Below are 244,069 nucleotides of genomic sequence, written 5' to 3' on the forward strand. Positions count from 1 at the left end.
AATTTTTTTCTACTATATTTTTTACTTTAAAAATTTTTTTTAAATTCTATTTTACTTCCTTCATTTTATTGTATTGTATTCATTTTTTTTAATTTTCAAAGGTTTTCCTTTTTTTTCCTTTTTATTCTTTTTTTCTTTTCCTCTTTTCTGTATTCTATCAAGCTTTTGTCAACAACCAGAACAAAATACACCTAGGATCTGGCATCCTTTATTTGATTTTTTTGTGTGTTGTTTTAAATTTTTATTTATTTATTTATTTATTTATTTATCATTTAATTCTTTGTCTTCCTTCAAAATGATGAAACAAAGCAATTCACCCTAAAAGAAACAACAGGAAGAAAGGACAGCCAGGGACTTAATCAACACAGATACAAGCAAGATGTCTGAACCAGAATTTAGAACCACAATAATATACTAGTTGGGGGTTGAAAAAAGCATAGACTCCCTTTCTGAAGAGATAAGAGATGTAAAATCTAGTCAGGATGAAATTTAAAATGCTAAAACTGAGATGCAATCTTGAATGGCTGACACAGTGCAAGGATGGAAGAAGCAGAGCAGTGAATGAGTGATATAGAGGACAAACTTATGGAGAATAATGAAGGAGAAAAAAAAGACGGAAACTAAGGCGAAAGAGCACAATATAATAATTAGAGAACTCAGTGACTCATTAAAAAGGAATAATATCCGAATCATAAGGGTCCCAGAAGATGAAGAGAGGGAAAAAGGGGTAGAAGGTTTATGTGAGCAAATCATAGCAGAAAATTTTCCTAACCTGTGGAAAGACACAGACCTCAAAATCCAGGAAGCATAGAGAACTCCCATTAGATTAAACAAAAACCAACCATCAACAAGGCATATCATAGTCAAATTCACAAAATCCTCAGACAAGGAAAGAATCATGAAAGCAGCAAGGGAGAAAAGGTCCTTAATCTACAAGGGCAGACAGATCAAGTTCACAGCAGACCTATCCACAGAAACTTGGCAGGCCAGAAAGGAGTGGCACAATATATTCAATGTGCTGGATTGGAAAAATATGCAGCCAAGAATTCTTTATCCAGCAAGGCTGTCATTCAAAATAGAAGGAGAGATCAAAAGTTTCCCAGACAAAAACTGAAGGAGTTCGTGAACACTAAGCCAGTCTTGCAAGATATTTTAAGGGGGGCTCTCTAAGGAGAGAAAATACAAAAACCCCAAAACAAAACAAACAAACAAAGAAACAAAACCAAAAATGGCTAGAAAGAACCAGAGAACACCACCAGAAACTTCAACTCTACAAGCAACACAATAGCAGTAAATTCATATCTTTCAGTACTAACTCTAAATGTCAGTGGAGTAAATGCTCCATTCAAAAGACATAGGGTAACAGAATGGATAAGAAAACAAGATCCATCTATATGCTGTTTACAAGAGACCTATTTTAGACCTAAAAATACCTTCAGATTGAAAGTAAGGGGATGGAGAACCATCTATCATGGTAATGGCCACCAAAAGAAAGCTGGAGTAGCCATACTTATATCAGACAATCAGATTTTAAAATAAAGACTGCAACAGAGATGAAAAAGGGCATTATATCATACTTAAGGGGTCTGTCCACCAAGAAGATCTAACAATTGTAAATATTTATGCTCCGAACATGAAAGCACCCAAATGTATAAATCAATTAATCACAAACGTAAAGAAACTAACTGAAAATAATACCATAATAGTAGGGGACTTCAATACCCCACTTACAACAATGGACAGATCATCTAAGCAGAAAATCAACAAGGAAACAATGGCTTTGAATGACACACTGGATAGGATGGACCTAACAGATATATTTAAAACACTTAATCCTAAAGCAGCAGAATACACATTCTTCTCAAGTGCACATGGAACATTCTCCAGAATAGATCACATACTGGGATACAAATCAGCCCCTCAACAAGTACAAAATGATTGAGATCATACCGTACATATTTACAGGCTACAATGCTATGAAACTCAAAATCAACCACAAGAAAAACTTTGGAAAAACAACAAATACTTGGACACTAAGCAGCATCCTACTGAAGAATGAATGGGCTAACCAAGAAGTTAAAAAGGAAATGAAAAAGTACATGGAAGCCAATAAAAATGTCAACACCACAGTCCAAAACCTCTTGGACGCAGCAAAGACAGTCATAAGACGGAAGTATATAGCAATCCAGGCCTTCCTCAAGAAGGGAGAAAGGTCTCAGATACACCACCTAACCTTATGCCTCAAGGAGCTGGAAAAAGAAAGCAAATAAAACCCCAAAGCAGCAGAAGATAGGAAATAATAAAGATTAGAGCAGAAATTAATACTATTGAAACAAAAACACAACCCACAAAAAAGCAAAAACAAAACAAAACAAACAGTAGAACATATCAGTGAAACCAGGAGCTGGTTCTTTGAAAGAATTAACAAATTGATAAACCGCTAGCCAGTTTGATCAAAAATGAAAAGGAAAAGACCCAAATAAATAAAATCAAGAATGAAGAGGAAAGATCACAACCAACACCGCTGAAATATAAACAATAATAAGAGAATATTATGAGCAATTACATGCCAATAAATTGGGCAATCTGGAAGAAATGGACAAATTTCTAGAAACATACAAACGATCAAAACTGAAACAAGGAGAAATAGAAAATTTGAACAGACCAATAACCAGTAAAGAAATTTTATTAGGAATAAAAAATCTCCCAAAAAACAAAAGTCCAGGGCCGGATGGCTTTCCAGGAGAATTGTACCAAACACTTAAAGAAGACTTAACACCCATTCTTTTGAAGCTGTTCCAAAAAAGAGAAATGGAAGGAAAACTTCCAAACTCATTCCATGAGGCCAGCATTACCTTGATTCCAAAACCAGACAAAGACCCTACTAAAAAGGAGAACTATAGACCAATTTCTCTGATGAACATCGGTGCAAAAATCCTCAACAAGATACTAGCCAACTGGACCCAACAATACATTAAAAGAATTACTCACCACGACCAAGTGGGATTTATATCTGGGATGCAGGGTTGGTTCAATATCTGCAAAACAATCAATGTGATACATCACATTAATAAAAGAAAGGACTGGAACCACAAGATCCTCTCAATAGATGCAGAGAAAATGTTTGACAAAATACAGTATCCCTTCTTGATAAAAACCCTCAAGAAAGTGGGGATAGAAGGATCATACCTCAAGGTCATAAAAGCCATATATGAAAGACCCACCACTAATATCATCCTCAACGGGAAAAAACTGAGAGCTTTCCCCCTAAGGTCAGGAACACGACAGGGATGTCCGCTCTCACCATTATTATTCAACATAGTATTGGAAGTCTTAGCCTCAGCAATCAGACAACACAAAGGAATAAAAGGCATCCAAATCAGCAAGGAGGAAGTCAAACTTTCACTCTTCACAGACAACATGATACTCTTTATGGAAAACCCAAAAGATTGCACCAAAAAAACTGCTAGAACTGATGCATGAATTCAGCAAAGTCTGAGGATATAAAATCGATGCACAGAAATCGGTTGCATTTCTATACACCAATAATGAAGCAACAGAAAGAGAAATCAAGAATCAATCCCATTTACAATTGCACCAAAGCCCATAAAATACCATGAAGAAAACTAACCAAAGAGGTGAAAAATCTATGCACTGAAAATTATAGAAAGCTTATGAAAGAAATGGAAGAGGACACAAAAAAATGAAAAAAGTATTCCATGCTCATGGATTTTATGAACAAATGCTGTTAAAATGTCAATACTACCCAAGGAAATCTACATATTCAATGCAATCCCTATCAAAATAACATCAGCATTCTTCACAGAGCTAGAACAAAGAATCCTAAAATTGGTACAATACCAGAAAAGACCCCAAATAGCCAAAGCAATCCTGAAAAAGAAAATCAAAGCTGGAGGCATCACAATCCCGGACTTCAAGATGCAAATAGAAATACCATACAACCCAACAATCGCTCTACTAGGCATTTATCCAAAGGATACAGGTGTGCTGTTTCAAAGGGGCGCATGCACCCCAAAGCTTATAGCAGCAGTATAGACAATAGTCAAAGTATGGAAAGAGCCAAATGTCCATCGATGGATGAATGGATAAAGAAGATGTGGTATATATACACAACGGAGTATTACTCGGCAATCAAAAAGAATGAAATCTTGCCATTTGCAACTACATGGATGGAACTACAGGGTATTATGCTAAGTGAAATTAGTCAGAGAAAGACAAATATATGATTTCATTCATATGAGGACTTTAAGAAACAAAACAGATGAACATAAGGGAAGAGAAGCAAAAATAACATAAAAACAAGGAGGGGAACAAAATATAAGAGACTCTTAAATACGGAGAACAAACTGAGAGTTGCTGGAGGGGTTGTGGGTGGGGGATGGGCTAAATGAGTAAAGGGCACTAAGGAAGACACTTGTTGGGATGAGCACTGGGTGTTTTATATATATCGGATGAATCACTGGAATCTTCTCCTGACACCATTATTGCACTATCAGCTAACTAACTTGGATGCAAATACATACATACATACATACATACAAACAATAAAAAGTGAAAGAGTATGATTCTAGAAAATATCTGACTTGAGAGGCAGTGCGATGGAGCTCTTAAGACTACACATTCTTTAAGGCAGGATGGTAAACAAGACTGACTTTTGAAGCTTCCCATCCCAAGCAAAGGCTTAGAAAAACTGGATACAGGGGTGCCTGGGTAGCTCAGTTGGTTAAGTGTCCAACTTTGGCTTAGGTCACGATCTCACGGTTTGGAAGTTCGAGCCCCCATTGGCTCACTGCCATCAGCACAGAGCCCACTTCAGATCCCCCGTCCCCCTCTCCTTCTCTGCCCCACCCCTGCTCTCTCTCTGTCAAAAATAAATAAAACATAGGGGCATCTGGGTGGCTCAGTGGATTAAGCCTCCAACTTTGGCCCAGGTCATGATCTCAGGGTTTGTGAATTCAAGCCCCGCGTCAGGCTGTGCGCTGACAGCACAGAGCCTGGAGCCCACTTTGAGTTCTGTGTCTCCCCCTCTCTCTCTGCCGCTCCCCTGGCCCTGCTCATATTCTGCCTCTCAAAAATAAGTAAACGTTAAAAAATTTAAAAGAAAAAGAAATAAACATTGAAAAAACTGGATACAATAAACTCACATTTCATTTTTTAAACAGACAGCTGAGCTTGAAATTGAGACTAGGAAATCCCCAGATAGAAGAAACAAATAGAATATTCAAAATCAAAGCGGTGAGCAAGAGCTAAACCCAGTGACCTGTGGAGGAGCCAGAATGGAGTAAATCCCTATGGGAACCATGGTTTTAACACATACGAAGCTGTAGACTTGAGTCTGGAGTCCCAGGCAACATTGCCATGTAGAAATGGGCCCTTTCGTAAATCTGAGAGCCAGTCCATGAAATGGAAACTAGAATAGCCTGCTAACTAAGCCAGTGAAGCAGTAAGAGGGTGGAGACAAAAGAAGTCAGAAGCCTGCATCTGAGCCTTGCTTGGTGTGGTATATGAATTTGCATTATCCTGTCTATGTGGAAAACCCCAATTTATAAATTCTTATAAAAACGAAAACCTTTGGGGCCTTGGCGGAGAGATTCAAGTGTGCTTCTGCCCCACAGAGGATCCTTTGCAAATCAGGACACTTGATTCCTGTAGAAATAGCTCCCGCTGAAGAAGAGTTCCCAGTGAAAATGTGTGTCCCATGAGAGGAGACCAAGGACTGGGGAAGAGAGAGTACAGTGAATTAGGTAAATCACGTCCAGAGCAATACAGATAATAGAAAAATATAAACATGCCTTAAATAAAGGATCTTTACAATGTTCAAAGAGAAGTAAAGAGTGGAAACCACCATGGAAGAACAAAACATAATGAAAAGGAACAGAAAATTTTAAAAAAGGACAAAACAGAAATTCTAAAACTTAAAAAAATACAGCCATTCACACTTCCGTACCCAGTACCAGACTTGCCCCGATACCGTAAACAAGTAAACTGGATAAAATACAGACTGCGATTTTCAGGCATTAAAGAACGGCCCGGGAGAAAGAGAAACAATTGCTCTGGCTTCTACATGGGCACATATTTTAGGTCACAACAGGAAAAGGGAAAACCCAAGCGGTACACAGTGGGCTCAGAGACTTGAAGAGACGGAGATCGGTGTTCAGGGAGTCTGGAATGGCAGGAGTCGCCGGGCAGAGTGCCAGACAGAAGACAGCCACGTGCAGAAGGAGCTCCAGGAATCTGCCAAGGGGTCACCTGCGTGAGACCCTGTACCAGACAGAGCACTGGCCTGTGATCCTTGTAAGGAGGGACACAGAAAAGGTGAGCTGCACCGCAGGAACAGCTGGGTACCTGGAGACGGTCACCAAGCCGTAGCACCAGGAGCCAACAGTCTCACCGAACTGACAGGCAGATGCTGGAGTTTGGTGGGTGCAAGGTGACTCGAATTGCAGGGCTGAGTATCACAGAGAAGACAAGCCGCACAGAAAGCAACAGAGGGATACGCTCAAGTATTTGGTGAAGTACTAGCTACACACATATGAGAATTCTCCTGAAGCCAGAGAAACAAGCACCAGGTGGACAAAGGCAGAAAATTCTTGAAGCCCAGCAAGCCTAGGAACAATTTGTTTCCCACTGGCAAAGGTAGAAAGACCTCAACACATGAGGCATCAGGTAGAAACCTAAAAGGCTATTCATTGCTTCACCGCAGAAGCTAAATTAACTCTAAAGGCTCTTCTGAACCCACTTAATAAAACTTAAGAACAGAAAACCACAAATTAAATGCTTTTTTTAAGTATTCTTTGTATTGTGGTAAAATACGCATAGCATAAAATTTACCATTTTAGTCACATCTAAGTATACAATCCAGCAGCATTAAGTATCTTCACCATTTGGGGCAACCTTCACCACTACCCGTCTCCAGAACTTTTTCATCATCCCAAACTGAAATGCTGTCCTCATTAAACAATAACTTCCTATCCACCCCCCCCCCCCACCCTCCAGCCCTTGGTGACCTCTGTTCTACTTTGTCTCTATAAAGTTGCCTATTTTAGGTACCTCATATAAGTGGGATCACACAGCATTTGTCCTTTTGTGTCTGGCTTATTACACTTAGCATAATGTCTTCTAGGGTCATCCACGTTGTGGCATGAATCAGAATTCCATTCCATTTTAAGGCTGAATTCTAGGCTATTGTATGTATATATCACTTCCTAAAAATTCGTTTTCTGTTGATGGACCTTTTCGGTTGTTTCCTCATTTGGGCTTTTGTGAATAATGCTGAAACGAACATGGGTGTACAAGTACCTGTTGGAGTCCTTGCGTTCAATTCCTTTGGGTACATACCAAAAAATGGAATTGCTGGATCATATGCTAATTCCATGTCTAACTTTTTGAGGAACTGTCAAACTGTTTTCCATGGCGGCTGCACCATTTTACATTCTATCAGTAATGCATTAGGGTTCCATTTTCTCCGCATTCTTTTTTTAAACCTCTTAAGACAATTTAATAATTAACTTCATTAATTTCATGAAATTCTTTTTTCCCATCTGGCGGAAAATTCCTCTTCACTCCTTCCTGTGCCTTCCGTACCCACCCCAGCACTGTATCAAACTCCAGGGGACAGGGTATTAGGGGCTGAGCCCTTTGGCCCACACAGGTGATCATGAAATGATCTTTCCCATCGTCTAACAGATTCAGGGATGGCAGTTTTCTGTTGTTTTCACACTATCTTTGAGACATGAGACATTCTTATTATGCAGAGAACCCCAGGGTCAGTAATGCAGTCATTTCCCTGACAAATCATGCAAGACCCTAGCACTACCAGAAAGCTCATTCTGATCCCCCGTCCTCTCAAATTCACAGACCCCTCTCTCAATCCCCAGAAGTCACTCTGCTTTCTGGGGGGCAAGTTTCAGCTCAGTCCTCCTTCTGTTTCTTCCCAACCCCTAATTTCTCTTAAAAATTTTGCAAACCTTTACACACTCAAACAGAACACCGGAAATCTTGTAGATAACTTCTGCCTTCCTGCTGACCACATAGTTTCCCAGAAGCAAAGTGGCTTGGTTAGTCAGTTACCTGATCAATTGAATGGGAAGGAAATGGGGAAATTTGGGAGGGGTGGGTGTCATTAACACTACAAAGTATTACCCGGATAAATAACCAATTGGATTTAAAACAAAAGCAAAAATAAAAACTTTTCCATGCTCATAGAGAAAATCTGAGAAGGGCATTTTAAGCATAAAGAAAAAAAATGGATAGTATTTATAACCACACCATCTAAAGGTAACGCTGTGAAATATGTCCTTCCAATCTTTTCTCAGAGCACAGAAATCTACTTTGCAACTTTACGTTCATACAATGTATGTGTTGCCTTTCAACATTTTATGGCCACTCTTTCCTAAATAACTGAATAAAATATTTTAAGCTTCTATTTCATCAGAAGTCTCGTGCCCTCTCCACTAGTTCTGAGACTTCTGAAAGACAGAGAACCTACCTACTTTCTTGTGATTATTTTTTACCAACTGTTTCTAGTTTACCCAGCCTGCAGCCTGCTCTTCACTGTCCAGTATGGTAGCTGTTAACCACATGTGCCAATGCTTTTTGATTTTTTTTTCTTCTTTTAAGAAAACACTTAAAATTTTACTGGTTGAAATTGAACTGTGATTTTATGGAAAAGCACCTATGGAATTGTGGTGTTGGTTGTACATTTTTTAAAAATATAATTTATTGTCAACTTAGCTAACATACATTGTATATGGCGTGCTCTTGTTTCGGGGGGGGTAGATTCCCGTGGTTCATCGCTTACATACAACACCCAGTGCTCATCCCAACAAGGGCTCTCTCCTCGATGCCCATGACCCATTTTCCCCTCTCCCCCATCCCCCCCATCAACCCTCAGTTTGTTCTCTGTATTCAAGAATCTCTTATGGGTTTGCCTCCCTCTCTGTTTGAAACTATTTTTTCCCCTTTCCCTATGGTCTTCTGTTAAGTTTCTCAAATTCCACGCATGAGTGAAAACATATCTTTCTCTGACTGACTTATTTCACTCAGCCTAATACCCTCCAGTTCCATCCATGTTGCTGCAAATGGCAGGATTTCATTCTTTCTCATTGCCAAGTAGTATTCCATTGTATATATAAGCCACATCTTCTTTATCCATTCATCTGTTGATGGACATTTGGGCTCTTTCCACGATTTGGCTATTGTTGAAAGCACTGCTATAAACATTGGGGTACGAATGCCCCTAGGAATCAGCACTCCTGTATCCTTTGGATAAATTCCTTGTAGTGGTATTGCTGGGTCGTACAGTAGTTCTATTTTTAATTTTTTGAGGAACCTCCACACTGTTTCCCAGAGCAGCTGCACCAGTTTGAATTCCCACCAACAGTGCAAGAAGATTCCCATTTATCCTTGCCAACATCTGTTATTTCCTGAGTTGTTCATTTTAGCCACTCTGAACAGTGTGAGGTGGTATCTCAATGTGGTTTTGGTTTGTATTTCCCTGATGATGAATGATGTTGAACATCTTTTGATGTGTCAGTTGGCCATCTGGATGTTTTCTTTGGAAAAATGTCTATTCCTGTCTTCTGCCCACTTCTTCACTGGATTATTTGTTTTTTGGGTGTTGAGTTTGGTATGTTCTAAATAGATTTTGAATACTCACCCTTTATCTGATAGGTCATTTGCAAATATCTTCTCCCATTCTGAAGATTGCCTTTTAGTTTTGTTGATTGTTTCCTTTGAAGTGCAGAAGCTTTTTATCTTCATAAGGTCTCAATAGTTCATTTATGCTTTTATTTCCCTTGCCTTCAGACACATGTTGAGTAAGAAGTTGCTGCAGTCAAGGTCAAAGAGGTTGTTACCTGTTTTCTCCTCTAGGGTTTTGATGGTTTCCTGTCTCACATTCAGGTCCTTCATCCCTTTTGAGTTTATTTTTGTGAATGGTGTAAGAAAGTGGTCTAGTTTCATTCTTCTGCATGTTGTTGTCCAGTTCTCCCAGCACCATTTGCTTAACAGACTGTCTTTTTTCCACTGGGTACTCATTCCTGCCTTGTCAAAGGTTAGTTGGCCATATATTTGTGGGTCCAACTCTGGGTTCTCTATTCTATTCCATTGGCTTATGTGTCTGTTTTTGTGCCAATACCATACTGTCTTGACGATTACAGCTTTGTAGTAGAGGCTAAAGTCCTGGATTGTGATGCCTCCTGCTTTGGTTTTCTTCTTCAATATTACGTTGGCTCTTTGGGGTCTTTTGTGGTTCCATACAAATTTTAGGATTGTTTTTTCTAGAATTTTATAACCGATGAACATAACTTTGAAAAATAAAGGCAAAACAATTTTTTTCTGACATATTGAAAGAATTCATCACAAGCAGACTTACACTATACGAAATGTTAAAGGAAAAATGGAAATACTGACCTAAACAAAGGAATGTAGAGCACCAGAAATGGTAACTACATGAGTAAATGTAAGTTTTTTTTTATTATTCAAACACTAAGGGATATTGGAATTCTGAAATGGATTATATAAGCTATTAAGCTGCCACATATGAGTATACGCTGTGGGTATCTAGAGGATACTACGTCCCCAAGAATTTGAGACATACATTGGTAAGAGGAGTTCCAGTGTTAAGTCCTTTGTACTAGATTCTCTTTGCAGGCCAGAAATGATAGTGGAAAATTCTGCTATTGAAAGGGCTTCTTTGAATCCAGTGGGGATGATTGGATCCTGAACTGATGAGGGCCAAGTGGTAACACTTATTTAATGGAGACTTAGATGGTCATTATAATTAATATCAATACCAAAGCAGTAACATGAATGGTTAGCCCACAGATGTCTTTGGCATTGGCTAATTAATTAAAGTTGACCTTTGATATAAACTAATGGTGAGTGGAATTTTGACTCAGGTCCATATCAAAGTGAGCCCATGTGGTTCCTGGACAAATTCATAAATGTAACAGTGAAGAATTCATTTTAGCTGAGAAGAAGAAAATGAGAACTGCATTTTAAAGAGATCACCCACGGGGCGCCTGGGTGGCGCAGTCGGTTAAGCGTCCGACTTCAGCCAGGTCACGATCTCGCGGTCCGTGAGTTCGAGCCCCGCGTCGGGCTCTGGGCTGATGGCTCGGAGCCTGGAGCCTGTTTCCGATTCTGTGTCTCCCTCTCTCTCTGCCCCTCCCCCGTTCATGCTCTGTCTCGCTCTGTCCCAAAAATAAATTAAAAAACGTTGAAAAAAAAAAATTAAAGAGATCACCCAGGGGCGCCTGGGTGGCTCAGTAGGTTAAGCGTCTGACTTTGGCTCAGGTCACGATCTCGCGGTCCGTGAGTTCGAGCCCCGCGTCGGGCTCTGTGCTGACCGCTCAGAGCTTGGAGCCTGTTTCAGGTTCTATGTCTCCCTCTCTCTCTGACCCTCCCCGGTTCATGCTCTGTCTCTCTCTGTCTCAAAAATAAATAAACGTTAAAAAAAAATTTAAAGAGATCACCCAGCATGTTGTCAAAAATGGATGAGAATGGGTGACGCACAAGAACTGAAAGGAAATTAATTAAAAGACTAGTTCACTAGAATGGATAGAAGAGATATTTAGAATAAAGAATAAATGATTTCACTCAAATGGGTAATTTGAGAAACATAACAAAGAAAAACAAACAAAAAACAGACTCTTTTTAAAAATTTTTTTAATGTTTATTTTTGAGAGATAGAAAGAAAGAGAGAGAGAGAGAGAGAGAGACACAGCATGAGCCAGGGAGGGCCAGAGAGAGAAGGAAACACAGAATCCAAGGCAGGCTCCAGGCTCCAAGCTGTTGGCACAGACCCCAACATGGGGCTTGAACCCACAAAATGCGAGATCATGACCTGAGCCAAAGTCTGACGCTCAACCAACTGAGCCACCCAGGTCCCCCTGGACTCTTAAATATAGAGAACAAACTGGTGGTTGCCCAAGGTGGGTGGAGAATGGAGAAACAGATAAGAGGAATTAAGAGTATACTTATCTTGATGAGCACTGAGGAATGTACAGACTATTGCATCATGATATTGCATGCCTGAAACTAACACTGCATGTTAATTATACCTCAATAAAAAAAGAAAAAGAAATCTCTATCTAGATTTTAAAAAATAGATGGATCTCAAAGATGGACTAAATGTTGGGGTTTGAAGAGAATGCAGTTATCATGGATTTTTAACTTATGCAACCGGATGCATGGTGTCCCTATTCAGTGAGATTAGAAACATTGGAGGGAACAAACAAACTTTGCAGGGAGTTTGGCATTTGACATATGGAGGCTAAAGCACCTGCATGGAGATGTAAAATAAGACACATAGGGACGTAGGCTCAGAAGACAGATGTGAACTAGGTTTAGAATTTTTTAAGCCATGTAAATACACTTGGTAACAGCTGCATTTACCTGTGGAAGTATAATAGACTGTGAAGAGATCAGGCTTGAATCTTGAAAAACCCCAACATTTGGGGCGCCTGGGTGGCTCAGTTGGTTAAGCGTCTGACTTCAGCTCAGGTCACGATCTTGCGGTTTGTGGGTGGGAACCCTGCACTGGGCTCTGTGCTGACAGCTCAGAACCTGGAGCTTGCTTCGGATTCTGCATCTCCCTCTCCCTCTGCCCCTTCCCAACTCACACTCTGTCTCTCTCTCTCTGTCTCGAAAATGAATAAACATCAAAAAATTTCAATAATAAGAAAATAAAAGAAAAACATCAAATTCTACCAAGAACTGAAAAATGTCCATTTGCTTTGGCAATATGGAGGCGATTGCTCACCTGAGTGAGACAGGCAGAGGCCAAATTAAAATAGATTGAACATTAGTAAAAGATGTCAAAAAGAATAGGGAATCTCTAACTCTTTTAATAGGTTAAAACATTTGGCTTTGAAAGTGAGGGGAAAGGTAGGAAGTGAGAGTGAAAAGGGGTCTGAGTATAAGAAGTTGAAAAAAGGCCTTTAAAACATTTTTTTTGTGTCTCATATATAGTCTTTAATCCATTTTGAGTTTATTTTTGTACATGGTATAGGAGAGTGGTCTGGTTTCATTCTTTGCATGTTGCTGTCCAGTTTTCCCAACACCATTCCTAGAGCAGAACACAAGCAGTAATCTCTTTCACATCATCCATACCAACTTTTTACTAGACATGTCTCCTGAGGCAAGGGAAACAAAAGCAAAATAAACTATTGGAACTTCATCAAATAAAAAGCTTCTGCATAGCAGGAAGGAAACAATCACCTAAACTAAAAGGCAATCTTCAGAATGGGAGAAGATATTTGCAAATGACTTATCTGATAAAGAGTTGGTATCCAAAATGTGTAAAGAACTTACAAAACCCAATACTCAAAAAACGAATAATCCAATTTAAAAAATGGGCAGAAGACATGAATAGACATTTTCCCAAAGAAAACGTACATACATATGGCCACATGAAAAGATGTTCAACATCACTCATTATCAGAAAAATGCAAATCAAAATTCCAAAAAGATATCACCTCATACCTGTCAGAATGGCTAAAATCAACAATACAAGAAACAGCAGGTATTGGTGAGGATGTGGAGAAAGGGGAACCCTCCTGCACTGTTGGTGGGAATGCAAACTGGTGCAGCCACTCTGGAAAACAGTATGGAGATTCCTCAAAAAGTTAAAAAATTGAACTACCCTACAATTTACTAATTGCACTACTGGGTACTTACCCAAAGAATATAAAAATACCAGTTCAAAGGGATACATGTACCCCAATGTTTATAGGAGCATTGTCTAAAATAGCCAAACTATGAAAACAGACCAAATGTCTATTGACTGATGAGTAGATAAAGAAGATGTGGTACATACATACAATGGAATATTGCTCAGCAATCAAAAAGAACGGAATTTTGCCATTTGCAACAATGTTGATGGAACTAGAGTGTATTATACCAAGTAAAATAAACCAGTCAGAGAAAAACAAATGCTATATGATTTCACTCATATGTGGAATTTAAGAAACAAAACAAAACAAAACAAACAAGCGAAAGGAAAAAAAGAGAGAGAGAGAGAGAGAGAGACAAGCCAAGAAACAGACTCTCGACTATAGAGAACAAGATTATGGTTGCAGGAAGGGAAGGGGTTGGGAGATGGGTGAAATGGGTGATGGGGATTAAGGAGTGCCTTTGTCATGATGAGCACTGGGTGTGGTATGGAATTGCTGAATTACTATATTGTACACATGAAACTAATATTACACTGTATGTTACCTAACGGGAATTTAAATGCAAACTTTTAAAAACCTATTTTTTTAGCATGTTTAAATGTCACTGGGAATGATCCAATGTTAGGAAACTGTTGAATATGCAAGAAAGAGAGAGAAATTGCTTGGTAATGTAACGTTTACGAAAAATCAGGCAAATGTAGAATCCAAGACCCAGGTGAGAGATTGACTTTAAGCAGGAGTAGAGACGAGAGAAGGAAAAGATAAATGCAGACAGAGGTTCATAGAATCGGTAGCAGGAAAATGGGACAATAGATCTCCGATGGCTTCTCAGTGAAGAAAGGGAGAACTTCGTCTGCTAAAAGTGGGGAAGGAAACAATTTTAAGCTTGCCACGCAAGGTGGGAATCCCATTTGAAATTGGTTACCCTGAATTTATCCATGAGGGCTACCTGCAGCTGATGAAGAAGAAGGTGCAGAGAAAGTGGAAAATAGGCCTTTCTAAACACGTGTAGTAAGAAAACAGAAAAGCAATGTGTTTTTGTTATTGGCAATACTGCTGAATTTGTGGTTATAGTCTCTACACTGATTGAGGAACTGAAGAAAGAGTGGGCAGGTAGACTTGGAAGTTGGGGAGGACAGAGTCCCCAACGTGGTCAAACAGCGGTCAAGGGTGAGTCGTTAAGTAAGTTGAACGTAGAGGTTATAGACAGGGAGCAGGATGTTTGAATTCGTGATTTTGGAAGTGGTGCAACATTATGACATAAGGTCAGGGTGTGACCAAGGAAGTAGATTGTTGAAATTCTCTACTTGAAACCATGCTAAATTTTAACCTCACGCTTCAAGTCAGTATAATGACAATTATTATTTTTAACCCTAACACTGGGGGTTATACCATTTTTAAAAAAACCAAATCCATTAGGGATAGGTTTGCATGTTCAGTCTTTGAATCAATTCTCATAGAGTTCATTTACATGTCATTGACTGGTAGCAGCTGTGAAGTTTTATATTTAGGGTGCATACTTCCTCTCAATAGCATTCAGATTTCTCTTACCCATTTACCAATTTCCTAGTTCTGTGATTTCACAACCTTGGCTGATCATCAGAATCATTTGGAGAGCTTTTTTAAATTCGCAAGTTCCCAGTCTGCCCATGGTTAACTAGATTCAGCCGTTCTCATCGGGGGCGTGGGAATCTGCGTATTAACAAATAGCTTCCCAAGTAAGTTTTACCAGTTCGCCATAGATGACTACCCTTTCCCCGAGAGACAGGGAAGGATTCTGGCTCTGACCTCTCAAGTCCTCGATACAAACGTCTGGAGCTAGATATCTCAAAGGACCCAGTTGGAATGATGGAAGAAGGAGACACAAACTAGAAACAAATGGAGCCCAAATTTACATTTCATTGACATCATTTATGGATTTTGAAGAAATTAAAGATATAAAATGGTGTCGTTATTTATGATACTGATTTCAAGGTTTTCTTATCATTTGATATTCTCCTCTATATCTGGCTTGGGGAGGCTGGAAAAAGATAAGTTGGGAAGCTATTGTAGAAGACTGTGTTAACGAGAATGGTGGTGGAAAGCATAAAAATTGCAAAATAAATCCAAAGAAGAGCAAAAACTGAAAATGATTTTAAGATAGGATGGAGACAACCTGGGGCTGGAAACCTGGGGCTTCAGATTTCGACAGGAACTCTGAATCAAGCTTTGTAAGAGCTGTACCTAAAGTGCCACAAAGTAGAAAGCTTTTTTATTTGGCTGTAAGGACTGTATATATAATCTTATTTCAAATAATAGGATTACTCCTAACATTAGCTTATTCTTTAACAAAAACACAGAGGCTTAAAACCAACTTTCAAAGTGAATGTTGTCACACTCTTTAACTCCAGGACCAGAAAAAGAAGAATCGAAACACAGGTGCAATGTACCTTGGTTCCTATTTCCTACGGGAACTCTTTATGAGAGCTTAAGAGAAAACCCATAGGGGAAGGGAGGAAGTGAACTTAGTTATGTAAGTCGGATCAACCAGAGAATACCTAGAGTAAAATAGTTTTAAGACTCACCAATACCAGGTAGAGGAGACTAACCCCGTTTTAAAGTCCACATGCTCAGAAACCTAGTCAATGTCCATAAAACATTACTGAATGTGCATGATCATGAAGCACATCCATGATCTGAGTTTGTGCATAAATTAAACTCATTCTCCCTTGACTTTAATACTTACAAAATAATGATTCCTTGCAAGTGATATCGCACCCTAAAAAAAAAAAAATCTGACTTTGGCCCTTTCAGTGACTTGAAAGAATTATTGAAGGCTTGTGTGTAAAATTTGTGATTGATATGATGTAGGAATGAATAGCCAGAGATAGTTGGAAGAATAAGGATGCAAAATAACATTGATCTAGGAAAACTTTAGGTCAAATCCAATGTGAAGAAATGTTACAAACGTCTCAATAAACACTGGTACTTAATTTAAAAAAGTCTTCAGATGTTCAAATATGTAAGTTTAGCATGGGAACTGACATGGCTTAAGAGCAGAACATGTAAAAATAACTTCTGGCTTTAATTAACTCAGTATTAGCCAATAATGTGATAGAATGATGTAAGTTGCTTCTGTTACTGGAACACACCCATGCAAGTATAGCATTCAGGAAAAGGGAATTAATCTCAGTTTTGCTGATTACGCTGCATGGTGCTGAGGTCCACCATACTTTAGGAGCACAAGCAAACTGGGTTGGACCCGATAGCGGGTGAAGACAATGGTATAAGAACTTGAATCCGTAACATAATGAATTAAAGAAGTAAAATACTTGGCCTACAGAAGAAAAGACACAGCTGGTGTTAAAAATGTGAAATAACATTAGATTCATTCTGTGTAGTTCCAGATGACAGGACTCAGCAAGGCCAATGAGTAAAAAGAACAGGTTAGACAAATTTTGTCTATATACCATAACAAAGAAGGAGATAATGCCTCAACAAACTTCACCCACAAGAGGAAACTAGTAAAATTCTTCAGGGATAATGCTAACACAAAGAGTCTTGCATAAGGCAGAGGAATGAAATGTGCAGCAGCCTTCAAAAGTTATTCAAATATTGGTGCCAAGCTGCAAACTAATCGCCTGGGAGATCATTTTTAAAAGTTTAAAAAATCATCTAAAGAGTCCTTCACCTGGGGCTTCTAAGTTATTTGAACTACTTTGGGTTGTAGCACAGGAATCTACATTTTTTACATGCTTCTGAGTGATTGTGATGACCGGCCCTGTTCAAAAGCCACTGAATCATATTAAGTCTTTTTTTTTTTAAGTTTATTTATTTATTTTGAGAGCGGAGAGAGGCAGAGAGAGAGGGAGAGAGAATGCCGACACATGGGGCTCCAACTCACAAACTGTGAAATCGTGACCTGAATCAACTGACTGAGTCACCCAGGCATCCCGAATCATATTATCTCTAAAAAATATTCAAATGGATAAAGAAGATGTGGTATACATACAATGGGATTTTACTCAGTTCTCAAAAAGAATGAATCTTGACATTTGCAACAATGTGGATGGAACTAGAGTGTATCATGCTAAGTGAAATAAGGCCGTCAGATGAACATAGTGGAAGGGAAGGAAAAGATAAAAACAGAGAAGGAGGCACACCATAAGAGACTCAAAATACAGAGAACAAACTGAGGGTTGCTGGAGGGGAGCTGGGTTGGGGGGGGATGGGCTGAGCAGGTGATGGGCATTAAGGAGGGCACTTGTTGGGGTGAGCACTGGGTGTTGTACGTAACGTGCTAATCACTAAATTCTACTCCTGAAACCATTACTATGCTTTACTATGCTATATGTTGACTAATTTGCATTTAAATAAACAAATAAATATGAGTGCCTAAGTGGCTCAGTCGGTTGAGCATCTGACTTCAGCTCAGGTCAATATCTCATGGTTTGTGAGTTCAAGCCTTGTGTTGGGCTCTGTACTGACAGCTCAGAGCCTGGAGACTGCTTAGGATCTCTCTGTGCCCCTACCCTGCTCACGCTCTGTCTCTAAAAAACAAATATTAAAAAAATAATAAATAAATATAAAAATATATTCCTACTGTAAATGCTATAATTACAAATACTTTTAAAAGATGATGCTATTGGCTAAATTGTCTAATGGAATATTCAATAGGGCTAAGATTTAATTTATGTTTATTAATTTGTCACTAGCTAACTTACATGAATATTCTAGAAATGTGATCTGAAAGAGAATTTGGAAGAAATAAGAAACAAAAACAAACCCTAGCTTGTTTATTGTCTAGTTATTCCACTAGATTCACTAGAAACATTGGTGTTTGCTAGATGTCATGGAAGTCCTCAGGTCAAAGACAATACTCCTTTGCCATCCTGCAGAAAGCACCGGTCTTTCTTAGTCTGATACAGGGATTTTCCAAAAGGGAGCAAAGGATCTTTTGTCCCAATAGCCAACTGTATTGCCTGATTGCCATTGCCACTCATTAAAAAAAAAAAAAGATATTATAAAAAATCTGCTATGTTAAAAGTTTCACAAAGCACAGATGTCCTTAGTCAGCATGACGACAAGCCAGGAAAACTCAGGAACTGTTTCTGCAATATCTGATGTCTCCCTCTGGATTCTGGCTGCACTGGGCATACGTGCTCACGTGGTACATAGCAACAGGACCTCAGACAACACTTTGTTTCTGTGGAGCAAGGAGAACTGAACTGAAAAGGCTGGGACAAAGTCAGAGCTTCCACAGATTAGGTCATTGCTGTCCTACCCATTTGTCATTAGTGGTTGAGAACTGCTTTTAAGAACATGACTTGCCCTCTATGGGCCCAGCATTCTTTCGTAGAGGGGAAAAAAGCAGAAGATCCCAGGGTTTTCAGTAAACAGCCTTGTTGTGTAGAGATGAACTGACAAGGGGCATCCATAGCTGTAGCACCTGTTCTAGACCTTTTCACATGGATGAAAGATATTCCTCAAGACCAATCTCTGTGCTTCAGTTATTCTCTCCTTGTGTGCAACTCGAATACTTTGTTACTTACCCCTCCCACCTTCTCTGTACTGCAGATTTTTAGTCTATACTTCAAGTCCTGCTTTTCCCCCAAACCCTGGTGCCATATTCCTGGCTGTCAATAGCCTAAGCCCATTTGGAGATCTCATTGTCATCTTCAAAATTCCAAGTCTTTTCTCGTTGTTACAGAAAAGCTTTGTGCTTTTTACAAATATTTGTTGATCCCTAACTACGGTGCCAGGCATTGCCACGGTAGTAGGGATATGTCAATAAATAAACTAGATTTGCCTTTACAGAGTTCAAAGTCTGAGGTGAATATAGGAATATAGGAAGACAAACGGGTGATCCTAGAGTGTGAAAAAACCCTGGGTTATGGGGCAGTCCAGAGTCTAGGAGGTGACAAAGGGACATAAACCTGGATGAAGAGTCAAGAATGTTCCTTGGAAGAAATAAGGCCTAAATTGAGACCCCAGGAATAAGTAGGTGTTAATGATCCTTGTCAAGACTGTTCGTTTTCCCAAGACCCAGCACAGGGCCTAGAACACCAGAAATTCCCAATAAGTTCTTGCCAAATGCATGAATGAGAAAACACATTTCAGACTGAGATAAAAATATATGGGAGACTCTTTCCTATATATTTAAGAGAAACCACTTTGCATTTGGGCAAACGGTAATAACATTGTATGGATAGGAAAGGAGTAAAAATATCCATCTGGGATCGATGATACTGACGCTGAAAGAGGACTATGTATGCCAATAGACAGAAATGTGACCGTAAACCTTTAAAAGTATCAGAAGGATCATCGGGGGATACGATCTCTAAGTTTGAAACCTGAGAGATGAGTGGGAGTCGTCCAAAAGAGAGGTGGTGGTGGCAGTCATGGCAACAGAGCTGGAAAAAGGTCAAGGGAAGACTTTGTTCAAGGTTGACATCTCAGAGACTTGACAAGTTCAGGTGGCAATGCAGGCAATTCAGTAGTGTGGAGGGGAAGACCAGACCAAGAAGCCAGAGGATCGTCAATCTCACAGATCATGTTAAGATAGTTGGGCTTTGCCTGAGGATAATGATCAATCGAGGGATTATAGATGATCAGGTAGAAGGGAAGAGTGAGATCGTGATAAAATCAGCCTGGCTGACCACCTAGACAAGGTTTCTCAAGGTTAATATTTGTGTCCCCACATTCCAAGGCCTAATGTTTGATTTCACAGTTTCAGAAGTGTGGCTCAGTAGGTTAAGCGTCCGACTTCAGCTCAGGTCACGATCTCATGGTTCATGAGCCCCGCGTCGGACTCTGTGCTCACAGCTCAGAGACTAGAGCCTGCTTCCGATTCCGTGTCTCCCTCTCTCTCCGCCTCTCCCCTGCTCACGCTCTGTCTCTGTCAAAATATGAATAAATGAAAAATTAGGTCACGATCTTGCGGTTTGTGAGTTAGAGCCCTGCTTCGGGATGTCTAGCAGGGCCTGCTTTGGATTCTCTGTCTCCCTTGCTCTCTGCCCCTGCCCCACTCACGCACACACTCTCTCTTTTTGAAAAATAAAAAAATAAAATAAAACATTTAAAAAATATTTCAAACACACAGAAAAAAATAGAATAATAAGCAACTATGAATCCAATACCAAACTTTGCCAAATCTTACCATTTTGTAAATCTTCAGATTTTCTGTAAAATTAAAGACATGAATTTAAGAGCTCTATACGCCATGGTCACACCCAATTTCTGTCCTCTGCTTGGAGGTGACTACTATCCCCAAAGTGGTAGTCATTATTTCTCTGCACGTTTTATCCTTTTAGCAAAAGTGCATGCATTTTTAAGTGAATATAAAAACAGTAGTTTTATATATTTATGCTTTTTACATAAATGGCTTCATCCTCCATGTAGTAGCTGTTTTTCATCTTTGCTGAAGAGTATGCTTTTGAGAATTATTCATGAAGATACTTGTAGTTTTAGTTCAACAATTTTCACTGATGTATAAATTACATACATTTGTATAAATGTAGCTCTCATGCTACAGTTTCTTTGGGGTATATACCTAGAAGTGGAATTGTTGGGTCCACATGTATATGCACCCTTAACTTTACTAAATGTGACAAGTGTTCTCCATAGAAGCTCTAACTTAATTTCCAGCAGCAGGGCATGAAATTTCCCTTGTGTCACATCTTTATCAACACTTGGCATTGTTGCCAATATCAACTTTCAAATTTTTGCCGATTTAATAGGTATGAAATAATATTGGCATTAATTTGTAATTTTTCAATTACTGGTGAGCGTCTTGTCGTGAATTTATTGGCCATGCAGTTTTCAAGGAAATAAGTAAGAGTCATGACATATTTGAGCCAGCAGCAGAGAAAAGTGTATTACGTGCTTCAGGGAAAATATCTCAACTATGATTATCAGTGGAAATGCAAAACTGAATACTCATTTGATAATGAATTATTACAAATTACATGGAAGTATAGGAGAGATACATGAAAAGTATACTGACATGTAAAAGCCAAAAGTGGAGAAATGTATGCAATTAAATGGTTTAGACAAGAAAAGGACTAGGCTGGAACAATGGAAATTATTTTAAAAAAGGAATTCCTCAAGGTACCTGGGTGGCTCCGTCCGTTGAGTGTCCAACCCTTGATTTTGGCTCAGGTCATAATCCCAGGGTCATGGAGCCTGCTTGGGATTCTCTCTCTCTTCCTCTGCTCCTTTCCCTTGCTCATGTGCACTTGAGCACACACACTCTCTCTCTCTCTCTCACACACACACAAACAAACAAATAAATAAAATAAAGAAAGGGATTCTTCTATATCATTGGCAAAAGAGATTGACTTTTCATAGTTTTTACAAACTTCCACATTTTACCTACCAGATAAATTCTGTCTCATTAGACTTAAGTGAAGAGTCTGGGAGAATCATGACAAGATTCACTGACAGGTGGAATTGTAACAGTTGAAGAAACCAATGTTAAAGGTACAAGGAAAGAGTGATACAATTTGGGAGGGATTCAGAATTAATACAGTGAGAGGGAGACATCAACAAATAACAACCACACGCTTTACTGAGGCCTAAAGCAGAGCCTCTGAGTGAGTAGGTAGTTTGCTCCATCCAACGCTAAAGGAAAGACTGATGTCCAAGCTAGGTTCCCAGCATCGGATTCTTTCTGCCTGGAGGGTAACTTGTTCTAGAGGCTATCACAAGGTGGTACAAAGAGTATCTAGGCTTGCAAAATCACCAGCCAAAAAAGCAGCAGAGGCTAGTAAAACTAAGGATTCCTAGAGGAAAAATTGCAGGTCTAATCACCTTGAGCAAGTTCAGATTTTATTACTCAGCCTACTTCTTATGTAAAGTGTTTTGGAGAAGCCAAGTTTTAGATGTATGATTTACAACATACTGCAGAGCTAGTATCTGTAACTTGGGATGGCTGAAAACATCCAAGATGTTAAAGGATAAATGGTTTCTACTAGGACTGAAGAATATGTTTAGATGTAGTGGCTCATTAACATTTTCGTGCATTATTTAACCTCGATGAATACGCTGTTTTCTTTCCTTCCGAAGTAAGAAAGATTTTCTTTTCTTTCATTTGCCATATATCCCAGAACTAAAATGGTCACTAATTACCACTTAAAATTATATGTTAGCTGGCAAGAATTTGTAGATTTTCTGGGAGATTTACAGTTTGGGGGATGATAGTCTAAACTGCTTATCTGCTGTCACTATGGGTTCTATGTATCTTTGCTCCATATTAAGTGGAATCAAAAGTGAAATTGTATATATGTATGTGGTTCAGTTTATTGACTGTCAATTGTCTTGTGAATTCCAAGTTGTAAACCCTTTATGAGCTTTGACCTTTTCATCTACTTACTGTATTTGCAAAAATTAGCTATCATTGATCGAACTTTTACCAAGTAGGTACAAAAATAGCATAATCCTAAATTATTTTCATGATTTAGGAGGTTTAAAAAGGGGTCTTTGGAAATGTTTATAAAATGAAGGTTTTGTTACGTCGATTGTTGCTGTTGTTTGTTATCGCTTTGAGTTTAATTGCTTTCATTTTAATTTTCAAACCCTATGGACACAAGTGAGCATACTGATTTGGAGCTTTTACAAATGTGTTAAAATTGCTTTAGGAAGTTTACCAACATTTTGTGTATTTCGTTATTTTTGTCACGAACAAATTAATTTTTTCACTGAGCCAATTATTTGTTATATTAATTACTAATTGTATAGCTTATCGATTGTGACAAAATTCAAAACCACTTTACTTGCTTACTCTTTGTCTTATTTCTGGTGTTGAGAATAATTCTTTCTAATTTTTCTTAATACGCAAACTGAATTCCAACTTAGGAAAATTTGCTTCCTCTTCAAATGCCAAATGCCCAGGTTTTTAAACAAAGCCCATGTTGTTCTTTTGTAAGCCTGTATCTATATTTTAATCAACTGCTAATCATCTGTATCACTTGGCATTGTCTTCACTTCATCTTCAAACCCTCAGTAAAAATTGTTAAAAAAAATCCTTGATTGCTGAGAAAATTAGGGACCGTGATTTCTTTTTAATGACATTATGTCTTAAGTGTTTGGAACTTAATTTAGTGCCATCAGTAAGTTAGTTTGTGCAAGTTCTTTTCAAAGTGAACTCTAGGCAAGAACGATCAATGACAGGACTTCTTCCCATGTCGGGGACAAATAGAAATAAAGACAATGAGCCATGACTCATTCTGTGTCTTCTCGAAACCAAAGATCTTTGTTGACATGAAAATTTGGATCATCCCCAAGTAAGAGACACAGAGGAATTATGAACAAAAAGTGGAGAAGGTCTGAAAGGAGTGTGACTGGACACCCTCTTCCACTACTTAGTAGTCCCTCATTGTCCTTCTTAATCGGGCCACCCTAGGAGGCAAAGATAGGCCATAGATGACTGCAATCGGTCTCCATTCCCAGAGGCGTGGGCGGGGTGCACCTTTTGAGTATTCTGCACTTCGGAGGGCTGTGTCAGGTCTTTGCTTCAGTACCCACAAACACAAGATCCGCAATAGGTGAAATGCAGTAAATTCTGAGATGCAAATCCGTGATTTTTGCAGGAAGGTAGGGCCAAACGGTAGCAAAAGCCCTTCTGGCTCGTCTTTGAAAATGAGAGCAGAAATGGTGATGAAATGTCTGTCGGGATTTAGGTAGCCTGGAAAGCCCCTGTAATGTCTCTGTCCTCCAGCCTCATGACCCACACCACATCATGAATTATCATCACTACTACCACCACTGAGCTGGTCTTAAGGTTCTAAAATGCAAGTTGACTTCTGACTCGTTTCCTGAAAAGGTCATTTGTTGACTGGTATTGTGTAACAGAACTTTCTTGAGGTAACTCACTGTTGAGTGCATTGGTTTTAAACTAACAGAAATGATCAAGTGGTTTGGGGGGGAGGAGAAATTGTCCTGGCCAGGATCTAGACACTGATTCTATGGAAACTGATATTACATTAATCCTGCTTTCCAAAAGGAAAAGAATATTTCTCTTCATGTGACTCCTGAATGAACTTCTTTCATCATTGAGGGTCCAGCATTACATGCTCTGAAGCCAGTGTGGAAACCCCCCAAAAGGGAGGTTCCTCTTCTGCTTTTTAAATGAACTGACCAAAGTTTTTTTTTCCAGGAAATCTCAAGGAATTGTTCTTTCTTTCTTTCTTTCTTTCTTTCTTTCTTTCTTTCTTTCTTTCTTTCCTGTGTGTGTGTGTGTGCGTGTGCATGTGTGTGTGTGTGTGTGTTTAACATATGACTTTTTATTGTATTCAAGAGACCCACATTCCAAGTTGTGGAGTTATTTCCAGAGGGCATACTGTAAGCCCCTGGGAAAGTGGACGGGGTAGTTGCTGAAACATCAGTGATGTTCTGATCTCAAGGCTGTCTGAGCCCATAGCACTATGAGAACAGAGCCCCATGATCTCCCAGGAGCCAGTTAGGAGACAAACCCACCGTAATTGCCCAGGAGTCCTCGAAACTGCACATCTTCCCTCCATGCTTTCACATAAACACCAGATGTCTGTTCGGTCTATGTCTAGAGGCCTCTGTGTTTTCCTCCCAAGCTGTAACATTCTTTGATGTTTATACCTGGAGGACGTGAAATAAAGACATGTGCAATTTGCTGCTGCTGCTGTTCTGCCGGCAGAGGCAGCCCTGAGAACTTTTTCCTCAGTGCGTGGCTACACCCAGTAATGTTACTTTAATAGATGGTAGGAACATTGCAGCTATTTTTAAATTCCATATTAATGCCATGACAGGATTAGTGTCATGACAGCTTTTTAAAAAAATACTACTTGACTTGGGAAAAATTAAGTCTCATGGAGAATAACTTTCTTCTCTTGTGCCCTTCTTTGGGTGCCCCCCGACTATGCCCATAGACCCACTGTTCTTATGTGTTCCTGGCAATACCCCAAGACGTTCAGGTCCCAGGCACCGTCACCACTGAAAACCACAATGTGTAGATGTGTTAGACCCATTTGTATGATGGCAGTTGCTCAGTGCTGGTGTAAGGAGCTCATCTACAACCTAAAGTCCAAGGTTAACCTTAGCACGAATATATATATATTTTATATATTTATATATATATTTATATATTTATATGTATATATATATATATTTTTTGTAATAAAGGGGGATTAGACAGAAATCGTTTAGGATGATTTGATATCAATCTCCTTCCTAATTCACCAGAAGCTAGGAAGTTCCAAAATTGATCGTGGTCATAGACAGTATCTTTTGATAAGTCACAGGCTGGGAAGCGTTTTGCTAGGGACTTCTGGGTTGGTTCATTCAACAAACTTAGCTGTCTTCTTGATCTACCTGCAGTAATGACCCCAACATTTCCACTATTCACCATTATTTTTATTTTTATCCTTTATTTTTGATCACTGTCATTATTTGTCCAGTTAATTGGACTTTTTCAAGAACACGACTTGTCTTTTACTTGTTTTCTATTTGATTGATTTTAATTCTTACTTTTAGAATCACCTTCATTCTCCTTTCTTTGGATTTCTTTTCCTAACTTCTTGAAACAGATGTTTTTCAGACTTCCTTTCCCCCCCCGCCCCGAGAACTGTTTGTCAATTTTTATTTTTTTGATATAATTTGTTTCCAAATTGTCTTACATACCACACTCCATGCTTATCCCAACAAATGCCCTCCTCAATGCCTATCACCCATTTTTCCCTCTGCCCCACCCCACCATCTACCCTCAGTTTGTTCTCTGTATATAAGAGTTTCTTGTGGTTTCCCTCCCTCCCTCTCTGTAACTACTTTTTTTCCTCTCCTTCCCTTCCCCCATGGCCTTCTGTTAAGTTTCTTAAGATCCACATATGAGTGAAAACATATGATATCTGTCCTTTTCTGACTGACTTATTTCACTCAGCATTTTTTCAGTATCCGTGTAAAACTTTGAACTTCCTTCTAGGAACCTGCATTAGCTGAATCCCACAAATTTTAATGTGATATACCCCTATGGTTCACTTTGAAATACATATAAATATATGTTAATTTCTACTGTGACTTTTCTCTACTGCATGTATTATTTAAACATGTCTACCTTAATTTTCAAACATACGGATTTTTAAAATTACTTGTCTTTTAGTTATTGATTTTAGGCTTAAGATATGGAGGTCAGAAAACATACACTTTGTGATTTCAATCTTTGAAGTTGTTTTCCTAAATTTTTAAAATTGTTATTTTTAATAAAGAATAGTTGACATACAATAGTATATTAGTTTCAGATGTACAACATAGACCACAATAGCCCCCTCTGTGTTACCCAGCTTAATTAAAAAATTTTAGGTCAAGTTGCCTACTCAGTGCACTTCCCTACAAAGCTTAGTCTCCTGACTGTAGTAAAACTTGATGCTTGCCCTCAATACAACCTGCCATAGATGTATACCTATAACTCACTGCCCCAGTTTCAATTTTTTTGAGATTTTATAGTGGTCGCGTTGGCAAAAATTTCTACGTATTCTGGGTTTTATTTATTATAAACAATCAGAAAATGTTTCCACTGCATACTAATATCTTAAGTGCAGTACAGGGGGATTACCATATGTAGAATCCCCAGCCCCCCATGGGACTCATGTATTTATTTATTCAACAGATTTCTATTGAGTGTCCATTAACCATGTGCCAGGTAATGTTCTTGGAACTAGGGGTTTTGTCATAAAGAAATAAATACACATAGACGAAATTCTGCCTTTGTGGGTCTTAGGTTATAGACACAGATAAACAAAATCAATGTAAAATATATAAAGTGTTCAATAGAGTTAAGTACTAAGGAGAAAAAAAATAGATCAAATGGAATATAAATAGAAAGGTAGGTAAAAATGTGAGATGGACCATCCAGGGAAGACCAAACTAAGAAGGTATCTTTGAATAAAGGTTAAAAAGAAAAGGGCACCTGGCCATCGGCATATTGTGAGATAATAGAAAATATAAGCATTGGTCTCTGTCCCCAGTTCCTGGCACAGAGCCCCTAAACTCTTGTAATTTCCTAAGTGATAAGAACCTTAGGAACATATTTCATTCTAATGAGGCTACTGTGAATGGCTCCTGGGCAGGAGCTGGTCACCACAAAGACCAACCTATGCTTAGAAGCTTGGGATTTTCAGCTCTCTGCCCTTCTCTAGAGACGGGAGTGGGACTGGAAATGAAATTAATAATTGATCATGCCTGTGTGAAGAAGCCTCCATAGAATCTCAACAAGTTCATGGTTTGGAGAGTTTCCAGGTGGGAGAACACATCCACACTGGAGGGAGGGTGGTGCACCCCAACTCCACTGGGACAGAAGCTTGTGTGCTCAGAACCCTCCCAGACTCTATCCTATGCATTTTTTCATCTGGCTGTTCATGGGTATCCTGTATCTTTCCCTATAACAAACTGGTAAACATAAGTGTTTCCTGGAGTTCTCTGAGCCACTCTAGCAAATTACTGGAACCTGAGGAAGGGTTCATTGGAACCTCTGACCTATAGCTGGTCAGTCAGAAGCACAGATGATAAAGTGAGCTTGCGTGCAACTGGCATCTGAAGTGGGGGGTGGGGGATGGTAGTCTTATGGAACTCAGCCCTTAACCTGTGAGTTCTGATGCTATGTGTAGATAGACAGTGTCAGAATTGAGTTAAGTTACAGGATACCTTGCTGGTTAAAGGTAGGATATCTTGCTGGTGTTGGGACTTGCTTGTTGTTATAGGGAAAACCCTACAAACATTCAGTGACCAAAAGTAAAGTGTCCCACGTAAAAATAAAGGAGACACACAGGGAAGAAACACACGTGGGGAAGAGCTGGGATTTTCCCTACATAGGGAGTTTCTTCTTTATAGGTATTTGGGAGAAGAACCTCTGGGTAGAGGAAACAAGACACTGAGGTCTAAGGACCTCAGTCAGAACATGATGCCTACATTTTAGAATAGCAGAAGCCTTTGCCATCAGGGCAGAGGAAAGAAAGGGAAAGCAGCAGATGACTCAGAGAGGTTAAAGACAGCCATATCACATGGGACCCTGTAGGTCAAAGTTACAACATTAGTTTTTACTTTGAACGAGATAGAAAATTAGTGGACAGTTTGGGGCAAAAAGAAGTGATTTTTTTTTTCTGACAAAGATTTACATAGGATCACTGCAAGATACGAGACACTGAGCACATTTAACCTGCTGAGAACTTGGGTTTTGGTCTTGGTGAAAGGTGTTTATCTCCAAAAGAATATAGTTTGAAGAGTCAAGAACAAGTACAAGAATATACCAAATGTTTTGTGGATTTACCTGTAAAATAAGGAAAATGATACAAGTGCAAGAAAATATGGATGAATTATTTTATTTGTTTATTTTTTGGATGAAATACCTTATAACCTGGGTAAAGGCTTTCTCACTATGGATCATAATCCAGATACAATTTAAAAACAATAGATCAATTTGACTACATTAGATAATGTTTACAAGGCAGAAAAGCCACTAACACATGATATTTGCACACCTGTGCGAAGGGACAAAACAGAAAGCTGGATAATGTCTAGGGTTGGCAAGAATACAGAGGCAAAATATCCCTGATTCACTGTTGCTAGAAGTATAGAATGATGCAGAGGATACGATCTGGTATTATTCTATTGAATAACACACATACTCTATAACCCAGTAATTCTGCTCCTAGGTAAATTTCTCAAAGAAATTATTTTATAATTCCATATAGTAAATATACAAGGACATTCATGATAACATTGTAATGGCAAAGAGTTTAAAACAATCTAGGTTATGTCTCTTGAGGCAAGGGAAACAAAAGCAAAAATAAATGATTGTAACTTCATCAAAATGAAAAGCTTCTGCACAGCAAAGGAACCAATCAACAAAACTAAAAGGCAACTGACAGAATAGGAGAAGATATTTGCAAATGATATATCTGATAAAGGATTAGTATCCAACATGTATAAAGAACTTACAAAACTCAGCACCCCAAAAAATGAATAATCTAGTTAAACAATGGACAGAAGACACGAATAGACAATTTTCCAAAGAAGACATATAGATGGCCAACAGATACATGGTAAGATGCTCAACATCACTCATCATCAGGGAAATCCAAATCAAGACTACAATGAGATATCACCTCACACCACTCAGAATGGCTAAAATTAACAACACAGGACACAATAGGTGCTGGCAAGAATGCAGAGAAAGGGAAACACTCTTACACTGTTGGTGGGAATGCAAACTGGTGTAGTCACTCTGGATGGAAGACAGTATGGAGGTTCCTCAAAAAGTTAAAAATAGAACTACCTTACAACCTAGCAATTGCATTACTAGGTATTTACCCAAACGATACAAAAACACTGATCCGGAGGGATACATGCACCCCAGTGTTTACAGCAACACTATCAACAATAGCCAAATTAGGGAAAGAGCCCAAGTGTCCATTGATTGAAGAATGGATAAGAAGATGTGGTATATATAGAGAATGGAGTACTACCCAACCATAAAAAGAATGAAATCTTGTCATTTGCAATGACATGGATGGAGCTACAGAGCATTATGCTAAGTGAAATAGTTTATTTTTGCTTTTGTTTCCCTTGCCTCAAGAGACATAACCTAGATTGTTTTAAACTCTTTGCTATTACAATGCTATCATTCATGTCCTTGTATATTTACTATATGGAATTATAAAATAATTACATATATAATATATAATATTATAATATATATAATTATATATAACATATGATATAATTATATATACAATTTTTATATAATATAAATTATTATTATAAATTATTATTTATAATTTAGGCTTAGGTTATGATCTCACAGTTTGTGGGATTGAGCCCTGATAATTTTAATTTTTAAAAATTTAAAAAAATAAAATTATTCAAACATTAAAAGAAAGAGGAAAAGCTAAAATGAAATCCAAAGGGAACAAATAAATTTACCTGTATAACATAACCATACTGAAGTCAGTGGAGATGATGTGTGATAATTAATCTAAGTAACTTTTGAACAGAGCAATGTTATTTTTATGCTCCCAGGCTAAAAAAAAAAAAAAACACAAAAGTCTTAAAAACTAGTAGGTTTGCTTTCCACCATGGTATTGGATTACAATTCCAAAACTTTCTGTGTATTCTAGGATTGAGCAAATAAGTTAATACATGGTGGATATGAGTACTTAGGTATCTTGCTGTTGAAGAAAGGAAGTACAAATATGGAAAAAGTAAACATTAAAATGACATCTATGGTACTGGGTTTGAATTTGAAGAACTGATATGAATTCATGACTTAGATATAAAAATAGATTGGAATAGATTTAAATACATACAGGAATATATGGATGGAATATATGTATGTATATACATACATATATTTCCTACACTGCCTTCTGAAAGGGTATAGATGCAATGATATTCCAATAGCAGTGAACATACTTAGCAACCAGATCTTGGTTTTCAAATACTGTACTCTGCTCAAAAGAACCAACATTCTTACAAGAAATGGTAGATTTCAATGTTGTGTCTGGAAAAATACAAGTTGAGACTGGAACAACTTGTTTGGACAACCTAGAAGAAATGCATAAATTCTGAGAAACATATAACCCACCAGGACTGAATCTGAACAGACCAATTACTAGTGAAAAAATGGAATCAGTAATCACAAACCTCCCCACAAACAAAAGTCCATACTAGATGGCTTCACTGGTGAATACTGCTAAACATTTAAAGAAGAATTAATATCAATCATTTTCAAAGTCTTTCAAAGAAATAAAAGAGAAGGGAATACTTTCAAACTCATTTTATAAGGCCAGCATTACCCTCAGACCAAAACTAGACAAAGACACTACAAGAAAAGAACACTGCAGAACATTACATCATCAACATAGATGTAAAAATCCTCAACAAAGTATTGGTAAATTGAATTCAACAATACATTGAAAGGATCATACACCACGATTAAGAGGGATTTGTCCTAAGGATGCCAGGATGGTTCAACATCCATAAATTGATCAATGTGATACACCATATGAACAAAATAGAGGGTAAAAATCATACGATTTTTATAGATGCAGAAAAAAAATGCATAGATGCAGAAAAAACATTGTCAAAATCCAACATTTGACAGAAATTCATGATAAAAACTCAACACACAGGGTACAGAGAAATGTTCCTCAACATAACAAAGGCCATATATGACAAGCCCACAGCTAACATCATACTCAGTGGTGAAAAGCTGAAAGCTTTACCTTTAAGATCAAGAACAAAACAAGAAGGCCCACTCTTGTCATTTTATTCAAGATGGTACTGGAAGGCCTAGCCAGAGTAATTAGTAAAGAAAAACAGGTAAAAACCATCCAAATCAGAAAGGAGGAAGTAAAATTATCTCCATTTGCAGATGACATGATATTATATATAGAAAACCCTAAAGGGGCACGTGAGTGGCTCAGTCAGTTAAGCATCTGACTTTGGCTCAGGTCATGATGTCGCAGTTCATGAGTTTGAGCCTTGTGTTGGGCTCTGTGCTGACAGCTCAGAGCCTGGAGCCTATTTCAGATTCTGTGTCTCTTTCAGTCTCTCTGTCCCTCCCCCACTCACACTCTGTCTCTCTCTGTCTCTCTCAAAAATAAACATTAAAAAATTTTTTACATAAAAGAAAACCCTAAAAACTCCATAAAAAATTGTTTGAACTATTCAAACAATTTGAATTCAGTAAGTTGCAGGATTCAAAATCAATATACAAAAATCTGTCGCATTTCTATACACTAACAACAAACTATCAGAAAGAGAAATTAAGAAAACAATCCCATTTACAACTGCATCAAAAAGAATAAAATGCCTAGGAATACAGTTAATCAGGGAGGTGAAAGATCTCCACACTGAAAACTATAAGACATTGATGAAAGAAATTGAAGATGACACTAATAAATGAAAAGATATTCCATACTCATGAATTGGAAGAATTAATATTATTATAAAGGCCATGCTACTCAAAGAGATTTTTGGGTCCAATGCAATTCCTATCAAAATTCCAATGGCACTTTTCACATAAACAGGGAAAACATTCCTAGAATTTGTAAGGAACCCCAAAGACCCCGAATAACCAAAGCAGTCTTGAGGAAAAAAATGAAGCTGGAGGCATCACACTTCCTGATCTCAAACTACATTACAAAGCCATAAAAATCAAAACTGTATGGCATTTGCATGAAATCAGGCACATAGTTCAATGGAATAGTTTAGAGTACTTAGAAATATGCTCAAACATATGTGGTTAATTGATTTATGACAAGAGAGCCAAAAATATACAATTGAAAAGCATAATGTCTTCAGTAAATAGTGTTGATAAAACTGGACAGCCACACACAAAAGAATGAAACTGGACCACTCTCTTACACCATACACAAAAATCCACTCAAAATGGATTAAAGACTTGAACATAAGACCTGAAACCATAAAACTCCTAAAAGAAAACATAGAGGGTAGACTCCTTGACATTGGTCTTAGCAATGACTTTTTAATTTGACACCCAAAGCAAGGGCAACATAAGAAAAAATAAATGTGACTACATCAGACTAAAAGGCTTCTGCACAGCCACCATGAGAAGATACTCAACATCAATAAATGCAAATCAAAACCACAATGAGCTATCACCTCATACCTGTTAGAATCGCCATCATGAAAAACAGAAGAGGTAAGGGTTGGTGAGGGTGTGGAGAAAAGGGAACCCTCAGGCACTTTTAGTGGGAATATGAATTGTTGCAGCAACTATGGAAACCAGTACAGTAGTTCCTCAAAAAATTACAAATAGAACTATCATATGATCCAGCAATTCCATTTGTGAGTATATATCCAAAGGGGAAAAGAAATCACTGTCTTAATGAGATAGATGAACAGATAAAGAAAATGTGAGATACACACACACACACACACACACACACACACACACACACATAGTGGAATATTATTTAGCCATAAAAAAGAATAAAATCTTGGATAGACTTTGAGGGCATTATGCTAAGTGAAATAAGTTACACAGAGAAAGACAAATACTATATGACCTAACCTATATGTGAAATCTAAAAAAAATTGACCTTGTAGAAATAGAGAACAGATTGGTGATTGCCAGATGTGACACAGGTGGGGAGTGGGGAAAGTGCGTGAAGGTGGTCAAAAGGCACAAACTTCCTGTTAGGTGATAAATAAATTCTGGGGATGTAATGTACAGCATAGTGACTAGTTAACAATACTGTATTGTGCATTTATTTTAAATGAATAGATCTTAAAAGTTCTTAATATAAGAAGAAAAATTGTAACTATGATAGTTAACTAAGCTTACTGTGGTAATCATTATCAAATTGTTATGTTGTATACCTTAACTAGTATGTCAATTATATCTTAATAAAACTGGAGAACAAAATGGAAAGAATAAAAATATCAGTTACCACTGTAAAAAAAAAAATGTTAATCTCGTCCCAAAACACCCTTACCAAAAGACTCAGAATAATGTTTGACTATATATCTGAGCATCCTACAGCCCAGACAAGTTGACACATAAAATTAACCATCACACTATCCAATAGGATACTGTGGAAATAACATAGTGTGACTTCTGAGAACAGATTATAAAAGACATTGTGGCATCTGCCCTTCTCTCTTTTTCTGGGAGAAGCCAACTGCCATGTCACAAGGAGACTCAAATAGTCCTACGGTGAGGTCCACATGTTGGGACTATGAGGCCTGCAGCCATGAGTGAGCCCTCTTAGACCTGGATCCTCCAGGGCAAGTCCAGCCTTCAGGTAACCAATTTTGGCTGATGTTTGGACTATAGCCTCAAGACAAGCCTGAGCCAGAACTGCCTCGCTAAGCTGTTCTTGGATTCCTGACACACAGAAACTGTGTGAGATACTAAATTCTTATCCTTGCTTTAAACCAGTGAGCATAGGGTAATCTGTTACTGTGCAATAGCTAACCAACATAAAAATCATTCTACAAAAATACTTGCTGTGTACTCTTCAAAAACATCAAGGTCATGAGAGACACAAAAAGGGCCGAGGATCTTTTGCAGATAAATGAGGGGAAATAAAAGACATAACCCGCTAATGTAATGTGTGAACCTTGAATGATTCTGGACCGGAAAAACGAAAGGGTGAGAGAGAGAGATTGCAATAATAAAGATTACTGAGATGAGTGGAGAAATTTGAGTATAGCCTGTTGCTTAGATATTTCAATGTTTATTTCCTGTTTTTGTGCATTTACTTAGTTATGCAAGAGAATGTCCTTGTTTTTAGGAAAAACGCACACCAAGTATTTATAGCAGGGGGTATCATACCTTCACCTTACTTCAGTTCCAAAGTAACAATTCTATAATTATAGAATCATATGTATGTATGTGTGCACACATCTAGATCGATCTCCATATAATTACACCTATATGTCATCTAACTGTCTATAGAAGGAATAATAAAGAAAATAATAGTGCCATGTTAACAGCGGATAATCTGGGTGACGGGTATATGGGAATTCGTTGTACTGTTCTCAAAACTCTCTGTAGAAATTGCTTCAAAATAAAAAGGGCCAAAGAGCAGAGGGGACTGCTGTTTGTAAATTTCCTTTCTAAGTAAACTATTTCTTTAAACAGAGGATTTGAAACATTAATAGCTTTTGAAAATATTTTAGTGGAGTCAAACCAGAATTTTGGGATAGGATGGGATGGGATGGGATGGGATGGGATGGGATGGGATGGAGCATTGTAGATTAGCAAGGGTGAGTCCTAGTTTGTGAAACGTGTTTCATTTCTCCAGAAAAGACGAAGTGGACGCATCGTTGCACGGTAGAAAAGGTTGGAAAGCCACAACGCTGAGGGCTAGAGCCTGAGCCAAAGACCGGGTCACAGTTGCTCCGCCCCTCTGCCCCCCTGACCCCGTCGCCCCCTCAGGCGGACGCCTCGCAGCCCCGGCCACCCTAACAGGCGCCTGCGTCCCGCCCCAGGCAGCCTGCAGGTGTGCGCACAAAGCTAGCACGTGGTGCCAGGCTCTATTTAAGGGCCCCCCCTCCCTCCCTTGTCGCCGTCTGTTGCTTCAGCCGCGTTTTTTCGGAGCTGCCGGAGGCTCGAGCGTCTCGGAACGCATCCCGCCGCTGGGGCTGCCGCCGGGGCATGGGCGCTGCGGGCCTGTTCTGCGTCGTCTTGGCACTCTTCGCGCCGGGGGTCCTCGGTGAGCTGGGAGGGGGAGCACGGAGGTAGGGACACGTCTGGGGCAGGGACGCCTCTGTGCGGCGATGCAAAACGGAGTAAGGGAGAAGGTGGGGTCAGGGCCGGACGCTTGACTGCCTCCCGCTCGCTCTGGGGGACCCCTAGGATCTCCTGGTCCTGAATGTGCTCACTGGCTCCTCCCGGGGCTGGGATCACTCGCTTTGCGCTGTCTGGGCTCCCGGGCCCCGGGGACTCCTCTGATGCTCCTCGCACTCGCCCGAGGTCTGCAAGCGCTCCTAACGCTGGCCACGTAACCAAACCCTACGGGGCCGGGTGTGCGAAGACCTCCCGCTGCGGGCTTGGTTCTCCCATCATCTGCACTTTGATGCGATGCTGGTAAAGAGATCCTAAATGACAAACACCTAGAGCTATTGGAGGAAACTTGGTATGTGAATTAAAACTACAGCTTTCGTGTTATTTACCTTCTGCAATGGCAAGGGCCCCAGAAGGTCTCCTTCCACGTTGATGCTAACTCCCCCCACCCGCGATTGGCTTCATTTTAGAGAAGCACAGCAGTTTGTTAAGACTAGAATCTCTTGGCTACAACGTGGGTCTAACTTTGTAATTGTCTCCAGGGTAGAGTGAAATCTTAGTTAAAAGTTTACTATCTGCACATCCAATAACTGGGTGACTTTTGGCAAGTCTTTTAGCTCCCTGACCCTCAGTTTCCTCATCTGTGAAATGAAGCTAGTGCGGTAAGCTGCCCTACCACCTTACAGCGCTGCCCTGAGTGTGAGATGAAATTAGGCAAATGAAGGTCAGGCGTTACTTGTTACTACTAAATACCAGTCCTGAGATTACTGTATAGATCTGGTTTTATAGAGCCAGCATCTATGCATAATCCGCAACCCCCCCTCCCCCGCCTTGCTAAGGCATCCTGCATACAATCAATGGTTTTGTTACAGCTTACTTTGCTTCCTGACATTCTGCTTTCTCCAGGCCCTCAGTTGGACATTTCCCCCAGACCAACATCTTCATCTCTCTTTCCTACGCATGAACTCCCTTTGAACAAGTGCGCGTTCACAACTTTCTCTAACACCTCTGCATGGCACGGTTCCAGACCTGACTTCTCACTGACGCTCTGTTCCTATTACTAAATTTTGCAGAGGATATTATCCATTGAAAATCAGGTTCTACACTGGCCCTGCCAGTTCAGCGCCCCTTCCAAGTATGCCCGAGAGTCCCCCCCCTCCCCCGCCCGCCCCCCACCCTCAGCCCAGTACCAGCGTGCCACCGTCCCCTCTGGCCACTTAACTGCAGACTCATGAACGACCAGGCCTCCCTGTCTGCTTCCAGCTAATGTGCTTACCTTGTTTGTCTTTGCACCCACCCACCAATATTCTAATCCTGAGCATATGATTGATTACCTGTGTAACAATCTCCTCTCTTACCAGTCACTCTGATACCCGCCTTTAACTTACCAGTGGTGACCACCAACATTTTAACATATCTTATCTAGATCTATATCATATCTAGATCTAGATGTAGATATGTTTTTTTCATTACTCCACTCCGTTGCTCAAAAATGTAGGAGGGCTTCCCACTGCCTGTGGGATTAAAAAAAAAAAAATCAGGGGCGCCTGGGTGGCTCAGTCAGTTAAGCGTCCGACTTCGGCTCAGGTCACGATCTCACGGTCCGTGAGTTCGAGCCCCGCGTCGGGCTCTGGGCTGATGGCTCAGAGCCTGGAGCCTGCTTCTGATTCTGTGTCTCCCTCTCTCTCTGACCCTCCCCCGTTCATGCTCTGTCTCTCTCTGTCTCAAAAATAAATAAACGTTAAAAAAAAAAATTAAAAAAAAAAATCTAATGCCTCAGCCTTTCAAGCTTTTTGTCATTGGATCTCATCTAAACATGCCCCTCCTGACTCCCCATCGCTTCTGCTGTTCATCCTATTGCCTGACTGTCCCCTCCCCCCTGCCACCACCACCACGGTCCTTTGCTGGTGCTGTGCCCACACATCCCTTCTGACTTTCGCTTCTACTGTGTACGTCCCGCAGACCGTGCCTTACTTAGCTCATGGCCAGTTCTTGACCTTGAGCATTCTTAAGAAACTCTTGAGGTACCTTTTGCAAAATTTAGTGATTTTTCCAGTTTTGTTGAGAAATAATTGACATACATCACTGTATAAGTTTAAGGTATACCCCATGATGGCTTCCTTTACAGATACTGGGAAACGATTACCACCATAGGTTTAGTTAACATGCATCATCTCATTGAGATACAATAAAAGGGAAACAAAAAGTTCTCCTTGTGATGAGAATGCTTGGGATCTATTCTCTTAACTTTCCTATGCATCCTACAGCAGCATCCGCTAGAATCACCATGTTGAGCATTATCTCCTAGTACTTATTTACCTTATAACTAGAAGTTTGCACCTTTTGACCACCTTCTTACAATCTGCCCTCCCCCAATCCCGCTTCTGGTAGCCGCCAATCTGATCTCTTTCTCTACGAATATGGTGTGGTTCTTTGGATTTTGTTTGTTGTTTGTTTTTAGAGTCCACATATAAGTGAGATCATACAGGATTTGTCTTTCTCTGTCTAACTTACTTCACTTACATAATGACTTCAAGGTCCATCCATGGTTTCACAAGTGGTAGGATTCTGGCATTTTTAATGGCTGAATAATATTGTATTGTGTATATATATATCACAACTTCTTAATCTGTTCATCTATTGATGGACACTTAGGTGGTTTCCATGTCTTGGCTATTGTAAATAATGCTACAATGAACATGGGGGTGCAGATCTTTCTGAGTGTGTGTTTTCATTTCCTTTCGATATATTCCCAAAGGTGGAATTGCTGGATTATATGGTAGTTCCATTTTTAATTTTTTGAGGAATTGCAGTGCCTTTTAAAAATTCAGGTTCCTGGGTTCCGTCTCATTCTTCAGAGATTCATAGATTTGGGGTGTGGCCCAGGAAGCTGAGTTTAACAAGTACTCTGAAAGATTCTGAAGCAAGTGTCTATAGGGTGCACTGCTATGAGCGAAGTCATATGGGAAGTGAATTCCCTTCTTAGAGTGATTTCCCGCTTTTCTCCTTTTGTCTGTTTGCATAAACCGATTCTAATGTCCTGCTCTTAAATTTCACTCTTGCCTAGACTGACCACTTCATTTCATCCTACACTAAGAAAACAAAATCATTAAATAGGAATTCCCTTATGTGCCAGTCATCTGTCTCCATCTGAGCTCAGATTCTTTCCCCTGCTTAAAACCTGCCAAGGGCTTCCAATCACATTAGAACAAATCCATGCTCTTTAACCTTGACCGTAGATCTGTCTGTCTCTGAAATCCTCTGTTCTCCTCCCTCACTCCCTCTGTTCCAGCCACACTGGCCCTCTTTTTGTTCCTTGAACACAGTCACGTTTGTTTAGCTTTGGCACTAGGGGCTCCCTCCGTTGAAATGCTCATCCTACATATCATCCCTTGCCTGTCTCTTCGACATTCAGGTCTCTGCTCCACTGTCACCCTTCTCTGACTCTCATCGGAAGTAGTCTGTACCCCAGGTCACGCTCTATCACACAACCGTGTTCTATTTTCCACAGAGCACCTATCTCTCATCCTATGAAAACTTCTTATTTATTTTTTCACTGGCTTGTTTGTTCTCTCTTTGAAATACAAGTTCCATGAAAACAAGGTCTTTATCTGTCTTACTGCCTGATGAATCCCTCACACTAGCACATAACAAGGAGTTCAGTAAGAACGTTCTTTTTCCTCCTGTAACAATGGAAAAAGTATCCTTTCTCTTGACTGGAGTCCACTCCTCCTTCAGAATTACGGTGTGCAAGGACTTGACTTCTGCGTATACCCCATCTCGTATCACCTATTTGTATCTCCCTGTTGGATCATCCCCACCAGCGGTTAAACATGCTGGGACATTCTTGACTGAGGTCATCAGGAGACTTCTCATGGCCTAGTGAAACTCCATTTTCCCAGCCCTCTTCTCATCCTTCTCAGCAAAACTTCTCATGGACTACTTGCTCATTTCTCTTTATCTCCTTCACCCACTCCAGACAGGCTCCTTCTCCCACATTCTCCTGAAGCTACTCTCTCTAAGGTTACTACTGACCTTCATGCTGATGCATCCAATGGCCATTTTTTCTATCCTTCTCTGTCTCAGTCTTTCAGCAAAAGCTGACTCTTTCTTCTCTCTTGGAACGGTTTTCATTCTCCTCTTCCAAAACAGGGCACTCTTACCAAGTTTTTTTTTTCTGTACCTCTCTGGTTGCTCTGGGTCTGTTTTGCCCTATCGCTAAATATTATAGGGTTTGGGGGCTCAGCCCTGAGCCTCCTGTTTTTCTCCATTCCTTTTTCCTAAGAGACCTCATCCAGTCTCATGGCTTTAAATACTATTTATATGTTGATGGCTCATTTACTATCTGTAGTCTTGAACTCTCTCCTGAGTAGAAAGTTTGTATAGCCGACTTCCCTCCTGCGTCTCCATATGGGTTCCCAGTAAATGTGTTAAATATACCAAGACTAACATAAAACCAACTGCACACACTCCACAACACACACACACTGGTGCGTTCCCATCTTAGTTCATGGCCTTACCATCAACCAAGTAGCTCAAGTCACTACAAGTAGCCTGGAAGACATTACTGAATCCTGCCATTTCCTTACCCCCACATCTAATGCAACAAGAAGTTTTTGTTCTAAATTCTACTTATAAAATATATTCCAAACTTATCCTCACTTGCCAGGCTATTCTTTTTAAAAGGTAAATCGGGTCATGTGACTCTCCTGCTTGCACTCTCTGGTAGCTTCCACTTAGGAGAGCATCCAGACTTCTTACTATGGCCTAAGAAGCCTAATATGAACCCCCCCCCCCCCCCACCGCTGAACTTTCTAACTTGATCTCCTACCACTCTGTTGTGATCACTACATTAGAGCCACACTTGCCTTCCGTCTATCCCTAAAGTATAACAAATACATCCCTGCTCTTAGACCTCTGCCTAAAATGCTTTTACTCCATGCTTCACCTGACTGGCTCCTTCTCCGGTCACAACTCAAATGCCTCCTCTTCAAAGGCCTTCCTAAACCATCATAAGCTGATGGTCGAATGCCTCTCCATCCCCTCCTCCTTCTGGCACGTTACATTGTGACACATTGCCCCATTTATTTCCTTTACATACCGTTTATTTACTGGTAGTACCTGTCTGTCTGTCTCCCTCTATTAGAGTATGAGTTCGGTGAGCGTGGGAACCTTGTTTCTAATGTTCACTAGAGTGTCTCCTGTGTTTGGGACAGTACCTTGGTTAATATGCATAACTGCCATTCAAAAATGATCAGGGGCGCCTGGGTGGCTCAGTCAGTTAAGTGTCTGACTCTTGGTTTTGACTCAGAACATGATCTCACACTTCGTGAGTTCGAGCCCCACATTAGGCCCCAGGCTGTCAGCATGGATTCTCTCTCTCTCTCTCTCTCTGTCCCTCCCCAGCATGTACACAGCTGTGCGCGTTCTCTCGCTCAAAATAAAAAAGAAAACATTTAAAAAAAGGAAAAACAAAAACAAAAATGATGAGTCAGGAAACCCATTGTTAAAGCATTTGGTTATAATAATTCTCGTTCTCAATAATAATTTTTCCTATCTGCCTTCTGACCTAATTTTCCATTTTATTTTTATTATCTTATATATGTGTTCTTCATTCATTTCGAACGGATTTCTAAGCAATTCTAGGTAAGGCCCCTTGGACCCAAGCAAAGAGTTAAATGTATCCCTGCTCTCCAGGAACTGCTTGGCCTCTTTAGTTTTTAACACCTTTTGAAGAATGCATATGTCGGTGTCTTAACCACTATCCTCTGTTTTATTTATTTATTTATTTATTTATTTATTTTAACATTTTATTTATTTTTGAGACAGAGAGAGACAAAGCATGTACCGGGGAGGGTCAGAGAGAGAGGGAGACACAGAATCCGAAACAGGCTCTAGGCTCTGAGCGGTCAGCACAGAGCCCGATGCGGGGCTCGAACTCACGGACAGTGAGATCGTGACCTGAGCCGAAGTCGGACGCTTAACCGACTGAGCCACCCAGGCGCCCCAACTCTGTTTTAGATCCAGTCGCGATCTACTCTGATTTTTTTTTCCTCCTGATAATAGAAAGATGTAAAGAGGGCACAGTGACCCTGAAGAAAAGTCTTCTTAATGGCTCATGGACTAACCTTTTTTTTCTGAGATGGCAGAGACCATGATTGAGGGAAATTCTTTCCGTGACCTAGATTTTTGGCAATTCGTTACAAATAACTCTTGTCCCCCAAAAGAGACGGGGTCCTCGAGTCTTCTTAACGGGGATAAGGTTTTATCATTATTTCCCATCCAGAAAGTATGACCCTTCTCTCCTTTCGCCCCAGAAGATCATGTTATAAAGTATTCTGCTCTTCCTGCTTTTAGGTCTCAGTTCCATCTTAGGCCATGTCATTGCTACTGATTATTACAACTTTAAATTGGCTTTCCGGTTTGTAGAGCATGATTTGGTACTGCCCCTATTCACATTATGTATTTAGAGATTAAATCACTTGCTTAGGATGACTTGGTACAAGAAATACCAGGATTGTGAAGATGGTGTTCGTTGAGGTCAAACCTTTACTTTCCCTACAGAGTCTTGCTGTTTTGCACAGGTATGCATTTGGAGATATTTGTGGGGGTTAATGAAGAAAAACAAAGGAGTTGAGAGAACTAGAAGAAGACCTACAGTGATCTGGGTCCTAACAGTGATGGCTGTTCTTAGACCCTGTCTATGACTTCTCCAACAGAAGTGTCTGGCTACCGAAAGGCCGAGTCTGGCTACAACCTTGGGAGCTCTACGTTTGCCTTTGTGTCATTTCGTTCATGTTTGTTCTTGGACTTTCACCTGTACCTGTGTCAAACTTCTTTGAAAAAGAAAGATTTATAAATGCGATATTCAGATATTCTGCCATTCTGGCATCGAAACTTGAGCTCTCTTTCATACCTAGAAAAATGACTTTTCCAGGTACATCTTCAAGTATATGGGTGTTACAGTTTCTCACCCATCACCTATGATGATATTTGTTTCATTAAACATCATCATCATCGTACTATTTTAAATCACAGGGAACTATTTCAAAATGACTAGTTCCTTTTATCTAGTACCCATCAGAATTATATACTGTGGTCTCTTAAGAGGCCTATTACACTATTAGGTTAATGGAATAAAGTAATGAAGAATTAATAAATGTATTTTCGTCTTGCTAAGACCTAAAGGTTTAATGATTAACAGAGTAATGTTAATTCATTAAAGTAATTTTAGAAGATCATACATGTGCTGAGCTTACAAGGTCTCTGATGCACTTTTGTTCCCTGTGCTATCCCAGAAAAGCTTTGATTTATAAGGCTTAGTTTTTTTAATGAGTCTTTAAGGAGATGAAACAACTCCAAGGTCCTTATGGAATTTTGTAAAAATTTATTTTCTTGAGCTCTTCCTCTTAGTCCATCCTAAAAAGTCTTTGAACTTCTGAGCTTATATCTCTGTATATTCACCCATATGTTCTTTGTCCCAGAAAATGTTGCCCTATTTCAGGATTACTTTCTAAAGATCAAAATTGTCAGGATGATCGGTGACAAAAAAGCAGCGGAGTAGCAGTGTCAGCCTTTCCTAGTTTTGATATTCCTGTGGTCTTTGTCTCTAGGTCAGTGTAAGTTCCTGCCAAGGTATCATTTTGCTAAGCCTAAAATTCAGAGTGATCAGTCTGAGTTTGCTGTTGGGACATCTTGGGAATATGAATGCCTTCCTGGGTATATCAAGATGTCATTCCTTATCACCTGCCTAAAAACCTCCAAGTGGTCAGATCCTCAGCGATTGTGTCAACGTGAGTAATCTGTAATAGAAGCATCTTTGGGTCTATCTGTACCTCTGTGAGATAGCCTATTATTTTCAAGGTGAAAGACCAGAAAATTACTACATGATTTGAAATGAAGGGTGCTCCTGGGTTCTCCATGTTTCTTTTACTCCCAAGAATAATATTGGGTATTGGGGTTAAATCATCACAGCTGGCCAGCCCTGTTTATCCTGTAATCTCCACAGCTTTGTTCTACAGTCTCTATACTGTGTTAAATGAGCTTAAGAGTTAGTATACAAAGAACACGTGTGTGTCACCTCATTCTTGTCCCATTCAATCCAAGAAATATTTTTTAGTAACCATTAGGTGTGAAGCATTAGGCTGGATGATGGGGCTGGGAATACACATAAAAATTAGCTAGTCTTTGCCTTTGAGGAGCTCCTATACTAGCTGTGAAGACTGACTTTTAAATAAATGCTGTACTATTATGTAATTTATTTATAGGTATAAAGCTCTGCAGGGAAGTAAATAATACTGTCTTGGAGAATTAGGCAAAAGTAGGCATTATAGGCAGAGGAAATAGCATATTCGAAAGCATAGAGCTATAAAAGAACAGGACATCTTTGGAAAATAGAAAAATTCAATGTGGCTGGAGTATAAGGTACATAGTGGGGAATAATAGTTAATTAAGTGTATTGAAGCTTAATTTTGATGGGCCATGCATTTTTTCCCCAATAAACAGTGGTAAGTCATTGTAAGTTTTTCAGTGTGGGGAGGGGCATGGCCATATTTGTGCTTCCGAAAGATAGGGTGTGCTGTGCTATAGAAGATGTATTAAACCAATGGAGACCAAAGATAGAAAGGTAAATTTTGGTACTCAATGATCCAATGAGAGATTACAGCAATGACTACATAGTTGGTTTGGAGAGAGATTTCTGGAATCCAGTCGCTAAAATTTGGTAACCAATTGAGTGAAGAGCAGTAGGTGGAGGATGAGTTACAGAAAGGAAATGATGTCTATGAGGTTTTTTAAGCCACAGACTTGGTAGATGATGCCATCAACTGACAGGATATAAAAAGGGGGAAATACAAATTATAAATTATGGTTGACCACAAATAATGTTTGCATCCATGCTCAGAAATAGAGAGTGCATGCTTCAAACAGATAGTGTTCTGAAGTTGACTGACCCTTTGGAGGATACAAGTTTTGTAGATATCAAAACTGTCTTTGAATTAATTTAAGTAGGCTAGTTGGCAAGTCCAGTCAGGTTGGTATCTAATATGAAACACAGAACATCCCCCAAATTCCAGTCCCAAATTTTGTTTTGTTTTCCATTATAGGTAAATCATGTGGGAGTCCTGGAGAACTCCTCCATGGCTCTGTCCTCATACCCACGGGTGTCCTGTTTGGGTCAACAATTACATATTCTTGTGATAAAGGGTGAGTTGGCAGGAGACATCTCCAGAATACATGGGTATCAGAACAGTGGTTTCAACCATAAACCATCAGTTTTCCAAAAGAGATCTAAGTAATTGCCATTTACCCTTAAACATAGATAAGCAAAAAGAGAACTACCACCCTGATCTGCTCCAGAGACAACACTTCAAGAATACCCACTAGAAGAGAAAGAAATTTGGGCTACTCTTCTTCTAATTTTACATCTCCAGCATTACTGACCAGGAGCCAAATGTCATTTGGCTTCGGATTGTTGAATTTTTTGTATGAGTCCTTAGTTTATCACCATTACTTGTCTTACATGATGATCTATTCTTTGCCATTATTTCAGTAGAGGAAGAACTAAGCTTTCCTAAAATGTACATCTAGCTGGGAGATGATCACTCATCTGTTTGTCTTTAGATATCGACTCATTGGTGATTCATCTGCTACATGTATTATCTCAGACAATATTGTAACCTGGGATAAGGACATGCCTTTTTGTGAATGTGAGTAAAATGATCCCGTTGTCATACCCTTTGCAATTCCTCTTGTCCCCTTCTAGAGGGAAATTGGGCATCTACACATCAAAACAAGTACCCAGGAGAGTTACACTTGGTTTGGGTAGCTCTGGGTACAGAGCTGTGGTTTATCTTCTTCCATGTCTCCCAGTCTCACCACACTTTCCTTTGATTACTGTTCTTAGAGGATAAGTTATTTCATAGTGAATAAGTGCTTGAATCTAAAATACACTATGAGATTACACACTATGGCAGTAGTGCCATATTGTGGCACTTTATTCTATGCAGAATGTCGGCCATCCTAGGTATTTCCCAGAATAGTTTATCTGTACTTTGCAGTAGAAGGAGCAACTGGTGACCAGATCACAGTTTTTTTTAAGTTTTCTTCAGGCCAGTTCCATGAATCTTCCTACCTTGCTACTTCCTATTTAGAACCATCTTTGAGATGAGGATGTAGAGTTTCAACAATCTGGGTTAATTGTTGGCTGAATTGAAGTGTGGTTTGCAAGAGTGAAGACAAGATTCCAAGAAGGTATAACATTTAAATGCCTTCTCTTTTTTCCCACCTACCCCCCAAAAGCTATTCCTTGTGCACCACCCCCAGCCATCTCCAATGGGGATTTTTACAGCAGCAGTAGAGAGAACTTTTACTATGGAATGGTGGTGACTTATAAGTGCCACGTTGGACAGAATGGAAAAAAGTTGTTTGACCTCGTGGGTGAGAAGTCCATATATTGTACCAGCAAAGACAATCGAGTTGGCATCTGGAGTGGCCCTCCCCCTCAGTGTATTACTTTAGTCAATTGCCCAATTCCAGAAGTCGAAAACGGAATTATAGAATCTGGATTTGGACGTTCATTTTATTTAAATGATACTGTGATGTTTAGGTGTAAGCCTGGCTTTACCATGAAAGGCAGCAACATAGTATGGTGCCAAGCAAACAGAAAATGGAATCCTCCACTGCCAAAGTGCTTTAAGGGTGAGTTGGGCTGAAACTCTGGGGATCTAGAAACAAAATGAAACTTTTAGAGAAATAGATACATGGTACCTGTGGAAAAAAGAAGGGGAAAGATATATGTAGTTCGGTATCTTGGTTAAAGAATTTGAAAGTATACTTTCAAAGCAATATCTAAATGTTGAAGAAGTAGGAAATTTACTATATTCTTGGACAGTACTAGATGTCCATTAGTGTAGAGCAAATTAGAAGACACTTTGAAAAGCGAAGAAAAGCAGAGCCAATGATCAGAGATTCTTTTTCCAGGACATAGGCGATTAGATTTTATTTAAATGAGGATAAAATAAACTCTGAATCCTATTGGCCATGCCAATAGAGGAAATTGACTGATGTCAATTTAATCAAATCAAATCAGAATCTGATTTTAATCAAATCATAATTTGATTAAAAATACTGTAGACATTATACATGCTCCTGTTGAGAATGTGGCCTTTATGGAATAAGGCTAGAATTAAGATTGAGTCACTTCCCCATTCTGCCTTTCTCCCCTACTCTTATTAAGAAATGGCTGACTTACTAAAAACATGACAATATTGGGAGCCCCTCCCGCAAGGCTCAGGAACTTCATCAACCTGGTTTGGGGACGGCAGGAAGAAAGAGGTAGATTTTGGTAATAAAAATGTATTATAATAGTTAGGTTCCCTTGGCTACAATATTAGTGAGAGAATATCTGAGGCCTTTTTAGTGAAATAAAATGGAAAATGATGAGTGGGTGTAATGTTTTCCAGCATAGATCAAGATAGGGAAAGCAGATAGTTTCATGGTTCATCATATCTAAAGAAGTAATGCGTGTTAGTTCCACGCCACCTCCACCCCACCCAAAGGAGTCTCTGCCTTCCGCTTAGGAGAGTTGACATGGCCACCTTCATCCCACCCCTACACACCTCAAGTTGGCTTAGGTTGTAGAGGAGAAAGTTCTTATTTCAGGAATAAAAGACCTCTGGTCCTGTTCTTTTCTCAGGGTGTCTACCACCTCCACCTATCAACCATGGTAGTTATAACATCTTGGATAAGGAATTCTTTCCAATTGGACAGGAAGTGTCCTACAGCTGTGACCCCGGCTACACCCTCATTGGAACTAACCCTATTCAGTGTACATCCTTGGGAACCTGGAGCCATACAGCCCCTGAATGTGAAGGTGCCTAAATCTCTATTCCATCTTCAGGAAACTCAATTGTTTCCTACTCTTCATGTGCCAGCCTTGTCTCTTTTTTCCTAGCAAAATCATGTGATGCCATTCCAACCCAACTTCTCAATGGCCGTGTGGTGGTCCCCCCTAATCTCAAGCTTGGGGCAGAGGTTTCGTTTGCTTGTGATAAGGGGTGAGTGTGAGGTGAGAGGGCCTGAATTGAGATGTATAATATATAGCTAAGCATTGCAAAGATTAATCTGTAAAGATGGTTAAAAATTTTTTGCTCTTTCTGATTTTTTTCTCTTATTTTCTTTACCTTATATGACTCATAATTCCATTGTTAAGCAAATACTGTTGATTTTCTCCAACTGTATATATTGTGCATAGCCAGAGAGAGCTAGAAATTGTCCTTTAACCATTTGAAAAAGCAAAATTTAGGGTCAGAAATTAAGGCTCCTATTATGGAGAATAATGGGGGTTCACTAAGAGGGGTTCTTTGGAATGATCTTAGGGAACAAAGTCTTTGACGTTTTCTTCACAAAGAACTGAGGTTTTTTCCTTCTAAATGGTAAAGAGAATCTTGACATTTGGATGCCAAAGAGGAAATGGAGAATACAAACACAGAATATGATTGTTAGGATTTTTTTTTCCCTCTGTGTTTTTACCTAGTCTGAAGTCATCACACAGCTGAGCTGATTCACAAACTTGGGCTTTTTCCTTAAGTCAGAAATGATTTAAAAAATAGAGGCCATTAATACCACATACTTGAGGGAAGTGATTAATTCCATGCAGCCGAGAACTGATTTGTTCTGGTGATGATTTGCTACCCCTTATTGTTTAAGGTACCGATTAAATGGCCAATCTTCTAGTCAGTGTGTCTCAGAAGGAACAAGATTACTCTGGAATAATAAGTTTCCTGTCTGTGAACGTGAGTAGAAAACAAAAATCATCAAGTATGGATCTTACCCCTTGATTTTTGGTGTATTCCCATGCATTTATCAATCATAACATCTTCTTCATATGTGTGCTTTGAATGTATGTATGCCAGTCTTCTCTATGTTCTAGGAGGCAGACCAAAGCCAAATTTATTTGACTACCTATTGTATTAGGTATTCTATATGTATAAAGACAAATGCTTTGAAAGTTCCCCCTGTTGAAACTGAGTAGCACCGATGTGTTGAAATGGTTTGGCTATGTCTTCTTTTGCCAGTTCCTCTACTGATGAGCAACTCTTGGGAGCTAAATGGAAATCAGCCATAAGTTGTGGGAATTGGCCATTTTCCCTTCATTCTGAGTCTCATTCAGGAAAGGTGTGCATATATCAACACAGCTGTAAACCATTAATATCCTTCTTGTGCATTAGGACAAGTAAATAAAGGATGTGAGGTCATTATTCAAAACCTCCGATCACTTTCTGTGGCTTTTTTAAAGGCGTCCAGCATCAAAGGATGACAAATGATCTGTGGTGAGGCCACAGTATCTTCACTAGCAAAACAGAATGTGTTCTCACCACTTGTGGCCCCAGTTGTGTGTTTGAAACACACATTGAATTATTAGTATGTTCCAGGTATTGTGCTTGCCATTTTTAGGTACTCTTAGCTCACTGGATGCTTCTTGTAACCTTATGAAGTAGCTTGAATTCTACTATAGACTAAGAAATTGAGGGTTAGAGAGGTTAAGACTTGCCTAAGGTCACACAGCTATTGATGACAGTGGGGGTTTGAAACCAGGTCTGTTGAGCCCAAATTTCATTAGTGCATGGTGCCTCCCCACATGTGATTAACATGTGACTAAGATTATTTTCGTGTGCTGTTTGCCTTTTATTTCACTACTAAGATTGATGAGATCCACAACTAGTCAATAAATTCTGTTTCATTGTTACTGTTTGGTCGGGATGGTATTTATAGACCAGTTGATTTGTTTGCTGTAGATTGGGAGAAAGGTAAGAATTTACGAGGTTGGGGATAAGCACAGACTATGAGTAAGAAACAGATTACACAAATATCTGTTTCTGAAAAAAAATGACATGACCTGTATTTGGACGTTTTATCTAAATTTAGATCTTTTCGTTGTCAGGATCAGTATGACCATATCTTTCCTTGTCTACTTTTCAGGAATTTCTTGTGACCCTCCTCCTCCTATCAAAAATGGTTGGAGTAGTTATTCTTCTGGTCCCATACCTCTTAACACTGTGATACGGTACACTTGTTCTGGTAACTTCCGCCTCATTGGAGAAAGAGTCATTTTTTGTATAAGTAAAGACCAAGTGAAGGCCATCTGGGATAAAGGTGCTCCTGTATGTGAATATTATAATAAAAATTCTTTTTGCTCCGAGCCCATAGTACCAGGGGGATACAGAGATAAAGCATCTAGACCACCATACAGACATGGTGATTCCGTGACATTTACCTGTAATACCAACTTCACCATGAAAGGCAACAAATCTGTTTGGTGCCAGGCAAATAGAACCTGGGGGCCAACACCACTACCCATCTGTGAGAGTGGTAAGTAAAAACCCAACACAATGCTAAGTGGGGAGGCTGGAGCCTTGCATTTCTGTGCAGATCAAGTTTTTATTCTGAAGGAAGAACAGTATGGATATGTGAATGGTGAGGGCAGAAGGAAGGGAAGAGGGTGAAAATTGGGGTTTCTGGCTTGTCCTTAGTTCTGGAGGGATATAAATGTTCATTCAACAACCATCCACAGAGCAAAGAATAAGGGGGGGATGTAACTGTGAATGTACCTAATAACTGAATGGAATAGATCTCACAAGAATGGGGGCCAATGTTGGTTGGGATGTGGGAATTAGATGGTTTTAAACTGCGTATCTGGGTTACTGTTAAATTGAGAAGAAATGTGGGATCTAATAGCAAGATGTACGCAATGGATTTAAAACGCATCTTTGAATAGGTGTTGGGATAGTCTGGCAGAAATGATTCCCCTTTATCTATGGTCTTTGTGAATTTTTTCTGGAGTGATCCACTATTATCCAAGTCACCTACTAAGTCATCGCATTTCAAATCAAATCCCTTTGAAAACAGGGACCACTGTAAGTTCTTAATTTTCTTTTCATTTGGTTTGGTTTATGTCACTGCCAAAACCCAAAGCTGAATTTCATTTCTACAATTAAACAGACTGGCAATACTTGGCAAAAACTATACCATCAAAATTAGCTATTTTCTTAATAAAGAACAGTATCGACCAACTCTAAATCAGTTGAGTTGAACACACTGTTGACTCATTAGAAAAATATGGGTCTATCTATGCGTAGGTAAGTATGTAATCTTGGAGGTAGGGAAGATCTTAAGATAGTCACAAAATGGGGTGACCATGGAAAACAATGAGGCCTTTAGAAAGATTTAGATAGATCTATACATATAGACAGATTACGAGGCAAAGAAAAGGCATAGAGTAATACGTATTAAGTACATACACATACCTGTGTGTAGATATGAATCATATATAGGATCCCCAAAAGCTATGTTACTAATGTCTTTGAGGATCCCCCCGTAAATGATAACATGCTACTCTTGGAGCAGAGAACAGGCTAAAGGTAGGAGGATAGTATGGGTATAAAGGAACTTCTTTGGGTAACTGAAATTTTTCACAAGGCAAATGGAACACATAAAGTGTAACTAAGAATGAAAACTACAGTACCATTTGTGGTATAAAATACATACACTTAAACCACACCTGCCTGATCTTGAAAAGACTGAGTTGAAAATTAGCGATGACTGTTTACCGTCGACCCCATGTCTTGTGTCTGGATCTCTGTTCTAAGTCAAAGTCTAGGTTGTGAAGGATGTATCACCTGACAGCCTTTTTCCTAATGTGTGCATGTAAAGATTTCCCGCAGGAGTGTCCATCGCTTCCCAAGATCCCCAATGGACATCACACAGGGGAGAGTGTTGGCTCCTTTGCCCCAGGATTGTCTGTGACTTACAGCTGTGAACCTGGTTACTTGCTTGTTGGAGAAAAGGCCATTAGGTGTCTGTCTTCAGGAAAGTGGAGCGCTGCTTTTCCCGGGTGTAAAGGTACCTAAATTTGCAACCAATTTTAAGAATTTGGGCTATGCTGTGATTTTCCATGCTTCGCTCACCTTTGGCTTGTTTCCTTAGAGGCACAGTGTGAACCTCCAGGACCGTTTCTCAATGGAGAGATAGAGGGCCCTCCAAGTCTTCGGGTTGGTGTAACTGTGAACTTTTACTGTAATGAAGGGTGAGTGTCGGCAGGGCCTGGGAGATTTAATTCATTTGGCTTATGCGTGCACGGTAGGACCCGTGACACCTGCACAAGGCTCCTCCATGAGGATGCAGGGACAGCCTGGTGTGAGTGAGGCTGTGAGAGAGAATGCTTATAAAAGGAGTTGGTACGTGTCAACTGAGTGCATTTGTCTTGGGTTTTAAGTGGGGGCAGTTGCCCTGTAACGCCAACTGCTTAATAGTCCTGAACGTCCGCCTTCCGTCTCCAGGTATTGGTTACAAGGCCAACCTTCTAGTCGGTGTGTAATTGCTGGACAGCGTGCTTCTTGGACCAGGATGCCAGTGTGCAAAGGTACGTTAGGAAACTGGTTTGCAGCTAGTTCTCTGGTCCTTGACCAGAACACCTCATTCTCAGCTTAACTAAAAGTTTTTGGTTCAGTCATTACTATACAGAATCTCAGAGAGCAAAGATCTCACGTAGACCTCTCGAAGGGATAGGTTCTTCGAAGGGATAGGTTCTTCGAAGGGATAGTGGTCCTTCAGCCACTTCTTTATTCCCTGCTTCCTCAAGTAAAACGGGGTTCCTAGGCTTTTCTTTCTTTGGAAACTGTGGAGACTTGCCAGCCAGGCCAGGCATATAAAGGAGATTGTATATTCAGTAGAAGAAATCAAAGGATCATGCTAATAGATATAGTCAAGAATAAAGTTCCGAATCATACTTTTAAAATTATACTGCTGTAGGTGTCCTGATTGATACATTACAGATTCAAGTATCACTGTCCCTGAACCTTGGGTGGGACCACTGTTTCAAGCAACATCTGAGGCATTCTTTGTTTGCTGTAGAGCTGCAATCTTGTCATTATTTCTGATTTCTCTAGAAATTCTTTGTGGGCCACCTCCTTCTATTCTCAATGGAAGGCATACAGGCAACCCTTCAGGGAACATCCCATATGGAAGCATGATCACTTATGCTTGTGACCCAGACCCAGAGAAAGGAGTGAGCTTCATCCTTACTGGGAAGAAAACCATCCATTGTACCGCCAATAGTCAGAAGACTGGAGGAGTCTGGAGTGGCCCTGCCCCACGCTGTGAACTTTCTAGCTCTGCCATTCAGTGTCCACCTCCCCAGATCTCAAGAGGCCACATATCATCTGGATGGAAAGAGCAATATTCCTATAATGACACCGTGGTATTTGCTTGCACATTTGGCTTCACCATGAAGGGCAGCAAGGTGACCCGATGTAATGGCCAAGGTGCATGGGAGCCATCGGTACCGGTCTGTGAAAAGGGTGGGTGTTCCAATACTCAGCAAAGTGCTACTAATTCATCTTTTTGAAGAGTTAGAAGACAGGGTTATAGATTTAAGCAGGGCCTTTTCCAGCTTCTAGTCCCCTCGATTCTACTAAATATAGTGAATATAAATTATATAGGTTTTCTTAACATCATCACCCCACCATTGTTTCATTTTGTGGAAGCATCCTTGGGAGAAAAAACACTGAGGATCACTAAGTTGCCCACTTCTCTTGGGGAAAAAAAATGCTTGTTTGTCTCAGTATTGATTTTTTTTTAAGAGAAGTCAACAAATCTTGTACCCCATGGATATATCCCGTGAAACACATACGAGATCGTTCCTTGAGAAACAAAGAGACAGGAGGGGAGTTGGAGCACCAAATGGAAACTGAACTAAATGCAGAAAAGAAAAAAGATGGAGAACCCCTGATTTAAAATTACCCCAAACTGGACTGCACAGATTACTTCTATCCCATATAACTGCCACCAGAGCGGATTGTAGATATTCATGATAATTTCTTTGGCTGTTTCTTTCCGTTGTTTATATAAGAAAATTTTTCTTCTTTTCCTTTAGAGTGCCAAGCCCCTCCTAAAATCCTCAATGGGCAAAAGGAAGATGGACACATGGTCCGCTTTGACCCAGGAACATCCATAAAGTACCGCTGTGATCCTGGCTATGTGCTAGTGGGAGAAAAATCCATACGTTGTACCTCTGAGGGGGTGTGGACACCCACCGCCCCCGAATGCAAAGGTGCCAGGCTTTGAATGCAGATGTTTTGTGGTTTTGAGATTGCCTTGAGTTGATTTCTCATCCCGCTCTCTTTTCTTAGTGGCAGAGTGTGAACCTATAGGAAAACAAGTCTTTAAGAGACCCCGGGATCAATTTATTAGACCAGATGTTAACTCTTCTTGTGATGAAGGGTGAGTGAGGGCTCTCAGCCTGAACCAAGTCTGGCTTATCAGTGCACACTACAAGCTCTGTTGCAAGCATTTATCTCAAAGACCCTTCCCTGTCACACGTTTGCAGAAGGGTTGATTGTGCCGTTGTTCCATGCCTAGAAGCTCTGTCCATGCAATGGGTGGATGGTGTTGATGCTGGCTACATTTTTGTTCCTATTGTTTCTTATCCTAAAAGTGGGGAGTCCGCTTTGAGCCAATAGCTCTTGCTCAGCTTAGTGGGCACCGGATGGCAAAATGACATGACTCTTTGTCTCCAGGTACCGGTTAGGTGGGAGTGTTTATCAGTTGTGTCAAGGTGCGATTCCTTGGTTTATGGAGCGTCGTCTTTGTGAAGGTGAGTAGCAAAAATTACAGAGGACCTCAAACAGGGTAAGATGTATGCGTTTCCCGGGAGATTTCCGCTTGAGGCGCTGGTACGGGAATAAGAATATTAGATTCTATTTGATTCACTTTGTCACCGCTTCTAGTTGTGCAGTCTTGCTGTCTTTCTGCTGTCCCCTCTTTCTACTTCAGAGCATGACCATCAATGTAAACCTATTTAGTTTCTGATTCTCTTTTGTGATTGAGGAGTATAAGAGTAATAAGGACAGTGAGTATATGAGCCACCATCCTTGATAGAGGGAACACTGGAGTTTAGTGGGGAGAAAGGGGAATCGTGTGGGATTTGAACCCAGATTCTGCTGCTATTGCTTGATTGGACCTTGGGCAATTTATGTAACTTCTCGGAAATCCTAGACTCTTACCTGTGAACTTAACCTAAGACTGCAGACTTCCACATTATTAGAATTAAGTGGTACTATTCCTATTTAGTAGCTACGAAAATTGCCTGTCAAAATAGGTGCTCAATCGACAGTCTTTCTTGCGTAACCTATCATATCACATGAGCACAAAGATGATACTCAAAAAAGCTTAATTCTACTCCCCTGTGCCTTTTATTCACCTATTAGTGATTTTTTAAAAAAAACAATGATTTAAAAAAAATTTTTTAATGTTTATTTTTTGAGAGAGAGACCGAGTGTAAGCTGGGGAGGGGCAGAGAGAGAGGGAGACGCAGAATCCGAAGCAGGCTCCAGACTCCGGGCTGTCCGCACAGAGCCCGACACGGGGGGCTTATTTTCTACTGGACTTTACTGCCTCACAACATGATATTGATGTACATGCTCACTTTAAACAAAGATTTCCGTTACAAAGATCTTTGCTATGATATCTGTTTAAATCACATTTTACATACATAATGAGCTTTGATGTAACTTCTACCATCAAAACTCATCCATATCCTCCAGGAAACCTGATAACAAGAGATCTGTAACCAGCTTCCCTTCTCTTCTTTTGTGCCTAATACTGGAACAGAATTCTACAGTAAATTCTTCTCTCTCCAGAAATCACCTGCCCGCCCCCTCCTGTTATCTACAATGGGAAACACACCAGGAGTTCCTCCGAAAATGTTCCATATGGCACCACGGTCACCTACACATGCAACCCTGGGCCAGAGAGTGGAGTGGAATTCATCCTCGTTGGAGAGAGCACCATCCGTTGTATAAGCAATGACCAAGAGAGGGGCATCTGGAGTGGCCCTGCCCCTGTCTGTAAACTTTCCCTCCCTGCTGTTCAGTGTCCACCTGCCCACGTGGCAAACGGATACAAGATATCTGGCAAGGAAGCCCCATATTTCTACAATGACAGTGTGACATTCAAGTGTAATAAGGGATTTACTTTGAAGGGCAGCAGTCAGATTCGCTGCAAAGCCAATAACACCTGGGATCCTGAAATACCAGTCTGTGAAAAAGGTAACGACCCAATGAGGTATTTATTTATTTATTCTTATTATCTCCAACCCAAAACTAGAGTCACGGAAAAAGGCAAGCATGCACACGTTACTATCCCATCTCCCATTCTGTGACGGAATGTTCTATGTGGTTTTATATATTCTTCATGTGAATGCCCCCATGGATCTGTGATGTATTCAGGATAGGTAATGAGAGGACCTTTTTATGGTTTCCAAGTTTTTAGTTAAATTCCAGTTAGTTAATATACAGTGTAATATTAGTTTCAGATGTAGAATTTGGTGATACAACATCAGCTGCTCATCACAAGTGTCCTCCTTAATCCCTGTCACCTATTTAACCCACCACCCCCCCCAACCACCTTCCCTCTGGCAACCATCAGTTTGTTCTCTGTAGCTAAGCATCTGTTTCCCGACCTTTTTAAAGGTGCCTAGTTCCTGCAAAAGAGCAGAAAACATTCAGTACTGAATTAGCAGTTCATGGTCTTTGGCTTAAGTTTCAGATTGTCTGCTGTCGAACGATGTATACTTAATGTTCTCACGTATAAATTCCTTTTTTGTTGTTGTTGTTGGTATTTATGTGGGGAGTTTTCTCTTCAGGCTGCCCACCACCTTTTGGGCTCCAGCATGGTCGGCATACAGGTGGAAATAGGGTCCTTTTTGTCTCTGGGATGACTGTAGACTACACCTGTGACCCTGGCTACTTGCTGGTGGGAAACAAATCCATTCACTGTATGCCTTCGGGAAATTGGAGTCCTTCTGCCCCTCGGTGTGAAGGTACTTTCAGTTCCAGAGTTGTCTTTCTCTGTGATAGCAGGCATGTATAAGTAACTCAAACTTTGCTCGTCCAGAAGCACCATGTCAACCTGTGAGAGAAGATCTTCGAGAGCCTCCTGTTCACTCACACGTGGTACTGGTTAATACGTCCTGTCAAGAGGGGTGAGTAGAAGAGGGTCCACTCTTGGGAAGGGTCTCCACTAGTTTTATGCATTAATCCTATCCTCAACCTGTCTTGGTGACTCCATTTAGAAGTCCCTCATTGTCGCACTCACAGGGAACGTGAGGTTCTAAAGATCTAACATCTAGGGCTTTTCAGTCCTTTCTTGACATGGAAATAACTGTGCTGTGAAAAACTCTGTTTAAAGTAGCTTTTGTGCTTGGAGGGCCGAGAGTTTTAGCTCCTGTCCCCCCGAAGTTCTTACTTAGAAATGCCCCTGCATCTGTGATTTGAGGAAGAGAGGCATCAGAGATGTGCTATCAGGAAGAGGAAATGCATTACAGTCTCTCTCTAGGTACGGACTGACTGGACATGCTTATCAGAAGTGTCAAGATGCTGAGAATAGGGTTTGGTTCCAAAAGATTCCACTTTGTAAAGGTAAGTCAGAAAAAAAAGTTGTTGGAGGGGCAGTAGGGGGTTAGAGAGGGCAGGCCACTGAGGAGCTAGCCTATAACTACCTCAGTGGTCTGTGTGTTCAGTCTCCGTGTACATAAGATAAGGCAAATCTTTCCGTGTTTGATGGGCACTGACACTGGGAAATGAAGTTGTCAAGTAGGAACTGAGTATTTGCCGTATATTTGCTCAAGATTTAAGAAAATATATATATGGCCTAAGTTTCTAGTTCATGGTAGCATAGCCGCATTTATTCCTTTCTGAAGACTTCACTGTGTTTCCTGAATGTTTTTTGAATGAGTATGATGTATTAGTCGCATAGAGAATTTAATAAAGCTGTTTTTTTAAATTTTTTAATATTTATTTATTTTTGAGAGAGAGAGAGAGAGAGAGAGAGAGAGAGCATGAGAGGCAGAAGGGCAGAGAGAGAAGGAGACACAGAATCCGAAGCAGGCTCCAGGCTCTGAGCTGTCAGCACAGAGCCTGACGCGGGGCTCGAACTCACAGAGTGCAAGATCATGACCTGAGCTGAAGTCAGAGGCTCAACTGACTGAGCCACCTGGGTGCCCCAATAAAGCTGTTTTTAAATATTTAAATTTTTTTAAACATTTGTTCATTTTTGAGAGTGAGAGAGAGAGAGAGAGAGAGACAGAGCATGAGTCGGGGAGGGGCAGAGAGAATGGGAGACACAGAATCCAAAGCAGGCCCCAGTCCCTGAGTTGTCAGCACAGAGCCTGACGTGGGGCTCGAACTCACAGACCGGGAGATCATGACCTGAGCCAAAGTCGGATGCCTAACCAACTGAGCCACCCAGGCACCCCTAATAAAGCCGTTTTCAAGAAAGTATAACCCGGGTCCTAAAATCTAAGTTATTTTATCGCTCTGTGTAATACCTACAGTTGCCTAGTTTCATCCGTACCTGAATGAAGACTGTCCAACTGAAGTAGAATTTCCTAACTCTCTTCTACAGCTGTTCACTGCCCGCCTCCACCAGTGATTGACCACGGAAGGCCCAGGGGTGTGATGGCAGAACACTTCCTATATGGAAATGAAGTCTCTTATGAATGTGACCAGGGATTCTCCCTTCTGGGAGAGAAAAATATACGATGCATCAGTGATTCTAAAGGACATGGATCTTGGAGTGGACCTACCCCCCAGTGCTTCAAATCTCCTCCTGTGACCCACTGCCCTAACCCAGAAGTCAAACACGGATATAAGCTAAACAAAACTCGTTCTTCATATGCCCACAATGACACAGTATATGTCGCCTGCAATCCCGGCTTCATCATGAATGGCAGTAACTTGATTAGGTGTCATACCAACAACCAGTGGGTGCCAGGTGTACCAACTTGTATCAAAATGGGTAAGATATTTTAAGGAATTAAATATGGGATGGTGCAGAGAATAAAGGAAAGGGCTTTGAATCTCCACTGGCCATTTGAACTGCAGAAAAGCATGTAAAAGCAAAGACACTCACATTGTTTTACAAGATACCTGCCTTGTCTTGTCTTTTCATCTAATTGTTTTTTTCCCCTTTTCTTTTTTTTTTTTTTATTTTTTTAACGTTTATTTATTTTTGAGACAGAGAGAGACAGAGCACGAACAGGGGAGGGGCAGGGAGAGAGGGAGACACGGAATTGGAAGCAGGCTCCAGGCTCTGAGCCATCAGCCCAGAGCCCGACACGGGGCTTGAACTCACGGGCCGCGAGATCGTGACCTGAGCTGAAGTCGGACGCTTAACCGACTGAGCCACCCAGGCGCCCCTTTTTCCCCTTTTCTAAGTGCGTTGAGCAAAAGTACACGAGAGGATAATGGTTACCTCCCAAACTGATGGAGTCTCTGAAATCTATTCTTTTTACTAATTTATAATTTAAAAAAATACACATATCTTCGGGAGGGGAAATGTCTGGCGATAATACTGCTTGATGATTTGATATATAAAACTGTGATAGCAGCCAGAAAGAGACCTTTGTGTTTCTCAAGAGGAATGCTGGCCTTCAAACCCATTGAATTGTCTTTCTTTTTTTAGTTATTGTGTGGCAGTTTTGCTCCTGTCAGAAACTACCTACCACCGAGCCCACCAATTGGTGCCCTAAGAACCGAACCCAGCTCACCAGAACTGTTTTCTTTGGCTGAAATATGGTGCTTTGCTTTCCTGCAAGGCTCCAGTAGCTTGAATTGGGTAGCAATGGCCGCCATTTTTAGGACAGATGCTCTTGGATTCATGATATATAGCGGCTTCCCTTCCTGGTTCCAGTAGGCATTTGGGTGTGAGACCATTAAACTACAGCCTCTCTGCTATTTAAAGGGAAAAGAAAAGAACACTGTTAGCTGATAGATTACAACTGTGGGCTACAGCCATTGATTTTTCATTATTTCACTTCTGACATCTTCAGGTCACGGATGAGAGATATAGAAAATGCACGTTTCCGTCCGTTGCTGCTTGGCTTGGGTGGGATGAGTATTTCTGGGTACCAATTCATTGGCTTGTTTCCTACCTTCTTTCAGTATCACTGTCACTCACAGAAAGCGTTGGCTATATGTTCCTCTGTGCTAAATTAATGATCCTTTTTTTTCTTGGTGTCCAAGCTTTCTTAGGATGTCAGCCTCCACTCGATATACCCAATGGGAATCACACTGGTGGAGATATGGCTCGATTTTCTCCCGGGATGTCAATCCTGTACAGCTGTGACCAAGGCTACCTGCTGGTGGGAGAGGCATTCCTCCTTTGCACACATGAGGGAACCTGGAGCCAACCTGCCCCTTATTGTAAAGGTGCGGTGTCTATTATTTTCTTATTTGTCAATTAAATTTCTCCCACGTAGATGGATTCAGTTCGGTGCTTTCAACTTAAAATAGACAAATGCGTTAATTGGATCATTTAATACAATGCATTTGATTGGACTGATTTAATTGGATTAATCCACTAAGTAACCACAAAATAAGAAAAAATGACTTAAGGAATAGCTTGTCTGATGAGTGATCGCTTATGTAGTCCTTTAAGTACAGAAAACTGAAGTACTTTACACAACTTATATAACTAAATACAGGTTGAATTTATACTACGGTTGTAGTTATGGAAGTGTGCATTCAACAAAATGCTGATATGACGCACAATGACCTTGTCAGTATATTTCCTATCAGTGGTGGTGGCATTATGGGTCTATTTTTTTAATAAAAGTTTCAGGATTTCACTTTCATTAGCATAAACAACACATGTGAAATACACAGTGAGTTAATATCCAATACTTGTCGAGCACTTTTTACTAAATACCAGAAACCATGCACACCATTTTGCATGCATTATTTCATTAATCCTCCTGAGAACAATATGAAGTTGGTGCCACTATTATTTCTGTATGACAGGTGAGGTCTCGGTAGAATGAGAGATTTGTAACCTACCTGAAGTCGCACAGCTGGGAAGTCTAGGAGTCATGATTCAAATCCCAAATCTCCCACTATCGCCCCCTACACTGCAAGTTGAAAGAAGAAATGAGGGAGCATGTTCCTGTAAGGAGAATTCTAGGTAACAGTGAAGCAGATGAGACAGTCATTCAGAATTCTTAATATTACCCACTCAGCCCTCACCATTTCTCTGGGAAGCCATCAAAACGATCCAACGCTATCCGTTTAGAAACTAAAGCACAAAGGAGGAAAATAAACTGGCTTCAATCGCCTAGAGGTAATCGAGATGGATTGTTGACACGAAAAGACTGCCTAAGATATCCTTTTGTGTTATCACAGTGAGGCTTTACTTAGAATGATCTACTTCCTTGAGAAAAGGCTAAACTATGACCCAGCTTCCATTAGCTTTCTTTCATTTCAGAGGTGAACTGTAGCTCCCCAGAGTATATTAACGGAATCCAGAAGGGGCTGGAGCCTGGGAAAATGTATCAGTATGGAGCTATTGTCACTTTGGAGTGTGAGGAGGGGTATACCCTGGAAGGCAGTCCCCAGAGCCAGTGCCAGGATGATCACCGGTGGAACCCGCCCCTGGCTGTTTGCAAATCTCCAGGTAAGTACCAAGGGCTCTATTGCAGCTCGTGTACTTGCCTCACTGGAGAGAAGAGAGCAAGGGCTATGCCTCAGCATTAAGTTCTAGGTTTTAACTTGACATGGGTCTGTGACCAGCACTACACTGATGGAAGAGTTTGAAGTTAGTAGTCGATTCTACAAAAAGCAAAACTCTCTGAGGATGGAGGAAATAAAGAAAGGAAATCAAGGGAGAGGAATACTAACTTATAAGGTGCAAGACTAACAACCTTACGTTTTGAAAGGAGTCACTACTGAGCTTTCCCTTGCTGAATCTTGTTTTATAACCACTTACCGATTGGACAACGGTGAACATTGTTGTTATGCCAACTAAGGGCGTTCGTTCACCTGTTACAAACTATATGGTTCACCTCTGACAACTCTCTACGGTGAACAACCTGTTAGAATTAATGATAAATATCAACAGCTAATATCTGCATTGTAACCTGAGAAGTCTCTGATTATGAAATTGACTATGTTGGTTTCTTCCTTCAGGAACTACCCCGACTTAAAGTGAATTTTTTTTTTTTAAAGTCCAGTGAGTTGTCACATAAAAAATGAAGCGTGATTATAATCCAGGGTCCCATCACATCTTTTTAAAGTGGATTTTGAGAGAGAAGAGCTGAATGTTAACTTTGGGGACATGACCATGGGACTTTGGGCTGCCCTGAAGCATGCAACTAGACTAATATTTTCATGGTTCTGTATTCTCTTTAGCCTCACTTGCTCCTCTTCTTTCTGGTAAGTTTTCTTAAATATTTGAATTAAATCTCTAATGATTTTTCTTAAGTTTATTTATTTATTTTGAGAGAGCCAGAGCATGTGGGAGGGGCAGAGAGGAAGTGGGAGAGAGAGAATCTCAAGCAGGCTCTGCATTGTCAGTACAGCGACCGATGTGGAGCTCAGACCCATGAACCACGAGATCATGACCTGAGCCGAAAGCAACAGTCGGACGCTTACCTGACTGAGCCACCCAGGCACCCCTCTAATGTTTTATAAAAAATATGTAAGTCGTGCCTGGGTGGCATCCCACTTCGGCTCAGGTTATGATCTCGCGGTTTGTGAGTTCGAGCCCTGTGCTGGGCTCTGTGCTGACAGCTTGGAGGCTGGAGCTTGCTTCAGATTCTCCCTCTCTCTCTGCCCCTCCCCTGTTTGTGCTCGCTTTCTCTCTCTCTCTCAAAAATGAATAAACATTTTTTTAAAAATACGCGTGTATTTTGAGGCCCTATATCCTGCCTGTTATTTTTTTTTTCACTTTAAGTCCTAGGAAATTATCCTTTTTGCTGTTTTAAGGCTCTATTAATGTGTCCTCCATATTACACACTGACACTTTTGCATCGAGTTGAATAAATGGTTTAAACAGCCAGCTATTCCAAGTTTTTAACCTGAAAGTGTAGTTTATATTAACTTCTGGTCATTTGCATGATTCGGTACTATCAAATAGGTTGGCTTATTCTGCAGCGGCCAAATATATTTCACAGCTGAGTTATGCTGTTTGGCCAAGTCGTGGGACCCCGGTGTCCTGAGCTCCTCATATCATCCCAGTAACGAGAATATTTCTAATAAAACTGAAAGGAGACACAAACGTGACTGGAGCCCTGTGGTCACATGCTCAGTGCTTTAGATTAAATGTGGGCTGGACTGAGTCAAAAAAAAACCACTTAATCCCAAGTATGATTATTTAGGAATTCGGTATTTATATGGCTGAAAAAGGATAGGTATAAAATCACATAACATTCCCCCCACACACTAGGAATAGCCCTGCAATGACTTCAAAACAATACAGGTCACACTTTTCTGGCATTTGATACTTGCTGTTTTGTTTTCTAGGTCTTTCTGCAGGCTCAGTACTTCTTATATTCTTGATTGGTGTCACCTTATGCACGATATTAAAACACAGAGAACGGTAAGTTCATGGCACGCTTGACCAAAAGGCACAAAAGGTTTTGGCTTCTTGCCTGAAACTAAATTCAGAAGCGCAAGTTATATGCCATGAATATTGTAGTGTGATCACTGGAGTAAGGGATCTTGTGTGGATCCCTTGTCCTCTCAAGGGCTCTTGAGAGGAAGCCCCTTCTGTAAAAACTTAAAAAAATTATCAAACACGTACTTTATTTGAATGATGTTTATTCAGGTGATATATTATTTAAAAAATCTAGAAAATTAAAATTTGAAAAATCTCAGTAGTAACAACTGCAGATATTTTGGTATATTCCTATCTGATCTTTCTCTTACTTTCTTTCTCTTTTTCTCTCTTTAACTGAAATTTTAGCATGATAGTCTCCCACCTAAATTTTTAAAATTTGGCCTTTATCTTTTGTATCGTATGTTTTCTTTTTAGTTACTTAACAGCATATTGTTCTATGTATTTCTGTATTGTAGAAATTTTAGGTTTCTTCCACATTTACTTTGATAATAAATGAAGATACAAGAAACCCCTTTGAATAAAACCTTTTTGAATAAAACCTTTCCCCCATCTACTTATTTCTGTAGCACAGATGTCTAGAATTACTACGAGTATGAACATCTAAGGTGCTTAATAAATACTGCCCAATGACTTTCCAAAAAGTTTGCTCTAACTTGACCAAACATTGAATAATTAATGTATTTTGGATGTGTTGTGTTTCTGGACTTTTTATTCCTGCTGTGTTGACTTATCTGTTCTTCTATCACAAATCACTTTGTGTTTAATTAGTATAGTTTTATACTGTTCTAATATATGGCGGGGCAAGAATTCCCTTGCTATAATTTTTACTATTTTCTTTTCTATTGTCTTCTGTGTATTCTTACCAGGCGACTTTTAGATCATTTGCCATTTCCAAAAAAAACATATGTTGTGATTACACTTAAGTCTATAGATTAGTGGGTGAGAAATTGGCATCTTTTTCTGTAATGTGTTCCTCTTCGGAAGCATCGTAGGCCTTTCTATTCGTTCAAGTGATCTTTTCTTCCACTTGGTTGTTGTTTTCATGACTACTTTTAAATATATTACTAGGTTTTCTGTGTTTTGTTATATTATGTTTTATTATCCAGAGATTAGACCTAGTTTTATTTTTAACTTATTAAAGTTTTAAAATATTTTAATCTATAATGTAATATTGACTGCCATAGTAGGTTATGTGCTATTTGGTGGGTGCACAAAGCAAATGGTCAAGTCACAGAGAATTTGTAGCAGAAAAAAAAATTCCATGGTGAACAAAATGTTTCAAAAGCACCTCAAGAAACTGTAGACCAGGAGAGAAAGGCTTTCCTGGAAAGAGTAAGCGAGCAGTTTGAGTGAAAACCCAGAGGCTTGTCATCCCATCATGTGTTATGACAACTACGCAAGCAATCTGACACAACTGGGACATGGTGACTGAAGGAAAAGGCAGCATAGATTTAGGTGGAGAGATGGCGTAAAAGACCCCTCTAACCCATAAATCTTGTATCAAAATATTCTGATAAGTGCAAAGGATACCTTTTTAGCAAATGAGACCATCAGATGTCAGCCTAGGGATGGTCTGTGTGCATAGGTTCTTGAATCTCTGTATGTGCCAGTGTTAGAGAAGATAATCAGGTGAAGCCTTACCACGTCTCAGGTAACCTCTAGTGTGTGTGTGGGGGGGGGTGGTGACCACGTCATGTCACCCCAAACATGTCACCCATAAACTCCAGCAACATTACTTTCACATGCTAAGTCACTTGGATCTATCAGGGCTGACGCACTGTTCACCGTTGTAAAATGCCTGATGGAGGCATTAGACGTGACGGGGTTACGCTGAACCTCTGTAATGATGTCACCTATGAACCTGAGTGCTTTGTTCTGAGCCCGGCGGGGCCTGAGCACCGCAGGTCCTACAAGGATCTACAACTGTGATATACTTTAGCCTGTAGTGTTTACCAGAATACGGACCATATAGCCCTTATTTTGTCAATGACTTCAGGAAATAAAAAGGGTGTTCTGTGACCAAATAACATGCGTTATTTTTCTCATGAAGATTCACAATGACCATGAGAAATATTTAAAGCCCTACAGCGAAGAAGCCTGTTTCATTTTATTTTCAAACCAGAGTTCCCCAAATTAATTGGACCGGAGAACTCTTTCTCAACTAATGCTTGAGCATCCCATGGAACTAATGTTCCATTGAACAGTCACTGGGAAATCTAGAGAGGTGGGCAGTAGCTAGATCACCAAAAGCCTTGCATACCATGACAGAGGAGTTGGTGGGTATCCCGTCAGATCTTGAGCAAGGTAATAATATGTTCAGATACGCGTTTTCAAAAGAAGGGCAGGATTGGGCTTCCAACCAAAGCAGCCATGGTGGGGATCGGGAGGATGGAATAGATAGAAGAGGTATCGTCACTATTTAGAAGAGAGGATTTCTGGGACTTAGTGACTTGCCAAATGCGGGCAGAAGGGAGAGAAAAAGAACGACTCATGTGGAGTGGATCCAGTGGTTCACCAAAAGAGGAGAGGGGCAGTTTTGTGGAGAAAGAGGAGTTCACTTTGGGGGCACTCATGATGCAGGACGCAAGAGAGGGACCTGGACTCCGGCAGGTGACATTTAGATCACATTTGAAGCCTTGAGACCAAAAAGAACATAAAAGGTAAGAATAGGGATGAAAACGGACCTCAGAAGGACAGTAATGCTTAAAAGGGAGGAGAAGAAGGGACAGTCAGAAGATGGAAGGAGTAGTCTCACAGAATCAAGGGAGAAAAGGGTCTCAAAAAAGAAAAATAGGGATGTCAGTCACATGGCTTTCCTCACAGGAAGTTAGAAGATAATTTTAGCCAAGAGTAATTAGAAATTTAAGTAAATAGAAAATGTGGTCTCTATCACTTTCCTTCATACTACTAATTTTGTTATCAGGGAGTCACATGTGTAGGAAAATTGGCAAACTTTAGGAATGCCTATAAGCTCAAATAATTTATAATGTTCCAGGCAGATTATTTAGTTTATGAATGGGACTATATCATGTACTATACTGAAGCACCTCCATTGATATAAACCAAACCCATATGTTAAACTCCATTCCTAAGCATCACTCGTTTTATTTCCAATTTGTAACTGACTTCAATTTATTTTCTGATAGTTGATCTAGATGTTTGAGCTGCCTTAAATACTTTCTGTAAACGAGATAAATAATCAGTCACTTAGAAATTTTGCCTAAGTGACAAAACTAAATATTTTCTAAAATGTTTATTTATTTATTTTGAGAGAAAGAGTTTGCGCAAGGGTGAGGGGTGGAGAAAGAGAAAATCCCAAGCAGGCCCCACGTTGTCAGCTGTCAGCGCAGAGCCCAAGGCGGGGCTTGATCAAACTGTGAGATCATGACCTGAGCCAAAATCAAGAGTCAGATGCTCAACTGACTGAGCCACCCAGGCGCCGCGAAATTAAATATTTTTTAAAGCTACCCAAACAGTTGAGAGAGACCACTCTTCTCTAGACATCTAAGATCTTTTAATGAAACCTAAATCTCACGTAGACCTAAAAATTACCATTGTATAATATTCTTGACGCCTCTATCTATAAGCTGATGTCTTAAATATGGTAGTAAGTAACATGCTCTGAGTAACCTTAGCAGAAATCATTCTTTGGTAATTCTGTAATACTTTATTTCAGAGTGCTACCTGATAATGTGATCACATTTTCATGTCTTTTGCTAATTTTGGCCAAGGGGTTTTAGGAGCACAGTGAAGTGTGTGGGCTTTCAAAGTGTAAAAGTAAAAATGTCCTCTTAAAAATTATCTCAAGCTTTTAGTGCTGTAAGACTACAGAAGGATTCGGAATTTAACATCAAATATGAAAACTTTCCTTTAAGTTAGATTGGAAGACTGTGTCCCACAAGGGTAAATTTATGGTCATATCCTAAAATTAAAGCTTCTTTTTTTAATTTATTTTTTCAAACTGAGGATCATTAGTTCTAAGTTATTGAGGGTCCTGGATCCGAGGGAAGGCAACCTTGTACCCACTTTTGATTTGGACACTTAGCATTCTAGCAAGTTATTTATTTTTAGGGGCCTTTCCAAATAATAGGGGTTATAGTGATCATCTCATATGATACTTAGGACATCAAAATGAACCCATTCATGAAAAGTACTTATCACGTGATGGGAATTACAGAAAATAAACAACTATGACATGTTTATAGTAATCATGGCCAATGAGTAAAGAGTTTACTTTTTTCTTCCTTTTTCCATTTAGGAATTATTATACAAGCAAAAGCCCTATAGAAGGAGATCTTCATTTAGAAACACAAGAAGTCTATTCTATTGATCCATACAACCCAGCAAGCTAATCGGAAGACAAACTGGTATCTAATAAATTTGAAATATTTTTATTCACCCATCCATCAAAATGCCTTCAGTTTATATTTGTCAATAAGTATAGTACTAGATGAGTATGGTTGTATTGCACAAGTCTTCAGCAATCATGCCCAGAAATTGTTAACTTACCTACTTCGTATTGCCAAACTAATGCCATGGGTTCTTTTCAGTTCATTCATCCATTCAACAAATACTAAATACATAGTATAATAATTAAGGATAAAATGGAGAAGAGGATATGTATTTTGAAGAGAAAGAAAGCATACTCATATAGAGTATGCTGGGTCATTGTAATGAGCTTGGTGTGTATTCTGAGATGGAAACCAATGGAGGGTTTTAAGCAGAGGGGAGAATGGTCACTTTAACTGCTGTGTGGAGAACGGAATATAGGAAGACAAAGGTGGAAGATGGAGGCATCCATGAAGACTTTATCACAACAGTCTAGGCAGGAGGTTGTGAGTGGCTGCCACCAGGATGGTGAGAAGAGGGCAGCTTCTGCATTACTTTGAAGTTTATTTATTTATTTTTGAGAGCGAGAAGGAGTGGGGAGGGAGAGGAAAAAGAAGAGCAAGAATCCCAAGCAGGCTCTGCGCTGTGAGCGTAGAGCCCAACATGGGACGCCATCTCACAGCTTATGACCTGAGCCGAAATCCAAGAGTTGGACACTTACTGACTGAGCCACCCAGGGGTCCCTGCATTATTTTTAAGAGAGCAACAGTAGGGTTTGCTCATGGTTTGTAAGGGAGGAGGCAGTGACGATGGCAAGGTTTTTTGGCCTGACGACTGGAAGGACAGAATTGCCACTAATTAGGATGACTGGCAATGTGAAAAGGCGGGATTAGGGAGAAAAAAACAAGAGTTTCACTTTGGACAGGTTAGAAATGAGATATCTAACGGGCAACCAAGTAGAAGTATCAAGAAGGCAGTGGATGTACAAGTGTGTATTTCAGAGAATAAGTCCAGGCTCAAGACATAAATACGGGCCCTGTCAGCATATGGATGTATGTAATAATGAAATCAAATAAGATTAGCAAGGGGGTGAAAGGGGCTAGGGAAGAGAAAAGGTCCACGTGCCGGACCTTGAGTCCTTCCACATCCAGAGTCATGGAGTATGAGAGGGAACCTCGGTATTATTTTGAGATAATACTCACTTTTCATGCCTTGTCTCAGTCCCCACTACAACAGTGAAAAGTATTATCTCCAAATAATACCCAGGTGAGCATACACTATCCAAGGTGAGAGAAGCAAAGCTGAACTATCGGCTAGGGTCTCAGGATCAGTAATGGGCAGAGGCTGAATTCAAACTCAAATCTACATTCAAATTGTTTTCTCTTACATAATCTATAAAATACAAAAATAAACCCCTTTGCCTGCTTGGAACTTATTTACAACAAAAAATAGACAAAACAATAGAACAAAAAATAGAAAACAATAGAACAATATAGAATAGAAAACAGAAATAGAAATATAGAAATAGAAATAGAAAACAATAGAACAAAATAAAAAACAATAGAACAAAAAATAGACATCGACTTATCATAGTGTGAGAGTAAGTACCTTAAACAAGATACAGAAAAACTGGTATGGTAGCTAAGAAAGCCAAGATTACCTACTGCTGGTGAACCATGGAAAGAGGAAAGAGAACAGCGGAGACCAGGCCAGAGTGATACCTAAATCCAAACCGCTAGGGGTCCCAAGTAAAACTAGTTTATAAATAATTTGTTGAATGAATGCATGAATGAGAAAGAATGATACCATTGCTTGGATTTCTATCTCATTACTTATTACTTATCAACATAAAATTTAATTAGTATTTGCTTCAGATCCTGTTTCTGAAGAAGGGATCTCTTGATAGAAAGTGTCTTCTAAGAGGCTTGATGCTCTATCGGTTATAGCACAGTTGGGGGAGAGAGAGAATGTTAACGTTCTCATTATGTAAATTTTGAGTCACATCACTGCTCTTCCTGCTGCCCCCTGAACAGAAATTCTCTATTGCAGTGTGCCTTGTTTGGATCCTACTGAACATCAGTTGGGACGAAACGATTTTAATATCAGCCAGTCTATGAGTATGGTCTCAACATCAGTGAAATGACTTCATAAGCTATGATTTCCCATATGCACTTTCTCTCAAGCAGAACAAAGAAAGTTTGCTTGATAATAAAGATGGGATCCCAGTCTCACCGCCACACTCTCTTCAAGGACTTTTTTGACGCCTCCCCTGTGATGTGCCTGGAGCCTGGCTATGGCTACAAACAACAGAACTCCATAAGTGTCGCCATTTTAATTAAGGAAGGCGCTAAAAAGCGCTGCCCTCCTATCTCGACCCTTCTTTTGTAATCAGCATACTTACTGTCACCATATATTTTTGGTTCTAGAGTGGTTTTAACTATTTAAGCAAAGGAGAGAGGATTTCATGCAGTTATGATGGGCATTCTTCTGTTGGGAAGTCTAATTTTATTTTAATAGTAGCATCTTGCTCTCATATGGTTAAACATTTCACCTGTATTTCCGCTTGTTTTGAGGGTTGCTGTTCTTTTTCCACAGTGTATACTTTGCCTTTCCATAATCACTCAGTAATTCCAATTTGCACATTTTTTTTTTTTCATTATAGGAGTCAAGTTTTCACTGTAAGGTTTTGGTGTACAATTCAGGCTTTGGATATTTCCTTGGCAGTTTTGTCAAAGCTCTGTGTCCTTTAATAATGTGTACAGTGGTTACTCAAATAAATTTTATCTTTTAACAAAAACATTTGCCTTACAGGATTTTTTTTTTCTTAGAGCCAATGAACTCTTAGAGTTTTTGTTTTTCGTTTTTTGTTTTTAATTTTCATTGCAGTTAGTTAAGGTTTCTGGAGTTCCTGATCTAACATTTATACATTCTGGATCTTCCCACTTTGTTGTTTTAGCCGACTTGCAACCCACAAACTCCATTCCCTCATCCTCAAGATATTCTCTATTCGTCCAGACAACGCCTTTCCCTAGCCCCCTGCCACCACACTCGAAATCCAGCTGACAATTTTCCTTGTTCTAGCATTTATACTATTGAGAAAATAAAACCTTGCTCCGTGGCTACCACAAATTTCTCTTGCCATCCTCTCCTAGACTATGTATTCTGTTTGGCATCTTTTTTGTTTTTGTTTTAGAATATACATAACATAAAATTTAGAATCTTAACCATTTTCCAATGTACAGTTCATAAATGTTTGCATATTCATTATTGTGCAACAGATTTCTAGACCTTTCTCATCTTAGAACATTGAAATGCTCTATCCATTAAACAATAACTCTACATTCCCCTCTTCCTCCAGCCCTCAGAAACCACTACTCTACCTTCTGTTCCTATGAATTTGACTACTTTAGATACCTCCTATATGTGGAATCCTACCGTTTTTGTGTGATTTATTTCACTCAGCATAGCATCAACTTTTCTCCTTGGTGTAGCATGTGTCAGAATCTCCTTCCTTTTTCAGACTGAATGATATTTCGTTGCTTGTATATATCGCATTTAGTTCATTCATCTGTCAGTGGACATTTGGGCTGTTTTCATGACTACCGTACATAATGCTGCTATGAACATGCATGTGCAAATAGCTCTTCAATTCAATTCATTGCTTTCAATTCAATTCAATTCAATTCAATTCATTGCTTTCAATTCAATTCAATTCATTGCTTTCAATTCAATTCAATTCATTGCTTTCAATTCGTTAGACACATACCCAAAAGTGGGATGCTGTTCAGCATCTTTTATTCAGTCATAATCAGTACTATTTTCATTCCTCCAAATTATCCGTCCATGCACCTCAAGCCATCTATTCTACCTTTGTCTCTATTCTCCTTCTCTTAGGAGCTGATGAAAGCATCACAGGGTAACTGGGTCAACCTCCTCTCCCTCCACCTCTGTCACTTCACCCAAATACTTGTGTCCGGCTTGTTCAGCTTCCTTAGCTTCTGTGAGTATGGGGATGGTAACAGGAGTAACGGCAGAGAAGGCTGCTCTGAGCTGAGAACTAGACCTTCAAGAAAGGGGGTGAGAAAGCAGATGTCAGGAAAGTGGTAATGGGTGGTCTAATATCTGCTACTATATCTTCCCACCCCCATCCCCCTCCCTTCTCTACGGCATTTGACGGTTGCAATTATTCCACTCTCCACACAACTCATTCCAACTCTTGCTTTACATACAACTGACTCTTATTTTTTTTTAACGTTTATTTATTTTTGGGACAGAGAGAGACAGAGCATGAACGGGGGAGGGGCAGAGAGAGAGGGAGACACAGAATCGGAAACAGGCTCCAGGCTCTGAGCCATCAGCCCAGAGCCTGAAGCGGGGCTCGAACTCACGGACCGCGAGATCGTGACCTGGCTGAAGTCGGACGCTTAACCAACTGCGCCACCCAGGCACCCCCAACTGACTCTTATTTTAACTAAATTTTAAATCTGGGGTCCTTAAGGACCACAGACCTCCAAAGGTTTATGGCTAGAACTAAATTTCAATATAGCCGCTTTCCTTTGTAATCCTAGGTATTCTATTTTGTGCGTTAAAAAGATTAATTCTAGGGGCACCTGGGTGGCTCAGTGGGTTAAGCGTCCGACTTCAGCTCAGGTCATGATCTCACGGTTTGTGAGTTCAAGTCTCACATCGGGCTCTGTGCTGACAGCTCGGAGCCTGGAGCCTGCTTCGGATTCTGTGTCTCCTTCTCTCTCTGCCCCTCCCCTGCTCACTCTCTCTCTCTCTCTCTCTCTCAATATAAATAAACATTGAAAAAATTAAAAATTAATTCTGGAGGCACCTGGGTGGCTCAGTTGGCTAAGTGTCCAACTCTCAATTTTGGCTTAGGTCATGATCTCACAGTTCTTGAGATCAAGCCCTGCAACAGGCTCCACATTGACAGCTCAGAGCACGCTTGGGATTCTCTCTCTCTCCCTCTCCCCCCCTCACACACTCTCTCAAAATAAATAAATGAACATTAAGAAAAAATAATTCTGAGGAGGGGTCCAAAGGCTCAGCCAAAGAGACAAATGGGTCCACCATACACAAAAATATTAAAAACCATGAAACACATGTGAACCACATCTAAGTGTTTCCATCCTGATCTTCCTATCATTTATTCTACATACATGTTCTCCCTTAAGAGTGCCATCAATTCCTGAGGTTTTGACCCTCTGCCACCCATTTCCTTTTCAAAAGGCCTCTTGCTGGACATCTCTGGAAGTCCGGTTTCATAATCAAACTATATTCCCAATATTTTCCTAGAACATTCTCACACTTCCTGGCTCTCACTAAAACTCCATCTGTCTCATGCCCCCAAGTCTTTCTCAGGTTTAAAAAAAAAAAAAAAATCCTTTGACACTCTCTCTTTAAAAAAAAAAAAAAAAAAGTTCATTTTTGAGAGAGAGCACGTGAGCTGGGGAGGGGCAGAGGATCCAAAGTGATGGGGGGCATGAACTCACAAACTGTGAGGTCACAACCTGAGCCAAAGGCTGACACTTTACCAGCTGAGCCACCTGGGTGCCCCAACACACTCTCCCTTGATCAAGTTACCCTCTCTCTCCCTATGTTTCCTACTGGTGCTGCAACAAGTTACTTTGTAGCTGGAAATGACTCAGATGTATTCTTTTACCAGTCTGGAGGTCAGGAGGCCAAATGAATCCTACAGAGCTAAGACCAAGGTGCTGCCTTTTCCAGCATCTAGAGGTGGCTGTCATTCTGTTCGGTTCATGGCAGCACCTCTGCAGTCTCTGCTCCGGTCATTGCCTTCTCTCACTCTGATCTAGTGCCTCCCTTTCATAAGGACCCGTGTGATAACACTGCCCACCTGGATAATCCAGGGTAATCTCCCACCTCAAAGCCCTTAAATCAATCACATTTGCAAACCCCCTCTTGCCGCCTAAGATAACATAGTCACTGGTCTGGGGATTAGGATGTGGGCATCTTTGGGGTCATTATTCAACCCATCACACACACCCATTTCTCTCACCCTTGAATTCTTAACCCCCTGCTCCAAATGCATCCTTCCCCCACGTTTTTGTTCATTTCAACAAATAGCACCATCACTCATTTTGAATCCTGAGGCTAATTCAGGATTCAAGGCTAATTCTCTTTCTCAGCACTAACTTTAAGAAAGGAAGTAACCAAAATCCAATGCATGAATAAATTCTGTTCATTCTGCCTCCAGTTTCTTAATTGTCCACTTTACCTCCAGTCAAGGCCACCATCAAATCTCACCTGGATGATGGCAAAACCTCCTTGCTGGTCAGCCCCATCACTATCGCCTTATTCCAAGCCAGTCTCCCTGCCGTATAGACAATTATATGTTAAAAATGTAAATCTGATTAGGTCAGCTAAAAAATTTTTTTCTGGTGGCTTGGTATCTCTCAATTCAACTTAAAGGAATTAGTTCCTCGTATTTCCTACATACTGTACGTGTTGCCCCAAACGGTGGCTTTCACACAAGGAGCAGGCATTTCGTTTGCTGACCTATTCACGCGGATTCTTGACCAGGGGAAAAGTCATGCGGAGGCGTTGGAAAGCTGAGCAGCAAGATTCCACCGCCTTTATCCGGAGCCGCCCAGCCTCCACGCGGACGACATCAAGGAAACGAATCATCACCAGCTTTTGCTCCTGCGGAGGGCTCCCGATGGTGGTCGTGGGAGCGAAACTCGTTAGAAACGATGCAAATTAGTAGTAAACAAGCCTTCGCCCCTTAAGGGGAAGCTGCGGTCAAAGTCTTCTTTCCGCCCCTCCCAGCTGCGCTCTCCACACTCCGCAGCGCTGGGAGCGAGTGCGTTTCCTCTCATCTCCCCGGCTGCGCTCTCTGCTGCGCTTTCCTTCGAGGTCGCACCTCTTCCTGGAGAGGATGGGAGCCTCTTCTCCGAGGAGCCCGCAGCCTCTTGGGCCGCCGGCGCCCCCTCTCTCCCGCTCCGGAGGAGCCCTCCTGCTGCTGCTCACGCTGCCAGCGGCCTGGGGTGAGACTCGGGGCTGGGCGCTGGGTGGGGCGAGAAGGCAGGGGGACTCTGAGATCCCCGCCCATGCCGGGACCCTGGTGGCTCTGGGTGATCCCCTCTGCCGGGGCTTGTGTTGTGCCAGCGCCCGGGAGCGCGCAGGTGCCGAGCAGGTGCAGAGCAGGTGCAGCAGGAAATTTCTCTGCCTCTGTTAACAAAGGCCGGCGAGAGAGGAGCGTAGTGCTGATTGCAGCCAAGAAACGGGGGGCTGGAAATACGACCAACTTGGGTTCTAATCCTAGCAAGTTCTTAAATGTGAGGAAGGTTCCTGCACCTGCCCGAGTCCGTTTCCTTTTCTGTGTGGTGTGAACCCGGATTTCTACCTCGTGGTGTTGTTACCTAAATGGCATGAAGTGTGTCCAGGGGTCTAACACAGAGCCTGTCACGTAAGTTCTTTCCTCCAGCCATTCTTTCTGAACTTTGTGCGTGAGGGTGTTTGGACAAGGAGTCCTGCCGGTGGAGTTTTCGCCGTAAACTGCCTTGCATCTGGTTGGATGCGCCCCACTCACACCCCAGACCACCACGTGCACCTATTGAGCGCCAACGTGTGGAGAAGTCCCACGGGGTTAGAAGAGCCAGCGAAGTTCCAGAACCCTCAGTGTCACTAGTCGCAGATAGAAGGGAAGTGTAGAGATGTTTTCACAGTGTGGCAGTGTGGTCATGTGTTTTAGTAGAAAATAAAGCCTGTTATAACTGATGGGAAATTTTGAGGTGGCATCTTCCCTTCCTTCCTTCCTTTTAAATAGGTAAACATTTTCAGTTTGAACCCTTCTCTTCTTATTTTTGGCTTTCTGAGAAGTCTTAGTTGCTTGGACTCATTGGTAAAACCTCTCCGTTGAAATGAGAGTCCTAATTATTTTTGTCCAGCCTCTTCTTGACCAAGTGACTTTGTTCTCTGTTGTCGCTAGACATTGTGTGTTCATTGTGCCGTCTAAGAGAGTAAGGAAAAAGGAAAACCAAGTTTCCACTGAAGTCATTACTAATAGACATCCTAAAGTAACCAACCAGGTGAAGAAACGTGATAAAGCCAAAAATTTTATTACTAGAAGAGAAGCAAGCCAAGTGTATTAAGCAATCTATGGTCAATGCGTAGAAATTTTTGTGAACCTTTTGAGTATATTTGTGTCTCTTCTTACTGGAATGTTAATTGCAAAAAAAAAAAATATTTACTAAGGTTATCATAATAACCTGAAAATGTGAAACAGCTTAGTAATTTACTTGCCAAAGGAATTTAGGTAAAGAAAATGTTTATGGAATGCTGACAGTATGCACAGCACTTTGGACTTTATGAGAGAGCTATTTCTACAAGGTGCATTCATGTAGAAGCTGTGTGGTGGAGTTTTATGAACTTTTCTTAATTAGGAGGCCTGGGTTCTGTTTTTTTCAGCCGCTACTTACTATCTGTCGGCCTGGAGCCGAGCAAGCCAGTCACATCCCTGACTTTCAGTGTCCATACATACAAAATGAACATAGTCGACATCCTGCCATATGAGAGGACTATTGTGAAAATCAAATGAGGTAGTGTATGTGACAGTGTTTTTTGTAACCTGAAAAGCCCCTGTAGATCTGAGAAACCATGAGTAGGACCTTCCCTGACAAGAGCCTAAAGACCACAGCATGACTCAAAAGGGGGACATCTCAGCTTTGATGATCAGAGAAGGCAGAGGGCAAGGAGCATGGCGCTCGCAGCATTTAAGGAGTGAATCCAAATTGCACATGCGGATTCACCCGGATAGTTATTTCACATACACAGGAGCACACTCAGGGTACTAGGGCAGTGTGGAGCACAGGACGGACTCTGGCGCCCTCACCTGGTCCTTGGGGCAGATCTCACTCTGTTGCCGCGCTGTGTAAAGATGCAAGGTAGAAAAGATGGCAAGTCCAGTGGCTTTCTGTGAATTGTCACCTATTTCAGTTTACATGTGTTCAGATGAGCAGGTTTATGGTTTATATTACCTCGTTTTATCTAATATAACCTCTGTGATCGCACAAGTAACTTTGAAGTGTTTCCACATAGAAACAGAAGGAAGATAATTCTAGTAAGGCCAACTTAAGCAAAAAAGACAATCCCTTCCACGCATGGACACACGCAGACATGCGCACACAGACACACGCAGGCACACACATATCCAAGCTCTTTGTCAGAGACACTAAGAGGAAGAAACATTGTCAGTCTAATCACAAGTGACCAGAAATTCACAAAATAAAAAAACGAGAAAATGTCAAGACTACTTGAAATGAACATCCACCTTGTGAACAGAGAAACTCATTGTGACTATTTTGTCCCTTTAGACATTAATTAATGATCATATTAAGTCATCATGATTAGCAAAGCATTTAAAATGTTTATTTCATCTCTATTGCGTATTTTAAAATTTCTATTTATGTATAACATGTGATATTATATAGTTTTATAAATATAAAATTATCACATATATTTAAATATATTTACTATTTTAATATATAATACATGTAATATAGTTCTTTTATATAACAATTTTATATAAATTATGTTATATTTATATATATATATAACATGACATTACAATTTGTTATACAATTAACATATATAATTACATCATATGCATGTGAAATTTATTAAGTGGTATAATATGAATATAATTTAATGTGTAGTATTAAGTTGTTATAGTTTGTATATATAGTTTATAAGTAATTTATAATATACATTAATCTGTATAATATAGTATATATTATATATTATAATATAATAAATTAATATGTTATATATAACATAATATTCCAAACTATATATTATAATACATAATATTATATATTACATTAGATTATATAATATACCAAATATAATATGTAGTATATACTAATATTATAAAATATATAAATATTTTAAAATATTAAATATAAATACATTAAATTTTTTTAATGCATGCTTTTTTTCCTTAACTGATGAAGGTGTTTTAATAAAACATTTGCAGACATTTGCGGATCTTTTCATAAAAGAGTAGAATCTGCAGACTGGAGACCAGAGTGTGCCCCAGGTTGACAGTTCATGTTTGAACAGAGGCATGGAAGTAATAAGTAAATTGTTTTTCTAGCACAGAATAAATCAATCTGCCTTGAATGGAAAGTATGGATTGGGAATATTTCAATGTGGACTGGGTCACCCAAGACAAAACCACAGCGAGATGATTGTATACACCCACTAGAATAGCTAAAATGTTAAAAATTGAGCATACAGTGTTGGCAATAAGATGAACTAACTGGAATGACTTCCAACTCCTTTGGAAAACAGTTTGGCAGTTTCTTAAAAAGTTAGACACAAATGTGTCATACGACTGAGCATTTTACCCCTAGGTATTTACTCAAGAGATGTGAAAGCATGCGACCACACAAAGACTTCTATAGAATTTTCACAGTGGCTTCACTTGTAATAGCCCACAACTGGAAACAATCCAAATAACCTCCAGCAGCTAAAGAGATGAACTAAATTAAGTATATTTGTACAACTGAATATTACTGAGCAAAAAGAAATAATTTTTTTTAAATGCAACAACCCGGATAAATCTCAAAATAAACTTTCTGCGTAAAAGCTAGGCCAAAAGAAAAGAAAAAAAAAAAAGTACCAATTGAGTGATGTGGTTTATATGAAATTCTAGAAGGTCAAATCAGTCTGTTGTAAGAGGAAGCAGGTCAGAGATCACCTAGAGGAGGAGGTGGAGAGATGGATGCATTACAAAGGGACGTGAGGAAACTAGAGGGAGCCTGATGGAAGTGTTTGTTATTTCCATTGTGGTAATAGTTTCATGGGGCATACATGTGTCAAAAGTCATCAAATTGAATACTCCAAATACTTTTCAGTTATTGTATTTAATATACTGTAAAGCTATGCGGAAGAGGTTTTTTTTAATAAATTAGAGTAGATCTTGAGTTTATGGAGTTCACGTTAATATATTTATTATAGGACAAATAGGATAAATAATTTATTTATTATAGGATAAATAGGATAAATAACTTGAGGGATTGGAAATGAAGGGGGAAAAGGAAGCTAGGTCAAGCTTTCTCTAGTGAGGATTCATACATTCTTTTTTATTTGGGCTATTATCCATATTTGCATTTTTACTTTTGCCTCACAGCTAGTAAGTAGAAGTTCAAGTCCAGATCGATATGAATCCAGTTCCTAACACTATACACCATTATATTTTGTATTAGTTTCTTATTACTGCTGTTACAAATTACCACAAGCTTAATGAACCAACTTCAGTTCAGGTCATGATCTCACAGTTTGCAAGTTCGAGCCCCACATCGGGTTCACTGCTGTCAGTGCAGATTCCCTTTGGATTGTTTGTTGCCCTCTCTCTGCCCCTGCCCCACAGGAGCTCTCCCTCTCCCAAAAATAAGTAAAAATTTAAAAAAATTTTAAATAATAAAAATTAAAAATTTGAAAAAACAAAACCGACAGATTTCCAAACCTAGAATAAAATGATATTTTTCCAACAGATATTTCTTCTTGATTACATACTGTTTGACTGTAAATATTATTTTTATTACCTTAACTTAAACCTATTAGGCCTGAAGGGGAGATAGCTGAGTCTAGTATTTAAATATATATATATACACACACACATATATATATACATATACACACATATATATACATACACACACACACATATATATATTTAACTCTTAATTGCCTTCAAAATAGCAACGACTTTCTAAGTGAGTAGATGCTGATTTAAAAAGTTCATATCTAAGATCGCTACTAAGGGAAGCAATCATTTTACCATTATTACAGTATTCTTCTTCTTTGATCACATCCATGAAGCATATTGGAGAAAAACAGACAGCAGAGTAGAAGTTTCTCCATTAACTCTGATGCCACTGTGGTCTTGGTCTCCAGGTAATTGCAAAGCCCCGGCACAGCTCCCATTTGCCAGGCCTACAGAACCGATTGAGAAGTTGGAGTTTCCCATTGGGGCATCTTTGAACTACATATGCCGCCCTGGTTACTACAAGAAACAGTTCCGTATCACCTGCCAAGAGAACTTGACCTGGTCAAGTGCTGAAAACAAATGTGAACGTAAGTACCTTTAGACTGAGAATTCCACTGTGTCAGTTAAACGTCCATAAGAGCTGGTTCAATTGTTCAGGTTTTGGAACCAAGATGCATATGACTTAAGAAGTTTGCCTAAAAGGGATTGCAGATGTGAGAGTTATTCTTTGCGTCCTATCTTCCTATTGCTTTGATTTCCTGACACCTTCATTACAAGTTCGATTCATGAGAAATGACTATCACAAGGCATGACTGAGGGAAAACCTCCATTCAGTAGGGGTTCCCCGTTGTCACCACTGAAACTGAGTAACGAGTGACTTGGGAAAGGAAAGAGAAGTGTAGGCGGGGAGAAAATCCCACACTTCGAGACCCTGATTTACACTGGTTGAATTACAAAGTGAACACTTTGGGAATAAGCGAAGTTTACATTTTTCTGGGAGGCACAGTATGAGGATGAGGTAGATCTGGAGGAAGGCTCTTTTTGAAAGTGGTGCTTAGTGGGTGGCTGGTCCTAAGGCAGTCTTGTAAGCGTCTTCCAGGGGGCAAAAGCCTTGGAACTACAAATGCTTTTCAGTAAAGGTTGGGACAGCCAGTTGGGATCTTATGTACTTACTAAGAGAAGTTTGGAGGGTTCGATGTCCGGTCCCCAAATTCTACTTCTTTCCCATAGGTAAATCATGTGGAACTCCTCCAGAGCTCATAAATGGCAGAATGACCATAAACGGAGACACCAAGTTTGGATCAACTGTTAATTATGCTTGTAATGAAGGGTGAGTCTAGTGCCAAGCATCACTGTTGGGGAGGACAGTTCCAGAATTGTAGCACCAATCTCTAAGCAATAGTCTTAGAAAGTCTACCTGCCTATTAAACACATAGCAATAAGAGAGGTGCCCGGGTGGCTCAGCTGGTTAAGCTTCTGACTCTTGGTTTTGGCTCAGGTCATGATCCCGATGTCATGAGTCCGAGCCCTGCCTTGGGCTCTGCTCTGATGCTGAAAAGCCTGTTTGAGATTCTCTCTCTCACCCTCTCTCTCTCTGCCCCTCCCCTGCTCTCTCTCTCTCTCTCAAAATAAATTTTTTAAAAAAGAGGTTAAAAAACCAGCAATAAGATTTCTAAATAGAAGTGGTGGCTTGAATCCAGGCATTCAACTCTGCCTGAAATGACTAAACAAATATTGGAAAAATAGGAAAAAACCTATATCCGTGCTAGAAACCTGGGGGTGGAGAGGAAAGATGCCTACTGCACAACCAATTAATGTACCTAAAACCAAGCGAAACATTCATTAAATGGGAAGGACCAGCTCTCTAAAGAAGCAAATGGAACAAACATTAGTTGATCCATGCATATATTCTTGCCCCAAAGCGCCAAGAACTAGAGATGTTGGACTGAGAAGTGGGAAAGAATGATTTGTTTGGGATGATGGAGCTGAATGGTAGACAGGCAAATTTCAATTGTTAGAGCACCTCTCCAGAAATGCACACAGTGCAGAAATCTTGCTGTGGGCATATTCTTGGCTTATCCTGAAGGGAGACAACCAATTCAGGAAAGAAGTAGAGAGACTGCTTTACCATAGATCTTAACTTTTGCTTTGTTTTTATTATTTATTGCTCACTTAAAATACATTTACTATACCATAAGCAATAACAATAAAATGAACTTTGGCGTATACACTACCTACCTTAAGAAACATTGCTAGTACCTTGGAAGCCTCCTATGTGCCTTTTCCATTTCCCATTCTACCTCCAACATCTGTCTGGAAGTAACGACCATCCCGAATTTTGTGTGGTTCGTTCCCTTCCATTTGTTCCCCTTTTCTCCCATACATACTCCAAGTCAGTTTCTATTTAGCTTTCCCTAGTTTAAGCTTTATGTCACTGGCATAATACGCTATGTACTTCTCTTCAACTGGCTTTTCTATTTAACAGTTTGTTTTTGCCAATTATCTATGTGGTTGTGGTTAATTCATTTTCACTTGGGAGAGTATTTCCTTATGTGGGTATGCCACAATTTATTTTTTCTTGCTTGTTATATTTGGATTGTTGCCAGTTTGTTTTACTTTGTTTTGTTTTGGCTACTCTAAGCATTCCTGATATGAATACACATGCCTCCTAGCGCACATGTACAAAAGTTTCCTTAGGACAGTGGTTTTCAAACTTCTCTTACCATGATCCACAGCTAAGAAATGTAGTTTTATAACACACACACACACACACACACACACACACACACATACACATCACACACAATTTTAATATAGATTAAAAGTTATTGAAAACTTCTTACCACTTCTAATCAACATTGTACTGGAGGTTCAAGCCAGGACAATTAATCAAGAAAAAGAAGCAAAAGGCATCCAAATTGGAAGGAAGGATTAAAACAGTTTCTGTTTGGGGGCACCTGGGTGGCTCAGTCAGTTAAGAATCCGACTTCAGCTCAGGTCATGATCTCACAGTTCATGGGTTTGAGCCCCACATTGGACTCTGTGCTGACAGCTCAGAGCCTGGAGCCTGCTTCAGATTCTGTGTCTCCCCCTCTCTCTGTCCTTCCCCTGCTCACGCTGTCTCACTCTCTCTCTCAAAAATAAACAAACATTAAAAAATTTAAATAAATAACTGTTTGAAAATGATGTGTTTTGTATAGAAAATCCTAAAGAATGTACACACACACACACACACACACACACACACAAAACCTATTACAGCTAATAAATAGTTCAACAAGATTCAGGATATCAGACCAATACACAAAATTAAACTGCATTTCTATACTCTAGCAATAAACAATCTGAGAATGAAATTAAGAAACCAGTTCCACTTACAATAACATCAAAAAAAATAAAATCACTTAGAAATAAACTGCACCAAAGAAGTATAAAATTATACACTGAAGATTATGAAATATTTTTGAAAACAAAATGAAAGAGGATCTACATAAATGGAAATATATTCTATATTCATAGATTGGATGACTTAATATTGCTAGTGTTATAATAATATTGAATATTATAGAATTATAGAATATTGACTTCACCAAATTGACCCGCAGATTTAATACAATCCCTATAAATTCCAGCATCCTTTTGCAGAAATCGACAAGTTGATCCTGAAATTCTTATGGAAGTGCAAGGCACCCATACAGTCAAAAAAAATCTTGAAAAAGCAGAACTTCTCAATTTCAAAACTTACTATAAACCTACAGCAATCAAGAATGTGTGATACTGACATAAGGGCGGATGTACAGATCAATAGAACAGAATTGGGAATCCAGAAGTAAAACCGTACATTTATCATCAACTATTTTGCAACAAGGCACCAAGACTGTTCAAAGGTAAAAGAAGAATCTTTTCAACAACTGGGCCTGGGGCAACTGAACAACCAAATACAAAAGAGTGAAGTAGGAGGAATGCATGTCATGAATTGCGCTAACAGATTAAACCTGAAATGTTGGAGGAACCCAACTCAGTCTGGAAGTATAATAAATATTTTCTATATACTGCTAGATCTGTTTTATAATATTTTATTTCAGATTTTTTTCCTTTTTATTCTCATAAGTATGATAGGCCTCATAATTTCCCATTCTCATGCTGTCCTTGTCTGGCTTTATAACCAATTTGTCCTCATAAAATGAGCAGAGTGTGTCTCTTTTCTAAAGCAGGCTTGATCTATCAATTTTTTTCCAATTTCCTCTTGTATTTCTGGGTTTTGTTTTATATATTTGAGGCTATGTAATTAGGTGCATACACATTTAATACTTCCATATCTTCTAAGAGCATTAAAACTTATGTCGATTGCAAGAACTTCCAGTTCCAGGACTCGATGGGCAGACTCACTTTTCTCTGCGTCTCTCTATGTAGCTAAGTACCCTGGAACCTGTTCAACACGTAACCATCAAAGGACCACAAAAGGTGGAAAGGAGATGGGCTGGAGGACTATAAAACGTAAAGAGTGACCCCGTAGTGAGGTCCCTGGATTTCCTTTTTATCTCCAAGACTGGGTGCTTGGAAGGAACGCAACCCTGAATATTCAGCAGGCAGGAAGAGAGGGAGAGAGAAGCCTGTTCTCTGGTCAAAGGGCTAGGAAAAGGGAAGCTTAGTGGGGAGGTGGTGGGGAGACATGTTGATGGCAATCGTGGTCCAATCTGCCCAGCTTAGCAGCATAAGCGGAAATCAGGGATGGGGTCAGAGGAGCGTCTCTCCTTCTTGGAGAAGCCCTGAGAAGCAGCAGGTCCCCAGGTCACCAGCAGCTGTATCAATGGTAGAACCTGGGCTTCAGTCCCAATGACAATTTTATCTAATGCTGCACACCAGCCAGCAGCAGTGAGCTCTCTTCTGCCGGTGGTGACGGCGTCAACGGAGCCCAGTTGGCGAGACCTAGACTTCAACCCAGCAGCAGAAAGGGAACCAGGTTCGGGGTTTCCTCCTCCTCCATGCAGTAGGAGAGAGCCTCCCAGACCCATGACTCCTGGTTCTCCACCCAGCAGCAAAATGCAGCCGAGATAGGGGCTTCCCTCCCCTGGTGGCCACAACACAAAACGAAGGGGGAGCTCCCCCCTCCCCAGATAGCCAGAGAACAGGCCAGGGAGGTTCCTCTCCATGCAAGGGTTGAACATCTCTCACGCCTCACCTAGCGGTACCAGGCAGGTCAGAGAAGCGCCTCCGCCGTCCCAGGCAGTGTCAGCAGGGATGCGGAGCCAGGAGAATGAAGCCGACCAGAATAGCCCTGCAAGACTGGAAAATCCAATTGTGGTTGGAACTAAAGCCCACAAAAATAGGCCAGAATCTACACACTACCCTAAAGACAGCGGTTACGTGCTAAACTTGATTTCACTAAGAGCAAGAGTCGCTTAACACAATATCCCAAGTGTTAGGATCCAAGAGAAAAATCACGTGTCACATCAAGAACCAGGGAAATCGCAGCTTGACTGAGAAGGGATAATCAATACCAGTAAGGATGCCAATGCCAAGATGAGTCAGATGTTGGAACTATCTAACGAAGATTTTAAAGCAGCCTTCATAAAATCGCTTCAATAAGTAATTACAAATCCCTTGAGAAAAATCTTAAAGGCAAGCAAAGAGAAAGGACACACTACCTATAGGGGAACACAATTTGAATGGCAGTGGGTTTACTATCTGAAAATATGGAGGCAAGAAGGAAGTAGCACACCTTTTCCAAATACGAAAGGAAAGAACTTATTAACTGTGAAATCCATATCTTTAAAAATATTAATCGCATACCTGGAATAAATCCCAGTTGGCTATTGTATATGATTCTTTTTATGTACTGTTGGGTTTGATTTGTTAATACTTTATTGAAGTTTTTTTTACCGTCTATAAAATGTTAGCAAATCAAACCCAGTAAGGCATTAAAAAAATTGCCTACAGTGACCACAGTGGAAACTACTCCAGGTATGCAAGACAGATTCAACATTCAAAAGTCAATCAACATAATCAACTATATTAACAGGCTAAAGAGGAGAAAATTTTTAATATTTTAGAAGTGTTTTAAGTATGTATTTTAAGAGAGAGAGCGGAAGAGGGGCAGAGGGAGAAGGAGAGAGAGAATCCCGAGCAGGCTCCACACTGTTAGCATAGAGCCCGATGTGGGTTCTAGCTGGTGAACTGTGAGATCATGACCTGAGCTGAAATTGAGTCAGACACTTAATCGACTGATCCACCCAAGCTCATATTTATTTGTATGCTCAAAGTAGAAAACATATATGCTCATATCAACGGTCCCAGAAATTGCAGTTGACAAAGTCCAATAACAAATCATGGTAAAAACTCACAGCAAGTTAGGGATGGAATTGAACAAGTCTGAAATCAAGGTGTAAGCAGGTTGGTTCCTACTGGAGGCTCTAAGGAAGAATTTATTCCATGCTTTTCCCCTAGCTTCTGGTGGTTACCAGCAGTCCTTGGTATCACTTGGCTATAAACACATCTCTCCATCTCTGCCTCTGTCTGGCTTTGCCTCACATGACTTTGCCTCTGTATGTGTTACCTTTGTCTTCCCTCTGTGTGTCTCTTTGTCCAAACTTCCTTCTTCCTTTGAGGACACCAGTCATTGGAGTAGGGCCCCCACTAATCCAGTGTGACCTCATCCTAACTCTGTTACATCCACCACAAACTTATTTCCAAATAAAGTCAGATTCTGAGGTTTCAGGACGTAAATTTAGAGGCATACTATTGAATCCAGAATGGACATGAATGGACATGTCATTGAAGAGAATATGTGATGTAAGTACATGAACATATATTCAGCTTCATTAGCCATTAGGAAAATGCAAACTAAAACAACACGGGGGGGGGGGGCACCGGGGTGGCTCAATTGGGTGAGCGTCCGACTCTTTGGATACATGTCATTTTACATTTGTCGGAGCCCATTGAATGTCCAACACCAAGAGTGAACCCTGATGTAAACTATGGACTTGAGATGATAATGATGTGTCCACGTAACTTCATCAATGGCGACAAATTGTACCATTCTGGTGGGGGATGTTGGTAACGTGGGAGGTTATGCATGTGTGTGGAAAGGGAGTATATGGTAAATCCCTGTACCTTCTGGTCAATATTTCTGTAAACTTGAAACTCCTCTTAAAAATAGTCTGTATGAAAAAAATTGCATAGATGTAAATACACATGCACCCCTCACACAAATTAGCACAAATAAAACTGAGAAAATTTGAACCAAATTGGCAGATCATACCTATGCCAATGTCCTGGTTGTAATATTCTACTATAGTTTTGCAAGACATTATCAAAGGGGGAGATATTCCACATTTATGGAACGCTTGGAATAGTTTGTGGCATACTAAGTGAGAATTTCTGCCTTGATCATTTTAAATATGAAATCAGTGTTGGACTTTTGTTGTTCTGTTTGGATTTCCTTTGGTTTGAGGTTGATGAATCTTAAATACTGTAGGTTTCTACAAAAACGTGGCTTAAAGTAAAGAAGAGAGAGCCCATTTAGTTGAGAAGGCATGAAGAAAAAAATTTAAAGTCCAAATGAAGACATAAACTTTGGGAAAGTGATAGTACTATGACAAATGGAAATTGTCCTTCTGAATTCTCCAAGATTGCGATCTCTAGTAAGTAGCAATATAAGTAGGAAAATGAACAGGGAATATAACATTCATTCTTCTTTATCTTTAGATACCGACTCATTGGTCAGCCCTCTAGCACGTGCCTCATCTCGGGCAATACTGTCGTCTGGGATAACAACCCACCTACTTGTGAAAGTGAGTTGAGATATTCTTTCCTGTTACCTTCACCAATGGATTCTAAGTTTCCTCCTGGAGTTGTAAAAATCTTAATTGAATTCCTTTTGTGCATTCTGTCCCTGAATCCCTAGAGGGTTTCTGGCAACTGTTTCCTTAAATGTTTCCTTATCCCAGGATGTACCTTTTCTGAATCTGGGGACTTAAATGCAGAAAAGCCTTCAAACTTTATTTTTACTTCAAATAATTTGGAATTATATTGACTGTACCACCCCCAGTATAACAATCATTCTGCTTGGCAAATTAGTGAAGATTTTTTTTTAAGTGTTACTCTCAAAGGTTGGTGAAGCTGTGTATGAATCAACACTTTCATGTACCTAGAGTTACACAAAACCTCTTGAAGGGTACCATGTACTGTGACCCTCAAAAGTGGGCATCTATTTTGACCCAGTTCTTAGAACTTATGCTTGGGAAATAAACACAGACTTTTACTAGGAGTTCACTGTAAACGTTTCATTGTTGCATTCTTTATAATGGCAAAAATGTTAAAGTAACCTAAATGTTTCAAATCACGGTCTGGAAAGTACTGGAAGGAGTCATATTAATAATGACTATGGAGAATTCCCTAAGAAACATAAAATCAGAGTTAGAAGAAATACCAGCCATCCACCAGAATATTATTCAGCCATTAAAAAAAGGGGGGGGTCACCTGGGTGGCTCAGCTGGTTAAGCTTGGGACTTCAGCTCAGGTCATGATCTTACAGTTTGTGGGTTTGAGCCCCTCCATCGGGCTCTGTGCTGACAGCTCAGAGCCTGGAGCCTGCTTCAGATTCTATGTCTCCTCTCTCTCTGCCCCTTCCTAACTCTTTCTCTCTCTCTCTCTATCTCAAAAATAAATAAGCATTAAAAAAAATATATGTCATGGAAAAGCACTTCATGACATGTAAAGATGTTAATTATATATTTTATGTGAAAAAATTAGGTGACAGGACAGTACTCTGGCTAGATCTCTTAATTTAAAGATAACACACCTATATCTATTCCTGTATTTTCATCTCTGTTTCTAAATCTGTAACCTTTTCTGTATCTAAACCTTGGTGAATGGCTTTCCGCCTCCTTGGTGAAAGTGGGAGGAAACTTCTGGTATACATTTTGACCGTGTAGCCACATGCTTTCTCAAGAAGATCCAGTCTCCTATTTATTCAAACTGCCCTAGGTCCATAAACTGGCTCTCAAGTCTGGGCATTGGTTGGTGAATAACCATAACTTTTTTTTTTCAGTGATTCAAGTCAAACCTAGATCTTTTCTGCTTCTACCCATCTAATAACACTTTAGTCTGTTATTCTTCTATTTCGGTTTTAGAGATTCCACAATCAATCAGCCAGGAGCAACGATTTCTGCAGGCAATTTCTGTTTCCATTGTCTCTGGCCCTCTGGCCCTCGAGTGTTGCCACTTGACGCCTACCATCCTGAGGTCGTTCCGTCACCTTTAAGTTCAGGGAAGACAGTTCCATAACTAAATCCCAATGTCATTCCCAGCCTACAGAGAATAAGCACCATAGATGTTTTTCAAGGTTACTGAATATTCTGCATGAATGTATTACTCAAAGCCTTGGGTGAAAAGATAAATGTTCTTTCTTTTTTTTTTTTATTTTTTTAACACTTATTTATTATTGAGAGACAGAGCATGGGCTTGGGAGGGGCACAGAGAGCGGGAGACACAGAATCGGAAGCAGACTCCAGGCTCTGAGCTGTCAGTACAGAGCCCAACGCGGGGCTTGAACCCACAAACCGCGAGATCCGGACCTGAGCCCAAGTTGGATGCTCAACTGACTGATCCCCCCAAGCTCCCCTAAAAGTTCTCTCTTTCAACACCCCACCCCTGTGCACATTGGTGGGGAGTTGACAAACAGATACTACATAAATCCACTCTGGCATTCGTAAACCCCAAATCGTAGAGTTGCTTCCTCAATAGTATCCTGAAAAAGCTCTGGTATTTCAGCTGCGTTCAGCAGAGGCCAGACTCTGACCCGCTGAATTCACAGTCTCATTTCTGGTGTTCTGCACCTTCTTGTAGGTCATAACTTGTACTCCCCACCCCCTCCTGTACTTCCAGGTCTGCCAGGACTTAAATCAGGTTTAAGGACCAGAAACAATGCGAAGTAGTAGGGGTAGGTCCGGAGGAAGATCAGCGGTCCCTGAAATTTGGGCTGCCCAATTTAGTAGATAAAAATACACAATGTTCAGTTAAACTCAAATTTCAAATAAGCAACAAATACTTTTGTATTCTAACTATGTGCCTTGCGATATTGGGGATATACTTACCCTTAGAGTTTTTTCAATGTTTTTCTGAAATTCAAATTTAACTGGACATTCTATATTTTCTCTGGCAATCCTATCAGGGCAGCTGCCTCACGAGAGATCATTACAGTTTCTTTAGAGAAGGGAGGACCCCCTCAGACAGGGGAGGAGGGCCTGTTTCCCCTAGCAAAGGAGACTCAGCAGAACTCCCAGGTTCAAGGTATTCAGCTTTGCTCAAATCTGTCCATATATCTCCATCCCAATTTTCAGAGTCCTCCTTCCAATCAGTTCTCAAACTTTAACATAAGAGACCCTGTCATGAATTCGATTTGTCGTGGAATCCAGCTACGGGATTGATTAGATGTTAGATTTGTGCTTCAGAAATTTTGGCTCTGTGGCTACGGAATGCAAGTGTTTTTCTTTTCTTTTTTCTTTTTAAGTTTATTTATTTATTTTGGGAGAGAGAGAGAGGAGAGACAGTGAACGTGGGAGCTGGGGAGGAGCAGAGAGAGAGGGAGAGGGAGAGAGAATGCTGTCAGCGCAGAGCATGAAGCGGGCTCTATCACACCAACCTTGAGATCATGACCTTAGCCCAAATCAAGAGTCAGACACTCAACTGACCGAGCCACCTAGGTGCCCTACAAATATTTCTTTTAGGGCAGGTAGAGAAGCTTTCAGAACCAGACCTTGAACAGGAATTTAGAGCATTTTCTTCCTCTTAAGTTCTCCAAAACACTTGGAAGCAAGCAACCAACCAGCTCGCTTTTCCTTCCTTCCTTCCTTCCTTCCTTCCTTCCTTCCTTCCTTCCTTCTCTCCTACTTGCTTCCTCCCTTCCTCCCTCCCTTCTTGTCTTCCTTCTCTCTTTTTTTCTTATACTAGATAGGACCCCTAATAAAATCTTGATGAAGGTATCTTTGTCTTGTTCCCCATCTCAAAGGGAAAGATTGAAATATTTCACCATTAACCAATATTTGCTGTAGGCTTTTGTAGATACCCATTTTTAGATTAAGAAAATTCCCTTACAATATTCTTCATTGCTAAGAATTTTTTTTATCATTAAACCGTAAAGTTTACCAAACACATTGGCTACATATAGTGAACAGTCATATCTGTTTCTCCATTACTCTCTCTCTCTCTTTTTTTAATGTTTATTTCTTTTTGAGAGAGACAAAGACAGAATGCGAGTGGATTGGGACAGAGAGAGAGGGAGACACAGAATCCAAAACAGGCTCCAGGCTCTGAGCTGTCAGCACAGAGCCCGACGCGGGGCTCGAACCCACAAGCTGCAAGATCATGACCTGAGCTGAAGTCGGATGCTCAACCGACTGAGCCACCCAGGCGCCCCTCTCCGTTACTCTCTTAATGTAATGAATAGTTTTAATTTCTTTTTGAAAGACAAACTGATTTTGAATTCCAATTTTATATTCTTGGAATACATCAACTTGACAAAATATTTTATAATTTTTGTATGTTGTTTAATGTGCTTTTGTAATGTATTTTAGATGTTTTTGAGATATAATTTACATATCATAAAGTTACTCTTTTAAAGGATACACTGTAATGATTTTTAGTATATTCATAAGGTTGTGCGACCAGCACCACTCATTCTAGAACACTTTTATCACCCCATCCCTAATGTTTTTTAGAGGGATCAGACTGTAATATTTTTCCCATGACTTAAATATCCCATGTAATATTTTTCCCATTTCATTTCTCCTGTGAGAAAAAAAATGAAATATTTTTCTCATGTCCTTATGAGGTTTTGGTATCAAACTTACAACAGACTCATAAAGCCATCTGATCGTGTTCCATAGATTTGTTTCCCTTTAAGGCATTATTTCTTCCTTAGATATTCGAAAAAAAACTCACCAATAAAGCCCTATTGCCTATAGTTTATGTTGCTGGAAGTTCTTTTTTTCTTCTCCTTTTTTAAATCTCCAAGTTTTTATTTAAATTCCAGCCAGCTAACATATAGTGTAATATTAGCTTCAGGAATAGAATTGAGTGATTCATCACTTATATACAACACCCAGTGCCCATTACAAAGAGTGCCCTCCTTGATAGCCATCACCTACTTAACCCATCCCCCTGCCCGACTCCCCTGGAAGGTCTTTTTTGCAACAATTTTTTCACACCATCTAGACTTTTTATTGAAAGACATATATTTATATATTACTACATATATATAAAGTGCTCAGTAGTAATTATTCACTTCAATGAATCTTTACAAAGTGAACACACTCACATTAATAGCATTCAAATAAGGTACAGCACATCAGAAGCTTCCCCATGCTCTTCCTCAGTGCTCATCTTTCCCAAATAACCATTATTCTGGCTTCTATCACAAGGATTAGTTTGCCCCGTCTTGAATTTTCTGTTAAAGGAATCAAAAAGCATGTACTCTTTTGTGTCCAACTTCTGTTGAGTGTTATATGTAGGAGATTTATCCATGTTGTTGTATATGGATTAATTGGATCTTTTTTTTATTGTTGTATGTATTTCATTGTAAGAACTTAACAATGAATTCGTAAACTCAGCTGTTTATATATCAGCAGTACTTTATGCATGTGCATATGCAATAAATATCCATATATATGCAAATATAAATTTTCAAATCTTTATATATATATATATGCACATCTATATAGTGTTTATATTTACATAAGTGGAATTGTTGAGTATGAACATAGCCAGTCTTAATAGATACTGCCGAAAGATTTCATACTGTGGTTGTACACATTACACTTCTACTGAAATCAGATGAAAAGTCCAGCTGCTCAATATCTTTGTCAACTTGATAGTTATCAATTGTTTAAATTTCAGCGATTCTAGGGGCTCACTGTGGCTTTAATTTGCATTTTCCTAATGACTGATGATGCAGAGCACCTTTTCATATCTTTGTGCAGTGCCTGGTCAAAAATTTCACCCGATGTTTGCTAGTTTGTGTATCCTTTTTATTGTCTTGGAGCAATTCTTTATACACAATAAACATAACACAATAAACAAAACACATTTTCTTCCAGGCTAAAATTGGTCCTTTTGCTTTCTTAATGATGTCTTTTGATGATAGAAGGTATACATTTTTATAGTGTTTTTTAATAAGACTTAATAAATCTTTTCCTTTCTAGTCACTACTTTCTCTGTTCTTTTTTTTAATGTTTTTATTTTTTATTTTTGAGAGAGAGAGAGCAAGTATGAGTGGGGAAGGGGCAGAGAGAGAAGGAGAGAGAGAATCTTAAGCAGGCTCCACACTCAATATGGAACCTGACATGAGGCTTGACCCCACAATCCTGGGATCGTGACCTGAGCCTAAATCAAGAGTTGGATGCTCAACCAACTAGATGGGCCACCCAGGCGCCCCACCACTTTCTCTGTTCTATGTAAGGAAGCTTTGCCTATCATTTTATCTCTTAAGTTTATGATTCACCTCAAATTTATTTTTTGTGTGGTGTGAAGTATGGTCAAGGAATGTATTTCCTTTTTTGTATGTGTTTTTGTTTGTTTTTTTCCTAATGGGTAGGCAATTCATCTAATATTACTGATTTTAAAAACCATTAAAAAAACATTTTTGTATATCACCATACAATAGTTTAATATCTGTGTCAGGTGTCATTATATGTGGGTCTCATTTCAGAGAGGTTCTGTGCTATTTTCATTACTATAGTTTTCATTACTATAGTATTTCATTACTATAGTATTTCATTACTATAGTATTCATTACTATAGTATTCTTACTACAGTATTCTAATAAGAGTTGATATCTGGTGGCATATCCTCTGCCATGTACTTCTTCCAAGATTTATTTGGTGATTCTTGGCCCTTTGCATTTCCATATAAAATTTAGAACCAGCTTGTCAGTTTCCACAAAAAGAATACTACTTGAATTGGCATTGGGTTTCTATTGACTCAGCAAATGCAATTGTGGGCCACTTACATTTCTTAATTTTAAATTCATGAACATGAATTTTTGAAATTTTTGAAATCTTAATAATATTTGCCTATTTACATTATAGAAAATAATGTAAACATAGATATGTAACATTGAAAAATGTAACATTTTCTAATTGTTTCTTAAACACGCAATCATTTGACTTTGGAACCAACAATCTTGCTAAATTTACTTAGAAACGCAGTAGTTTATCTGTATATTCTTTTGGATATGCTGTATAAATAATCATGTCATTGGTAAATAATTATCCTATTTTTTTAATCTTTTCCTTTCTTGTAGCTTTTTATTTCTCTTGCTTTACTGCGTTGGCTAGAACCTCCAGTACAATGTTGAATGGAAGAGAAGATACCGGGTTTTTAAAAAATTTTTTTTGTAATGTTTATTTATTTTTGAGAAAGAGAGGCAAAGTGTGAGTGGGGGAGGTGGAGAGAGAGAGAGAGAGAGAGAGAGAGAGAGAGAGAGAGAATCCAAAGCAGGCTCCAAGCTCCAAGCTATCATCACAGAACTTGACGTGGGGCTTGAACCCACAGACTGTGAGATCATGACCTCAGCCTATGTCAGATGCTTAACGGACTGAACCACCCAGGTTTTTTAATAGTCATTATATTGGTTTTTTAATATTGGTTTTTTTAATAGTCATTATAAAGCATGATGTTTACAGAAGGTTTTAGGGAGATATTCTTTATCAGATTAAGGAAGTTGCTTTTTATACCTAACTTGCTAAAAGATTTATCACGAATGTGTATTCTAATTTATCACTGTTCATCTGATGAGACGATCGGATCCTATTTCTCCTTCATTGTGTCAGTTTTTGTGCTTTTACACTGATCTCACAAGACATTATTGTTGTTTTTATAAAAAGAGTATTTATACTCCTCCATCTATTAACTATTTCTGCTACACTTCCTCCAAATTTCAGTTCCGTCAGTTCTTTATGACACTATTTTCCTTCAATCTAAAAAATTATCTTTTAGCATTTTTGTATTGTAGGTCTTCTGGCAATAGATTCTTTAAATATTTTTCTAGGCCTGGTTTCTTAAAAGTTATCACCCCTGTTTTCTGGCTTCTTTTAAAATCGATTGCTCTTGATTTTTTTTTTTTTTACAATATTACTATGATGTGTCTAGGTAAAGTTTTTCCTTTTTTTTTTTTTTTAGTATTTGTATTGTTTGAGTTTTATGGCTTCTTGAATCTGTAGGTTTAATGATGTCTTTTATTGGTTTTGGAAAATTCTCAGCCATTACTTCTTCAAATGTTCACGCCCTGTGTTATTGCTCTCCTCTCATTATCGGAATTCACTTAAACATGCATTAGGCCTTCCTTATCCCTCTATCCTATAAGTCTATTACTCTTTTTTATGTATTTCTGATCCTTCTGTGTCTCTGTGTTTTATTCCGGATATTTTCTTCAGTCCTGGCTTCCAATTCATTGATCTTTATTCAACTGTGTCCCACCTGCTGTTAATTCCATCAGATTCTTAATTTCAGTAACTGTATTTTACAATGACAACAACTTTTATTTGATTCCTTTCAAAATTTTCCCTGTTGTTTTTAATTGTTTCTTGTTCTTACCAAAAGTTTGGGTTTCGTATATTTTACCTTTGAATAGATAAACATAATTATCTTAAATCTGTGAGTGAAAATTCCAATAGCTGGGGTCCTAACAGTTCAGTTTCTATTGTCAGTGATTATGCTGCTTCTTATTCATGTTATTTTATCTCATTAAGTACTCATTAAGTATTTTATCTCATTAAGTATCTCATTGATTGTATGTCAGGAATTATACTTGAGAACCTTTCTCTGTACAAATAAATTCAAGGTCTTAGAAAACGAGCCTTCTTCAGGAAGGATTTTTGTTGTTGTTATTTCTTCCAGAAACCTGGGGACCTAGCAGTCTGGGACCACTTTCATTCAATTTCAGAAACTGTTATTTTTCTAGGCCACCCACAGTACTTGAGGAACAACTCCAGTAATCTTGATTCCCAAGGCCTATTTCTTTGAGGTCCCTATAAGTATACAGCAGAAGATATTACCAAGGCTTCCACCTTGCAAGATCTGGATTCCACTTTAGTTCCTTGACTCCTTGAGACTATCAAAGTCTGCTCAGCACTCAGATCCCCCCTCCTGATTCAGCTATCCTTCCCGCAGAACAGCAGCCTAAATGCCTCTTACCCAGCTTTTTATCTTCTATCAGATTATGGTCTGGTAATGCTTCACTAGTTCATTGCTTTCTGATACATCCACAGACATAGTTTATATTTTATCCAGCATTTATAGTCTTTCTTGGGGGGGGGAGAATGGAAGGGTAGAATGATGTTTGATTTAAATTGTTAAGGTTACCCTTATCAGAAGGAGTATCCTTCTTAAGAATTTTTATTTTTAATTTCAAGTGTTTTGGAGTTTTGGCTAAAGTTACTTCGTTCTAGTTATATAGTATTATAGTCGTACAATGTACTATGTCCTACTTCTAGATTTTCAACTGTATTGCGAGTTGTTTTTTTTTTTTTTTATGAACTAATATATGATCCCTTTTACATGGGTATCATGTTGTGATACCAAACTCAGGCTTGATGAAATGAGTTGGTAAGTTTTCTATTTTCTACATCTTGTGAAAAATTTGAAATTACATTTGAAAGTACATATTACCTGAAAGTAACTTGATAGCATTTTTATGTAAAATATTTTCTTCTATTCTTACAAGTTTCTTTGCCCATTCTAGCTTTCTATATCTTCTTGAATGCATATTGGTAATTTACATTTCCATTTATATCATTTAGATTTTCAAAATGTTTAATTAACATATATTAGCCTACAGCTTTATAAATTTCTCATATATATGCAAATATATTTAATACTATTTCCCACTGTTGTATATCTGCGTTGTTTCTCTTCCCTTACATTTTTTTCTTTTAGCAAGGGTTTTTTTTAAATTTTTTTAAAGCTTTACTGAGCTAATAACAAAAATGAAAATTAAGAAGGAAAATGGAAAAGAGTAGGGGAAAGCTGTGTAAAGTATGGTAAAATAAAATGATCAAAGAGCTGTTTAAAATGAAAGGAATGTGAATTATATTAAAAATGCGTATGCTTATAGGAAATACTGTAAGAAAGGCAGTACGCATGCTATTTATTATGCCCACCTAAATGACGACTTTGTACATTGAGGAGGGCACCTGTTGGGATGAAAACTGGGTGTTGTATGGAAACCAATTTGACAATAAATTTCATATTAAAAAATAAATTAAAAATAAATTATGACTTTGTAAAAACATACCCACATGTGAGGAAAGATCAAAAGCAAATAGCAAATGTAAAAAGAGTTATACTCATTGGATCTCTGACTAGTTATTTTAATTCACTATTATTTAAGTCACTGTCTCTTTTCCCAGGAATTCCTTGTGGGCCGCCCCCAAACATTGCCAATGGAAGTTTCAGTAGCATCAACAGAGAATATTTTCCATACGGGACGGTGGTGACCTATCGCTGCAATTCTGCACAGAGAGGGAAAAAGCCGTTTGAGCTTGTGGGCCAGCCATCAATATATTGCACCAGCAAAGACAACCGCGTCGGCACATGGAGCGGCCCTCCCCCTCAGTGCATTATACCTAATAAATGCACACCTCCGGAAATTGAAAATGCAATAATAGTATCTGAGCGCAAAACCTTATATTCCTTAAATGAAATCGTGGTGTTTATGTGTGAGTCCGGCTTTGACATGAAAGGACCCTCCAGTGTGAAATGCCAACCTCGAAACAGATGGGAGCCACAGCTGCCAAGCTGCTCTAGGCGTGAGTCTGACTGAGGCTTTGAAGGGGCCTACAAATGGCATGAGTTGTAAAAGGATGGGAGATTAGTGTTTGTTCCGGGGGAGGATGCGTGGGAAGCAGTGTGGGTCAATTTGGGGAGATGGAGCATGAAATTAAGAAAGTGGGCGTGTGCATGTATGTGTGTGTGCACTTATGTATATGCGCCTTTGTTTTGAAAGCAGGAGCTTAGTTAATCAAGGAAGGAGACATTTGAGACTCTCTTATTGAGCACGTCTCCAGGCGAAATACCAGCTCCAGTATCTCTCAAATATATTGAAAACTGAGGTGGACTTTCTAGTCAGCTGTGTCATAAGCACTCCAATTTTTTTAGTCTTTATTTATTTTTGAGAGAGCAGGCAGGGAAGGGGCAGAAAGAGAGGGAGACAGAGCATCCGAGGCAGGCTCTGCACTGTCAGTGCAAAGCCTGATGCGGGGCTCGAACCCACTAACTGTGAGATCATGGACCTGAGCCGAAGTCAGACGCTCAACCGGCCAGGCGCCCCTGCGATCAGCACCTTAAATGCATGATCTCATCTACCCTTCACAACACTCCTTTACAATAGGGCTATCTTATATCCATATGGCAGTGAAGTTTGTTTGGTATTTCAGAAGTTGAGTAAACCGTCCAGATCATGTGCTATTAAGTGGAGTACCCAGGAATGGAAGCAAATGGGTCAGACTCCAGGGCCTGAGTTCTCTGGTCCTAGTTATACTTCTGTCAGCATCTCTCCCAGAAAATAAGAAACTGGCTTATGAAGACAGATATCATAGCCTCAGAACAGTGGCCAAGACCTTAGAGTTTGTTCTGGTCCATTTCCTACATTTTATCATTAGGAATCTCAAGTTGAGAGTGAAAGTTGCTTAAAGCCAAACAGATTTTCCCTCATTGTTAATTGGATATAGATTAGGTTGAAGTGCAAATGAGTTCAGATGCCTTGAGCACGAAGAGGGCTATGAATGGAGGTAGCCAGACCTTGAGTCAAATACTCTTTAAGCAATATGCCCTCTCGTTACAAGGATGGATTTATTGAGTGGATGTTGTTCTCAGTGGCTTATCTCAATGGCCTTGTATGCCACAATAGCTGCCTTAGGAGTGGATGGGTAAATGCTGTGGCTGATACGTAGGGACAAAGACGGACTTTACCATTCTTATGCCAACTAACACCAGCCTTGTACAACCACTGAAAGCTGGAAGGACAAACAGACAAAGTGATATAAATATGAATGATTACTACATTCGATCATAGGAGTACAGTAAAAGACATGGGAAACCTATTAAATAGATTTAGGCTCAGGCAGCCCTCTCCTCTGAAAGATGAGCCTGTAAATTGGATCACCGTTCTAGCAAATATGTGGGTGGAGAACCCCACCAATACTAATAACTCCATCTTGAATAGCCAGCACTAGAAGAAGGGACTTGTAAATATATTTCACCTTGTGCTGGGGAGAACTTGGCTCTAATTATCTGCTTCTGACTAGCTGTGAGGTCTTCGGCTACATCTCCATATTTTTAACTTCCATATCAGTAAAAGGAGGGGGCTAGAGTATCGTTTGATTTCCCTTCTTATAACACCAAACCCCTTTAACTGTGTCTCTGACTCCTCAGAAGGGTTAGAATTTAGCAAAAGATATTTCTCCATAAATGACTGGTACTTTGCACGTGTTCTTTCCACAGTATGTGCACCGCCTCCAGAAATTCTGCATGGTAAGCCCACCCCAAGCGACAAGGACAGTTTTTCCCCTGGGCAGGAAGTATTCTACAGTTGTGAGCCGGGCTATGATCTCAGAGGGACTGCTTCTGTGCGCTGTACGCCCCAGGGAAACTGGAGCCCAGCAGCCCCTACATGTGCAGGTACCTGCGGTTTCCTCTGGTTTGCAGATCAGTCTTCTTGTTCTTCACAGAGGCAGTCTTACCTCTTTGTTGTTGTTGTTGTTGTTTTCCTAGTGAAATCATGTGATGACTTCCTGGACCAACTCCCTAACGGTCGTGTGCTCTTTCCACTTAATTTCCAGCTTGGGGCAAAAGTGTCCTTCATTTGCAATGAGGGGTGAGTATGATGACCTGGCATGGAGACCAGGGACTCAGTTCTGGATGCTAATATGCTGGCGCCCTGGGCAGTGGGGGTTTATCCAAAAAGCAAGCTGTCTAATGGAACAGAAGTACCAAAAAGACTAGTATTTGAGGCAACGATTGGGAAGTATTGTAGCAACCACATAGAACCATGAACCGATGCTTAAAAAGGAAGAACAGTAAAATATACTGAACAGCAGAAGTATAACAACAGATCTTGACTATTGAAGTGAAACTATTTATTACTACTGATGCCTATTTATTACACGTATGAATAAAAAGTAATTTGTAGGCGCCAAGGGAGAAATATTGCAGAGGGGTTGTTTTAAAAAAGTTTGATATAGAAAAGAAAGTTACTTATAAGATAAGTGACATGCAGGGACTGTTTCAAGAAAATTTGAAACCAGTCAGTAGTGAAATGTGGAATAGGAATGAAAGAGTAAATGGGAGTATTTTTAAATCTAATTATATGTCATCTGATTAGGATTAGGCTGTGTTGCAGGAGCATGAAGACTGATGTTCATGTTCCAAGCAATGTCATTAACTCTTTATGTGACTGTAAGTGATCTTGGTATTATGTTCCCACACCGCTGACAGGTAAAAAGCATGTTGTTGTCAGTACATTCCAAGGGCCCTTCATCAGGCATCAAATATCTGTCACCCAATAAACACCTGGAGGCAACTCAGGCAGCTATTGGTCCAACAATAAGCCAGATGTTTGGGGATGATTGTCCTCCAAAGAATCCTCTCTTTTCACCTTTTCTTATTTTTCCTAGATAATTTGGTTTTCTCATCAATAATCTGGATATGCCACAAGTGTCATTCGGGAACATTCCGAATGTGTTGGCAAAAAAGGGCAGTCTCTGATGCCTTTCTCTTTGCTAACTTGAATTGGAAGTTGTTTCCCTCCTGGTCCAGTAAGAAAGGAAAGGGCTACGGGTTGCGTTAGAGGACAAAGTTCCTTACAGAGACAAATAGGGAGCTGTCCGAGGGCAGTCAGGGGCAGATGACCTCCTGAAGGCTGAGGACCAGGGACAGTTGTTACTGCTCTGTCCTCACTGGAAACTGCAATCTCTCCAGACGTCTTGGTGTCAGTCCCTCTATCAGCTGAGAAAACAAATGAGCGGAACTTTTTCACCTGGGGTTTAACTTAGGAACGAAACTGTATTTCAGCAGAAGGACAGAAGCTGAGATCTGTCAGTGAAGGGGAGAGAGACATGTGCGCTTGCCCAGTCACTACTGCTTTTGTTCCTCAGGTTCCGTTTAAAGGGAAGTTCTGCTAGTTACTGTACCTTGGTTGAAATGAAAAGCCTTTGGAACAACAGTGTTCCTGTGTGTGAGCGTGAGTACAAGGGATATCTGTTCAGGTCTGCACCTTCCTCCTTGTTTGTTTGTTCAATGTGCTTTGCCTGTAAAATTATCTAACGTTTGCCCCTCTGTTTATCTTCACTTTTGATTGAAATATTTCTTTGTTGCAAGGATTGTTTCTGGGGGAAATAAATCTGCGCATCATGTGTTTTGGATACCATCCTATAAACGTTTACGAGCATCCTTTGTGCTACAGGTGGAAAGACATGCTTCACAGATGGAGAGAAATTTAAGGCCTGGGCTCTTTTTCCTGTCAAAAATGATACTCCCGCTTCCGCTTTTCTGTCCTTCCTTCAATCATCTATTCATTCCTGTCCTCATTCTTTCCACAAAAATTTTTGAGCACCTGCTATGTGCCAACAACCAGTCTTCTAGACACTAGGAATATACCTGTCAACAAGAAAGACTAGGACCCTGCTTTCGTGTTGTTTATATTCTTGTGCAGAAGGAAAGACAAAGAAAATAACAAGCAAATGCATAAATAGATGATTTCAAATAACGCCAAGTGTTATTAAGAAAAAAAAAACAGAGTGATGCAATAAAACGGTTATATGAAGGGGGATAAGGAATGCCAGGAAAAGAATAAAGTCTCCATTTAAAATAAGGTGATTATAGAGGGGCACCTCGGTGCCTCAGTCAGTTGAGCATCTGACTCTTGGTTTCAGCTCAGGTCGTGATCTCATGGCTTGTGAGACTGAGCCCACGTCAGGTTCTGCACTAGACAGCATGGAGCCTGCTTGGGATTCTCTCTCTCCCTCTTTCCCTCTGGCACTTCGTCACTTGTTCATTCTCTCTCTCTCTCTCTCTCAAAATAAATAAATAAACATTTAAAAATAATAAATAAGTAAAATAAGGTGATGATGAGAATCCTCACTGAGAAAGTGACATTTGAGTATTGATGGAAAGTGGTTACTACCAATGGACATAGACAGAGGAATAACTTCCCATACAGATGGTATAAAGGCCCAAGGCAGACACGTTCCCGGCATTTTCTTTGGCAAACCTGTTTTTGACATGTTCTCAGAAGCCGATATGGCTGATACGGAGCGAGCAAATAGAGGAGTAGTCAGAGGTGATAAAAGAGCGGTAAATGTACATCCCGTAACAACGTGGGTTTTCATTCTGAGCAAGATAGAAAGCCACTGGAGCATTGTAAGTAGAAAAGTAACATGATGGAATTTATTTTTAATGATATCACTTTGGCTACTCTAGAGAGGACTCAGTTGGAAGGAACGTACCTTAGATCGAGAGTCCCCGGAAAACAGTGTTGGAGGCAAAGCATAAATTGTCATGCTCTATTAGAGGGTGCCGTTCTGGAGCAACAAGAGTGAAGAAGGAAAAAAGGGTGCAGGAAGGAAAGAAAAACTGATAAATAAAATATGTTGTGTTGCTGAGGTGGCCGTAAGCTTTACCAAAACAAGCAAACAAAAAAACCAGCTGGCTGTTGGCTCAAATAACACATCCCTGAAGAGGTTCTGTGAAACCAGAACTGTCTAGTAGAAAGAGAAAGAATGAGCAGTTTATTTGCTGGATCTTCCCTGTCTCTTGTCTCCTGTTTATCCCAAGGGTATTAAGGCCCTTGTTTCTACGCTGTATTATCTCATCCCTCTGGACAAACTCTGAAGACACCGGAGCCCATGACCTGCTCCATTTAAGACCAGAAGTGGTGGAAGGAGCCAGAGTGGCCATGGATCCCAGTCATGTTGGCTTGGATGTGGGAGTTACTGTGACCTCTACGTAATGTGCGAGAGCCCCTATCTCCCCCTCACTTACAGGGGGCTGAGACAGCCAGTACTGTTAGAAAAGGAGGTGACAGGGGTGTCAATCAGCATTCCCAAATGAGAAAGCAGCTGAGGGCCCAAAAGGGAGATGCAGCCAAGGAAATGTAGGGGGATGGCTGAGGGTATAAGTTGGAAGGCTGTTACACAGATCTAACCACAGATGTTGGATAGCAGTGGGAGAAGAGGTAAGAAGTGGTCACAGGCTGGGTATATTCTGAAAGGTGAAATGACACAATTTGCCGATGGTTTCGAAACAGAGTTTTTTTTTAAATGTTTTTATTTTTGAGACAGAGCATGAGCAGGGGAGGGGCAGAGAGAGAGAGAGACACAGAATCCGAAGCAGGCTCCAGGCTCTGAACTGTCAGCACAGAGCCCGACGCGGGGCTCGAACTCATGGACCGTGAGATCATGACCTGAGCCGAAGTTGGACGCTTAACCAACTGAGCCACCCAGGCGCCCCAAGAAACCGAGTTTAAAATAGAAATTCAGTGAGATCACCGAGGGGGGGAATGGGGCCAGAAAAGGGATGCGTGGGCTGAGCCTTGTAAATCCAACACTAATAAGTTGGAAAGGTGAGACTGAATCAACAAAAGAGATGAAGAAGCAGCCAGTATATTAAGAGAAAAACCAGGAAAGGAGGAGGTACAGGCTTCCGGTTATAGAACGAGTACGTCACGGGAACAAAAGATGTAACGTAAGGAACACAGTCAATGATACTGTAATGGCGATGGGTGCGGACATACAGGAGCTTCACTTGTGGAGAGCAGAGTGTAAGATATGGGAAGGGATAGGGTTGTCCAGTCACTATGTGGGTCAACCGTACCCAGGGAGAGAGAGAGGGAGACAGAGAAACAGGAGGGTGATATATCTTAGAAGCCAAGAGAAAATTCTCTGAAGGAGGTGAGATTCTCCAGAGAGGTCAAATAAGATGGTGGAAAATTATTATTGGGTATAATGACTTGAAGGTACCAGTTGGCCTCAACAAGGAGTTTCAGTGGAATTGTGACAAATGTTCTGATTGGAATGAGTTCAAGGGGGAATGAAGGGAAGGAAGGGCAGACCATAGACCACATCTCAGAGGAGTCCTGGTGTCACAGGAGTAGAGAAATGGGATTATTGCTGCACAGGGAAGTGGGATGAAGGGAGCTAGTTTTTTGGTTTTGGTGTGTGTGTGTGTGTGTGTGTGTGTGTTTTAATGTTTATTTTTGAGAGAGAGAGCTCAAGCAGGAGAGGGGCAGAGAGAGAGGGAGACAGAGGATCTGAGGCAGGCTCTGTGCTGACAGCAGAGAGCCCGAAATGGGGCTCAAACTCACAAACCATGAGATCATGAGCTGAGCCGAAGTCAAACCCTCAACCGACTGAGCCACCCAGGCGCCCTAGTTTTTGTTTTTAAGAGGACAGAAATATAATGTGTTAAATACAGAAATACTATGAATATATTCAGTCTGCCCATTTACTTCTTCACTAAGACAAACAGGATGTTGCTTCACCTTCTGATCATAACTATTGAAAAATATGTTTACAGTAGAATTTTTTTTTTCAAATGAATGTTTTGCTCTAAAATTGTTTGGAACTTTTGTATTTATATAACGAAACTTGATCATTATATCCTTCATATTTGGAAGCCAGCTATTTGAAAATGTTAACTTTCCTGGAATATAGTTAATTAAGAAGCATGAAAGAAAGAAAACAATGTTCCCAAGAAGCCAGATACAGCTAAAATCACTTGCTAGAGGACAAACGTTGGTTAGGTTAGTCCACCTTTGATTAGTTTATCCATAATCCTTTCAAGAGTATCATCTTCCCAAATATAGATCAAAGCAGAAGGGGAAAGGAGCTTCTCCAGATCGTTATTTAAAAACAAACACACAGGGCGCCTGGGTGGCTCAGTCGGTTGAGCGTCCAGACTCCGTCTTGGGTCATGATCTCACGGTTTGTGAGTTTGAGCCCCGCGTCAGGCTCTGTGCTGACAGCTCAGAGCCTGGAGCCTGCTTTGGATTCTGTGTCTCCCTCTCTCTCTCTGCTTCTCCCCAGCTCTCTCTCCTTCAAAAAAATAAAAACATTAAAAAATTGAAAACAAAAACGAATAAAAACAAACAAACAAACAAAAACCCCTGTAGAAACCAATAAGTATCTCAAAGTCGTGAAATATTTCTGAGTCTTCTGGAGCATGCACAGGGGCATTGGGATGTTTCATTTCATTATGATGGCGTTACTACAACCATTCATTTTGCTTTGGAGCCTAACAGCCTCAAGTCATCAAGAAAAGATTAAATCAGTGATAGATAGTAAATGTATAATATATTTTGAAAGATTTCTCTGGGATGAAGAGCCTCGATGTTAAAAGATTTGGTCTATCTTGAACTTAAAATAGTAGGGGATGTACAGTAGGTCCTCAAAAAAATTCCTGTTTCTTATTAAATGAATGCCTGTCTTGTCAATGTGGTTAAGATTTTTGTCTATTTTAAAAGAATGAGCTCTCAATTATCCAGAAGTTTTACGTCTTCAAAGAGTTCAGGATGATTAAGTCCCTCCTGAACGTTGTAATAATAAACATTGGTTTCAGTGTCATTTCATTTGGAAGCATCTCAACAGTGGCCTAATATATTTATTTTATGGTTTATACTCTCCCTGAGAGTTTAATCATTTAATTGGCTACACAGTTACAGCATCCCATAATTGTAGAATCAACTCGGGTTAAAATGTAAACATTTTGATGTAACTTATAGCTCTTGTGTTCCTTCTAGAAATCTTTTGTCCAAGCCCTCCATCTATCCTTAATGGGAACCACACCGGAACTCCTCAGGGAGACGTTCCCTATGGAGAGGAAATTACTTATATGTGTGACCCCCGCTCGGCCAGAGGGATGACCTTCAACCTCGTCGGGGAGAGCACCATCCGCTGCACAAGCGACGGTGAAGGGAATGGGATTTGGAGCGGCCCTGCCCCTTACTGTGAACTTGCTGGTCCTGCTGGTCAGTACCCACGTACCCCAAGTGGCTTCAGAATATCAGGCTCAGATCCTTCATATGTCTCTAAGATTATGGTGTGTGCTTGTGAGTTCAACTTTGTCATAAGTGGAAGCGTCAAAGTTCTAAAACTCTTCTTGCTGGTGCAGTGGTGAGCAGAGTGGGGTAAGAAGGGAGAGGGACGGGGAGGGGAAGATCAAGAAGAAAAACGTATTCACTGGAGAGGACATGAAAACAACTGGCTATGAACAGTAACCAATGGCAGATGATTGCCAAACACTCCCCGCAAGTTCATCGTCTGCAAAACTGGCAATATGGATATTATTTAGCTAAGGCTTTAGCCGGTCCTATGCCAAATAGGCTAAGTGACCAAAGAGACTCTACTTTTGTAGCTTAAGACCTTGACTCAAAGTATGCCCCTCTGTCCGCTGGCTTGTGGGGCCCACCTTAATCTTTGCCCTTGAACTTACCCGTTCTGAGAGTTAGAAGCAAGGAAAGATCAGCTCAAGGAAAAGAGTATGGAAAGGAAGAGGCTGTTTCTTCTGAAGGACTGAAAATTACCTGGTTCTTGAGGACTGACTGTAGGCCTTCCCAAGACAGAAGCAGGGTACACAGGGAGGTGGCACCAGACTTGGGATACCACATGACAGAGAAAAGCAATCCGATGAGAAAAGGCAACACATGATAAAACGCGTTTAACTTTTCTTTGCTGCCCCTCCCCTTCCCATTAGAATCTAGTGAGATTTCTTTAAAAGCAGTTGCCTAGGCCACCAGGCACGCTTATTGAATGGGCAAACAGAAGCAGTCTCCTCCAAAAAGGAGATCGTTGAGGTCAGACTCTATTTGAAATATGCAGCACACAATATACCCTCTCATAAAAAAAGACATAGCTTCTTTTTTTTTTTTTTTTCCCAGCGCAAAAAGGTGTTTTTATTAAAGGACGGAGACAGGGCCCATGGGCAGAAAGAGCTGCCTCGGGACCTTGAGGAGAGACTGGTTATATGGGTGGGGGTGGAGGGGGCATGGGGGGGAGGTAAAGGCAAGGGGAAGGGGAAGGGGAAGTTTCCAAAGGAATTTTCATATGCTAAAGAAGCTACCTGATGGCTTCGTCTGTTTTGTCCTTTTCCTTAAATCTCTGGTTTAGCATCAGAAGAAGAGCGGTCTGTTCGTTCCCTAGGACTGCGTACAAATTACCACAAACTAGGTGGCTTAACACAATAGAAATTTATTCTCTTCACTGATCTGGAGGCTAGAATTCTGAAATCAGGGTTTTGGTGGGGCTGTGCTCCCTCCTGTGACTCTAGAGGAGAATCCTTCTTTACCTCTCTTAGATACTGGTGGCTCCTGGCATTCCAGGGCTAGTGGACACATCGTTCTGATCTTTGCCTCTGTCTTCACATGGCCTTCTCCCCTGTGTCTCTGTGTCTCAAATGTCCCTCTCGTTTCTCTTATAGACACCACCAGTCATTGGATTGAAGGCCCACCCTGGTAATCCAGGATGATCTCATCTTGAGATTGTTACCTTAATTATAGCTGAAAAGATCCTTGTTCCAAGTACGTTTCCATTGTGAGGTCCTGGATGCATGTATCTTTTCAGGGGACATCATTCAACCCACTACAAGTAGTGACTGCTATTTAGTGCCAGAGAAGCTACTTATGGTGGACACCCTGAGAATGAGGTTGGGAGGAACAAATGGAGAGAGAGGGTAAAATATGTCTTGATGGATATGAGTACATTAACGCTAATAAATGAGGGTATGAATGGTTAACTCTACACAGAGGCAGTCTGATAGGCCTGACACATGACATCCTTAGCTAAAATTCTTGCTTTGGGTGCCCAGGTGGCTCAGTCGGTTACGCGTCTGACTCTTGGTTTTGGCTCAGTTCATGATCCCATGGTTTGTGAGTTTGAGCACCACATTGGGCTCTGTGCTGGTGGTGTAGAGCTGGCTTGGGATTGTCTCTCTCCCTCTCTCTCTGCCCCTGTCTTGCTTGTGCTCTCTCTGGCTTTCAAAATAAGTGAATAAACTTTAAAAATCAATGAAATTCTTGCTTTGGTGAAACAAGAGCAAAAGGCCAAAAAGGTGAATCGTCTTCCAAGTAGTAAAAATTTCCTGATGAGTAAATGCTGCTGGAAAGCCCCATCCTAAGGTAACTTGAAGGGGAAAAAGACCTTTTGCCATTTTTAGAAGTCTGTCTCCATGAACCCATCTATCAGCTTAACTGGACAGAAAGAGGAGGACGGGCACAAATCTCTTCTCGGCTCACTTTTGTATTCCTGTGGTTTTGCTCTCCAGGTTACTGTAAAGCCCCAAAACAGTTTCCATTTGCTAAGCCTACAACTCAGACTGATGAATCTGAGTTTCCAGTTGGGACATCTTTGACTTTTAAATGTTCCCCTGGGTATTTTGAGTCTACGTTTTCTATCACCTGCTTAGAAAACTTGGTCTGGTCCAGTGCCGAAGATACGTGTAGACGTGAGTAACCCCATCCTGGGAGCTAATTCATGTATGTCAAAGCGTCTGTGGGATCTCATTTAATTTGTTCAAATTTTGTAGACATCTAAGTTTGCCCACGGTATTTAAATGGAGGGTGAACTTGTAGGTCAGCCTTTCTTATTGCCTGGAGTTTTTGCAATCTTGACTCAATATTTATTTCGCAAGAATGTCTCTCACAAAAGGAATCAGAGGGGAAGTTTCCATTCCCTGGAGGTTACTTTTGATGGCTAAAACCATGACATGAGTGAAATAGGGACACAAAAGAAAATCACGTAGATCATCACAGTGACCTGTGCTTCAATAACCAAGATGGAGGGGAAATCTCAAATTTTGAGGCCTTTGATTTAGGCTCGTGGGATGAGAAAACAATTCTTTATCCATATATTTCTTCTGTTGGGAGATTCAGGCATCATCTTTTAAAAAGCAGTGCCCCAGAGCTGCTTGAGTCTGAAGTTGGTGCACTTCCTCAATGTGGTCAATCCTTTGGAACAATCAGAAGTATACAGACTGTTCAGTCTGCTACACTCCAGACTGAATCATAAAAGCAAAGGTAATTTGAACTCTACACCTAGTCCCAAATTTTCCTTCTCTCCCGTAGGAAAATCATGTGGAGCTCCTCCAGAACCCCTCAATGGCATGGTACATATAAACACAGACACCCAGTTTGGATCAACAGTGAATTATTCTTGTAATGAAGGGTGAGTTGAAAGCACTATCCCTGGAATATGAGTTTCAGAACAACAATGCTATCTCTGACCTACTCCCAACCAGACACACTAGACTATCATCTACACTTCAAAAAGTTGTCAATAGGAACTCCCGGATAGAGATGATAGCTTGAACATGGGCATATGACCAAAGGAATATAAAAAAGTAGCAACAACTGGAATGCCCAGGTGGCTCAGTTGGTTGAGTGTCTTGACTCTTGATTTCTGCTCAGGTCAGTATCTCATGGTCTGTGGGTTCAAGGGTCGTGTTGGGCTCTGTGTTGGGCACAGTGCAGAGCCTGCTTGGGATTCTCTCTCTCTCTCTGCCCTTCCCCCCACCTCTCTCGAAATAAATAAATGAACTTTTAGAAAAAATAATTTAAAAAATAAAATACATTCTAAAAATAAAAAAAGGAGTAGCAAGCAATTTGTATTTTAACTAGAGGACAGCACCAGGTTCCTGCGGAAGGTAGTATGTGTGAAACCTGGTAAGATATTCACTGGATAAAAAGGACCAGTCTATTAAATGAGTAAAAGGAAAAATGCTAGTTGTACCATGCATGGAACATTCTTTTAAAAAAATTTTTTTTAATTAATTTTGAGAGAAAAACAGAGTACAAGCAGGGGAGGGGTGGAGAGAGAGGGAGACACAGAATCGAAGCAGGCTCCAGGCTCTGAGCTGTCAGCACAGAGCCTGACACAGGGCTCGAACTCAAGCTCTGCGAGATCATGACCCGAGCCGAAGTTGGAGGCTTAACCAACTGAGCCACCCACGTGCCCCCGTGCATGCAATGTTCTTAACTAAGATCAGCGAGCACTATAGCTGAATTGGAGGACCTTGAATTAGGGGTTGCAGGGTAAATCTTAACGTGATAGCAGCTCTGGGAAATGTAAGTATGAACATGCACAGAGCGGGATCATTAATGAGTTCTTGCTCTGAACTTTTCTTTGGCACAGGGAACCATGCCAGAAACATCGCCTCAACTTAGAGGGAGCAATTAAAGAATGTGTATTAATTTTCAGTTGCTACAACAAATTCAGAGAAAAAAATAGAATTTTATTGGATTGTAAAATCCAATGAATTTTATTGGAGTGAACATATTTATTGGATTGAACATATATTCATTAGACATACTTGGAAGCCACGAATAACCCAAAGATCAAAAAAAATCACCACCCACAGTTCTACTACTCATTGTAGTTAATATTTTGCTATGAAGTCTTCTAGCCTTTTTTACCTGAAAATATGCATGTGACCCACATGTCAGTTGAGCTCAGTTACCCTTAGAAGAGAGAGGTGGTTAAATTGGACACAAGTATCAATTGCATTATCTGGAAAGTATAGATTTTGCCCTGCTCACCCCTTGCCCCCAACAAGGAGTTCTGACTTCTTAGTTCATCAGTCCTTCAAATGACGGGAGCCCCAGGCAACACCAGGGACATATCAAGGCAGTGACAGGACAGCCCACAGAATGGGAGAGAATATTTGCAAATCATTTCTCTAATAAGGGTTTGATATACAGACTATATAAAGAAGTCCTGCAACTAAACAACAAAAAAACTAACAACCCAACTTAAAAATGGGCAAGGGATTTGAGTAGACATTTCTCCAAAGAGGACAGACAAATGTCCAGGAAACACATGAACAGATACTAAATATTATTAGTCATTAGGGAAATGCATATCAAACCCACTCCATACCTTATAGGCTGGCTATAATGGAAAACAAAAGTGTGGTGAGGATGTGGACAAAATGGAACCCTTGTGATTACTACTGGGAATGTAAAATGGTGCAGCCTCTGAGAAAAACCGTTCGGTGATTCAAAAGTTAACACAGAATTACCATATGATCCAGCAATTCCAATCCTAGGTACATATCCAAAAAGATTAAAAACATACACTCAAACAGATACGGGTTTATCAGCTGTTCTACCTATTTTTAAATACATCCTGATACATTTTATTTTTCCTTTAGATTGATACATCTCATGGATGTTTTCAATTTCATTAAGATAGAGAGGATATAATATTTTGATAAAGTATTGAGTTTTTTTAATATCTGTGATGATAACTACTTTCTCATTCATGTATATATATTTGTAGATGTGTCATTTTGTGAGGTTACAATTGGCCAAGTTCTGTTTATTTCAATCGACCACTTTAAAGAAATGGCTCTTAGATTTATTCATCATTTATATTCCATTTTTCTTACTTATTAATTTATTTTAGTAATTCCTCAGACCAGCTTCTTTCATATGTTCATGTTTATAGTCTTTAAAACATCTAATATAAAATGTTGTGTTCATTTATTTGAAAATTTTCTTGTCAAATAACAAAAGTACTAAATATTTCTCTAAGGACGGTTTTGGCATCAGTGTCCTAGAAATTTTCAAAGAGTAATATTTGCATCAGCATTTGTAATGAAGTAGCTGAATAATGTAAGGTTTATTACTACAGGCTGTTAAGGCCAATTAACATTATTCAAACTCAAACCTCAATATCTGTCATGTGAATTTGAACAAATTTGTTAAACTCTCTGTTTCCTCTTTTGTAAAATGGGAGCTATGCATAACATTCACTTCAAAGCATCATTTTAAAGATTAAATTAATTGGGGGCGCCTGGGTGGCTCAGTCGGTTAAGCGTCCGACTTCAGCTCAGGTCACGATCTCGCAGTCTGTGAGTTCGAGCCCCACGTCGGGCTCTGGGCTGATGGCTCAGAGCCTGGAGCCTGCTTCCGATTCTGTGTCTCCCTCTCTCTCTGCCCCTCCCCCGTTCATGCTCTGTCTCTCTCTGTCTCAAAAATAAATAAACGTTAAAAAAAAATAAAGATTAAATTAATTGATGCAAAGCACTTTGAAGAGTTTTGGGCACATGACTCAATGATCATGCGTCATTGTTATCCTATAGGTAATCTGCAATGGCTGTTTTACTTTCATCTTTGACCAAGATCCAAAACTTTCAATTTTGTGTTTATTCTGTGATTATTAATTCCTAGTGTTGTTATATTATAATGAGGGTGTAGAGCTGTTTTGATTTCTTCTCTGTGCACATTCTTGGGGTACACTCTGCCGAGTGATATGATACAACTTTTATAAATGGCTCCTGGAGAGAAAGTTTATATTCTCTGTGAGATGCAAAGTTTAATACACAATTGTGTTATGATTTATTGTTATGATTTATCATATTGTTATATGATTTGTGCTGCAGAATCCTATCTGTGAGCAACTTTTAATCATTTGCAGCCTATTGAATATCTCCATAGATTCCCTCTACTCCCAAATACTTAGAAGTCCATGAACAAATAGGAAGGATGGAAGGAGCACCACTCTCCAGCCCTTAATTATCCCATCCCTGACCTCATGCAATGGGCTCTCCGATGCCTGTCTCAGCATGCTTCTCACAGTGTGTATATTTGCTTATAGGGAAGGGAATCTCATGGCTCTTCTTGAACAGTCATTTCGCTTTATGGCCACCCAAATTTCTAATGCTGATGGAAGCTAAGGAGTAAGGCTTGAGTAAAATTATGAGTTTCAGAGAGATGGGTAATCGAGTCAGGAAGAATTACAACATAATGGCGATCGTAGCATATTAGTGTCTTATAATACTTTAAAAAATATTCACTGTTTTTTACAGCCACACATAGGCTGGAACCTGCTTCACATTTTTTTTACTCCAGTTCTCTAACTTAGTCATAGTGAACACATTAAGAGCAACCTCTATAGTCAGAAGTCGAGCAACATCCGTGATGTTGTGCTCGTAAGACAACTTTTAAATGTAGGACAGAAAGCAGGCGGAAGGAAACATACTAGTGGCTCTCAAGCTGTTTCTTTGAAGAAATTCTGAAGATTAAATATTTGTTGGCACATTTGAAAGGATTTTACACTATAATCAATGAAAAGTAACAGTAAGTAAAATTCACTCAATTTGTCTACAATGTGTCAACAAAAGTTACTCAATATGCCTCCAAAAGTATTCACTGTCATTGCTATGCCCACATAGCTCCCCATCATCTTTATATCACTATTTTTGCGAGAGCTGGCATATATTAGGGTTAGATTAAGCTATAAAAGAACAAATAAAATAATAGGAGCTTAAACAAGATAGTAGTTTACTTCTCTCTGAGGTTAAGAACAGGGGCAGTCCTTCAAAGAAGACTGTAAAGTTTCCAAGTCCAGGCTGATACCTGGCTCCATGATCCACATAAGCCTGGGATCCTTCTATTTGAGACTCTGTGTCATCACATGGCCCAAACTCCAGCCAGCAGAGAGAAATAATGGAAGAAGAGAACACCCATTCCTTTAAAGACACTTTCCAGAAGTTTCACAAGACCCTCCAGGGGCATCCCTTTAGCCAGAACTTAGCCATATGGCTGTATGCAACTGGAGGGAAGCTGAGAAATGAAGCCTTTAATGAGGTGGCCAATGGCCCAGTTAAAAACACACAGTTTCATTACTAATGAAGAAGAGGAAAGGAAATACTGGAGATATCAGTAGACTCTGCTACAAATGGTTACTGTCCTGATCACGTGTCTTGGGTAATCAAGAAGCCAAGTTCTTAGCTGTTCCAGTAACTGCTCACTATTATATGACATTGCATTATATCCCTTACCTTTTACTTAATCAAGTTTAACCCTACTGTACATGGAACACGTGAATGGTTTAGCTGGATATCCTTTGTGACATGTCTTACAGTAACTGTATAGTTACCTAATCAATAAAAAATAAGTGATGACAAAATGTTCCAAATTTTGTGGCCTACTTTGAGTGATTTGATGGCAAAATAGTTAAGTACCCCTGCCTTTTACATTTAAGGTGTGAAGATGGTTAGCTGTTTCCCCTGCTTCTCACTTTTGAATCTTCTTAGTAAGGCCATCTTTCTGTCCTTAGAGTACCACATGCTTGATCTCTAGGCAAGGTGCTAGAGGATGTGAATATTTCAATAAGGCATCTTCCCTGTTAATCAAGGAGCTTATCATTTCCTTGATGGAAGTGCGCATGACTAAAATAACTCCTGAGGTTCCCTAAAGACAAGTACAAAATGTCCCACGCTGAAGGGAATTTTTGTGTTCAGTGGGGAGGGACTAGCAGTAAACATGGATAAAAGCAGTAAGAATATAAGCTTGTCCTTAGAAATAAAGGACTAATTCGCAGATAGAGATGAGGTTTCTTCCTTGACTTCTCCTGTTTTAATCTGCCTGTAATTTGTAACATCTATCTGCAATTATTTTCTCATGGCGACTTAAGTAAGAAGTGTAGAGTATAATCATTTTTCATTCTTTGCTTCTAGGTATCGACTCGTTGGCTCCCCTTCTGCAGCTTGTCACCTCTCAGGCAATACTGTCACTTGGGATAAGGAAACACCTATTTGTAAGAGTGAGTTGAAGTATTTTTTCCCATAATTCCCTCTGCTCCATCCATATCTGCCTCGTGTTACAAAGAGGAAATCCAATCCATCTTGCAGAGAGTAGTCTCCCTGATATTTGAAATCCAGAGTCCTATGCTACATAGTTGTCCAGATTTTTCCTTATTTTAGGAGGTTATTTGTCTAAAACTGTGAACCTGAACTCAGGTAAAATTGCTCTCCTTTCCTACTTTGATAGTAAATGCTTCCCAGTGTAAGGCTTTTCCTCATGACTAAATTAAAAGACATTGAAGAAAATAAAATTTGTCTCTGCCGCCTCTTAGTAGCATATGATAAGCCCAAGAAGTAGGTAACTCCCTTTCTTATTATTTTTACTCTGAAAAAGGAAATAAGATCTCATAAATCTTAGCAATTGCCCCAAGCCTCTGATCGTTCTGCGCTTTATCCTTTATTTAAATTCTTCCAGGTTGTTGTATTTGTTCTTGATTAGTTGACCCTGCATCTTTTCAGTGGGATATTGCAAAGTGAACCTCCAAAACTTTGAGGAACATGGAAGAATGACCGATTGCAAATTGGTAAAATATTAAGGCTCTGAGAAAGTCAGGATCAAACACACAGGACTGATGGCAGTAAAAGTGGACACAAACTTCTGGACGGCTTATGAGCAATATATACAAAAGCCTAATGTAAATACCCTTTGACCTAGTAATTCCATTTCCCAGAGTTTATCCCAAGAAAATCATCATGGAATTTTCCCATGATTTTGGTTCACAGACACTCAATGCAACAATACTTATGACAGTGGAAAATGTTAAAAATCTAAATGTTCAGCATGGTTGGAAAATAGCTAATGGAAGAAATAAAACTTATTAAAAATAAGTCTGATAAATTTTTAAGAAATGTAAAAAGTATACCATGAGGAATTAAAGATTGCCCTTTTTAAATCAGACTGTTTGGTTTTTGCTAGTGAGTTGTTTTATGAGTCCTTTATATTTTTTGGATATTAACCCCTTTATCCGCTATATGATTTGTAAAAGTTTTCTCCCATTCTGTAGATTGCCTTTGCATTTTGTGAATTGTTTCTTTTGCTGTGCAAAAGTTTTCAGGTTTGTTGTAGTCCCATTTGTTGATTTTGCTTTTGAGGTTTGTGCTTTTGGTGTCATGTCCAAAAAATCAATGCCTAGACCAATGTCAAGGGCATTCTCTTCATTTTCTGCCAGGAGTCTTATAGTATCAGGTCTTTGATCCATTTCGAGTTAATTTTTGTGAGTGGTGCTCTTGGCTGTCTTGCCAACTATTAACTGTATAACCAGGAATTTCATTCTGGGCTTTCTATTCTATTTTATTGGTCTGTGTATCTGTTTTTGTGCCAGTACTCTACTGTTTTTATTACTGTAGCCTTGTAGTATAGTTTGAAATCAGAATGTATGGTACCTCCGGCTTTGTTCTTTTTCATCAAAATCGCTTTGGCTAATCTGGGTCTTAGTGTTTTGATTTGTTTTTACATTGTGGTTCCAAACAAATTTTAGAAATGTTTTTTTTTTCTATTTTCTGTGAAGAATACCATTGATATTTTGATGTGGATTGTACTGAATCTATAGATGGGTTTGGGTAGTGTAGACATTTTAACAGTATTTATTTTTCCAATCCATGAACATAGGTTGTCTTTCCATTTGTTTGTGTCTGGTTTGATTTCTCTCAGCAAAGTCTTGTGATTTTCATTGTACAGATCTTTCATTTTCTTGGTTAAACTAATTCCTAAGTATTTTATTCTTCTTGATATTATTGTTAATGGGAAATTTTTCTTGATTTCTTTCTCAGATGTTTCATCCTTAGCGTATAGAAATGTACCTTGATTTCATATCCCGCAGCTTTACTGAAATCATTGGTTAGTTCCAGCTGTTGTTTGATTCATTTGAATTTCCTATACATAGAATCATATCATCTGCAAATAGTGACAGTTTTACTTCTTCCTTCCTGGTTTGAATGCCTTTTATTTCTCTGTCTTACCTAATTGTTCTAGCCAGGATGTCTAATACTACATTGAATAAGACTGGTGAGAGTGGGCACCCTTGTCTTGTTCCTGATCTTAGAGGAAAAGCTTTCAACTTTTCTCCATTGAGTATAATGTTGGCTGTGGGTTTGGCATATATGGTATTTATGACATTAAGGTATGTAAATACTCCTTCTATACCTAATCTGCCAAGGGTTTTTATTATGAAAGGATGCTGTATTTTGTCAAATGTTTTTTCTTCATCTGTTGAGATGATCATGTGATTTAAAATTTTTCATTTTATTAATGTGATATATTATATTTATTGATTTGTGTATGCTAAAGCATCCTTGCATATCAGGGATTAATCCCACTTGGTCATAGTGTATAATCCTTTTTTTGTGTTCTTGAATTTGGTTTGCTAATATTTTGTTGAGAATTTTTGCATCTATATCATCAGGAATATTGATCTATAGTTTACTTTTTTGTTGTGTCCTTATCTGGCATTGGTGTCAAGGTCTCATAGAATGAGTTTAGATGTAGTTTAGATGTAGTCCCACCTCTGCAGTTTTTTGGAAAGGTTTGAGTGGAATTGGTATTAATTTTTCTTGGAACGTTTGGTAGAATTCACCAGTGAAGTGATCAGCTCTAGAGTTTTCTGTGTTGGAAGGCTTTTGATTCCTGAGTCAATCTCTTTGCTTGTCATTGGCCTTTTCAGATTTTGTATTTCTTCCTGAGTTGGTCTTGATAGGTGTTATGTTTCTAGAAACTTATCCATTTCTTCTAGATTATCTAATTTGTTGGCATATAATTGTTCATAATAGTGTCTTATGGTCTTATGTATTTCTGTAGTATCCGTTGTCTCCTTTTTCATTTCTAATTTTATTTATTGAGTCTTCTCTCTCTTTTTTTGGTGAGTCTGGCTAAAGGTTTGTCAGTTTTTGTTTACCTTTTCACAAAACCAACTTTTAGTTTTGTTGCTTTTCTGTTCTCTATTTCATTTATTTCCACTCTGATCTTTATTTCCCTTCTTCTCATAACTTTGGACTTAATCTGTTCTTCTTTTTCTAGTTACCTGAAGTGTAAAGTTAGGTTATTTGAGGTCATTCAATTTCTCAATATATGCGTTTATCGCCACAAACTTTCCTTTCCGAACTGCTTACGCTCCATCCCATAAGATTTGATATGTTGTATTTCCATTTTTATTTCTTTCAAGATAACTTTTTAATTTCCTTTTTGATTTCTTCTTTGATCCATTGGTTGTTCAGAAGTGTGTTGTTTAGTGCACATATTTGTAGATTTTCCAGTTTTCCCCTTGTTGTGGATTTCTGGTGTCCTATTATTGTAGTCAGAAAAAAATAGTTGGTATGATTTCAGTCTTCTTCAATTTGCTGAGATTTGTTTTGTGCCATATCATATGATCTACCATGGAAAATGTTTTGTGTGCACTCAAGAAGAATGTGTATTCTGCTGCTGTTAGGTAGAATGTTCTATATATGTATGTCAAGTCCATTTGTTCTAGAGCATGGTTCAATTCCAATGTTTCCTTGTTGCTTTTCTGTCTGATCTATCCTTTGCTCACAGTAGGGGTACTGAAGTCCCCTACTACTATTGGAGAGTTTTGTGTTTCTCTCTTTATATCTCTCAGTATTTGCCTGATAGATTTAGTGCTCCAGTGTTGGGTGTGTATATTCGTACAATTGTTATATCTTCTAGATATATTGACCCGACCCTTTTATCATTATATAATGACATTCTTTGTCTCTTATCATTTTTGGCACGAAGTCTATTTTGTCTTGTATAAAGTATGGCTATGCCCACTTTCTTTTGACTTCCACTTGCACAGAATATCCCCTTCTATCTGTCCACTTCGAGCCTATGTGTCTTCAGAGCTGAAATGAATTTCCTGTGGGCAGCATATGTTGGGTGTTATATTTTATCCACTCAGCTACTCTGTGCCTGGTGATTGGTGAATTCATCCATTTATATTTAGAGTAACTGTTGCTACATAAGGACTTACTACTGCCATCAGATCATTTGCCTTCTGGTTATTGTTTTGTTTCTCCTCCCCCCCCCCCCCCGTTTTTGTCTTTGCAAAATGGTGATTTTCTAGGGTGATTTGCTCATTCTCTTCATGTTTTATGTTTCATGAGTCTATTCTCGACTTTTGCTTTGTGGTTGCCATGTGGCTTACATGAAGCATCTCATAGATAAACAGTCCTTTTTTATGTTGATAACACCCTATCTTCATTCACCTATAAAGCTTCCACCCTTCTACTCGTCCCCTTTTATATTTTTGATGTTACAGGTTACCTCTTTTTATGCTGTGAATTCTTGAGAAATTATAGTAGGTATAGTTATTTGTAATGTTCTTTTCCGTAAGCTTTTTTTTAAAAAGACCAGGATATATTTTTTTAAGTTTATTTGTTTTGGGAGAGAGAGGGAGAGGGTCGGGGAGGGGCAGAGAGAGAGAGAGAATCCCAAGCACAAAGCCCAGCATGGAGCTGGAACCCATGAACCGTGAGATCATGACTGGGCCAAAATCAAGAGTTGGACACTTAACTGACTGAGCCACCCAGGTGCCCCTCTGTAAGCTTTTATATTATAATTAAGTGGTTAATATGCCATTCCAACATAGAGTTACAGTTTTCTTTATTTTTCACCTTGGCCAGAGTGCTGTGTACTTTCATCTGCTATCATGTCACTCGTTAACGTCTCTTCGTTTCAGCTGAAGGGCTTCCTTCAACATTTCTTATAAGCAGGTCTAGTGGTGATGAGCCTCCCTCAGTTGTTGTATTTTCTGGGAAAGCCTTTATTTCCCATTCATATTTGAAGGCCAGTTTTGCTAGATAAAGTGTTGGTGACTGGCAACTTTTATCTTTCACCACTTTGAATATATCATTCCTCTCTCCTGGCCTGTAGAGTTTCTGCTGAGAAATACACTGATAGCCTAATGGGGGTTCCTTTGTAGATTGTTTTATTCCCCACCCCCCTCCACTAGCTGCTTTTAAGATCCTTTCTTGCTCATTGATTTTTGACAGTTTCATTATAATATATTTTAGGAGGGTCTTTTTGCAATGGGATAATAGGGTGTTCTGTTAGCTTCTTAGATGTGTATGTTCAATTTCTTCCCCACATTAGAAAAATTCTCAGCTACTGTTTTCCAAAAGACACTTCTTGCTCCCTTCCCCCTCTCTTCTTCTTCTGGCAAACCAGTTATATGTGTTTTTCTCATATCGCATAGCTCTAATCGGGTTTCATCGCTTTAAAAAAATCTTAGCTCTCTCTCCTCTTCAGAGTCCTTTCTAAATTCCCATCCTCCAAGTCACTAATTTGTTCTTCAATCTGATCCATCCTATTTCCTAAGCTCTCCATTCTGCTTTTCATCTGATTCATTGAATTTATCATCTCCGGAATTTCTGGGTTTTTTTTTTCTTTTAGAGAAATAGAAAACTTTTTTGTACATGAATAAAAGGGTAGTTTAGTGGGTGTCTGGTTCTTTTTTTTTTTTTAATTTCAGTCTCTTTGGTAAAGAACTCTTGTCCATTAATTTTATTCCTAAACTCATCGACTCATCATGCTGAATTTTCTTGTAGCTCATTGAATCTCTTCGTAACAGCTATTTTGAATTCTTTATCAGTTAGATTGCAATACTCCATGCCTTTGTAATCGATCGCTGGAGAATTATCATTTCCTCTTTGCGATTCAATATTCCTGTGAGTTTTCATTGTGTTTGACAAAATGTATCTCTGCCATTGCATTTTTTAATATGAAATTTATTGTCGAATTGGTTTCCATGCAACACCCAGTGCTCATCCCAACGGGTGCCCCCCTCAATGCCCATCACCCACCCTCCCCTCCCTCCCAACCCCCATCAACCCTCAGTTTATTCTCAGTTTTTAAGAGTCTCTTATGGTTTGGCTCTCTCCCTCTCTAACTTTTTTTTTCCTTCCCCTTCCCCATGGTCTTCTGTTAAGTTTCTCAGGATCCACATAAGAGTGAAAACATATGGTATCTGTCTTTCTCTGTAAGTTCCTCTGAAAATTAAAAATAGATCTTCCCCATGGCCCAGCAATAGAGCTGCTAGGAATTTACCCAAGGGATACAGGAGTGCTGATGCATAGGGGTACTTGTACCTCAATGTTTATAGCAGCACTTTCAACAATAGCCGAAATATGGAAAGAGCCTAAATGTCCATCAACTGATGAAAGGATAAGGAAATTGTGCTTTATATACACAATAGAATACTACTTGGCAATGCGAAAGAATGAAATATGGCCTTTTGTAGCAACATGGATGGAACTGGAGACTGTTCTGCCATTGCACTTGAAGTAGCACACACCTTTATTTGTTTACTCCAGTTCAACTAACTTGCAATTAGAAACCATTCTTTTGTTCTCCAGAAGGTGGCGCCTTAGCTCAAGTTTTTGGTTTCTCTTCACCTGCAGTGGCTCTGGGCTGCACAGGGGAGCATGCTGGTTTTAAAAAGCTGGTGTAGAAACAGCTGACGGTGGAGTTGGAGGAAGTGTGGGTTTAACACCTGTTGCTCTGTGGGTGCCCACTGCCCACAGATCAGGGGTACTCCCAGAGGTCTGAGAACAAACCTCCCGCTAACATACCAAAGCTGATAGCCAGGGAACAGGTCCCTTCAAGGCCCTTCATTATTCTTGACTGCCTCTCCTTCCCTTTCCTCTCTCTCCCAGGTGCACAGGTGCCCCCCTCAGAAATCTGTGCAGCTGGATAGAAGTGGGTCACAGTCACTCACCACTTTCACTTTCCACCTCTTCTGTAAGGGAAGTCACTGGCCCTAAAGGGGGAGCTGGCTCCTCAAGATCCTTCTCCTCTGCCTCTGTCCTGCCTAGATGGGTGCCCGCTTCTCCCATCAAGTTGGCTGGGCCTCTGCAAAACCTCTGTCTCTGGTGCATGTCTACCATGTTTTTCTCTCTCCAGCAAATGTGGGTGGGGCAATTCCCCCCAATTCCCTTGGATCCATAGCAGCCTCTGAGATAACTATCCTCATTGTTTTTCGAAGCGCAGGTGTGCAGAAATGTAATGTACAGAGGCACCTTTGTTCAGTTGTGCATGGCTATTTTCATCTGGATTTTGTTGAAATATCTTTGCTAGAAATCTATTTGGACACCTGATGGGATTGTGATGGAACTTTACAAGAATGATCGGTATAAATAAAACTCAGATATCCAACAAAAACAAACTCTACTTTCCTGAGACATGTAAATCTGAAAGTAAATACATAAATAAACTTTAGATAAACATAAACACATGGGTAAAATCCAGATATGAGAAGTCAATCACTGTTTGACACCCTAGGACCTTCACTTTGTTTATTCACACAATTCTGACAGGCTTGGGTATCTATTCTTAAGTTCATGTCAGATTCAAAGCATCAGATTAGTTTAGGGAGGGAACTGCTAGAAACAGATACACTAACAGCAGACAGAAAGGACAGCTGGTCACCTGGAAGAAAGAAAAAAAAGCAAAAGGGAAAAAAAAGCCTCCCAGAGCCACTTAATCTGGCTCTGAAAAGCCCTGTAATCAGTGTATCCTGAAGATATTATTGCGTATTTGTTAGTGACACGGATAATGGTCTTGAATTATCAAGAAACATTTATATCTGCTGAAGGTGGTCATCTGTGTTTACTAAAGATTTACGAAGATTTCGTGGCAACTTCGGATCTTTGAGGGCCAATCTTGTCTGTCTTGTGTCTCAGTGTCAACCCAGGACTGTCTTTATGCCAAACAGAGAGTAGACAAACGATAGTTGCTGAAAAAGCAAATTAGTTACCTTTCAAATTGATTAAAACCTTAGCTACCTGGAGGGTCTTGGACCTTTTGCAATAATTAAAGTCTCACTTCAGTTCGTTCCTTCTCAGAAGAAGCCTTACATACTTAAGTCTACCCACTGTAGTTGTGTTCTCACGGAAAAAATACAGTCCCAGGGCACCCCTGCTGTATGATCATTTTGATTAAAACTCTAATGGGATCTAAAGCTCTTGCTCTCTTTCTAGAAATCTTTTGTCCAAGTCCTCCATCTATCCCTAATGGGAACCACCCCAGAACTTCTCAGGGAGATGTTCCCTATGGAGAGGAAATTACTTACATGTGTGAACCCCGCTCGGCCAGAGGGATGACCTTCAACCTCGTCGGGGAGAGCACCATCCGCTGCACAAGCGACGGTGAAGGGAACGGGATTTGGAGCGGCCCTGCCCCTTCCTGTGAACTTGCCGGTCCTGCTGGTCAGTACCCACTTCCCTATGCCCCAGCCGGATCAGAATATCTAGGCTAGAATGTCCTCATTTCTGTGGTGACAGCTGTGTTTGCTTGTGAACGTGGCTTGGTTATAAAAGTCAGACACACAGAATTACCTGCTGAGCAACTTAATAGATGGGTTCTAGATGTGCCATGCTGTGTCCCAATCCGTGGTACTCTGATGATCCTTCCCACGGGGGCAAGGAGTGTGGGGCAGTGAAAAGAGGAGGAGGTGGAGAATGGGGAGAATCAGCGAGGCCCAGATTTTCTAGAGAGTATTTTCAAAGCAGTAAAATACAAGTGCCAAAGAAAATACTCTGTCGTGCCATCTCCAGTACAAGTTGTCTTTATACTCACTAAGTGGGTGTGCAGAGCAAAAAGTACATGTTGATGGCCTCATTTTACTTCAGACTGGAGTCTACAGAAATAAAGAAACTCCAGTGTAGGCACTTGTATTCCTTTTGTTACCCCTAAGTGTTCTGCTCAGCCTGTAACTGCATTTTGGTGACCCTTTGTCTCACTTGTAGCAATAGGAACTCAACACGCCCTAGAGAAGCGGAGTTCAAGGTTGTGCTTTTAGCAGCTCATTCCTTTTACACATTAGTCTGGCATGAAGTGACAGTGCCTGGCACTTGGAGGCTCATCTGTGGCTGTGATTGTCCACACAAGCTCTGTGAGCCAGTGAGGACAGACAGCATGCAACTGGTCATTTGAGATCCTGGTGGTATTCCCAGCCAGTGCAGTTTGCAGGGGACAACACAGATGGTCCTGCTTAAAGGCTGAGAGGTCTCCGTTTGAAGAATCATTCTTCCCAGGGATCAGTAAATATTTAGTGCCTTTGGAACCTGCCTGCCTTGGGTCTCCGTGCGGCTCTAATAGAGATGTTATTAGATACGTTGACGTATTTGTACTTCTTTGTTTAACTGAATGTCTTTTCTTGTGTTTTTTTTTTTGGGGGGGGGGGTCTTGTTCTTAGCATGCCCACATCCACCCAAGATCCACAATGGGCATTACATTGGAGAACATCCATTTCCATATCTTCCTGGGATGACGGTCAGCTACACTTGTGACCCAGGCTACTTGTTGGTGGGAAGGAACTTCATCTTCTGCACATACCTAGGAACCTGGAGTCATTTTGAACATTATTGCAGAGGTATTTCTTATTCTTGCCGGGTTTTGTTAATGGAAAATTGATGGATGAGGCTGCTAAGGCTAAGCCACCTTTCTGAGAGGATTGTGAAATGAGTATCAATAGAAGGGGGAGAAAAGCAGAGAAAAAGATAGGAAGGAGGCTGCCCAAGGATTCTCAGCTCTACCAAACAAGTAAGAAGAACTGATGGAATTTCCAGTAATACAGTAGACATCAAACACCAATTTAAAATGCTTTGCAGGCTTTTAACTAATAAAATATCTCAGCTCTAAGAGACCTCAGAGGAGTTACAAGTGGTCCTCATAAATACCTTCGAGAGGAGGCTGGAAGCACACTTTCTTGTGAGGAAAACTGAAATATGGAGGAAAGTTGAGAGCAATTTATTACCGGAATTACTGGATATGGGTCCTCATTATAATTTCCAAGACCAAAGGTGAAATGTCTGTTTCATCTCTTCCTTAAAACAAGTGCCAAAACTTACTTCCTTTATTCCTGTCTACGTTTGCGAAACTGGCATCTGACTCAAAGCATCTTTTGTTGGCAATATTCTTTAAAAAAAAAACCCACAAAATATGGAATTAAAAATATTATTCAGTGACTAAGCATGGTACCGAGGTCTTTATAAAAGTCATTTGTGTTAGTCTCCAAAAGAATCTGATGAGATGGGAATATTCTTGCTATTTTACAGAAGAGGAAATAGAGAGCCCCAGTAACCAGTCGACAATAGGCACCTCCCAGACGGGGGTGCCAAGACTGGGTCACTGCCCAGCCCATGCTTTGGAACACTGCACTGTATTCTGTCTCCTATTAAATGTGGTTCTTTTGACTTGGCACAACTTTAAGTTAGCAGTTTGCTCTTTGTGTCCTTTGTAGTAAACTAGGCGAAGGGCAGGGATGAGGTAGGAGGGACTTCAGACAGGCCTGTGTTTCCAACGTTAAGGAGCAGTTAGTCCTATGGCTGTTGGGGTGGTCACAGGATCATGGGGGCTCTCCCCAACCTAAAAGTCTCAGAAGTCCTTCTTGTCCAGCCGACCTCTGGTTTTAGAGATAGAGAAAATATCCAATACAGAGACGGTAAGTGGCTCTTCTCTATTTATTCTCCACGAACTGTGGAGTCCCTGCGCCTCTGCAGGAACAGGAAGAAAACTCACCCCTCTTTGCTTTAGTCACATGGAGAAGTATGAAGATTCAGAGAATACTTCAAAGACGGATTATTCAAATTAAGACTCTGGGACGTTTCTTCTCCTGAATATAAAAGGGTACTATTCTAGCCTCTTGGCAGCTGCTTCCAAGTGAAATTCGTTTTGTCTTAATAATTGTCCTCGTCAAACGTGCTTTATAGCGGTCATTCTGTATTTAGCATTAGCAAAATCAGCCAGGCACCTAGTTAAGAAGATTCCAGTCTCAAGCTCCATTCCTAAGAACTCTGATTCTGACATTTTGAGGTGGGGTCTCGAGGTCTATTTTTAACACACCCATCAGCATATTCTGATGTAGGAAGACCACAGACCATATTTTGGGAAATACCACTTCGCCTTGTTGGTTTTTTGAAAATAATAATTTCGCCTAATTTTGAGATAATTACAAGTGGAAAGCGGGCTTTGCTGGTTGAAGGAGGTATCAACAGCTGGGCAGAGAAAGAAAGCAAAACAAAGGATAAGATAAATGAGATAACATAAATTAAAATTTAAAATTATGTTTTAAGTTGAGAATCATGATTTACTAGCTTCTATGCATAGAAATGAGCCAGAAACATGCATTTAACCAAGAAGCAAAATACCAGTATTTGTTGCATACCTAGAGAGAGTTAATGTGATATTCCTCTTTCCTTACGGTGTGACCCAAGCGGATCCAGGATTAGAACATGGTTATCATAACTCCCAACCTGTCGACCACTTTACAGTTGCAGAGTTGTCAATAATTAAAAGCGGATTGCAGTACCTTCCGTATTCTCTTTCTTTACCTGAGAAATGAAAGAGAATTTAAAATTGTACGGTGTTGGGTAGGTGTCAATAGGTCTTGATTGAAAACATGACTCATCTTTGCTGAAGGCAGGGTAGTTTGGGGGTCATAGATCTTTGCATTATGGCAGTTTCAACTAAAAATTAATAAAATATCAATTTCCTTCTGATTTTTCTATTTTCAGAGGCAAAATGTAGACTCCCAGCGCATATGAATGGAATCCGGAAGGACGTGGAAATGAGAAAAGTCTATCACCATGGAGATAATGTAACTTTTGAGTGTGAAGAGGGGTATACTCTGAAAGGTAGTCCCCAGAGCCAGTGCCAGGCAGATAACACATGGGACCCTCCTCTGGCCATATGTGCATCTAGTAAGTGCACCTGCAAGAAATGTAGGTCCTTCCTTCGTCATGGTCACTGTTCATTCACTCGTCCATCCTGTCATTGAATGTGGTGTGATGTTCATGGCACCTGCTAAGAACGAAGGAGTCCAGTGGGAGAAACCAATGGCTTTTTATATTAGAAAAACATTAGACTGTGTGCTGAAAAATATCAGATGAATTTTCACTGGCTGAGAGCTCCTGTTTGATCACCCTGTGTGCCAGACTGATGTCGTCCTGGCTTTTGTCTTCCCTTTAGGCACACACGATGCTCTCATAGCTGGTAAGTTCTGTGAAGGGTTTGCTGAGGAGCTCTAGCACGTTCCACAGTAAGTACTCACTTACAATGGGTGAGATGTTTAAGGAGAGATCAAAATCTGTAACGTTACAATTTCAGTCAGAAGGAAAAGAGTCTACATTCAGGCCATGGTGTGGCAAGACTGGTATCCTCACAGGCACAGAGTGAGTGAGTGTCCTCTATCGAAGGTTCCACACCGTCTTTGAATCATTGCAAATGAATAATCATCATCCTTCCTATTTTAACGGGGCTGGAGAACACAACGTCCCCTTTGGTTTACAACCCGGGAAGATTCTTCAGGATGGTAGTCATGCCCGCTTGCGCAGATTAGAAGCCACAAAGATCAATTTTCTTAGCCATTTCTGTGACCTGCCTGTACAAGAGGAGTGGTTTGGTGAGACTTTGCCTGCAGGGATCAGTGGAGTCGGTAGCCTGTGCCTGACATAAGACACGAGTGCAGGGCCCCCAGGCGCCACAGCCAGGAGTTCCCGGGCGGTTCTCGGCTCCTTGATGAAAGGCTGCTTTGGACTAAAGGTTACACACTGCTCTGCTCACCCCTCGTCTGTGACCCTGGGGGTAGTAAGACTAATGCACCAGATCAAACTAGGAGCAGAGGGAAAATCTTCAAGCTAAGCCTGTGTGAGGGGTTTCTTAAAGGCAGAATTTATAGTTTATAAAAAACTCACTGGCAGCCTCTAGCGGGACTAGATGTTCATTGTTTAAGACCCATCGGTTATATTTGCCATGCACTCAATGACTCTGTTTTACTGCCTAGGCATTTTCTTTGGCACCATCTTCTTTCTTTTACCCATCATCGTGGCCGGTTGGATAATTGTGAAGCACAAACAAGGGTAAGTACAACCAAACTCGCCTAGAAAAAGGTTGTAAGTGTCCTTGCCTCCTCTTGGAAGCCAAGAGGAATAAAAAAGAAAACCTCAAAAAAAAAAAATTAAAAAAAAACACAACCCACCACTACTATATAAACAGATGTAATAATCATCAAGAAGGACCTGAGGCACACTGTGGATAGATACGTATTCACACTAAAAGAAATATATATAATAATATGTTTTTAAAAAGCTTAGGATTTTAAGGACTCAAATTTTGCGAAAGGGAAAACGGACAGAAGGAATTTTTCCAAAGATGAGTGAGACAGTTGGTATCCCAGTTTTGCCGAAATATTCCAGACTCAGACCTCTATACACAGCCCTCATCAAGGCACTAGAAGTTAGAGAGTATGATCCACTGGTTGCATCACAGGCTGCCAGTATGGAAGAAGTGAGACTTGCTTTGGAGTATTCAAAAAAAAAACCAAACTTTTATAAACACCATTTACTTTTTAACTTTGCAAAACCTTTGCAACGATTAAGATCTAAATAAACATTTTGACTGGGAAAAGAACGCATACAGCTTTTGTACTATTTATTTCTGGCAAAATCATTGGGTCAAAGTCAATGAGATCAGTGTTATAAGCTTGATGAGCAAATCCTAGATCTATGAGAAAGTTTATAACTTTAAGTGAACAGTTTTCTGCGGTAAACATTCTAAGCAAAGAGTCTCTTAAACAAGCTTTACAGAAACTGAAAGGTTGATAATTTATAGAGGATGCCAATCCAATGTAAACTTTTTAAAAAGCAGAGGGTCATGTATTTCCTCTCTCTGCCCTGCATTGGGCCTTCCCATGCTCTATTAAATTAGCTCTTGTCTCCTCAGTCCCCTCCCTAGACGATGAACATTTTATGAGCAGGGACCGCCTGTAGCTACTCAAAATCATTTTTTAGGTGATTTCTTTTGTTTTTGTTTTGTATATGTATTTTTGAGAGACAGAGCATGTCTCTTTGGAGACGGAGCCTCCAAAGCAGGCTCCAGGCTCTGAGCTGTCAACACGAGCCCGACATGGGGTTCGAACCCACAAATTGTTAAGATCACGCCCTGAGCTGAAGTCGGAGGCTTAACGCACTGAGCCACGCAGGCGCCCCTAAGTGATTTCTTTTTAATTGAGGTATAATTGACATGTAACATTATATTGGTCTCAGGTGTGCAACATAATGAGTTGGTATTTGTATACGTTGCAAAATGATAACAACAGCAAGTCTAGTTTAAAAATAATTTTAATGATTTTTTTTTTTACTTTTCCTTGCATTAGTAGTTAAGATTCACGAAGAGTTGCAACAGCTAATATATTTGTTTACAAAATACTTTACCATTTATTGTCTTGTTTCTTCCTCAAAGCAACCCTGTGAGGTAGGGAAGCCCAAAAACGGTGTTATCCCAAAACAGAAGGCTCTGAGTTTACAGAGACATTCAGTGGCTTGCTTAAAATCGTACCAGCAGGAAGTTGTTCAGGGGTAGGGCTTCAGCCTGATGATCTTAGAATCCTGAGCCCATTTGGCTCTCAGGTAAAAATTTCAGCTGCTCATTTCTGAATCTGATTCTGTATCATCCAGTACAGCATACAGCACAAAATGGGAATAATTCCGTTTTTCTTTCAATATTTCCCATCTGCTTTATTGGATTTTTTTTTTTTTAGGGACTCTGGTACATTAAGAGTACATTATTCTCCTAGAGAATAGTATGCCATCTCTTCCTTTTTATTCTCAGTTATTATACTACAAGATAATTATAATATTTCTGTCAGGACCTCCGTCCTTATGAAACCCTTCATTAGCCTTTATTAGGTTTGCTGAAAACTTAGGGAAGTCCATTCATGCAGACTTAAAGTTCTGTGACTTTTTAAAATCGTTACTAAATAGGTACTTTTAGGCTCTGAAGATCATGTAGACCAGAGTAAATTACAGTTTGGTTTGGGTCACTATTCATTGCCAAGTTCATTGGGATGATCATGTTTGATAAATGCGTGTTCACTGGAAATACTTTGTGTTCAGATGCTTAACTGGGCAATGAAAAGTAACCACGGGTTCAACTTTCTCCTGCTTAATCTTAGGCTAAATGTAAAGGTTGTTTGTAAGGTTTGAATAAAAGTCTGCTTACTCATTTTGAGTGACTGCATGTTTAAAAATTGAAATTGTTCATTTGTGATTACAAAACCTCACTGGCTTGATATTTCACTAGTGAAAAATGCTGTTATCTGCACAGTTGGCATTTCACTGTGTATTTACTAAATACTTGCGACAAATGTTAACAAGGTAACTCATGCGCTTGATCACCGGGGAGTAATGCTGTTACACTTGTCCATTCAGAGCCCGTTTATCCTTGCCTTTTGTTTCTGCTGCTGATCTATTTCCTTTTCTCTACAAACAGCCTTCTTGTCCATAGTGAGACAGCACTTTAAGGTCTTTGTTGGCTTAATGCTTAGTGTGACAAAACTATTAAAGCCCCTCTGTGCAAAGGCTCCCTGTGTTTTCCTATGTTCACATTAACCACAATATTACAAAAATCTGTCTTTCCTCCTGTGGGTCCCCTTAACTGCTCGCACAGAACACTTCACTTTTGACTTCTGGTCACTAAATGTGCGGGGTTCCCCCCCCCGCCCATACCAAACAATTCTGTGACACCAGCTGTGTGTCCTACAATTTAACTTAATTCAATTCTTAAACTGTCTACCTGGAGATAATGTCAGATCGCACAGCTTCGGGTCTCAGTTCTGCAAGACTATTCCCACCCCACTTCACATGTCAATCTCAAGTACAAGTTGTCATCTGTGCTTCTGACAGATGGGCTATAAATCTGAGTTCCCAGGAATCCCTCCTTGAGTTTGATGTATTTGCTAAAGTGGCTCATAGAACTCAGGGAAGCATTTACTTATATTTATCCGTTTATTAAGGGATATGAGAAAGAATACAATGAACAGCCAGCTGAGGAAAGACATAGGGTGTGGTCTGGAAGGGTCCCAAGCACAGGAGCTTCTGTCGCTACAGAGCTGGGGTGCACCACATTCCCCAAACATGGATACATTCACATGCTAGGAAGCTCTCTGAACCCCATACCTCTGAGATTTTATGGAAGTTTGTTGATGTAGGCATGATCAATTATTAATTCCATTTCCAGCCTCTCTCCGCTCTCTGAAGGGTAGGGGATGGGGCTGAAGTTCCAACCTTCTGATCACAGTTTCATCATTCTAGTGACCAATGAGCTATCCGGGAGCACAGCCAGAGTCTCCTCATTTGAACAAAAGATTCACCTAGTGCTCTTACCACTTAGGACTTCACAAGGATTTTAGGAGAACTGTGTCAGAGATGGGGTCAAAAAATAAATATTAAAACAAGAGATCCTAGTGCTCTTAAAATTATACATGGGTTTCAGATATCCGTGCCAAGGACTGAGGGAAGAAAACAGTATATATTTTCTGTTATCTCATAACCACCATCAATCAACTGGATAGGCATTCATTCAACGTATATTAAGGTTGTATTTTCTCACACCCCACGTACCACTCACCCAAGACTGCTTCTACGCCATTCCTCGGCTAACCACTTCGTCATTGCTCCGTGGACGCCCATAACACCTGTCAGTACAACCCTCTACTCTTCCTCAGGCGTGGATCTCAAGTTTGTGCTTCCTCATTCTGGGAACACTTTGGCTTCTGACTCAGTCTTCCTCCTTGTCTCAGGGACGCCCTCATTCTAATTTCCACCAAAGGGTAAAGACTAACTGAGCAATAAGGAAGTACTGGGAGGCGGTGGAGTGAGTTAACTCTTTGGCTTCGATCCTTAAGTCCCTAATACCAACACATATTTGACCTCTAAGGGTACTGGTATTGTACCATTTACCATTTCGTTTATGTAAAATGAAGTGCTTAAACAACTGCCAAAGAGGCAGAGTAGCATCCCAGGTAAGATGATGGGCTTTGCAATCATTAGGAGCCGTGTCACACCCACTTACTAGCTATGAAACCCTCAGCAAGGCACTCATCTTCTCTAAACTTTATTTTCCTTGTCTGTAATGTGGGGACAATAATAGTTCCTACCTCACTTAACATGGTGCCTCAGTTAGGATGAATGTCAGAAAGTGTGAGCTATTGTTATTTACATGTGATTGTTATTGACATTTAAAAGTGCTTAAATGCTTGGATTTACCCTAGTCCTCACACACGTCCGGACAACTGCTGCTGCTTTCCAAACTCTGGGTGTTAACTGTACACAAAACAGAACTTCCATCTTCGCTGTAGCAGAAGAAGGAAGCCTTGTGTAAGATTGTTGTGCAAAGCTGTTGCCCTTGTGAAGCCTAAATGTCACCACCTGGTGGTAAACAGTATTTACCAGTCAAAATGACTTTGGAAGCAAATGTCGTTTGAAGGCATGGACACTTGTGTATAAGCAATTCTAGTCTCCTGGCAACGTACAGGATGGTTTTAGTTTTATTTCCTACTCTGAGTTATTTAGTCTGGAGAGGTGGGATTTGGTTGTGTCCTTTTTACATATCTTGCAAAGATTTCAGAAACCCGAGGCAACTTATGCCCTCAATTTCAAAATGGAAGCCACTGACTACTTTCTTCCAAGACTGAAATGTATAAAATGATTTGTCTTATTTTTCTCCCTCTGCCAATTAGCAAAACTACAGATGAAAAATGTAAGGAGAGTATCCATTTACATCCTCAAGAAGACAGCGGTGTAAGTCCTCAAACTGTGCAAACAAATCAGGAGAACAGCAGGTACCTAATGTACATATTGAATTCATAACGTTGTCAATAACTCAGAGCGAAAGTGAGAACAGGATGTGCCTAAGATGTTGCCTCTGGCTGGATCACTGGGACCACCGGAGATAGAAAGTTCTTCAGGAACTGGAAATGCCTTGGTTGTTGTTTTCTTAGATTCTTGTTTCCAGGGGGTTGGGTGATGGCTGTCAGCGCTGTGCTCCGGGCACTGTTTTCTCAAAGCATTCCTGTATTTTTGTGCGCTGGTGCTATAAACCTTCGAGAAGAAGCAAGCTTTCGTTTTCTTGTGGAACGCAAGCATTTGGCACTTGGGTGTCCCCCTGGCTCCCCCTTCCCTTAAATGTGCAGGATCACCTGGGGATCCTGTGGAGACTTCGCACTTACCTCCCCCTGCTTTCTGGCTCCCACTGAATTCTCTGCCTCACCAGGTCTCCTAGGACTGCTCTCTCCTTCCTGTTTCCTGTCCTCCCCAACAGGGGCTTGTCACCACACCTCATCCCTGCATGCCACCTAGTCAAAGTATCAGCCTACTACCATAGCTGTTGGGTGGTCACTGTTTAGCTGTTTGCTACAGGACCGGGGTGAAAAGGGAAGTTACCAAATTATGTGTACCGAAGTGGCACACACGTAGAAGTGAATATTAGAAATCAATGGACTAAAAAGTGACTGTTTTGTAAATATAGGTATTGGAACCCAGCCTCCCCCACTGTTAGCCTATTTATGGCTGCTTTCATGCTCTAACAGCAGAATTGAGGAGAAGCTACAGAGACCAAGACTTACTATCTGGTCCTTCAGAAGAAAAATGCCAAACCCTGAACTCTATCATATGATCAGGATTTTCTCACTGTTTAGTTCCCCTGTAAGCCTTGGCTTTCCAGTCTTTTCCTAGGCCACTCTCCCATTAGACACTCGTCAGTTTTGTTAAAATCTTTAATGTGTTCTCAGGGTACCTCATTTTGACTCTTGGTCTTCTTGTAAATTCAAAATTCCATTTTTCTTTACCATACAGAGCAATTCACCCAGTCCTTGCTTCCTCTGGCTGGGCCTAAGTATCCTAAAATTTTTATTCAGATTCTTGGGTGTCTGAAACACCAGCACGATAATGCCATAAAGGGGATTGGCCACTCCTGTAGAAAGCAGAAGCAAAAAGTATCATGTGTTTTCGCCAATTTCCTTTCTGTCCTCTTTCCCATATATCAATGTGCACTTATCTAAACTTGGCATTTTATATCTGCACACATGTCCCAAATCTTAAATTCAACATCGGACAGTAGAAGTGGCCACAGGAAAAGGCAAGGGGTCAGAGAGGCATTTTATAATCAAGACATAGGCAATTCAAATCATTTGAACAAATATATCGGGTATGGTCAACTTTCTCCTAAATAGAAATTTGCGAATCCCTAGGTTTATTTTCTGGCTTGTACTCACCTTGCTTTTGCTGAACAGTTTGTTTTTCATGACTGTTTATGGAAGCAAATGAAATGTGCACTGCTTTTTAAAAACTCAGTATTAGTAATTAACTTTTTGAAGCTATAATAACCATCAGTCTGATTCTTCTCAAAAGAGCATATACCTAGAGAAGCTTGACTAGTATATCAGTAGGATATAGAAGTCATGAGACAGGAATGGCATGATTTCCTAGGAGAGTGGTTTTTTTTCCTACTGTGATCCCAGTAGTTTGAAATGAAAAGAGCATTATTTATATCTTAACACAAATACATAGGTATAGGAACAGAAGTCAAATAATGCAGATTTTAAGATAAAATAAGACAGATAATACTATGCTTTCAGGAATACTTTACATTATGCCTCCGAGGCTCTTGGGGTGATGTACTGCTTGTCCTTTACTAGGATGGAAAAGCTGGGCCAGACTGATTCATCCCTAGCCGGATAGTCACCCACTGTAAACACACAAAGTAACTGCCCACTGTGAGGGCAATGGTTGTCTTTACGAAAGTCCATTCAAAAATAATACAGAATTATACTTAAAATATCATTTGATATCTCCTCAATCCTGGCCGGTTACCCACCTAAACACTTTACCATTTTCCTTCCAATCCTATCTGCATTACTCCACTCAGAATTCACTCACCCAAGAAGCCCTCCCAATGTGCTGTGGTCCAAAGTAATGTCTTTCTTTGGCACTCATAGAACTTAGTGCTTATACCATTTTGAAAATAGTGTCTTTTAATAGTAATATGTGCTTATTGAAAAGGTAGAAAATACAGAAAATATAAAGTATATAAAAGTGACCTATAATAGCCTTCATCCAGTGGCTAGTACTCTTAAGCTTCTTCACATTTACAGGGTTATACACTGAGATTATATTGACTGTATAACATTATTCCTGGTGTGGTTTCTACCAAATAACCACCATCCCTTTATCATTAAAAACTGTATATATGCTTATATCCCACAGTATCCAATATTTCATTTATTGTTTTTGCCCAGTAACACCAATGCATTCGTTCACTTGCTCATTAATTCTTCAAACATTTGTCACTTGTAATCTACCAATATTGTACTTATGTGTTTTCTTTCCCATGCTAAATTAACTTATGAGTAAGTTAATTTCCCCAAATTCTAAGTACAGACTTACTAAAATGAGAAGTGTATACTAAACAGTTGAGAATAAATTTATCAAAATTTCATTTATCCTCAACTTTTTGGAAACACTTTTTTACATCAAGGTGCATCTCAAATTGTGTAGACTGACTGTTGACCACCGTTTTAATAATAATACAGGAAGTCCGAAATGAATTTGTCACAAGTATCTTTTTCAAGATTGGGTTTTTGGCCAGTGTTCCACAGGAGCGAGGTTGCTCATTTGTGGCCACATATGGCAGACAAGGAGTGAGTTAGTGTCTGTACCAAGCTTAGGACCTGTCCACCCGAGCCAAGTGCAAGGGCAGAGGGTGATACAGGGAAAGAGGCAGACTCCAAAGACACAGCTGCATGCTGAAGGACGTGAGAATGTTCAAAGATGACACAGGTACCAAGCGTTGGGACGTGTCACGAGGTAGAAAGGGAACAATGATGGGGAATCAGGCGGCAGTAATAATGGGGTGTCCAGTGAGCCAATGGGCCTCAACAGGGATCTGTCCACTGGCAGAAGGACAGTCTTCCCAGCCTTGAGGAAGAGGAGAGGCTTCAGCATGGGCAGGGAAGCATCTGGACATCATGGATGATACAATGATTTCTTCCAGTCTTGACGGTGTTGGGGGTTGAGGACCTGTTCTCTGAGGCTGGCCCTCCTCCAAACTACTAGCTCCTGTTTGCTTTCCCCTGCCACAACATGGCTCAGAAGAGACTCAGAAACATTTGGTGTGTTATGAGGAACCTCTGTTTCCGGAATGAGGCTCTTTTTATTTAGTTGCCCAACGCTGAGAAACATTTTTCCTTTGATAAAAGCAGCAACGGGGAAAGGTCAGCTTATTCATTAATCTCTCTCTTATCTATTAAGTGTCTCAGCTTATGCAATACCTTCTTGTGCCCTGCACAGCAACCGCTAAAGAAGGCAATAAACACTTCTTCTGAACTCATAATTGGTGTAATACTGTCCTCATGATTATTACCAGTAAGTTCTGGGTAATTCATTTCAGCCATGCTGTCATCTGAATAAAAATATCCTGTTATTTCAGTGTCCTTCCTTGACAAAGTATATAAAGCTGGAGAACACCTCGAATTAAAATGTTGGTCGGGAAGGAAGCGATTCATTTCAACAGAATAAGATGTGAAACGCATAAAATCCCAACTGGAAGTGACCTCACAGAGATGCAAGCATGTGCACTTGAAGATGCCGAAGTGCCCCCGGAATCTAGGAAAAGCTCCCTCCTCTTAGTTTGGATTACTGTCACTCCTTCACCCTCTGTCCTTGTGCTCAAAGCACACACCATCCATTTAGGGGAAAAGACTGCCCTTGAGCTATATGAATAGCCTCACTTACTTAAAGGACAAAGGTGTTGCCTAAGATCTTGGTTTACCAGTTTGTTATTTTCCTTTCTTATTTTCAAATGTCCTACTACGGAATGGGCTTATTAACGAGAATGTGAAAATCCAAAGGGAAGATGTGAAAAACAAATAAGTCACAGAGAATTATACTACTCTGTGACCGCTGGTAATATTTTGATTTTTCTGCTAACCTTTGATTTTTTGCTAACCTTTCTTCATGTATGTTTCTTTATACACAAGTCTTACTTAAATAGTTAGGCTTTCTGTTATAGAGCAAAATCTCCTCCTATTAGATCTGAGTAAAATATAGCTGTATCAGTTTTTACTTTCCTTAGAAAAAAGGATATTTCTGTTTATTAAAAAAACATTAAATGATTCTGGAGAAGAGGTTTTCAAGAGAAATATCTGAAACAATGAGTTTTGGATATTCCTAAGTTGATTTTCAAAAGCACTTTTACTCTATTCTTTACAAAAACATAACTATTTTAAATAAAAGAATAATTTTATTATAAAAGCAACTGGCTTACTTTTGTATGGATTCAGAATACACTAAATAAACTAAGAAACTATGACTTTATGAAGTTAAAAAATTGGGGCTCCTGGGTGGCTCAGTCGGTTGAGCGTCTGACTTCAGCTCAGGTCATGATCTCACAGTTTGTGAGTTCAAGCCCCGCATTGGGCTCTGTGCTGACAGCTCAGAGCCTGGAGCCTGCTTCAGATTCTGTGTCTCTCCCTCTCTCTGCCCTTCCCTGCTCATGTTCTGTCTCTCTCTGTCTCTCAAAAATGAATAAACGGTAAAACAAAATTTTTTTTTAAAAAAAGAAGTTAAAAAATCAATATATAAATAAGTGGTCTTGGAGTCCTTAACTAGTCCACATACCTATGGATCAAAAATTATCTGGTGTGATATTATGGGTCATGCTAATAATCTAGAAAATATCAGAATCTTCCCAGATATTTAACAATAGATTCGCATAGGACTACTGCTATCTACCGTGTAATCCTGGGTTTTAAGCTGCTTTTAGAGTGTATTCTGCCAAATCGACCTTGATAAATATAAAGAGTGAGCCGAACATCAACTGGAAGTTTTCTTTAAAATCATGGAAGGTAGGGAAAAACAGAATAAGCAAAGTCAACTGACAAACCAGAAGAAAAAATTACAACTTAGATCATGGACAGGGGAAACAGGCATATTTAGAGAGTTAAAAATTCAAAAACCATCCCTCTCCATTCCTCCTCCCTGCAAAAGGGCAAAAGATATACAGCCAGGTCACCAAAAGAAGAAAGGGAAGTGACCTATGAATATATAAAAAGATCCTAAATGGCTTTGCTTAGCTGGAACATAGGGAAATCTATTACGTCTTAAGCTTCTGAAGAAGTACATTTTTTTTAAATTTTTTTAACGTTTTATTTATTTTTGAGACAGGGAGAGACAGAGCATGAACAGGGGATGGTCAGAGAGAGGGAGACACAGAATCTGAAACAGGCTCCAGGCTCTGAGCTGTCAGCACAGAGCCGGACCCGGAGCTTGAACTCACCTACCGAGAGACCATGACCTGAGCTGAAGTCGGCCGCTTAACCGACTAAGCCAACCAGGCGCCCCTGAAGAAGTACATTTTAAAGGAGGGCTAGAAAATAGTTGTTGGGGACTGGGCTGTTTTAGAATCAAAATTCCCTATCATGAAAAAAATGTAAATTCCTTTTTTTCCACCCAGAATGAAGTAGGTCTGTGAGTATTGTGGTTAACAACTATCTGATGCCTGGGACATTTAATTTCAAGAAATTCATGAGACTTTTTTTACCTGTACAACATTTATATAAGGGAAATACTGTATATACTAACTATGGGTAAAATACTGAATTTCAAGTTTAAAAATTTTTAAATACAAACTTTATTTGTATTCTTGAGCAATTGTGTTAACCTCTGGCCTTACGTTTTCCTTCTGAAAAGTAGGGGCTGGTCCAGCTGGTCTCCAAAGTTATTCCTAGTGCTAATATTCTCTTTTTTCTCATTTGCCTTTTGTGTACATGCAAGTGTAAGGTGTAGGTTAGTTTAAATCTATGACATTTAAATAAAATGTTCTGTCTCCATCATTACAATAAGAAAGGGATAAAAGATTTTCCTTTCTAAATCTACTTGTGGACTATGGTTTGTAATATATTTACATTTTAAACCTTCACAAGCCAAGAGGAAACAAAATGACTATGTGTTCCTTCTAAGAAATGCCTTCCTTTCTGCACTTGATTGTTTTAGAATCCCGGGGCAGGTAATGGCTTACCACAGGAATGCTCTTGCTGGTAAGAGCTAAATAAGAAGGTCAACTGAATGGCAGGTGTTTACCAGATACAAAGGGCGGTGGCACAGCCCCCAGGGCCAACATCAGCAAGATGGTTGAACCATCCTGTTTAGCCATCCTCTTTCAGGTTTTCACAAATGCCTCGTGTGTAATTCACCATGGCAGCGGAAAGCCTCTCCTGAGAGCACGCACAGGCCCATTCCTGCTGCTACCCGACCTCTGATCAGCACGATGGAAACAGACTAATTTAGGAGGCCAGGAATCATCCAACATTACGATTTATTTTCCAGAAGTTGGCCTGTGTTTAATGACAGCCTCACACACCTACCTCCTCCCCACTGGCCTTCACACAGTCTGAAAGGAGATGTAGCACGTAGCTCCAAACCTGGTCTACGCACTGGCATGTTCTCCATGCTCTCCTCTCCTGCACTTTAGCAGTGTGACAGAATCTCCAGGGGGAGCTGCAGAAACCCTGAGTGTTTACTCCCCCGCTTCACTCAAAGCCTGGACTCTTGAGTGCCATTCCCGTCAGGGCTTCAAGAAGTTCACTGTCGACACTCTCCCTTTGAACCAAGTCACTAAAACGATCTCAAGGCTAAGGGACAGACAGCAGCTCTGCTTCATAACACAGCTTGCAGTGCCCGATCCAGGAACGGTTTGTGTGCACACAGTTGTAGCTCATTCCTTTTAGAGGCAAACCCCACTTTGCTCCCAGTATCTTAAAATTCTTACAACAAAATCTCTCAGAGCTTCCCCAGCATTTGGTAAATCCATGGTGGCGGAGAATTGGCAGAGACATGTTAGATGCACGAGACAGCAACCCTCATTTATTTCATTCAGTATATATAGGTTTTTATTATACACCTTGCAGACACAGAACTGTCTCAGCACTGGAGCTACAGCAAGAGAACTCTATCCCTGTCTCATGGAGCTTGTCCAGAAAAATAAGGAACAGGGCTCGGGACCTTTCAGATAAATTATGTGATGCATTGCGTCAAATAAAAATAATCAATGTGAAAGTACTCAATTATATTAAGAGTGGTTTGATGAACGCCAGGTATAGAAACTTGACTGATTGAAAGTTCCAGTAAAACCCCAAGTCTTGAATCTAATCTAGTATATGAAACTAAGAAACCAAACACTAGCCATATACCGTTCCACATCTTTTAAATTTTTTCACGAGAAAATGTGACTTCCAAGCCTAGAAATAAATGTGGAAGTTTTTCAGCTTTACTGAGATACAACTGACATATATCGTTGTGTACAGATGGTTGCAAAGAGTAAGAAATAGATGATCTGTTTGCAGAAATAATGTCAACATTGAGCTGAAAAACATTTCTGTCCTATCACTCTTGAGAATTCTAAGAATTTCCAGAAATGATAATTCTCCCTCATTTGAGTTTCCAGTGTCTCCTTAATTATATATACCTCCTTCAATTAAGTGTCATCATGGAATGTCTCGTTTTTATACTCCAAGATAGTAGGTAAGGTGTTGATTTTATACAACAATCCACAATTTTGTGGCCTACAGGCTGCCCCCAGAATTGAAAATAATGTTTTGGTCTGGGAAGAGGAAATTCCATGGTTTGTCCAACCCAGAATGTCTTCAGTGCATTTTGGGTACAGAATTTTAAAAATAGAGATTTCTGTAATTCCAGAATATGAATCTGAAGTGTATGCAGAGAGCTTACATGTCCTTCCTATCGTCTCATACCTTGACTCTTTGTGGTGCAGGTTTCATCAGTACCATTCGTGAAAACAATAGCAGTTGGGTTTTTTTTCTTACTGATTCCAAATATAATGTAAGACCGTAACAGAAAACTGAAAAGCACAAAGAAAATGAAACATCCATAATCCTCTCAAGTATTAGTTAATTTTGGTATATGTCCAACTAATCCCTATTTACATGTATGAATATACTACTTTCGTTTTAATAAAGTAATACCAAAAGGCACATACTGATCTGGAATCTGCTTTTTCCACTTACATAGGTTATCATATTTTTAACATGGATTTTTTTTTACACTGCTCACTGCATAGACATTCATACCGTAAAGCCACCTATCAAAACTGCCTTCCACTTTTGTTAGACACTTAGGATTTATTTTTCCCCCCTAAATTATACATCTTTGGTCACAGCTCTGACGATTTCTTTGGCATGAACCCTAAATGGAACAACTAGTGGTTTAAAAGTCATGTCCATTTGAAAACTTAACATATGGACAACTTGAAAGCCAAAAGTTTGAGGGTGTTGGCCCCCCGATACATTTACTCACGCTGGTTGACTTTTATCCTTCTTTGCCAGCTAATAGGAAGAAAACGTCACCTCCTTTTGTGTGCTCTTTTAATAAAGGTCATGTTACTTCTCCTCTTACTAGTCATACAGGTTTAATCACAACGCTACAAATAGATCTGGCTCATTCTTCATTTTCCGCTTGACTTTCCACCGAGAGATGGTTTCCCCAGAAGAGCTCTCTCTTATCAATTCCTCGCATCCCAACAATAACGGCTTTGAGTATCTCCAGGAGATTGGCAATTAATACTCCCTTGTCCTTACCTTTTTCGTGCATGTTTTTTCCTCTTCAATAAAACATTCAGTTGCTCAAGGGCAAGGGCCCCAGAGAGGTGAGGCCCGATATGCTAATGGCCCCGGTGTCCTTTAATAATTCATCTCCCATCCTTTCCTTAGGGGTTGGGAGTGCAGTGGCCAAACCTTTGAGATTCTGAAATCTAGCAGGCCTTGAGAAGATCCAAGAGCAGGTGCTGATCCCCGGAAATCACAAGTATTGTCCCTAAATATTTAGGGACACTGCCTAACTGTCCCTAAACATTTAGGGATCATTTAGGGCAGTTGGATCCCTGCCAACTCTTGAAACAAGGACCCAGGGGGTCCGGACAGTCCCGAGTGCCTCAGGACACGACCGGAGCCCCGAGGGGTGCTGGCCCCACGACGACCCGCTGCCTGGGCTCTGGGTTTGTATTTTCAGGGCGAGGCGCTTTTCCGCTACGGAAAAGCCACAAGGATGACCCCCCAGCTCTCGTTTCTTTTCGACCCTTCCAGATGCGGCGGGGAGCCGGCCGAGTCCCGCAAGCCGCCGGGGGCCTCGCGCAGGTGCCCAGACGGGGTCGCCGCAGGGCGCCCGCGATAGTGAACGCAGGCGGCTGCCCACCGGGTGGGGAGACCCCAGTCTAACGGGCCCCGCTCGCAGGCCCCGCCTCCAGCCGCCTGCCGGCCCCGCCCACACTGGAAGTCCCGGCACTTCCGCCCAAGCACCGCCCAGGCCACGCCCCCGCGCCTGGGCGACTGACACCTGGGTACTGGGGGAATTGTTGCGTCTGGTACCGGACTCAGGAGGGTCCCTGCTCTGCGGACTCTCGGGTTCCCACAGATATCCAGGAGGATGATGGCGTCCTGCGCGCGGCGCCCTTGCCGTCCCCGCCTCCCCGAGAGGCGCCTTTCTTGGCGCGTGGTCGGAATTCTTTTGGTAGCCCCAGTGCTCCTGCTCTCTCTAAACTCTGGTAAGAGCCTGGAGAGGGTGTGTCCCCTGGCTGCAAGGGGGAGCGGGTCCAAAGGCCCAAGGCCCCGGACCTTTACTTTCCTAACTTTCGGATCCTTGTTTCACTATTGATCTGGTTGCAGTCACATCGATATAAGCAGGGACTGCATTACTCACTGTGAGGCCCCCAGTGCCATGCACACATGGGCGTCAAGAAATAGTTGCTAAAATCTATTGGGAGTGGCAGACACCAAGCATACTACTAATAAATATGTTGTAGCGCAGAAGTGCTCTGGAGGAAAGGAGCTTGAGTCCCTGACAGCATTTAACTGGAGGCAGGAACAGTTTTCTCTTTAAACAGGCCATGCTCTGCCACTGTGGGGCTTCTGTACTTGCTATTCCCTTAGACTTGGAGCATCCACCCCCGGCCCCTTGTGCCTAAGGCTCCTTTTTGTCCTTCACGCTCAGCTGAGATGTTGCCCCCTCGGAAGGCCCCTCTCTGACCACCCCGTCTCAGGTGGACCCACACACTCCACCTCAAATCCCCCGACTGGGAGTCACCCTTGCAAACCTGTGTCTTCTGCTCTCCCCACTAGAATGCAGAGAGCTCCTCTGTCTTGTCACACTTGTGGTTCCAGATGCCCATTTTCTGCGTCAGCATCAACACTCTTGTATACACATTAAGTACCAGAAAATGAAATAAAGGATTCAGGTGAGGCTTACAGTACCGGAGGAAGGTTCTTTAAAGCATCATGCTTAAGATGGCCTATTCGTGGTGCCTAAGCTAAGGCAGGGGCGCCTGTCAGAGGGGCTCTGTCTTCCATTGTTTATGTAAAGTCTTGCTTGATACTGATCATCAAATAGTTCATTTCTGCATGGGGGGAGTGGAGTGGAGAGGGGCCAGTGGTGGTAAAAAGAAAAGAAAAAGAAGTTTTTAAAAAGGATCAAGGTTAGATTAGCCTTATAGCTAAAAGGGGAAGGAGACTCTGAATGTCATTTGGAATAGAGGAAAGAGACAACTGAAATGAACAGAGTGCAACATGGAAGGGAATAAGACTTTAAAACGAAGAAAAGGGAAATCAAAGCCAAGTGTAAGGTTCAAAGGTAAAATCATGGGGTGCCTGGGTGGCCCAGTCGGTTGAGTGTCCGACTTCAGCTCAGGTCATGATCTTACGATTCGTGAGTTTGAGTCCTGTGTCGGGCTCTGTGCTGATGGCTCGGAGCCTGGAGCCTGCTTCCGATTCTGTGTCTCCCTGACTCTCTGCCCCTCCCCTATTTGCACTCTGTCTCTCAAAAATAAAGATTAAAAAAAAAATTTTTTTTAAAGGTAAAATCAGGACAGGTATGAAATTAGGGAAAGTACAAATGAGCCCTCATTACGTTGGGCAGGGAAAGAATGGGAAGGGAGTACACAGATCAGTTTTGATGCATCTCATCCTCTCAGGAGAAGGTGTGTAGGCAGACAGTGTTGTGCCCGGAAGCCCACCACCTCAGAGGTAGTTAGTTGCCAGCTGCACGAGATGGCAGAAGGGAACATTTGTCCAGTTTCGGGACCAGTCTCATTCTTCTCCAAAGGGTCTGCTGGTTTGTATAAAACCCACTATCTCCTGTTGTGGGTCATATCGTTAGGTCTTTTCTTTCTCTCTAATTAAAGAAGCCAAGATCTGTAAGTGCTTACATGCTAGTTTCTTAGTTTCTTTACTCTACGTATTGTAATACCCAGAGGACAGTCCTTCTGGTCAGTTGCTAGGTTACAGAATACTGGGAGATAGGCAACAGAAGAAATGACATGGCCAGATCTTTCTCCAGTGCTTCAAGCTTAAAGATGGTTAGTTTCAATGTCAGATGCCTGACAGCGTATTCTTCCCCATGGTGTTCTGTTTAACACCAGTGGTCCTTTGAGTGCCATGTTGTTTTGCCTCGCTACTCTGAGGGACATGCTGTGCTTGGTGTTGTGGCTGCATGGATGAATGGAGCCAGCCATGGGAACTGTTAAACACAAAAACATGTGATAGTGACTTGAGAGGTCCATGCAAAGGACGGTGCAAGGGAAGGGGAAGGGGCCCTGCCTCCCCGGGGAAGTGGAAAACGCTTGCTGGAGGAGCAGTTGAGTGGATCCAGTGTAAGGAGACGAGAGTTGAACAGGGCTTGCGGGTGAGCAGGTAGGAAGGGTGTTCAGAGCAGAGGGAACGGTGTGATCAGAGGCTTAGCGATGTGACATGGCTTAGGGCATCCATGGACTGTGGAGCTACCCGGTGTGGCAGCAGGAGGACACAGAGGCGAGAGAAAGGCAGAGGACTGGATCACAGAGCTGATCACTGTGACAGCAACAGGATAGTCAAGAATGAACAGTCACCATCATTAAAATTCAGACATGACGTTAGCATCTGTCTTTTTAGGGCACCTTGAGCCCTTTTGTTTGAGTTGGCACATGGCAAATCTAAACCAGAGTTACTTTAATTTCTCTAGACTCAGTAGAAGATCATTTCTTGAGGACCACATTGTAGATTGTTGGTGTAAGCGCGGGAGGGTTTCAGACGAATGTGGTGGGAAGAAGTGTTGGTAGTGGAACCAGGCTGCCTCGCTGCTGGAATATTTTTGGGGGTAATTTACTTAATCCCCTTGCCTCAGTTTGCTCATCTTATGGGGTGGGGTGGGGAGAGGGTGGATAGAACCCAACTCATTGGATGCGTATGAAGATTGTTAGTTAAAATGCTCTTAAAATAATGGTTGCACAAGTAGTGTTGAATGTTTGCAATTTCTAAAATTATTAGTGTCACCACTGTTGTTTGAGAAAACAGGATACAGAATCCTTCATTACTGTACTTTGTGAGAAAACAAAATCCCCAGTGTTTGGGTTCACCTTCTGTAATGTCAAAATACTGTTTCTAATAATAGCTGTAAGGGAGAAAGCGTTCATAATAAAACAAGAAAGCATAGATAGATTGACATGAAAGAAATTAAATACTCTGACAAGGGGAAATAGTTGTCGTTAAACCGAAGGAAAAAGTTTGAAGACAGGCGTAAAACAGCAGGGAAAAAAAAACTATAATTTGCCGCTATCTCCGGAAGAAGTTAGCTGAGCAGAAAAGAATTTGAGTTTTGATCTGAGAGCGTATGGAACTGATGACAGTGCTCATTCAGCTCTGGCACCAGGCATTGGAAGTGCAGTGATGAAACACACATGGTCCTCAGAAGGTGACTGTCTCATAGGGAGTATGAACAATAAAGACTAACACTTTGAAGTGTTCTCTGGAAGAGGTAAATGGGACATCATGAGGATACCTAACCCAGTTTTTCGATGAGAGATGTCAAGAGCCATAAGAAGTGGCATCTCAGCGGAAGCTGAGGGATGAGTGGGCGGGAGGGACTGGGAATCTCTGGTCGAAAAGTTAAATGATGCATGGGAAGTCTGGAGTGCTGGTGGCATTCAGAAATGCTAGTGGCAATGTAGATAAGACAGGGTGGTGATTTGAGCTCAAAGGAAAGGCAGAATTAGAGAGATGGAACAGGAATTTCAGTTGTGAAAACCCTCTATCTTGTTTGCTGGGCATACGTGAGGCTGAAGAGTCAAGAGGCCACACTCTGCCTTCATAATGTTATTTGAGATAGCTTGACACTTTCCAAGTGGAGCATGTGGGGATTGAACCAAAGACAAGTTCATCTGCCTGATATGCAGCAAAGCCCAGCACAAAGCTATCGGATATGTAGCGAAGAAAGTTTATTTGAGACGCAACCCAAGGAGGGGATGGGAGAACAAGCCCCAAAGCCCCCTCTCTGAGGGAGGCAAGAACAAGTTTTTTTTCTTTAATAATCATAGGGTTGGGATTATATACATATTGATAAAACAGTGGGGAAATTTACAACTAATCATGAGGAGAGGTAGAGCATGTGCATTCAGTGACCGCAAACATATATCCCACGTTCCCTTTGGGGTGGATACTTAGCATCAGAAGGAGGCAAAATTTAGCACCCCGGCCTCATGCAGTTATCTTAGGACAAGGAGAAGGGGCTATGGGTCTGCTCTGAGAGCCAGTATAACCTGGATTGGGTCTTGGACTCCTTATCTCAGGTAAGGAATGTATGGCCTCGCTTGTTCATCCATTGACCTTGAAACCAGGCTGCTGCAGAAAAATCTTCTGAGTTTTTTTAGTAGGGTCTGAAAAGAAACAGTAGCTGATCAGGGAGAAACAGTTCTCTGGAAGAAAAAAAAAAAGGTTTAAGCTTTGTGCTAGTTTCAACCTCATTAAGCCGATGGGGTACAGTTTCAGGGAGGCAACTGAATATATGCAGTAGGCTCCCTGGCTAGAGATAGAGGATCTCCCTGGCAGACCAGGATATGGGAGGCAGGTCTTCTCAGTGCTAATGAAGTCATGAGAGTATGCACACTCACCCCCAGAAGGATCGACAGAATGAAGTAACAAGAGTTCCTACAGTAACCCGTTGGGAACATCACATCACTTCTCTGCCTAATTAGATATAATTAGGCAGAGAAGGAAAGGTAGCCAGAGGACAAGCTGAAAACCAGGGTGGTTTGCTATCCTGGAAACCAAGGAGAGAGCTTTTTGGGCAGGAGACAGCTAAGAGTCATCAATGGCTACACATGTTATACACAGGGTAACTGACATCACTGAGGAAGAAACTGTTAAGATGAATTTACCAAGAAGAGAGCCACCTAATGACTTTGAATAATTTAAGTGATTTTTATAGACTCAGAAGGGAGTGGAAAGTGAGATTACAATTGACAGGGGTAGATGCCACAGTCTGTGTTTTAAGGAAGCAAAGAAAACTAGGTTGTGTAGACACACGAGATGTAGCGGGTAGGTCAGGTTTCACTGAGATTACAGTTTTGGTCAGAGACCATGATTTTCTGAAGGTAGCGTTTTGGGTGGAGCTGTGGGTGGGTGCTGCTGTCTGGGAGTTATTTTAATTGTTGCAAGGTTAGGGAGTGCTTGCACGATTGTTGCAAGTGTAGAGGTGAACAGTTGTCTTGATCCATAGTAGAGCACTATTTCACTTTCCTGAAACTCCTTTGGAACATTGGGGAATTTTCTGTATACTGCCTATGGTATTATATAATGGCATCTATTGTTAAAGTATAGCATTGCCGGGTAATAGTAATTACATGTAAACTATCTAGAACAAACTAAGCCAAGATACTCTTTTTCTGGAGCTGGAAATATTTAGTTTCAAAATCCCCATAGGAAAAAAATTCTGAGCAATAGAAGTCTGATTATAAGAGGTATAAAGCTTGTAATCAATCAACTGGTTGCCAAACTAAATTATAAACTCTGCATGTTGTTGAAAGCATGTCTTTTATAGTGCATGTTAGGAGGAAGAAATACTTCAACTTAGTTGAATAAGTTAAACAATCCAGTTGATTATTTTTTTTCCATACAGATCACTGTCTATGAAAGTCATATTTGGAATTCTATCTTCTTTATCTGCTTTCAAGATAGTTACTGAAATTGAATGCATAAAACAGGAATACTTGTATAATTTAATCAGGGGTATGCTGTTACTTAATCTTTTTCTTGGTGGTTCCAGGATTTCTAATGATGTTATATATTTGTATCTACAATGGAATTATGTAGCATTTTTAGCTTTTTTTTTTTCCTATTGTAAAATGACTCAGGGTATTCAGTGAATGTAATGTCATTAATACAACTCTATATTAGTCCTCTTTTTAGACAATGCTTTTAATTACTATGATTTTTTGTTTGCTTTTTGCTTTTGTTCTAATTTGGACAGTTGATTGAGGAACATTCACTTATCTTGGTCAGCAGAGTGGAAATGTTAAAAACAAAACAAAACATATTGCCAGTAGGTGGATTTGAGGACATGATGTAAAGGAAATGTTGGACGGTGTTTATAGATACAATTTTAGAATTTAGGAATATGGTGTGAAAGGAGAGTAATATTTCACTTGAGTAGAGTTCTCTTGACCAGTCTCTTAATCTGAAGTAAGACGGGGATCCAGGGAGTAAGAAAGAAAAGTTTCCTCAGGGATCAAAGTAGATCTATCTCCTTTGTCCTTAGGTCCTCACCCTTACAGGAGAGGCCTCCATGTTCTTTTAGCCCTTTAGGACTTTACTGGATGTGTCTCCATCGTGTTGTTTTACATAATTGTTCTGACAGATCTGTTTGGTTTTCAAGCTCATGGTTAATTAAAAAGGAAGAGGAGTTGCTGAAGTAGAAATGACACTATTCTAGGGGGAAAAATCTCCCCTACACTCCCCTCAAAATTCTAAAAGCATAGCAACATCATAGCTTTTCTGTAAGTGGATATTGGATAAACAGCCCAGACAGCTACCTCAGGGAGTTTCTGAAGGAATGTGTGATCCACTGATCAGTAGAGGAAGATGAACTTTTATTTGACATAATGCCCTAAAACACAACATTTTTTTTTCCATGTAGGGCTTTTCAGAGTAGTAAATTTTGATATTTAAGTGACATCTTTTCACTTATGAAAAGCTCAGTTCACTAACATGAAATGAAGCCTTATATTTTGAAAGACTTTAATGCATATTTATTTTGAGCTATGAAATACGTAATGCTTATTTAATAATCACTTGTTACTATAGCACTTCTTAAGCATCCACTGGGTACAGAGTATACTAGAAAAAGAAGACGTAAGTTGCCTGACCTCTAGGAACTCTCCTTCTGAGAGAGACTGAACCTGAAGTGACAGGTTATCATTAGTTTGTTTCAGATCATGGGAGAGTAATCAGAGCAGAGTGCTATATGCTGTAGAAGGCTTCTTAGAGGAGGAGCGAGGTTTTTTTTTAAATTTTTTTTTAACGTTTATTTATTTTTGAGACAGAGAGAGACAGAGCATGAACGGGGAGGGGTCAGAGAGAGAGAGAGGAAGGCACAGAATCTGAAACAGGCTCCAGGCTCTGAGCGGTCAGCACAGAGCCCGATGCAGAGCTTGAACTCACAAACTGTGAGATCATGACCTGAGCCGAAGTCGGCCGCTTAACCGACTGAGCCACCCAGGCGCCCCAAGGAAGAGCGAGTTTTGAAATAAATTTAGATAAAAGTGGGAAGGTTGCCTATCTGTATATATTTTAGGAACATGAACATTAATTTTGTCTTTTCAGTTTTATTGTTGAATGTAAATTCAGCTTGTTCCCCATCAAATCAAAAGCTAATAGGCGGTTATTTAACGCAAACAAGGCACACATCTTACATACTCCCACTAAGTGGGTAAAAGCATGGAAGAATCATTAAAATCTTGCAAAGATCTTTCCCTTTTTTATTCTATTACCTACCTGGTGCCAGACCAGAGCCTTGCTGGTGAAAGAGATAAATACTTCATTTTCATATTCTCGTTGTCTTATCACTAGATGCCTGTGGTGAACCACCAAAATTCGAAACTATGAAGCTCAAGGGTAAACCTAAAAAATATTATGAGGTTGGGGAGAAAATATATTATGAGTGTCTTCCAGGACGCATTACTGTGTTTCCCGTCATGGCTTATTGTGAGCAGAATCACTCGTGGTTCCCTCTCCAAGAAGCTTGTATGAGTAAGTAAACAAAACAACGTATATGTATATATATTGTTTTCTCTAGAGATTTTTACAAATATTAGGGTCCATTTTCCACTACCGCAATTTTTCTCATGTGAAAAATTAGTTTCAGATAGCAATATTTTTTCCAGAATTTGATAAATCTCCAGGGGATCTTTTTCTTGGCAATAATTGTTTACCTGGTTGAATGTGAATTTTTAAGTTTGCATAACAGCTAGGTATAGAAAATAATATTGCGTTAGTTGCAGAGAGTCGTGCAGAATTTTGACCTTGATTTAAATCTGTTCTGAAATTGGCATTAAAGTTTTTTTTCAATCTTATTTCAGAAAAAGAATGCGATAGGCTAGCACTTCAACATGGTGAAGTTGTTGCCCCAAATAAAACCTTTTCGTTTGATCACGAAGCTCACTTTTATTGTGATGAGGGGTAAGTTGCTCCTTAGAGAAAATCAGGTGAATGTCACTAATTCCATTTTTGTTTTGTTTCACAAGTGTTCCCATAAAGTTTATTTCATTAATTTGTATGTGACAACTCACACTTATAGCCAAACAACTCTTGGGCTTTTTATGGAGACTGAAAAGATGCATAATTAATTCAAAGAAATTTATATTGAAGTGAAGCAAAATTGTCTAATACTATACCTAATAATAAGTTTATTGTAAGCACCAAAAATGTAGTAATCATGGTGACTTTATTCTTGACAAAGTATATCCTATTTAAAATGCCAACTCTCAGGTTTGAAGGAGGACGTACAGAGATGTTGTGTTCTTAAAGTCCTCTATTTCTTTCTTTACTTACATTGTCTGCTTGTTCTATCCATTATTGTGAATTGGGTAGTGAGGCTTCCAACTACTGTTGTAGAAATGCCTATTATGTAGAAATGTGTATTTTTTTGTCCAATTCTGTCAGTTTTTGCTTCAGATGTTTTGACGGTCTGCATCAGGTGGCATAAATGTTTACAATTGTGACATCTTCTTGTTGCATGAACCCTTATTAATTAGTAACATATAATATCCTTTGTCTCTGGTAACCTTTTTTAATTTAAAGTCTACTTGGTGTGATATTAGTATAGCCAACCATACTCTCTTTTGGTTACTATTTGCTGAAATATCTTATTTAGTCCATTTACTTTCAGCCTGTTTTCATCTTTGGATCTCAAGTGAGTCTCTTATACATAGCATATGGTGGGATCATGTGTTTTTATCTATTCTACCAATCTCTGTCTTTTGATTGGAGAGTTTTAATCCACTTAAATTTGAAGTAATTATGGATAAGGAGAGGAATTACTTCTGTCATTGTGCTATTTGTTTTCAGTAGGCCTTATAGCTTGTTTTGGCCCTCATCTCCTACATTACTGTCTTCTTTGTTTATTTGACTTTTTCTGGTAAACTGTTCTTATTCTTTTCTCATTTCCTTTTGTCTATATCCTATGGCTATTTTTTTGTGGTTACCATGGAGATTACATTTAACATCCTAAAGTTAAAACATTCTAATTTGAATTTATGCCAGTTTAACTTCATAACATACAAAAACTTTTATCCTTTATAACTCCATCCCCACCCCATTTGGTTGTTTATTATACAAAAGTACATCTTTATACATCATGTTTGCCATAACATAAACTAATAGTTCTTATAAATTAGTCCTTTCAGTTATGTAGAAAACAAGATTTGGTGTTAAAAACAAAGTTACAGTAATACTATGTTTTACACTGATTGTTTCTTTTTTTTCTTTTAAATGCACTAGTCTCTTAAGTTATAAAGAAAATAAAAATTGCAATTATAAGCCATTGTTACAATAATACAAGCTGTAATAATTTCCCATGTATTTACCTTTAGTGTGATATTTATCTCTCCTTATGGCTCAAAGATACTTTCTAGTATCCCTTCATTTCATCTTGCAAGACTCCCTTGAGAATTTATTTCTTGCAGGGAATGTCTAGTGGTCACTAATTCCTTCAGCTTTTGCGTATCTATCAAGTCTTAGTTTCTCCTTCACTTTTTTTTTCAGAAATACACATTTAACCTTTATTTTTTTTTAATATGAAATTTATTGTGAAATTGGTTTCTATACAATACCCAGTACTCTTCCCAACATCCCTTCACTTTTGAAAGACAGCTTTGCTGGATAGAGGATTCTTGGTTGACAGTTTTTTTTCTTCTAGCACTTTTTGAGTATATTGTCCCACTGTCTTCTGGCCACCAAAGCTTCTGATAAGAAATCTGCTGATAGTCTTATTAAGGATCCCTTGTATGATGACTCACTTCTGTCGTCCTTCTTTTGAAGATTCTCTCTTTGTCTTGTCTTTTGAAAGTTTGAGTGTTATGTGTCTTAGTTACTCTTTGAGTTCTCTTTACCTGGAGGTTTTTGAGCTTCTTGGATGTTTATATTTATGTCTCTTTTTCTTTAATTTTATTTATTTATTTTGCAAGACAGAGAGAGAGAGAGAGAGAGAGAGAGAGAGAGAGAATATGTGTGCTAGAACAGGGGAGGGGCAATAAGAAAGAGAATCCCAAGGGCTTCATGCTGTCAACCCAGAGCCCGACATAGGGCTCAATCCCATGAACCATGAGATCATGACCTGAGCCAAAATCAAGAGTCAGAGGTTTAACTGACTGAGCTACCCAGGCGCCCCCAATATATTCATGTCTTTCATTAAATTTGGGAAGTTGTCAGCCATCACTTATTCAGATGTTCTCTCTGCCTCTGTCTGTCTCTCTTCTCCTTCTGAGACTCCCGCAATATGTATGTTGGTCCACTTGATGGTGTCCCACGGGTCCCATATGATCTGCTCACTTTTCTTCACTCTTTTTTCTTTCTTTTCCTCAGACTCAATAATTCCCATTGTTGTGTCTCCATGTCCACTAGTTTCTCCTGCTGCTCAAATCTGCATTCAATTCCTCTAGTGAATTTTTCATATCCCAGTTATTTTAATGTTCCAGAATTTATTTTTTACTTCTTTTTAGGGTTTCTGTCACCCCATTGACATCTCCATTTTGATCATGCATGATTTTCTTGACTTTCTCCAGTTCTTCCTTAGTTTTTTGAGCATGTAAAAATAGTTATTTTGAAGTCTTTGCCTAGTAAATCTGCCATCAGGTCTTTTGGGGGAACAGTTTTCGTTTATTTATTTTTTTCTTTTCAGTGTTCCAAACTCTCCGGTTTCTTTGTATATCTTGTGATTTTTTGTGGAATACTGGACATTTGAATCTAATAATGTGGGCACTCTGTAAACCAGATTCTTCCCTTTCCCCAGGGCCAGTTGTTTTATGTTATTGTTCATGTGTTTTTTTGTTTTGTTTTGTTTTGTTTTTGAATGTTGTACAATATCTCTGTTGAAGACCAGCCTGAAATTTAAACTGAAGGCCTTCTCAGTCTTTTCTCAGCCTTTCCCTGGCCATGCACATTCACTTTTTAACTTTATTCACATATTAAGATGTTTCTGAATAATCTTTAATGTCTGGCTCCTGAGAGGGGAAAAATGAAAAATGATATAGGGATCAAACAGCACTGGCTGTTTAAATCCCCTGGAAGTCACTTCAGCCAATTAGGAAGGGGCTTAAAAGAGTTAGGAGTAGATGTGACAGCTATGGCTGCCCACCTCATTGACTACATCTCTGTGACCAGAACCAGAATTCAGTGATAAGAGCACAGATCCCTGCTATTCAGAGGACGGGGCCCTTTTTGTCCACCCTTGATCCCCCAAACTGCTTCCAAGCTGCTCCAGGAATATGTGCACAGCTGCCTGCTGGGGGTGAGGGATGGGTACCTGACACTGTGCTAAGATGAAATCGACTGAAATCAATGGAGTTTACCTGTCCAAGTCTTTCCTGGGAAGTTGCAAGCCATCAACAGACTCCAGAGTTCCACAGTAGTCACCCTTGACAGATTCTGCCATTGCAGTTGTTGCCCAGTTGGGTAGACAGGTTCCTGGCACTTCCCACTCTGCCATTTTCCTGGAATTCTCCCCCAAAGACTCTAATATAGAGAAAAGGCAACCGCATCCATGTATAGACATTTTCACTGACTACTTTTTTCACTTGATCAAGAAAACATACTGGAATATCCAGTCAGAAGTTTTAGAGAGCGAGCCTGCTAGGCAGTTTGAGGGATGCCGAAAGTTTAAGACCTATTCTTTCCTCCAAGAAGTTATAGCCTTGTTGAGAAACACAATGTATACAGAGAGGTGTCAAAGCAAAATAATTAATGAGAAGTAGCAAATAAATAAAGTTATTCATGATTGTTACAAAAAAGTCGAGCAGAAGAGAGTACTGTGAATTTAAATCATGAGAGAAAATTTCATTATGTAGTATTCCTGAGCTATTCCCAGAAAAATATTCTTACCTAAAAGTATTAAAGGGGCTGAAAACTACCCAGCACTCACTATGTACCAGATGCTAACTCATCTAATCCTTAAAACAATCCCATGGAATATTTACTATTATCCCCTTTTCATAGATGAGGAATCTGAGCAAGAGAAACATTAAAGGACTTGCCTGGGCTCAAACAGAAAGTGAGTCATGGAACTGGGACTCAGATCCAGGCAGGCAAGCTCTAGGGCCTAATGTCTCTACTCAGTTGCTTTTACTGAGAAGAATGGAGTGAGCACAGACATAGAAATGGATGTGTAATGTGGTTGCTGGAGATAACAGAGAGACCAGACTGACAGGTACGACAGAGTTATTTCAAAATCTTCTGGCTTTTGGTCAGTGAGCATTCACCTGTGGAAACTCTATTTCATTAAGTGCAGACATGGTTAGCGCTTTCACGGTATAATGTTGTTGAAGAAACTTCTCCCTCAGACAACTGTAGTGCAGAAACGCAACAGTATTGAAATTTTCATTATTATGCACATCTTGTTAACTAATAGAGAAAACAGTAAGTTTTTCTTTTCTCATTTAGTTATTACTTAGTTGGGCAACAAGTTATAGTTTGTAACCTTCGTGGAAATGACGTGTATTGGAGTGATAACCCCCCACAATGTAAAAGTAAGTAAATTTTCAGTTTAGAATTTAGACTAGCAAGCCTCAGTCTTTTTTGACCTCATATCCCCTTTAAGCTTTTAAATTGTCAAAGATCCCAAAGAGATTTTTTTTTTATGTGGGCTGTGTTTATTGATATGCATTATATTGGAAGAAAAACTGAGAAGTTAGGAAAATAATTATATATTCATTCCTGTTTAAGAACAGTAAGCTCAATACATGTTAATGTATGTAGCATATTTTTATGAAAAATAATTTTCTGAAACAAAGGCTGAAAATAATGCCTTTTTTTTTACATTTTTGCAAATCTCTTTAATATCTGGCTTACAGAAGGACATCTGGATTCAGTCTGTTGTGAAAGCTCACAATTTGTAGCTTGGAAAATTTCACTGTACATTCGTAAGGATGTAAAGAAAGACAATATCTTGGTATTATTGTGAATCACCCATTTAGCAAATGGGTATATTTAAATATTATAAAGAATTTCTCAAATAGCAGTGAATTTTATTTTTAATCACAAGCATTTTTTCTCATTACATTTTCAGTAATGAGACTAGAATGAAAGTTAGCATGGCCTTCTAAAGTAATAATAGGTTTTTCATAGAGGTATTTGCCAAAAAGAGTTTTGTTCTGAAAGTTCATTTGTTTATGGCTTGAATTGGGGATAATAATACATTTTCTCATAGAAGCCTAAATAAACAGCTTGTAGAAATCATGTTAATGAATTTACTGAAGGCAGTTCATAGGACTTTACAATGCTATCTTGACACTTTTCCTTTGGCCCTGTCTTGCCTCTTTGTATTTCCTTTTTAAGAGATTTACTGTCAACCGCCTGCAAAAATAAATAACGGAAAATACAGCAATAGCCACAGAACTATATTTGAATATAATGAATTAATAACTTACAGTTGTAATCCTTCACAAGGATCAGACGAATTTTCACTTGTTGGAGACAGCAAACTTATTTGTGTTGGGAATAACAAGTGGAGTAGTGACCCTCCTCAGTGTAAAGGTAATGATGTTTCCATTTATTTCCTTCTTCATTTGTTAATTGTAAGTTTGGAAACAGTTTGTAAATGGTTTTATCTGTAAGTAAAGAAAACAGTCATATGTGCTTCCTCCACCTGTTAAATTGACTCCCAACATAGATTAATATAGAGAAAGTCAAATCAGTTTTACAGAGCTACCCACCCCCCATTGCACACGTTCTCAGAATTCTAGTTCACACATTGTGAACCACTGCGTATATGGCATGAGTTAGGAATTTTTGGCTTGAAAGAACTCAAAAATTCAACATATACTGTCTTAAAAATAAGAAATCTTTTCTTATATTACAAGATGTCTGAGAGTTCTGGCTGGACAGTAAATTATAAAAGACTAACCCTGTCACAGCCAAGATTGATAAGCTCTGTACAAAACATATTTAAAAAACGGGATCGCCTGGGTGGCTCAGTCACTTGAGCGCCGACTTCAGCTCAGGTCATGATGTCACGTCCGTGGGTTCGAGCCCCGCATCAAGCTCTGTGCTGACAGCTCAGAGCCTGGAGACTGCTTTGGATTCTGTGTCTCCCTCTCTCTCTGCCCCTCCCCCACTCATGCTCTGTCTCCTTCTGTCTCAAAAATAAATAAACATTAAAAAAAAGTAAAATAAATAAAATAAAAAACAATGATTAAGACACTGGAGAACGATCAAAAGCAGGGGGTCACTGGAGAGGATTTGACTCTTGGAAGAAAGGGACCACTGAATAATAGCAAAATATTTACTGTTTTCGAGCGCACATGGAGCATTCTCTAAAATGAGCAAGATAATTTTTAACAAATTTCAAAAAATTGATATGATTCCAAGTACATTACCTGATTACAGTGGAATGAATGTAGAAATCAAAACAGGTTAATAACTTAGAAATCTTCAAATATTTGAAAATTATGCAAGATACTGCTAACCAACCCATGAATCAAAGAAGAATTCATAAGGCAATTTAGAAAGTGTTTTGAATTGAATAAATTGGATAAAAAGGAAAATACAGCATATTAAAATATCAAAAACATTGCTTAGAGGAAAATTTATGACATGAAATAGTTAATGTTAGAAAAAAAGAAAAGTCTCAATAACCTGTGCTTCTAAAAAAGAACAAATTAAGCTCTAAACAAGGAGACAGAAAGAGAATATCTTTAGAAATAAATCAATGAAATTGAAAAGAGAAAATTACTGAAACCAGCGCCTGGTTTGGGGGGAAAACCAATAAAGTAGATAAAGTTATAGCCAGACTGAAAGGAAAAAAAGAAGATACTTATTATTAACATCAAAAATGAAAAAAAAAAAACCCAAATATCCTACAGATGTTTAAGGGATAATAGGGGAATATTATGCAAACAAATTTGTGTTTATAAATTTGACAACATATGTATGAAATTGACAAATTCCTTCAAAGACACAAAATACCAACCCAAACTTATTCAAAGATGTACATAAGCTGAATAATTGTCTCCTTCTTCTCCTCCCCCTCTTCCTCCCCCTCCTTTGCTTTTTTAAGTAAGTTCTATGCCTAATATGGGGTTTGAACTCACAACCCTGAGATCAAGAGTCACATGCTATACCCACTAAGCCAGCTAGGCACCTCTGAATAGTCTTATGTCTATTAAAGAAATAGAACTTACAGTTAGAAACCTTCCTAAAGGGGCGCCTGGGTGGCTCAGTCAGTTGAGCATGGGACTTCATCTCAGGTCATGATCTTGTGGTTTGTGAATTCGAGCCCCAGGTCGGGCTCTGTACTGATAGCTCACAGCCTAGAGCCTGCTTCTGATTCTGTGTCTTCCTCTCTCTCTCCCTTCCCCACTTTTGCCCTCCCCCCCCTCAAAAATAAGTAAACATTAAAAAAAAACAAAAAACTTCCCACAGTGAGAACTGCAGGCCCACCTGGCCTCCCTGGGGAATTCTAGCAAACATTTCAGGAATAAATAATAGTACCTTCATGCAAGCTTTGCAAGACATATAAGAGGAAAGGGACACCTGGGTGGCTCAGTCAGTTGCATCCAACTCTTGGTTTCAGCTCGGGTCATGATCTCATGGTTCCTGAGTTTGAGCCCGATGTCGGGCTCTGTGCTGACAGTGAGGAGCCTGCCTTGGATTCTCTCTCTCTCCCTCTGTCTCCTTCTCTGTCCCTCTCTGTCCTTCTCTCCCTGCTCCTTCTACATGCTTTCTCTCTCAAAAATAAAAACAATAATGAAAAAAATTTAAAGACATATAAGAGAAAGGAATATTTCTCAACTCATTTCATGAGGACAGCATTACCCTGATGCCAAAACTGGACAAAAACATTGCAAGAAAATTACAAACAATATCTTTAATGACCATAGAACCAAAACTTCTCAACAAAATGTAACAAAGCAAATCCTGCCATGTATAACAATAATAATACATCACAACAAAGTAAGATTTATCCCATAAATGCAAGATTCGTTCAGATTCAAAGATTAATCAGTATACTAGATGAGGAGACTATAAATTAAAAAAAGTGAAACTTTTAATAGATATTTAAAAAAAAGCACTTCACAGAATTCATCATCTTTTTCAGGATAAAATTTCTCAACAAAGTGGGAATAGAAAGGAAGTAACTACTTCATTCTGATAAAAGCCATCAACAAAAATCTCAGAGCTAACATTATACTTAATATTAAGACTACTTTCCCCCCAAGCAGGAACAAGAGAAGGAAATCCACTCCCACTACTCTCCAGCGTTGTACAAGAGGTCTTAGCTACTATAACAAGGCAAGAGAAAGAATTAGACATACACATTGCAAAGTAAGAAATATAGTCTCTATTCACTTATGACTTGGTTGTATACAATATTACAATGACTGAAGTTTTAACAAGGTTTCAAAATATAAGATCAGCATATGGAAGACAGTTATATGTCTATATACTAGGAATGAGCCATTAGAAATTGAAATTTTAATCAACAAAACTAAAAGGCAAACAACAGAATGGGAAAAGATATTTGCAAATGACATATTGGGTAAAGGGCTAGTACCCAAAATCTGTAAAGAACTCACCAAACTCCACACCCGAAAAACAAATAATCCAGTGAAGAATTGGGCGAAAGACATGAATAGACACTTTTCCAAAGAAGACATCCAGATGGCCAAGAGATACATGAAAAGATGCTCAACATCACTTGTCATCGGAGAAATACAAATTAAAACCACATTGAGATACCACATCACACCAGTCAGAGTGGCTAAAATGAACAAATCAGGAGACTACAGATGCTGGCAAGGATGTGGAGAAACAGGAATCCTCATGCACTGTTGGTGGGAATGCAAACTGGTGCAGCCACTCTGGAAAACAGTGTGGAAGTTCCTCAAAAAATTAAAAAAAGATCTACCCAATGATCCAGCAATAGCACTACTAGGAATTTACCCAAGGGATACAGGAGTGCTGATGCATAGGGGCACATGTACCTCAATGTTTATAGCAATGCTCTTAACAATGGCCAAATTATGGAAAGAGCCTATTGTCCCATCAACAGAAGAATAGACTAAAAAGATGTGGTTTCCTATATACAATGGAATGCTACTTGGCAATGAGAAAGAATGAAATCATGCCATTTGAGCAACGTGGATGGAACTGGAAGATATTATGCTAAGTGAAATACGTCAGTCAGAGAAGGACAGATATCATATGTTTTCACTCATATTTGGATCTTGAGAAACTTAGCAGAAGGCCACGGGGGAAGGGAAGGGAGAAAAAAAATAGTTACAGAGAGGGAGGGAGGCAAACCACAAGAGACTCTTAAATACAGAGAACAAACTGAGGTGGATGGGGGGGGGGTGGGGGAAAGGGGAAAATGGGTGATGGGTATTGAGGAGAGGGCTCTTGCTGGGATGAGCGCTGGGTGTGGTATGTAAGCCAATTTGACAATAAGTTATATTCATAAAAAAAGAAATTGAAATTTTAAGAAGTATTTATAGTAGTTCCAAAATATGAAATTCTTGAGTATAAATCTAACAATATATGTGAAAGATATTAATGCTAAAACCTACTAAACACTAATAATGGAAACTAAAGAAATCCTTAATCAATGAAGGGATATACACTAGGTACGGTTTGGAGGATTCAATGTAATAGTCAAGCCTCTCTAATTTATCTAAACTCAGCACAATCCCAACAAAAATCCTAGCAGAACCTTTTTTTAATGGTTATTTGTTCTTGAGAGACAGAGAGACAGAGCATGAGTGAGGGAGGGGTGGAGAGAGAGAGAGACAGAATCCAAAACAGACTCCAGGCTCTGAGCTCTCAGCACAGAGTCCTTCGCGGGGCTCAAACCTACAAGCCATGAGACCATGACCTGAGTCGAGGCTGGACACCCAACTGACTGAGCTCCCCAGGTGATCCCAGCAGAACCTTTTGTATAAATTAAACTGATTCGGAAATTTATGTGGAAAGACAGAATATCTAGAATAGTGAAAATAATTTTGAAAAAAATTAGAAGATTCGCTCTACCGGACATTAAGACTTAATATAAAGCACACTTAAGGCATATAATCAAAACAATGTGGTATAGGTAAAAGGATAGCCATATAGAGCAATGGAATAGAGTACTACATCCAGAATTAGATACCTGCCAATATGTCCAGTGGATTTTCTTCAGGTGTACGGGTATACATACAGTTCAGTGGAAAATGATGATATTTTCAACAAACGGTACAACACAATCTGATATCCATATGCCAAAAAAAGGGAACCTTCATCGATGTTAGAACCATAGACAAACATTTATTCAAAATGAATCATAGAGATCCAATAATTCCACTACTGCATATTTATCCAAGATGAAAACACTAATTTGAAAAGATATATGCACTCCTGTGTTTATTGCAGCATTATTTAGAATAGTCAAGCTATAGAAGCAACCTGAGTATCCATCAAGAGATGAATGGCTAAAGAAGATGTAATGTATGCATGCGCACACACACACACACACACACACACACACACACACACAGAGGAATATTACACAGCTATAAAAAGGATGAGATGAGAACTTGCCACTTGCAACATGAATGGACCTAGAAACTTTATGCTAAGTGAAATAAGTTAGACTGAGAAGGACAAATGCCATATGATTTCATTCACGTGTGGAATTTAAGAAACAAAACAGATGAACATAGGGAAAGGGAAGGAAAAATAAGATTAAAACAGAGAGGGAGGCAAACCATAAGAGCCTCTTAAATACGGAGAACAAACTGAGGGTTGCTGGAGGGGAGGGTGGTGGGGGATGCACTAAATGGGTGATGGGCATTAAGGAGGGCACTTTTGGGGATGAGCACTGGGTGTTATGTGTGATGACTCACTACATTCTGCCTCTAACCACAATACTGCACTGTATGTTAACTAACTTGAATTTAAATAAATAAATTTAAAAATATATAAAAAAGGAAAAAACTAAAAATGACTTCTATTTCCTTGGATAATGAATTCTACATGCTGAGCTGTGATGTGTAATTCTCATGCTAAAAAAATAAAAGAGCGATTAAAATTAAAAAACTAAAAATAAATAAACTTTGGGAAAAAATGGATCATAGAATTACACGTAAAACCTAAAACCTTAAGATTTTTGCAAGAAAACATACAAAATACTTGTGACCTAGCCAAAAATTTCTTAAATACCACCCATAAAGTGTGGATCCTTTAAAGAAAAAAACTTGGATGTTCCAAATTTGAGACTTCTGGTCTGCAAAAAAATTGTTAAAGGAATGGGGAAAAAATTAGCAATAGACTGGGAAAAAATATTAGCAAAGCATATATCAAATAATAACTTTTATCTATGATACATAAAGAATTCTCCAAGCTCAATCATAGAAAACGAGCCAATTTTTTAAAAAAATGGATAAAATATTTGAGTAGACCTATTTCAACAAACATGATATATGGAAGACAAAAAAGCACATGAACATTTCTCAAAATAATTAGTGATTACAGAAATGTAATTTAAAACCACAAAGAGATACCACTCAACACCCCTAATAAAAGAACTGAAATTGAATACAAAAAACTAACAATACCATGTACCAGCAATGATGTAGAACAATTGGAATTTTCACACATTGCTAGTAAGAATACAAAGTGGTATACGACCACTTGGAATATATTTTTACATTTTTCATAAAGTTAAACATATACTTACCATACAACTCATCAATCCAAGTAAATGAAAACATGTTCACATAGAAACCTGTGTGAGAATATTCAGCTGCCTTAGTCATAATTGTCCCGCACTGGAGACAACCCACTAGCCCTTTAGCTGGTGAATGGCAAACCACCATGGTACGTCCATACAATGCAATTATACTCAGCAATCGAAAGGAGTGAGTTCTAACCCATGCAGCAATAGGAATGGCTCTCAAATGCATGATGCTGAGTGAAATAACTCATACTCAGAGGCTGTGATCCCCTTATGACATTCTGGAAAAGCGACTCTTTAGGAATGGACAACAGACCAGTGTTTGGCTGGTTGGTGAAGGTGGTTGTGGGGGTGGGAAGGGTTGATTACAAAGCGGCATGAGGAAATGTTGGGGGGCAACGGAGCTTTTCTGTGTCTTTACTGTGGTAATTACATGATTATTTGCCTTTGTCAAACCTCATACAGCTGTCCACTTAAGAGGACGAGCTTTGCTGTACGTAAATTGTGTCTAGCCAACATAACATAAAGAAAATCACTAGTGCAATTAACAGTAGTTTCGCACAACGGCGAAAAGATTAATTAATAGATTAATTAATAGATTCTGAAATGAATCTATCAGGTCATGAGCAGTAGTTTACTTCCCAAGAGGTGGAGTAGAATGGAAAACAGCAGAGCACGCTAGTATGAGGCTGACCTGTATTTCAGGCCTGTGTGCTTATATACTGGTTTACGATGTAAAATGTGCCTTTCGATCTCTGGCTTGCAGGCCAAGATGTTTGGAAAACACTGCCCTAACTCCACTGGCATTTCTGTTTCTTGAACATCCCATTTGTGTATGTTGTTGCTACCTGAGCACTTTCTTTTTGCATATCTTTGCATGGCTGCTTGCTTTTCAACTTTTAAATCTGAACTCAAGTATTACCTTCTCAGAAAAGTCTTTCTTACCTTTCTAGAAAAGCAGGGTACTGCAGCCAGTGTCAGCATGACCTTTTAAAAAAATCCCTAGAATTGATGAAGATCAAAACTTGCCTCGAATTTGTATGTGGTGGTCAGATCTTTCTCAAAAATTGTCAGTAATGGAGGGGCACCTGGGTGGCTTAGTCGGTTGAGCGTCCGACTTCAGCTCAGGTCATGATCTCACAGTTCATGAGGTCGAGCCCCACATCGGGCTCTGTGCTGATGGCTCGCAGCCTGGAGCCTGCTTCCGATTCTGTGTCTCCTTCTCTCTCTGCCCCTCCCCAACTTGTGCTCTGTCTCTCTATGTCTCTCAAAAAATAAATAAATGTAAAAAAAAATTGTCAGTAATGGAAAAAAATGTAGGAAAGTCAATAAAGTCTAATGACAGTCTTTCTAGATGGAAAAAAGTTATTAGATTTCTCTAAATCCATTTCATTGGAATTAAAATGTGCATATGTATAAAGATTTCTTGGGTATTTTTTTTTTTCTTTTAACACCTTGCCTTTCATTTCTTGTATGTTTCTTCCCGCTGGAAATTACTACTTGGCGCTATTTTTTCTAATCCTATGTTAAAGCAGCTTTCCATTAATTCCAGAGTTTCTGTACTTTTCAGTGGTCAGATGTGAACATCCAGTACTTGTGAATGGAAGACTGGTATCAGGAGTCAGAGAAACCTATTCCTACCAAGCAGTGGTTCTATTTGAATGCCTCCCAGGTTTCTATCTTAATGGCAGCAACCCAGTGTTCTGTGGTGGGAGAAATACTTGGGAACCTGAGATGCCGACATGTATTAAAGGTACAAATGTGGTTTTTTTTCCATCTTTTTAGTTTTAATTTTTTTGACATGAAATATCAGTGAAAACAAATAATTTTAAAAAATTTAGTATTTTGTTCCATCTTGTATTTATTTACATGATGGAGATATGACATCATTCCTATGTTGTGATTTTGTACGTTTTCATAGGGTCTTTCCACGTTATCTACATCACATACAAATTTCTCATTTAGTATTTTTATGTGTAAAAATGTATAGCAACCACTTTTATTTTTTATTTATTTATTTTTTTAATTTTTTAATGTTTATTTTTGAGAGAGAGAGAGACAGACAGACAGAATGTGAGCAGGGTAGGAGCAGAGAGAGAGAGGGAATCCGAAACAGGCTCCAGGCTCTGAGCTGTCAGCACAGAGCCCGACGCGGGGCTCCAACTCACAAACCGTGAGATCATGACCTGAGCCGAAGCTGGACGCTCAACCGACTGAGCCACCCAGGCGCCCCTAGCAACCACTTTTAGAGTAGACTGAAGCATGAGAATTTTTTACATTTGTAAGTCAAGACTAAAAGAATTTTACGTACATTTATTTACACTTATAAGTCAAGAATAAAAGAATAATATTCATTTATATAAATGAAATGAAGCCAATAATTCTGAAGTCGTTGATTCTACATTATTTCGTTTTTCAGTACAGATTTCTCCCAAAATAAAACCTCTAATTTTGAGTCATTCTGATTTGTACTTTCCTGCTTATATTTTACAACAATCCTTTACATTTATGTGATTTATAGTCATTCACATTTTGAGTAGTGAAAGGGTGAAGGATGTATTTACAGCCATTTTAGTTCTATTTAGTTTTTCTAAAATTATTTGGCAGAGTCCACAGATATAAACAGGTATGTAAACTTGGGAAGGTTACATACCATTTAAGTGGGATGCATTTAACACTTAGCATAGTGCCTGGCATATGGGGAGCTTGTAAAGGTAGCTCATATGACTTATAGCAGCACTCGAATTAGTATCAGTGAAGAGGAAGGCTTATGGCTTCTGTTTTTTAACGTGTGTTTTCTGGGTCGACTTTGCTGTTTCTTTTTTCTTTTTTTTTTTTTTAAAGTGATCAGTTTGCTCCCAGGGTATCTTCCTGGTCTAGGACTATGTTTCACTTGCTGGACTACAACCAGTTTAGTTTGTTGTTTTTTACGTAGCACAATTTAAACTGGGAAATATCTGCTATCTCCAAATAAGACCTGTATGTCCTCCCCCCACCCCCACCCCTTCCAACTTCATACAATTTTTCTTTTTCCGTTTACTGGGCATTTTTATTTGGCAATTGCACCTAAACTTCATAGGAACTGAAAGGCAGGAAAAATCCTTATTCATTGAAATGAAATGAAATGAAGGATTTCCATTAGGTCAGCTACTTTGTTCAAGACTTGAAAGATCATTTTTACTACGTTGGAAGGAAATATCTTCCTGATTTCAGTGCTCCTATCTTTGGCCTCTCTTTCCATCAGAAGCAAGAGACAACAGGGATAGTGGGAAGAACATTAGCCTGGGAGACCTCACTAAGGTCCTAGTTTGGCTCAGCTTACTCAAGTAACCTCATTTCTGTGGACTTTAGCTTCTTGTTTTTTGAAAGTGTTGAACTCAAACAGATCATGATTAATAGCTTTTAATTTGTTTGTATATTTCCTATGGCCATAGTATTTTAAAGGATTTGTGGAATTATGCATGTTAATACGGTAATTAGAATATATTTTTTAAATAATTCCTGTAAACCTAGTACCTGATACCCTCCTTGTGTGCTTTACTTGAGGGCTATGAGGTTTGGGGGGAAAGAAAATGGTTTTTTTTGGTGGACTGATTTATTAAGATTGCATATGAAATTTATACTCCATGAACCATCCGTATTTACTTACATGATCCTAGTGAGTATATGCACTGTGGTGTATCCTATGTTTGTTTGTTGATATGCTCTTTTGAAAGAGTTGAACCATAAGCATTTCATAAAGGACTTATAAAACACTGATACAGTTTAGTTTTTAGAAGAAAAATGGTAAGAAAAAGCTTATAAAGAGGACAAACTACAGGGATCCTTTTTAAAAAATCAAAATCAAAACTCTCCATGGGATTGTCAATCATTTTTGTTTTCATCAGTCAGAGAAAGACTATATCATAAGGACCAGCAACAGATAATGGTGTTAAAGCAGATCTAAATGTGCAAATGTTTTTTAAGTCCAAGAAATACAAGGCAGAAGAGAAAAAGGTACACCTTCTTATGTAGTATGATACGACTTGGATGGTATTTTTTTTTTACAAATATGTGTGTTTACCCTGAACACATTATTTTTATGATTTATTATTAGTCAACTTCTAGGATTTCCATATAAAATACAAAGTTGTAGGGAACATTCTTAGTCATACACGCTTATGAACTTGTGCAAATATACATTAGACTACATTCCCAGCAGTAGAATTGCAAACTTTGGAAAGTATTTGTATTTTTCATTTTGAGAAATAATGAGTCTTTTTTGAAAATAATTCAAAATTAAATCCATAATTTTGTGTTGATAAGGCTAGTGAATTGTATCCAATTTACTTTTCCAGGTTTCAAGCCTACTCATCCAACCAAACCTCCAGTTTCAAAGTATCCAGGTTCAGTAATACTTCCTCCTGCTTATATAGTTAACAACTTGATAAGGTGATGAGTGCCACGTTGTGTCTTGTTCTAATTTGCATTTCTTTAATTATCATCAAAGAATTTGAACTTTTTTGCCCCACTTTGATTTATCCAGGCCCTTCGCTCATTTTTTAAAAATTAGATTTCTAAAATATTTTTCTTGTTGATTTGTGAGAGTTCATTGTAAGTTAAAACACTTTTAATACGAAGTGAACATTTTTTCAGGGGCTTTGGGGCCTTATTTTCACTGGTCAGTTTTCTTTTAAGATTTTTATGGTGTACTACTGGTTATAGATGCCTTTTTGTAACATTTTGTTACATGAGTGGTAAATGGATGATATATTTTTATAAATTTTCAAACCTTGTGAAAGTATACAGAGTAAAGAATTACCCTTCTTTTTCTCTAGTCTTTTAGTTGAGTTAATAATTGTTAATAGTTTAGGGTTTCTCTTTATTTCTGTACGTCAACATCCTTAGATGTGTAGTATACATATAGTTGGGCATTTTTTCTTTTATCTTAAACAAAATTGACATCATCTTGTATGTAATTTTTTGAAACTTGCCCTTTTCCCATTGAATGTCTTATATTGGGGTTGTATTTAGATTTATTGCCATTCTTTCTGATGATGACGTTGAAATGTATACAGTATTTATTTATTTAACTATTCTGTTAGTGGTCTTTTACATGTATAGAAATTTTACATCAATAAGTAGATGGACTGATGGACGTATTGATCTTCTCCCTAATGGCTGTGTGTGTTTTGTCTGTCTTATAAAAGCTTTAGGCTTTTCCCATGCTAAAACTTTATAAACATTTCAACCCTGTGTTCTGATTGTATTCTTTGCATTTAAATCATTGGTGCATCTGAAATTCATTCTGACAAATGGAGTGAGATAGGTCTCCTCTCCACTCTACCCACCCCCTTGTAATGGTGAAATAGCAACATCTGTTGAAGAAGTTGTCCTCTCTCCAACTGTTTTCCAGTCATCTTTATGTTTCCTTGAACTCTGGCCATTCTTGTAACAACACTGAGTCATTTTTTTCCCCCACTATAATACTATGATATGTTTTGGGTTTTTTAAAATTTTTATTTAAGTCTATTTATTTTGAGAGGGAGAGAGTGAGAGCAGAGCAGAGGAGGGGCAGAGAGAGAGGGAGAGAGAGAGAATCCCAAGTAGGCTCCTCACTGACCGCACGGAGCCCGACGTGGGGCTTGAACCTGCGAACCATGATGTCGTGACCTGAGCTGAGCCATCCAGGTGCCCCACTACAATTTGTTTTAATATCTGGCAGAACACTTCCTTTTCAGCAACACTTAGACTATTCTGTATATTAGTTTTTCTAGATAAACTTGTATTATATTTTATTACTGTTTTAACCATTTTCAGTGTGCATTTCAGTGGCGTAAAGTGCATCCACATTGTTTGTAACCAGCACTATCCCCCAAACTTTTTCATCATCTCAAATTGAAACCTTATACACATTAAACAATAACTGTCAATCCGCCCCTGCCCCCCCCCCACCACCCCATCCCTGGTAACCATTCTGTTTTCTGTCTTTATAAATTTGACTAGTCGAGCTACTTCATAGAAGTGGAATCATTTCTGCCTTATTTCACGTAGCATAATGTTTTCAAGGTTCATCCACCTTGCAGCATGTATCAGAACTTCATTCCTTTCTATGGCTGAATAATATTCCATTGTTTGGTACATTTTGTTTGTTCATTCATCTGTTGAAAAGACACTTGTTGGGTTTTTTCCACATTTTGGCGACTCTGAATAATGTATCTCTGAACATTGGCTTTCAAGTGTTTGAGTCCTACTTTCAATTGTGAACTTAACAATTGAAAAGTTTTAATTTTGGGCCCCTGTTTGCAATTTTGGGGTGCTATATATCTAGGAGAATTGCTGGTTATATGACAGTTCGGTGTTCACTTTCTCGAGGAACAACCATACTGTCTTCCATAGTGGCTATACCATTTTACATTCCCATCAGCAACAAAAGTTCCGATTTCGTGGGGTGCCTAGGTGACTCGCTCGGTTAAGCGTCCAACTCTTGGTTGTGGTTCACGTTATGATCTCAGTATCATGAGATCAGCCCTGTGTCAGGCTCCACACTGGGTATAGAGCCTGCTTGGGATTCTCTACCTCTATTGCCTGTGCTCTCTCTCTCTCTCAAAAAAAAATTTAAATTTCTTTTTTTTGTTTGTTTTAATTTGAAAAAGTTTCAATTTCTTGACTTCTATCAACATGTATTATTTTCTGCTTTTTGGTAATAACCATCATAATATATGTTAGGTAATATACATGAGGTATATTGTGGTTTTTACTTGCATTTCCTTAACAATTAATAATGTGTTGAGCATCCTCTTGTGTGCTTAATGGCCATTTGTATATCTTCTTTGGAGAAATGTCTATTCAAGTCCTTTGTCCATTTTTGATGGGTTGTTTTTCTGTCTTGTTTTTGAGTTTTAGGAGCTCATTTTATATTTTGGATCTCAATCCCTTATTAGATATATGATTTTCAAATGTTTTTTTTTCCCATTCTGTGGGTTGTTTTTTCACTCTATTGTTAGTGTCCTTTGATGCACAAAAGTTTTTAGTTTTAATGTAGTCTAATTTGTTTGGTTTTTCCTTTTGTTGCCTATGCTTTTGGTGTCACAGTCAATAAAACATTACCAGATCCAACATCATGAAGCCTGAACTCTTATTTTCTTCTAAGAGTTTTATGGTTTTAGATATTTAGGGTCTTTGATCGATTTTGAATTAACTTTTGTGTTTGGTGTATGGCAAGTGTTAAAATTCATCCTTTTGTGTATGTGGATATCCAGTTTTCAAAACCATTTGTGAGAAGTTGGCTCTTTCCCTATTGAATTTTGATAGCACCCTCATAGAGAATTATTTGACTATATATGCAAAGGTTTATTTTGTGGCCTCTCTTCTATTCCATTGGTCTGTCTGTCTGTCTTTTGTTTTTTTAATGTTTATTTACTTTTGAAAGAGAGAGAGCAGGGGAAGGGCAGAGACAAAGGGAGAGAGAAAATCCCAAGCAGGCTTCATGACATCAGCTCAGAGTCTGACATGGAGCTTGAACTCACAAACCATGAGATCATGACATGAGCTAAAATCAAGGGTCAGACGCTTATCTGACTGAGCCACCCAGGTGCCCTGCTTTATGCCAGTGCCATTCTGTTCTGATTATTGTACTTGTAGTAAGTTTTGAAATCAGGAAGTACAAGTCCTTCCAACTTTGCTCTCTCTTTTCATGATTGCTTTAACTATTCCTCGTCCCTTGAGATTCCATATGAATTTTCAAATGGATTTTTCTATTTCTGCAAAGAGCATCATTAGGCTTTCGGTGGGTTGCACTTCATCTGTAGGTTGCTTCATATCACATTGGCATCTTAACTTTATTAGGTCCTCCAATCCATGAACACAGGATTTCTTTCCATTTACTTATGTCTTTTTAAATTTCTTACTGCGGTGTTTTATAGTTTTCAGTGTACAAATCTTTTACCTCCTTTGTGAAGTTTATTCCAAAGTCTTTTATTATTTTTTTAGAATTTTATTTAAATCCAAGTTAGTTAACGATAGTGTAATTATGGTTTCAGGAATAGAATTTCATGATTCATCACTTACGTATAACACCTAGTGCTCATCACATCAAGTGCCTTCCTTAGTGCCCATCACCCATTTAGCCCATCCTCCCACCAACCACCCCTCCAGCAATCCTCAGTTTGTTCTCTATATTTAAGAGTCTCCTTATAGTAGCACTATCAACAATAGCCAAATTGTTGAGTGTCCATCAACTGACAAATGGATAAAGAAGATGTGGTTTATAGATACAGTGGATTACTACTTGGCAATGAGAAAGAACGAAATCTGGCCATTTGCAACTACATGGATGGAACTGGAGGGTATTATGCTAAGTGAAATAAGTCAGTCAGAGAAAGACAGATACCATATGTTTTCACTCATACGTGGAACTTGAGAAACTTCGCAGAAGACCATGGGGGAAAGGAAGGGGAAAAAATAGTTACAAAGAGAGAGGGAGGCAAACCATAAGAGACTGTTACATACAGAGAACAAACTGAGGGTTGAAGGGGGAGGCAGGAGGAAGGGGGAAATGGGTAATGGGCATTAAAGAGGGCACTTGTTAAGATGAGCACTGGGTGTTGTATGTAAGCAAGAAATCATGAGAATCTACTCCCCAAACCAAGAGCACACTGTATGCGCTGTAGGTTAGCTAACTTGACAATAAATTATTTTTAGAAAAATAAGTAAACATTTTTTAAAAAGGGTCTCTTATGGTTTGCCTCCCTCTCTGTTTTTCTCTTACTTTTCCTTCTCTTCCCCTATGTTCATCTGCTTTGCTTCTTAAATTCCACATATGAGTGAAATAATATATTTGTCTTTCTCCAACTGACTTATTTCGCTTCACACATATTGAATGTATGCGTTCTAGTTCCATCCACATTGTTGCAAAGGGCAGGATGTCATTGTTTTTAATCACTGAGTAATATTCCATTTTAAATATATTCCTTATCCTCTTTATCTATTCATCAGTCAATGGGCATCTTTCCATAATTTCGTTATTGTCAATAGTGCTTCTATAAACATCGGGGTGCGTGTGCCCCTTTGAATCAGCATTTTATATCCTCTGGATAAATATCTAGTAGTGCAATTGCCAGGTCATAGGGTAGTTCCTTTTTATTCAATTGTAAATGGAATTGTTTTCTTAATTTCCTTTTTACATTGCTTACTGTTAGTGTGTACAAACACAATTGATGTTTTTTAATTTATTTTATTTATTATTTTTTTTTAATATGAAATTTATTGTCAAGTTGGTTTCCATAAAACACCCAGTGCTCATCCCAACAGGTGCCCTCCTCTATACCCATCACCCGCCCACCCCTCCCTCCCACTCCCCATCAACTTTTATTTTTTTTAATGTTTTTATTTATTTTTGAGACAGAGAGAGACAGAGCATGAGCAGGGGAGGGGCAGACAGAGGGGGAGACACAGAATCCGAAGCAGCTCCAGGCTCTGAGCTGTCAGCACAGAGCCCGACGCAGGGCTCGAACCCACAAACTGTGACATCATGACCTGAGCTGAAGTTGGATGCTCAACCGACTGAGCCACCCAGGTGCCCCAAAACACAATTGATTTTTGCATGTTGATTTTGTATCCTGCAACTTTACTGAATTCATTTATTGGTTGTACTAGGTGTGTGTGTGTGTGTGTGTGTGTGTGTGATCTTTAGAGTTTTCTATGTAAAATATCATGTCATGTGTGAACAGAGATCATCTTATTTCTTCCCAATTTGGATGCTTTTTATTTTATTTTTTTTACCTAATTGCTCTAATATGAACTTGCAGTATTTATGTTGAATAGAAGTGACAAACATAAGCACCCTCTCCTGTTCCTGATCTTGAAGGAAAACTTGCAGTCTTAAATATGATGTTGGCTATGGGTTTTTCATAAATGGCTTTTATTATGTTGAAGAGTCTTTCTATTCCTGATCAACTTCTAAATTGTTTTAAAGTCCTCCTCTATCTTTTAATTTTAAGTAGACTCATGTTGAATTCAGGCTAATTTTGAGGATGCGGTGGTGATAAATTTGCTTGCCATACTGCAGAATCTTGTCACAGGAAATACCAATGTACAGGAAGAAGATTGTTGGTGACATCAAATATAAATTTATAACTTATGATATTTTTATTAAGAAACATTAATATATAAGGAAAATGAAATTATTAGCAGTTTCGTACAAAAGCAAAAAATAAAAACCAGTGAATTTATGAATCTTTAAGGTTTAGTCTTTCTTCTTTTTTTCCATTTTGCCCCCCAGGCTATCCTGAGCCCAATGAATCAGCATTATTCGAAGAATTGGAGGAATTAGGTATTATTTTGGCTATTAATTACTCTTCCTTATGAAACCTTGGAGTACTATATAGAAGTAGCTATCATGTTCCAATTATTTGTAGTTAAGGAAGGAACCAAGTTTCACAAAATTTGACATTGATAGTGATTTTAGTAGTCCAGATAACATGATAAACATAAGTGGTACTTATGTGTAGACACATGTAGGTAATTTCCTCCCATCTAGGGAATTCTAAGTGCCCAATAAGCTTTACTAAATAACCTGGTGTAGTAGCCACAACACAAAACAATGAAAAGCGATTCCAATTAAGAGTTTCACAAGATGGCCCCTGGATGTGGGATCAGAGTCCAACGGCTCTGTGATCAGAATGATCTGGACACACTAGCAGTCGTGCTAAAACTACACTGAGGAACTCTTTCTTTGCTGTCGTGTATAGATGTAGTGTATGATCTGAGCAAGATTAAATGCGACTACTCTTTGGGACCCTTGTGCGCTCAATTATCTTCAAACTGTTTTCATGTTTTCCCAGATGCAGGTATCATTGCTGTGATTATTCTTACTATCTGTAAGTAGCCCAAACTTCAATGCCACTTAAATCAAAATAGTATTGCGAGGAAGTGCATTATTTTTTTAAGTGACTTTTCAGTTTCTGTGGTTTTTATAGCTTGAAATGAAGTACAGCAGTCTAGAACAGTCTGACCTTGTATATGATACTACACGTTTTGCTGGTGAATGTATATTCTTTTATATTCCACTTGTCCACTTAGTAACAAACCTAAATACTCCATGTGTTTTCAAGGTGATTAGTCATGACTCTGCGTCCCAAATATGCTTTGGGTACTTTTCTAAACTAAGCAAGGATTCTTCCCTGACTTACTGTGGACTGTTCACGAACTTCTGATAGTGAAGAGTCTAGACGGAATATGAATATATATGTGCTTAAATGAAGTAGCATTTTCTGACCACTGAAATGTAACCAACACTTACTTATTTCTGCTGCTACGTTTTGAATCTTGGGAATTATCTCTCGGTTACATGTCGTTTGTTTCTTGGTTTCTTGTAGTTGTCGGCCTTGCAGTACTTTGCACCTGCCTGTACAGATGTCTTCAAAGAAAGAAAGGGTAAATTAAAGGACATTTCTTCTAACTTCCGGTCCTTCTCACTCCTCACCTACGTGCGTGCAGCATTTGCACCTGTGCCTATGCCATGTTTCCCTAAGCTGAGCCCGCATCAGTGTGCCCTGCCAGTCGCATCTGTTTACTAACAATATTTTAGGCTGCTTTTCCTGTCCTGGCGGCCAGAGCGACCTGCGCAGACTTGCTTCGTCTGTTAGGACTTCACGAAAAATTTCTGTGGGGTGGGACTTGAGGTTTAAGTTCTATAGCAAATCACGGAGCGTTACGGGGCCTTCCCCACCCAGCTTTCCCCTATTACCTAAATTGGACCAGGGGCCAAGATGAAACTTAGAACAGTTCACTGTGGAGACTCGGACAGTTGTATTCAGTGAAGTTTTTATGATGAAAGTTTCCATTTGTCCGGAGAAGTTAGGGAATTGTAAGAAGCTGTGCACATGTCAAATACCCAGTTTGATTTCTTTTCATTTAGAGCTGTTACTTACACTTGTTAAACCGGGGAGTGAAAAGCAGCAGTGTTTGATTTCCCTCTTTTGTTCTCTCAGTTTACTAGGTTGCAGTAAAACTGTTGGGGATAAACTTAACATTACTGAGGGGTAAGATTTACAAGGCACCTCATTACCCTTATTTTTGTTTTCATCTATAAAAATGAAAAATGTGAGGGAGGGACTTATAATAGAAAAAAAAGTGTACAAGTACGTATCTTCTAGGGAGAATAGGGTTTTTAAACATCAAACTTAAATTTTAATGAAATACTTTTCAATTTAGTGAAAGACTTAGAATAAATCCTGGAGCATAGACTAAGATTAGGTACTTTGAAATTTGATTTTTATTGATTTTCAATAATTTTCTTTCCTTGTAGTTTTGGAAATGACTTTCACAGCAAACCTAATAATTTTAAGACTTTTGGTATTCATGGTTTTATGATATATTTTGCCTTTATACTAGTCATCTGGTTTAGGGCATGTAATAAAAATACATTCTCTACACATAACGAGCTCAAACTCTTTTATGTTATTGGTTATCTTTTTTAAATCACAATGCCTCCACTTGAATCTTCAATCTTATATTTGTAGGACACTTGATATGCATATTTGATTTGTCAATCAGTAGCATACATTTTTTAAATTGCACATACACATAGCGTGAGTCGGAAATATTGTCAGTAGAATATTCTTACAAGTCTCAAAAAGTTTTGTGGCGAAAGCAAGACAAGATAGCTTTTTGCTCCTCACTTTCCTTTTTTGTTTAAATTCTCTGCATCAAAATGCTGGTTCCTTCAAAGTATTAATCGAAATCTCTTTAGCTACCAAGTAATGGGTCTTGTAAGCTGAGCCTCTGGTTCAAGATGGCAACGTGAGAGGATCCCCTGAACTCACCTCCTGTCCGACACACGACGTCTATAGCCACGTTCAGAACAGTTTCTCTCTGAAGGAGATCTGAAAACTAAATCTACGTTGGGTGGATACAAAACCACATCAAGGGGTGCCTGGCTGGCTCAGTCAGCGGAGCATGTGACTCTTGGTCTCAGGGTCATGAGTTCAAGCCCCACATTGGGTGTGGAGCCTACTTGAAAAAGAAAAAGAAGACAAACACAAACCCACATCAAAAATGAGTAGGAGATAGTGTCTCACATAAACTCCTCCCCCAGTGTGGCAACCCACAGTTAGATGGAAGCTCACAACTCTGAGCTTCTTCCTGGGAAGCCAAATGTTTGAACCCCACGTCTGGCACCCCAGCTTTTAAGACCTGCACCCCAGAGATGGGTCCACAAAACATCTGGCTCTGAAAGCCAGTGGGGCCTAGGTCCACAAGCCTACAGCCAACCGAGAAACAGTTCTTAAAGTGCTCATGTGGTTTTCTTTGGCCAACCCTCCAGGGTACAGAACAGACACAGCAGTCTGAAATGCACCCCCAGTCTTTCTGGGAAAGAGGCCTATTAGCTTATCTGTGTAGCTGAGGCCTGAGGTGACAGACCCAAGTCTGGCCGCAGTCCTCTCCACAGACCTTGGAGGGCCGGAGCGACCTTTCACGCTCCCTCTGCCGTGCTCCACATCGCCAGTACCTCCCGAAAAGGAGCTTGTGCACCTGTCTGGTGGCCCTCAGGGCTTATGTTGGCAGGTCACGTAGGACTGAAATAAATGGAGGAACAGTTGTTAACTGGCCGCCCTACCCAGGACACAGCACAGAGGTGGCCAACTGAAATCATCCTGGTCTTTCTGTGACTCGCCTTTTAGCTTATCTGCATAGCTATGGCCTGAGGAACGGGCTTCTAATTAAACACATGTCGGTGAGCCCAAGGCAATCCCCCCGGCCCGAAACTGGGGAGACTGGTGGGCAGGCACCATCCTTGAACTCGCCTATCCTGCCCCAGATTGTCAGTGTCTCTGAGAAAGGACCTCATATACACGTCTGGCACCACAGCTTTTGTGGCTGCAACTCACACGTCCCTTGATAACCAGGCCCTGCTGGTCAGCAGTACAGTAACAAGTAAAGAGACAGTTCTTTTTTTTATGTTTAAATTGAGAGAGATGGAGAGACAAAGCATGAGCAGAGAAGGGGCAGAGAGGGAGACACAGAATCTGAAGCAGGCTCCAGGCTCCGAGCTGTCAGCACAGAGCTTAACGTGGGGTTCAAATTCACGAATCTTGAGATCATAACCTGAACCGAGGTCTGACGCTTAACCTACTGAGCCACCCAGGCACCCCGACATGTGAAATTATTTTGAAAAGAATCATTTATTTCCTAGATCAGGGTCTCTTGCTACTACAAATGTATGTTTTCAGTTGTCCATTTTCCTACTAGGCCTCTGGATTTAATTCCTGTACTAAATTATGCTATCTGTATACCTTGCCTTTTAGTGAAACAGAGGTTAGAGGTGAATATACCACTTACTGGAATAGATCAACCACTGAGGCAGAGCAGATGTACCAAGTGGTTTCTACGAATGAGGGCATCACTTTATCTTTCGATACAATTAAAATCTTAAGATCTACAGAAGCTGTTCTCTAGTGCTTGTACTCTCACGATGCAACCATTAAGCCATAAGGCTGACATTTCAATGTGGTTTGAGTGTAATCACCACCCTTTGATGCTGCTTTGAATGGTGTATGCATTTGGGTATGAACATCTGGCCTGTTTTCCCTTAAATAACACTTGTATTTATAAGGCAACTCTGTACAATACCCCTGGGAGTATTTAGATGGGGAAACAATTTTTAAACTAAATCTCCATATCTAGGGAACTATCGTCCAAAATAAATTACATTGCATTTGTAAAGAAAGTTATTTTAGGGGCACCTGGGTGGCTCAGTCGGTTAAGCGGCCGACATCGGCTCAGGTCACGATCTCGCGGTCCATGAGTTCGAGCCCCGCGTCGGGCTCTGTGCTGACAGCTCAGAGCCTGGAGCCTGTTTCAGATTCTGTGTCTCCCTCTGTCTGACCCTCCCCTGTTCGTGCTCTGTCTCTCCCTGTCTCAAAAATAAATAAATGTTAAAAAAAATAAAAGTTATTTTAAAGTCTCTTTTGTTCACAGAGTAATGCCAAGTCTTAAGATTCATTCTTTCAACAACTCTAAAATGTGTTTTATATATGGTTGGGTGTTAAATGCATTTACAAATATATATATTCTACCTCAGCCCTTAAACATTAGAAACAAGAACACTGAAAACTGGGAATGTGAACAAGTTTGACTTCCTGAACTAAGAATATTATTGAGAAATACTCAAAGTAAATAGGGTAGAATTCTATATACTTTTTAGCTATTTATAATATCTTGGTGACCGAAGGAAGCTATAAAGTTTATGGCCTTTGTTCTTCACTTTTTCAAACAACAATAACAGTGAGAAATCAGTTAGGAATTCAGAGTCAGAAACTTCTGTATGTTAGAGAGCTCTCACACTCGTAGCAGTGCTGGGCGGGGGCACAGAGTGAACCTGTGGCCTGTAGTCTTCTCGAAGAAGATTTCGCTCTTTAAGAAAGTTAGATTCCACTCTAAATTCCAGCAATGGGTGATTTTCTCCCCGTACTTGAATAAGGACATGTCTTACTTTAAACAATGTCATATAAGAGTAGTGAGTTTGGCAGGAACATCTCCATCCAATAACCTCAGGTTGTATCAGAATCTTAGTTGTTTTTGTTTTTTTACTGTTACTTACTTTTGAGAGAGAGAGAGAGAATGAACTGGGAAGGGGCAGAGAGAGGGGGACAGAGAATCCAAAATAGGCTCCTTGCTGAAAGCAGAGAGGCTGACACAGGGCTTGAACCCACAAACCGCAAGATCGTGACCTGAGCTTAACGGACACCCAGGTGCCCCCAGAATCTTAGTTTTTATGTGCATCTTACCATATCTGCTAAACGCACAGTAAAAATTAAGCCATGCATTTCAGGAAAGGAAACAGTATCTGCTGTCGGTGGAACAAAGGAACCAAAAAAAGCAAACAGCTGTGCTAGCACCGGATGCTGGGGTGGAACAGACCGTGACCTCGCTGAGTCCTCACATCAGGCAGGGTCTCTTTCAAACAAACCACTGGGCAGAGAGGAGGGACGGCCGCTCACATTCAGATTACGGTTTCGCAAATTTTGTTTTGCACTTTCATAGTTAGTAGCATAAGTTAGGCCAAAGAAACGCTGCCTTGAGAAGGACGTGATTGGGAATCGTGCTTTACAGGTATTGTTTTATGGACAAAGCATGTTTATGATGCACTGTAAGTGTCCCCTCCCTGAGGGATCGGTGAGGTACTTCGGGAAGATACACTCGAGCAGAAAGAAACAGGAATTTTGAATTAAGTACGAAGGTGAAGTTTTACTATACCCAATTTTCACATACTTTTCAGGGATGTAGCACTTGCTCAGAAACGAGAGATGGCTGTACTGTTGATTTTTAACAAGCCCAGTTGACTCTTTTGCAACCAAAGATTGTTATGCTGTTTTCCAAAAAAATTGTTATGTTATTGTTACGTTGTTTTTCCAAAACAGACTTTTATACTAGTTTCTGCTTCAAATTTGTTTTATTTTGTATATTTATACAAAATTGCTCTCGACATGTAAATATAAATTTTGTTTTTCAAATAATGGCAATTATATATGCCATTATATACATTTATATATATGGGATAAAATGAAAAGTTTCTCTAATGATGTGGAAAGCAGCATATGTGAAAGGTTGCTAAAACCGGAAGAATGTATTTGCAGTGAAATGAGAAGTCCCGTGGCGGGGGGGGGGGTCTTTATTGTTCATATTTTGAAAATGGGATCTTCAAGTGTTGTGAAAAATAAAATCCAAGATTGGGAGAATTTTCATTTGTGACGATGCGTTCATTTCCAGTGTGTTTTAGCTCAGAGCAGAGCATGCTTGTACTTGGCCCGACTTCTCTATGCGTTCCACTGCAGCCCCTCACATTGCAGAGCCTTGAATGTGTCCAGGCTCCTCGCCCAGCCCGTCCTGGGCCTCTCCTGCTCAGAGGTGTTCAGTCCCAGGCGCACAGCGTCAAGTGCAAGGTTTCTCGCAGGCACCCTGAAGCTTTCTACAATTAAATGCCAACTTGTCTTCCGAAGACTTCTCCATTTCTTCAAAGAACCTATTGTCCGTCGAGCGGACCGTCTGCCCCACGTGCTGGGCTGTGTTCCTGGTTCGCTGTCGCCTGTAGCACTTCTAGTCCTGGCCGGGTCCTGGACATCTTCCCCAAGGCTCAGCTCCTACTGCCCATTCCGTGAAGCTTCTCCCGACTTGCGCAGCTCTTAGAGCCTTTGTGATGTTACCGAACCTTGAGTTAACCGGGTGTCTATATGCCTGTATCTGGTGGCAGATATACCTTCCGCATCACGTCAGTGCGTGGGTATGATTAAGTGCTTACAAACCCAAGCCCCAATGATGAAAGTAGAAAGTTTGATTTGTGTAATAACAGGGTTTGCTTTTGTTTACACAAAAAGTTTTCTTGGTCTTTTTTGCAGATTCGAATTAAATCAGATTGCTACATGTCTGAGATCAGACCTCAGTATTTTTAGTATCATGGCTGCACGTTGGAATTGCCTGGGGAGTTTTGCTGATGCCTGGGTCCCACCCCCCATGAAAGTTTCTCATGTCATTGATCTGGGATGATGTGTTGGCATTGCTATTTTTTCTAAGTTTCTCAAGCGATTCTAATAATGCAGCTATGGTTTAGAACCTCTGCATTAGTGATTCTCAAGCTCCATAGCCCATTCCTACACATAAACTAATAAAAACAGGACGTAAAGGCTTATATTTACCAAATGCTGTTTGTTTTAATTGAGCATATTACATCACAATACAGTTTGAAACTTAAAATGTTATTGCCTGGTTAACAAAACAAGACTTTTTGTGGTTTGAAAAAAACAGAGGCAATCTTTCTGATAACAGCTCTGGATGAATGTTAGGTTGTTTATAAATATAGAAAATAACTTACTAAATTGTATATGGCTTTAGATTGAGAGTGTAGCATATTTTTTAAATTGGTATAAAATATACAAGGAAGTTTTTTTTGTTGTTTTTTGGTTTTTGGTTTTGTTTTTTTTTTTTTTTGGTAACCAGGGGAGCTTTTAAGGTGAAAAGGTGACTACCAAAAGTCTTCTCAAACAATGCTGAAGAGAGAGAGGATGGGCACAAATCGGAATTTGCATTGTTACAGAATACTCTAGCTTTAAAGAAACAACCGCTCTGGTATTTGAAATCTTAATGTCTGACAGTTAAACTTAATTTTAACCAAGAATGCACTTTCTTAGATCTTTTACAAATTTGCATATTTTTACTTAAGAGCAGGATTTTAACATAGTCTACTGACTTCCAGAAAGATGTAAAAATTGAGTGTCCATGCATTTCCTCCCCCCTTACGCATGGTTGCTTTCATCATTTCCAGATTCATTTCAGAAAAGGTTACACTATGGGGCGCCTGGGTGGCTCAGTCTGTTAGGCGTCCCACTTTGGCTCAGGTCATGATCTCATGTTCCGTGAGTTTGAGCCCCATGTCAGGCTCTGTGCTAACAGCTTGGAGCTTGGAGCCTGCTTTGGATTGTGTCTCCTTCTCTCTGCCCATCTCCTGCTCACGCTCTTTCTCATTCTTAAAAGTAAATAAACATAAAAATTAAAAATAAAAAAAAAGGTTGCACTAAACTGAAGCCGTCAGCCTTTCCATGATGGGGCACTGCTGCCCTCCTGTGGCCTTCCCGGGCATTGACAGTCCCAAAGTCCTTCCAACTTTGTCATTGTTCACAGGCTCCGACCACTGCGGTGATTCCCAGAAGCCGTTTTTAATTTCATGTTGTATCCAGTATTAACTAGGTCTTTTCTGCTTTCCTTCTGTGAAATTACCATTCTAAAAGGGCTTAACTCTGCCCCTCGTTGCTTAAATATGGGAGAAATCCAATACTGGGGTCTGTGGTCAATAACATCTTCCTTCCCTCTCAGTTCCGTACCTGAAGGTAAATCACCACACGTATAGATCGCGTGGAGAAAGTTCCCCACTCTGATTCCTGACTTGCTACCCCAAGAACATTTGCAGCTGGGTAGTAAAACTGATGTTCGCATAAGCTACTTACGTTAACATCATTTATCTCCCTTACGCAGCTTTTAAAAACTTGAACCATTTTCTGTGGCCATGGCAAGCCTTGTGCCGATCTATGGAAATCAAGCAAGAGTTCTGCCATCCTGGTGCTTAGGGCTGGTGGCTTCAGTGAGAATCTGGAAACCACCATTGTTTAGATGACAGTTATGGTGTTTGGGAAAATGGTCAACTGGTCACCCAGCACCACCTGAAGAGGCTCCCAGGAAAACACCCCTTCCATTTGTAATCAATGTTCATTATTGGAGAATTCCTGGTGTAGGACCCCATGGGACTGCGCTTCAATTTCGTGTGTAGTAAGTCTTTTTGAAATGCAGATTCTGATTCCCTAGGTCCCAGGTGGGGCCACGGTTCAGCATTTCCATGAATTCTACCTACTGCCATTTGTGGTAGGCTAATGGCCTCTGGCCCAGTGCCTGGGAGGCACAGAAGAGTGTGGAGGGAAACAAACTGGCCCACTCATGCTAGTGGGAGGACAGCCTGAACAGAGTGGTTTGGGACACCTGGTGGGGAGGGTGGAGAGACTGGGGTGTTGCTATTTTTTGCCTGATGACCAACATGGTGGGGCTTCAGGGAATCCACAGTGGGCCCACAGTGGAGGTGGGACCCACCTACACCAAACCACACCCTTCCGTGGGACCAAACCAGACGGCCCCTCCTCCAGACCAGTGCAGCCACTGGTTCCAAGGCACCATCAGATATCGGTCCAGTGGTTTTCAATTTTCTGATTTGATTCTTGGTCAATTCTTATATATATATGAAGGGGAAGGAGGCAGACTTCCAAATCCAGGAAGCATAGAGAACTCCCTTCAGATTTAACAAGAATAGTTCTTCTCCACGGCATATTAGAGTGAAACTGGCAAAATACAAAGATAAAGAGAGAATTCTGAAAGCAGCTAGGGACAAAGGGGCCTTAGCCTACAAGGCAGACACATAAGGGTAGTTAGCCAGAAGGGAGTGGCAGGAAATATTCAATGTGATGAATAGGAAAAATACGCAGCCAAGAGTCCTTTATCCAGCAAGGCTGTCATTCAGAATAGAAGGAGAGATAAAGGCTTTCCCAGAAAGACAAAAACTGAAGGAGTTCATGACCACTAAACCAGCCCTGCAGGAGATCCTAAGGGGGACTCTGTGAATGGAAAGCAGCAAAGACCACAAAGGACCAGAGATATCACCGCAAGCATGAAACCTACAGATATCACAATGGCACTAAATCCGTATCTTTCAATAATCACTCTGAATATAAATAGGCTAAATGCTCCGATCAAAAAACAGAGGGTATCAGAATGGATAAAAAACAAGATCCATCTATATGCTGTCTACCAGAGACTCATTTGAGACCTGAGGACACCTTCAGATTGAAAGCGAGGTGACGGAGAACCATCTATCATGCTAGTGGAAGTCAAAAGAAAGCTGGAGTAGCCATACTTATATCAGACAAAACAAATTTTAAACTAAAGACTGTAACAAGAGATGAAGAAGGGCATTATATCATAATTACGGGGCCTATCCATCAAGAAGAGATAATAATTGTAAATGTTTATGCTCCCAGCTTGAAGGCACCCAAATATACAAACCAATCACACACATAAGCGATCTTATTGAGAAGAATACAGTATTTGCAGGAGACTTTAATACTCCACTTACAACAATGGACAGATCATCTAGGCAGAAAATCAATAAAGAAACAATGGCCTTGAATTATACACTGGACCAGATGGACTTGACAGATATATTCAGAACTTTTCATTCAAAAGCAGCAGAATACACATTCTTCTTGAGAGCACATGGAACATTCTCCAAGATAGATCACATACTGGGTAACAAAACAGCTGTCAATAAATATAAAAGAGTTGAGATCATCCCATGCATATTTTGAGATCACAATGCTATAAAACTTGAAATCAACCACAAAAAATTTTTTTGGAAAGCCTCCAAATGCAAGAACATCCTACTAAAGAATGATTGGGTCAACCAGGCAATTAAAGAAGCAACTTAAAAATATATGGAAGCAAATGAAATTGAAAACACAACAGTCCAAACCCTTTGGGATGCAGCAAAGGCAGTACTAAGGGGAAAATACATTGCAATTCAGGCCTACCTCGAGAAGCAAGAAAAATCCCAAATACAAAACCTAACCACAAATCTAAAGGAACCAGAAGCAGAAAAGCAAAGAGATCTCAAAGCCAGCAGAAGAAGAGAAATAATAGAGATTAGAGCAGAAATAAACAAAGTAGAATAAAAAAAAAACAAAAAACACAAAACACAAACAGTAGAACAGATCAATGAATTTAAGAGCTGGCTTTTTGAAAAAATAAACAAAATTGAAAAACCCCTAGCCAGACTTCTCAAAAAGAAAAGAGAGAACCCTGATAATATCATGAATGAAAGAGGAGATCACAACCTACACCAGAGAAATACAATTAGAGAACACTATGAGAAATTATATGCCAACAAACTGGACAACCTGGAAGAAATGGACAAATTCCTAGACACCCACACACTACCAAAACTCAAATGGGAAGAAATAGAAAATGTCAACAGACCCATAACCAGTGAAGAAATTGAATAAGTTATCAAAAATCTCCCAACAAATAAGAGTCCTGGGCCAAATGGCTTTCCAGGGGAATTCTACCAGACACTTAAAGCAGAGTTAATACCTATCCTTCTTAAGCTGTTCCAAAAAATAGAAATGGAAGGAAAGCTTCTGGACTTATTCTCTGAAGCCAGCATTACATTGATTCCCAAACCGGAAAGAGATCCCACTAAAAAGGAGACTACAGGCCAGTATCCCTGATGAATATGGATGCAAAAATTCTCAACAAGATACTAGTAAATCAAATTCAACAGTATGTTAAAATAATTATTCACCATGATCAAGTGGGATTCATTCCTGGGTTGCAGGGCTGGTTCAATATTCACAAATCAATCAACGTGATACATCACATTAATAGAAGAAAGAATAAGGACCATATGATTCTGTCAATAGATGCAGAAAAAGCATTTGACAAAATTCAGCATCCTTTCCCAATAAAAACCCTCAAGAAAGTTGGGATAGAAGGAACATACTTTAACATCATAAAAGCCATACATGAAAAGCCCACAGCTAATATCATCCTCAATGGGGAAAAACTGAGAGTTTTCCCCTGAGATCAGGAACACAATGGGGATGTCCACTCTCACCAGTGTTGTTGAACATAGTGTTGGAAGTCCTAGCATCGGCAATCTGACAACAAAGTGAAATAAAAGGCATCCCACTTGGCAATGAAGAAGTCAAACTTTCACTTTTCGAAAATGACATGATACTTTACATGGAAAACCTGAAAGACTCCACCAAAAGTCTGCTAGAACTGATACACGAATTCAGCAAAGTTGCAGGATACAAAATCAATGTACAGAAATTGCTTGCATTTCTATACACCAATAATGAAGCAACAGAAAGAAAAATGAAGAAATTGATCACATTTACAATTGCATCGAGAACTATAAAATACCTAGGAATAAACCTGAGCAAAGATGTAAAAGATCTTTATGCTGAAAACTATAGAAAGCTTAGAAAGGAAACTGAAGAAGAACACAAAGAAATGGAAACATAGAGTAAAATATTCAGGTCAGGATGCATGAATAGACTCTTCTTTAAAAAAAAAAAAAAATTATGTATTTATTTTGAGAGAGAGAGCATACACAAGCAAGGGACAGAGACAGGATCATGACCTGAGCCGAAATCAAGAATCAGACGTCCGACCGACTGAAAGCCCGCATGAATGGACTCTTAACAGAAAGAGAATTGGACAGCAGCCATTTACAGAATATACAGCACTGCCACATTTTAGCAAAATGCACCCCAGGACATCATAAACATTATAGTGATTTGTTTCAAAACTATGTTAAATTCTCTTTTACCTCTGCAATAATGTATCATTAATACAGTGAAAGAAGTTAGTGAAAAAAGCGTGATCGTCCTTCCCCACCTTCTGCCCATCCGTCTTCCGGGAGACCACGTCTTCCAGGAGAACAGAGGCTGTTGCTCACCAGGCTTGGCGTGAGGTTTCGAGGCTGCTGCTTTTCCCCCTACATCATAACCGATTTCAAATGGTGCTAGACAAAAACAGACTCTGAACACCAGGAGAAATCGGTCAGCCTGTGTAAGAGATGGGTCCAGTGGTGCTCCCGGGGGTCCGGCACTTGACTGTGCAGGTGGCAAGTCTGATTCCAGCCGCACTGCAAGTGCAGCTGGGTGTTCCGGGGCCTCTAGGAGCAGGTGCAACGCCGATGGGGATGGAACCGTCCTCCAGGCACACAGCCAGTCACACAGTCCAGGTACAACGGAGAAAATCTCAGGGGCGCTTGGGTGGCTCAGTCAGTTAGTTGAGTGCCTGTCTCTTGATATCAGCTGAGGTCATGATCCCAGGATTATGGGATCGAGCTCTGCATTAGGCTCCATGCTGAGCATAGAGCCTGCTTAAGATTCTCTCTCTCTCTCTCTCTCTCTCTCTCTCTCTCTCTCTTTCTCCCTCTTTCTCTCTTCCTCTACCCCTCCTCTCCTGGCTCTCTTGCACATGTGCTCTCTCTCTCCCTCTCAAAAAAAGAAAAAAAAAAGGAGAGAAAGATAAAAATCTCCTTTTATTATTATCATTTTTTATTTTGGACAGAGAAAGAGAGAGTATGAGCAGGGGAGAAGGACAGAGAGAGAGAGAGAGAGCATCCAAAGCAGGCTCCATACTGAGCCCAACACAGGGCTCAATCTCACAACAGTGAGATCATGACCTGAGCCAAAACCAAGAGTCAGACGCTTAACCAACTGAGCCACCCAGATGCTCCTCAAAATCTCTTACAATTTCAGTCAGAAGGAAAAGAGTCTACATTCAGGCCATGGTGTGGCAAGACTGGTATCCTCACAGGCACAGAGTGAGTGAGTGTCCTCTATCGAAGGTTCCACACCGTCTTTGAATCATTGCAAATGAATAATCATCATCCTTCCTATTTTAACGGGGCTGGAGAACACAACGTCCCCTTTGGTTTACAACCCGGGAAGATTCTTCAGGATGGTAGTCATGCCCGCTTGCGCAGATTAGAAGCCACAAAGATCAATTTTCTTAGCCATTTCTGTGACCTGCCTGTGCAAGAGGAGTGGTTTGGTGAGACTTTGCCTGCAGGGATCAGTGGAGTCGGTAGCCTGTGCCTGACATAAGACACGAGTGCGGGGCCCCGGGGGGCCAGAGCCAGGAGCTCCTGGGCATTTCTCGGCTCCTTGATGAAAGGCTGCTTTGGACTAAAGGTTACACACTGCTCTGCTCACCCCTCGTCTGTGACCCTGGGGGTAGTAAGACTAATGCGCCAGATCAAACCAGGAGCAGAGGGAAAATCTTCAAGCTAAGCCTGTGTGAGGGGTTTCTTAAAGGCAGAATTTATAGTTTATAAAAAACTCACTGGCAGCCTCTAACGGGACTAGATGTTCATTGTTTAAGACCCATCGGTTATATTTGCCATGCACTCAATGACTCTGTTTTACTGCCTAGGCATTTTCTTTGGCACCATCTTCTTTCTTTTACCCATCATCGTGGCCGGTTGGATAATTGTAAAGCACAAACAAGGGTAAGTACAACCAAACTCGCCTAGAAAAAGGTTGTAAGTGTCCTTGCCTCCTCTTGGAAGCCAAAGAGAAGTAAAAGAAAACCTCAGAACAAGCACTACTAGATAATCTCTGATACGATTCATAATTATAAAGAAGGCCCTTGACACACATGATGGATAGAGAAATATTCACACTAAAAGAAATACATGATAATAAGAATACTTTTTTTTAAAAAAAAAAAGCTTGGGATTTTAAGAAGTACTCAAGTTTTACCCAAAGGAAAATAGAAGGAATTTTCCGAAAGTGTTGATGAGGCCGTTGCTATCCCAGTTTTGCTGAAACATTCCAAACAGACCGCTAGACACAGGCCTCATCAAGGCACTAGGAGTTACAGCGTGCCCACTGGAACATACATCACAGGCTGCCAGTGTCGAAGAATTGAGGCTTTGTGTAGGGTGTTAAAAAATATTTTATAAATCCACCTAATTTTTTTAAAGTTTATTTATTTTGAGAGAGAGAGAGAGAGAGCGCGTGCGTGTGGGTGTGAGAGGGGGAAGGGCAGAGAGAAAGAAGGAGAGAGAGAATCCCAAGCAGGCTCTGAACTGTCAACATGGAGCCCAACTCAGGGCTTGATCTCACAAACTGAGATCATGACCTGAGCCAAAATCCAGAGTCAGGTGCTTAACCAACTGAGCCATCCAGGCTAAACCCACCCAAGTTTTAAACTTGCTAAAACCTTGCAAGGATTAGATAAAGAAACAGTTTTGACTAGGAAGAGAACATATACGGTGTTTGTGTTAATTGACTTATTTGGAACAAAATCTGGGAGCTCAAAGTCAATCAGAGCAATGTTATAACCTTGATAAGCAAATTCGACACCCATGAGAAACAGTTTATAACTTTTTCTAAGCAAATGCAGTCTCCTAAAAGAAGCCTAACAGAAACGAAAGTTGCTATTTCACGGAGGAGGCCAGTGTAAACTTTTTAAAGGCAGAGCATCACAGCAGAACATCTTAATGATCTAGTCAGGAACTTAATTTCATGGTAAAGCAATTAGTAGGGATTTACATTTAAGATACGGTTTTATCCTTCATAACAAATGTTCTCTAGATGTTGCGGTTTGACAAGTAAATATGTTTCCCTCATCTGCACTATAAATAGAAAGTGAAAGTAGCCTTAATGCTTGATGTTAGCAAAAGCCTTTGTGTCAATAACCTTTTCCCCTCAAAGTTCCTCTTTTACTACTACTATAATTTGAGTCAAAAAATTTTTTAATTAGGCTTTTAAAAAAATTAAGGCTGAATTAAAGTAGTTGGGGCTTCTAATTTTCTATTTCTGGACCAATGTCCGGTTAAAACCAGCCAGAGTACACGACTCTTCTCTTAGAGATATTCACAACAGTCTCTCTCCTCCTCCCTTCCAACTACTTCATTCCGACTCCTGTGGCCTGGTCCAAGTTCATCAACTGCCGATCGAATTCCCTAGCCCAGCTATTGATTCGTTTCACCCATGTAACTTAAGATGGTTCCCTCCTATTATCACCCTTGGGCATGAAAAAGATTCAACAGCCATTTCATAAAAATGATTTCCTTAGAAATGGTGATCTCATCCCCTCTAAGTACCCTCAGATCATATGCCATTTCTTCATGTACTCCATGGCTTTGAACCTGCCTCCTGTTGTCCCTATGTTCTTTAGAAGTATAAAGCCATGGCATAAGCATTTGCTGACCAGTAGCAACCAGGGATGTGGCAGGGAAAAAGATCATGGAGTAAAACCTCCCAAACGTCTAAATAATCCACCATAGAACACATCATACATATGTAATCCATAAAAATTTCAAAACCTAGCTAAACATGTATGTATGTATGTATGTATGTATTTGGCCTGTTTGCACTTCTTGGAGTAATGAGTGAATTACTTTAAGAAAATGCCATTTATTTTCATGTTAGAAATAACACGTAAATGAGATTAGCAGGAGGGGGTGTTGTGCTTAAATAATCGGAATGCCCAAGACCTTGTTCTTGGAAGCAGTTGGGTGAGTAATCATTGTTCTGTGTCCTTGTGTGGGTGCAGATTGATTATTCTTATCTGGATCTCAAGCTTTCCTCACAGGAAGGGAAGAAAGTTCCTTATAGTAACGGGAAGGAAGCCATGTGACAGGCACAGAATATGACCTCGACAGAAGAGCAGTTTATGTCAGAGCCCCAAAAGACTGACAGAACAGTGCAGAAGGAATGGCCTGCTCCATGGGAGACGCAGGATCACACCAGGCCTGGAGGGTTGCAGGCGCAAGTCTACCTCTCGGACACAGGAGACAACACGCTACATTTTGTGGGAACACTCTTAGGTGATGTTTTAGCACGGCTCATTTCATTTTGTAAATATTTTATTGAGTACTTCCCTGTCCCAAGGACAGTTCTGAGGTTTGTTATGTATCCGTCAGCAAAGATGGACTCCTTTATGGAGTTTTCATTCCAGTGGTGGCACAGAGACTACAAATTAGACACACAATTAATTAATTAATTAGAATAAAGGCGATGAAGGGACGCCTGGGTGGCTCAGTTGGTTGAAGTGTCCAACATCGGGTCAGGTCATGATCTCTCAGGTTCGTGAGTTCAAGCCCCACGTTGGGGTCTGTGTTGACAGCCCAGAACCTGGAGTCTGCTTCAGATTCTGTGTCTCCCTCTCTCTCTCTGTCCCTCCCCTGCTCACACTCTGTCGCTGTCTCTCAAAAATGAATAAATGTTAGGGGCGCCTGGGTGGCGCAGTCGGTTAAGCGTCCGACTTCAGCCAGGTCACGATCTCGCGGTCCGTGAGTTCGAGCCCCGCGTCAGGCTCTGGGCTGATGGCTCAGAGCCTGGAGCCTGTTTCCGATTCTGTGTCTCCCTCTCTCTCTGCCCCTCGCCCGTTCATGCTCTGTCTCTCTCTGTCCCAAAAATAAACGTTGAAAAAAAATTATAAAAAAAATGAATAAATGTTAAAAAAATGAAAAAATAAAGAGGATAAAAAGACTAGGAGAAAACTGAGAATAACAGAGTTTCGAAACGTGGTTGTGGGAAAGACACAATTTTTAATACCATGATCAGCATGGTCCCCATTGAGGAGTGCTTTAAAGTGAGATCATGCCTGTGTGTCTGTGTGCATCCTATTTTTGTCTCATTTTTTAAAGATGTCTATTTTGAGAGAGCAAGCGAGTGAGAGCGAGTGGGGAAGAGATAGAGACAGATGAAGAGAGAGAATCTCAAGCGGGTCCCGTGATCTCAGTGCAGAGCCTGACGCGGGACTTGATCTAATGAAACGTGAGATCATGACTTGAGCTGAAATCAAGAGTCAGTTGCTCAGCTGACTGAGCCCCCCAGGCACTCTGAGATTGCCTCATGTTAATTAGTTAGTAAATCTTTAAGCTGCTTATGCTGTCTTAAGAAAAGATTGTTTTCTTCTGCCCTGTTTAAAGAGCAAGGCAGGAGACGTGGCCAGAAGTGGGGTTAGCATGGAAAATACCAGCTACAAAATAGGAGTCAACGGGCTGAGGTGTTGGTTAGTGTCCAGCGCAAAGCAGGGTTGTGATCAAATAGTGGCATCTTCCTGTGGTTGTGTTATGACCCAGGACTGAAGGACTTGACGACTGTAGCTAGCCCTCTCCTCTGCCAGGGAGTTCGGTGGCAACTGTCTACCAGGTAGTACGTTTTTAATTGTCCTAAACTTACCACAGGTTTCAAGGATGCTCGTTGTTTTAATATTCTGCCACTGGACTTGGTAAGCAAGCCTGCTTTGGACTTATGTCACGTCACTGATGATTTCCTATGCCTCCTCGGTCCTTAGCTTTCCCAGATTCAGCATGTCTAATTACTCGGTACATTTGCTGTCTCTGCCCCACGCTGCATTCCCCACACTCTGTTAAATTATTTCTCATCTCCTTAACCCCCCTACCTTCCTCATTAATCACCCCCCAACCCAAATCACACACACACACCAAGCAGAAAATGAGCTTCTCGTAAGCAGAGACCAACTCTAGGCACAAAAAAATCATTTTTAGTTAATGATTTTTGACTTCCAATTGTACAGCAGTTAGGATTAATAGTAATAATAGCAACAGCTAATGTATTTGTTTACAAAATATTTTACCATTTATTGTCTTCGTTGACCCTCAGAGCAACTCTGTGAGGTAGGTAGGTCCAATTGCATTGTTATCCCAAAGCAGAGAAGGGTCTGAGGTGCAGAGAAATTCAGTGGCTTGCTTAAAATCGTACCAGCAGGAGGTCCTTCAGGAGTAGGGCTTCAGTCCCGATGATCTTAGGACCCTGAACCCATTCAGCTACCCGGTAATAATCTCAGCTGCCATTTCTGAATTTGATTCTGTACCACCCAGAACTGCATATAGCACAAAAGTGGGAGGTTTCCTTTTTTTCTTATAGTACTTTAACCTGTCCATTTTATTGGTATGTGTGTTGTTGTTTGTTTGTTTTAGCTAGTCTGGTACATGGGGCAGGTATCCTAGAGAATAGTATGCAATCTCTCCCTTTTACTCTATCCTGAGTTATCAGCCTCTAAGGAAATTACAGTAATTCGGGAAGGGCTTCTGTCCTTACTAGGCTTAGTGAAAATTGTCCTGTCCATTCACATAGACTAGCAAGTTTGATGACTTAACTTTACTGGCTTTTCACTAGTAAAAAACATGTCATCTCTGCATACATTCCATTTCAAAGTATATTTACACAAGAATTTGTGGGAAATGTTGTTTTTTGTTTTTTAGAGAGAGAAGGGGGGTGCAGAGGGAGAGAGAGGGAGAATCTTGAGCAGGCTCCATACTCGCTCAGTGTGGACCCTGACACAGGGCTTGATCCCACAACCCCGGGATCATGACCTGATCAAAACCCAAGAGTCAGATGCTCAATGGACTGAGCCATCCAAGCACCCTGATTTGTGGCAAATGTTAAGCAGGATAAGTCATGCACTGATCACTGAGGAATAATACTGTTAAATTCCTGCATTCATAGCCCATTTAGCCTTGCTCCTTGTTTCTGCCTCTGATCCATTCCCATTCCCATACAAAACAGCCTTCTTGTATATACTCAGATAAAGCTATAAAGTCTTCACTGGTATGATGCTTGGAGTGACAAAACTACTAAGACCGCCCTCTATGAGGTAGGTATCCCTGCATTACCCCATGCCCACATTGACTACCACCAATCAAGTGGATAGCCATCCACTCAGCACATACCAAGGTTGTATTCTCTCAGGCCCATGTACTGGTCATCATCCAAAACCCCTTTCAGCCATTCCTTGGCTAACCACTTAATAGTCACTGCTCCGTGGACGCCCATAACACCCGTCAGTACAACCCTCTACTCTTCCTCAGGCGTGGATCTCAAGTTTGTCCTTCCTCATTCTGGGAACACTTTGCTTCCGACTCAGTCTTCCTCTTTGTCTCAGGGATGCCCTCATTGTAATTTCCACCAAAGGGTAAAGACTAACTGAGCAATAAGGAAGTACTGGGAGGCGGTGGAGTGAGTTAACTCTTTGGCTTCGATCCTTAAGTCCCTAATACCAACACATATTTGACCTCTAAGGGTACTGGTATTGTACCATTTACCATTTCGTTTATGTAAAATGAAGTGCTTAAACAACTGCCAAAGAGGCAGAGTAGCATCCCAGGTAAGATGATGGGCTTTGCAATCATTAGGAGCCGTGTCATACCCACTTACTAGCTATGAAACCCTCAGCAAGGCACTCATCTTCTCTAAACTTTATTTTCCTTGTCTGTAATGTGAGGACAATAATAGTTCCTACCTCACATAGCATGGTGCCTCAGTTAGGGTGAATGTCAGAAAGTGTGAGCTATTGTTATTTACATGTGATTGTTACTGACATTTAAAAGTGCTTAGGGGTTCCTGGCAGGCTCAGTTGGTTGAGCAGCGAACTTCGGCTCAGGTCATGATCATGGCTTCAAGCCCGGAGTCAGGCTCTGTGCTGACAGCTCAGAACCTGGAGCCTGCTTCGGATTCTGTGTGTCCCTCTCTCTCTGCCCCTCCCCCACTAACATTTCAAAAAATTGAAAAAAATAAATAAAAGTGCTTAAATGCTTGGATTTACCCTAGTCCTCATACGCCTCCGGACAACTGCTGCTGCTTTCCAAACTCTGGGTGTTAACTGTACACAAAACAGAACTTCCATCTTCGCTGTAGCAGAAGAAGGAAGCCTTGTGTAAGATTGTTGTGCAAAGCTGTTGCCCTTGTGAAGCCTAAATGTCACCACCTGGTGGTAAACAGTATTTACCAGTCAAAATGACTTTGGAAGCAAATGTCGTTTGAAGGCATGGACACTTGTGTATAAGCAATTCTAGTCTCCTGGCAACGTACAGGATGGTTTTAGTTTTATTTCCTACTCTGAGTTATTTAGTCTGGAGAGGTGGGATTTGGTTGTGTCCTTTTTACATATCTTGCAAAGATTTCAGAAACTTGAGGCAAGTTATGCCCTCAATTTCAAAATGAAAGCCACTGACTACTTCCTTCCAAGACTGAAATGTATAAAATGATTTGTCTTATTTTTCTCCCTCTGCCAATTAGCGAAACTACAGATGAAAAATGTAAGGAGAGTATCCATTTACATCCTCAAGAAGACAGCGGTGTAAGTCCTCAAACTGTGCAAACAAATCAGGAGAACAGCAGGTACCTAATGTACATATTGAATTCATAACGTTGTCAATAACTCAGAGCGAAAGTGAGAACAGGATGTGCCTAAGATGTTGCCTCTGGCTGGATCACTGGGACCACCGGAGATAGAAAGTTCTTCAGGAACTGGAAATGCCTTGGTTGTTGTTTTCTTAGATTCTTGTTTCCAGGGGGTTGGGTGATGGCTGTCAGCGCTGTGCTCCGGGCACTGTTTTCTCAAAGCATTCCTGTGTTTTTGTGCGCTGGTGCTATAAACCTTCGAGAAGAAGCAAGCTTTTGTTTTCTTGTGAAACGCAAGCATTTGGCACTTGGGTGTCCCCCTGGCTCCCCCTTCCCTTAAATGTGCAGGATCACCTGGGGATCCTGTGGAGACTTCGCACTTACCTCCCCCTGCTTTCTGGCTCCCACTGAATTCTCTGCCTCACCAGGTCTCCTAGGACTGCTCTCTCCTTCCTGTTTCCTGTCCTCCCCAACAGGGGCTTGTCACCACACCTCATCCCTGCATGCCACCTACTCAAAGTACCAGCCTACTACCATAGCTGTTGGGTGGTCACTGTTTAGCTGTTTGCTACAGGACCGGGGTGAAAAGGGAAGTTACCAAACTATGTGTACCCAAGTGGCACACACGTAGAAGTGAATATTAGAAATCACGGGACCAGGGGCGCCTGAGTGGCTCAGTCGGTTAAGTGTCCAACTTTGGCTCACGTCACCATCTTAACCCTTGAGGGTTTGAGCCTTGTGTTGGGCTGTGTGCTGACAGCTCAGAGCCTGGAGCCTGCTTTAGATTCTGTGTCTCCCTCTCTCTCTGCCCCTTCCCTGCTTGTGCTCTCTCTCTCTCTCTCAAAAATAAACATAAAAAAAAAATCACTGGACTAGAAAGTGACTGTTTTTGTAAATAAAGTTACTGGAACACAGCCTCCCCCACCGTTAGCCTATTTATGGCTGCTTTTCATGCTGCAACAGCAGAGTTGAGTAGAAGCCACAGAGACCTAGACTGCGTGGTTGTCTTTACAAAAGTTACTTTAAAAACTAGTTCACAAGAGGCTTAAAATATCATTTGATTTCTACTCCTTCCTGCCTGGTTATGTACGTAAACACTTTGCCACCTTTTTTCCAATCTAAGTGGCATTAATCAGGCTCAGAATTCACTCATCTAAGGAGCTCTCCCAAAGTGTGCCAGTCCAAAGTGATGTCTTTCTTTAAAACTCACAGCACTTCCTATCTATAACATGTTTTAAATAAACTGTTACCTGTCAAGACTAATAAGTGCTCATTGCCAAAAATACATCGAAAATAAAAATATAAAGAATATAAAAATTATCTGTAATAGCTTCCACCCAGTGGTTAGTATTTTAAGTTTCTTTTATTTACATATTGTTTAATATTTGCAAGATTATGCACTGAGAGTATATTCACTGTGTAATACCGAATCCCGATTTTGTTTTCACCAAATGAAGACCATTTTCTTTATCATTAAAAACTTCTATCACACAGCAGTCAATGACATTTGTTGTTTTTTGCCTGTTACCACTATTGTATTCACTAGCACATTCCTCTGTTCTTCAAACATAGTCACTTGTAACATGTACTATGCATCGTGCTTATGTTTTCTTTCTCATGATAACTTATGAGTAACGACTCCTTTTTAAATTTCCCAAAATTTCTGTGTATGGACTTAATCAAATGAGAAGTATAGATATTTGAGAGGGAACTGTTTGAAATTTCATTTTAACTAACTTTTTGGAAATGTTTTTTGACATCGAGGTGCATCTCAAATTGTGTAGACTGACTGTTGACCACCGTTTTAATAATAATACAGGAAGTCCGAAATGAATTTGTCACAAGTCTCTTTTTCAAGATTGGGATTTTGGCCACAGTGTTCCACAGGAGCGAGGTTGATCATTTGTGGCCACATATGGCAGACAAGGAGTGAGTTAGTGTCTGTACCAAGCTTAGGACCTGTCCACCCGAGCCAAGTGCAAGGGCAGAGAGTGATACAGGGAAAGAGGCAGACTCCAAAGACACAGCTGCATGCTGAAGGACATGAGAATGTTCAAAGATGACGCAGGTACCAAGCGTTGGGACGTGTCACGAGGTAGAAAGGGAACAATGATGGGGGATCAGGCGGCAGTAATAATGGGGTGTCCGGTGAGCCAATGGGTCTCAACAGGGATCTGTCCACTGGCAGAAGGACAGTCTTCCCGGCCTTGAGGAAGAGGAGAGGCTTCAGCATGGGCAGGGAAGCATCTGGACATCATGGATGATACAATGATTTCTTCCAGTCTTGACGGTGGTGGGGGACGAGGACCTGTTCTCTGAGGCTGGCCCTCCTCCAAACTACCAGCTCCTGTTTGCTTTCCCCTGCCACAGCATGGCTCAGAAGAGACTCAGAAACATTTGGTGTGTTATGAGGAACCTCTGTTTCTGGAATGAGGCTCTTTTTATTTAGTTGCCCAATGCTGAGAAACATTTTTCCTTTGATAAAAGCAGCAACGGGGAAAGGTCAGCTTATTCATTAATCTCTCTCTTATCTATTAAGTGTCTCAGCTTATGCAATACCTTCTTGTGCCCTGCACAGCAACCGCTAAAGAAGGCAATAAACACTTCTTCTGAACTCATAATTGGTGTAATACTGTCCTCATGATTATTACCAGTAAGTTCTGGGTAATTCATTTCAGCCATGCTGTCATCTGAATAAAAATATCCTGTTATTTCAGTGTCCTTCCTTGACAAAGTATATAAAGCTGGAGAACACCTCGAATTAAAATGTTGGTCGGGAAGGAAGCGATTCATTTCAACAGAATAAGATGTGAAACGCATAAAATCCCAACTGGAAGTGACCTCACAGAGATGCAAGCATGTGCACTTGAAGATGCCGAAGTGCCCCCGGAATCTAGGAAAAGCTCCCTCCTCTTAGTTTGGATTACTGTCACTCCTTCACCCTCTGTCCTTGTGCTCAAAGCACACACCATCCATTTAGGGGAAAAGACTGCCCTTGGGCTATATAAATAGCCTCACTTACTTAAAGGACAAACGTGTTGCCTAAGATCTTGGTTTACCAGTTTGTTATTTTCCTTTCTTATTTTCAAATGTCCATACTATGGAATGGGCTCATTAACGAGAATGTGAAAATCCAGAGGGACGATGTGAAAAACAAATAAGTCACATAGAATTATACTACTCTGTGATAACCACTGGTAATATTTCGATTCATTTTCTGCTAACCTTTCTTCATGTATGTTTCTTTATACACAAGTCTTACTTAGTTAGTTTTTCTTTTATAGAGCAAAACCTCCTCCTATTAGATCCGAGTAAAATATAGCTATATCAGTTTTTACTTCCTTAGAAAAGAATATTTTCTGTTTATTAAAAAAAAACATTAAATGATTCTGGAGAAGAGGTTTTCAAGAGAAATATCTGAAACAATGAGCTTTGGATATTACCTAAGTTCTATTTCAAAAGCACTTTTACTCTATTCTTTACAAAAACATAACTATTTTAAATAAAAGAATAATTTTATTATAAAAGCAACTGGCTTACTTTTGTATGGATTCAGAATACACTAAATAAACTAAGAAACTATGACTTTTAAGAAGTTAAAGAATTGGGGCTCCTGGGTGGCTCAGTCGGGTGAGCGTCCGACTTTGGCTCAGGTCATGATCTCACAGTTCGGGAGTTCGAGCCCCGCATTGGGCTCTGTGCTGACAGCTCAGAGCCTGGAGCCTGCTTCAGATTCTGTGTCTCCCCCTCTCTCTGCCCCTTCCCTGCTCATGCTCTGTCTCTCTCTCTCTCTCAAAAATGAATAAACGGTAAAACAAATTTTTTTTTAAAAAAAGAAGTTAAAAAATTAATATATAAATAAGTGGTCTTGGAGTCCTTAACTAGTCCACATACCTACGGATCAAAAATTATCTGGTGTGATATTATGGGTCATGCTAATAATCTAGAAAATATCAGAATCTTCCCGGATATTTAACAATAGATTCGCATAGGACTACTGCTATCTACCGTGTAATCCTGGGTTTTAAGCTGCTTTTAGAGTGTATTCTGCCAAATCGACCTTGATAAATATAAAGAGTGAGCCGAACATCAACTGGAAGTTTTCTTTAAAATCATGGAAGGTAGGGAAAAACAGAATAAGCAAAGTCAACTGACAAACCAGAAGAAAAAATTACAACTTAGATCATGGACAGGGGAAACAGGCATATTTAGAGAGTTAAAAATTCAAAAACCATCCCTCTCCATTCCCCCTCCCTGCAAAAGGGCAAAAGATATACAGCCAGGTCACCAAAAGAAGAAAGGGAAGTGACCTATGAATATATAAAAAGATCCTAAATGGCTTTGCTTAGCTGGAACATAGGGAAATCTATTACGTCTTAAGCTTCTGAAGAAGTACATTTTTTTTTAAATTTTTTTAACGTTTTATTTATTTTTGAGACAGGGAGAGACAGAGCATGAACAGGGGATGGTCAGAGAGAGGGAGACACAGAATCTGAAACAGGCTCCAGGCTCTGAGCTGTCAGCACAGAGCCCGACCCGGAGCTTGAACTCACCTACCGAGAGATCATGACCTGAGCTGAAGTCGGCCGCTTAACCGACTAAGCCACCCAGGCGCCCCTGAAGAAGTACATTTTAAAGGAGGGCTAGAAAATAGTTGTTGGGGACTGGGCTGTTTTAGAATCAAAATTCCCTATCATGAAAAAAATGTAAATTCCTTTTTTTCCACCCAGAATGAAGTAGGTCTGTGAGTATTGTGATTAACAACTATCTGATGCCTGGGACATTTAATTTGAAGAAATTCATGAGACTTTTTTTTACCTGTACAACATTTATATAAGGGAAATACTGTATATACTAACTATGGGTAAAATCCTGAATTTCAAATTTAAAAATTTTTAAATACTTTATTTGTATTCTTGAGCAATTGTGTTAACCTCTGGCCTTACATTTTCCTTCTGAAAAGTAGGGGCTGGTCCAGCTGGTCTCCAAAGTTATTCCTAGTGCTAATATTCTCTTTTTTCTCATTTGCCTTTTGTGTACATGCAAGTGTAAGGTGTAGGTTAGTTTAAATCTATGGCATTTAAATAAAATGTTCTGTCTCCACCATTATAATGAGAAAGGGATAAAAGATTTTCCTTTCTAAATCTACTTGTGGACTATGGTTTGTAATATATTTACATTTTAAACCTTCACAAGCCAAGAGGAAACAAAATGACTATGTGTTCCTTCTAAGAAACGCCTTCCTTTCTGCACTTGATTGTTTTAGAATCCCGGGGCAGGTAATGGCTTACCACAGGAATGCTCTTGCTGGTAAGAGCTAAATAAGAAGGTCAACTGAATGGCAGGTGTTTACCAGATACAAAGGGCGGTGGCACAGCCCCCAGGGCCAACATCAGCAAGATGGTTGAACCATCCTGTTTAGCCATCCTCTTTCAGGTTTTCACAAATGCCTCGTGTGTAATTCACCATGGCAGCGGAAAGCCTCTCCTGAGAGCACGCACAGGCCCATTCCTGCTGCTACCCGACCTCTGATCAGCACGATGGAAACAGACTAATTTAGGAGGCCAGGAATCATCCAACATTACGATTTATTTTCCAGAAGTTGGCCTGTGTTTAATGACAGCCTCACACACCTACCTCCTCCCCACTGGCCTTCACACAGTCTGAAAGGAGATGTAGCACGTAGCTCCAAACCTGGTCTACGCACTGGCATGTTCTCCATGCTCTCCTCTCCTGCACTTTAGCAGTGTGACAGAATCTCCAGGGGGAGCTGCAGAAACCCTGAGTGTTTACTCCCCCGCTTCACTCAAAGCCTGGACTCTTGAGTGCCATTCCCGTCAGGGCTTCAAGAAGTTCACTGTCGACACTCTCCCTTTGAACCAAGTCACTAAAACGATCTCAAGGCTAAGGGACAGACAGCAGCTCTGCTTCATAACACAGCTTGCAGTGCCCGATCCAGGAACGGTTTGTGTGCACACAGTTGTAGCTCATTCCTTTTAGAGGCAAACCCCACTTTGCTCCCAGTATCTTAAAATTCTTACAACAAAATCTCTCAGAGCTTCCCCAGCATTTGGTAAATCCATGGTGGCGGAGAATTGGCAGAGACATGTTAGATGCACGAGACAGCAACCCCCATTTATTTCATTCAGTATATATAGGTTTTTATTATACACCTTACAGACACAGAACTGTCTCAGCACTGGAGCTACAGCAAGAGAACTCTATCCCTGTCTCATGGAGCTTGTCCAGGACAAGAGGGAATGGGGCGCAGAACCTTTCAAAGGGAGCCTTAATTGGGTCATTTGAAAATTAATCAATGTGAAAGTACTCAATTATATTAAGAATGGTTTGCTGAACCCCAAGGATAGACTTTACTGACAGAAGGAAAGTTCCAGTGCAACCGTGCAACCCCAATTCCTGAATCTATCCAGCACTTGTAACTAACAAACCAAACCCCAGCCATGTTCTCAACCTTCAATTTACTCATAAGCAAAAAACACACTTACTTCTAAGACCAGAAATAGATGGGAAAATGCTTTCATCCTATTGAGATGTCAATGATATATACCATTTTATACAGATGGTTACAGAGAACAATAAATACATTCTCTGTTTTTACGCGTTAAGTATCAACATTGGTCCGTAGGACACTTCTGTTCTGTCAGTCTTTTGCAACTGTTAAGAATTAACAGAAATAATTCCCCCTCACTGTTTCCTTAACTATACTTCCTTCAAGTCAATGTCATCACAGAGTGTCTGGATTTTACAATCTAAGATGCTAAGGTGTTTGTTTTATGTATCACTTTACATAACGTTTTATAAGCAGTGCCAAGAATCTAGACATTGTTTTGTTCTGGGAGAAAGAGGAAATTCCACGGTTTGTTGAACCCACAAAGTTTTTAGTACATCTCTGCTTTAGAATTCTTTAAATGCATACAGCATTTTATAATTCCAGAAGATGCATTTGAAGTTAATACAAAAAGCTTACATTTCCTCACCATTCACATTATAACTTAACTCTGAGAGATTCTAGGAACGAAATGCAGTGGATGTAGAAGTTGGACCTTGACGATTTTTTTCTTCATCTGATTCCCAGTGTAGCACAGGGGCATTAAAGAAAACTAAAAACCACAATGAAAATGAAATCTCCATGATCCTGTTGAAGTTTTGGGGTGATGGGGGGTTCGTGGGGTCTGGCACCAACGGCCAAGAAAACACTCTTGGAGCCGGCTTTGGTGCAAAAAGGTGATTTTGTGAAAGCACGGGGACAGGACTCATGGGCAGGAAGACCTGCACTGTAAGTGTGGGGGTGACCATTTTATGGAGGCTGGGGACAAAAAGTCAAGAGGGAGTTTGCTAAAGACTTACTGGAGGCCTAGCTATTGCCCAGCTAAGGTTGTTTTTCCCTCTAGCAAGGCATTAACATTGAGACAGTAGGGAGAGCCTGAATTTTACCTGAATTGGTAAACTGGTGGAGACTCTCATCAGTTTCACCATTTGGTTTTTTATCCTTTCTGGTTTTGGGGTAGGTGGAAGTGTCCAAGGAATATCACACATGTCCCACTGTGGGAGAGAGGGGTGCTAGTTTGTGTTTTGCCCTCAGCCTGCCTCATACTCCCTCATCACTATCACCATTAGTTAATTCTGGAATATTTTACATTAATTCCTCTATGAGAATGCCAAAAGCCAAATACTTTATGGAGGTTTTTTTTTTTTTTTAACTCACAAAGATATTGCGTAGTTTCTCGCGTGGATTTTTAACTGCTTCTGCCTAGACATTCATACCGTAAAGCCACCTATCAAAACTGCCTTCTACTTTTGCTAGACACTTAGGATTTATTTTTCCCCCCTAAATTATACATCTTTGGTCACAGCTCTGACGATTTCTTTGGCATGAACCCTAAATGGAACAACTAGTGGTTTAAAAGTCATGTCCATTTGAAAACTTAACATATGGACAACTTGAAAGCCAAAAGTTTGAGGGTGTTGGCCCCCCGATACATTTACTCACGCTGGTTGATTTTTATCCTTCTTTGCCAGCTAATAGGAAGAAAACGTCACCTCCTTTTGTGTGCTCTTTTAATAAAGGTCATGTTACTTCTCCTCTTACTAGTCATACAGGTTTAATCACAACGCTACAAATAGATCTGGCTCATTCTTCATTTTCCGCTTGACTTTCCACCGAGAGATGGTTTCCCCAGAAGAGCTCTCTCTTATCAATTCCTCGCATCCCAACAATAACGGCTTTGAGTATCTCCAGGAGATTGGCAATTAATACTCCCTTGTCCTTACCTTTTTCGTGCATGTTTTTTCCTCTTCAATAAAACATTCAGTTGCTCAAGGGCAAGGGCCCCAGAGAGGTGAGGCCCGATATGCTAATGGCCCCGGTGTCCTTTAATAATTCATCTCCCATCCTTTCCTTAGGGGTTGGGAGTGCGGTGGCCAAACCTTTGAGATTCTGAAATCTAGCAGGCCTTGAGAAGATCCAAGAGCAGGTGCTGAGCCCCGGAAATCACAAGTATTGTCCCTAAATATGCCAGATCACTGCCAACTCTTGAAAAAAGGGCCCAGGGGGTCCGGACAGTCCCGAATGCCTCAGGACACGACCGGAGCCCCGAGGGGTGCTGGCCCCACGACGACCCGCTGCCTGGGCTCTGGGTTTGTATTTTCAGGGCGAGGCGCTTTTCCCTCAAAGCGGCGTTCCGTTCCGGAAAAGGGACAAAGATGACTCCCTAGCCCTCCTTTCCTTTCCACCCTTCCGGATCCCTTTCTCATCCTGAGCCAGCCGAGTCCCGCACGCCGCCAGGCAGGTCCCGCTTCCAGCTGCTGGCTAGCCCCGCCCAGTCCGGAAGTCCTCTCACTCCCGCCCAACTCCGTCACTTCCACTCCCTTCCTCAGGCCACGCCCCTGCGCCTGGGAGCCTGACACCTGCATACGAGGGGGATTGTTGCGTCTGGTACCCGGACTCGGGAAGGTCTTTGCCCGGCGAGCTCCCCAGTTCCCGCTGGTCTCCCGGAAGATGATGGCGTCTTGCGCGCTGTTCCACGCAGATCCCGGCCTCCCCGAGAGGCGCTCTTCACTGTCCTGCTTTGTAATCCTTTTGGTGGCCCCAGGGCTACTGCTACCCATGTCCTCCGGTAAGAGCCTGGATCGGGTGTGCGCTCAAGTGGCGAGCCGGAGCGGGTCTGCGAGCGGGCCGACCGGACCCCAGGGCCCCGGAGCTTTCTTTGGTGGGTCGGGAGCAGGCGCGGGCCGGGGGTGCCCCTGGACGTGCTGTGCGAGCACCTATCGGTTGGGGATTCTGGGGTGCCGGAGGTGAAGACTTGTGAGGCGTTGGAGTAAGTCTTGGCGGGTGATGGGTGCGGCGGGTGTTTTCCCAGGGCGGATCCCTGACCCCAGCGATAGCTTGCAGTGTGCTTCCGGGCCTGAGCACTTGCGGACCTGGAGTTCAGGGTGAAGGTTTGGTCTTCGTGTTCAGTGCGTGCAGCTGTTGCTAGGATCCGCACTATGCCTGTGGGGATATTTGCCCTGTGTTTCTTGGAGGGGTGCTGCCTTGGGAAGAGGGTATAATTTGTGCCGGGCTAGGGGACCCCAGGCTGGGTGTTACCGGGTGTGTGCTTTACGGAAGTGACCAGGCCTATGGTGTGGAGTGTTGGGTAAGGAAGCTCTCTGCTTGGTTTACACGGGGGCTGAGAAGCCCCCGTGTGTGTGCAAGCTTGACTGAGAGCCTCTGAGTGGAAAAATGCTGTGGGTCCCTGGGGCATAGAGTTTGGGAAGGCCACACCTTGCTTTTTGTACCTAAAGACAACAGTCTCCTTGTTGTCCAAGATCATATTGGTGTTGGTCAAATGCTGTTCTTTTTTTTTTTTTGGACATAGAATCATCTTCCTGTTCCCATCCAATAGACATTACCCAATTCCATTACCTAATGGCTTTTTGGCCATTTCCTTCTTTTCATTAGGGTGGGTCATATTTGAGGGAATTTTTTTTTAATTTAATTTTATTTATTTTGAGAGAGAGAGTGAGAGAGCCTGCGCTCTCAAGCAGAAGAAGAGCAGAGGCAGGGAGAGAGAATCCCAAGCAGGCGCCCCACTGTGTGGGGTCAGATGCAGGGCTCCAACTCACCAACCATGAGATCATGACCTGAGCCAAAGTCAGGAGTTGGAGGCTGAACTGACTGAACCATCCAGGTGCCCACTGAATGAATCAAAAAGATTGGTAGCTTACTGATAAATGAGTATCCTAAGAAATAACATGATAAATAATGTCAGTGTGGTTTTCTCTTGCACGCATTAACAGAAGCTGAAGGCCCATCCGTTAAATTTGTGTAATGTTTCACTGAATAGGAATGAGTGCTTATAATATATGTGTGTGTGTGTGTGCACGTGTATTAAAAAAGAGTGCTCGTTGTTTAACACTTAACATTCAAGCAACAACCATTTTCAGCACTTTAGTATATTTCATTCTGTCTATATCTGCACCTGTGTTTCTCTGCCCAAGTTATTTCTAGGAGCCTATTAGGTATACGTTAAGTATGCTGCATTCTTTCCTTAGTAGCATTCATTCAACAAATATTTGTCTTCTGTGTGCCAGGTTCTGTTCTGGTCCTCAGGATACACTGGTGAACACTCACAAAACTGCCCCATTTTCACGATCCTGATTTCACTATTGATCTGGTTGCAGTCACATCGATATAAGCAGGGACTCCATTACTCACTGTGAGACCCCCAGTGCCATGCACACAGTGGCCGTCAAGAAATAGTTGCTAAAATCTATTGGGAGTGGCAGACACCAAGCATACTACTAATAAATATGTTGTAGCGCAGAAGTGCTCTGGAGGAAAGGAGCTTGAGTCCCTGACAGCATTTAACTGGAGGCAGGAACAGTTTTCTCTTTAAACAGGCCATGCTCTGCCACTGTGGGGCTTCTGTACTTGCTATTCCCTTAGACTTGGAGCATCCACCCCCGGCCCCTTGTGCCTAAGGCTCCTTTTTGTCCTTCACACTCAGCTGAGATGTTGCCCCCTCGGAAGGCCCCTCTCTGACCACCCCGTCTCAGGTGGACCCACACACTCCACCTCAAATCCCCCGACTGGGAGTCACCCTTGCAAACCTGTGTCTTCTGCTCTCCCCACTAGAATGCAGAGAGCTCCTCTGTCTTGTCACACTTGTGGTTCCAGATGCCCATTTTCTGCATCAGCATCAACACTCTTGTATACACATTAAGTACCAGAAAATGAAATAAAGGATTCAGGTGAGGCTTACAGTACCGGAGGAAGGTTCTTTAAAGAATCGTGCTTAGGATGGCCTATTCGTGGTGCCTAAGCTAAGGCAGGGGCGCCTGTCAGAGGGGCTCTGTCTTCCATTGTTTATGTAGAGTCTTGCTTGATACTGATCATCAAATAGTTCATTTCTGCGTGGGGGGAGTGGAGTGGAGAGGGGCCAGTGGTGGTAAAAAGAAAAGAAAAAGAAGTTTTTAAAAAGGATCAAGGTTAGATTAGCCTTATAGCTAAAAGGGGAAGGAGACTCTGAATGTCATTTGGAATAGAGGAAAGAGACAACTGAAATGAACAGAGTGCAACATGGAAGGGAATAAGACTTAAAAACGAAGAAAAGGGAAATCAAGGCCAAGTGTAAGGTTCAAAGGTAAAATCATGGGGTGCCTGGGTGGCCCAGTCGGTTGAGTGTCCGACTTCAGCTCAGGTCATGATCTTACGATTCGTGAGTTTGAGTCCTGTGTCGGGCTCTGTGCTGATGGCTCGGAGCCTGGAGCCTGCTTCCGATTCTGTGTCTCCCTGACTCTCTGCCCCTCCCCTATTTGCACTCTGTCTCTCAAAAATAAAGATTAAAAAAAATTTTTTTTTAAGGTAAAATCAGGACAGGTATGAAATTAGGGAAAGTACAAATGAGCCTTCATTATGTTGGGCAGGGAAAGAATGGGAAGGGAGTACACAGTTCAGTTTTGATGCATCTCATCCTCTCAGAAGAAGGTGTGTAGGCAGACAGTGTTGTGCCCGGAAGCCCACCACTTCAGAGGTAGTTAGTTGCCAGCTGCACGAGATGGCAGAAGGGAACATTTGTCCAGTTTTGGGACCAGTCTCATTCTTCTCCAAAGGGTCTGCTGGTTTGTACAAAACCCACTATTTCCTGTTGTGGGTCATATCGTTAGGTCTTTTCTTTCTCTCTAATTAAAGAAGCCAAGATCTGTAAGTGCTTACATGCTAGTTTCTTAGTTTCTTTACTCTACGTATTGTAATACCCAGAGGACAGTCCTTCTGGTCAGTTGCTAGGTTACAGAATACTGGGAGATAGGCAACAGAAGAAATGACATGGCCAGATCTTTCTCCAGTGCTTCAAGCTTAAAGATGGTTAGTTTCAATGTCAGATGCCTGACAGCGTATTCTTCCCCATGGTGTTCTGTTTAACACCAGTGGTCCTTTGAGTGCCATGTTGTTTTGCCTCGCTACTCTGAGGGACATGCTGTGCTTGGTGTTGTGGCTGCATGGATGAATGGAGCCAGCCATGGGAACTGTTAAACACAAAAACATGTGATAGTGACTTGAGAGGTCCATGCAAAGGACGGTGCAAGGGAAGGGGAAGGGGCCCTGCCTCCCCGGGGAAGTGGAAAACGCTTGCTGGAGGAGCAGTTGAGTGGATCCAGTGTAAGGAGACGAGAGTTGAACAGGGCTTGCGGGTGAGCAGGTAGGAAGGGTGTTCAGAGCAGAGGGAACGGTGTGATCAGAGGCTTAGCGATGTGACATGGCTTAGGGCATCCATGGACTGTGGAGCTACCCGGTGTGGCAGCAGGAGGACACAGAGGCGAGAGAAAGGCAGAGGACTGGATCACAGAGCTGATCACTGTGACAGCAACAGGATAGTCAAGAATGAACAATCACCATCATTAAAATTCAGACATGACGTTAGCATCTGTCTTTTTAGGGCACCTTGAGCCCTTTTGTTTGAGTTGGCACATGGCAAATCTAAACCAGAGTTACTTTAATTTCTCTAGACTCAGTAGAAGATCATTTCTTGAGGACCACATTGTAGATTGTTGGTGTAAGCGCGGGAGGGTTTCAGACGAATGTGGTGGGAAGAAGTGTTGGTAGTGGAACCAGGCTGCCTGGCTGAAAGGTGGGTGGTAGGTAAGGAGGCCTATTCATAAATGCTAGTAGCAATGTAGATAGAAATGATGGTGATCTGAACTCAAAGGAAAGGCAGAATAAAAGAGAAAGAACAGGAATTTCTGTTTTGAAGACCATCTGTATTTAACTCAAGAACAAAAAACCCCAAATAATCTAATGAAAAATAGAAGGCATGAACAGACATTTCTATAAGAAGACAGACAAATGGCAAAGAGACACATGAAAAGGTGCTCAACATCACCAGTCATCAGAGAAAGCAAAACAAAACCACAATGAGATCCCACCTCACACTTGTCAGAGTGGCCAAAATCCAAAATACAAGGTTGTGGGTAAAAAGTCCTCCTCGTCCACTCTTGGTGGGAATTCAGACTGGTGCAGCCACTGTGGAAAACATAGAAGATTAAGAATACAATTACTGTATGATTCATAATTCCACTACTAGGTATTTACCCAAAGAATGTGAAAACACTAATTTGGTAAGAGATGTGCATCCCTATGTTTATTGCAGCATTAACTTACAATAGCCCAGAAAAGGAAGCAACCCAAGGGTGAGTTGATAGATGAATGGATAAAGAAGCTATGTACAATGGACTGTTACTTAGTTATGAAAAAGAATGGAATTTTGCTATTTGCAGCAAGAGGGTATAATGCTAAATGAAATAAGTCAGTGAGAGAAAGACAAATACTCTATGATTTCACTCATATATTGACTTTAAGAAACCAAACAAATGAACAACAAAAAAGATAAACTCAAAAACAGACTCATAAATATAGAGAAGAAACTGGTGGTTATTAGAGGGTAGGTGGGTGGGGAGATGAATGAAATAGGTGAAAGGGATAAAGAGTATGTTTATCGTGATGATCACTGTGTAATGTATAAAGTTGTTGAATCACTGTATTGTACACCTGAAAACTAATAACACTGTATGTTAATTATACAGGAATTGAAATTTTAAAACCCATCTATTTTGTTTGCTGGGCATGTGTAAATATGAAAAGAATCAAGAGACCACACTTTGGCTTCAAAATGTTATCGGAGATAGCGTGACATTTCCAAGTGGAGCATGTGGGTGGGCAATTGGATATATACATTTGGCACCCTGGCTAGAGATTGAGGATGGGGACCAGGATGCGGGAGGCAACGCCTCTCAGTGATAATAAGGTCATGGGAGTATACATATTCACCCTGAGGGATCTGCAGAATGAAGTAACACGAATCCTAGAGCAAGCCATCAGGAATATCACATTATCCAATCAAGCAGAGAACAAAGGGTAGCCAGAGGGTTAAAAAAAAAAAAAAAAAAAAATCAGTGTTCTGAGCAAGAGAAGAAACTATTGTAAAACAGTATAATATTGGACTCAGTTATTATAGTGTATAAAGCTTGCAAACCAAGTTGTCAACTTTGCATGTTTTTGAAAGCATGTCTTATAATTATACGTGTTAGGAGGAAGAAATAACTTCAAATTAGTTGAATGGATAAACCATCCAATTGACATTTCTTTTTCCATACAGGTCACTATATATGAAAGTCATATTTGGAATTCTAAAATGCTTATCTGGTTTCAATATAGTTACTGAAGTTGAATGCATAAAACAAGGAATACTTGCATAATTTAATCAGAGGAATGCTGTTACTTGATTTATTTCTTGGTGGTTCCAGGATTTCTAATGACATGGTGCATTTGTATCTAGAATGGAATTATATTAGCATTTCTAGCTTCCCCCCCCCCCCCCATTATAAAATGACTCAGGGTATTCATTTTAATGTAAATGTAATGTTATTAATAAAATTCATCTCTTTATTAATCCTCTTTTTAATGCTTTTAATTGCTATGACTTTTTGTTTGCTTTTTGCTTTTGTTCTGATTTGGACAGTTGATTGAGGAACATTCACGTATCTTGGTCAGCATAGTGGTAATGTGGAAAACATATTGCCAGTAGGTGGTTTTGAGGACATGATGTAAAGGAAATGTTGGACGGTGTTTATAGATACAATTTTAGAATTTAGGAATATGGTGTAAAAGGAGAGTAATATTTCACTTGAGTAGAGTTCTCTTGACCAGTCTCTTAATCTGAAGTAAGACGGAGACCCAGGGAGTAAGAAAGAAAAGTTTCCTCAGGGATCAAAGTAGATCTGTCTCCTTTGTCCTTAGGTCCTCACCCTTACAGGAGAGGCCTCCATGTTCTTTTAGCCCTTTAGGACTTTACTGGATGTGTCTCCATCATGTTGTTTTACATAATTGTTCTGACAGATCTGTTTGGTTTTCAAGCTCATGGTTAATTGAAAGGGAAGAGAAATTGCTGAAGTAGAAATGACACTATTCTAGGGAGGGGAAAAAAAACCCCTCCCTTCACCCCCTCAAAATTCTAAAAGCATAGCAGTATCGTAGCACTCCTGGAGGTGTATATTGGATAAACAGCCCAGACAGCTGCATTCAGGGAGCTTCTGAAAGAATGTGTGATCCATTGATCAGTGGAGGAAGATGAAATCATACTTAAAATAATGTCCCCCAAAGCAACATATTTTTCATGTTATGCTATTGAGAGTAGTCAATTTTGAGTGGTGCCTGGCTGGCTCAGTCAGAAAAGCCTGCGACTCTTGATCTTGGGGTCATGAGTTTGAGCCCCACATTAAGTGTAGAGATTACATAAATAAATAAACTTAAAAAAAGGATTTCAGAATAGTAAATTTTGATATTTAAATGGTATTTATTCACTTATAAAATGCCCAGTTCACTAACATGAAACAAGAAATGAAGTCTTGTATTTTGAAAGACTTTAGTGAATATTTATTTTGATCTATGAAATACGTTACACTTATTTAATAATCACTTGTTACTATAGCATTTCGTAAGCACCCACTGGGTACAGTAATAGAAAAAGAAGACATATGATCCCTTACCTCTAGGAATTTGCCTTCTGAGAGGAAACTAAGCCTGAAGTGACAAGTTATTTTAGTTTGTTTCAGGCTATGGAAGAGTATTCAGAGCAGAGTGCTACATATACTATAGAAGGCTTCTTAGAGGAAGGGCAATTATTCATAGTTTTTTTTTTTTATTATTTCATTTTTGAAAGAGACAGTGTGAGTTGAGGAGGGGCAGAAAGAGAGGGAGAGAGAGACTCCCAAGCGGGCTCAGGGCCCGATCTCACAAAACCGTGAGATCATGACCTGAGCTGAAACCAAGAGTTGCACCCTTAACTGACTGAGCTACCCAGGCACCCTGAGGAGAGGCGAGTTTTGAAATGAATTTAGAAAAAGATGGGGAAGGATGCTTTTTTACATATATTGTTAAGACAAAAACCAGTGATTTTGTTTCTTCAACTTATTGTTGAAAGAAAATTCATCCTATTCCCCAAACCTAGTAGGATATTATTTTTATTTAAAATGAGCAAGGCACATCCTCGACTGCTATCACAACTTTGGTAAAGGAATGGAAGAATCATTTAAAATCTTGGATTTTTCCTTCTATTCCGTATTACGTTCCTGCTGGGAGACCACAGTCCCTGGTTGGTGACAGAGAGAAAATACTTCATTTTCATTTTCTCATTCTCTTATCCCTAGATGCCTGTGACCCTCCGCAGTACAACTCTATGAGGCCAACTGTTGTTAAATCCAGTTATAATCCTGGGGAAAATGTACAATTTCAGTGTCGCCCAGGATACAAGCGTATTATACCTCTTCTTCCCGTATCTTCTGTTTGTTACCCTAATAACACATGGACACCTCTCCAGGAGGCTTGTACAAGTAAGTGTACAGATTTTTTTTTATTGCTCTAGAGATTTCACACATTTGAGATTGCATATTCCCCTAGTGCAGTGATTGTTTTCTCATGTGAATGTAGGTTTTAAATAGTAGTTTTTCAGTCCTCGAAAAATCCCCAAGGAATCTTTTTCTTGGCAATTGGTTATCTGGTTAAATGTGAATCTTAAGTTTGGCTTTATAATAGTCAAAAATAGAAAATACTCTCATGAATTCAGATAAGCAATGCCGAATTTTTATTTTAATTCAAGTATTTTGAAATTGACATGAAACAACAAATTTGAAAATTTTCTTTTAGAAAGATCATGTCAACATCCAGGAGATCCCGTAAATGGCCATATGGTCAGCATAAATGGAAATTTTCTCTTTGGATCACAGGTTCACTATGCTTGTAATGAGGGGTAAGTAAATTGTTCCTTGGAGGAAATAAGGTAAATATTCCTAATTCCATTTTTGTTTTGCTTCTCTTCATAAGCGTTCCCATAAAGTTGATTGCATTTTCCTCCTATTGACAAGTCGTACTTACAGCCTAACAAGGCTCAGGCTTTTTATGGAAACTGAAAAGATGTGTAATTAGTAGGAAGAAATTTAAATTGAAGAAAAACAAAATTCTATAATATTTACCATATCTACTATAAATCTATTGTGAACATTAACAATGGTGACTTCATTTTTTACAATAAAGTGCACCCTATTTAAAATGGCCAACTCTCAGTTGAAGTTGGGCTTATAGAAATGAAAGACCAAATTGCCAACTGAAGATATTCTTATATTGAGAGCAGACCAAAATTCACCTGGTTAACCTGAACCGTTTTGTTGATCAAGATCTGTTAGTTAGAATTTTGTGATTGTTACAAAGGTTAAGTATCTCAAAAAGAGGTATTGAGCACTTAAGAATAACAGCCTTTGAGGCATCTGAGTGGCTTGGTTGGTTAAGCATCTGACTTCAGCTCAGGTCATGATCTCAAGGCTCATGAGTTCAAGCCCCACATCGGACTCTGTGACTACAGCTCAGGGCCTGGAGCCAGCTTTGGATTCTGTGTCTCCCTCTCTCTTGGCCCCTCCCTCACTCACACTGTGTCTTTCTCTCTCTTTTTCAAAAATAAACATAAAAAAATTTTTTTAAAAAGATTAACAGCCTTTGTTCTATAGGGTTCTTTCAGTAGTCTATATTGGGGATACTGGACATGTATGAAAAATGTTCATTTAGAAGGTAAATGGAATACAGTATGAAAATGCGTCTGATTTTTTTTTTTTTTTATATTGTCTTTTATCCTGCTACTTTGCTGAATTCATTTATTAGTGCTACTAACACTTGTTTTGTTCTGGTGGAATCTTTATGATTTTCTATAGATAAGATCACATTGTCTACAAACTGATAATTTTACTTCTTCATTTCCAGTTTGGATGTCTTTTATTTCTTTTTCTTGCCTAATTGCTATGGCTAGAACTTCCAGTACTATGTTGAATAGAAATGGTAAAAGCAGGCATCCTTGACTTGTTCTTGATCTTAGAGGAACAGCTTTCAGCTTTTCACCATTGAGTATAATATTTGCTGTGGGTTTTTCATGAATGGCCTTTATTATCTTAAGATAATAAAGTCTTCTTGTCTTGTCTTCCTAGTTCATTGAATATATTTACCATGAAAGAGTGTTGAATTTTGTCAAATGCTTTTTCTGCATCAATTGAGATAATTGTGTGGTTTTTGTCCATTCTGCTGATGTGGCATATGACATTGATCATTTTTCATGATCAATTTTCATTTTGAACCATCCTTGCATCCCAGGAATAAATTTTGCTTGTTCATGGTATGTAATATGCTACTGAATTTTGTTGGTTAGTATTTTTTGATGATTTTTTGCATCCTGGCTCATAAGAAGTATTGGTCTGTAGCTTTATTTGCTTGTAGTGTCTTTTGGTATCATGTTGATGCTGGTTTCATTGAATGAATTGGGAAGATTTCCCTCCTCTTAAATTTTTTGGAAAAGTTTGAGAAGGATAGGTATTAGTTCTTTAAATGTTTAGTGGAATTCACCCATGAAACCATCAGGTCTGGGGTTTTTCTTTATTGAGAGAATTTCGATTACTGATTCAATCTCCTTACTAGTTATAGGTGAGTAAGTAGTTGTAATTTCTGTTTCTTCATGGTTTAGTTTTGGTAGCCTTTGTGTTTCTAGGAATTTGTCCATTTTATCTAGGTTATCCAACTTGTTGGTGCAAAACTGTTAATAGAACTCTTTTATTATATTTTATATTTCTGTAGAATTGATAGTAACGTTCCCACTTGCATTTCTGATTTCAATAAATTGAGTCTTCTCTCTCTCTTAGTCCATCTAACTAAGGTTTGTGAATTCAGTTGATCTTTACAAAGAACCAACTTTTGGTTTTTCTCCTCTATTTTATTTATCTCCTCTCTAATCTTTAATACTCCCTTCTGCTAGGTTTGGGTTTAGTTTATTTTGACAGAAAGAAAGAATTGAGTTGGGGAGGGTCAGAGAAGGAGAGAGAATCCTAAGCAGGCTATGTGTTGTCAGCACACAGCCCAACACAGTTTGATCCTATAAACTGTGAGATCATGACCTGACACAAAATCAAGAGTCAGATGCTCAACTGACTGAGCCACCCAGGTCCCCCTGGATCATGCATGTGTTTTCATCCATTCTGCTGATCGCTGTCTTTTGATTGGAGAATTTAATCCATTTACATTTAAAGTAATTACTGGCAAGAGGCACTTCTGAAATTGTGCTATTTTTTTCTATATGCCTTATACCTTTTTATGTCCCTCATTTCCTGTATTACTGTTTAATTTTTTGTTTAGTTTATTTTTACAGTGAAATGTTTAAATTCCTCTCTCATTTCCTTTTGTGTATATTCTACAGCTATTTTGTTTATAGTTACCATGGGGACTACAGTTAACATCCTACACTCTTAGCACTCCAGTTTGAATTTACACCAGGTTAGCTTCAATAAATTACAAAAACTGCTCATTTACAGCTTCATCTCCACCCTTTTGGTTGCTGATGCCGCGCTGATCTCTACACTAATAATTGTAATACTAGCTTCTGCACTAATAACTTATTTTCTTCTAAAAGATTGGTGTCTTAAATCATATAGAAAAGAAAAATTTTACTTACAAACCATTGTTACAATAATACTAGCTTTTAATGTTGCCCAGGTATTTACTTTATTGAGATCCTTATCCATACAGCTTCAAGTTACTTTTTAGTGTCCATTCATTTCACCTCGTAGACTCCCTTGGACATTTCCTATAATCAAAATTGTAGTCACAAACCGTTGGTCACAAACTCCCTCAGATTTTTTTTTCTGGGGAAGTCTTGATTTCTCCCTCACTTTTGAAGGACAGTTTTACTGGATAGAGGAATTTTGGTTGCCAGTTCTTTTTCTTTTAGCCCTTTGAGCTTTCAGTCCATCCACTATCTTCTGACCTCTAAGTCCTGATGTGAAATCTGTTGATAATCTTATTTAGGATCCCTCCTAGGCGATGATTCACTTCTTTCTCCCAGCTTTCAAGATTCTCTGTCTTTGTCTTTGTCTTTTGAAAGTTTCTTATGCTTTCTAGTGTGGGTCTCTATGCATTCTTCTTACTTGGAGTTTGTTGAGCATTTTAGATGTTTATATTCACAACTTTCATCAAAATCGGGAACTTTCCAACCATTATTTCTTCAGATATTCTCTGTGCCCTTTCTATCTTCTTCTGATTGTCTTACAGCATGTATGTTGGCTAGCATATTGGTGTCACCTAAGTACCTGTGGTTGTCTACTTTTCTTCAATCTTTTCTCTTTCTGCTCTTCAGACTCCGTAATTTCCATTGCCCTCTCTTCACCAATTCTTTCTTCTGCATGTTCAAATCTGTATTCCATTCCCTAGTGAATTTTTCATTGTAGTTATTATGCTTTTCAACTCCAGAATTTCATTTTGGGTTTGTTGTAGGTTTTCTATCTCCAGTAGATGTTTCCATTTTCTTCACACATTGTTTTCTTGACTTTCTACATTTCTTCCTTTAATTCTTTGAGCATCTTTAAGACTTTTATTTTAACGTCTTTGTCTGGTTCTGTTAATTTCTGTTAATGTATATTTTCCTTTGAATGGACCAGACTTTCCTCTTTCTTTGCATACCTTGTAACTTTTGTTGAACTGTACATTTGAATCTACTGATGTGCTAACTCTGGAAATCAGATTCTCCTCTTTCCCTAGGGTTTGCCATTTTATGTTATTCTTGTAGGCTGTCTCCATGCGAAGGATCAGCCTGACATGTAAACTGAAGGTCTTTTCAGTTTTTTCTAGCCTTTCTCTGGGCATGCACATCCACTTTTACTTTTTCCCACACGTGCAGTTGTCTTTCAGTGTTCTAGTCTTTAATGTCTGGCTCCTGAGAGGAGAAAAATGAAACATGAAATGAGGAGCAGAGGGCACTGGATGTTTAGTCCCCTAGAAGTCACTTCAGGCTGGTAGAAGGGGGCTTACAAGAGTTAGGGGCAGGTGTGACAGCAGTAACTGCCTGCCTCACTGCTTCTCTGTGATCAGAAGCAGAGTTCAGTGATAAGAGCACAGATCCCCGCTATTTGGAGGACAGAGTCTTTTTTTGCCCACCCTGGATCTCCCAACTGCTTCTAAGCTGCTCCAAGAACGCATGCACAGCTGCCTGTGATGGAGGGGGGTGGAGGATGGGTACCTGACACTCTGCTGAGATGAAATTGACTGAAATCAATGCAGTTTACCTGTCCAAGTCTTTCCTGGGAAGTTGTAAACCATCAGCAGACTCCCTAGTTCTAAAATATTTACGTCACATAGATCCTAAGAGTGCAGTTGTCTTCTAGATCGAGAGACAGATTCCTGGTGCTTACCACCTTGCCATTGTTCCAGAATAATCTCCTAATACATTTTAATAGAGAATCAGTGATTGACTGATTCTGGGGGAAAATTCAGCTAGAAGCATTTGCAGGCAGTTTCACTGTCTGTTTTTTAACTTGGTCCAGTAAAAATATTGGAGCATGCTGTCACCATAGGCATACCTCAGAGGTTGAGGGTTTGGTTCCATAACCCCTCAATAAAGCGAGTATTTCAAAAAAGTGAGTGAAATTAATTATTGGGTTTTCTAGTGCATATAAAAGTTAGGTTTATACCATAATGGAGTCTAGTAAATGTGCAATAGCATTATATATTAAAAAAAAAAAACAATGTACATACCTTAATTTAAAGATAAGTTTATACAGAGACGCGAAGTGAGCCAATGCTGTTTGAAAAATGCACTGATTGACTTGCATGTTGTAGTATTGCCACAGACCTTCAATTTATTAAAAAAAATACAGTATCTGCCAAGTGCACAGAAAAAAAAAACGCATTAAAACGAGGTATGCCTATAGTTATTTAGAGATAGCTTGTTAGGCACTTTAAGGAAGAGTAAAAATTTAAGACCTATTCTCTTCTCAGAGAAGTTGTAGCCTTATTGAGAAACAAAATACATACAAAAAGATGTCAAAACAAAGTAGCAAATGAATAGTCCCAAATAAATATAATGATTCATGATCATTACAATGAGAGTTCAGGAGAAGAGAGTACTGTGAATTTAAATCATCAGAGAAGATAATGAGTAGGCATATCCCTGAGCTACTCCTTGTTAGAAAGATACTATGGGGACACCTCGGTGGCTCAGTCAGTTGAGGAGCCAGCTCTTGGTTTCGGCTCACGTCATGATCCCACGGTTCGTGGGATATAGCCCCACATCAGGCTCTGCACTGTCAGCTTCTCTCTCCCTCTCTTTCGGTCCCCCCCCCTCCCAAAAATGAATAAGCATTTATAAAAACAGATACTGTGATGTAAACATGAATAAGAACTAAAACTCACCTAACACTTGCTATGTGCCAGATGGCAACTCATCTAATCCTCAAAAGAGCTCCATGATGAGGGTGCCTGGGTGGCTCAGTCGGTTAAGCGTCCGACTTCGGCTCAGGTCATGATCTCGCGGTCCGTGGGTTCGAGCCCCGCATCGGGCTCTGTGCTGACAGCTCAGAGCCTGGAGCCTGTTTCAGATCCTGCGTCTCCCTCTTTCTCTGACCCTCCCCTGTTCATGCTGTCTGTCTCTCTGTCTCAAAAATAAATACATGTTAAAAAAAGAGCTCCATGATGTATATGCTGTTATCCTCTTTGGCGGGATGAGGAAGCTGAGCAAGAGGAACATTAAGGGACTTGCCTGAGGTCAGATAGAAAGCGAGTCATGGAGCTGGGACTCAGCTCCATCCAGGCAAGCCCTAGGGCCTAATCTCTCTGCTTGGTTGTTCTGACTGAGAAGAATGGCCAGAGCATAGAAGTGAATGTGTAATGTGATGGCTGGAGATAGCAGAGAGGCCAGACTGACAGATGTGACAGATTTATTTAGAAATCTTTGCTCTAGGCCAGTGTATATTTCAGTGCAGAAATTCTTTATTTGGTTACGTTGCAGCTATGGTTACCATTCTCATTATATGTCCCTTAAGGAACTTCTTCCTCAAACTACTGTAGTAGAGAAAAACAGCCATGTGAAATGTTTTTTCATTGCTCTACACATCTTGTTAACTGCTGAAGAATCCAGTAACTTTTTTTCTTTTCTAGTTATCGATTGTTTGGGTCAAAAGTTATTTATTGTGAACTTTCTAGTATCGACGATAATACAATGACTTGGAGTGATAATCCCCCTCTATGTAGTAGTAAGTATATGCTTTCTTTTGAATTTAGAGGATTAGTCTTTAAAATAGCTTTCAACAGTAGCCAAATGATGGAAAGAGCCTAAATGTCCATCAACTGATGAATGGATAAAGAAATTGTGGTTTATATACACAATGGAATACTACTTGGCAATGAGGAAGAATGAAATATGGCCTTTTGTAGCAACGTGGAGAGTGTTATGCTAAGTGAAATAAGTCATACAGAGAAAGACAGATACCATATGTTTTCACTCTTTTGTGGATCCTGAGACTTAACAGAAGGCCATGGGGGAGGGGAAGGGGAAAAAAAAAGTTATAGAGAGGGAAGGAGGCAAACCATAAGAAACTCTTAAAAAACTGAGAATAAACTAAGGGTTGATGGGGGGTCGGAGGGAGGGGAGAGTGGGTGATGGGTATTGAGAAGGCACCTGTTTGGATGAGCACTGGGTGTTGTATGGAAACCAATTTGACAATAAATTTCATATTAAAAAAATAAAGTCTTATAGCAACAACAACAACAACAAAAATAAAATAAAATTTTGCTGTTGAGATCCCTTTATGCTTTTAAATTAATAAAAACCACAAAGAGCTTTTCCTATGCAGGTTATGTCTATTGATATTCATAATTATTTATTAATTCACTTTTAAGAACTGTCAGCTCAATGCATGTTAACCTATGCAACAATTTTTTTAAATGTTTATTTGTGGGAGACAGAAAGAGTGTGAGCAGGGAAGGGCAGAGAGAGGAGACACAGAATCTGAAGCAGGCTCCAGGCTCTGAGCTGTCAGCACAGAGCCCGATGTGGGGTTCGAACCCACGAACAGTGAGATCATGACCTGAGCTGAAGTCAGACACTTAACTGACTGGGCCACCCAGGCCGCCCCAACAAATTTTTTAAAAAAGCAGAATTTTCGGGGTGCCTGAGTGGCTTAGTACGTTAAGCGTCCATCTTTGGCTCAGGTCCTATCTTACGGCTTGTGAGTTCGACGGAGCCCTGCATTGGGCTCTGTGCTGACAGCTCAGAGCCTGGAGCCTGCTTTGGATTCTGTGTCTCCCTCTCTACCCCTCCCCCACTTGCACTCTGTCTCTCTGTCAAAAATAAACAAACATCAAAAAATAAATAAATTTTTAAAAAGCAGAATTTTCCACAAGGAATAGAATAGGGTATTGTTTTACATTTTTGCAAATCTCTTCAAAATTTGGCTTAAAGGAAGATGTCTGGATTCAGTCGGTGGTGTTCCCACACAATTTATAGTATCTGGATGATTTCACCATAGACTCATATGGATAAAAGTGAAAACAGATAATAATATTTTGATCCTGGGAACTATCAATTTAGTGAATGGTTATACAATTGACTCTTGAAAAGCACAGGTTTTAACTGTTGTGGGTCCACTTGTGGTTTTTTAACAGTACAGTATGGTAAATGTGTTTCTTCTTCCTTGTGGTTTTCTTAGTAACATTTTCTTCTATCTAGCTTGTTTAATTGTAAGAATACAGCATATACTACATATACCAAAAATATGTGTTAATCAACTTTTTATGTTCTTGGTAAGGCTCTGGTCAGTAGTAGCCTATTAGTAGTTAAGTTTGGGGGGAATCAAAAGATATGAGGAGTTTTAACTGCAGGGGATCAGTTCTAACCCCGATGTTGTTCAAGTGTCAAGAGTATTTATAAATTATAAAGCATTTCTCAACTAGCACTGAGTTTTATTTTTAATCACAAGCATATTTGCTCATTAAAGCATCAGCTTTTCTTATGATGAGAACTTAGAATGGTCTTGCAGATAAACATAGGTATTTCATATAGGTATCTTTTGTAAGTATTTAAGAAAATGAGTTTTATGCTAAAAGTTCATGTCTATATTAATGGTTTGAATTTGGAAGAATACATTTTCTCACAGAAACTTTCTTGTAAATGGATATTGGATTTATAGCCAGCTTGTAGAAATCATGTGTTAATGAATTTATTGAAGGCAGTTCATAGGACTTCACTAATGTTACCTTCATCTTTTCCTTTCCTTTTGCCTTTCATGTCCTTTTTTTTTTTTTCATTTTTTAAGGGATATTGTGTCTACCACCCCCAAAAATAACAAATGGGAAATATACCAATAGTGGCAAGGAAGAATATGAATATAATGAAGTGGTAACTTACAGTTGTGATCAATCAAGTGGACCAGATGCATATTCACTTATTGGAGAGAGCAGACTTGTTTGTACCGGAAATGGTGAATGGAGTGTTAACCCTCCGCAGTGTAAAGGTAATACTTCCATTTTCTTCCTTCTTCATTTGTAAATATTTTGGAAACACTTGGTAGATACCTACCTACAAGTAAACAAAACAGCCCCATGTGCTTGTTCCTCCTGTTAAATTGGTTTCTAATTCAATTTAATACAGGTAAAATTGACTCAAAAATAGTTCTATTTACAGAGTTCCCCAGCCCTTACCCTACACATTCTTAGCATTCTAATGTATTTATTGTGAACTCCTCTGTGTATGCATGAGTTAGGATTTTTTTTTTTTTTTTTTTGGGAGAAACATCAAAAAAACACAGCACACACTGGCTTAAAAATAACAATTCTCTGTTACAAGATGTTTGAGAGTTCGGGCTATAGGAAATGGTAGAATAAATTGTAAAAGACTACCCATCTCACAAACAAGAATAACAAACCCTAGACAAAACATATTTAAAAATTAATGTATAAGGGTCTAGAGAGTGACGTAATGCAGGGAGACACAGGAGGGGATTTGATTGTTAGAAGAAAGGGACCACTGAAGAGCAGTAAAATATTTACTCTGTTCAGGTACACATGGAACATTTTCTAATACCATATTCTATGCAATATGATAGTTAAAAAAATTTTTTAATTGAAATGATTCAGAGTGTAATATCAGATCACAACGGAATGAATGTAGAAATCAAAGGTATCTATAAAAGTCCCAAATATTTGAAAACGATGCAAGACACTTCTAACCAACTCATGAGTCAAAGGAGACGTCACAAGGAAAGTTGCAAAATGTTTTGACCTGAATAAAAATGAAAAGACAACATATCAAAATCTCACTATTTGTGGGATACAGCAAAAGCATTACTTAGAAGGATATTTATAGCCTGAAATACTTATATTAGAAAAAAGTCTCAAACCCATGATCTAAGCTTCCACCATAAGAAACTAAGAAAGAAGAAATTAAGCTCATTATGACATTCTGGAAAAACAACCCCATAGGAATAGACAACAAATCAGTGTTTGGCTGGTTGGTGAAGGTGGTTGTGGGGGTGGGAAGGGTTGATTACAAAGCGGCATGAGGAAATGTTGGGGGGCAATGGAGCTTTTCTGTGTCTTTATTGTGGTAATTACATGATTATTTGCCTCTGTCAAACCTCATACAGCTGTCCGCTTAAGAGGACTAGCTTTGCTGTACGTAAATTATATCTAGCCAACATAACATAAAGAAAATCATTAGTGCAGTTAACAGTAGTTTCGCACAACGGTGAAAAGATTAATTAATAGATTCTGAAATGAATCTATCAGGTCATGAGCAGTAGTTTACTTCCCAAGAGGTGGAGTAGAATGGGAAACAGGAGAGCACGCTGGTATGAGGCTGACCTGTATTTCAGGCCTGTGTGCTTATATACTGGTTTACGATGTAAAATGTGCCTTTCGATCTCTGGCTTGCAGGCCAAGATGTTTGGAAAACACTGCCCTAACTCCACTGGCCTTTCTGTTTCTTGAACATCCCATTTGTGTATGTTGTTGCTACCTGAGCACTTTCTTTTTGCATATCTTTGCATGGCTACTTGCTTTTCAACTTTTAAATCTGAAGTCGAGTATTACCTTCTCAGAAAAGTCTTTCCTACCTTTCTAGAAAAGCAGGGTACTGCAGCCAGTGTCAGCATGACCTTTAAAAAAAAAAAAAATACCTACAGCTGGCGCACCTGGGTGGCTCATTGGGTCAAGCATCTGACGCTTGATTTCAGCTCAGGTCATGTTCCCAGGATTGTGGGATTGAGCCCCAAGTTGCTCAGCACTCAACCTGCTTAAGATTCTCTTCCTTTCTCTTCTGCTCATGCTCTCTTTCTCTCTAAAATAATAATAATAATAATAATAATAATAATTAATTAAAATCCCCGGAGCTAATGAGGATCAAAAGTTGCTCTTGAACTTGCCCTGGATTTGTATGTGGTGGTCAGACCTTTCTCAAAACCTGTCAGTAATGGGAAAAAAGCAGGAAAGTCAATAAACTCTAATGACAGTCTTTCTAGGTGGAAAAAAGTTACAGATTTCTCTAAATCCTTTTCCCTGGAATTAAAGTGTACATACACATAAAGATTTCTTGGGTATTTTTTTTTTTTATTTTAATTAACACCTTTCCTTTCATTAGTTGTATGTTTCTTCCTGCTGGAAATGACTACTGTGCACTATTTTTCTTTTCTTTTCTTTTTTTTTTTTGGTCCTTTGTTGAAACAGCTTTCCATTGATTCTGGAGTTTCTCTGCTTTTCAGTGGTCAGATGTCCACATCCTGAACCCGCCAATGGAAAGCTGACGTCAGGATTTGGAAAAAAATATTCCTACAAAGCAACAGTTGTGTTTACGTGCTCAGAGGGTTATTACTATAATGGAACCAACATAGCAGTCTGTGGCAGTAACGGTACTTGGGAGCCTGCAGTCCCAATGTGTTACAAAGGTACAATGGGTATCTGTTTCCTCCTCTCTCTCTCTTTTTTTGTAATTTTGTTTCTTTGACGTTAAATAACAATGACGCCAAAAATAGGCGCACGGTCGCAATTTTAGTATTGGGCTCTGCCTTATATTCAGTTCCATGACAGATGTATTACAGAATTCACGGAAGCATTCTGCTGCTGTGATCTTATCCGTTTTCCTAGGGTCTTTGCATTTTACGCTGTGATCTTATCCGTTTTCCTAGGGTCTTTGCATGTTACGTATGTCACACAGGTATATAAGTTTCTCTTGTACGGCTTTTTTGTGTGTAAAAATGAAGGGGAGGTGGGTGGGAGATGGGGTGAATGGATGACCGGCATTAAGGAGGGCATGCTTTGGGACAAGCACTGAGTGTCCTGTGTAAGAGGTGAATCACTGGGTTCTACTCTTGAAGCCAAGACTACACTCACTGTATGTTACTAACTTGAATTTAAATTTAAAAATAATGAAAGGTATAATTCACTTAAATGAAAAGAAAGCAGTAATTCGGGGGGAGGGGTGTACTAATCCAGTCTACGTTATTTATTTATGTATTTTTTTGTCAGTACTGATTCCTCTCAGTGCTAGTCCTCCGATTTTGCATCATTCAGATTTAGTTAACTTTCTGCTTATATTTTCCAAAAGTCTTTTAAATTCCTGGTGCAAACGCCAGCAATAACCCCAAGATTTGATGCATCTACATTATTTTGTTTTCCAGCGTCAACTCCTCCCAGTACAAAACCTCCAATTCCGAGTGTCTCAGGTTTAGTACCTTCCTGCTTATATTTTTCAAAACCTTCTAAATCTCTAATGTTTTACACACATTTATCACGTTTAGTAATGAAAGGAGGAAGAACGTATCGATAGCCATTTTAAGTTGTTAGCGATTCTAAAATTATTTGCCATAGTATGCAGATATAAACAGGTACGTAAACTTGGGCAAGTTATGCAAACTTTAAATGTATTTACGTATTTGTAAAATGATTTTTTTTTTTTTTTGAGAGAGAGAGATAGAGCACTAGCGCTCGATCAAGGAAGGGACAGAGAGAAGGGGAGGGAGAGAGAGAGTCCTAAGCAGGCTTTACTCTGTCAGCACAGAGCCCAATGCGGGGCTCGATCTCACCACCGTGAGATCATGACCTGAGCCTAAATCAAGTCAGACACTTGACCAACTGAGACACCCAGGCGCCCCTGCAAAATGATTTAATGCCTTCCTCAATGAGTGATGGTAAATGTTTAATGGAATTCATTTACTTTTTTTTTAATGTTTATTTTTGAGAGAGAAAGAAAGAGAGGGTTGGGGGGAGGGGCGGGGGGGGGGGGGGGGACACAGAATCGGAAGCAGGCTCCAGGCTCTGAGCTGTCAGCACAGAGCCCAGTTGCGGGGCTCGAACTCATGAACCGTGAGATCATGACCTGAGCCGAAGTCCGATGCTCAACCCACCGAGCCACCCAGGCGCCCCTTAATGGGATTTATTTAAAACAGCACAGTGCCTGGCACATGGGAAGCTCCTAAAGGCAGCTTATATGACATCACTCAAATTAATATTAGTGAAAAGGAAGGCCCTTGGCGTCTGTTTTTTAACATGTACATATTCTGTGCTTTTGACTTTGATGTTTTACTCCTTTCAGAACTGATCTGTTGGCTCCTTTAGGGTATCTTCCTGGTCCAGAACAATGTTTCAGTTGCTGGACTGCAACCAGTTTAGCTTAGGGTTTTGTTTCTTTTTGTTTATGTGTGTGTGTGTGTGTGTGTGTGTGTGTGTATAATATATATATTGCATATATATTATAAATAATATATAATATATATTATAAATAATATATATAATATATAAATAATATATAATATATATAATATATATAAATAATATATATGATATATGATATATATAAATAATATATATACATATATGTGTGTGTATATATGTGTGTGTGTATATATATAAATAATACATATATATAATACATATATATAAGTAATATATATATAAATTATATATATATATATATATACACACATAATTATTTTGTAGCTCAGTTTAAACTGGGAAATTTCTGCTATCTCTAGAATTAAAGGCCTGTATTTCCATCCCCCACCTCCACCAACCCTCCTCACCTCGTACACTCATTCTTTTTCTCTTTACTGGCATTTTTATTTGGCGATAGAAACTAAATTTCATAGCCACCGAAAGGCGGGAATAGTCTTTATTCACTGAATCATGCATGTTCTGCTAATGAGCTACTCTGCTTAAGAACCGAAAAGATTATTTTGCTAGGGTTGGAAGGAAATATCTTCCAGGGTTCAGAGTTGCTACCTCTGAACACATTATTTTTGTGATTTATTGCCAGTTAACTTCTGGGATTTCCATTTTAAAACACAGAGCTACAGCAAACATGGTTATTATGCATACATTCTGATGGACTTGTGCAAATAGATACTTCGTTTAAATTCCCAGAAGTAGAATTACAAAGTTCAAGAAGTATGTATTTTTTTACATACTCTTTTTTACATAATCTTTTTAAAGTCAAAATCAAAATTAAATCCGTAGTTTTGTATTAATAAATTTGGTGAATTGAAACATTAATTTTTTCAGAATCCAAGCCTCCTCTTATGACTACGACTCCGGGTTCAAGCCATCCAGATTCAGATCATCCAGGTCCAGCACTCTTTATCCTACTTACATTGTTAAGAGCTTTTATAAGGCGATGCATTAAAAATGATGTCCTACATTAATTTGCATTTCCTTTGCTCATTTTTCTACTAGGTTTCTACAATATTTTTCTCAATTGTAAATGAAAGCCCTGTTAATATGAAGTGAACAATTTTTTCCTGGGTTTTTTTCTTTGCTTTAATTTTACTAGTCAGTTCTTTTAAGATTTTTATACTCTTAGATGTAGATTGTTTTTCATAATTTTTTTAAAAAAAATTTTATTTTTATTTCAGAGAGAGAGAGAGAGAGCTCACAAGTAGGGGAGAGAGGGAGAGAGAGAGAGAGAGAGAGAGAGAGACCAGAATCTTTTTTATATGTAAATTTTTTTAGCGTTTATTTATATTTGAGAGAGAGACAGTGTGAGAGCGGGAGAGGGGCAGAGAGACAGAGACAAAATCTGAAGCAGGTTCCAGGCTCTGAGCTGTCAGCACAGAGCCCGACGTGGGGCTCAAACTCACAAGCCATGAGATCGTGACCTGAGATGAAGTCAGATGCTTAACCAACTGAGCCACCCAGGCGCCCCAAGAAAGAGCAAGAATCTTAAGCAGGCTCTGTACTCAGTGCTGAGCCTGACAGGGGGCTCGAACCCACGACCCTGGGATCATGACATGAGCTGAAATCAAGAGTCGGACACTCCACCAACTGAGCCACCCAGGCACCTTACGTCTTATAATTGTAATATATAAGTAGTATACAAATATAAGTTTATAAAATTTCAAACATTACAGAAGTATTTAGAGTAAAAGATTAGTTCTCATTCTCTTTCTCTAGTCTGTTACTTGAGTTAATCACTTAATATTTTAGGGTATTTTTTCATCTATTTCTGTACATAAGCATCCTTTTAGGTGTAGTTATACATACTTTGGTGGTTTTTTTTTCTTTATTCTTAAATAAAAGTGGCATCATGCTGTTTTTTCTGAAACTTGCACTTTTCCACTTCATGGATTGTGGTTGTAATTAGATGACTATATCCCATCCTTTCAATGGTGACTTTAAGATATGCCAGAGTTGATATAACTATTCTCCTATCAGGGGTCTTTTATATATGAAGACGTTTTATATTAACAAGTAGTTGGATATGTTGATCTCTTCTCTAATGGCTTGTGTGTTTTGTCTTCTTCAGAAAAGCTTTAGGCCTTCCCCTCGCTGAAATCTATTAACCATGCATTCTGATTACTTTCTCTGCATTTAGATCATTGGTGCATCTGAAATCCACTGCGGTATATGGTGTGATGTAGGGCTCCTCTCTACTCCACCCACCCCTACCTGGTGGCAAAGTAGCAACATTCGTTGAATAAGTTGTTTTCTCTCCAACTCTTTTCAAGTGCCAATTTTTATTATATATTAAATTCATGGGTATCCTACACATCCTTCTGTGCCCTTGAACTTTATACACTCCCATGCCAGCACCAAATCATTTTTTTTACTATGGGAGTATGATATGTTTTAGTATCTGGCAGAAAACTTCATTTTCAGGAATGTTTAGACCATTCTGTATGTTAGTTTTTCTAGATAAACTTTTATTACCATTTTAGCCATTTTAAATGTACATTTCAGTGGCATTACATGTATCCGCATTATTTGCAACCATCACTGCTATCTGTGTCTCCAAAACGTTTTCATCATCATCTCAAACTGAATCTTTATACCCATTAAACAATAACTCTCCATCCCTTCTGCCCCCCACCCCCCTTTAGCCCTGGTAACCACTATTCTAGTTTCTGTCTTTACGGATTTCACTATTGCAAATACCTCATAGAACTGGAGTCATTTCTAGCTTATTTCAGTTAGCCAGTGTATTCTGGCTTATTTCACTTAGCATAATGTTTTATTTATTTATTTTTTTAATATAATCTATTGTCAAGTTGGTGAACATACAGTGTATACAGTGTGCTCTTGGTTTGGGGGGTAGCATGGATCAGAACTTACTTCTTTTTCTGGCCGAATCCTATTCCGTTGTATTGTGTACCACATTTGTTTATCCACTCATCTGTTGATCGGTGCTTGGATTGTTTCTGCCTTTTGGCTATTCTGGATAATGTTTCTCTGAATATTAGCACCTAACTGTCTGAGGCCCTTCTTTGCACTTCTGGTGGCTCATATACCTAGGAGTACAATTGCTGGGTCACGTGCTAGTTCTGTGTCTACTGTTTTGAGGAGCGGTCCTGCTGTCGTCCCCAGTGGCTGCACCATGATACATTCCCATCAGTGATGCACAGATATTCCAGTTTCTCCACCTCTTTGGCACCACTTGTTCTCTCCCGGGTTTTGAGAACAGCCATCCTAGCACATGCGAAGTGGCAGCTCCTTGTGGCTTGTATTGAATTCCCTAATGATTCGTGATTCATCATCTTTTTATATGTTTCTTGGTCTTTTGCAGATCTTTGGAGGAATGTCTTTTCAAAGTCTTGGCCCATTTTTTCTTATTAAATATAATTTATTGTCAAATTGGTTTCCATACAACACCCAGTGCTCATCCCAACAGGTGTCCTCCTCAATGCCCATCACCCTTTGCCCATTTCTTAATTGGCTTGTTTTTTGTTACTGAGTTTTAGGAGTTCATTATGTATTTTGTGTATGGAGGTCTTATCAGGTGTATGATTTGCAGATGTTTTCTCTCATTCTGTGGATTGCCTTTTCACTCTTGACAGTGTCCACAGATGGACAGAAGTCTTACATTTTCATGAAACCTAACTTACCTCTTTTTTTCTTTTGTTGCCTGTGCTTTTGGTATCACATCCAAGCAATCATTGCCAGATCCAGCATCGCAAAAGCTTGTTCTATATGTTTTCTTTGAAAAGTGTTACACTTGTAGCCCTATTTTAGTTTTATGTGAGTTTTGAATTAATTTTTGTGTGTAGTATAAAGTGAGGGTCCAACTTCATTCTTTTGTGTTTGGATATCCAGTTTTCTAAGAACCATTTGTTGAAAATTTTGCCCTTTCTCCATTAAATATTCCTAGCACCTTTGTGGGCAATCATTTGACCACAGACATAAGGGTTTATTCCTGGGCTTTCTATTCTATTCCATTAGTCTTGTGTCTGTCTTTATGTCAATACCACTCTGCTTGATTATGGTAGCTTTGTAGTAAATTTTAAAATCAGGAAGCGTGAGTCCTCTCAACTTTGCTCTTTTCTTTTCAAGATTATCTTGGGGGCACCTGGGTGAAGTCGGTTAAACCTCTGACTTCAGCTCAGGTCATGATCTCAAGGTTCGTGAGTTTGAGCCCCACATCGGGCTCTGTGCTGACAGCGTGGAGCCCACTTCGAATCCTCTATCCCCTTCTCTCTCTGTCCATCCCCTGCTTGTGCTCTCTCTGTCTCAAAAATAAACATTAAAAAAAAAAAAAAAGATTATCTTGGCTATTCTTAGTCCCTTGAGATGCCATATGAATTATAGGTTAGTTTTTTCTGTTTCTGCAAAATGCATATTCAAGATGGTGATAGGGGTTGCATTTAATCTGTAGATTGCTTTGTGTAGTATGAACATTTTAATAGTAGTCTTCTAATTCATGAACACGGGATGTCTTTCCATTTATTTATATCTTCAGTTTGTTTCAGCAACGTTTTGTAATTTTCAGTGTATGAGTTTTTCGTCTTCTTGTTTTATTCCTGAGCATTTTGTTCTTTTTTGATGCTATTGTAAATGGGATTTTCTTAATTTCCTTTTTGGATTGTTCATTGTTAGTGTATAGAAATACAACTGATTTTTGTGTGTTGGTTTTGTGCCCTGCAACTTTGCTGAATTCATTTACTCTAATAGGTGTGTGTGTGTGTGTGTGTGTGTGAGAGAGAGAGAGAGAGAGAGAGAGAGAGAGAGAGAGATCCTTAAGACTTTTCTGTGTAAAGGTCACATCATGTGGAATAGAGATTATTTTAGTTCTTCCTTCCCAATTTGGATGCTTTTTATTTCTTTTTCTTGCCTAATTGCTCTGACTAGAACTTCTAATATTATGTTAAATAGTAAGTGGAAAACACAAGCATCTTGTCTTATTCCTGATCTTAAGGGGAAAACTTTTCAGTTTTTGAATATGCTAATGATGGCGTTTTCATAAATGGCCTTTATCACAATGGTGTCTCCTTCTATTGGAGATCAACATCTAAATAGTTTATTAAGCCCCCCAGATTTTTACTTTTAAGTAGACTCACATTGAATCCATAGGCTAACTATGATGCAGTTGCTTGTTATACCATAGAATATTATCACAGGAAATGTTACTGAATAGGAAGAATACTAATAGTATACAAATTTATGATATATTATGATACTACTTTTAATGGGAAACATTTAACATAGTTTATATAAGGAAAATGAAATTACAAGGGTTTTTATACAAAAGCGAGAAATCAAAACCTCTAAATTTGGAGGCCTTTAAGCTTTATTATTTTTTTTTTTTTCTTTTTAACTTATTTCCATTTTTCCCCCCCTAGGATCTCCCACTACCACTGCACCACCACCTGAAGACGTTAATACTTTAGGTACTATTTTGGTTGTTGATTGCTTTGTATTATGAGACCCTAGAGTTCTACGTGTAAATATCATATTTCAGTTATGTGTAGATAAGAAAGAGCATGTCACAAATTGGTAATATGTCACATTTGGAGTTATTTTGATAGTGCAGATACGATGACAGATGTAAGCAGTGTATGTAGATACATGTATACAGTATAGTTTTTAAGAGCTGTCCCCAAATAGGATTCCTAGTAGGGTGAGGTCACTTTCTTAAATACTATGATTATATATAGGTTAAAATACATACAACATAACTTGCTGTTCATGGGGTAGTGTTATTTTTTTGTGGCAATTTGGAGATAAAGTTTCTTTCTACTTGTACCTTGTATACATAAGCCTTAAAATACTACAGGTTGGGTTAGTTTTTTTCTGTTACAGGCTGGTATGGCAAACTTTACATAGGCTCGCATGGTTCGCACAATGTATGTTAAAGAAAATGAAGAAAAAGCTATAGTTGTGACAGTTAAATGGAAATATAAAGGTTTCTTGATAAGTAAATGAGAAATGCCTATTACTTTTATTAGACTAGTAAGTAAGGCTAACCTTTTTATAACTCTTTAGGCTTGTTATATTTTCCCTCTGAACACTGTAGTCAGACCGTCATTGTACCAGTAAAACCAGTGCCATCCTAAGATGGCTTCCTAATATTTTATGAAATGAAAAGAACAGACATAAACATGACATTTTATGCTCTGACTTCCAGAACTTTAATATAAGTAATGGCAGTTTAGAAGCCAAGGTACTCCTGACATCATTTCTAAGAATTAAGATTTTGTAGTATGATTTATTGCTCTCTGGGTAGTCAAAAATGCATGTTTAAGTCTCTATACATTATTTTCATCTATGTGCCCTGGTGTTTCATTTACATATATAGAATCTCCTTGGTAATTAGGATTATGTCTTATTTTTTTAGGGGGTAGAGGATCAGGAGGGGTTGATGATAAAATATTATTTTGAAGATTCTGAAACTAACATCCTTGTTTGTGATAGATGAGTAGAGATTTATTTATGACCCAGTCCACAGAGCCCATTTTGGTGGAAAAAATACAAATTCCTCACAAAATCATAAATGATAGGATGAATACTGATTCAAGTAAACCAACTATAATGGGGTAATACGTTTTAAAGCAATTTCCCCCTGATCTACTGAATTCTTAGTTGTCCTAGTAAGCTTTACTAAATAACCTGATATGGCAACGACAGCACAAAACAATGAAAAGTGAGGTTCCTCTGAAGAGTCTTACAAGGTGGACCCTGGATGTGGGATCAGAGTCCAAGGCTCTGTGCTCGGAATGATATGGACACAGTAGCAGTCGTGCTAAAACTAGACTGAGGAACTCTTTCTTTGCTGTAGTGTATAATCTGAGCAAGATTAAATGCGACTACTCTCTGGGACCCTTGTGTGCTCAATTATCTTCAAACTGTTCTCGTTTTTTTCTCAGGCAAAGGAATCATTGCTCTGATTGTCATTGTTGTTCGTAAGTAGCCCAAACTTGATGTTACTTAAATAAAAATAACACTGTGAGCAAGTGCATTTTTTAATGTATGCAGTTATTTTTAATTTAACTTTCCAATTTCTATAGTTTTTATAGCTTGAAGTGAAGTACACCAGTCTAGAACGGTCTGACTTTGTATATAATACACTATGTTTTGTTGGTGAATGTATATTCTTTTATATTCCACTTGTCCACTTAGTAACAAACCTAAATACTCCATGTGTTTTCAGGATGATTAGTCATGACTCTGCGTCCCAAATATGCTTTGGGTACTTTTGTAAACTAAGCAAGGATTCTTCCCTGACTTACTGTGGACTGTTCACGAACTTCTGATAGTGAAGAGTCTAGACGGAATATGAATATATATGTGCTTAAATGAAGTAGCATTTTCTGACCACTGAAATGTAACCAACAGTTACTTATTTCTGCTGCTACATTTTGAATCTTGGCAATTAGTTCTCAGAGTTACATGTCATTTGTTTCTGGTTTCTTGTAGTTGCTGGCATTGTATTCCTTTGCTGCATCCTGGTCATATTTTATCGACACAAGAAGAAAGGGTAAATTAAAGGACATTTCTTCTAACTTCCGGTCCTTCTCACTCCTCACCTACGTGCGTGCAGCATTTGCACCTGTGCCTATGCCATCTTTCCCTAAGCTGAGTCCGCATCAGTGTGCCCTGCCAGTCGCATCTGTTTACTAACAATATTTTAGGCTGCTTTTCCTGTCCCGGCGGCCAGAGCGACCTGCGCAGACTTGCTTCATCTGTTAGGACTTCACGAAAAATTTCTGTGGGGTGGGACTTGAGGTTTAAGTTCGATAGCAAATCACGGAGCGTTACGGGGCCTTCCCCACCCAGCTTTCCCCTATTTCCTAAATTGGACCAGGGGCCAAGATGAAACTTAGAACAGTTCACTGTGGAGACTCGGACAGTTGTATTCAGTGGAGTTTTTATGTGAAAGTTTCCATTTGTCCGGGTAAGTTAGGGAATTGTAAGAAGCTGTGCAGGTGTCTCTTTCGAATACCCAGTTTGATTTCTTTTCCTTTAGAGCTGTTATTTACACTTGTTAAACCGGGGAGTGAAAAGCAGCAGTGTTTGATTTCCCTCTTATGTTCTCTCAATTTACTAGGTTGCAGTAAAACTGTTGGGGATAAACTTAACATTACTAAGGGGTAAGATTTACAAAGCACCTTCTTATTTAACTTTATCTGTGTTTTAATCTGTAAAAATGAAAAGCAGGGGATCTTAAAATAGAAAAAAAAATACAAGTATATATCTTCTGAGCAGAATAGGATGTTTAAACATCAAACAAGTCTTAATGAAATAATTTACAATTTATGAAAGACTTGGAATAAATCCTGGAGCATAGACCAAATTAGGTGCTTTGAAATTTTTAAACTTTAGTGATTTATTTTTTTCCCTGTTGCTTTGAAAATACCTTTGAAATCAAACTAATAATTTTAAGACTTTTGGTATTCATAGTTTTTTGATATAGTTTCCCTTTATATTAATCATCTGGTTTGGAATATGTAATAAAAGAACATTCTTTACGCATAAAGAGCTCAACTTTTAAAACAAAGTACCGCAGTGCCTTCACTTGAATCTTCAGTCTAATATTTGTAGAACATATGATATGCATATTTGATTTCTCAATCAGCAGTATATTTTTAAAATTGTACATACACAGCACTCTGAGTAGGAAATACTGTCGTGGAATATTTTTGCCAGTCCAAAATGTTTGTATAGAAATAGCTTCTCACAATAACAAATCAAAATAGCCCTCTGGGGGCATGTGGGTGGCTCAGTATTAAGCCTCCCACTCTTGATTTCGGCTCAGGTCATGATCTCACAAGCTCCAGGTCAGGCTCCAAGCTAAGCACGGAGCCTGTTTGGGATTCTCTCTCTCCCTCCCTTCCTCTCTCTACCCCTCCCCGGCTCCCTCATGCTCTCAAAATAAATATTTAAAAACAACAACAACAAAAACCCTAAAATAGCTCTCTGCTCCTTATTTTACTTACTTTACTATTTACAGTGACACTGAATCAAAATACGTATAGATTCCTTAACAAGTATTAATGATACTCTCTCTAGCCACCATTAATGGATTTTTTAAAGTTGAACAATTGTCTGAGCATTGTACCCCAGATGAAAGATTCAGTGACATTAGTGATCTGAGATTCGATGTCTAATGAGCCCCCGGCAATGTTGCTGCCAGCCGGGGCGACACTCTGAGTTACCAAGTGTAGGTTATTAGTGATGCACCCATAGTCTTGAAATTGGAAGAAATGCCATCAAACATAAAGGTGAAATTTCCTCCTGTTTAAGATAATTGAATTTTCAAAAGGTACCACATCTATGTGTAGGTTTTTAAAAAGTGCGTGGGCTAAAGTTTGGCTTTATGTTGCTTTTCTTTAAGAAAGAAAGAAAGAAAGGAAGAAAGAAAGAAAGAAGAAAGAAAGAAAGAAAGAAAGAAAAGAAAAGAAAAAAGAAAGAGAAAGAAAGAAAAGAAAGAAAAGATTTCTATTATGTCCTTTGCACTGTTTAATGTCCTTCATCTGTTCCCCTGAAACGGAGCGTTGTCGCCTTAGAAACTTCCTTACAAGACTATAAAACGTAGGCAGTTCCTTCTCTATTTCTAGGCCCGTAAGAACTCTGGAAGCAGGGCACTAGGCACAGATAGTCCCAAATGGCTGCTAAAACTTGGCACAAAACGGATTTTGATGTAAACTTGTATTTATGATGACCTGGGAACACCATTACCCTCCTGCAGCCTCCATCCCAAAGTACACAAATAGTGTAAGTAGTCATTTTTCAGATCGATGGACAGATCCCTAAATTATGTGATGAAAAGTGGCCCCCGGTTGGAGTGTTCTGCTAGGGTTGCATAGTCTCAGCTGGGAATAGGATGGGATCCCAGAGCCTCGGAAATGCACCTTCTCCTGCCAGTTTCCTTTAACTAATTTGCTCCCGTCTCTAGTCTTGGAATCCGCAGCCCTTGCCCTGTGTCTTGCTATTGCTCGAGTTCTGTTTTGCTTGTCATGACTGTGTGGTTCTAGAAAACATGCCATTTGTTGACATCAGTGTTTTCATGCACATGTTTCATAAATGCATGGTTTTCTTTTGTCTGGCTAAATCATCCCTGGATAAGTGAGAGTTGGCTTAAGTCCATTCGACTCACATACATACTTATGTATTTTATCACCTGTGGCTAAATCGTTTCTCCTTTATTTCCGTTAAGGATATTTATTATTTGGTATAACTTAAACCTGTTTTTAATGTCATATTAATAATGACTGACCCACTAACTTTGTAACTTTTTTTTACATTTTTTAAAAATTTGCAATTCTTAAGCTGTCTGTGCTTAAGAGAATGTTACACAACGTTTTGGGATGTACTACATAGAGTGGCCAGATCAGGTGGTGGGGAGTATAGTGACATGGGGGGAAAAACCCAAAAGATCAAATTAACTTGAACATTGTCTACTTGGCTCTCGAATTCTGGAGCTGTAAACTTCAAAAAATTGTATAAATAACAAAGGATGGTGTAGTTAGTTGAGAGCAAACTTTAGATCCATCCCAGGAAAATGGGATGTCATGTAGTAAGTTTTACAGAGGTCTTTCTGCGGGGTGAAAACAGATGTGCCGCAGGAAGAAACTGTACTCGATGCAAAAGTCAGGATGCATCTGAAAATGTCTGGCTTGTCCTAAAATTGATTGCTAAGATAATATTTAATATATGCTCTGTGTATTCCCTCTAAATCTAAGATGTGAGAGACAAGGGCCGTTTGTCCTCACACAGTCTTATGCTAGGAGAGAGAGTTTACATTACTCGTATCAGGCTAATTGGTTTTAGAGGTAAACAGATTGCACAGAAATTCCGAATCAGTTCATCTGCCAGACGATCTGTAAGATGTCAACATTAGAGTAGCTCCCTGCACCTAATTCCTGTTTCATATTCCTAAAGGAGAATCAGAAAAGTCGTAATTTGTGACTCTAATTGTCAGCCCTACTTCCATTCTCTTTGTCATTCATTTTATCCCACCTGTTGTGCCATTCTGCTTCCTTTTGGTTTGTTGTGACTATTTTATTCAGCATTTTCCCTTCCTCTGTTCAGCACATACCAAACTGGTGAGAGCCACAGAGAAGTAAAATTAAATTCTCTCTGAGAAGAAGAGATGAGAGAAAGGTTTGCTTTTATCATTAAAAGGTACCTGCTTCTGTATGTTTCTTTTCAGAGATACCCTTTCTAGAATAGAAAATATCCAATGACTATTTAGATATCAGTACCTTGAACTAAGATATGTTGGCTTTAGTAAACATCAGGGGGAACACTTAGATTCCTGTTCCCTTTGCTAAATTATTGGTTTTTATGCCACTCCTGTTTTAAAAGTAAAAACAAAAAAATACATACTGGCAGACTTTTACTTTGATGTAGGCTCCAACTGAGTAATGTCCCCATTGTCCTTTTATTAGACTATCTAGCTTCCTTGACTTCATAGTAGCTGTGAATCCAAAATGCAGAAATTTTTTTAGCCCAGTGGGAAATTATCCTAGAATCTTATTATTTTTAAGTGTAGGGAGAAAAAAATACTCCTTTCAGAAACTTAAATACATTTTACTTAAGCTTGTAAATGCATTCAATTTTTTTTAATGTTTTTTAATTTATTTTTGAGAGAGAGAGCTAGAACGTGAGCGGGGGAGGGGCAGAGAGACAGAGAGACCCAGAATCTGAAGCAGGCTCCAGGCTCTGAGCTGTTAGCGCAGAGCCTGATGTGGGGCTCAAACTCACGAGCAGTGAAATCATAACCTGAGCCAAATTTGGACGTTTAACCAACTGAGCCACCCAGGCACCCCACAATTTCAACTTATAAGTGTTAATTCTGTAAAGACATTTATGTTTTCCTTTACCAGAATATTTTTAGCATAGGAGAGAGAAACCAACAACAAAAAATCCTAGATTTTGGAAAATTATGAATTGCGTTGCCTGAGACCCTTCGAGCCCCACTGCCCTGTGTCTGAGTGAAATGAAGTGTTCCTCTATTTGTGCCACAATGTGTGTCTGCATAGCCAGGAAGAGAGCAGATACGTATCCCACCCGCTCACAATGTGAGGTGCTCCTCTCCCTTACGGTCTTGAGTTTGGGAGCAGACTCTGTCAAAGCCAACAGGAAGGGCAGTTTCTTGGTAAAAGCAGAGTGGTGTCTTGGGTCACAGCAGCAAAGGGCAAGACAAAACATAGCCACTAGAACTGGCAGTCGAGGCCTACCCAGCCCAGTGTATCTTCCTGGTCCCAGAATTCCTCTGAGGCTAAAGCCAACCAGGAAGGGAGATTTCAGTCTGTCGTGAGCTTTACGGTGTCTGTGAACACCTGAAGGTCATCTAATGGATGCTGAAGATAACGTGAACTTTCTGTGATTAGTAATCCAGTTTTAGATTTTCACCGTCTTGAAATAGCTTCGTTGTTACGCCAAATCAATGTGTCTTACAATGTAGGAGAGTCTTTTTGATCTTGCTCCCGCATCGGATTCTGTTTAAAATTCCATCAGAAGAGGATATGCCACTCCCACACAAACAAAAGGAGTTTTGACTCCAAAAAACTAGAAAACGAGAGCAGTCGTGGAGAATTCAGTGACAGTCCTGACCCACAATCGACAGACGCTCCCCGTCGCCCTCAGGAGGTGGCTCTATGACGAGTGTAGTTTGGGGACGGTGGTGGCTCCCAGGACGGCCTCCCTCACAAGGAGAAACAGGAGGGGATCCAAAGCCGCCATGGTTAGCTGTTGTGTTGGGTAGCATCGAGCGTCCCTGAAGTGTTGGCTGGGGCGCACGCACCGGTGAACAGCTGACTGGCCACCGTTAGTTTCCGTCTGCCCGTTCTAGTCCATTTACTGAGGCAGGGACTACATCTGTGTTTTCCAGTTCCATCATCCGTAGTCCCATGTGGCTACTGTGGACTTGAACGTGGCTGGTCCTGCGTAAGTTGTGCTTATAAAACACACGCCGGACTCTAAAGACTCATACACATTAAATGTAAAATAACATGCATGTTCGGTTAAGCAAAATACATTAAAATTAATTTTGCTTGCTTCTTTTACTTTTTTAATGCGGCGTCTAGAAAATGTAAAATTACCTGTGTGTCTCATAGCGTATTTCTTTGGATGGCACTGGACTAGAATAATCGATTTTAGATGTCTACTGCCACCATAAAATTGTGATGTAAATTTCAGTTATTTAGGAGAATCTCTTACCAAAACGCATGGCTTCCTTGACGGTGAGGGCTAAATGGGGCATGATTGAACTTGAGCACTGGTGGAATCATTCTCCCTTTAAACATTTCATTTCAGAGCCAGATTTAAAATGCTGGTATTAGGAAAATAAGTGTTTCTCTCCACTAGCCCTCATTTTAACTTAAATGGGAAAATATTTACAAAGTACTTCGTATCACACTGTTCTGTTGTTTCAAAGAGAATCAAAAATGTAATACAGGGATAGAAGGGTTTCTAGACTGGCAGTAGCTGCACATTTCAAATCGTTTCTAAAAAACCATTTATTTCCCAGTCCTGGCACCCCCGCAGTTTTTTGTTTGAACTGTGGATTTTCTACATAGGCTTTGGAATTGATTTTATGTTGCTCTCTGATACTGTCTTTTTTTTACCTCGCCTTCTAGGAAAACAGAAGTTAGCGCCTCATACAGCACTTACCAGGATAAATCTGCTTCGCCAGCAGAGTCCACGCAGTAAACGGTTCCCACACAGTGCATCTTCTGATTCTCTTAGAATGGTGACATCGATGGTAAATTCATACAGCCTCTATGGAGAACATACACGCCTTCCTCAAAAAACTAAAAACCAAACCAACGAATGATTTAGCAGTTCCACTTGCTGGCATATATCCAAAGGAAACAAACAAACAGAAACACCGCAGCTCTCTGTTCTCTGCAGCGTTATTTACAACGGCCACCACACGGATGCCAACCTAAGTGCCCCTGGACAGATGAATCGTTAAAAGAAAACATGGGATCCAAATACAGTGGCATACTGTCCAGCCATAAAAAGGAAGGAAATCTTGCTGTTGGCCACAAAATGAATGGACCTTGAGGCATTTTGCTAAGTGAAATAAGGTCGAACAAAGACAAAATACCGTATGATCTCATTTGTAGAATCTAAAAAAAAAAAAAAAAAACCCAAAACAAAAACAAAAAAACCCTAGAAACAAATCAGATTGGTGGTTGCTGGGGGGTGGGGGCAGATTTGGCTGAAGGTGGTCAAAAGGGACACACTTCCAGTTCTAAGACTAACGAGTGCTGGGCTGTAATTATCGTTCAGTCTGCTGTCAGCAGTATATTGTATTTTTGGAGAGTTGCTGAGCAGAAGACAAACACTTTTATAATTGAAGTAATGGATGTGAACTAAGTTCATTGTGGTAATCATTTCGTAGTATATACATTCTCAAATTATGCTCTACACCTTATACACAATGTTACGTGTCAGTTAATAAAACCAGAAAGGGGGAAAGAAAGGAGGTATAAAAACTTCCCTAGGGTTTTTTCCCCCACTTCCACGAATGCAACTGTTAATTAAGCCATCGTGCTAGCGTTTTAATGTGCTCTGAACGTACTCACCATCTTTCGATGCTTCTTTGAACCATATATGCATTTGGGTATGAACATCTGGCCTGTTTCTCCTTAAAATAACATGTGCATTTATAGGGCAACTCAATACAATATCCCCGGTATTTAGGTGCGGAAATTATTTTTTAAAATGAAATTTCCAACTTTAGACAACTGTAGTGCAAAATAAATTACATTTCATTTGTAAAGAAAGTGACAAATCTTTTTTGTAAAAAGATTAATGAGAAGTCTTAAGATTCATTCTCTCAACAACTCTAAAACATGTTTTACATATTGTTCAGTGTAAAAAGTCTTTCAAATATGTGTATGCTACTTTCACCCTTCACATTAAAAAGAGGAACACTGAAAATTGGGATTTTGAACAAGTTTGACTTCCTTAACTGAGAATATTATCAGAAAACAAAGTAAATAGGGTTGAATTCTATATGTTTTTTAACTATTTGTAATTTCTTGGTGACTTCCAGAAGCTAGAAAGTTTATGGCCTTTGTTCTTCACTTTTTCAAACGTCAGTAAACAGTCAGAGAAGTCAGTTAGGAATTCAGAATCCGTTGGAAACTCCTGTACAACTTTAGAGAGTTCTCACATTCATAAAAGGAATGGCAGCTGGGGGTACAGAGTGAACCTGTGGCCTATAATTTTCTCTAAGAAGATTCTGCTCTTTAATAAAATTAGATTCCACTCTAAATTCCAGCAACGGGTGATTTTCTCCCTGTACTTGAATAAGACGATGCCTTTAAACAACGTCATGTAAAAGTAGTGACTTTGGCAGGAATATCTCCATCTGATAACCTCAGGTTGTATCAGAATCTTAGTTCTTATGTGCATCTCACCTTAACTGCTAAAAACAGTAAAAATCCAGCCACATTATTTCAAGAAAGGAGACTGTGTCCGCTATTGGCCGAACAAAGGGACAGAGAAAGCAAACAGCTGCAGTGGCACCTGGGGCTCAGGTGGCACTGACCGTGACCTGAGTCCTTACACCAGGCAGAGTCTCTGAGATAAGCCACTGGGCAGAGGGGAGGGACGGCCACTCACATTCAGAGTATGGTTTTGCAAATTTTGTTTTGTACTTTTATAGTTAGTAGCATAAGTTAGGCCAAAGAAATGCTGCCTTACAAGTATTGTTTTACGGATAAAGCATGTTTATGATGCACTGTAAGTGTCCCCTCCCTGAGGGATCGGTGAGGTACTTCGGGAAGATATGCTCGAGCAGAAAGAAACAGGAATTTTGAATTAAGTACAGAGTTGAAGTTTTACTATACCCATTTTCACATACTTTTCAGGGATGTAGCACTTGCTCAGAAACAAGAGATGGCTGTACTGTTGATTTTTAACAAGCCCAGTTGACTCTTTTGCAACCAAAGATTGTTATGCTCTTTTCCAAAAAAAATTATGTTATTGTTACGTTGTTTTTCCAAAACAGACTTTTATACTAGTTTCTGCTTCAAATTTATTTTTTTATTTTGTATATTTATACAAAATTGCTCTCGACATGTAAATATAAATTTTGTTTTTCAAATAATGGCAATTATATATGCCATTATATACATTTATATATATGGGATAAAATGAAAAGTTTCTCTAATGACGTGGAAAGCAGCATATGTGAAAGGTTGCTAAAACCGGAAGAATGTATTTGCAGTGAAATGAGAAGTCCCGTGGGGGGGGGGGGGTCTTTATTGTTCGTATTTTGAAAATGGGATCTTCAAGTGTTGTGAAAAATAAAATCCAAGATTGGGAGAATTTTCATTTGTGACGATGCGTTCATTTCCAGTGTGTTTTAGCTCAGAGCAGAGCATGCTTGTACTTGGCCCGACTTCTCTACGCGTTCCACTGCAGCCCCTCACATTGCAGAGCCTTGAATGTGTCCAGGCTCCTCGCCCAGCCCGTCCTGGGCCTCTCCTGCTCAGAGGTGTTCAGTCCCAGGCGCACAGCGTCAAGTGCAAGGTTTCTCGCAGGCACCCTGAAGCTTTCTACAATTAAATGCCAACTTGTCTTCCGAAGACTTCTCCATTTCTTCAAAGAACCTATTGTCCGTCGAGCGGACCGTCTGCCCCACGTGCTGGGCTGTGTTCCTGGTTCGCTGTCGCCTGTAGCACTTCTAGTCCTGGCCGGGTCCTGGACATCTTCCCCAAGGCTCAGCTCCTACTGCCCATTCCGTGAAGCTTCTCCCGACTTGCGCAGCTCTTAGAGCCTTTGTGATGTTACCGAACCTTGAGTTAACCGGGTGTCTATATGCCTGTATCTGGTGGCAGATATACCTTCCGCATCACGTCAGTGCGTGGGTATGATTAAGTGCTTACAAACCCAAGCCCCAATGATGAAAGTAGAAAGTTTGATTTGTGTAATAACAGGGTTTGCTTTTGTTTACACAAAAAGTTTTCTTGGTCTTTTTTGCACATTCGAATTAAATCAGATTGCTACATGTCTGAGATCAGGCCTCAGTGTTCTGAACCATGTTGCACATGGAATCACCGGGCATTTTACCCATGCCTGGGTCCCACCCCTCTTGGATTTCTTATGTAACTGATCTGGGATGTGGCCTGCCTGGGCATAGGTATTTTCCCAGCTTCCCAAGTGATTCTAATATGCAGCTAAGGCTGAGAACTTCTGCATTATTGACTTACAAGTTTATAGTGACACAGGCTTATATTTACAAAAGAAAATCGAGGTTTTATTCATTCAGCATACTTAATAAATCCGAAAATGTCTAAGACTTAAAATCATGGTCTTGTTGCATGGCTAACAAGGCTCTGGTTTAAGAAAAAACAAAAGCAATCTTTACAATATCAACATTTGATGTAAATTAGGTTCTCTATAAAAATTTTTTTTAACCTTTATTTATTTTTGAGACAGAGACAGAGCATGAATGGGGGAGGGTCAGAGAGAGAGGGAGACACAGAATCCGAAACAGGCTGCAGGCTCTGAGCTGTCAGCACAGAGCCCGACGCGGGGCTCGAACTCACGGACTGCGAGATCATGACCTGAGCCGAAGTCGGACGCTTAACTAACTGAGCCACCCAGGCGCCCCAATTAGGTTCTCTATAAATGAAATTAAATTTTATTGGGCTTTAATTTGAAACCACACCCTATTTTTTAAATTATAAAATATACAGGGAGAAATAACAAAAAGTCTTTTGTAGGAATGCTTAGGAGGGTAGGGCAGAATTGCACTGTTAAGGAATATGCTTGGTTTAAGGACAACAGGCAACTTCAGTATTCTAAAATTTAGTGATGCCTGCCAACTAGCTGCAACCAAGAATGAACTTTCCTTCCGTATTTTAAATATTTGCATATTTCCACTAAAGAGCAGGATTTAACATAGTCTACTGACTTCCAGAAATGATGCAAAAATCAAGTGCCTGTGCACCATCTATTCTTTAATTTTTTTTTTTTTTGTCCTAAGTGATGTTGCTTTCATCATTTCCAGGTTCATTTTAGAAAAGGTTGCACTAAACTGAAGCGGTCAGCCTTTGCATGACGGGGCACTGCTGCCCTCCTGTGGCCTTCCCGGGCATTGACAGTCCCAAAGTCCTTCCAACTTTGTCATAGTTCAGAGGCTCCGACCATTGCGGTGATTCCCAGAAGCCGTTTTTAATTTCATGTTGTATCCAGTATTCCAGTATTAACTAGGTCTTTTCTGCTTTCCGTCTGTGAAATTACCATCCTAAAAGGGCTTAACTCTGCCCCTCGTTGCTTAAATATGGGAGAAATCCAATACTGGGGTCTGTGGTCAATAACATCTTCCTTCCCTCTCAGTTCCGTACCTGAAGGTAAACAAATCACCACAAGTATAGATCCCATGGAGAAAGTTCCCCACTCTGACTCCTGACTTGCTACCCCAAGAACATTTGCAGCTGGGTAGTAAAACTGATGTTCGCATAAGCTATTTACGTTAACATCATTTATCTTCCTTACGCAGCTTTTAAAAACTTGAACCATTTTCTGTGGCCGTGGCAAGCCTTGTGCCGACCTATGGAAATCAAGCAAGAGCTCCGCCATCCTGGTGCTTAGGGCTGGTGGCTTCAGTGAGAATCTGGAAACCACCATTGTTTAGATGACAGTTATGGTGTTTGGGAAAATGGTCAACTGGTCACCCAGCACCAGCTGAAAAGGCTCCCAGGAAAACACCCCTTGCATTTGTAATCGATGTTCATTATTGGAGAATTCCTGGTGTAGGACCCCATGGGACTGCGCTTCAATTTCGTGTGTAGTAAGTCTTTTTGAAATGCAGATTCTGATTCCCTAGGTCCCAGGTGGGGCCAGGGTTCAGCATTTCCATGAGTTCTACCTACTGCCATTTGTAGTAGGCTAATGGCCTCCAGAGATTTCACAGTCCTAACACCTGACACCTGTGAATGTCACCTCTCTGGTAGAGGGTCTTTGCAGATGGGATCTTGGGTGGGGCCCTGAATGTAATCACAAGGTTCCCTAGAAGGGAAGGCAGGGGGGACCTGACTGCAGCACAAGGAGGCGTGAGCCGGAAGCAGAATGTTCTGCTGTTGGCCGTCAGGATGGAGGCAGGGGCCGCAAGCCAAAGGGCGCAGCTCTAGAAGTGGGGAAAGGCAAGTAAACGGTTCTTTCTAGGACCTCTGGAGGGAGACCGGCCCTGCCAATGCTTTCATTTCAGCCTAGTGAAATGATATCACACTTTTGATAACTAAACTAAAATAAATGATGTGTTTTTTATTTTAGTTCCAGAACTAAAATAAATGATGTGTTTTTTTGTTTTTGTTGTAGAGAATGTACGTAAACAGGGTAGAGGAACGGCGGGGAGAGAGAGAATCTTAAGCAGCCTTCATCCATAATGAGCATGGACTCTGGGGCTTGATTCCGGGACCCCAGGGTCACAAGCCAAAATCAAGAGTCAAATGCTTAACCAACTGAGCCACCCAGCTCCTGTGTGGTAAGACAATCACTGTGTGAATGTGTCTCACGAAAATCCTGTTAAAGTCCTGACCCCCAATGTGATAGTATTAGGAGGTGGGGCCTTTGGGAAGGGATTAGGTCATGAATGGGTTTAGTGCCCTATTAAGAAGAGGTCCAAGAGAGTTCCCTCAGGCCCTCTGCCCTGGGAACGCACAGCCAGAAGGCACTGTCTTTGAACCAGAAAGCTGACTCTCACCCGACACTGAATCTGCCAGCGCCTTGATCTTGGACTTCCCAGCATCCAAAACAGAAATATCTGTTGTTTATAAACTGCCCAGTCTAGTATTTTCTGACAGCAGCCCAAGGGGACTAAGACCAACACCAAGTTGTGGGACTTGTTACAGAACATGAATACACCCTTGCTAGGGGTCCTCCCACCGCAATTGGAGTAGAAAGCCTTTTAGAACAAGACCACAGGGGAGCAGCTCTCACTCGTTGCTGCCAATCAGAATCATCTGGAAAAACCTTAGAACAAAAATGTAAGCCCCTAAAACAGTATAACCAGAACCCGTACAGGTGGGCCTGAAGTATCACTAATTCAAAGGCTACTTGGGTGAATCTAACTGTAGAACACTACTGGGTTAGTATAAACCCAAAGTATGACTTGTGTTCAAGGAATGTTCTTAACCTTACCCCAAATATGGACACCCTAGTCTGCTAGGTAGCCCCTAAAACATCCACCAGCTTCTCGTTGCAGGCCAGGCCAACATCTTCCATGAATTACCAGTTTCAAGACTTAAAACATTCTGTTTTACCCCAATTGGTCAGGTTGGATTTGTGTCATATTAATTCACCTGCACTCATTTTCACAGACGGGAATTAGTCGCCAGTTTCCAACTTCCATGAGGCTTAGATCCAATCCTCCCTCTACACTTAGACACCTACAGCTAAAGATGTGGTAAAACTGAGGTGATGGGGACCCATGCCTGACACGGCATTTCCTATCTAGGTCGATAGCGTGGTCTTAAAAACAGATTCAAGATGTCTCCAGGAGAGGGACGCCTGGGTGCTTCAGTCGGTCGAGCATCTGACTTTGGCTCAGGTCATGATCTCACGGTTCGTGGTTCGAGCCCCACAGTGGGCTCTGTGCTGTCAGCATGGAGCCCACTCCGGACTGTCTGTCCGCCCCCCGCCCCCCCTGCACCTTCCCTGCTCACTCTCAAAAATAAACAAAACAAAGTCTCCAGAAGAAACATTCTGCTCACTAATTTGTTATGAAAACCCAACCTGGAATGGCAATTTTAAGTAAAGGGCTGTCAGCATCTAGACGAATAAAGTAAAATAATCCTGTGTGAGAGGCACCACAGCTATGCGTGCACTTTGCTTCTCATGACCTAGCACTCGGTGGCAGCACGAGGGACCCCTTTTCGGAAAAGGCGTCTCAAGTCACTGTTTCTGTGCTTTGATACTAAACCTGGTCTTCCGGCACTTCCAGCATTTGGGTGGCCGGAATCAGCATAACCCGAGGGCAGAATCCTTGGTGCAACTCTGAGGCTGGAGCTTGGGACTCGGTAGGGGAATCAAAAGTTGGCTGAACACGCTACAACTGGGCCAAAGCTGTTAGACCCACAGGTCCTACTGCACCTATCGCGGCCAGAGAGGGAATAAAACCATCCCCGCCATCACATCCTGGGGATGAGAACACGGATTCTTCAATCAACAGCCCGAAATAGCATTGCAGCTGCAGGGAGGGGGTGCGTCACCCTCCCTGGGCAGTCTTCCCAGCAGATGCTTCACCACCACCCCCCACCCCCACCCGCCAGGCAGGGCAGCCATCTGGGGGACGTGAACTTAGAAAAGCTTCCCAGGTGCTAGAGCTGCGACCACTTACCGAGAGCCGCTGGCATGAAGTACCATAGGTAGCTAGTAGCTGGCCGCATGTGTCTTGTGCAAAATGCTCACTCAAGGGGCCACAGCCCTCCTACCTGAAGGTAGGAATATTCCCCAGGCTTAATCCCCCATGAAGTAAAATCTGGCTAATTGCTGAATACCTTCATGGAACTGGCTCACCCTGTCTTCAACGGTGATAGAAACGAAGAACCAAAAAGTAGATCTCCTGCATTTTTTTCTTTTAAGTTTATTTTGAGAGAGAGGGAGAGGGAGAGGGAGAGGGGCGGGGGAGAAGCTCAAGCAGGCTCTGCACTGTCAGCACACAGTCTGACTCGGGGCTCGAACTCCCAAATCGTGAGATCATGACCTGACCCGAAATCAACAATCGGATGGTTAACCAACGGAGCCACCCAGGTACCCCCTCCTGCGTCTTTTATAAAGCAGCTGAAATCATCAGGC

General features: G+C 40.0%; 4 protein-coding genes and 4 long non-coding RNA genes across 23 annotated transcripts; 5 read left to right on the forward strand and 3 right to left on the reverse strand.

Annotated features, from left to right (window-relative positions):
- Window positions 1–35,650: 35,650 nt before the first annotated feature.
- Window positions 35,651–70,534, forward strand: CR2 (complement C3d receptor 2). 7 transcript variants are annotated; one of them, XM_027074547.2, is made up of 27 exons: window positions 35,655–35,887; window positions 43,572–43,751; window positions 45,063–45,162; window positions 45,580–45,665; window positions 46,258–46,656; window positions 47,654–47,830; window positions 47,912–48,014; window positions 48,667–48,752; window positions 49,939–50,328; window positions 51,670–51,858; window positions 51,943–52,042; window positions 52,296–52,378; window positions 52,905–53,315; window positions 53,891–54,067; window positions 54,147–54,237; window positions 54,534–54,610; window positions 55,656–56,063; window positions 56,660–56,836; window positions 56,911–56,998; window positions 57,352–57,434; window positions 58,420–58,812; window positions 60,039–60,224; window positions 61,276–61,464; window positions 62,199–62,222; window positions 63,312–63,387; window positions 67,667–67,775; window positions 69,818–70,534. In XM_027074547.2, exons 1-26 carry the CDS (start codon window positions 35,830–35,832, stop codon window positions 67,758–67,760), a joined length of 4,425 nt encoding a protein of 1,474 aa, XP_026930348.2. In that variant the 5' UTR covers window positions 35,655–35,829; the 3' UTR covers window positions 67,761–67,775; window positions 69,818–70,534. The 7 variants fall into 7 exon arrangements, with proteins under 7 accessions (XP_026930350.2, XP_026930348.2, XP_014935465.3 ...); XM_015079979.3 differs by having other exon boundaries at window positions 35,662–35,887; window positions 69,787–70,534; XM_027074548.2 differs by lacking the exon at window positions 56,660–56,836 and having other exon boundaries at window positions 35,689–35,887; window positions 69,787–70,534.
- Window positions 70,535–74,300: 3,766 nt separating this feature from the next.
- On the forward strand, window positions 74,301–135,641 carry CR1L (complement C3b/C4b receptor 1 like). 2 transcript variants are annotated; one of them, XM_015079980.3, is made up of 19 exons: window positions 74,303–74,750; window positions 79,666–79,845; window positions 80,489–80,588; window positions 86,966–87,051; window positions 96,667–97,065; window positions 98,759–98,935; window positions 99,029–99,131; window positions 100,411–100,496; window positions 105,051–105,278; window positions 107,570–107,749; window positions 108,369–108,468; window positions 113,765–113,850; window positions 121,859–122,086; window positions 123,076–123,252; window positions 125,396–125,581; window positions 125,850–125,873; window positions 126,664–126,739; window positions 131,398–131,499; window positions 135,144–135,641. In XM_015079980.3, the coding sequence occupies exons 1-19, from the start codon at window positions 74,642–74,644 to the stop codon at window positions 135,154–135,156; spliced, it is 2,640 nt and encodes an 879-aa protein (XP_014935466.2). In that variant the 5' UTR covers window positions 74,303–74,641; the 3' UTR covers window positions 135,157–135,641. The 2 variants fall into 2 exon arrangements, with proteins under 2 accessions (XP_053064890.1, XP_014935466.2); XM_053208915.1 differs by lacking the exon at window positions 135,144–135,641 and having other exon boundaries at window positions 74,301–74,750; window positions 131,398–131,527.
- Window positions 127,982–141,101, reverse strand: LOC106981803 (uncharacterized). Of its 2 annotated transcripts, XR_008292987.1 has the most exons (4): window positions 140,308–141,101; window positions 139,179–139,571; window positions 132,453–132,629; window positions 127,982–131,758 (listed from the first exon to the last, which is right to left on the reverse strand). It is a non-coding gene; the product is annotated as an uncharacterized LOC106981803 (long non-coding RNA). The 2 variants fall into 2 exon arrangements; XR_001431269.3 differs by lacking the exons at window positions 127,982–131,758; window positions 132,453–132,629 and adding an exon at window positions 135,652–136,814 and having other exon boundaries at window positions 137,047–139,571.
- Window positions 141,013–172,765, forward strand: LOC106981800 (membrane cofactor protein-like). 6 transcript variants are annotated; one of them, XM_053208916.1, is made up of 11 exons: window positions 145,733–145,864; window positions 146,648–146,757; window positions 148,597–148,776; window positions 149,106–149,205; window positions 153,682–153,767; window positions 154,687–154,773; window positions 162,516–162,698; window positions 165,283–165,330; window positions 171,207–171,257; window positions 171,769–171,804; window positions 172,303–172,763. In XM_053208916.1, the coding sequence occupies exons 1-11, from the start codon at window positions 145,851–145,853 to the stop codon at window positions 172,362–172,364; spliced, it is 957 nt and encodes a 318-aa protein (XP_053064891.1). In that variant the 5' UTR covers window positions 145,733–145,850; the 3' UTR covers window positions 172,365–172,763. The 6 variants fall into 6 exon arrangements, 5 of the variants coding, with proteins under 5 accessions (XP_014935455.2, XP_026930356.2, XP_053064891.1 ...); XR_008292986.1 differs by having other exon boundaries at window positions 145,734–145,864; window positions 154,576–154,773; window positions 165,283–165,376; window positions 172,303–172,365; XM_027074553.2 differs by having other exon boundaries at window positions 145,736–145,864; window positions 154,576–154,773.
- LOC128310967 (uncharacterized) lies at window positions 142,138–200,982 on the reverse strand. Of its 2 annotated transcripts, none has more exons than XR_008292989.1 (4): window positions 200,488–200,982; window positions 154,668–154,847; window positions 148,522–148,647; window positions 142,138–145,406 (listed from the first exon to the last, which is right to left on the reverse strand). It is a non-coding gene; the product is annotated as an uncharacterized LOC128310967 (long non-coding RNA). The 2 variants fall into 2 exon arrangements; XR_008292988.1 differs by having other exon boundaries at window positions 142,138–145,445.
- On the reverse strand, window positions 181,531–184,574 carry LOC128312956 (uncharacterized). Its single transcript, XR_008292991.1, has 2 exons — window positions 184,483–184,574; window positions 181,531–184,452 (listed from the first exon to the last, which is right to left on the reverse strand). It is a non-coding gene; the product is annotated as an uncharacterized LOC128312956 (long non-coding RNA).
- On the forward strand, window positions 184,632–196,372 carry LOC113603857 (uncharacterized). 2 transcript variants are annotated; one of them, XR_003425616.2, is made up of 3 exons: window positions 184,632–185,543; window positions 192,091–192,192; window positions 194,913–196,372. It is a non-coding gene; the product is annotated as an uncharacterized LOC113603857 (long non-coding RNA). The 2 variants fall into 2 exon arrangements; XR_008292990.1 differs by lacking the exon at window positions 184,632–185,543 and having other exon boundaries at window positions 186,049–192,192.
- Window positions 200,983–201,075: 93 nt separating the features above from the next.
- LOC106981799 (membrane cofactor protein) lies at window positions 201,076–236,132 on the forward strand. The gene is made up of 12 exons (XM_015079967.3): window positions 201,076–201,332; window positions 208,900–209,082; window positions 209,396–209,498; window positions 215,708–215,802; window positions 217,864–218,061; window positions 220,306–220,488; window positions 221,221–221,265; window positions 223,100–223,162; window positions 227,647–227,694; window positions 229,171–229,206; window positions 229,721–229,781; window positions 235,888–236,132. The coding sequence occupies exons 1-12, from the start codon at window positions 201,215–201,217 to the stop codon at window positions 235,958–235,960; spliced, it is 1,206 nt and encodes a 401-aa protein (XP_014935453.1). The 5' UTR covers window positions 201,076–201,214; the 3' UTR covers window positions 235,961–236,132.
- The last annotated feature ends 7,937 nt before the right edge of the window (window positions 236,133–244,069 follow it).

The sequence above is a fragment of the Acinonyx jubatus genome, chromosome E4 (genome assembly GCF_027475565.1).
Source record: "Acinonyx jubatus isolate Ajub_Pintada_27869175 chromosome E4, VMU_Ajub_asm_v1.0, whole genome shotgun sequence".
Classification (NCBI taxonomy): Eukaryota; Metazoa; Chordata; class Mammalia; order Carnivora; family Felidae; genus Acinonyx; species Acinonyx jubatus.

Bases quoted from the DNA above. Each gene is read 5' to 3' on its own strand.
- CR1L (XM_053208915.1), top strand. From the start codon at position 74,642: ATGGGAGCCTCTTCTCCGAGGAGCCCGCAGCCTCTTGGGCCGCCGGCG. The intron at 123,253-125,395 runs GTATTTCTTATT...TTCTATTTTCAG, and splicing joins TTTTGAACATTATTGCAGAG to AGGCAAAATGTAGACTCCCA. The intron at 125,582-125,849 runs GTAAGTGCACCT...TCTTCCCTTTAG, and splicing joins TCTGGCCATATGTGCATCTA to GCACACACGATGCTCTCATA.
- LOC106981799 (XM_015079967.3), top strand. From the start codon at position 201,215: ATGATGGCGTCTTGCGCGCTGTTCCACGCAGATCCCGGCCTCCCCGAG. The intron at 215,803-217,863 runs GTAAGTATATGC...TCATTTTTTAAG, and splicing joins TAATCCCCCTCTATGTAGTA to GGATATTGTGTCTACCACCC. The intron at 221,266-223,099 runs GTTTAGTACCTT...TAATTTTTTCAG, and splicing joins TCCAATTCCGAGTGTCTCAG to AATCCAAGCCTCCTCTTATG.
- LOC106981800 (XM_027074553.2), top strand. The intron at 162,699-165,282 runs GTACAAATGTGG...TTACTTTTCCAG, and splicing joins GATGCCGACATGTATTAAAG to GTTTCAAGCCTACTCATCCA. The intron at 165,331-171,206 runs GTTCAGTAATAC...TTTGCCCCCCAG, and splicing joins TCCAGTTTCAAAGTATCCAG to GCTATCCTGAGCCCAATGAA.
- CR2 (XM_027074547.2), top strand. From the start codon at position 35,830: ATGGGCGCTGCGGGCCTGTTCTGCGTCGTCTTGGCACTCTTCGCGCCG. The intron at 46,657-47,653 runs GTGAGTTGGGCT...TTCTTTTCTCAG, and splicing joins ACTGCCAAAGTGCTTTAAGG to GGTGTCTACCACCTCCACCT. The intron at 57,435-58,419 runs GTAAGTCAGAAA...TCTCTTCTACAG, and splicing joins AAAGATTCCACTTTGTAAAG to CTGTTCACTGCCCGCCTCCA.